Source organism: Microchirus variegatus (genome assembly GCF_963457635.1).
Source record: "Microchirus variegatus genome assembly, chromosome: 2".
NCBI classification, from domain to species: Eukaryota; Metazoa; Chordata; class Actinopteri; order Pleuronectiformes; family Soleidae; genus Microchirus; species Microchirus variegatus.
This window is the reverse complement of record NC_139803.1, coordinates 7,173,432-7,451,372: the sequence shown is the minus strand read 5'-3', so window position 1 is coordinate 7,451,372 and position 277,941 is coordinate 7,173,432. Positions and strand designations below refer to the sequence as shown.

Below are 277,941 nucleotides of genomic sequence, written 5' to 3'. Positions count from 1 at the left end.
GAAGACATACATTCATGAAGAGCAATCTTCAATGATATTTAAAATATAAGTTTACTTGCACACAAAACATGTTAATGAGGTTTTTCCATATTTAAACTTCCCTGAAGTTCACTTTACTTTCATAGTATTTGCACACTATTGTGTCTTTACAGGAGAAATTGAATTGTACTTCCTCGTCTCCTTTTGTCTCCACACCTCCCCTTTTACGTGTGATCTTCCTGCTCATCTCACCCTCTCATTTTTATCATAATTCCCCTCTTTTTGCCCCCCCCCCCCCTCACTCTTTACTGTTGTCAACACGTACAGAAGAGGTGCGACTCGATAATGAGTTTTACTTGCCCCTTCCTGCCATCGTAGCTGCACATAACCCAGTGTTATTTTCACCTTTTCTTCTTCCTTCCGTCGTCTCCTTTTTCGTTTTATTCTCTCCTTTCTGTGTAATTCTGGCAATTAATGTGGTCGTTTGTGGTTGTGATGACGCCACACTGCCTGTGTGACATACAGTCAAATATAACAAATATCGTAGAGAGCACAACACAGGTTTTTCCGATTACTTTTCTGTAATTGGTGTTGCTTGATGACCTTTTTTAAAAATATCTCATTGGTGTTTTCACAGTGCAAAAAGAAAAGAGTTCACGTGCTAATTGGCCTCAGTGGAAGGTTTCCTCATTAGCAGCCATACGTTTATATCCACGGTGTAGAAATCGCACCGATAGACGTGGTTCTCTTTGATTGTATCAGTACCACAGGATTACTCTGTCTGTGTGGAAGCAATATAACCCAAAAAGTAAAGGATGGATTTTGATTTATTTCATTTTTCCTGGGGATGTACACTAAGGTTATGGCTTGAGGAAGAAGTGATTAGATTTATGTGGAGATGTTGGAGGTTTGTGCTCTCTCCAGTGCTTTCTCTGTAGTTTTTGTAAAAGCTAAAGGTTCGCTCGCAATTTAAAAATACTACACTTAAGCATATATTTCTCCATATATATAAGTAAAGTGGTAATCGTCAGTGTGTTGATGAAATCCTCAAGTACACACATTCTGTGAGTGCTTCAGTAAGATGATCATTGATTTTTCTTTTTTCTGCAAACATCCTTAGTGGTGCGGTAGACCATGAACACAGAGCAGACGGTTCACTCACATATAATCCATAATCCTGTAGTTTTTTTTTTTTTTTACTGAATGATAGTCAAAATAAGTTTGGTCAAACAAACAATGTCAGTTTTGCAAAAGCTGCATTGTCTATTTTCAACTAAGATACCGATAACATTAATTTACGAAGAGATTAAGTCTAATTTGCTAGATTTTTGCTCATTTTCACTGTTGACATGCAGGTTTGGCATTCATTTAAATATCCCTTGCTAAATATGTCTGCTCATCATGTCAGAAACATGTAAATATACCTTAGAAGTACCCAATGTGTGATCCTTCTCTTTTGGGGAACATGATGGCTGCTGACCATCACATTTAACCGTTATTACCAAAAGAATAATATGATTAATGATGCTTTTGTTTTAATTACAGAAGTCCCGACTGATTCCAGGTAAACGTCCATCATCCGTTCTTCTCCGCCATTACATTACGTCGCCGTATTAGAGCCAAAAGCGCTTATGTCTCCTTTAAAAAATGTGTTTTTGTGCTTGTAATTATCCCCCCCACACCATTTCTGCATAATATTTGCATCTTTAGTCCGCAGTCCTTGTTTTCGCAAAATATTATGAGACAGACCGGGCAATCTAATCACAGTAAAACCGCATGGGAGTAATTGCTCGCACAGCCATAAACTTAATGGAGGTGTGCCACGACGCGATAAAATCATCACATTTTCTGTCTTGTAAATGAAAATTTGAAGCCAGTAAATAGCATCTTCTGTGGGAGTACTGGGGAGGAAACACACGGAAGGACACGGCTAATAGGCACATCAAAGTTGAAGAGTACACCACCCACAGTATTCCCACACACACAACTCTTCAAATCATTTTTTTTGTCTGTCTGTCTTTGACGGTGTCGTACATTTGGACCTTTTACATATTTATGTCTCTATGCCACTGACAGACCTGACAGGGCTTTCACCACGGAAAATATGACTGACAGTAAAGTAATCCATCTCACAGCTCTCACCTCCTCAATAACTCACTTTGTGGCACATCATCATCGACACACTGTTTGTTCTGGTTTTTGAGGCGCAAGGCTCGGTTTATATATTCTATGCTCAACTAAATCCTATAAAAACAACAATTAATTGATCCGGCTCAACAAATATTGACCGTGCTATCTCAGGCTTAGTGTTTACTGTTATAAAATGACGTTCCACTCAGTCTGCTGCCATGTTTATGCTTTGAAAATGTCCATAAATAAATATATCCTTTGAAATTGATGTACTCGGTCCTGCAGACATTGATTTCACAATAAAACCATTCAAGGCATTGCATTTCCAGATTGTTTTTGCATAAATGACATATGCTACAAAAATAGATACTGAAACTGCGGATGTTTATTGTCAATTTTTGCCGTGGAAAAACCACAGCTGGTGGAAAAAATTACATCTCATTTAAGACGGAGCCCCAGCTCTTTAGCATGCATGCTCTAAATCAGCATGTGCCCAAATTAAAAGCTGTTCTGTTTTAAATCTATCGTAGAGTAAAGATGCAGAATGACAGCAGAATGTTCAGCCATGTGATTAGCAATTCATTTGCGCATAGTCACCTACAGGAAATTTCACATATGTGTGTGCATGTTGGAGCTTGGTCTCTTTACAGGATATTCCATTTGATTATGTAACAATAAAGAAGTTAAAATCCACCCTAATCTCTGGAAATGGACTTATTCCATAGACCAAGTTGAAATTATGAGATGAAAGTCACATAATCGACTTTTTACCTCATAATTTTAACTATTTATCTCATAATTCAAACTTTTTATCCCATAATTTTGACTTTTATCTCATAATTTCGACTTTTTATCTCATAATTTTGTCTTTTTAGCTCATAATTTCGACTTTCTTAGAGGATATTTTTTATTATCAAGGCTGTTTTACCTCTTTTTTTATTTTTCCTGGCATGAATGGGCTTCCATACTTGTCACTTCCTCTCAGCAGTAAAAACACTTTTATACACTGTTTTTTTTGCCGTGTAACAAAAAAGCTGCAGGAGACATTTTTTTTCCCCCTACACATAATCCTCTGATACACAGCAGCCCACACAGATGTACTCTTAGTTTCTCTGTTTGTCCTGAAGGTAGTGTTATAAAACATACACACACACACATGCACAGGATCATCATGCATTTTTTAAACTGAGGCAATCCTAAAGTTTTATTCCCAATCTGTTGATGAAGTGTTGCTGCTGTGAGTCGACCATGCTGAGTCCTGGTGATTTTGGGCCAAAGAAAGAACAATATTTAGTCCCTGACAGACTGTAGATCACTGCGTGGTCAGTATATGAGTTGGCAAAGAGTGAGAGATTCACTGCAGTGTGAACATGATGTAATTCTGTATATGTTTGCCTTGTGTTGTAGCTCAGCTTCACACAGACGTCTCTATAGAAATCCTCTGTTGATGATTTATATCGTTCAGCTTTTGTTGAAACAGTTTTGACTCTGACGAAATAGTAAAAAAGTGGCATAAAGTACAGTGTTTATAGGACACTTTTTTGTATTTTAAAATGCTCTTGTTAATGTATGTGGTGCAGTGATTTAAAACAAGTAAATAAACAAATGGAAGATATCCACCTAAAAGAAAAGTGCACTATTTTACTGGCTTATAGTCAAATCATTTAAAATTGTGAGTATATTTTTAATGGGATTTTTTTGGGCAGTAGTAACTGTGAATAGGACATTTCATTTTAATTTTTGTTCCTGATTCAATTATTAACTTATCTCTCCAGGCCTCTTCTTGTCTCTACACGGGGGTCGTGGTAAAGTGGTAAACTCAGTTTATTTTAATCACGCTTGGTTTTTTTCTCCTCGTTATTGGTAGTATTTGTAATTATTTTGACTTTAAAAAAATATTTAATCCACGTGGGAAATACTTAACCACTTGACCAACCTGCAGGTTGTAACACGGCTTTAATGATATTTCTCCAAAATGCTCAGGTAGGACATTGACTTAATCGAACATATATATATACCTGAGTAAATCATGAAATGATAAACCTATGACGACAAGAAACATGGTCATACTTCACTGTTGGAAAACATTATTTGAAAAGTACAGTAAAGTTAAGGAATGTAAAGGAATACCTTACTGGACTAAGTCAAACAATGTTGGGGTAAGAAAACTAACTTTTTTTTATTGAGAACTTCACGTACAACACAATGACATTTGAAAAATAGCAGATAAAAACCTTCATTTTCACCACCACGGGAAATTCATCTTTTATGCCTTGCAGCAAAAAGACCCAGGTTCATGACCAGGTCAGAACAAGGCCCTTCCTTCCTTCCTTCCTTCCTTCCTGTGTGGAGTGAAGCTTACATGTTCTCCCTGTGTGTGTGTGTGTGTGTGTGTTTTTTACCTCCCACGGTCCTAAACCATGCAGAGGTTGCTCATATAGGTGTGAAATGTGAGAGTAAATAGTTGTTTGTTACTGTTATTGACTGGTGTGACCTGTCCTGGGTGGACTCCACGTTTCACCCCATGTCAGCTGGGATTGTCTTCAGTGACCCGTGACCCTCGTGTAGTAAACAATGGATGAATGGATATTTTATTCCAATATTAGAGAGAGAACGTGAGAAACAACATCACAAACAAGACAAAGAATAAAAGACCTCTTGTCAACTTTACTGTCCTTGCATCATTTAGTCTTTCTGAAAAGTGAACTGTTGAGCTTTGCAAGACAGAAATGTAAGAAGAAAAAAAAAGCCAGTGCAGCCAAATCCTTCTCTGGTTATAAATTAATCACCGATATCTGATTTGCCGCAGGAAGGAGATTAGGTTTTAAACACGAGAAACTCTAATGGGATCATGAGGCAACATGCTGAAAGTGTGGATCTTCTTCTGACTTCACATGATTTGGTTTAGGGTGCAAACGACTCGTGGATCGTACTGAACGGACTTTTGGTTGGAAGGTCATCTTTTGTGGATTATCTGGTCCTTGATTTCAGTGTTCAGTGTTTTTAATGGCAGGAATTCACTCTTCACAAGGATTTGTATTGAGGTTTAAACCCAGATACTGACCCTTTCCAAAGTGACTGAATCATGGCCAGGTGATGTTTTTTTAGATTCGCACTTCAAGTACACTTTGCATTACCATAATTACACGATGGTTTGTTCTATCTGGAAAAATTCCAATGGGTTCTGAAAGCTGAGACGCTGCACGACAAAGCCAAGAAGCGATTATTACGATAATTTCACTCAGGCTGTTGCAGGAAGCCGGTGAATCAGCGTCTTTGTCACCTGAAAGTGGAAAAACCCCTGTAAATAGTTTCCATTTTTTGGCCTACTTGTTTTATACTGTTCAAATTTCACAATGTTTATTCAAACTTTGTTTCTCTTCATTTTACAAGTGTTAATACACTATTTTAACATGCAGTTAGTTGTCAATAGCTGCCAGATATTTAAAGTTATTGTATAAAAATGGGCAAAAGCATTTACTCACAGGACATTTTCTCGTCTTTTTATAGTTAAGATAAGCAAAAAAGTCCAAACGGATTAGGTGTTAAAGGGTTAACTATGTAACTATAAGGCCAGTTTTATGATTTTTGCTTTTTAAGTATATGTTTTTTCTGAAATGAGTCAGTATCTTAGGGAAACCATTTGACTTCAGAGTAGTATGGGAGGACAGCGAGTGTCGCATCAGCACTGATCTGTTGATACAACACCAGCGTTGCAGTATATCTATAAAGAAAAGAGATAATGACATGCTTTCAAGTGCTTATGACCATGTTCTCTGTGTCCTCCCATAACCCGAGTTGTTATAATAGAAGTAGCAAGTGAGAGGAGCTTCTTTATTCTGACGACTTATAATCCTCACTTTCTTAGGGGGTTAATACTCTTTTGATCAATATCAGTCACTGAGAAAAAATATAAAGGCATGAAAAGATCCTAAATCCAGCTCTAATCCCACCACAATTTGGGTAATAAATCACATTGGTTTTAACAAATTTTTACTAAAAACCAACTAGGTGCAGGATAAGAAAAATGTGGCTGTTTTATTCGTTGTAAGAAAGGACATCACATGCCAATACGAGGATTTATTTTAGCCTCCGTGTTTCAGATATTCTCTTCTTCTCCATCACTCCTTACCATCTGTCTTTTCCTCCATCTCTGTGTCCACTCGTATATGTACTGTATATGAATGGAGAAATGGGTTTGAGCGCTGCGGGGCGTGGGCAGAAGATTGCCCAATATATCATAACAAACCATTGTAGAGTTGACCCATTAAAAAAGGCCGTTATTGGATTTTTGAGGGGTGTGAGTTTTGCAGGGTGCATAGTGCATCTGTGTTTGATCTATTCTTTATTCTCTATCTACTAGTTGGCGTTGAATATTTGCTGGATGTGATGGAGAAAAGAGATGGACCAATGCTCTATAGCGCTCTATGTGGTTATTACGGTAATTTCACGCTACTATGGTGATTGCTCCTTTTATGGTTAAAATAAGCAAAAAAAAAGTCCATGCTTTTGCTCATTTTTCCATAATAACTCAATATCTGGCAGATATTTAGTTAAAATGGTGTATTAACAATTTAAAATGAAGAAAAACAAAGAAAAATGTTATTATGCACTCAGGGTGCAGTCACACATTATCATATGTTGCTCCCACATGACTACAATGCCACCATATGTCACCTGGCATCTATATAGCAACAGAAGGCTATGTTTATAATCCATCATTTGTGTGTACATGTGTCCCGTATGCACTGTAGGCTAAAGAGTGACTCAGAAATTGTAAAAATACATGGATTTACAGAGGTAATTTAACAACGAGCAAGTTTCTTTTTTGTGGTTTTTATGCACTGAACAAAAACTGAGTTATAAATATCGTCTCCACTACAACCGGAGCAAAATTAAAACCACTAATTGAGTTTTATGTCGAGACCCCTGAGCCCCATTTCAGCAAATGCTACTATGGGTCGTATCGGAGAGGACACAAATGTGATAAAAAAGAACAGAGTAAAGCCTCCTCCTCTCCACGAGCTGCACATCTGAGCTTGAATGTGTGTAACGAAATTATGAAGCGGGAGATTGACTTCACTCCCAGAACTGCAGAGCGAAGCATCGCGGTAGATTGGCCACAGATTCTTGGTTTCCGTCCTCAGCCCTTAATTCCCTGTCTCTCTCTCTCTCTCTCTCTCTCGTCTCCCTCCTGTGTTGCCTGTAGATGCCTGAACAGCCTTGAATGATTGCAATTGGAAAACAATGACAGTCATCTTTTGTGTATTTTCCTAAAAACCAATGTTACAAGACGGATGATGTGTTCAGGTACAGGTTTTCACAAATGTGCTATGAATTAGATTATGTAGACAGGATTAGAGTAAAGGTGGAGACGTTGGGGCCCTCTGGCCAGACGCCTGATGATTTCTTGCTTTGTAATCCAACTTTATAGCTCTGTACTTTATAAACTGATTGCAGAGAAACTCACAACTATAAGAGGAGGAGAACCTGCAGATAATGCTTCATCATGGGCATTTTTGGGGAGATTGAAAATGCTTGTCAATGTGTTTTGGTCACGGATGCCGGTAAAAGGATGGATGTGAAGCGGCAGACCTGTGCCAGTAGAGGTTGCTATAGCAACAGCATGTTCAGTCTCTCCACACAAAACTGCTGCAGGGAGAAATGTACTTTTTCAACAGCAAAACTCTGTTTTCAAACTTGTTTTCAGGGCCGGGATTAAGTTAGTGACATTAAGCGTTTGAGTGTTACCTCAAACACAACAGCAGTCAGACACAAATTAAGCCCTGAGCTGCCCTGCTCCACTTCTGATCTGGCTCCAGTCAAGTTTCTAACTGCCTCATAACTTTACGAGACCTCCTTTTTTTTTATTATAAATATATATTTATATATTTTTTCCACCCCCAAAGACCGAAGCCTTCGTCATCCGTCTCCCAACTCTCTGTCCATCTGTCTCAATTCTCCCTTCATCCTCTGGATCATTTTGTTTTGCAGCCTCATGTACCCTTCAAATAATTTGTGTCAGTGTCTCTTGATGTAATATGAATAGATGGCATTGTGTCTTGGGGATACGGAGCACCGTGAGAGCCTGTGAAACTACACACAGTAATAGACGGAGGGGAGGGAGGGAGGGAGGGAGGGAGGTGCAGGGCAGAGGGAGGAGAAAAAAATCCAACTACAAAGCTGAAGAGAGATGAAGAAAAGGGAGAAAAGTATAAGAAAGGAGGGGGATTCAAGGTTGGGGGGGGGAACAGGGAGAAGAGGGACGGTGAGTGCAATGGTGGGGAAGCATGGCTGAGAGAGATTGGATAGTTTAGATGGAGGAAAATTTGACAGCGAGAGTTCGCGAGCGTGAGAAAGATGAAAGGGAACTCGGACCTCCCTGCCTCCATTTTTCATCTTCCATCCTGGGATTTGTGGTCGCCTCTTGAGCCACTTGAGAACTCTGCATCGCCCTTTGTGTCTCCGAGTGGCAGTGAAGTGAAGTGTCGGACAAACTCGACATGCCCCTGACGCGCAGTGACGTTACACGGTCGTCTGTGCAGTACATGACCACGTCTCATTTGGAAAATATCACTTTTTTTGGGAGATTTTCAACTCTTCTTCATTGCAAAGTCCTTTGACTTTGCAGTAGATTTTCTGCAGATATGGCAAACTGTTCAGTTTGTGCCTGTGGATGTAGAGTTATGTTTGGCCCATTCTCTTCTTTATCCTTATTTAATTCAGCACATTCTTCCTCAACCTCTCCCATCAAAGTCTTTCCCGATGCTCAAAGATCGATCCTCACCTTTGTTTAACAGTCCCAAACACACCTGTACTTTTGCTCATCTCGGTCTTATCAGAACCTGTGGATTTCTTTGCCAAAAAAGTGCCTCAGGCATGTTTTTGATGCTGCTTTGCAAATATATCCAATACAGACTTTCCTTTAGTTTTGTTTATAATGCAGGAAAAGGTTTTTTACTTTCCATGAAGAATGTATTTGCACACAGGTATCGCTGACTGTACAAGGCGCCGCTATTCCACACTGATAAACACTGCTTCGATTCCTTTTGTCGTCACATTCCTGTTTTGATTTGCTTCTTATCTGAAGTTCTCATGGAAATTTTTCAGACCTCGACTTGACTTCCTCCCATTCGTGGTTATTTTATGATCTACAGAAACTGCTACTGTACCTGAAAACCCTTCTTATAGTTTTCTCCTTCTCACACTTTATTATAATTTCTGGCTGATTGTTGAAGGAGTCAAAGTATTTGTAAAGCTTTATAATTTTGCATTACTCATTGTGAACAAGCTCTAACAAGTTAATTAAAGCCCGATACCTGAGTAAATGATTGTAGACTTGAAGAGAGACTGAATCAATCTCATTATGTGATAATTACAGCAGCCAGAGATGAACAATATAATTGAGATCTGATCTTAAATTTCACGTAAAGGCCTTTTTTTCTATATGTGTCTATATGGGGTTGTTTGTATCTCCTTGCACAGATCGATAGCTGATCGAAATATACTAAATACAAGCATTTTGCATCAGATCAGTGAGAGCATAGAAACCTTTTTTATTTATAAAACATTTGGCCTTGACAAAAAAAAAAGAATCGACATGCTTTAAACAAAATATCCTCCACATGAAAAACTTAAAACTGTCTTTTCTCACTCATGTCCCAGCTTTCATTGATTGACAGAAACAGACTTGTATAAACAAACCCTTCGTACAATCATTTCCATCACCTTGATGCACCCAAACTTTTATTTTACCTGTGAAGTTAGAATAATTCCCCACAGCAAATCGATACTTTCATTATGAAAGTTTATTCCAGCATGTCTGACTGACTTTTATGTGCCGAGGAGAAAAAAGTTCTGCCTTCACGCCTTTAGGTGGCAAAAAAGAGGAGGAGGAGAGAGGACAGAGATTAAAGTCGCCGATCAGACGCAGAGTGGAGGAGTGAGGGAACAGAAAGAAATATAGAAAGAGAGGTGTCCCTGTGGGCTGGCTACTTGTTTCTACACCAGGATTTTCATCTTGTAGTGTAGTCAGTGCTTGGTGACTTATTTGACTGTTTTGATTTGGTGCTGACTGCTTAGAATTTATTTTCAAGAAGAGTGATTGTTCATACATGAATTCTGAAATTTAAAACACACGTATTAAGGCAGAGGAGAGAGTTGGAAAAGCAAATTTCAAATTTAATATGAAAAATCTGGTGTTTATGGACAATTACAGTGTTTTTCTCAATACAACTTAAAATAAATTGTAAATAATTGCCAGATATTGAGAGTTATTCTGTACTACAGGACATTTTCTGGCCCGTTTATGGTTAAAATAAGCAAAAAAAGTTCATACGGACATGGTTAAGATGTGGTTATTAGGTTAAATGAATGTGTATATATGCCATATAAACACACTTTAACAGTATTTATATGTAAAAATGTAATTTTACTGTTAATCCATTCTGCACCCATGTAATCCCGGCTCCTTCCACACCTCGTCAGAGCTGACCAGTCCTGACACGAGGTGGGTGTGAATGTCACATTGTTGTTTACGGAAAGTAACGGAAATGGACGGAGACAGCCCGTCAAACCTAATCCAATGTCTCTCTGTGTGTGTGTGTGTGTGTGTGTGTGTGTGTGTGTGTGTGTGTGTGTGTGTGTGTGTGTGTGTGTGTGTGTGTGTGTGTGTGGAGACGGTGTCATCCCAATATGTTAATGCGTTTCAATCTTCACAGACGTAAAGGGCTCGTCGTGGGTTTATTTATAATAGTGCATCATCATACCGTTATATATAAAGATGAGTAATGGTTATACTTTCATGATTGATTCATCTCCAGATAATTTTTTCTTCAAGGCATCAGACACAAAAAAAACATGTATTGTAATAGCTGTGATTTGAAAAAGTGAATGTTTCACATCTGTAGAATGATGTGATGCCTTTTTAGACTTGGCTGTAAAAGTCTATCCATAATTGACCTATAAATTGTAAAGCTCTATTTTTTTTAGACAATATAAGACACCAGATTTGACCCATTGTTTATATCTGCAGCCAAAAAAACAGCTTTATTCTCTTTTATGTCGAATTCCATTGACCAGACTTTCAGTGAATATTATTTGGGACAGTATTCATCCCCTTGTTTCTTCAACTGGACAAAGTAAAATTCCACATTGGCCATGTCAGACCTTTTAAAAATCCATCGTGACATTTTCAAAACTGGGTCTTAGCGAAAGCCAGATTACGCTCTTATTCTTATTCTTTCAGCTGCCTTGTCGCTCTTTCTTCAGAGCACTAAACTCTGTGTTTGGGGAGCGAGAGCATTAACATTTATATAGGAACACGAGACCGATGTTTGACTGACGATAAATGGCGTATTTCCCTAACTCGATTTCAAGGAACAATGGTAGGAGACAGAAGAAGTCTGCCTAAAAGCTTCACACAGAAACACAATGGCCTTTATTGGTTTGCCTCTTAGAATTCATTGTTGGGAGTCGGTGAGAGGATGTAGGCAGTGTTGTTGTTGTTGTGTGTGTGTGTGTGTGTGTGTCAAGTCTGCTTACGAGGCTCAAAGTCAATGGCAGCGGTAATTTCAAAGTCACACTTGTGATTAATATACGGTGTGAGAGGGGAACGTGAATGGGCACAAACACACGATCCCCGAGCAGGAACAATGTGATAAATCATATGAATAAATCCGCCAGCTGACCACTAGGGAGCACTAATAATCCGAACCCAACATGCCCTCTCTCTCCCTCTCTATCTCTCTGCTGTGCTCTGTTTTTCCTTACCCTCTTTTTCATCTCTGCAGGCTCCCTCTCCACATGTTCTTCTTTTTTTTGTTGCTGTCATCTTTCCCTGACTTTCTCCCCTCCCTCTCTCACACTGTTTCTTTCTCCGTCCCCATCCTTGACTCCCCACATACGACACACACACATTATACTGTGCCTGGCCCTGTAATGAATTAATCAGAGCTGGGGCAGCTGTGTGTTTGAACAATGCCACCCTGAGAAGCTGGCTGGAGTTTGAAGCGCGCGTGTGTGTGTGTGTGTGTGTGTGTGTGTGTGTGTGTGTGTGTGTGTGTGTGTGTGTGTGTGTGTGTGTCGGTGCAGAGAAAAGCAGCAGCTCCAGCACTGATGTTCTGTTGAATTTCAGCAGTTTGTGAGTGTGTGCACAGATAAGGCAGATGTAGGGGGATGCCTTCAAGCGTCGGCCCCTGGGAGCATCACCATTACAATAAATGCCACGAGTTCCCATTGAAGCAAAAGCTGAATTATTGCTCTCTACTGTAACTTCATCCACAATCTTATATCTGTAGACATCACAGGGTCAACATACAGAGACTCACTCTCACCTAAGGTCAATGTAGAGGGTTCAATTAACTTTAATCTGCATGTTTTTGGATTATGGAAGGAAGGATGTGCACATGTGGAGAAACTGGTGTGAGGCAACAATGCTCGCCACTACTCTGAGTATTATAGTCTGGAAGAGTTCATTTTATTAGAACTTGACAAAGAAGTGGAAAGGAATGTCTAATATTGACTTTAACGAAACTTCAGAGAGCGAAGGGAATGGGCTTGACTTAGATGTAATGAGGAATCACACTGCAGATTAAAAATACTCTACACACTCTACATTGAGAGACTTTCTTCACCCATGTAGGTCCTTTTGTTCACTGCAGCGTCACATCACTAATAATACACACTGTCTACATTACATTTAAATATGTTCATTCAAACCAAATCTGTACAAGAATTTGACATTTTCCTGTAGTTTTGCATGAATTGATGCCCATTAACACACTTTCCTAGAATCCTCGGTTGGGAGTTTGTTGCCATAGATTTTTGCTACAGGTCATTCACTATCTGAGATTTTATTCACTCTTAACTCTTAATTATCTATATCATCACCTCCAGTAATGATTGAGTTGTAGTTTAGAGCCACTGACAGAAGGTGAATCACTTGCTGTTTTTCCAAAACTCTTCAGATTGTATTAGGTATTAGATGTGAAACACTACAAATAGATGGTGAGGGTTGTAAATAAGGCTTAAGGTTTAAATCCTCCTTTATCTTAACTCTCTGATCCACAAGGACCATGATGATGGTGATGCATAGATAGTCATTGCAGCAGCTTTGGCTCGTCCCAAAAAGCTCCATAATCCTGATCCATCACCTGTTTGATGCAAAGATGGCCTCTTTAATGACATGAATCATCTTTAATTGTTTCATGTTTTGCATCCTGAGCTTAGCTGAAGAAAAAGTGGGTTTACACAACCAGCTGAAAGTAAATAAACATAGTGCAGTGTGAACAAACTGTAAAGGAAACTGTGTTGTACTCGCTACACGATTGTGGCTCAGTCGCCTGCTCTCTGTCCTCCTTTGACCCCCGAGCTGCATCTGGTGCTTCCTGTATCTGATCGTCTTCCCTCGCTGGAGTTTCTTTTGTCGTCAGGCTGTTCTCTCCTGCATTTTATTGAACTTAACTCAAGTGAGGAGGATTCCACAGATAAGCTATCGCGCCCCGGTGTCACACAGAGAGACCATCAAGCCATGAAATATGTGTCTGGCTGCGAGTCGGGGTGTCAGTGCTGCATGAGGAGTGGGAACACACACACACACACACACACACACACACACACACACACACACACACACACACATCGACATCGTAGAATACTTCTGCTTATGTTTTTTTCTTGTTGTATGATTTCAGGCGTTGATGTAGATGCATACACACGTTCAAACCCATTTCATGCAACCGTTTACACAGGGTTTTATGAAGCATCCTTTGCATCCTGTAAACATGTCACTGTCACAATCTTAGGCATTCAATTTTGTTCCGGCATTTTGACAACAGATAATAAATCCCACTGACATAAATCTGACAGCACTGTCTCAATAAAGTAAAGATTTGCTGCATAGAATTACCCACAATGCCCCGATGCAGAATTCTATAATGACTTTATTTCCTTCTCGTATCAACATTAAGTCGAAGTGAGATTTCTGGGAAAACACAGCTGCTGCATTCATAACCACAGTTTTGTTTTAATTAACAGTTTCAGTGTTCAGCTCATTTATTCATATTCATATTTATTCCATCAGTGACAACTCAGCAAGGGACAAAAAAACAACAGTGCATACATATAGACTCGGAAAGTGTTGAATTATGTATTGAAATGTTTCTGTCGTCATGTTTCATATGTTTTCTTGGATCACAGGTGAGTTAAGATTTACCTCGTTCTGCAGATGGCCAATGACATAAATGCACACACGGGCATTAAAATACAACACATTATGTCCTGATTGTACATTGGGAAGAGTTTAATATCACTGAAGTGAAACATTCATATTAAAACAGGTCAATCTGATTTGATTATCAACGTTCTTGGCTGTCTTCAGCCGTACATGAAAGATTTACAAAGAAAAATGACACATTTGGACTCTAAAAGTGGTTTCCAGTCATAGTTCCTTGGTGATTGTGTGTAACACACCTTTACATCATATAGTCCAGGTGTTATGTCTTACTGATTCTATAGCAGTATTGTACAACATTCACCTTGTTATTTCTAGTATTCAGATCTGACCAAAAAAATGTCTTAATATCTGACGCAGTTATCACCATTTTCCCATCTTTATAAGCACCTCTGTCCTTGTAAGTATAGCAATACAATGATACTTCACACTCGTTCCCCCTCACACCATCGCCAAACCCGTCCTCTTCACTGCTTCTTTGCAGGCCATGCAGGGAAAAATGTTGAAAGCATGTCCACCAGGCCTTTTTGGATTGAGAGAAACACATGGCATAATTTAAGAGAGAGCCCACACATCTCTGCGCTGTTAGATCTGGCCAAGGTTGTTGTATTTCTCTCCTTCTTTATTTTGTTGGTAATTAGGATGTGTTTAAAAGTGCAGCCACATCACAGCGTGGCCACAGAACTGGGAAAGGGACAGGTGCAGAGAGAAGGAATGTGTGCAGGGATGAAGATGCAAGGAGAGAGAAAGGAAAATGACTGACTACGGTTTGGCTCAGACCTGCAGCAGTCTTCACCTTTCTTTTGGTCTATAATATATATATATCCCCTCAAGGGTTTTTTATGATAAATGGAAAAGAGTCACTGCTTATTCTTCTTTGTCTAGGCAACACTTAAGAATGAACTGGTAACATAGGGGTGAATTGGGGGTGAAGGTAGGCAGCTATATGTACAGTCCTGCTCACCATTATTGGCACCCCTTCATTTTTTGCATAACCTGTACAATATCTTCAGAAATAAATGGAAATGTACCACATTTATATCACCAGGATCTTTTAATTGGAGGTCCAAAGTAATTTAACAAAGAAATTTGCTTTTTTCCACTTGCATATTGTAATTTCATAGAAGAAACAGAAAAAACACAATGTGCAGCAACAACGGCACCCTTCTTTAATATTTGGTTGAACACCCTTTGGCAGTGATGACAGCCTCCAAATGTTTCTTGTAGCCATCTATAAGCTTCTTGCGCTTCTCAGCTGGTATTTTCTCCCGCTCTTCCTTTGCAATTTGTTCAAGCTCTTGAACGTTTGCAGGGTTCTTTTTCCCAATAGCAGATTTCAGCTCACCCCAAAGATTTTCAATCGGACTCATTGCTGGCCATTTTAAAACAGTCCATTTTTTCTTTTTCAACCATTCCTGTGTGCTTTTGGATGTGTGCTTTGGGTCTTTGTCTTGCTGGAGGACCCATGATCTTTGACTCAAACCAAGTTTGCTTGATAATTCTCTGATTTCATGATTCCTGTGATACGGTCAAGGTCTCCAGTACCAGATGCAGCAAAGCAGCCCCACAGCATTATGGATCCTCCACCATGCTTAACTGTTGGTAGGGTGTTCTTTTCCTTGTAGGCTTCATTGCACCTTCTGTAAACAAACTGTCGGTGTGCATTGCCAAAAAGCTCTATTTTTGTTTCATCTGTCCACAGAACATTTTCCCAGAAGGATTGCGGTGTGTCCAGGTACTCTTTGGCAAAGATCAGTCGTTCCTTTTTATGTCTTTTGCTCAGCAATGGTGTCTTTCTTGGCCTTCGCCCATAAAGCCCTGTTTGGTTTAGTGTGCGGCGTATGGTACTTGTTGAAACTATGACCCAAGAGTGTTCCAGGTTGGTCTTCAGGTCTTTGGATGTTTGACATGGTGTTTTTCCACCATTTGCACCAACCTTTGAAGACTTCTCTCATCAATTGTTCTCTTATCCCCATGTCCAGGGAGGCTCTTGACAATACCATTCTTGGTAAACTTCTTAATAACATTACGCACTGTTGAAACAGGGACACCAAGGTCTTTGGTGATGGCCTTATACCCTTTGGAGGTCTTGTGTTTGCTAGTAATAGCCCTTCTGATGTCCTCAGACTCCTTTGTCTTCACCATTGTGACAAAGGAACAGGGACTAACAGGTGGCTTTTTAAAACACAGAAGTCATCATGCATTGGCTAATTCATGTCACATGGGCTCAGACAATTTATCAGAGGTGATTTACCACAGGTGAGTCATAATGTGTTTTCATACTGATTTACAGCAAAGGGTGCCAATATCAGTGACACAGCAAGCTTTAAGTTTTCCTATTTCCTCCCCCCCCCCCATTGTTTATTGTTTTAAATTGTTGTTTATCATTTGCTCTTTTGTATCAAACACACATTCTCTATCGAAAAAAAGTTGTTTCCCTTGATTCTTTTTTTTTCAGGAGATATTCCACATTATGTAATTAAACTTCATGGGTGCCAATAATGGTGAGCAGGACTGTATATTTCTACATGTGTACTCGCATAGACCTATATACGACATCAAACATATATATAATGCAAATATTATATCTTAAAAGTGTATTTAGATACAATAGTTGTTTGTAACGGTGGATTCCATGAACAAGGAATTTACAATGTAAAATGAACACCATGTCTTTCTCAGTTTTGAACCCTAATCCACATTATAACAAGCAGCTGCTTCATCTGCAGAAATGATGGAGTGGAAGAACGAGGAAAAAAGATCTTTGCATCTCTGTAAACATGCAGTAAGTTCCAGACTATGTGCAAGGGTTGAGGCGTGAAGGACATGATCAGACGGCGTGAAGGACATGGTACGAAGTCGCTTGGTCTCTGCAAACTGCAAGATTGGTATTGGCAATGCAGCGTTTGATCAGATGAAACCAAAACAAATACACTTGGCCGGCGATGGTTGAGCGAGTTTGTGGCCAAGACGGCGACTACAGTGACTACATAATGCTGACCGTGAAATGTAGTGATCTGCTGCACGAGAGCCAAAAGTGTCAGGGAGGTGGCGTTAGATATAGATTGTGCTGTGAATGTGAAGTTTATAAATACTGAATGAAACGGCAACACAAGTTTCAAAGACAAACACTTTGAGCCAACCCAGATATGTCTCTTAATGTGAATCCACCAGGATCAAATCTGATTATCATCCAACTGCTGTTATCTAATAGTGCAAATATAACCCATGTCCAGGAGAAATCAATCTATTATCTAAAGTAAAGGCGTTTTTCACATATTTCTTGAGCTCAAAACCACAGCCATTCATAACCCTTATAAACATAGTGTTCTTTTCTTGTCCTCTTGACTGAGTCATTTACAAATATTTGCTTTAGTTTTTCTGACCTCGGTTCATTCATTTAACTTCTTTTCCCACCTACTTTCAACAGTGACATTTGCTTGATACGTGTGAAGTGATTAATAACGTTTTACGACGATCATCTCCCACACTTGAAACGCAATTCTAACAATCGATACCTGCGCAAATCAGCATGCAGTGCAGGGTTTTTTTGGCAGGTGCCCTTTTCTTTTCCATGATGCCCCATCGACTCGCTCTTGTCCCGACCTTATCCTACGTGCTGATTTGACATTTCCTCCTAAAAGGCCACAGATGGATCTTGTGTTTGTAGACCAGGCGCAGGAAGGAACAAGTAAAGGAGACCTGCTACGCTGGGAGGGAAGAGGCTGATATTTAAATATTGTATTTGCACGAAAACAAATGATAATGGTGTGGTGTGGAGATAAACTAAGTTGTGTTTTCTCTCACGGTGGTTTATAAACGTGTGAATCCCACCGAGATGAAGTTTACCACTAACCTTAACCTCCCCTGTGTGTGTGTGTGTTATTTGATCCTCTCAGATCAGCCACCATTCATAGACGCACATCTGTGTGAGTGTGTGTTGACCTTGCCGCTTCTTCTTTTTTTGGGGGGAGGGTCTTTGTACTTGTGGATTGTGGAGTGTGTGTTTGATAATGAGAGACGGAGTGAAGTGTTGAGTATTTGAGGAGAAATTTCCGTAGCCTCACTTCAAAACCTCAACTTTTATTTAGACGGGTTAGATTCTCCATCTTCGGATTATCACAGTGAGACAAGATGCCATAAAAACAACATTTCATTATGTGGGTTAGTTTTAAAAAATGCATACACATGCATATACTCAAAGTTGACATGTCTGTGTTTCAGCCGTGTTCCTCTTCTCCTTCATTGGCTCATCATCCTTTCCCCTGGCCTTGAGTGAAACCATTAAAACGAATGTCAAATTGAGAGAGAGAGGGTTGTTTGATCGGAGGAGGATGAGTAACTAGTTTTGGTTTTTGGGCAGTGTGCGGGGGAAATGGACCCAAAACCCACTGCTGCTGCTGCAGACTCACTTTAACCGACACGTTCTGTTTGGAAAACAAAATGCCGTGCTCGAATTTGATTTTCACCTGCTCACTTAAAATGCACGGAGGAGGCAGCTCGCCGTTTCACACACACACACCTCCAGAGAGACGCGACTTCGGAAATGAAATATCTAAATTTATACAGTGGAAATTCTGTTCCGTTATCGCAGTATGCCAATTAAGGTCGAGCTTGTGAGGATGCCAGCGATAACAACGAGGAAAGATGACTTCTTTAAACCTCCAATGTGTTAATTTAAAAGAGCTGCCCTCAAGGTATCGAGCCAGAATTGTTAGAGAAGTAGATAAAGCTCAGTCATGCCATCTTGTTCCTTTCCTTATTTTTTTTTAACTCCACTAAAAGCTAATTTGCCCCTTTTTTTTACTCATTAACTCTTGTTAGCTTTCACAGCATTCATAATAGTTATTGTTGCAGGCAGCTCGTAATTAGCAGCCTTTGTTCGAGCTCTCCAGGAGAATAATAGTCAGACTCTGGCTTTAAATTATTGAATACTCATTAGATTTGGAGTGACTGACTGACTGTGTTATGTCTCGCCAAATTTGCACTTCCTGTTTTATTTTGTATTCACCTTTCCCTCTCGTTTCAGAGCCTGACCTCCTTCCCTTCTGTGACTTCCTGCCCAGCCCCTGATTGTATTCACCTGTTACCACTCCCATCATGTTTAACCTCTTCTTCACGCTCCCGTTACACACACACACTGAAAAGCGGCACCGGAGCGTTAGCGTGATTATGTAAGCAAAAAAAACACGTGTCGGCTGGACAGCGGAGAACCCATAGATTCCAGGGGTACAATTTTTATCACTCTACGACCAAGATTCACGGATCCAGACCCAAAATAAGAGCAAAACAACAACTGACTTTCAAGAAATGCAAGCAGAAATGCTGTTTACTTTGCTGTTTATCAAAACAAGTTATTTCCACCGGAACAAAACCACTTCTAATGAAGAACTACACTTTCCAGCATGCTTTGGGAACAAATCCCGGTCTGATTGATCATTACAGAGTGACATTAGATCGTTCTGATTAGAGAAAGGCCGCACAAATGCGTCACATGCATTTATGCCCTTTTGACTCGCTAATGAAGTGATTCATATGCATTTGGAGATCGGGGTCTGATTCTACCGGTTTAGAGGTTTAAAACGAGCTGTCAATCACACTAATTGACCAAGGTAAGCCAGAGCTATGGCGCTGCAGAACCGAAGACACTGCAGAGCCAGAGTTGTTATTACGCACTGCACAGGGAGCATCCATTTACAGCGAGTTATCATACTTTTAGATCTGTAGTGGCATGTAAATGAAATTAAACCATTACACTAACTGTTTGGCTGCATACTGGACGGACGTTATTAAGTAGTTCAATACTTTGAAGTCATGGGTTCTATAATTGAAAGGCTTCCAAATTTTGCAAACAAGCATACAAGGACAAATGGCTCATTGGACTAAGAGAATGACTCAAGTTTCTGAGGTTCCTGTGAGCATGGGTTCAAATCATGCATGGACTGATTTTTAAATACAATATTCAACCAAAAAGAGTAAATAGGAGTTTGAAATATTAAAGAAAGAGTCTGGAGTTTGCTCAACTGGTTAAGGAGCATTCATCAGGATCCTGAGGTTATGGGTTCAACCCTTGGTTCCTGTGAGTATGGGTTTGAATCTTACATGGACTGAATTTTGAATACAATATTCAACCACAAACAGTAAATAGGAGTTCAAAAAACGTAAGAAAGAGTGTGGAGTTAGCTCAACTGGTTAAGGAGCAGTCCTCAGGATCGTGAGGGTTCCACTCCCATAAATACGCCAACATTTAAGGTTCCACGTCCAAAGTGAACACTGAAAAGCAACAAGAGCTCCTAAATCTCTCAGGGATGTGTTGCGTAGTGGTTTCGTTCACAACTGTAAGGTTGTACCAGTCTGGTGGTGGCTGGTTCGAATCCACCTCGCTCCCAAGAGATCACTCGGTGGTGCGTAACGGCTATAAAGTGGTGGAAGGGTGGGACCTTTAAAGATCAGTCCATGCAAGATTCAAACCCATGCTCACATGAACCCAGGGTTGAACCTAGATCCTGAGGACTGCGCCTTAACCAGTTGAGCTAACTCCAGACTCGTTCTCTCACTTTTCGAACTCCTATTTACTCTTTTTGGTTGAATATTGTATTTAAAAATCAGTCCATGATTTGATTGAACCCATGCTCACAGGAACTTGAGTCATTCTCTTAGTCCCATGAGCTATTTGTCCTTGTGTGATTTCTTCTTTCAATAATAGAACCCAACAGAGTACTTGGTGGTGAAGTGGAGAGACATGAGAGGAGGGGGTTCTGGCATTTTATTTCACACATTTTGGTGCATTAAAAAACCCTATAAAAGATTACCGGGGTTCACTCCCTGGAAAGTCCACCAGACAGTTGGGGTCCAGGTGTCCAGTAACTGCTGTTTATTTAAAGCATTCTGGGATATATGGCTTGGTAAAACACCACTACTAACACTTCCCAGTATGAGAATCGTACTGACGTTCACGTTCTTGAGAATAGGAACAGAACTTGGACTGAGGCTGAAAAAGCAGCAAACAGGTGAATGTGGTTTTCACTTAACACAATAAACCAGATATACAGCTCACCACCGGAGGGTGCAATTTGGGCCTGCAGGATGAATTTGTGAAAATTCCTAAAAATATTCATGTGAAATACTATATTTGGAATATATAGTATATATAATATATATATATATATATAAATAAATAATATAATATATATATATATAATATATATATTATATATATATGAATATATAATATATATGTTCTTCTGAGGTAGATTTTTGTGTAGTGTTTTGGAAAAAAGAAGGAACTATGTCCTATAAAATAGTACATTTGACTTGATTTGAGTAAAATGCACAGGGTACATAAAAACACAATACACAGAAATGTTAATATAGATACTACATTTGCCCTGGCATTAAATTGCTGCAAAAATGTTTGACATTTGAGATCTTTTATCTCTGCAGAATGTATAAAAATAAAGTTCCTGACTGAAGTGACGGTTCATACCGAGACACATGTCAAAAATCTATTTAATATTTGACATAATGTTTGAAATAGTGCAACACGCAGTGTCCTCACATGTTGTAAAATAAACTAGTAAAGGAGTAGACTTACACTACAGCCTGGTCTTTCTTCTTTTCTTAAATTAACACGACGACTTTCATCGTCAGTGACAGCAGCAGTACAGAAAATGTGCAGCGCTTCCCCAAAGGCAGAGAGCAAATAGACAGAGATAACTTTTGATATGTGTTGATTTGTGCACTCAGCAAGGCTCGCTGTGTCAATGTTAAACGTATTTTAAAGAAAAAAATCAAGGCTTTGGGATGTTTGACGTATCACTTCACATCAGTGTGAAGCTAAAGAATAGAATCCAATACAAGATTATGTTATGGACGATGTTATACTCAGCCTAAGACTCTGTATGTGGTCAAATCTGATATAGTAAGCTTTAACTTTTATATTAAGCTTTAACTTGGTCTTTACATGAAGCATATTATGCTTCATGTAAAGACCAAGTTAAAGCTTAATATACATGCTCGGGTGTACTCTCTCTGCATACTGAGGTATAAATGAGAGCCTTTCCCAGTGAGAAGACCAGTTCAGGGGAGCTGAATTTGTTTTAAAGTTGAGGTACTTTTTAAATTTTTTTACAGCATCTCAAGAATCAATTTGCTGACTTCAAAAGAAACAGAGCAACTCTCTAAACAAATCAGTGCACAGAGCATTCCATTCCATTCCATTCCATTCCACCGCTGCTGCGTGGAGAGGAAAATGCTGGATCGTGCATATTTCTCAAAAGCCAGGGAATATGTGTGTGAAGAGAAGCTGAGCTGTTGTTGCACAGTTGATTTAACACTTTTTTTATATAATAATTTTGGCCAGGAACAGCCACAGTAAATGGTGCAGGGATCAATAAACATGATGAAATCAGTGATGGAAAGAGAGAGAAATGACAACAAACTGACCCATGAATGATGATCACAGCCAGGTGAAGACAGGTGAGTGCACGTCCAGAGTCCTGGAAGTAGAAAATAGTTTCAGAATACATTTTTATTCAGGCAAAATTTACTACAAATTGCTTGAAAGCAGACTGACAGCAGTTAATTGCTCTCCTGTCATCCGTACACACAGTAGTGCTATGACTTCTCCACTGAGCGTGGTCAACCAGTTCCTCTGACTTCCTGTGTGAGTGTGAGTGGAGACGTCCAGGTGATTAATGGATGACGAGAAGAAGGTGTGAGCAAATCAAAGGGGGCAGAACAAACAAACACAAACCACACCTACTTATCCCAAAAAAGGTGGTGGCAGTAATAATATGCAAGCTCCTTGTAAATGTGTGCAAATAACGCTATGACGTATGTGTAACTCTGGATTAGAGGCCTTCAATCCCATGCATCCGGCTTTAAAAAAGAGACTTGGATCAGACTGCTGCACTTTAATTTGCTTTACATTATGATCCGCCCAGAGAGGCTTTCATTCCTGTCTTTATTCACTTTTTCTCCTTCTTTCTGCTGTAGTTCAAAGAAGGGGCCTCCCACTAAGAACCCCCCTATCATCACCTCTCTCTCTCTCGCTCTCATCCATTTCTTTCAGAGTTTCCCTCAGTATGGGGTTTTTAGGTTTCCCCCAGTGACACTCTGCAGCATCTCATCGTTCTTTCTTCTTCTTCCTCCTCCTCCTCCTCCTCCTCCTCCTCAAACCCTGACTTACTTTAAAAACTCTGTCCCAGCTCCTCTGCCTTCAAAATCTCCCTCTCTCATGTAAGGAACAGATGAGTGAACGCAACTTTGTGTTCCGTCACCAGGTGTCACTGTGTCACTGACCCATCTATTCATTCATTCATTCATTCACCTGTACCTTCTCCAGCTGCTGCATCTATCCTTCTATGAAGACATCAAATCACCTGAAACACAAACAATGAGGTCAATGTCCAGAATAGATAGATAGATAGATAGATAGATAGATAGATAGATAGATAGATAGATAGATAGATAGATAGATAGATATCACCATCTTTATGTTATAATCTGACACCAACGAAAAATTAATGAATTCAAAAGGTTTTTTATTCAAAATGAATTAAATAACATGGAAAAACTTTGACATTTTGAAAATAAAGTACGTGAAAATGTAACCCTAACCCAATAAAATACTGATATAATAACAGATTTTTTTTGAAAACTATATAAACAGTAAAAAAAAAACATACATTACATATACATAGAAGTTATAGCTAGCTTCTACTAGTTAGCGTTAGCGTCAGCTCGCGTTCTGAGGCTAAGACAAAGGAACAGTTCAATAACAGCAGTCATTTACTGTTAATGTTATCACTATATCATTATCTGCGCCAGCAGCGACACTTACACCTGTCTTTCTTTCTTTTTTAGATAGATTTTCTCTCACTAATATTGCTACTGTGTGCAGAGATTTACCTTTTTCTCCCAGCTGTTTTTCCACACTAATGCTGCACTGCCCCCTCATGGTGGTCAGAGGAACAACACGAGAGCATAATGTCCATTTTAACACACAATTATCTTCATCATGACACAGGTGTGAATATGTGCAAATATAGTGGAGAAATAGCTCTCATATTATATGTGACGTGAAAAATCTGAAACATAAACAACAACAGTGACTTCAAAACTGATAGATTTTACAGTTTTACATTCAAATAATACTTTGAGTGACAGTTCAGTTTGTCACGGCTGGTCAATTTCTCATTTACATAAGGCAAAATTGTCTGTTATCTACAAAACCTATGATCTGAAAATTAGTTTTTAGGCAGTAATTTGAGAATTTATTAGGCCTGCACACAATATCTACCACTAAAATAGTCGACGCTGACGCTGAAACACTGAAGAGTCATTTAAGATGAACAAAAATAAACAACGCGGCTTTAAAACAAAACAGTATGAGGTGTATGTGTGTTTTTTTTATTAACAAAGCTCTTTTATGACAGACTGTGGCCTCCATGTGCACCCAATTAAAGCTGCAGTCAGATGTGTTATTGTTGACTTTTATCCACAGGTTTGGGCATCACAGCGTTCTATTTTGAGCTCATCAGACAGAGAAACAATCATATTTCATATATGACTGATTGACCCGAGGCGATTTCCCCACCTCTCTCCATACTGCCTCGCGTTTTATTGCATTCAATGTCTTTTATAATGTTTCTATGCAGTGTAAGAAGTTGAGAAAAAAAAAACGATAACTAACTGAACTGTGCGTTTACAAAACATACTAAAATTGTACCGAAAATGTCATGAAAAACAGACCCTGAATTTTTTTTTTACAAACAAAAAGTCTTGTTAAAACAGACCCCGAATAAAAATCTCAATATAAACTGTCAAAATATAATGACACTTTTTTTTTTTTTACCTCCGGTGGACAAACGTGATATTACATTTAGAGAAGTATTTGATTTAAAAAATAATTAAATAAATTAAAAAAAAATCATAACAGTAAAAAAAAGTCAGACAAAAAATCTTAAAAAAAAAATAAAAAAAAATAATATTTCGCATTTACAGAACCTGGGGGAAAAAAATATTGTAAAAACAGACAGACCCCTTTTTTTTTACTCCGGTGGCCAATCGTGATATTACATTCAGATAAGTATTTGATTATTTTTTTTTTTTTTTTTTAAGATTTTTTTTTTCGGAACTACAGACCCCGAAAAAAATTTGAGTAAAAAAAAGTCAGACAAAAAATCTTGTAAAAACAGACCCCGAAAAAAATATTTCGTAAACAGACACCAAAAAAAAAATGGTAAAAAAACAGACCCCGAAAAAAAATCTCAATATAAACTGTCAAAATATATAATGACAGTATATATTTTTACCTTCGGTGGACAATCGTGATATAACAATTAGAGAAGTATTTATTTAATTCATGGCTGCTCAACTGTTGAAACTGCCCTCCGGTGGACACACATGATATTGCATTTAGAGTATTTTTTATTCAAAAACAACAGAAAAATCTCATAACAGAACCCGAAAAGAAATATCGTAGAACAGACTCCGAAAACAAGTCTCATCAACTGTCAAAATATATATAATGATCATTTTAATATAAGAACTAAAACTGGATCCTTTCAGCAGCGTTTAAAAGATGAAGAGGAAAGGCACGTCCAGCAGGTGGCAGTATTTCCCAAGATGCAATTCAACAAAAAAAGGGGAGCAGTTAAAATGACACAGGGCAGTTTCTTATGAACACAGGTGTGGAGTTTTCCTCTCTTTCAGCTCAGGGTTTGTAACCGACCACGTTTTCAGCTGCCAGTTCTTTAATTCGGACATGAACATTAATTAATTACAGGTGTGGCTGCTCGTGCACACAGCGACGCGACACTTGAAGGACGCGGCAGACTTTCCGTGACTTGGTACGTTCCACTCCGCTCCTCAGTGTGGACGTATTTAAAATGTTTCACTTTGTATTTACCAGTCGGAACTTTCAATGAGAGAAGCAGCAGAGAGAGGACGAGGAACAGCGAGCGACAAACATGTGGTAACTGAACGACACACAAACACACATTTCTGAGTGTTTCTGTTCTCACTGTTGTTAACATCCGAGCTGAGTGATTCGTTCACAGGTGTTTAGATAATACCCGCTGCTGCTGCAGCTAATGTCACGTCACTGCTCCGCGTGACTGACCATGGCAAGTGTGTGTTGTCGATGCAACTGTCACAATTAGCCACTAAGTATGAGTCAAAAAATGTCTTCATAGTGTCAAAAATGTCCTAGAATAGTATCTCAACAAAAAATGTCCAAATATGAACTGTAAAATTTTTCCTAAACTGTCAAAAATGTACGAGTACAGTATGTCAACAAATACATTTAAGCTGTCAAAAATGTCATAGCATCGTATGTGATGAAAAAATGTCCAAATACAAAGTAGAAAAAGTTTCTAAATATAGTATGTGGTCAAAAAATGCCCAAATTAAACTGTCAAAATGTCCAAGTATAGCATGTCATCAAAAAATGTTGAAATTTAAACCGTCAAACATGTCCTAGCATCGTATGTGATGAAAAAATGTCCATATACAAACTGGAAAAAATGTCCTAGTATAGTATGTCAACAAAAAATTTTGAAATTTAAGCTGTCAAAAATATCCAAGTATAGTATGTCATTTAAAAAATGCCCTAATTTAATCTGTCAAACATGTCATAGCATCGTATGTGATGAAAAAATGTCCAAATACAAAGTAGAAAAAGTTTCTAAATATAGTATGTGGTCAAAAAATGCCCAAATTAAACTGTCAAAATGTCCAAGTATAGCATGTCATAAAAAAATTTGAAATTTAAACCGTCAAACATGTCCTAGCATCGTATGTGATGAAAAAATGTCCATATACAAACTGGAAAAAATTTCCTAGTATAGTATGTCAACAAAAATTTTTTAAATTTAAGCTGTCAAAAATATCCAAGTATAGTATGTCATTTAAAAAATGCCCTAATTTAATCTGTCAAACATGTCATAGCATCGTATGTGATGAAAAAATGTCCAAATACAAAGTAGAAAAAGTTTCTAAATATAGTATGTGGTCAAAAAATGCCCAAATTAAACTGTCAAAATGTCCAAGTATAGCATGTCATAAAAAAATTTGAAATTTAAACCGTCAAACATGTCCTAGCATCGTATGTGATGAAAAAATGTCCATATACAAACTGGAAAAAATGTCCTAGTATAGTATGTCAACAAAAAATGTTGAAATTTAAGCTGTCAAAAATGTCCAAGTATAGTATGTCATTTAAAAAATGCCCTAATTTAATCTGTCAAACATGTCATAGCATCGTATGTGATGGAAAAAATGTCCATATATAAACTGTCAAAATGTCCTAGTATAGTATGTGATCAAAAAAAAGCCCAAATATAAACTCTTAAATGTCCTGATCCACTTTGGTATTATCGGGCAGCTCAGTTAAGAATGTTATAGTTTTGCTTTAATCAAAGACAGGCTCCTCTCTGGAAGGAGATGGAGGAACTCCAGCTTAATGTGGCCCTCCCCACATACCTGTATTCAGCAAATGCCCAAAAAATATATATAAACAGATAAATACAAAAAACCCTACAGTGATATTTATGATTGTAGTGTGGCTTCAAATTAAAAAATATCTGGTAGATACATCCTCTCTCTCTGTCTTCAGCCCAATATGTTGATGTTGACATTTGAAGAAATAACTATTACATTTAACATGCCCTGGCCGGTAATCACTTCTTTTGCAGTTGAGAAGTTTTATTAGAACAAAATCTAACGTTAAGTATCCCTTCAATGTCTATCATAGGACTACTAATACAACTTGAAATGACTGCAATACAAATGGCTGATGAGAACATGTAACTCCAGAAAAAATAGATCGGCTTCAAATAGTCCCACAGCCGTTTATACCCAGATCATTTTAAGATTAAAAATAATCAACAAATATTTGTAGCTTTAGGTTTATATTATTGGCAAAAAGAATGATAGCCCTTTCATGGAAAAACATCAGAAGACCAATAGTGGATAGATGGTTGTCTGAGCTGTCGACAACTCTCCCATTGTTAAAAAGAAAAAAGAAAAAAATTACCTCTTCAATAAAACACCAACAACATAATGCTTTTTACCAGATTTGGGACCCATTTATTTACTATCTAACAGGAACAGATGAGATGCATATGATGTCAAACCCTTGCCAGTGAATAACAGAGATGTTTCTTGATATAACCTTTTTTCTCTTTTATTAAGACAATTAACTCACCAACCAGATCCCCAACCAAGAACTGGAATAAATTAACATGTTTGTTCAATGCATATGATTGTGCTTCCTTTATGTTGTGAAAACAATAAAAAGAATGTTGGTTTAAAAAAAAAGAAATGCCCCGGTCTAGTGTGTCAACAACAACTGTCAAAATGTCTTAGTATGTTGTTAAAAAATGTTAAGTTACAATATAGCATCAAAACTGTCAAAAATCTATTCTGCGAGACAGTCCAGGTGTTTTAGAAGCATGATTGTAGGACGTATTAACACTGTTGTGTTGATTGTAAGATTGTTCAAACTAAATTCAGTGTTAAGTTAGGTTACAAAATAAATCTAATGTTTCAAGTGAATAAGAAATAAAAACCAAGCAACAACTTAAAGTAAACCAGTAAAAAGACACATGACACATAGGACACCACACTTCGTTTACAAGTGAAATGTTAACAGACTAAAGCCTTGTCTCTCTATTTAGTAGGAGGTCCTCCAACCTGTGCACTTCACAGAGGAGGAGGAGCTAACAGGAGCCACTGTCTAAACAGTGACACTTAGAGCTATCGCTTTAACCGAGACAACTAGTGACGCTCACACATTCATCACACACAGTTCATGTGCTGATCATGTTTAAGCAGCAGTTACTGAACAAACACCTGGACCAAAAAAACTAATTTAAGTGAACAGGATTTTTGTTTAAAAAGACTCCTAACCCTTTACCACCTCTAGGGAGCCAGGGACTGCCATGTTGAGGTCTGGAACAATGCCGCAGGTTGTGGAACCAAAGCCGCTGGACTGGAACGACCCTGCAGTTGTGGAACTGAACGTGCTGGACCTGACACAACAGGGGGTTTTTTTTGTCAGTCTCGCAGGTTCAGTTCTACAACTGCTGGGTTGTTCCAGTCCAGTGGGTTTGGTTCCACACCAAACCCACCATAACGTTTTGTGGGCCAAAACGTTATGGAACTCAACATGGCAACCCTTGCGCTGCACGCCGCCCCAGCTGTTATGAAAACCCAACCTGGCAACCCTTGCACTGCACGCAGCCCCAGCCATTATGAAAAGACAACCTGGCAACCCTCGCGCTGCACGCCGCCCCAGACGTTGTGAAAACCCAACCTGGCAACCCTCGCACTGCACGCAGCCCCAGCCATTGTGGAAACCCAACCCGGCAACCCTCGCACTGCACGCAGCCCCAGCCATTGTGGAAACCAGACCTGGCAACCCTCGCGCTGCACGCAGACCTAGCCATTGTGGAAACCCAACCTGGCAACCCTCGCGCTGCACGCCGCCCCAGCCGTTGTGAAAACCCAACCTGGCAACCCTCGCGCTGCACGCCGCCCCAGCCGTTGTGAAAACCCAACCTGGCAACCCTCGCACTGCACGCAGCCCCAGCCATTGTGGAAACCCAACCTGGCAACCCTTGCACTGCACGCAGCCCCAGCCATTGTGGAAACCAGACCTGGCAACCCTCGCACTGCACGCAGCCCCAGCCATTGTGGAAACCAGACCTGGCAACCCTGACCGAAAAAAAAAAAAAAAAAACTTTCTTACCCAACCTGGCAACCATCACCCCCTCCACCATCATCTCCACCATCATCTCCACCACCTTGCACACTTCATCCCCACACCAGTGACCTATTACCACAGACAGACTCACACACACACACACAGACAGACACCACCCCCACACCAGTGACCCATCACCTCCACCAGTGACCCAACGCGCAACGCGACACGCAACCGACGCGGAACCGAACCCGCAACCATGTGATCCGAGTATCAACCCCAATCTTGGCTGAGTACTAAGCCACTACACCACCAATTCCTACAAACATAGGGGTCTTTTCGTCCCCTTTCAATGTAAACTTTGCATGTTGGACTTTAAAAAGTTTGGTACTTTACAAGAATCGAACCAACAACCTCAGAGCAGCGTTCAGAGCAGCATTCTTACCAAGTGAGCCACCGGTGCTGACATTTGTACACGTTTTCGGTGAGCTTTGACTGTTTATATGGAATTTAAACTAAAAGAAAGCATGACCATGGGATTTGAACCCATAACCTCAGAGTTACAAGTCATTTGCCAACAGTCTGAGCTATTTGTCCAGATACATGGTTATACATTTTTGGTAATCTTAACCTTTCTGTGTTAGGCAGAGTTTTTCAAGTACTCAAATTTTTTTCAAAACTCTCCCGACTCTATTGTCAGGTGTTCATCAGAATCTGAAGTGGAAAAACAAAAGCCTTGATCTGGGCTTCTCAGGAATCGAACCCCAGTCTACCGCTCCAAAAGGCAATGTCAAACTCATGAAGCCATGGTTTAACAAAAACATTTTTGGTTTTGTTTTATTTGTTTTCTCTGTTTGTCATATTGGTATTGAGTTTCAATTGTGTGATGAAGCAGATGTTGTAATCCTCTTTCAAAACCTCTTTGAACAAGTATCTGAGTCATAAGGCTCACAGCAATCACATGGTTGTGGAACAGAAGCCACCAACTGCCAGAACAACCTCACTGTTGTGGACCTGTCCAACTGCCTGACTGGGACAACCTCAGTCCACAAGGTTGCAAGGTTGTCCCAGTCAGGCAGCTGGACAGGTCCACATCAGCGAGGTTGTTCTGGTCGGGCAGGTTCAGCTTCACAAGCCTGTCCAAAGTTTAAAGACGGAACCACTTTAACAGTCTTGTGGAACCGAACCTGGAACCTTGTGATGTGAAGAACCTAATTTGGAGGTTGAACTTTAAAAGACCTTGTTCTGTACTCCTTTCCCCTCTGTATCCCCACTGAACTTTCACTTCTCTCCTCTTTTAGGTTTACATCATTAAAGTTTAACCAACATTTTGATGACCAATGATGGAGTCTCTGGAGTCAGTGAAGACAGGTTAGTAACGAGATGTTGGGTGATACCTAAATTTAGGGCTTTGAGTCAACCAATGGGGTGGACTGCATCCACTGTGTTATCGGCCCTTTCCTCCCGAGTAGATTTAGGATAAACAATGATACGAGAAAGAACACAGTGGAGATAAGTTATGCACAGATTGCACAGATTGCACAGAGGTCTTATTGTAAAACGATTGCTGCTTTTCCACCTCACCTGAACCTTTCCTCGCCTCGGCACGGTTTTGTTGGTTTTTGTTGGTAAAAAACACCAGGTACTATCGCTAATGGAAAAGCAAAAATAACCGTGCCATGTTATAAATAACGACAGAAATCCTTTCCGTTTGTCATTTTATTCATTGTCCAAATTCATATCAGTAGACTTGGAGAAATAAAAGGTATAATTTTTCCTTTTTTGTCGACATTCTCTTCAACAAAAATATAACAACTATTTACACATCACTGTTATAAAAGACATAAAAGCGTACAGGCAAAAAAAAAAAAAAAAAAGTCATGTTGTCTTTCTAAAAGACATAAGTTACAACCGCGATGAAGAAGTGAGACGGGAAAAAGCCACAGACCAAGTTAATACCTCTTTGTACAGATTGTGCAGCACACACACATTATTTCTTTTTTAAGCTTATTGTTGTGCATTTTCTGCTATAATGCCAAAAGATGTCTAAAAAATAAAACACATTCACATCTCTCTTATTGCATTCCGGGCGACACAGCAAGACGCGGAGGGGGCGGGGCTTATTTACAGACAGACAGTTATTGTGTTCACAGTGTCACGAGCTGCTCACTGTTAAAAGACTCTAGGAGAAGGAACTTAGCCCTGAAATATAAAACAAAACACATGTAACAGAACATGAGATAAACCAACAGAACTCATCTAGAAAGTCTAGATCAGGGGTCTCAAACTCCAATGACCTGGGGGCCACTGAGTGTCAATAAGGGGCCAGTGAAGTAAAAAAAAAAAAGGCCAACTTTTTGAGAAAAAAGACATGGAAATAACAATATTTATGATGATATTTCACATAATTTCACATTGAAAGTGATTGTTTTGATACGGCATGGAAAAAAAGTTGACAATATAAACGCATTTATGCTGCAAATTTAACACAGATATTAAAAACATACAGAAGTAACTGATTTAGAGCTGTAACTAATGATTGTTTTCGTCATCAATGAATCGTTTGGTTCTTAAAATGTTAAAAAACTCCAAATCAGTGTTTGTCAAACCTGGAAATGACGATGTTTTGTCCACAAACTAAATCATTGATTTTTAATGATTTCTTTGTTATGTGGAGCACGATATTCAAATTTAAGAAGCTAAAACCATCAGAGATCTTGTTTTAATCATGAAAAAAAAGCTTCAAACCGATTAATTGATTATTAAAAATAATTTGGGGGCCGCAAGTTTGAGACCACTGGTCTAGATGAAGAAGCACATGCCGTTTTAGATCTAATGGTTTAGAACATTAATACTGGTTTGTGGTTGATAGCATGTGAGTATTGAACTGTAAGTTGTGCAAACAATAATAATAAAAAGAAGAAAAGTGTCAGTTTCTAACTGTAAAAGTGTGGAGTCACAAAAGGAAGCGAATGATCCGTAAAATCCATCGTGTGAGGACAGCGAGGAGGAAAAATTGAAAGTTTAAAGTCCTGCTGAGGAGGGAAACTCATGTGGAGCTTCAACATGTTCAAATGCACCTTTCTGATCCTGAGTATGAATTTAAACTTTAAATTTTCTTGTTCTTCTGCCTTTTTTAAAATGCTATGTTGATCCCATCCTCGCAAATGTACACACACACACACCCACACACACACATTAATTCATATCCCAAAAAACACAGCAGCACTTTCACTTATAGACAGATCAGAAATGGCACCAACAACAGAATGTGAGAGAAAAACAACAACTTAAAAGACTCCGGCCCCAAAACAATAAAACAGAAACAGGGCGATCACAGCCTAAGATTATTTGCTATATAACAAAAATATTCCAAAATATTATCATAGAGGACTCTCTTCTCTCATCTATACATGATCAGCTGACATTAACTTATGGCAGAGAAACAAAAATATATATATATATATATGCCAAGTATATATTAGCAATAATTATTTCAAGTCTTCTTGTGGCAAAACAAATAAGAAAAGCGTCACAGAGCGCGAGAGACACAGAGGAGAATTCCAGTTACATCCCTGCTGCTGCTGCAAATAAAAACAACAAATATCAAAGTATTTTCAAGCACAAGCAAATCTCGCACACGCGTCCTTTAAATATCCGACGAAAAAACGCATGAAAGGGAGCGCAGAGGGAGTCGCGAGCCAGAGAGGTGAGGTACAACTGTAAAAGTATTATATTCTGCTGCATTATATCAACAAATGTACAAGGTCAAACGAGCGTTCAATTCAATAGACACTAGTCTAATAATAATAATAATAATAATAATAAAAAAACACTGTAAACAAAGAGTGTAAGCATCGGTGTAAACACAGAAAGTCAGATTTTGGTGTGAGTGAGTGAGTGAGAGGAGACACATGCTCATTTTTCTGCAATAAAATAACGACTACGGCAAGCAGCGAGGGAAGCGTTTGTTCTTCTGCTCATTAAAAGGCGTTACAATAGAGTTTTCTGTTGTTTTTTTATCATAATAATAATAATAATAAAACAGCCAGGAGGCAGCATGCTGCTAAAGTACCTCGCATCACACACACACACACACACACTAAACGAGCAATAAGACACTTGCCTGAGAGTTTCTTTTTTTTTCTCCCCCCTCTTCTATAAAGCTCAACAAAGTTTAATAAGTGCTAAACACAAACAGACATGTTTCTCGGCTAAATTCAGGAGTTTAATTTCCGCTTTTTCCTGAAAAGGAAGTTGGGGAATATAACGCAAAGTGGGCTTCTCCTTCCTGACCTCAAGTGTTTGTATTTTTCTATGACGTTGGTTTGATAGCAGTTTGTTTTGTGCATCGGTCACTGATGACACAGCATCAGTGCCAGGCTTTGATATAAATGTACAAATATGTCAATATTCGTCTACATTCATCCTTGTTTTTCGTGTCGACTGCAAACCGCGAACAAAAGCAGCAAAACAAAAACGAGCAAACGTCTCTTTTATCACGTTCTGTCCCTTTGCTCCTCCTCCTTTTCCCTCACTCACTATTCCTCACATAAAGCTTTGCAAAGCTCCATAAAAAGAGTAAGAATAAAAACCAGAGCGACTTTATACAAAGAGGAAACCACTGTACAAAGTTAAAAGTGTGTCAAACACAGAGCCAAAGAAACACCTTGAGACGAGAGCTTTGAGCACAGAGTGGAGGTAACGTGGTGGTCTGTTGTTTGTCCAACTTCTTCTCATGAGGCATCCTTGTTGTCGCTCATTTTACTTCTTTTATTGTTTGTCTGCCTTTGCAAGAGTTAAAGAAAAAAAAAAAAATCTAAAATCTTCTTTGATTTGTGTGAAATGTTTTGTTAAAAAGAGACGATGGCGTATGTGTGTGTGTGTGTGTGTGTGAGTGAGGAGAGAGAGTTTGGGTCACCACAGTGGCGTCACACTATGAGTATGTGCTCTAACACGTGTTGACCACAGGCTTCTGTCTTTCTGTCTTTAGTCCAAAGCCTGGTCAACATCACCTGGTTCTTGAGTGAAGAGATGAGTGGGAGAGAGTGACGACAACGTCTCTACACCGCTGATACCTGTTCATCTGGAAAAGACAAAAGAAAAGACAATGTTTGAAGACAATATATCATTAAATATGCTGATGCTTGAATTTGAATATTGTGGAAAATTTCATTTATTTCAGTAATTCAACTCAAATAGTGAAACTTGTGTATTATATACATTCAATACACGGACTGAAGTAGTTAAATGTGAGCCAAAATCATCACAATTAAAAGAAACCAAAAACTTAAACGACTTCAGTCTGTGTGTATTTATTGTACAGCATACACAAGTTCCACTGTTTGAGTTGAATTACTGAAATAAATGAACGTTTCCACAATATTCTAATTTATTGAGATGCACCTGTGGTTTGAATTTAGGGTTAACTCAATTGCAACTATAGTCTGGATTATCCATTTTTAAAATATTCACGTCTTGATAGCTATGGCATTACTTTCTTTTTAATTTAAATTAATGATCGAATCGTCCAAAAATATTGCATTTTAAATTCAACGGTCGTAAATTAAAAATGGACGTAGTCTTCCAGTGATTTGCTACTCAAGTACAACTTCGCAGTAGAGAATATATTGATTAGCCACAAGAGGGCGACATTACCCCAGCCATAATTACTAGGTTCAGGTCTTTTCAATGTAAAATTGTGTTAATTTTGTTAATTTTTGATGCAATTTAGAGGGCAATTTAGTGCTAATCTCAAAGCTTCATGGGCGTTTGTTTTAAAACTGGAAATGTATGTACATTTTTATATATCTACACACCTGTTTTTTTACCCAGAGAATTTAATTTATCGACTTCTATCCATATAGCAAAGAAGGGCAAGAACAAACAACATAATAACGTGTTGTGAAAACTAATTATGGACTTCAGATTTAAGTGAATAGTTAAAAAAAGTGTTTTTAGTGAATGAACCAATAATACTCTGTTGCTATATCACTGTACATTCTCTGGAGACGTACCATCCTCACTGTCAGCAAGCTCCTGTGGTGGGAGGCAGATACTGGACGGTCTGGAGAAGCTCTGCGTCGACCCCGGCGTCCGCACCTCCTGATGGTGGAGGTGATGGTTCCCCGCCAGCCTCCGCACTTCAGCCAGAGTGCCGGCTGCTCCGGGACTCTGCAGGAGTTTGCTCCTCTGCAAGGCCACGCTGTAGTCTGGAGGTTTAAGGTGAGGAGGTCTGGGCAGAGGACTTCCTGGACCACCCACCACACCGTCCGTGAGGTCAAGATCCCCCAGAGCCAGACCCTGGTAGCCTGGAGGAGTGGGAGGGGGAGCTCGGTAACGCTCATCCTTGGCGGGGGAGGTGATACAATACACTGGATGGAGGTGTAGATGAAAATAAAGGAGGGGTGGAGCGATGGGGAAGGTGTGTGGGTAGATACAGTGAAGGGAGGGGGAAGTGAGGAATGGATAAAGAAAGAGGGAAATAATGGTAAAATTAAATAAATGTGATGTTTCACTAAGAAATTATTCAACTTAACGTGCAAAAGAAAAACAAAACATAATGAAATGAATGGCAGCAGCAGCAGCAGACACAGGCAGAGCTACAACTAACGAGTACAGTCACGACTAAAGAATTATTTACCAAAAGAATCCATTATTTGTTTGGTATTTTAGCGCAAAATGTCCAAAACTTGAATTTGTTTAATTTATAGCAGATGAAAAACAGCTGGAAACTGAGAATCTTTGACTTGAATGATTAGAATTTCTGTCAGTTAATTTCCTGTTGCTCAAAGACTTAAATACTTGGACCATAACACTGTCAGAACTCTTCCCTCCTTCCCTAGAATTAGATCAAATCAGACACTAAAATGAAGGGATCTAATGCTACAAAATGTCACACTTGAGTGTTCGAACAAAATCAAGCAACAGGAAGTGGCTCATATTCAGGAATGATTTGGTATTCGTCAGTCGTCAGCCGTTTTGTGCTCAGCAAAGCTTTCAAAAAAGCCTGAATTCTATTCCACCTACTTCCTACACAACCACAGCCCCCCCCCCCCGCCCCCAGCAGGTGTTCACACAGACTCAAACTGGCACCCTGACCCCTCACCTATCAGGCCCTTCTCTGTGCTTGAGGTCACGGTTTTGTAGGCAGGGTCTGTGCTTTGGCCTCCTTCCTCGTTGGTGGGCGAGGAGGGGCGCTCTGAGGTGTTCCGCCGCTTTACCGTGCCGTAATTCCCCTCGTAGGTGTCCGACAGCGAGCTGGACGAGGCCCAGCTCTGCCGCGACTGATTGGACAAGTCCGAGCCGGAATCTCTGGTGTTCTGTTTGGCGGCGCCGTCGCTGGTCCACGCGTGACCCGCAGCCGCGACCTCTGCTATCGGCCCGGTGAGCTGCGTGTGCTTGAAGCCGCCGCCGCCGCCGCCGCCCAGGTGCGTGTGCGGCAGAGAGAGCGGGTGTCCGTGGATGCCGTGGTCCCAGGGCCGGCAGGATGAGACGGGGAGGCTCTGGAAGGAGTCGTGGGAGTTGGAGGAGCAGGACGTCCAGCTGCCGCGGCCACTGTCGGCCACCGAGTCCAGAGAGGTGTGGTCCGGAGTCAGCTCCTCTGTGGAGATGGAGGAGGTGAAGGTGGAGCCTCGTGTCACGTATCCACGCGCCGACGAAGAACTGGAGTAGAGAAAAATAAGAGGGTTAAATATTTAATAGAGAGGAAAGAAAAATGTCCTGGTTTTCCAACCAAAAAAACTTCCTTTTCATAAAGCAGCAGTTTGATTCCCTAAATGGTTGTTACCGTAAAAATAAGCCAAAGTCACATGTCATAAAACAGAGTGAGGCTGTAATATAATACAATATCAGAAGAGAAGCAGACTGATTATTTTGTAGTTTCCTTCTTTATAGGACACAACGGTCTGATCATAGAGTGACAATAAACAAACTGCAGACAATAAAAAACGGAGGGACACATCGTTTACGATTAAAAAAGACGCCTGCATGGAATGGAAACTGATAACAAAGAACAGGAGGAGAGAGGAGCGCAGTAAACGTGTGGGACGCTAATAAAAAACCTGGTTTTGCTTAATGTGCTTCCTGTTCTCTGAGGTTTTAATGAGGAAAGGACATAATTGGAATCCAGCAGGGATCAGCTGAAGGTAGCAGAGCTTAAAGTGCTGGTTAATACACACACACACACTCTGATGCTGTGTGGTGTCTTTTTTGCTAAGGTTGGCTACCTGGGAAGGTTTCTAAGGATTTTGTGTGTGTCTGAAGCTCTGGGGAAAAAAAGACATGGACCATTTTAGAGTTATAGTCCAGAATATCTTGTGTTTTCAACCTTCACACCGAGGGAGGACTCTGACCGGTGCAGTTTCTTTCATCCTGCACACTTTGTCACCAAATATCTGGTACGTCATGAAGGTGTTTTGAAAAATGCACGTGTGTTTACCTCAAAACAATCTTAACTGCCAGGAAATACGTAAATGTGAGCGCAAAGTTTTCTAAGCTCAAAAACAGACACAAACACAGAAAAGTTGTCAGAAAGATTAAAACATACAATAAATGATAATAAAAAGTGTTATCCTGATATTTAACTCTATGTAAGAATGCACTGTATATACTGTAGGTATTTATTTAAACAATTAAAATTGTATCAACAGCACATAAGACAAATTTAGTGTTGTTCTATATTGTCTATCATTAGTGTGTGTGATTTGTGCTTCACCTTGTGCTGGGCTGACTGATATCAGCGTTTAACAGGGCATGTGTCGTCGCCGCCGAGCTCTCAGCGACTGGAACGGTCATCGCGTTTGCCGTGACGGCGCCAACGTTAGCAGTCGTGGAGCAGACTCTGCTGCTGCTGCTGCTGTTACACCGGTCGTCGAGTCCCGGAGCTGCCACAGAGTCGACGGAACAGATGCTGGAGCGGGAAGAGATCTCGCTGTGACTGGAGTCTGACAGGTTGTCTGCTTTACCGGGCGGGAGGAGAGCGTAACCTGGAATAAAGATGAGGAATAATAAAAAAAAATTAGCATCGCAGACATGCGTCATTAAAATGAGGTCAAATGTGAATCATATCAGTGAAGAAAAAGCAAACTCAAACAAAACAGATTGATGATGGAGAAAATTATTCAATATGGGCCTCTTTACTTGAAATATTTATCCGTCTGTGTCTCTTTTTTTTGGAAAATGTGCAAATAATGTAAAAATGAAGTGTCCTTTTTTAATCACAATTAAAGAACTATGCTAAAATTGTAGTTGTAGATTGCTGTAGATTCAACAATACTCTCACTGTCTCAGTGTCACGTGTAGTATTTTCTACAGACACAGTTTAAAAAATGAGAAGACGTGAGGAGTTAAACACAGGAATAAGCGTGAAGGACACTGTTGAACTCAACGTTTAAACTTTATATAACAAAGATAATGTTGAACTACATCACCTGCAACTGCAGGGGAACTGAATGAACATGGCAATAAATGGTGAATAAAATCACATAAATGGTGAACACGCCATGTCACAGAAACATGAATATTGAGATTTGATCTCAAAGGATGTTTCATACAGGGAAATAAATGGGATTTATATGTAATATGAAATCAGTGGCAACACAATACAAAAACCCACAGGATGATACAAACAAGGAAATGCTGTAGGAAAACACCTGGAATAAGTTTGTCATCACTGACTTAGTCAACTTTTTTCAAAATTTGCTCTGAAATGAACTGAAATGATCTCCTGGAACACTTTAGAAAAGAAATGCTTCACTTTAACATGGCTCTTTCTCATAATGAATTCTAAATAACAGATTCATTACAACTAGCTGCGCCTGAATCACAGTGTTTAACTCTATCAATCATGTTTGCTCTTGGAGGGTCTGTCCCTGCAGAGCCAGAGGAAAGGGTTGGGGCTGAGCGACCTCCTGGCTCTCTTCTCTGCTTGTCTTAGTCTCTCATCCTCGGGTAAGGAAACCGCACCATCACTCGGATGTGGTCTGAGGAACACTGGCCTCTCCCTGGACTCACTCCTTTCCCTCTTTTTCCTGAACGGTGACATGTTACTCATCCTGATGGGCGACTCTGGGAGATTTGGTCTGAATAAATGCTTTGGTCGTGAATGAGACGACAGTGGACTAAGAGGAGACTCAGTGTTGAGCTTCTCATGTGTCCCTGTCCATTTCTGTGTGGGGCTTCCTGCTCTTGCCCTCCGCAGCATTAGTCCTCTCCCTCTCCGTTGCTCTGAAGGAAACATTATCTGCTCTTTCTCTTTCTCCACTTCAGTTCCTTCTTTCTTCTCTGTCTGATTCGCTCTGTCCCTGCTTGTCTCTCGACTCTGCTGCCGGGTCATGAGGAGGAATCTCCTGTGGAGGAGGGCCCCACCTATGCCGTAGCTGCGCAGGCTGGCGGTGCCGGCCTTTGTGCTGGCGTCGCTGGTCAGCGATGACGACGAGCCCGACAAGTTCATGTGGTTGGAGTTGTGGGATTTGGCCACGCCTCCCACTGTAAAGCAAGGGAGGAAAGATAGAAGAGGTTAGAAAAACTGATGGCACTGCATGTAACGTCGCTGTTATTTCTGCGTTTCATTGCAAACCTTTGCGTGGCGAACCCTGAGGCGAGACCGTGGGGCTGGAGTGAAGGGAGGAGATGGTGGAGACGGCGTCATCAGACGGTCTCTTGCTGCTCCACTCCTCTGACGAGCTGACGGGAGGTTTCTTTATCACCTGAGGGGAATTGTTTGAGTCTGAAGAGGCAATAAAGGAAAAAAAAGAATAAGTTACAGAGACAGAAAAACTAGATTTATCGTTTATTTTAACATGTAACGCACTGATTTAATGCACAGATGCACTCACTGGGTGTGCCGATGTCCTTGGCCGTGCTCTTCTTCCTCAGTGGGTTCAGCGGGACCTGGACCTGAAGGACTTGTGAAACCCTGTTTTGCGCTTTCCCCGACGGCAAAGCCGACCGCAGAGACACCGGAGACATATCTGACTTGGTGGAACGTCTCTCGCTCAAATTCTTAGACACTGCAGGACAGGGACAAAAGGACACGTTCAACCTCCATGCCTAAAAAAGCTCTTTTTCCTCATACAGTAAACTGAAATTATGACATTATTTGATTCAAAAATATGTCATAGTATGCTATTAAAGCACCTAGAGTTAAACCTAGTTCTTAAATGTGTGACTCACAGGTGCTGTAGGCCGGCTCACACTGCAGAGACATAATCTGATGTTTCTCCTCGTCCGTCTCCACCATCAGATTAGACAGGTACTGCTTCACCTTGCGGGCCATCTGCGCGTCCTCGTACAGCTTCTTGGCGTTGAGCAGCGAGCTGCGGCGGACTCGCTTCTTGTGGGCGCCGCCCTGCACGTCCAGCATGTTGGAGTTGGTGCTGCCCTGACTCAGAGACCTGGTGAGGTGTAGGTGTAGATGTAGAGAGAGAGGAGGGAAGAAGGGGACCAAAAGGGAAGGAATGAGGACGGATAACGAGGAGCGGAGGACAGATGGAAGATAAACGATGAAGGAAAGACAAGAACGGAAAAAATGCACATGGAATTAAGACGGGAAACAAACAGGTGGGGGTGAGAGAAGGAGGGGAGAGAATGGTTAATAAATCAGTACAGTGGTCCATAAATGCAGGCAAGGCAACGCAACTCCTCTGATATAAAGTCTGTCAACATTTCTTTGAGTCTGTGCACAGAATATATAAAATAAGGACCATGCAACTGGGAAGTTCTCGTGGACGTGCCATGCTATCACAGAACAGCAGAGCAAAAAGGGCGGGGTTAGGACACAAGATGCACAAAGATTTGATATGTGGGATATATGTCAAATAGAATCTGTTAACATTTCTTATGGTTTGTTTCCCTTTGCCTTTACTTGGTAGGGTTTAAAATGCAATGTTTTAAGCTGTGGATTATTTGTTACCATGGAAATGGCACATTTATTCAGTTTTCAGTTCAGTTTAATGACTTCTTCTCGTGTTTTGTTTTTAGAAGTTCAGGTTCAAAGGTTTTCTCGGTGGCAAAGACTGCTTTCCTAATTTGTCCAATATGTAAATTTGTATTTAAACCAACAGTAAAAGGCTAAAATCCAAATTAAAACTACAGTAAGTGTTAATTGAAGCTACTATAAGACTCTATGAACATGGCAGGGTAATTAAAGGGGGTTAAATGATGGACTTCGGGTGAATGGTCACTGCAAATGAAAGGGTTAATCACACACAAGCACAGGCACGGACACGTGGATACACTCAGATGATGTTAAAGTGTGTGTGTGGGGTGGGGGGGGGGTGGACATGCAGCGTTTATGGTGGTAGGGGGATGCATTTTTTTTTGCTGGTCCAGACAGAAACAGGATGAAACTGGTACCAGGACAAAACTTACCCTAAACTCTTCCACCTCTTCTTCCTGCAAGCAAGAGGCGTGAAGATTGAAGCGTGACTTAAGGACAAAGTTCAAGGGGATTGATTCATGGGACAGGAGGAGACACAGAGACTATGTCGAGGGGACGCCATGCCACCACACACAGTAAATGCTCGGAGATGGAGGGACACCAGAGGACATCTGTTCTATTAACCTGAGGAATCTGTGTGTTTGAGCCACAGCTGAAACTTTTCTGTCTAAAATAAGATGTCCTCAGCTTGCAGTGTGGAAACAGTGCCTGAAGGGGGCAGTCATGCTCTGCACCAATGATGGACCGTGAGCAACACACATACACACACACACACGGCGTGATGTACAGGACAAACTGAGGTTGGTGTCAATTCAACTTCCATTTCCAGGCATGTAAATGACAGGAAGTGAAGAGGAATTGATCAAACCAGACCTCATGTGAACGCTTGATCCTGCAGGTGAAGGATTCAGGATTCAGGGTTGGTTGGATGGTGGAGGTACATATGGTGGAATGGTTCCCCTTTTTTTGCCCATAATTGCAGTTGCTGCTTTGACTCTAAACCTGGAAACTACCCTTGTAACGCTGGACTTTCTACGTTCATGTGTGTTTCTGAGAAATGTCAGCGTGTCAGTAAAACTGGAAGAGCCAGTTTCAGAGATTCTCAAGTTTATCAGTTCAGAAGTAAATTCCACAGATAATATGCAAATGAACCCTTGCGTGATTATTTATGGCTCTTAAAACACCACTTGCATGTTTCCCTCAGTGCGATATTGTCTTTCATAAAGCTCTGAAGTTTACTTTTTTATGTTCTCAGTAATCTCAGGCTTTCTAAATCTCAAATTGGTTTTGCATTTTATCTTTACTTTTGACCGTCTTTGCTGCTTTAACACCATAAATGTCCCCATTGTGTGACCAATAAATTACTATCTTATCTTATCTTATCTTAACTAATCTTAAAGCCCTTATCTGTCAGAATTTAAGGGAACATGACAAGCAATGAGTCATAAATGAGGAATAAATCAATTATGCAATGACATATACGTCTACAAATGTAATCTCTGGTGAATTAAACTAAGAAACTGGCTCCAGAAGCAGCAGCATTCAGTTCAAATAAACAACCAACCTCTGTCTGAACATGAGAGCGGGGTCCATGTTGGCAGACGTCATGCGGACCACGTGTCGGATCTCCTTAGCGATCATCCTCAGCTTCTCAAAGTTCACGAGACCGTCGACGTTGGAGTCATTGCCTGGGAGAGCAAATACAAATAAAGTAATGTAATAATCAATGATTCATATTCTGGAACATAAAACATAATTTAATAATAACATTTCTTATCATTGCAAACAAGCATTTTTTTTTTATTTTCTTACTCATATTTATATATAGACATGTCATTTTGCAATATTTAGAGAAGATATCAAGAGAACGGATTTCCCAGAATTTGAAAATTTATAATTCCATGCTTTTTGCACGACATGCAGATGTGTTAACATAGAAAGATATAAAAAAACGACAGTGCAGCTTTGGCAGCTTTGATAAGAAGAGAGATAGGGAAGTCTTAAGCAGAAGTAAACCATCCTCTGTCAGCCTGAAACTGACATTCTGCTCTCCCCAGAGGAAGTAGAGCATCAAAAGAAAATGAAGCAACATGTGAAAAGCACACGACATTCTGTCCTCTCCATTATTATTTTTTTTTTTTTTACCTTCGTGTAAAAAGGTGAGGTCCTTCTTGACCACGGGGAACAGCGGGATGATGGGAGGCTGCATGCTCTGGCTGCTCAGGATGTTGCGGTACTTGGACATGTTCCTGGACGGGTCGAAGACGTCCTGCAGGTCCCCGAACAGCTTCTCGTACTTGCTGGGCAACTTTTCCCACGAGCTGCGCAGCCTCGCCACCGGAGCCAGGTTCAGACCGCTGTGCGAGCGAGAAGAGAGGCACGGGAGGCAGAGATAAATAGGTTATGGTGGGAAGAGAGGAGGAGGAGGTGAAGACGCAGGAGAGGGGGATGAGGAAATAGGAGAAAGAAGACAAAATAAACTTCAGTCCGCCCCAATCCCAATCAAAATCCTCTGCTGATTTCTCCTATTAAAGTATTTTTCCTCTTACTGAAATTGACTAATTTGCTCATTATCTATCAATCCCTCATGTACCGCTTCAACGACCTAAGTTTTCCTCACTTATGCCAATGCTGTAAGGTCTTTTTTTTTTATTTTCTCTGCATTTCCTCGCATGTTGATTAGTATTTAAGGTCAAATTTATAATCATTTTGTCAGAGGACAGTAAACTAAGTATTGAATAACCATGTTTTTTTGGGGTCAATTCAGTGACACATTAGTGGAGGGATGTACCAAATAAGAAGGTCTACTATTTTGTCACGGCCCCGCCGTCACTTATCACATACATTTTTTTTATTGCCTATTTTCACACAGCCACACCCAAATGATCACACTTTTTTTTTACAGCAGCCACATTACAGGAATATGTACATGTTATTTTATTTAATCTATTAATAGGCAAAGTGAGCCAAATATCTGATCCCTCTAGCCAATGTTTTAAAAAATATAAACAAGACACAATGACAAAGAAGTGTTCCTTTTTGTGTCTTGTACTTGTTCTGAACAGTGTTATACATAATTCACAGACGATGAATATGAAAAACACACACATGCTATCTGCATGTGTTGTTGGGGTTTAAACCTCAGAGTTCAGGCAAACAAAAGAGGCCTTGAGGAAATTACCAACAGCAACAAACAATAAGTGTTGCTATGGGAGTCTTTTTTTGTTTGCTTTGTTTTTAAATGATGGAAGGCTTCAGGAGCAGCGTCTGTGTGGTTTGGGACATTTGAGGCTCATTCAGGGAGCAGACAGGAGGGAGGTGAGGGTTGGTGAGGGTGAGGGTGCGGCTGGTGGTAAGACTCGAATCTCCAGAGAATGTGGGGAAGGAGGTGGGAAAGCCAAAGCTCATTTGGCTCAAAAAGCTGTCAAGGGACCTGGAATCGAGGCTGACTGTCGTCACCAAACAAGAATACTGCTCTGGTTCGGCTGCTAAAACACAAGTGAGGCTGCAGGACTGAGAAAGATGATGAGAACATGCACACACCTGATGATGGCGAACATGGAGTTGAAGTTCTTGCACTCTCTGCAGTGCAGCGCAATCTTAATGAAGTGCTTGATGGTCTTCATCCTCTTCAGGGCATTTGGCTCCTTCAGGATCTCCGTGGCGACCCAGAAGGTCTCCTGGTTTATCACCTCCTCAAACTGCTTCAGATTGCCACTCCCCACTGAAGAGTCCAGTTTGAACAAGTCGTCCACGTATCTGGAAGCCACACCACAAAGTGTATATAATGTCAAATTACATCTTATTTAGATTCATGTTGGATTAATAAACAAGCACTTACTCTGTGGACTCGATGTTCCTGAAGAGCTCAAAGTCTCTCATGGAGAGCTGTGCAGCGACCTCCATGGTGCTGAGCTGCAGCAAAGAGATCTGACTCTCCCTGAGAAGGTCCTGGGCGTCCTCGTCTGAACACAGCGTCTCCGTCTCCATGTTGTTCTTCAGGTAGTACCTTAAAGGTGTGGAAATCAGTGCATTTTCTGATCATTACGAGGTCTTTTTAATGCATAAATGATTCAATAATCCGCAACTTCACTTTGACATAATTGACGCAACATCATTCATATCATTTTTGAGTGTTTTTGGAGCTTCCACATGGACAAGATCTGCAGTATCCTCAGATGCTTTAGAACAAACGGCAGAGAAGTGGGTGGACAAAGATCCAGTGTGCTGATAAATCTCTTAAATGTTCCTCTAACTCACACACTTCCGCCTTTTCAATCGCCACATTGTGTGTGTGTGTGTGTGTCTCAAACTTCAGATTACTTTCAGGGAAGGGGAATAGCACTCTCTGATGGTACTGACAGATTACAGCCATTTGTTTTTATTATTTTGAGCTACAAAAGGTTTAGTTTAAGAGAGTAGAAGAGGAGAGAAAGCAACAAAGATGACAGATACAGGAATGAGAGGGAAACTATTTGTTTTTTAGCTGGAGTTTCCTGCAGCAAATCGTCTATTTTAACCTCATTATATGGTATGTTTATAAATTTAAAGCGCTCATATCCTTTGTTCCTCAGCCACAAGACCTTGATATTTCACTATCAATATTTAGAGTTAGAAGAAAAAAGCAGAACTAAAGACTGAACTGTCTATACTTACACTACACATGTTGATATTATACATTTTAGCGCTGATAAAATGCAGACAAAGATAAAAGAGGAAGCTCTCGCGCAAAGATGACAAGAGAGGAGGAGGTGTCCAGATGAGAGGAGAGAGGAGGCAAGAAGACAAAGGAAGAGGAGCAGAGAGAGGGGATGAGAGGAGCTTACATTAATGATGGACAAAGTAGTGCTAAGCAGATTCAAGCGAAGCAAAGTGACTGGAACCGAGCCATTCAAAATAGCCACTGGTGGTTTTTCTGTGTGTGTGTGTGTGTATCTTACAGTATATGCATTTTGGCAGCATAAAGGAGGCGGGGCCTTTTGTCAGCCATCAGTGATACACAGAGAGAGAGAGAATCTCAGTAAACACATATCTGTCAACTGCTTCTAATAAACACAAACATTGCACACAGGGCGCTGAATACACACTAAATACAGAAAAACACTGCCAGTGTGACAGTGTATTGTCAGCGTGTACGCAATGTCGACAAAGTAAAGGCAAATACTTGTTTTGGATGATGTTTCCTGCTCATACGTCAACAGTTAAACATCTATTTTCCTCTCAATATTTCAGAGAATGGCAGATTTTGTCAGCTAGTACATCGCCGTGCACAGTAACTTGACCCCTTTTCAGTAGCGCTACTGTCCTTGTCCCAGTATAGAAACCACGAGTGGGAAATTGATTTATTGAGCGAAGTGTGTCCGCATCTGCTTCGCTAGACGGCGATAGCATTCGGCCGTTTTTTTTCCGACCAACACGACCTATTACGTTACAGACCAAAACAACTTTAGCTGGCACTGAGGTGGTACAATAACCATGTGCCATCCCATATCCTTCTAACATCCATTGACTCTTGAAGCAGATATCAAATGAGTGTTGTATGAACAAGAACGCGTGCATTTTAGTTCTAGAATACACTGTTTCGTTTCTGTGTCAGCAGTGCACGTATGCAGAAGGACGTGACTGTGTCTGGCTGTGTATGTAAATGTGAGTGTATGAATAATTCCAGGAGTACCCTGCTGTCTGCTGAGGGCTCCACCACCCCCAACCCCCCGACAGAGGATGAAATATTTATGCTAACCTAGTTGGAAAGGGACTGACGAGGGGACACAGGAGGCAAGAAGACAGACAGACAGACAGAGAGGGGGGGGGGCAACCCTGGAAAAGTGATGAAGTCATTTTAAAGCTGACTTCATGGCTGTCGCCCAATTATCCTTCATGTCCTACTAAGTCTCATCTTTAAAAGAGAATGTGTCTGGCACCCAGAAGACACACACACACACACACACACAGTTAAACACATCATCACTGAATAAAGACTAAACGTCCACGTAAGTGATGCTGAAACTATTCCACTGTGTCCACAGTCAAGTGAAAACACATGGCTCTCCTTTCACGTGTCCTGGCGGCACTTTACCAGCTTCACAGGAAGATCACGCTTAAATAAAAATCGCACGTGTTAGGTTTTTAAAACTGGGATAAAACTGCAGCTTCTGCTCAGCAACACTTGATCTACGACTGAAGTGAAATGGGATCACGGTTCTGAGAAGAGCTTCTGGTCGTCAGAACCTCAAGCCAGTGATTTATACTGTGTTATGTGCATTATAGCCACACTAAGTGACTTCACTTAATCACAGAACAGTAACATGTTTCTCTATTAAATGCTGTTATTTGAGGCTTATTAATGTATTCTCAAAGGACTCCTGACAGCTGCTTTGTAAGCCTCAGGCATGTGCACGTGCTGCTGATATGATCAACTCCTAAGAATGAGATTTTTCTGGTGTGATTCTTAAGCTTCTTACCTGCCGTTGAGCTGGATCCGATCAGCCAGTTTGGAGAGCTGGTCGGGCAGGCGCCGCTGCTTTATGACGCCCTCGGGGCTGACGGACACCTCGCACAGCGAGTACGTCTCGGGCGCGGCGATGAGGCCGAACTCGTTGACGGTGTGGGTGACGACGTCCTTGGCGGTCGTGTCCTTGCTGATTATGATGTAGCAACTCTGCTGGTCGGCCTTGAACACGCGGATCACCTGGTCAGGGATGTCTGGAGTGTGGAGAGGAAGATTGACAGGTTTTAGTCTGAGAGCGTGCAATATAATCAAGTTTGTGACACAATAAAACAGCCATCTTAAAGCAATAATTACACAAATGTTTGAATAATGTGAAAATAATGGAATCTGTGACAGGAAACCCATACATTTATGATTTCCTTATTTGATTTTCATCACATTTTTATTCTTCAAGAGCTTTTAGGTGACAAGAATTCATATTTCTGATATCAGTGCAACCAAATTTCCAAATTAATCACTACCATTACTAAATAATCACACTGTTTAACCAAATTACAATGCATTTCCTTGCCTTGTGGAAAAATCATTAAGTATTTCTTTATCAAAGTATTTCCGTGTACTTATTTCTGCAAACTGCAACTTCTCTCCATATTTACACACACTTAAAGAAGGTAATTTGTATATTTATTATGTTAATGGATGTTTTATGAGCGTGTCACACATCACAAACAACTGGCATGCCTCGATCACGGACATTAAAGTCACATTAAACATGCACACTGCAGCCTTCAAAAGGCACACACACATAAACAAGTACAGAGACAGTGAAGGAATCGCCAGAAATGAGCTTAACGTAACCTTTACGAACACTAACTGAAATAGGAACTGCAAACCAAGAGTCATTTCACTACTGGAGATCTGAGAAGGTGAAATGATGTTAGGCTACGTTTAAAGCTAAATAATTGAATTAAGTGTATGATGTAACGCAAACCACTTAAAAAGCTCTGAATGCAAATATGAATAATTCATAAAAACAATACATAAATCTTGTTTTTTCAGCGCACTATATCATTGTTTAATGGGGTTAAGATGACAATCAATAGCAAGAAGAATATTTTATATGTGTGTGTGTGTATATACTGTATATACGACCACAATGAAGGCCACAATGTGTGTTGTTAAATAGCAAACGTTTCCCCTGAGTGACTTCACTGTGATCACTGTGTTGGTCTCAGGACGAGCCCATTAGCCCCGAGCAGCTAAAGAGCTTTAAAACAATGACTTATGAACACTGCACAGTGTCAGAGGGAGATGAGAGGGAGTCTAACAGAGGAGATGAAGCCGTCACACAGCTGCAATATAAGAACAGCTCTGCAATGTCAGAGTTTGGTCGGACGCTCACACTTCTCTCTCTCCAGGAGTTAAAGAAAGAGATGTTTTTGGGTGAGAGTCCAAGGAAGGACAGGTGAGGAGGAGAGAGGAGGTCAATGTGATCTTTAAATGCTTTAGACTTAGAAAATGTGCAGCAAATAACTGGGAGCCACTTTCATCAGTCATCAGGTTCAGTGAGCTGATCAGTGTCATCATTGACTGTAAATCCATGGTTCAAATCAGAAATAGAATTCTACTGTACATATACCAGGGCATGTGGGCTCGGACTGGAGTGCGTAGAATATGAAACAAGTGACAAAAAAAAGAGATGATAAATTAAATATAATAATGATTAGAGTCACCTTATCTCTCGCTCCATCTAATTTTATTTCACTTCACCAGTGTGTGAAGTACGTGTGAGGGTGAGAGAGCAAATTATCTTTTGTCTTAATAAATCTGCTGACTTTGCTCGGTACAAAAAGTTTGAGAAGCACTGATCTAAATCATCTACGGTGACAGAGAATTCAAAATATTCAAGATTTCCTGATGATACTTTTCTGGGCAGCAACACCCACATGACCTGTAATATTGATTTTATATCATAAATGTATACAATATTTTGAAATCAAGCATCCCAACATCTTATCTAAGTTATATAATGATGTTTTCTGCTCTGCAGTTCCTGAATCAAAGTCTTATTTAAAGACTTCAGACGGTTGTTCCGTTGAAACTCAGAAAAACTGCATCACAGTAGAGTTGTAAGTAAGCGTGCATCCTTCTGTGTATGCACTCCATGTTGTTGGTGCAGCAGCAGCAGCCCGAGCTCCTTGTTTATGTGCAGCAGGGGCGGTGAGGGAAGGGAAAGGCTGAGTGGAAGCTTAATGCTCTGTGTCTCATTAAGCTGTGATTTGTGATTCGAGTGTGGAAAGCTCTCAGCTAAATAGCTGGGCTATCATATCCGGTAGGGAGGGATGGAGGGAGGGGTTTAATGATGGTTAATCTTTAGGACAAGCCGCGACCTGACCCCCCCCCCCCCCCCACAGGAGGAACGATCATCCAATCAGTTACCGTCTTTAATCAGGTATCATTCACTGAATTTATCGATGGAATGGAGCCAAGGAGGATTTCTATACAGGAGAAAATGCAGTCTTTGGTTTTTCGCAAACACAGCACTACAGCGAATCTACAAGACTCAGCCGCCTCTCGCTCTTTCCCAGTGTTTGCCAAAGCCTTTCCCAGTCACTCCATCATACAGTTGGAAGACATAAATCACAAGTGAAAGCATCCAGAGAGAAGGGCAAGGGTATGACGGCTGGAAGTGCTCAGAGGAGAGTGTTGGAGGTTAGTTTTCATTGAAAAATATCCCTAAATGTTTCTCTTACAATTTTAAAATTAAAATAATTAACATGGTGAATGCGTATGTGAGTGAAAATCATGAATGGAAAGAGATTAAAATGTCCTCTCTCTGTAAATCACACAATGTGAAAGAAAGACGTCTATAAACACAGTGCAAGGCCAAAAACACAGAGCTGGAAGGATGCGGTTCACGGACACAGAAATGCAGAAAAGAACCCACACACACACTCTTGAATCAATGAAGAACAAAGAAAACGTTGGAAGGAGCAGTTGTGAATAATCTATCGCAGCACGATCAAACAGTGGCACAGAAAAGTGTTTATACTCACAGTACAGTCCCAGGGCTTGGCAGGCAGGAAAGAAAGAGGAGGAATAGAAAACACAGTGAATATTGGGAGTAATTGAGAGTGTGGGAGGTATAACGAGAGGAAGAAGAAGACAGTGGTAAAGCCGGGGAAACACCATGACAGAAGAGCTAATTACAGGCAGGGAGGAGGGAGGACCGTGGACTTTCTAAAGGACACTTAATCTGAGTCCCTGAGAAAACGAGAGGCGAGCGTGACTCATCGTCGAGTCGACACAAAAGCTGTTTAAAATCACAGAGAGAAAATGACTGAGGGGAAAAAAGGAAATAATGACCGAGAAGTTCTAAGATTTTGGCTTTTGCTGCAGTGAGCCGACTGTTTTCCACAAAAGACTTCAGTTCTCCCGACTGCAGTCGACATAAGACGCTCACGTAATCGCACTAAAAAGGTGAATATCATGACCTTAATAGAACATTAACGCAAACCAAGAGCGATTCATAGACAGAGGTGAACAGGCTGTTCTATCTTTGACTATTTAAAAGTAACTGGAGGACAGAATAATAAAGAATAACTTGGCTGATTAATTAGGCCCCGGTTGTTGTGTGTGTGTATGTTAATATAACACAGCCGCATGTGATGCATAGGTCCATAAACAAGGAAAGAAAGAAGAATAGCTGTGCAATTCTGTGTGTGTGTAGCTCTATGACAAATGGCTGGTGGAATAAATCAGGACCATATTCACTCTCTCACTCTCTCATTCACCTTTCCACTTTCTCTTTCCTTGTTGTCCTCTAACACAATCTTTCAACCCCAATTATTGCACACACACACACACACACACACACACACAGTCTACAATTTTCTGCAGCACCTCTGTGGCAAAAAGTAAAAGACCCCAGGGTCTGTGTGTTTTGTAAGAAACGTACAATTTTTTGCTTTAATTGAGTGCAACGATGTGTTTTTGCTGCATTTTTGAGGAGGGAGAGCGATCTCGCGAGTGCATACGAACACTATACTTCTCACATGGCTGATATATGTGATTACACTGTCCACACAGAGTACTGAGTAAACACTGAAGCACTTCACTCTGCAAGTTCCTGCTCCACCAGAGGAAAAAAAAAATCAAACAGCTTCAGAGGAGCTCAAGCCTGTATTCTCTATTATTGAGTGCATTTGCATTCATTCGCCTCAAATCTGCATTTGCTTTGTTTGAAAACTGCTCTATAAATACAATTTGACTGATGAGAGGACTGGATTTTCATGTTGTAAGACTCTGCAAAACCTATTTGACCCTAAGTCTGAAGTTGTTTTTTTTAGGACAAAAATAGATGGAAGGAGGATTTTTTTCCTCACCTGCCGGGTTGGAGAAGTCGAGGACGCTGGTGGCCGGCTGCAGCAGGTCGGGGCTGCTGGACGACAGGTTTCCAGGGATGGGCATGATGGCCACGCTGTGTCGACACTGCTTGGTGCCTACGATGCTGTCGTCTTGAGAGTGGCCCATGCCGCCGTCGCTAAAGAGGACAACGGGAGTGGATTAGATTTGATCCGTTCTCTAAAATTAACTTTTAAGATAGTATTTTTGCAGCAGTAGACATTTTTCAAAATAAGGGCCTGAGTGTAGATATTAAAATCACGACTCATAACCCCAAATCGAAAATGTCTACTCTTGCAGAACAGCAACAGCAGCACAATGTTATTATCAGTATATCACAATATTGGTCTTTTTTCATATGCAGCAGTGACACAGCTGAAACACAGTAGCATCCACCGGGGGCGGCTTCATGAATGGAACTGATAGGAAGCATTCGCAGAAAAGAGAGCAACACAAACTCACAGATTTACAGATACACACTCCACGACAACGACACAATACAACGACACAGATACTGAAAACCAGCGGATCACAGATGGAAAAGAAGCAATGAGTCACGTTTCCTCACTGGCTTTGTAGTTAGTATCCGTGTTGATTTTGTGACTAAAACTCTGTTTTAGCAGCGAAAATCCTATATCAGTGGCCTCAGAATCAGAACGACTGTGGCAACACGTGGTGGAAACTCTTTAGAGACCGACCTTCAGAGCGATACTGAATGGCCCTCCTTCAAATGATTAATGTGGCTGTCCGGAGATGAAAACCTTCGCTCTCTTACACAATAAATGTGGGAGCTCTAACAGGATTTCATCTAAAAAAAAAAATACTGGGGAGTTTTCACAGTATCTTCCATTGACTTTTAGAACTTTAATCGAACCAAAAACTCAAATATAAACATAATAAAACAGGAAAATGGTCTTAAATCCGGAATGCTATACATGAATGCTATACTTTAATGACCAAATCTTGGATGGGGATCTCTCAATCAAATATCAGGAAGCAGCAAAGGACGGATGAAACAGGTGACTGAAACGAATCCTTAGAAATTCAAATTTCCATGGGTTTGAAGTGTTTTTAGAAAGGGTTTTTACTAATGGAAGTATGACTATGCCACAAAATATATATCTATATTATTAGTCTCGTCACTTTAATGTAGAAATGTTACATATCATGTCTTTAAAATGTAATATATATGTATAAATGATGGGTATATTAAGTCACAGCCTGTGTAGTGCAGTGTCGGAGACAGAAAGCCCCTATCATTCAGCCCTAATTGCAGCCTCCGAGCCAGGTGCAGTAATTCAAGGCTTCAACCACTAACACAGCTGTCTGCTGCTGCTGCTGGAGCAAACTGTGTAATTGCTGTGATGGCAAAATGTAGGGAAAAATTGACAAAAATCCGATGCAGGCAAGTAAAAAATAGAGTAGGCAAAAGATCTGATGGATAATCTAATGTGCAGGGCGGATTTATAAAGATAATAAATGGTATCGTGAGGTTTGTAGTAACTTTTAAGCAATGGAAGTCCCAGCAAATGAAATAATCACAGCCAAAAAATAGTATAATAAAGATGATAACAGGATTTAATATTTGTAAATTAGAAATAAACTTCTCAGTCCCCGTCGTTTTCATGCAAACAGGTACTTTCTCCAACTTCCTGGAGAATAAATGTACAAATTTGGTCCTCTACTCGTGTTGCTGATAAGGGGTTAGTGGTTTACGTGTGTTGTGAACAGATGGATGTTAAATATACAGTAGCTGTTGTTTTGGCGGAAGGCGAGTTGGTCACACACAAACAGGTCTTACCCAAACAGGCCCCTGAAGCAGCAAAAGAGACAAACAGGAGAGAGAAGACATTGAAAAAGAAAGAAAAAAAGAAACCGGGCAAAGCTCGACTGAAGAAGATTCAGCGATCGACGCTGCTGCACACGTACGACGCACAACAAGAGAGCCTCTTTGTCTCTCTCGCACGTTTGCAAAACAACACCAACAAAAGAGCAACCTCTCTATTTTTATGTGCAAGACATGCAGGACTGAGGGGAATACAGCTGAACTCTCTTTGCTCGAAAACAATGTCAGGAACTTTTATTATAAATGTCAAATGGTCACTTTGAAAAGTCTGGTTTTTACCAGACAGCAAAAATTAAGAGTTGAGAAGATAGAACTTCTACTTTTTTTTCAACCTGTGTCAAATTAAGCTTTGAGTTTGGCAGCGATCGCTTGAGATCCTTCTTCTTCTTCACCCTTCTTTCTCCACCACCTCTTAAAGTGGACGCCTGACGTAGAAAAGGAACACACTTGCTGCGTTCAGCTTTACGTTACTGTCATCCCTTTGCATGATCCTCCCTGAAGTGTCTTAAAGTCTCTTCTCTTAATAACCGTGACAGACAAATCACTTCCTGAACGCCTTGAGCAGTGAATGCAATGTAATGTCATATAAAATGTACCTCACAAAGAATGAGGGGATAATGAAAATGGCATCACGTCGACTCACTAAATCACATGAAACCAAAGAGGCTAAGCTCTCGGTCTATTGCTTTGTAATCTGCACAAAGTAAATCACTTGGGGTGAGTCAATATGGGACGTGTTATAGTGGACGCACCCGGGCCCAGACTTGTTTATTGTCAGTGTGTCCTTGTCATATAAAATCTTAAGTCTAAAAGGGGAGCACAATGTCAGACAGGAATATAAGACGATGGGTGTGTGTGCCTAAGAAATTAAACAAGAAACTATTATTCGTCTAATTTCACTGGCCAGATTTCTACAGCACTTCCTCCCCTCTCAATTTCCTTCTACAGACAAGGCTGAATCCCAATTGACCAAAATCGCCCGTCTCATCTGCGCTCCCTTTAATCAGCAGCATCAGTTCCTTTGAATCAAAGAGTGGATTTAATGGCGGCCAACGAGCAAAGCAATGAAAGCCTCTTTGTTTGGTGGCGAGAGCCTTTTGGAAGCCGCGCACACAGTCGGATCAATGGCTCTGTGATAGCGGCAGCGGCGTTACATCACACTGCATTATGAGACACAACACAATCACTTCCCATGCAAACGCTGAGGCACTGTGGACGTAATGTGCAGCGCTGAAAGCTGATGGAGTGGAGATTGTCGGGGAGAGTGTGGAGACATGGATATACATGCAGGGAAGTGGGGGTGTGTGTGTGTGTGTGTGTGTGTGCTCAGTAATTGACAAGGTGAGAACAGCATCTTCTCTTTTCAGCGCCGACACAGTATGGAGTTTAATGAGGCCTGGAGAGGCACGGAATGATGAAATGAAATCAGTATCAGCATGTAACGGGCGGAATATTAAAGTGCTTTCACTTGCTACAGATGCCGCAAGTTATGGATGAGGATGATGATGATGATGATGATGATGATGATGATAAATCCTTCTAAATTTTTTGTGATTTGACTGAATCTTAACGGGATAAAATCAGCTAAATAATTTGAAAAGTGCGAAATAAATGAAAGACTGCATCACACAGACAGCCAGTAGTGAGAAATTCAAAAGGAAATGTGATATTTTTTCATTACGCTCCTGCAACCACATTGAAATACGGTTTAAATATTCATAGTTGCATTCGGGATGCGCTTATTTTAGAATAAGCAATTTTGTTTCTTTGGGATGCTGGAAGTGTAGATTTCACATAGACAGACGGTCCCTGCCTGCAAATGGTCATACTTTACTGCAGCAGAGACAGAAACAGAGATATCCAGATTCAAACATAAAGCCGACTTCTACTCACTATTTAATGTCTGGTTTAAGCCATTTCTACACTTGTATTCCCTGCACCACCTTTCTGTCACTCACTCCACAGAGGAAGTTGCCACTCCCTCATAATAACACAGACACACTGCAGTGTTTTTGCACAAATCCTCTTACCTAAAGGGTTTTGGAGGCAGAATACTGAAGCGCGTCTTCTCCAGCATCTTCCTGATCTTGTTGCGTCCTCCTGACACCGTGTTGGCCTTCATCTTCCTGGTGCTCTTGTGGTCTGTGGAGAACTCCATGTCTCCGGGAAGGTCCGGGATGGAGAACCGGTTGCCCTTTTTCTCCTGGATCTTGGGAATGTGCGGGCCGCCATTCTTCTTCTCGTGTACGATCCTGCTGAGGAGCTCTTTGAAGACTGGAGAGAGAAAAAAAAGGGAGGTGGATTAGCCACAGTACATAATATATGACAAGCACAAATAATGAGTTCACTCACCAAAGATGTTGGTTTTAACTGTGAGAGAGAGATGCGTGTTGGTTCTCAGGATGTCGACAGCTTTGGAGATGGAAATGTTTTCAAAGTTCTGACCATTGATCTCCATGATCTGAAACAACAAATATGCAACGATAAACTCTCAGATTATCCCCAACTTAAGTCTGCTTTCTCTACTCTTTAAATAACACAACAAAGTCATAACTGGACTATAATCCCTCCATTCTGAGGTGTCACCAGTCAATCAATCAAGGCCAGCATAAGACAATATACATTTAAAAACACAGAAACAGAAACAAATTATGTTACAACGACTGGTTGATATGGTGATAGAGTGTTTTTTTTATTTTCTTTCCAGTATCAACGAGGCCTTTTTTTTTTTAAAGAACCTCCCCTTTCTGTATCTGGTTCCTTTTTCCATTTCCCAAATACTGTCTGTCTTGCTGTTGCAATTTTATATTTTTTTTAATCAACAACAACCTAGATTTTGGTGACAGGTGTCACTGTTGTGTGGTTTGGGTTATAAAAGACAAACAAACAAATCAAATGATAATGTACCACAAATTCCATTATCTCACCTGATCTCCCCGTTTGAGTCCGGCCTCCGCAGCTTTGCTCCCTTCCTCCACCGACTCCACAAAGACGCCGAATCCTCTCTCGCTGCCGCCCTGGACGCTGAAGAAGAGCGCCGACTCCCTGGACGCCTTCTGCAGCGTGATCTGTCGCCACTTGGCCTTGGCGGCGCACGCGATGTTCAGCAGCCGGAGATGGCCCTTCATTTTCTGAAGAGTGAGGGGAAAACGATTGTGTGTTTAAATCAGCGTCAATGACCTCATGTGATGTATGCGTGAAGCTGATGGGGGAAAAGACTTTGACGTTTGAACTCACTGTTGTTTCTAGCTTCTTCTCAAACTCCTCCAAAAAGCGCGTCATGGCCGTGTCGCCCTCAAAGTCATTGAAGTGGTTGTTGACCCACAGCAGCACTATTCTCGTTACCTGTTAGACGCAATCAGAAGACAAACAGTATGTTCATGTGAAATGTATTTTTAATCTCCATTTCTTCAAAGATCTTGTCTGGAGTATGACCTGGAAAGTTAAATAATGACTCAGAGGAAGCACAGAGGAAAAGAAAAGAGCCACAGTAGCAACCCTTCCCTTTTATATTCTGTTGTGAGTTTTATATCTGGTTTCTATTTTGTGCTATTTGTGCTGCTATCTTGACCAGGACTCCCTAAAAGAAGAGATCTTGGACCTTTCTGGCTAAATAAAGGATAAATAAATAAAAAAAAGTTCAGTGCAGCAACACAGAGAGTCAATCAATGTCCTCTTTCGACTCTCTCTCGTTGCTTCTTTTTCTCCCTTCCTCTCGTTCCATGTTTGGTCACTTCCTCGCTGCTCGTTTCTGTGCAGGATTAGACGGCGTTTAATAGAGCTGAATATTATGAGCCTGAATGACAGTCACACACACTGTAAAGATTATAAATCTTTAGATTAAAGCCGTTATGGACAATGGGAGTGTCCGGCGTGGAGTTTAAAGGACAGCTGAGTCGGCTGAACTTGCATCGATCTGCATGTGACCTTCTCAACACATGGATTTCCATTAATATGCATGAACACGGGACATCAGCAGTGTTTGTGAGGCGCATATGGACTCTTTATAAGTTTAAACCTGAACTTGGTCACACACACACTGACACACACTGACCGTGTCCCGAAGCGTGTCCACCTGGAACCACTCCAGCAGCTTCTTGCCGACCTCCATGGGATTGGACACGAAGGTCCTGTAGGTGAGCAGGAAGTCCTCGATGTACGTGGGGTCGACCACGGACGGCTCCTCCACCAGGTGCATGATCAGACGCTCCGGGGTTCCCTAGGGTGAAAAAACACACACACGCTTAAGGATACAAAGACATGGAACATGGAAGAGACGACACAAGGGCAAACATAATCTTATACGTGCACACACACACACACACACACACACTCTGACTTGTATTACATTATGTCAACATTAATCAGAGAAGTGACAAGGATATAAAATATAGAATAAAGATGTGGTTATTGATCTGATGCATCAATAAAAGACACACACACACTTTTCACAATCTTTAGTTGCAGTGAATCACTTCTTTAACTCTTGAACGAATAGCAAATATACAGTTCTGTTTTCAGCTTGGGGGAAAACGACTCGTTCAAGGAACAGAAACTACAAAGACATCCACTTTTGGTGAGACACATGCACAAAAAGAACAAAGCTAAAAACAGAAGCGGAAATGTTAACACTTGTGCCGAATTGACTCATCTCCACTGGATGTTTGGAGCAAGCAGCCTTCCTTGGTCGTGGGCAGCCAAAAGAATCATTCAGGCCCATTATCTAATCAATACCTGGCTGCCTCAGGAGGCTCGGGAGGAGGAGGAATCAAAGGGCCTTGGAGCGCGTACGCTGCACTGTAGTGTACGAGTGAACGCTCGGGCAAACACTGATGGTGTGCCGCGCAACTATCGCAAAAGTACAGAGAGGAGCTGTGCTGATTGATTTTTAGAAGGCTATGTATGTGAAAGCTTAGTCAATTCATCGTGAGGTAGGACTCAAATCAATACAGGACATTTTAATGTACAGTGTGCACAGTAATGGAATAAAACTTCAACTTAACCTTGGATATTAACCCCTTTCCTTAAGTCCTTTCACATCTAATCTGTGTTATTATGTTCTTGAACAAAGGTTGAGCTCTGGGTTAAACACTTGTCGATCTCCTCTTTACACCATTGACACTTCACAAGTGCTAAATACAGTCTTGAGCACCAATCGACCTCAAGTTCCCTTAAAATCCGACACACACACACACACACACATTATAAAAACCCACTGACCTTGATGACGATGTGTCCCTTCCTGGTGCCGCTGCGGTCGAGCTCGCGGTGCTCCTTCACCATCACGATCTCGCCCTCCTCCTCCACCTTGTGCATGTTCTTCTCCACGTGGTTGAGAATGCGCCAGTAGTCCTCCTGGGCGATGCAGACGAACTGGTCGAGGACGACATGGGGACAGCGGGTGAACTTGTAGTAGAGCAGGACGCTGCTCGGCACCACAGTCGGGTACTCGAGCAGCAGCACGGAGGAAACATGACGGCGGACAGCGAGAGGCATGGGACGGAGTGATGGATGAAGAAAAGCGGCGTCCAACAACACTATTTCTCAAACTAATACGGTTCAAAGTACCTATGTTGGTCCAAAATGCTGTCAACTCGCCATTTTGTAGAAGCATCCTTTAACGCGGTTTGGCACTGGAGCGAAAACTAACTTCCTTATCTATCACACAGAAGAGAAAGCGCCAAGACATGACTTTTCATGTACTGTCACTAGCTGCACTGTCCTCGACTAAAGCATCAGTTTCTGCATTTTTGCTTAAGTGAGGCTGACCTCCACAACTTCCTGTGGTATCTAAAGACAGGAACTGGGCAGTGTGAAGAGAGAGAGAGACGGCGTCTCGAGAACACGCTCAGCTCATTTTATATAATAGAATCTTCACTCTATATTAAGACCTGCTTCCTGTGACAATAGTGTAGTGTAGTAAACACGAGCTAAGAGTACGTTTTTAAGTCTTCTCTTAAAAGATGAACTGCAATCCAAGGCAAAACTGGACAGAAAACACACAAACTTTAACAGTTATTGATGTTTTGTATTGATGTTCTTTTACCTGACAGTCATCCCCCTTGGTGCGAACCTCTCCGTGCATGTACTGCTTCTCCAGCGACGGCGAGATCCCAAAGCTGTTGCCCATGCACAGCATCTCCATTCTCCCCTCTGCATGGCTGATCTCCACGGCCCCGTTCAGAATAACATACCAGAGGTCCAGCTGCAGGTATCACAGTATATTAGCAATATTAATGCAAATGACTCTATATATCTCCAATGGAGACACACAACATAAAACATTTGACTGTAAATATGTGAGTAATTACAGTAATTTTAATGTTTATCATCTCAAATGTGTCTTTGGAAACAGCAGAAATATACAGCTGCTCAAGAATGACAAATATATTTGTCCTGACTGACATTTAGCATATTGTGAGTATAATGCGTGTCATGTGAGGTGCGACCGTGGCGCTGAAGAGCTTATTGTTGTCTCTGGGAGAAGCATAATAATAAGCCATTCATCCCGTGTGTGTGTGTGTGTGTGTGGACAGTGGGAGGATGAATGAATGAGCGCTCTTGGCCCACACGTCCTTCCCTCATTTAAATATAATGTAGATTTCCCTCCTCATTGTCCCTCTCTCCTGTCTCTAATTTTCTAATTTCCTGTCAGCCCACATGAGGAAAATAAATGGTTTTTAGATTTAGAATTGTTTATTTTTCACAGTTAGGAGGCTCCATCTTGTTTATGCTAATATGTAAAGGAAGGGTAAGGTAACCGTTCATCTATATTTTTAACACAAAAGTCAATATTCTTGAATTGTAAGACTCTTTATTGTAATAAAGCTATGAATGTGTAATGAAAATGTAACGGATGCTTATTATTTGTCAAATCTTCAACTTTGACGGATCCCTTGTTCCCTCTTTTTCCCTCGTTCTTTGTCCTCTAAAGCACTTTAACTCTCTCAACTTTTCTAAGTGGCGTTCCCTCCCTCTTTCACTCACTCACTCACTCTGAACAGATGCGAGAGAAGCCAAGGACTTCTTTTTGACCTTACAGCAGACGTCCACAGAGGAAAGGTGGAAATGAAGTGGACCTGTCCGTCAAATGATGACGCCGCAGACAGTGTTGAGGCACATATACAGTGTGTGTGTCTGTGGTAGGCTTCAAGTCTTTGTGAGGACATCTTAAAATACTTAAAAAGGCCATTTTGAGGGTGAATAATTGGTTTTAGGGAAGGGTTGGGTTAACTATGGAATGCATTATGTCCTTAGTGAGTGCCCTCACTATGAATCTCGTACATTTTCCGGTATAAATGCTTATTATTTTCAGGACCAGCTGTCCTATAAGGGATTACAGTAAAGCCCTGTCCTAATGCCTTAAGATGTTAATTGTCATAGGTTAAGATTCGAGTTTGGCATTAACCGATTTGGGTTAGGGTGAGGGATAATGCTTTAGTTAGGCAATGCAGTGTCCTAAAAATCAAATCTGTGTGTGTGTGTGTGGGTTTATCTCACTGATGGGAATTCTCATCCGTCTGGCTGCTCGCTGCCATTTATCACCCCGTCAGTTCCAATGCTCACGCTGTGTGCAACCAAACAGCCATGACAGCAGAGGCAGCCGCTTTCCCAGGCATGTAACTTCATTAATTAACTGTCGTGGCCTTAAGTGACTGGCAGGAGCGTTCACTCTTCACTGACTCTTCACTGACTTTGCATATATACACACAAACACACACAGATGTCTGTCTGCGAGTGTACAGATTGCCGTGTATGGTTCAACGTACCTGTATGCAGTTTGACTAATTCATACATATGGAAAATTTGCCAATACCAGCTGATAATGACCCCACTGCATGTCTGTGTGTGTGTGTTATTCAGAAGGTTACTTCACTGTTTTCCAGATAAGGGAAAGACCTATCGAAGAATTGTAAACTAATTATGTTAATGATCAAATTAGAATCATGTTTCTGAATGAATAAATAATACAATTAAAATGATAAGTCAATCTTCTCCTCTGTGGCGTCGCCTTAATTTGGCAGATAGAATAAAAACAAAACCTTATTTTTCAAACCCTACTCTTGTAAAAAAAGATTTATATTAACTGTGTACCTCTTGTTTGTCGTGCAGTATGACCGTGCCGGCCTGCTCCACCACCTCGAACACCATGACGCTGCACAGGTCTCTCCGCACCGACATGGTCATGTTGGCAAAGGCGGGCAGCTGGTGCATGAACTCCAGTAGTTGCTCTGTTTGGCACAAAAAGAAGAGAGAGAAGAGAAAGATTATATCACGTAAATGTAAAAGAAGGGGGAAAAAAGGAACACTAAACAGGAGAAACAGAGGGAAAACAATGCAGATTAAATCCTCTAAACCAGTTTCTACACTGACAAATAGCAGCCGCCACGAGACAAAGCCATGGACTTAAATTGCCCTTGTGAAAGCAAGTGTTGCAACATAAATCACTGGATTATCTGCTAATTCAAATGCAAAGAATAAAAATAAAGCCATGTATCATCTCATATGATATCATATAAAATATACACATATTATTTATCCACTATATATTTATATATATATCCCTGCTAACCTTTGACCTTTGTCATCAAAGCAAACACTATTATGACATGAGGGATGCTATAAACTCTAAAATGGACAGGAAATACGTCTTATATTTGTTTTTAATGTGGTCACCTAAGGACAATAACAGTTCAGTATAGATAAGAACATGTAAATATATATATTATGCTTCCTCCACACTGATCTGCAGCACCAAACTGCACACTATTTTTGTCTCTTTTATTCTTTCCTTGCCTCTTGGATTTAAAAAATGCTGTATGCAGAATGCAATTAAAATGTGTTTTAGTGGAATCTATCTTTGTATTTATTTATTTTGTACACATGCAGTAATGGGATCTACCAATGTATTAATGATGAAGTGGTGTTCAATTCTAAAGTCAATTTTCAACCTCAGCTAAAGCAGCTAAAGTCTCCCAGGGTTGAGGGAATGAGGCTAATATATTATGTGTGACTCAACATCAATTTGTCATCAGCAGTAAAACCAATGTGTGATAATTTGCTGTTGTACTCATTTGTACATTATTGCAGGCCTGAAGGACGACAGTCATCAAGAAAATAATATAAAACGTACAAAAGATTCTACATGAGTTAATTATTCTGGTGTCTCTGACTGTTATCATGTGAATGAGAGGTGACTGAAGAAGGCCAGTGACCCAGCATGACGACACCAGGCCTTTACACCGTCTCTCAGTTCTCTGATGTGGTCACCTTCGCCTCCTGGACCCCACTGAGTCCTGCTAATGAGGGCAGTGAAAGGGCATTTGTGTATCTATTCTGTGTATGAATGAATGAACGAATGAATGATAGATGGTATCTCATTAACATGGAAACCAAAAATAGAAACCGTGGAGTGCTTTTAAATCTGTTTTAAACTGAAAATATTAACCTTTTCAAGCAAATAACCAAGTTTGACATTTAACAGAACGGCACAGCAGACTGACCAATGTCGTCATCGTTGCGGTCCGCCGGGTCTTTTTCCAGACACTCTCGCACTAGATCTCGGCCCAGGAGAGTGTCCGAAGCTCTCTCCAGGTCCTCGTCTTCCTCCTCCTCTTCCTCGCTGTCCACAGCGGCCTCTGGGAGTCCGGAGAGGTCCACGTCTCCCAGCTCGCTCTCTGTGGCCTAGAGCGATGAGAAAAATATGTTTTCTTGTTAGTAACAGAAACGGAAAGAACCCATTTTTGCCTTTTTATTCATCAAAAACGGTGGATCTCGTCTGATCAGATAAATATACGCCTGATTTCTACCTCTGTCAGTTTACCTTAATGTATTCATTTTATTTTATTTGCTTTTGTGAGACAGAAACACAGAGAAATTGGTCTCACTCTGACAAAATATGTGCAATAAAGTTGTATATTGCAATAGATCTTCATTGCCTAGTTTCACAAGGACAAACTGGGACAGATTTGCTGCAGAACGTCAGTGTACATGTAGGTAAACTGAGATTTAATCTGGCATAAATTCAACATAATCAGGCAGGCACCAAAATGAACCTACATGTTGGTCAGAGCAGAGCAAATCATGGGGGTTTGTGTCCACTTAGTTAGGGTTTAAATTAAGGAAAAGTGAATTCTCCAGCCTAAACACAGTAAAGATGAACTCCCTGATGCACAAACACAATCGAGCTCTCAGGTTCTGTGGAGATTTGGTACCTGGCCAAGCGGTTTTATGGTGTCCTCTGAGGCAAAAGGGATTAAACGAACTGTCCGTTCCAAGTTCACGTAAAGGTTCAATCTTGTTTTCATAAATTAGGTTGTCGGGGAAAAAAGCTTTTTTAGAGGCATTTTAAACACACCAGCTGCTCGGCTACATCCTCTTCTACATAACTTATATTTCATTTGGCTTGAGATGAGAACAGATGGGGCCAAGAGAACTTAAAAATAACTTCCTGTCCAAAACAATCTGATTTTATTCCATTTCTCGTATGCTGTTTTTTCTCGTCACACAAATGTTGGAAGACAGACGTGATAAAATTGCACAAAATATACTTTTTTTTTTTTTTTTTTACTGTTTTTCTCCTCTGATGGATCACATATTTACTGAGCCAACAGGGAAACAAACAAGGCAGAGGCCAAAAGTGCAAAAGGAACTTTTTATAGCTGCCGAATACGAGAGCGAGAGAAAACATGATATTGTCAAACAGAAGCTGCTATAGAGGCTGATAAATCCGTGCAGAAAAGTGGCCTTCAGTTTAAGATTTGATAGAAAAATTGAGGGCATTGAGGGAGCGGGACAGCGGCGCAGTCCTGGGGCAGCAATAACACATCACTGTAGTCTCACTGAAGTAATCTTTCAAACACAGTTTATTCTGAAACTGCTGGACGTGTCCTTTCAGCGCAAGAGGACACTTCTTCAAGAGCAGGGAAAAAAAGAACACAGGAATATCCAAAGGTTGAGGATATATAAGAAACACAGAGATGTGTGGGAGGCATAAAAGCATTTTAAAAGAGGAGAAGATGGCTGACAGGAGAGGGCAGTAAAGGAGGGAAGTGTCATAAAAGAACAAATGTAAAAAAAAGTGAGATAATGGAGAGACAGAAGCATGAGGGTTTATAAGCCAGGTCAGTGACAAGCTGACGGGATAAATATCTGATCTGAGGATGAAACGATCGGGTCTCTGTGATCCAGACAGACCTGACTGACATCTATCTACCTGTAATCACTCACAGGCTGGAGGGAGAAAGAGGGTTAAAATCCATGATTTATGACTCCACATTGTGTGACATGATTAAAAGACAGGCTCGTGCACTATTTTCGAGACTTTGACTGCAAAAGTGGGAGGAGGTCGTGGACATGTGAGACAAATCGCTGCATCATGTGATGCATCTGTGCTCTGCAGAAGAGGAAAATTACACCTGGAATGTGATGTGTGGAGACAACAGGGGGGAAATATGTGATGTTTCTTAAATATGACACATAGAGGAGGAAAGAAGACTAGGGAATTGTGTAATTATCTTTATATTCAATTCCCAAAATGAGTAGAATAGTGATAATATTAATTATGAGAGGTGTATAACAGCGCTCTGTGTAAGAAGAGAGAGCAGCAGTGCTGATGGGATGAGTGTGATGAGATGACAAGCCTCCGTCATGGTCCTCTTTATGGATTATTGATTCGCAGCCATTTAAATTATTCTATACCGTCAGCACAGTGGCATTAGCTGCGACTGAAGGCCCTGAAATATCACAACGAAGGTGAACGTGTTACAAGAAGAGAGAGCCGGTGAACTCATTCCTCCGGGAGGCCTCACAACAACGCTGACTCAAGGACATAACCTTCAACGTTCCGCACAATTTAGGAAGCCTGGACATCTGGTAATTCACTGTTTTGTGGGCATTCTTTTCCAGGTATTTACTTAATTTTTACTTAAAAGTCCTTGTCTTTTGATATTCCTTCCTTAATCAAATGATGATTATTTCCTTGAAAAATGCACCCCAACAAACTCCGCTGCACTGACGATGTCACAGCTCCTTTTACCTGAAGCACAGGTACAAGGTTGCGCTAATTCCCTGCCATGTGACCTTTCGTCTGCAGCAGGATGTGCCCAGGGAGACGAGATCAACAGGACGTGACAAACGGATGCACAATAATTAGCTCGACGCTACAGAGAGGGGCGGTGTTGGTGGTGGGCTGACAGATGTGTGACAGGTCGACAGAATTGGAGCAAGTCATTCAGGAGGAGAATCCATCAGGGCGGCATCAGAGCTACATTTCTTAGTCAAGAGTGTGGTGGTGGTTGATGGGATACAGTCGACTGGCAGCACCTACCTGATAAATATCCGACAGGCTGCTGCTCCCCGAGTCGCTGGCGATGCTGCAGCCCGACTGGCTGGGAGGCATGTGCATCACCTGCTGGTGGGCGTGGTCTGTCAGGTGCATCTTGTTGAGGTCTGCGGGCAGCTGCTCAGACAGAAGAGACAAGAAGAGACAGAAGAGTTGAAGAGGATGTTTACACAGACTTTATATGGTCAGAGTTTCATCAGCCTGAAAGCCAACGCTGGTTTGGCACCGTTTCAAACTCTCAAATAATTTACATGAAGCGTACGGAGATGAAGACATCTGTAAATCATGTTCCAGGGCTGCATTTTATAGATATGATTAACGATGGACTGTGAAGGGTAGGTGGGTGCCAGGCTGCCTTTATAGTGTTACTGTACCATGACCAAACAGTGAAACTGTAAATCCCTGTTCGCTGCGGTCCTGTTATTGACCTTTCCTGTTCATACAAGACAGCTTACATTGTAAGCAACGACATATAAACACACACACACCGCAGTGCATGACAAATAAAAACAATCAAACTCAATTAGAGGCCACAGACACACACACACACACACACACACACACACACACACACACACACACACACACACACACACAATTCCGTACACAAATCAGTCGTTAGCATTTAGGAATGGGTTTCTTGAGCGAAGTGAGACACTTTGCACTTAAAACTGATATAAATAAATATTAAAAAATACAAAAAGTGAAACAATCACTCTGAATAAACCACCACAGACTAGGTATGAGACACAATTAGACACAATGGTCCATTTAAAACAAGTATATAGGTCATTCCAACACTATTCAACACAGTTTGTTGTGTTTCTGTGTGAATAAAAAGAGGGAGTGGAGACGGTGAGTGATTGCTAACTTTCTCACGGGTAAACACGTATTGATTTTGGTGTGTGTTTGATGTCGGTGATGATGAAGCTCTCACTTTGCATCCATTTAACACGTTCACCCGGCGTCCACACAGGGACTTCGACGAATGTTTGAAAGGAATTTATTTTTGCACGGTTTAAACTCTAGTCCGGAACCTCTACTGCCCCCTGTGGACCTCAGAGTCCTCATTTGACCTGGATTCTCTCCCCTCAGGTCACACATAGACAGGGAAATTGAGCTGTGTCAAAGACAATATAGTTTTATATACTGCAGCGTTACTTTGTCCTGACTGCATCCAGGAAACTTGGACCAAGACGGATTGGCACATGGAGACATGTCGTTAGGTAGGCGGTTGTTTTGGGGGAAGACTATTGGCAGAGCACATACAGTATATTCACTATCCAATGATGGTATTAAAATATGACTGGCAAATCCTATTGAACATCCAGGTTTATTATAAGCCGTAGAATCCACTTCTGAAACTGTATTTGGGTGCTTCTTCTTGTTTTCAGCCATAGTGTTTTGATCATCGATTAATCAGTTTAAGAGGATTTTTTTAACAATTAATTCCAGCTTTCAGGTTCTCAATGTGAATGCAGGAATAAGGAGAATTTTAATGATTTTTTGAAATTCAGGAAATGATCCATTTGCCCTGATGCACTTTGACAGTGAGCTGACTTTAGTCGTCATAAACAAAAAGTATCTCGGAATGACTTGAAATCGCCCTGACCAAGGATGCGTAATATTGTAACCCTCTTAAGGAATAATTTTAATGAATTTTTGAAATTCAGGAAATGATCCATTCTGGTTTCTTTGCTCATTTTAACAAAAAAAAATCACTAAAACTGGAGAAATTTTGCTGTGTGGACAAAAGACATTTCAGAACATCATGATTTCCAGGTTTGGTAAACACCGATCATAATTTTTCAACATTTTCACCACATTTTATGAAAAAGTAATCGTCAGTTGCAGGCCTACTTAAAGTACTTTGTACATCAATGCTTGGATAAGTACTCTAGAAGTACACATCGTCGTTATTATAATGTGCTACACTCAGAAATGGGATGGGATTGGAATATGGTGAGGGGGAAGTGAATGGTGGTGGTCTCGTGGCTCCTATTCACACCACTGACTTAATCCGGCTCTAATCCCTTATTTCCCTCTCTCAGTGGGAAGAGCCAAGAGGAGGTGTGAGTGTGTGAGGGGGGTTGATGGGGTCTCCCATTCATGTCATGCATTAAGAATGAGAGTTATGAGATTAAATATAAATGTGCAAGGTTCCTGCAGCTGTACAATTCCATCACGTCAAGGAGGCGTCGGCAATCATTGGAGGATCACGCTGGGCTGTAAATGTGGTGTTTAGATGATTCAAAGCAAGCCAATCTTTCACAACACCGGTCACTGTCAGAGTCTGATCAAGTCTACTTCAAATAAATAGAATTATATCAACCATAATAAAGCATGTGGAAGTTAATTATTGACTCATGTTATGGACAAACACACCTGACACTCACAAAATCCCCCACAAAGACACGTGTGGTTACAAGCAAATGACATTAACTATACCTGAATAATAGTGAGGGTATATTATTCAGATAGTATTCATTCAAATAAAATAAAAAACTAAACTTTATGACTGATGAAGTTCATAAAAAGCATCATCTAACACAGCCAGACTGATCTCCAGAGTCACACGGTCAACTAAATGTCTATTTCCCTGCAATATAAACAGTAAGAAGTCATTCACAATGTTGATCTGCTTTTAATAATAATAAAAAGACGTGTATAATTTGATAATTGGCACCCTCTGTGCTTAAGCTACGAACCAATTTAGTGAATTCATTAAATCCACAGACCGCGCTTCAGCAAAAACCAATATCACAAACGCTTGTGTAAAGTGCGACGGATCAGTAAATTAGAGAGGTCAACGTCACTGCTACACGCTGTCGTTAAAGCTCATAAACCCTAACTTTAGACCTGATTTCCTTGTAGCATTCTAGTGACGATCTTTGCTTCTTCTGTAGAGAGCGACATGCTGATTCTTAGATGGTTTTAGGGAAACTTGAAAGTCATTAATTTACCTTATCTGTCTCGCTTAATAATCTGGAAATGAGTTGGTTAGACGTCCCAGAGGGGACCACAACACTGATGGGAAGAAGATGGAGGTGGAGTACATTGGTCTGTGCTCTTATTTTGTGACTACACTCACTAAAGAAAGGGGAGAGGAGCCATTTTACTTGAATACAGAGACAGAATTTAACTCCAAGACAGGAAACACAACAGACACCTAATACTAGACCAGTCATAGAGGAGGAGAAACATGATTTGTGACCTGTTTATAGAAGATGAAAAGCAGCAGGACAATGAAAAAATGATGAAGAGAAACACGCCACGAGAACAAGACATTAAGATGAATAATAAAGAGCAAGAACGACTTAGCTCAGTAATTAAAGAACACGAGACGAGCCTGATGAATCTCGATGAGGACGATGATTAAAACGACTTCAGCAAACAGCAATGATTAAAATATGATTTGATGAATGATATTGCTGTAGAGTCTCCAAGAAGAAACAAGCAAACTGACAGAAACAAAGAGGGATGATTTAGCGACTCCAAAAATCACAGTGTTCACAAATCAATAACTAAACAATGTGAATTGTCGAGGTGAAGGGAAGAATAACATCTCTCATCCTATTTGAGAGCAAAGCTTAAATGAAAACAGCAGATATATATGTACGGTGCTCATCATAACGGAATGAATGAATGAATACAGGGATGACAAAGGACTGTGAGATTACAAGAGGAGTAAATCTGACATGAACATCATCAGCCTGTACATGTCAGCACTGACAAAACTGCCACTGAGTTGCAGATTCAGCTCTGAAGTTTGCACATAAAGAACCTGGAGCCTCAGCAGTTACTGACATATACCGTACTGTAAGTGTCTTTGCTCCTAACAGCTGTCACTATGTGTTGAGCCGGAGCTCTCAGGCCACATCATCACCTCAGAAACCACAGCGCTCCAAACTGCAGCAGCAGCAGCAGCAGATTCACCTCTGCACAAAGACACAGGGTTACTTATGTTCCCACAGTCGCAAACGAGTTATCTTTATTCTGATGCGATGGTTAACTCGACGTCTCTATGTGATTTCCGCTGGTTTCCTCGCTGTCTCTTTCCTGTCCATCTCACACTTTCACCTTGATTATCTTATCTGCAAGTCTTCTGTCTTTATGTCCATCACATTTTGTTTATAGCGATGTTCTCTACTCTTGGATCAAACCCTAATATTTCCTATCACATGCAATACTGCATCCAAAACACAATTTCTGCAGAAAACCTTGATCAACCTGAGGCCTGTCTGGTCTAATTCTGTCCTGTGGCAGTGGTGGTGTTGTGACACACATTCACGCACAAGAGAATACATGCATTTTAAACACACGTACAGCACTTTTCTATGTGAGAATACATAAGTACGTGAGAGAGGATGCATCTTCAGGAGTTCGCTGCAGGCGACTGGACGCACTTTAGCAGATGCTTCAAGTCATATCAGAGAGGATTGTCTACAGACTCTATATATGATTATAATGCATCTGCAGGATCCATTAAATAATACACACTATACACCACACAGTAATCCATTACTGGTAGATCTGTAGACGCCTGAGTTAAGATACAATGCCGGCAGATGGAGATGGAGAGACTCTACAGAGACATGATGTGAGAGTGTGAAATTGTGTGTGAGAGATGGAGGTGTGACGGGAGATAAGAAGTCAAAAAGGAAAGTGTAAGGAGAGAGTGATGAAGGCAAAGTCCAACATATGATAGAGACTTGATTGAGACTGTGTGTGAAACATGCAGATATTATATAACAGAGATAAGTTCAACAGTGAGGGGGTGAAGATAAGGATACACAGTCTGGATTGTTCTTTGAAGAAGCCAATTCTACGTCAGTCCAGAGTAGACTACCTGTGTGTGTGAGTCAGAAAGAGAGACTCTCTCTCTCCAGCAGCTGGGAAAGGAGGAGATGTAATGAAGTGAAGTTGGAATTGGAGGTGACAACTGAGAGAGAAACGGAGAGAGTGGGCGGAGTTTAGTGGGGAAATATATGAGGAGAGGAAGCCTCATATATTGTTGAACGGAAAAGACAGCGGCGTTATATTTCTCAATTTCAGCGTTCAAAGTGAAAGTGTCTCAAACTTCTCTAGAATCTCTTGGGTCTAGGTTTTAGCAACAGAAATTCTCTCACATTATAGAAAAGAAGGCGCAGGTTGTGATTTGGCAGGTGCTGGTTACAAGGTTCAACGATTACGAGTTGGCAAGTTTTAATGCCTGGATGTACTTGGCTGGCAGGCGACGACAGTGGATAAAGAAGCATTAGTTGGCCCTTTTCGCACTTTGCCGTGCCAGTGTTGTGACAGACAGGGATGATGGCGAAGTGCTCTGGGCAGCCGGCACAGCCAAGGAAGAGCAGGCCTGATGTGACTTGTGCCCCAGTGATGACGGAGAGAGGGAGACACGGGGGGGGAAGAGGAAGGAGAGACGAATAAGCTAAATAGATATCAGAATAAACTCATGTGGATGCTCCACAGTCTTCACCGCATATTCATTCTTCTGGAGGCTCGCACAGTGAAGAGGGTAATTAGCACGGGGGTCAGCACTTCTGGCAGAGTCAAGTGTTTCTCTCTTCTGGAGAACTGACGGCGTTATATCGTCATGCTTCAATGGAAATTCCTCCCAGGTGACATCTTAAGTTGTGTCAATTTTACATTAATGAATAATACTAACTGGTGTTGTTCACCCTTTCTCCTCTCATCACTTTAAGACCTTGTTGAGTGTAAAAAAAAAAAAGAAGATGAAAAAGCATCTGATGTTAACTTTTAACTGCAGTTTAAGCTTCTTTTAAATCTGATTTACTGTTTTAGTACTTCATGGTTTGTCTGATATTGTAAATAGTATAGTTTATTCCCTCTCCGTGATTGTAAAAGTATGTAATTTTCTTTTCCATCTGCCAATTTGCAGATGTTAATTTGACCTTTTGCATTCAATGCAACGCTTGAGTGACGTTCACAGTAGATAATGAATGTCTTCCATCACTTTTTAACAATAAATGGGGTTAAAAGGACCTTCAATCTTGTTTTGCACCCTGTGCACGTTTGCTAATCTGTGTTTATGTGCTACAGGAAGGTGCAAAGGCGTCTTTGTCTGGCCTCCGACGGAAGGTGGGCCACGGTCATGGTCTGCTCCATACACTTTTAATACTGAAACACACACAGAAAGCGAGGGAGGGAAACGGAGAGCGAGAACACACACATACCTTTTGGCTCCCCTCTGTTAACAGATGCTTCCTGCTCTACAGACTAACCACCACTACACCACACACACATGCACGGCGTTCCCTGGCACCCCGACAGGTTGACCCTGGAGCCGGGTGAAAGGGGCCAGCCCCACCCTGTGGTTCTCTCCGCTCTTGTGTTTTTTGTTAATGTTGGATACTGTTCCCCTCACTCACTGAGAGTCAGTCACGACAGAGCTGAGAATACAAAGTGTGCACCACGAGCAGGGCAGGAAATTACAACACTGATCCAAAACCTCCACACGGATCAAACAATGTGTTATTTTACCTGTCACAAAGCTACTCTCGTCAACAAAGGGAAGTCAGAGCAGTGTCCAGATACGAGCTGAACTGTGCTGGTGGTCTTTCCAATGAGTTTGTGTTGTTTTGAAACCAAAAATCTCTCTGCAGATGTGCGTTTGTGTTCCAAAACCACTTTAACATGCTTGAATATTCAGTGTGAAACTGTGGGCATGCTGAAATATGCTTTGCAATATCTGAGAGCAGATGCAAAATATCAACCTCAATCAAACAAAAAAGAAAAGCCCAGGACTGACTTTGTTTTTCAGCTAAACTACACAAATGAAAGTCTTACACAAACGCTTTCTTTACAAAAACAAGCACCAGAAAAATCCATCCATTCCATCTTAAACTCATAAAATGAATACGGTACGATCACGTTAAAGCTCTGTTCTGTGCAGACAGACGAGGGTCTGTCCAGAAAATCAATAGCAGTGGGTTGAATTTGCACATATATATATAAAGTAATTAGTAATTCATGTATGTATGTGCACATGCACTTTATCTGTGGGAGTATTATGGTTGTTTCAATGACTGGCTACTGTCACAGACAATTTTTAAGACTAAAACAGTTATGTTTGGGTTAAAATTAGGGGGTAGAGTCAAGGTCAGTGTCCAGGAAATGAACGCAAGTCAATGTCAATTAGCCTTTCTTTCAGTCAATTCAGTCCAGTAATGATCACCAGCTTCAGTAAATGCAATACAGACGGCGGTTGAATGGGGAAGTTTCTCCAAATCTATTTCCAAGCAATGACGAAACAGGTTAATTGTGGTATTAAACATATTTACGGAAAGAAGGAGACTCCAAATATAATATAAATAACTCCAAATATGTTTGTGCAAAGCATTCACTTGCTAATAAAGAAAATATTGTTGTGATAATAACTGGTATTGACAACATAACAGACAACTATTGCGTGCTTCAAGACAATGCACTGGGACATTTTAGTACACAAGAAAAATCTTATATAAGCCAATAAGATGGCTTGTGTGCGTGAAATGTGATTTTTAAGATCATTTTCCACAGTTACAATGCGATTTAATGCTTCACAAAAGCAATGCATATGGATAGGAGAAAGAAAATGGAGCAATATGTGTTTTTGTTTAGAGTATGAGAGTAATTTACGACTCGAGGAGGGAGAGGGGGGTTGAATTGGGCACGGACTAATGCAACCCATATCGATCTTTATCACCCCTACTTCCTGACTATATGATATCCTAGACCTCCCCCTGCCATGCTAAAAGCACTTTCTCGTTTCGTTCTCTAATGTTTGCAGAGGCAACAACAACAGAGTGTGTTGCACCCACCGCCCTCCTCCACACCCCCACCTCGATCTCTGCTCTGGCCTCAAAGGCCACATTACCTTGACACCCTGTGTGACTTGTATGGGTTCATCAATCAGCCGTCTGTGGGCCTGAGGTCAGACCCGATCCTGGCATTACATCACCTCGCTGGCAAAGGTCGTTGCTCTTAAGTACCCAAAAAAAATGGCTGTGTCAACATTATATCCAGGTGCCAGGGGAGCCACGGTGCAACTCTCTAATACTCTCTTAATGGTGTCTGCAGTTTCCATCTGCTGATCTGACGATACAGAGAATTATAAAGTGCATTTTTTTTGACAGACATCTTTTTATTTACAGCCTTTTCTTTATAGTTTAACTTCATACTTACCGACTCTCACAGACTATAACGTGAATTATTTATAGATAGTGTGACTTCTTGATAACACACACTGGCCCTTATCTGTATTTAAATCTCACATTCTTTCACTTTATTATTACTTTTGTAGCTCATTTGCATGTCTGAGAAAGTACAAGCCACAGATATTCTTATTCGTACCCTTTGGTTTGTGGGTTATTGTTTCCTCTCAAGTCATGAGACTAAAATATGTTTGTGCACATAGTCGTGAAGCAACTTTAAATTGTTTCTAAAGTTTGTCAGTTTGGATGATAGCTTTATTGAATCTTAATTGAATTTTAAAAATGTATATAAAGTTCTGTTTGAGGTTGAATTCATGCGTGAGAATCAATACATTTGATTATTACCTTTATAGTGAGGGGCTAGTGTCTGGGCATGAAGCCACAGCGGTGAGAAACGGGGGTCAAAGGAATAATAAATACCTTTATTCCACTCAGCGGTCCATCAGTTTCACGTTGCCATCTACCATGATGTTTAAAAATGTCAATTTTCAGTGGAACTACACATAAGAATTTGCTTGTCATCTAAAAAATAAACTTAACCAGCTTGATTTAGTTTGCCTAAATCAAACCTCCTACTGTCGTTACCAAATGAAACTGTAGTCCTATTATTATTAGTAGTAATATTATTATTATTATTCAGTGCAACTACTTTACAACAGAGTTATGTGTTGAAAAAATATGTTTTCTTTTAGCCAATCCAAGCCGTAATTCGTAAGAAACTGCTGAATGTGGGGAAAGAATCAAATCTATGAACTGCCTTTGCTTTGAGTATGAGACTAATTATAAGATGCTACTGGTAACGGGTGATGGTGGGTTGCAGGAGCACAGAGAGCAAAGGTTATAGGCACGTGAGGGTGCAGATGGTTTCAGAAGGAGCTGCAGTGATTTATAAGACATGAGGCAAGCAGTTGAGTGAGGATATGGCACAGCAGGGCAGCATCAGCTCCAGCATCAGCCTGGCAACAACAACAACAACATCAACAGACCCCATTACTGACGTTTAAATAATAGATGGGGAAATGAGAGAGGGCAACGGAGGAAAAAGAGATGTAGCAGATAGATGGATGTAGTACAGGATGGAAAAGTCCCTCTCTAGAAACAGACAGAACGAGAAGAGGAACTACAGAGGAAGACAGGAAGGAGTCCTCACTCAAAAAGGAAGTTTAGAAATAGAAATCAGGCCCGACATGAGAAGCAGGAAGGGTCAGAGAGTTCACATTTAGACGAGGATGTGAGCTTTGGAGTTTCTGCTGGGATGAGAGCAACAACGTAATAAAACAAATGAAAATGTAAGCAAGTAGTTAAAAGCCTCATAAAGACAGCAGCGGAACAAGACACTGTGCCTCTTAAAGGCCCGTGTTTGTTTAGTGGAGATGTAAATGAATCTCGGCCTCTCACAGCAGCTCCACTGGCCTACATCTCCCTCCCCCCCCATCCCCCGTCTGTCATCTGATGCCAAATTTCCAACCACGCAGTCAATATTTCGATAACTATTCTCTGACATCAGAATTTAGAACAAGAGAGTAATGCTATATGGTTAGAGCTGCAGTTTGGAACACAATTACTGAACAAAGGCACAGACTGCATGGCAAAAAATGAAAAGTTTCCATAGCAGCACAGTCTAAGAGCATTTGCTGCAGAATAGACTGCTTCATTATGTCTTTCCTAGATCATCCTGCAAAAAAATGACTTACTAACTTATACCATATTTGATTGATGAGGTATAAGCCAAGGATGGACCCATTCAATTTAGTTAAAGTGGGCAGATGCTGTATTTTCTTTGTAAAATAGAACATTTCTGTCCGTTTCTAAGGGAATCATCAGGGCTATTTATAGAACTGTTTGGCCTTGGTGATTGTGCTCTCTACTGAGAGGCATTCAAGTTCAGTCCAACATAAATCCCAGGCAGCACAAAACAGTCAACACTAAAGACACCGACTTGTTCAGGAAAATAATTTGTTGCTATGCTGAGAAGGCAGTCAATGATAAAATTGGTTTTAACAAATGGAATAAAAACCACTGGTTGAGAGGTTTTTCCATTTTCTTTGTTCCCTCGCTTAAACACTCTGCAACACTCTTCATCTTTCTTCCTCAACATCTCCACAAATTAGTTCACAGAACCTTTCCAGAGGATTTAAAACACCCTCCCCTAATCTTCTGCGACTCTACCTCCAGACGCAGCACATGTTACCTAATTGGAAGGAAAGGAAAACTTAATTAACCTTTGTAATAAAAGGTCGGCTCATCGCGGACACGGAAACAATTAACGACAGACTGGAAGGAACCTTGATTCAAAAAGAAGTAAATCTGACGCTGATAACGCGCAGATACAAGTGAAGTTAGTGTAAAAACAGCATCATAAAGAAACCGAGAAGTAATCAGAAGATGATTAGAAGAAGAGAAACCAACAAATATCACCTTTCTTTCAGTCGATGCAGAGTAATAAGGTATTTAACAGTAGTTTAATGTGTTATCTCTGCACATCTTCCAGCTTTAACACCTCACTCTCCAGAGACATAATTATTACTCGTCCTTTTAAAAGCTTCCACACGCACACACAAACACACATTCACGACACAAAAACGAAGACAAACATCTCTGAGGCTTTCAGCACCCAGCAGACACATGGTCCCAGAGAGGCAGACACATTAGGATGCGTCTTACGGCCGTTGTACTACGACGACTAGAGGCCCTGGCATGATGCCACCCGGGCTTCTTTTTCCTTTTATCGCACCTTCAATATGAAAAAGTAAGGAAAAAAACAAACCGTGAAACCATAAAGGACACAAAAACAGTTGCATCATGAAGATTTTCACCTCCGACAAGGCCAACTTTTGTGAATCGTCAATGAACTATGGGAGGAAGTAGAAATATTGATGACAACAGCGTGTTTCTGCGCAGATTTGGGGAGTTTTTGTTGAAATCACAATTCACAAACTGTACACAATAGACTCGTAGGCTATAAATAGCCGCGAGTTTTGCTCAACTCCAAGTGCAAGACCGTTAAGACTATCATTCCCAGCCCACAGGGGCATGTGCCATGTTTTTTGGGTAACATGAAATCAGCCATTCCTTTAGAGAGAGTGAGCATTCTCTCTTGCTGCAGCCATTAAAAAAATGATAAAGCTAAAAATAACTTCTGCATCTTCGTTATTTCAAGGTGACAGTTCAACAGTGTTGAAACAACAAAAGAGAATCACAATTTATGTTCTGCATGTGATCAATTACAAATATATACATTATATGCATGTAAATCATTTTCTTTCACCCCCCACCCTGTCTCACTCTCTCGCTCTCACACACACACACACACACACACACACACACACAGAAAGGCGGCAGCATCCTAAGCCAGCAGCGTTGGCCAGAAAAGGGATTACGACATCGCTTACTTTGGAGGACCACGGCTGCAAGCAGTTGGCATAGCAACGAACTAGGAAAGCCATTTCCACAGGAGGGAGGGGTTGCCAGTGAGGGGAAGTTTCCCCCTCGTTTACCAAGAGATGAAGAAAAAAAATATGAATAGGTGAACGGGACAGTTAATTTCTTCTTTGTTGCAAGAGATTTTTTTTTGTTTTAAAAAAATCCTCAGTGTTGAATTGGCTGGATGTCTGTCAGGATGTGATGTGGATCCATTCATATGTCACGTATTCTCTCTTGTACTAAGGCATTGAAAGGGACTAAAAAATAGCCCTGAATACTGAGTGGTAATCTTCGGGGGATTTAAAATGTATCCCAAAAGGTGGAGGTGATGGAGGTTGCAGGGAGGAAAAATGTAAAGCTATCCAACTTAAAATCCAAGTTTAATAGGTTTTTCAGGTCTTGGATGTTCACTTTCACTGAAGAAGCAAAGGGGTTTCCCTCCTTAATTAACGAACCAGGGCTGGATATGTCCATGCATCTGCAGCCCTCAGGGAGAAGAACCTTCTTGCCTGACTCGAAGTCATCCAAACACTTCCCCCCCAAAAAAAGCCTGTATCCTTGAGCTGCAGCTCGTTTCTCCTCCTCAGTCCTCTGTCAAACTCCTTCCTCTGTCTCTTTGCAACTCTTTATCTCTGCACAGTGCTCCAGTGGTGCATGCGATCCATGGCAGGAGCCAGCGATCGTTCCCCCTGGCTTCAAGATCTCGCCCCCTGGTTAAAGCACTTCTTCTCCTACCACCCACCAAGTAAAAGCTCCTGTAGATAGGATGCTGCGCTGTGGAGAGGGCAGCCGCTAATGGGAAGCGGAGGAGAGAGCAAGGGAAAGGGAGGAGGGAAAAGGGAGGAGGAGAATCCAGCTGAAAGAGAATGACATCACCTGTGCAGAGAGCGAGAGAGAGGGAGAGGGGATGGGAGGTGGGGTGTGGATGAAGCAAGGGAAACTGCATTAGATGGATTGGCTGCTGGGCAGATGTGGATGAAAGAGAGAGAGGGAGAGTGGAAAAGACAGAGATAGAGAGGAAAAGAGAGGGAGCATCTCTATTGATCGTCTGGTAACATAAAGCTGAGTGTATTGAGGCAACCCCCTCCACTTTGTGAGCGTCCTGCATAAATTACACCAAAAAAAGAAAAAGGGGGGTACTGGGGGAGCATAAATCACAAAGCCCCCCAAGAATTAGATGCAAGGGACAGACGGTGGCATTGTTTTTTTGCAAACGCGATAATGAGCGAGTTTTCCCCTCTTCTCCTTCTGGAGGATTTGTGACACCGTCGACAGGATTTGATGTGTAATAAAAGGCACTGTGATCGCAGATAAATCACTCCCATCCAGCAACAACGCTGAGGTAATAAAGGCTGAGCAGTCCGAGTGTGATTTGTCCGAGCATGGAATGTAGGATATCAGCAAAAAAGAAGTTAAATTTTTAAGTACAAAGAAAGGAAGTATTGCTTAAAAGGTGACATTTAAAAACTGTAAAAACCCTTTATGGCAAATTTCCATTAGAAACTGTGATGAATGTTTGTTAGACTGTTGAGACAAAGACGTGAGAGGAGGGAAGAACAGAAAAAGCCGTCTGGTCGTTTGATGGGGTGACGTTTCTCTGGTCCCTAACACTTCAGAGAGAGAGGAGGATCTCCTCCATTCCACTCCTTTCATTCAGTTCAGGTCTGAGCCTCCCTCCCTCCCCGTCTACCTCCGTCTCCCCTCCATCTTCCACCTACCCCTCCAACTTACAATTGCCATGTCTGTCCATCACATTTACCTTAAAATAGCTCTTTTTTTGTTTCCATCTTCACCTCCCTCCCTCCCTCTCTTTCTCTCCCTCTGCTCCCATTTTTTTTCTTTACTCTCGCTCTGCATGCAGCTGTGAACCAGGATCCCTGCCTTCGCTTCTCTCTCTCTCCCATATGTGTGTGTGTGTGAAAGGATACGCACCTCCCGACTAGGAATGACATCATCTTTTTACTCGCGGGCCAATCAGACGCAAGCACATGGAGCCCAGCCTTCAGGGGAGTGTTGTGTACACAAGAGACACACAGACATGTATGTGTGTGGATGTAAATGCATCACACGGAATGCAGAATGGAAGAAATATATAATACAGACATAGACAGGTACCAAATCTACAGATTCAACAGTCTGCTCTGATTTAAGCTGCAAAAGCAGAGAAGCACGCATGCTTTTTCTGCATCACGGCTGAGGTATGTCTGCAAAACATGGGGCAGGATACACATGAGAGAGGAGGAGGAAAGGCTTCCTGTTTCACATGCACTGTTGCAGTGTGTGTGTGCACACGCGTCTGTGTCTGCATTTCCCAGGTTAAATCAGGTGAGAGTTTTATGAAGAGGAGAGAGAGAGAGAGCGCGATGCATAAACTAGACGTCAGATTAAAAATAAATAGATAAATCAAAGAGCACAAGAAGCGGAAGACACAGAAAGTGAGATGGATAAAGGCAGAGGGAAATGTAAGAGAGTGTGTGTGTGTGTGTGTGTGTGTGTAGCTGAAAAGGTGAGAGACATCAAAATGTTTCTGGAAAACAGAAGAAAATCAAGCAGGTAGCAAAAGGCATGAAGCCACCTGTCAAACAACAAACTGTCAGACAGACAGACAGACTCGCACACATCCTGTGTGTGGGTGTGTGGTTGTGTTAATCACAGAGGCTCACTCACACGCGCACACACAAAAAACACACTTTCCATTTTTGCTTAAAGTAGACAATTGGAATCTGTGTGTGTGCGCTCACAGCTAATCAGTTCTGCCAGGCTAATTAAACCCAGTCAGCTGACTGCAGCCGTGTTGCCCTGTATGTGTGCATGAAGACAGAGACACACAAAGAAGTGCTGAGTTGTAATAAAAGCCACACATTTCTCTGCTGTGCATAGAGTCTGACAGATTCCCTTTAACACCAGCGCTAATGAGAGGAGATTTAATCGATGTATTCATGTAAGGTTCAGTTACAACAACTCTCTCTACTATATCATCAGGTAAGAGTGCAGGTTTAGCTGCATCTGTACGGATAAGAGACAACAAGCCGTTCTCCATTATTGATCGGGTGATTAAAACGCCAAAGATGTGTCAGTTATGAGGTAATAAAATGGTTAAATCTCTAGTTTCCAGAGTAAAGAATAGTGGGTACACAGAGAGAGCTGAGACTGAGTGAGTCCAGGTCACACAAAAGACAGAACAATAAACTCGCAGCCCACACAAAGAGACATGGGAACACGACGGCTGCAGCCAGCTCATCATTTGTGTGTTTGTTTGCATGTGTGTGTGTGTCTGTGTGAGAGACAGGACAGGAATTCCTGCCATTTAAACTGTGGCCCTTCCCTTTTCCGACCGGTCCCCACAGAGAGGGATTCAAAAAGAGCCTAAAAAGAGCTGGAGATGCAAAAAAACATGAAAGCAGGCAGAGGAAGAAAAAAAAAGGGAAAACTGCAAAAGCAAAGATGATTTGACTCCTGAACTTCACACACACAAGGTCACAACCCAACTCTGCAGCGTTGATATATTAATATGTATTTCCCCCTCACACAGGAACGCAAAAATGAGGACAACAAACTTCCAAACCCACCCAAGAAGGTCAACATAAAGATTAAGAAACAATAACACAACAGGGGTAAGGATAACTGAACGCAAATTAGAGGAGACAGTGAGTCAGAGAGGTGTAAGAAAGTAAAGGAGTAACAGAAGAGTAGATAAAACATTTAGACAAACAGAGGAAAAGAGGAGGCGGGATGCAGAGGAGGGAAAGAGCGACGCTGCCAAGCGGGAAGGTGAAGGAGAGGAAAGGGAGAAAGAGTGAAGGCTTTGTCTTCAGAACAACATCTGTTTATTTCCACTGTTAGGAAACTGTACCTTTACTCAAACCTGCTGTTTACAAAATAAGGAGGAAGTGGATCAGTCAGATTTTTAAAAGCTCTGCATCAGGAAACTGAAAACCAAAGTGAATCAATATGTCATGTTTCACATGAAAACAGAGCAGATGAAGGTCAAGCACAGAGGGAGGACAGAGGTAAAGAGGAAGTGCAGAGGAGGACAAGAGAAGAGAGGCAGTTCAACAAGGTTGTCGTCTTAGTGGTGCTGATGTAATGCCTAAAATTAGCCTCACAGAGTGGCCCCACTGCTACACTGTGCTGCCCTAACATAGCAGCACTGTCACAGACAGTTACCGCTTTACACCGTACACAGAGAAGTGACGTGCAGCTGCAAACACCAGATGTTTAAGAACACCACCTTTTCCTGGATACTTGAGAGTGTGTTTGAATACAGTTTGTGTTTGAAGGAGCTGTTCCAAGACTATCATGAGGGTCTTTTTTTCCAGACTAAGTCACTGTATCGCTGTACCCACCGGCTGTTTGGATGAAAAATACTTCTTAATTTGGTCTGTAGCTTTCAAAAGAACAGCTCCTTCTACATTTACAGGCCAATAAAACAAGTACATGCACATATATTTCCAGCACAAGTCCAAGCACTATTAACCGTTCCTTCTCTACCTTATCGTCTGACCTGTACCTGACTCCTCCATCCTTGCTCTTCCTCATTAAACTCCCCGCCACGACCTTCCCACAACCTTCACCCATCTGCCCTGCACCTCCATTCCCATAACACATCCGTTATGCTGCCGCACACCCACTCATTTTATTTTGGTCACCTGTCAACTTCTATTACCTTCCAGACCAGTCGTTAACCTTCCTCTCGCCCTTCATCATCAACTCCTAATCTGAAGTTAGAGCGCCGTCTGTATGAAAACAAGCAGCTAGAAACTTCCTATTGTTCAATGTGACTCATAATAAAAACATAACTTAAAATAAATAATACTTTACTTTGTTTACTATAATAATCCCATGGGGCCCTGCTCGGTCCAGCAGAGGCAGAGCTGATGAGCAGCACCTTTGGGCTTTGCTCTGACCCCACCTGCATTTTGATGTAATGAGACCAGACGAAAGTTTCAGCGTTGCATATAAATCCTTGCACAGGCACAACACATCTGCAGTTTTTATAAAAACTCACACACACACCCACCCACACATGCGTGCAGGCTAATGACAATGAAAATGAAGCCAGGAATATTACGGGAATGTTCACAACTTTCACCGTCTCGCCATGCCAAGCAAAACCCAATAAAACCCCACCGACACCACTGAGCTCAGTCCAAACACAATCAGCGCAGGAAATGTTCTTTTTCAACAGACTACCACAGTGGCCGGTGCTTCCCAGACAAGTCCACAGTTACATTTAAGTGCATCTTCTCTTTACCTCATGGCAGTGACCTTTAAACATGAGCAGAGGAGGAAAGACGATGCCCCTGCACTTACTTTGTCACGACTGTACTCTTCACACCATCATGACACAGCGTTTGCGTGAGTCACTCTCTATGAGTTGATATTTGAGGAATGACAAAGCACAAAAAAAAAACACCATCTCACCAAATTTAACACGTCAGGATCAAGTCATCACTAACGGAAAAGAGAAAGGTGGTGTCATCAGGTGTGTTAATGTGCTTTTTATGTTGGATTAAATTTAATCTAAACCCATTAAATAATAAAGTTAGCTTGAATTTCCTGAGAAACCTTTTACATTCATAAGTTGTATCTACAATCAGTGCAATATTACTATTATTTAGGACTGAAACAAATACCCGATTACTAAATGTATGGAAACTATTTTATATGTTTTTAAGGAATTAAAGCCAGTTTTCTGATTTTTCAGCTTCTTAAATGTGAATATTTTCTGGTTTCTTCGCTGCATATAACAAATAAATCCTTCAAACTCAATAACTTTTGGTTTTTGGACACAACAACAAGACGAGACAGGTTTGAGAAACACTGATCAACATTTTCTGATTTTTTATGGACCAAACAAATAATCGATGATGAAAATAATCGTTAGTTGCAGCCATATTATAATTTTATCTTTTTAGCACATTGCTGCCATGTTTAATTTCTCTAAATATGCTCCATTTCACTTTTTCAGATGATGACAATAGAGGAATTCTATTCAATCCTCCTGAATCTTCCACACACAGAGTCACTGATACAGAACCTCTTTGATTGGACAAAATGCGTGTTTTGAAAATAAAACTCACCACTGTGAGATCTATTTAGTATCTGCTTTGCTGTGAGACACTGCATGTGCTACACATAATATTTGAACATATGTACACTATATTGGGTCAGGTATAGCTCCTTATTACTGTGACCTATTTTTGCGAGAAGATATGATTTTTCTTGTGCAGAGATTTCTCCTCGCTCATCAGAACATACGCTGTGATATCTTGTGTGGACGACTACAGCAAAGACAGTGACCTACAAAATCCTTCTTCAGCATCTGTTACCAAACTCATTCTGATAGAAGTTCACTACCTGCTGGAGCTGTGCAGCATGCAACAACAACAAAAAAGAAAAAAGAGAGACAGACGTCTGATGTTTGTGCCTTTCCGGTACAGGAAGCAAGCCGACCACAGAAATTGCAATAGACGTGGTGTTTCCGCCGCTGCCGACATACCGTTGCTTAGAGGATGCTGCTTCATGCTCCCGCTTCAATATTGTTAGCGATTGAATGTTGATCAAATAAAAAAGAGATATTCAAAACAAAACAATACCTATTCTGGAGTATGACCACACAGAAGTGTATTTAAACATCCTGCTGATTGTTATACTAGTGTACGTACAGTAAAAGCCCTTCCCACAGGTTTCCCCTCCTGTAAGGCAAATGAGGTTATGGGTCTATCCATCTGCACACTATCTGTCCAGTGAGGGATCTGATTGCCTTAATGAAGTGACTCTCTGCACCGTTCTGCGTCTGCTTCTTTGCAATGTGCACACGTGTGTGTTTTGGTTCCTGACTCATGAGTCATTAGTGAATCCCAATCGTGAGAGAATGCAGAGCCGGTGCAGACAGAATACGATTTGAAAGAAGACAAAAACAACAAATATATAAGTCTTTGTGTTTCTCTGCCTCGTCCGTCAACGGGATTTATTTATTTGTTTAGGTCAAAGCTGCGTGTTTGTCCTTCGTCTCGTCTGTTCCAAGACATAAGATACGCTATAATACATGTTCTTCCTCCAGTCCACTCAATTCAACGCTTCCAAAACCTTCATTCTGGAGCAGGCCATTAAGAGGGAGACGGACAGATACCAGACACCAGTGCAGAGCAGTGATAATGGATTACTGATGTTATTAGGACCACTGAACAACATCCTCTGAGCCAAAACTACGAAAACAGCTCTCTTATAGCGTGCATGTACTGCAAGTGTGATCGAGTACGAGTTATACACGTCTCACATGCATTAAATTGTATAATATATATATAGATATCTGTCTCCATAAGTATATAGAATGATTAGAGTATATTTCAGCAGTTTAAAATTAAAAAATATAGCCCAAATATGAGCCTTAAACAGAGAATGTACTTATTTCTCTATTTTCTATTGAACGTAGCAAAGAGGATTTACATTTTTATTTATATTCTTGTATATTCTTTCATTTTAACATGTTTAAGCTTCTTTCCCCCATTTTCTCTTTATGGGGGAGAAAACTGAGTCCAACGAAGAGAAGCTGCCATCAACATTCACCGCATACCCATTTGTTAGCAAGTCAGTTGTTATTGTTCTTACCCAGGCATCTGTTTACTCCACAGTTAGACCCACCTCCCCTTCCTATCTGCCACCCACAGTGTCAGCAGACAGCAGTGTGTGTGTGTGTGTGTGTGGTAGCCTCAAAAATGACCTGCTTTTTCCCCAACAATGCCTCTTTCTAAACAACAGGTGCTCCAACCAGAAGTGACTCATGTTGCACGACACAAAAAGTACATGTTAATCGATTTGAGAAACAGAGGTAGACACACAGTGAATATATCCTGTATGTGTCCTCCTGCATGGTTGTTATGACATAATCCTGAGGATGCAGAGCGGAACAGTAACATGAGAGCAACATCATCATCATCATCATCGTCTAATCTATATTCTCATTTAATAAAAGGAAAAGGAAGTATGTCAAGGGCTCCATTCACTCGCCTCACAATGGCCAGGGTATAATACACGTCAGAGCACTAAGGCTCTGTTATTATCTGTTGACAAATGCGTCGCTGGATGTAATGCAGGAATAAAACAAGTGTATAATACTATTCCAACTCTATTTGCACTGTTTAGATGACTCTTATCCCGCCTTCCTTTGCAGCACTGCTGTGTTAGCACTGGCCTTTATACGCTTGTATAATAAACGCAGCCATGGAGCAGAATGTGATGGAATTCAAGAGTGAGATATATCGTTTAAAAATGTGGAACAATCACCGAGAGATAAGAGAAAGCAGGTGGGGTCGGCAGAGGACGCTTTAAGCTTCCCATTAAACCCCCTTTGTAACTCTCCAGGGAGCTTTGCTTAGACTGAGTGCCCGTGTGTGTGTGTGTGTGTGTGTGTGTGTGTGTGTGTGTGTGTGTGTGTGTGTGTGTGTGTGTGTGTGTGTGTGTGTGTGTGTGTGTGTGTGTGTGTGTGTGTGTGTGTGTGTGTGTGTGTGTGTGTGTGTGTGTGTGTGCGCATGAAGCATGTCTTGTGGTGATTAGTCAAAATTGTAACTGACACACTGCTGGCCACAGAGATCCTATCACAGCGAGGGAAACTCAAACTTGCACAGAGTCAGTTTCTATACTATCATTTTGGGGAATCCCACCGCAGTATCGAGTGTTCTTGATTTTGTCCCCATAAAAAATCCCCTTTAAACTTGTATTGAAAGTAGTTTCTAGTCTTTAAAAGCTCTGAGAAAACCATAAAACACAAGACTTCAACGCGTTTTATACTAAAAGCTTTGGCAAACAGAAGCTGAAGCAATTCTTTCCAACTTATGTGATCTGAAAGCATTCGTTTGTCCTCGTGTCTGCAGGTTTCACAGAAGTAAAAAAACAACACATGTTCCAGAACAACTATAAGTGCTGTCCTAACCATCAAACAACAGCTCTTAGTCATGACTTCACTCTTACCGTGCTGTAGCCGGTGGGCTCCTGGCCGTCAGTGATGAGTTCCCGCTCTCCTCTGGGGTTGACCCTCCTGAAGCGCCGCCTGGACCGCCGCTGGGAGCCCTCTCTCTGCAGAAAGCTGTCGTCCCCCTCGCTGCTGTTATCCACCTGCAACACAGAGTCAACACCTTCCTCAGAGCAGCCGCTTCTGTGGGATTCGCAGCTATAACTCCCGGGCGTGTGAGGACAGCTGGAGGACTGATCCTCGCAGTCAGAGCAGCTGCGTCTCAGCGATTCAGACTCATGAACCGTGTTCTGATCAGTAAATCCCACGCACTGGTTCGCACTTTTTGATTTCTGATTCTTATAATCCAAAATCTGGGTCCTGTCATCTGTCGAGTTCTTTAAGTCTAAGTCCTCCACTGTGCTCCCTTGCTTTTCCTGCCGCTCTGCGTCTGGCTCTCCAGCCTCTGTGACCTGGCCCTGCTCTTCCACAGACTCCTGGTTGAACATCCAGTTCTTCCATAGCACAGAGAACCGGTGCCAGCGGAGCACACTCATCCTGAGGCCGACGTGGGACCAGCAGCGTGACACATAAACACAGGAAATGCCACCACAAAAAAAAAGGGATGGAAAGTTGAATACAAAACACCGTGTCCAAAATTTCAAAAGTCCTGACACGTTACATCCTGTTGGGCAGGCGTCCACCGCCGCCGCACATGAAAGAAAAGAACTAAATTAAGAAATTGAAATCATGATGGCGAGAGTTTCCCGTCTTTCTGCCTCAGACTTAAATGAGTTCTGTGCTCGTCCGAGGGCTGAGGAAGAGTTCAAGACATAGTTCAGCTGCTCAACACGTTGCACTCACATGATCGCTCTGCCTCGCTGTGTGACACGCGCACAGAGAACACACTGAGCACACAGTTTCCTCCAGGAAACTGTAAAAATACACAAATGTCCTCAGCACTAGGACACAGATTCCGGCCATACAATTCATCCCCTGTAATCTTTTTTTTTTTTTTTTTTTTACTTGTTGTTAAAGGAAGAATGTGTTTGTTGTTCTTTCTCCATTGCGTAACGTCAAGACGGTCAATATCTGTACGATGACAGCATGTGCAACAGCATTCTTTGCTGGAAACCACACATAGAACACATTAAACATGAATGATCCAAATCTATTGCTTTTCTTTATCAAAAAAAAAACAAACAAATAAACCTTAGGTATATGGTATCGTTCAGTTATTGTTCTCCTGTATGTCATTCTGTGTCCAAATTGGGGGAAAAACTTACACTAAACTAAACTTAGATCCTATAATTAAACTTCAGAGAAGAGCACATAGATCCTTTTTTTTGTGTTTGCATTCAAACATTCTTTAAATTGAAAAAAGGAAATTATAATTTATGAGGATTATTTATATTTGAAACTAATATTAAATGTATATGTGTGTCCGTTTTGGGGCTAAAGTTATGGAACAAGTTCACTCTTAGAAATAAAGGTGCTAAGTAGAACCATATAAGGTTCTCCGGCTTGTCCCCTAACCCTTTTGGAGGGTTCCACCAAGAATCCTTTTAAAGAGGCAAATGATTCCAGGTAGAACCTCAGCCCTTGTAGAAGAACCCTTTTGGAACCCTTATTTCTAAGAGTGTATGTAAAGCTTACAAAAATGTGAAGTTCAAGTCTAACAGCGTTGTTAACAGGATGGGATTATCCGATGCCATCAATACACACAGCCTTCCGAGTTTATCTTGCTCTGTGTCACTAGATGATTTACTAAAACAGGATTTAACAGCTACTACTTCATACCACGACGACACGATGTTTGACAGAGGAACAGAGGCCTGTGTGAGCGACTTCTGCTGGAACAACCGCAGCATTGTGTGGCTGTGAGGGGAAAAACTGCAGCGAGGGACAGCGCGGCTATAAAATAGAAAATAACTGTTGTAAAAAGGTATCGACGTGTCCCTCCTCACAGCGAAAAAAAGTGTCATCTCGGCCAGTTTTAATGAGCCTCATGAGAGAAACAGCCTGAAGGTAACACACAGGACATTCCTGGTGACGGAGAAGGTTAGAAATGTACTATATGAGACTTTCATGTCTGTCCTGTGACCATGGAACTGCGTACATCGCTCTCTCTTTAGCTGACGATGTGCTCTCTGTGTCCCATGACCAACAATACTATCATCCATTACTGTTGCCTTTAGGTTCTGAACTGATGATGTGGAGGGGGATGAAGAATTGGTTCCAGTTTAAACCTTTGCAGTGGCCTCAGAGATCATTAAATCAATGTGTCTATGATGATGATTGAAGTCATGGCTTGATTTTAAATAAAAATTGAAATTTTTTTTCCTTTAACTTTTTCCTCTTATTCTAAATAAAACAACTTTAGTGGACGACGTTTTCTCCCCAGATGCCGAAAACTGAAAAATTTAACTTATTTAGTATCTCATGTCCATCTAACTTTTAATGATGTCTCTGATATCTGGAGCAAAGAAATTATGAATATATTGACATTTAAGAAGCTGAAATAATATTTAGAAATCTTGTTTTAATAATGAAAAAAATCGAAATCCTTGACAATTCATTTCGTAATCGATTAATAATGGATTAATCGAGTAATCGTTGACATGACTAGCTTCACATCTTCTTACCTCCGTTATAGACGACATATTTTTGCTCTATTCAAACATTTCTTTCTCCCCCTTTTCCCACGACTGACTTCCACACAAACACTCTCCCCTCTATTCCCACAGTCACCCACACACACACAACTCCTCCACTCTGTTACTCCATGAATGTCACTCCTGTCCATCCTGTGACCAGAGTCATGACAACAGCCACAAGTTACACTCCCTCTGCTATTCCCATGGTGCCTATTAGCTGACTGGCTGCATTGCAGTGTGGCTAAAACCGCAGTCCCTTCCACTCTGCTGTGTGTGTGTGTGTGTGTGTGTGTGTGTTTGTGTGTATATGTGTGTGTATGTGCAGGCATGCTCGTGTTCATTCACACTGCACACACAGGTTCTTTATCATTCCATGTGTTTTTCTTCTTCGACTTGGAAAAAGAGGCAACATTGTTTATGTTGTTCTTTTTTAAACCTTTCTATTCCAGAGCTGCAGATCGATACCTGAACATCATCTCATTCCACGACTATTCGAAATAGAGAAGCTGCTGCTGCAGCACTTCATCATTATTTAATTCTCAGGACGTGACATTTAAGTCTCAAACTCAGTGGCTACAGCAAAATCTATGCATAACAGGCTACAACTACAAACAATTTGTAGATTGTGAATGATATATGATTTGATATAATAAACTAAATCCTTGATGCAGCAAATTCCAGCAGATAGGAAAAGCAGAGGGAGGAAGTTTTTGCCACTTTCTTTGTGGACTCTGATACATAATATTATGAATAGAGCTTATTTTCCAAAATACATGATAATGATTCCTGTGTTTATATGGAGCAAAGAAACCAGAAAAGCTCTCATTTATTAATTGATTAATTGATTAATCCACTAATTGTTTCAGCTCTCGTCATCTGGAATAAAAAAAGACAGGACTTTACAAAAAAAAGATGGTTTATAGCTGCAAACATAAACAATCCTCTGCTTTATTACTAATTAATATGGATAATATTACTTGTAAATCAGTTTTTTTTGCTCCTGAGCTGCTCGGCTGAACCGTTTTTCGACACTAAAACAACTTCACATTCACACAGCGTCACACAATCGAACGTGGAGGATCATCAATACCCAGCCAATCTGTCTTCCTGCAGCAGCAGCCTCTGAATGGACCCACAGGGGGTCGTTGACGATTGAATGCCTTTGCAGAAAGCACACCTTACTATTATAACCCTCTTTCATTACAGGGCGGGGGGATTATGTTCAGCGTGGAGTTTGCAGCAGCCTTGACTTCAGCTGACCGATCACAGGTATTTGAGTAGCGACGTTTAAGCAAAGATGATTCCGAAAGAGCGTTGTGTGCTCGATAAATCTTACAGAGCATCAGTTGAATGACAATAACGTCATTCATTCAGAGTTCACAGTTGATGCTTTTAACACCGCTGTAACTGTTGTAAATAACATCTATTTGTCACAGTCCTTTAGACAAGGTTGTTTTGTTGGTTCCAGAGTTTAGTGGCTGAAGTTTCCTGATTTCCTGGACTGTTACTCATTTACTTTCTCTACTAACACATTTGTAGTTATGTAAATCGCTCTCTTCAATATCGGGTATTTCCCACACTACTGTACATGCTACATGACATACTGTACAGTATTTCAGTGTCAGATGTCAAATTTTAAAATAATGTGACCCAAAGGCCTCAAGACTGTTCTTAACACTTCATTAAGACTCCAGCGATGACCTGATTTTTCAAGTTTGTCTCTGATTGATCTTATTATGTACTCCACAAACACTCCAGGCACAGTTTGTTCTCAATAACAGTGTACACGAGGAGCACAGAAGAAGAAGAGGAGGGGGATTGTAAGGTCACAGATGAGGGAGGCGGAGATGAAGGGGTTAAAGGGTAACACACGGACATCAACTTACCTTAGAAACGATGAATGAATCATAAAGGGCAGAGATGGACGAGGTGTAAAAGGACATAAAGACAAAAGGGAAGAGAGAGACGGTATTAATACCCACCACAATCATTTCTGACGGCTCCAAAGTGATGCATTCACAGCCTCGTCTGCCCCCGAGCTGCTTGCCAAAGCTGCAGAAAGAAAACACAGACACACACATATAGAATAAGTATGAACACAGTGACAGTGGAATTTACAACATTTAATTTGTCTGAGGAGAAATATATGAAATGGTGCAGGTGCAAATATACAAAACCCCATATATCAATGTTCTCAATGCAAATTACTACTATACCAAAATCCACACACTCGAGTTAACACCTCGTACACAAAGCCCACATCTGTTGTGAGCTATTAAAAACAAGCGGCGCGACTATATTTTTCGCTGCTTTGTCAGTTTAAAATGAGCCTCTGGGGGATGAAAGAAGCCACATCTTATCACTTATCTTAAATAACATATTATAAGACAGATGCTGCATAGAGACTGAATGGCTCACTGGGGTAAGAGAATACAGGTAAGAGACACAAGGACGCATTAAAAACAGAACCTAAGACTAAGACTGTCCAAGAGCCTCTCTCTCCTGTGGCTCTGTCGGTACGAGAGCTCCAGCGCTGGACCGCTGCAGTTTGTCGATCAATAAGCCTTTGTAGTCCACATGGATGTATATTTTCCACACAGGCGACACTCACAATCAGCGTGATGGCCAATATTAAGTGTAATTCTACACACAGCTTTTGTGTTGATGGTTCTGCGTGCAGCAGAAGTGTTTTTTTTTACACTCTTCAGCAACACTTTCTTGGCAGAAATGAAATATTCTCGCCATAAATATATTTTTATATGTGTATAACTGCTTCAAACAAAGCAGCCAGAGCTCATACACAAAGATGAATGACGTCCCTTCTGGTATAATAGAGTTACTGGACATTCAATGTCACTAAACGTACACACTGGATCTTTAAGAAAGAAGTGAATCGAGCTGGGTCAGAGCTACTTTAAAGCATACTAGCTATCGTGGGAGCAAAACAGCTATTAATGTTGCTTTCCACAATTTGAGACAGCGTTTTTGCATTTACTAAGTGTTGTTATGGTTTCAAAACCTTGACAAAATACTTATACTAAGAAATGAACTCAGCCAGGGCTGCAATTAACGATTATTTCCATAATTGAGTCATTGTTTGGTCCATTAAATGTCAGAAAGTGTAGACTTTTCAGGCTTCACATGTTCAGCTGCTGTAGGACTGTGTTGTCGAGCGGGAACAGAGAGGAGAGCAGCTGATTCTACACCGAGACCATGTGGCTCTGTTTGCTCTTCTCTTATCACATGGTGATTCGGCATGACGTGCTGGGAATGTATCTGCTGACAGTAAAAAAAAAGAAAAAAAAAGAAGAAAAATAACAGAAAAGAAGCCAAACATTATCCCCCTTATTCTTAACAGATTGCAAAAAGCTAATTGATAGCAGAATGTTAAGATTTTCTTTCCCTATAGGGCAATAAATGACTGTTATTATCCATTAATATCAACTTACTCTTCATCTATTGTTTACAAGAGAGAAAACTTCAGAAGGCACAAGGTGATTCAAATAAAAGGTACAGAGAATGACATCTGATATGAATATCTGACAATTCTGACATAGAAGAAACAGAACAGACACCTGTGAATCTTCTCTCACATGGTAATGAAGCACGTCTCCGTTTCCATATGTGTTTGTCAGACAGAGATATAAAGCGTCTGGACGGCTCAGCAGCTGTGTGTCGTGTTCTCAGAGAACAGACTTGGCTGTGAACGTGCCTCCTCATGTCTAAAAGTGTCGACTCAGCGTTGTTTAAAGGACCAGAGGGGCGGCTGCTTTTAATTATTGTGGCTGAGCTGAGCTGACTTTCACTCTCTTTGCCTCTGGTTGTCTTTATTCTTCTTTTATTGTCTGATTATTTTTTTTTCTCCTTTCATTCCATGCAGTCCATCCCTTCAAGCTCTACCTCAGTCCTTCTTACAGTCAGTTTCATTCATAAATGTCTTCTTTCTGTTGTTCTTTTTCCACCGTTACTGTGTCCAGTCCATTTCATTTTCTGCTTTTCCATTTTCTTCTTCAAACACTTGTGCGTTCCCTTTCATCTTCTTCTTTCTTTCTTTCTTCTCCTCTTCTCTTCTGACACATATGGCTTGTTGGAACGTATGAAACGCAGCAAACTTACAGCCGCAGACATTGCTCTGACAATCTCAGCCTCTTGATTTAGGGCTCGGATTAAAGTCCATCTTCATAATGTGTTGTGATTAACGCTGCGTTTCATCATGTGAGTCACCGGAGTTTGAAGAGAGCCGCCGCTGGAAAAACACGACAGCACATCCACACTATTGCTCACTGTGTGAATCCACGTTTGGATAGAAATTTACTGAAATAAGGTTTGAGATTTCTCTCTTTTAGCTTCATATATGTAGTAAAAACAGACTACAGGACTGTTTGTGCTGAAATACTGAAATACTGATGGAAATGTGCAATGGAGAATGATTTGCTGGGAGGTTTTTGTTATTTTACCTCATCTGGACTTCGACTTGGACACAGTTTTTAAATTTCAGCCCTGACTGATACTGATTTTTGTTCAATAACATCTTCAGCATCAACGTCAAGGATGTGAAACGTGGGGTTTTAAAGTCTCAATGTATTCATCATGTCATATTTCATTGCCCCCCACTGGAGTAATTCTGCATTTCCTCCTCTCCGTACACTGAGGTGACAGAGGCCAGGGATTACTGTCATCTATGAATCATCACTGACAGAAGCTACACCACAGAAATCCTGTGATATTCCTAACTTTAAAAACATGAATTAGCCACAACATTAAGTTTCTTCTAATATTCTGGATTGTAATCAGGTAAAAACAAGAATAAAATTCATACAGGCTTGGATTTTAAGGGTTTTTACTGTGAGGAATGCAGTTTTGCTAGAGTTCTCTCTGTGAGCTCTTAACATGGAGGTCAGCCTAACTCTGACAGATCTCTTCACACTCCACTGAGGCGAGACGCTGGGTCACTGTCAGCACAACACAGCCTGCAAAGTCTGTCTCCTGCTACACATGCACTCGTGTTTCTATCTTTAGAAGGTCCAGTTTGAGCTTTTAAAAGGGAAAGAGAGGTCAATTTGGCTGCTGGTAAGTGTTTTCTGTGTCTCGCTGCATGAAAAGTGCCTTGTCTTCAGGTTCAGATTATGTCTTGACTAAGTATAGGTGCAACACGGCGCGAGAGAGCTTCCCACGGCACTGAAGCGCTGCCTGCGCTGGATTCCAGCAGGTGATGATATCTCTGCCTACGTCTAAAGGCAGAGAAACAAGTCGTTGGCAAAGGGGAGAACAGGTTCAGGGCTCAGTCCAGTAACAGCTGCAGCAGCCTGGGCAATAAAGCATGACAGCCGGCACAGAAAGTCAGGCCACACACACACACACACACACACCCTGAGGTATCTCGTCGGAATCATTGAAAATGCAACGACGTGACCAAAATAGTAACATTGACTTAAGGTTTGGGTAAAATATCTCTATTTAAAATGGCAAAGAAACCATTTTAGTTTGGGATGCTAATGATTAACTGGCTTTAATTTAACCAGAGTGTATCGCTGATGACATGCTGGCACAAACACACTTTGCATTTACCGTAGTTACGCGGCGGTTTGTGCTCTCGGAAAAAACTCCAACGGTTTCTGAAAGCTGAGAAGTTGCACGTCAAAGCAGACGTGTAGTTATTACGGTAATTTCACTCGTGCCGTTTCAAGGAAGCCGGAGAATCAGCGTCTTTGTCGGCCAGAGAGGAGAGAGTGCAGAGAGCACCTGTACCTATTTTTGCAGATGTTTATTTTTAAGACAAAAATTGTGTTGTAAATATTGTTTCATACTCCAATTTCAAATTTAACACACACAATCTGCTCTTCATTTACAACTGCTGTGTTTTTCTTCATTTTAAATTGTTCAAAGACTATTTTAATATGCAGAAAATTGTAAATATCTGCCAGATATTGGAAGCTATTCTATATATAAAAGTAATTAGTTACAGGACATTCTCTGGTCGTTTTATGGTTAAATTAAGCAAAAAAAGACATTTTGAAGGTTATGTCTTAAAGGGTTAAGAGATAAAAATGTATTAATAAATTCATCAACAATGTCTTCTGCTTCTTTGCCGTTGTCATTTTTGTGTGATATACATTTTAGACGGCTTGTGATTTCCCAGGTTAAAAAGGTAATAAATGGCTATTAGACAAAAGCCTCATTGGTTTATTAGGCTATTATGTTTGTTTGTGATGCATTAAACGGATAAATAATGCGCTGCTAATGTAAAACTTTTAAAATTTACTGCCACTGGTGGAAATAAACCTGAGCGAAGAACGACTTCAGACAAAAAGAGTCCTGCTGTGTTAAAACAGTGCCAAAGTTCACGCTGCTCAGAGGAAGTCAGCAAAAAACAACAACAACAACACACAAATGAACTGTACACTTTGCTCTCAGCTCTGGAGGATGCTCATTTAGCGGCCGTTTCCATGGCAATAATGACCAACAACAAAGAAAGAGAGAGAGAGAGAGCAGTTGCAGACCACAATCTGACGCAGACACACACTATTCTTACTTGTCAAAAGACCAAAGCTTCCTCCCAGTTTTAGTGTCTGGTCGGCTAATGCTGACCGCTCTGACTCACTCACACACATATGGAAGAAGCAGAGACAGACCACCAGCACATATAAACACTTGAAAAACAGACTCCAAGTAATGATGAATACAGGGTACTTTACTTTTACTAATCATTACAAAAGTTGTAATTCAAACCTCAGCAAATTCGAGCAAAACAGAGCACAACTGGCAGCTGCTACTGAACTCCAGTGATCGAGTGACTCGAAGTACTTTCATTCATTGTTCCCTTTTCTTAAAAATCTTCACTTTCTCATGGCAAGTTCCTGATAAACCGTGAGGAATTAGATGAACAGTGTGGGACATATTGAAGCATTAAGATAATCATTCTAGATAAAGACGAATAACACACAGGAGCGGTGAATAACAGTGACTTTTTTCTCCTGAGCTGTGAGGCCCAGTGCTGTTAAAAGCTTTCCTGCCACAGTGCCATGGGGAATTCCTGGCTATGAAGTTGGTTAAACGATGGCAGGCAGGAAATGGGGAGCATGCAGCGTTGAAGAATGCACAGAGGGAGAGAGAGAGAGGGAGTTTTGAAAAATCTCAAATGAACGCTGTTCCATTGAAACAACTACAAGGTGTGAACAAGCGACAAATATTATAAGATAAGTCACTGACCAGGAACAGGAATGCTGGAGGTCCACGTCTTTGGATTCCTTGTCGGTGAAATTATAACCAGCATATTATTATAATCCACAAGGAGGATCGGGGGGGAAAGTGGAATATTCCAGTTATCCAGGAGTTTTAGATCCAAGTGTTGTTTCGTGAACAAGTGAAAAGTTTCCTCCGAAAGCAGAAGTAACCAAACTGTCAGCCTTTAAGTGTGTGTGAGTGTGTGTGTGTGAGTTCTCTCCCGCTCTACCCTGTTCTGTTCTGTTCTGTCTGTCTGTCTGTCGGCTAGCTCCAGGGAAGTGTGTGGGTGTGTATGTGTATGTGTGTGTGTGTGTGTAGCCTGCTCATTTCCTGCCTGGATGTGCTTCTGGGCTCCAAAGTGGGCAGGCTGCTCAGGAACACATGGCCAGCCACTGTTCTGACAGGGGGTTCCGCATTCCACACACACACACACACACGTATGCGCATCATTCCCCCCATTAGCTCCCTCTGTGACCCTTTCCAAGCCCCCCTGTTGCTGCTCGTACTCCAACACAGGCGTACACACACACAGACACACACACACACACACACACTACTACACAACCCTCCCCCATCCCCACTCTGTTATCAACTGACCCATACTGGAATGGCTGCACACACACACGCACACACAGTCCAAACTGCCCTGAGGTTACTGATACTTGGCCAACTAGTTTTTTTTTTCTTTTATCCAGTTGGTGCATTGTGTTGTTGCTGCTGGATAAACTACCTCAACATCACGCTGTTATCTCTTACAAAGCCTGTGAAGGGTCAGTCATCACGACGAGCGACTGAAGCAACTGTCGCATTCCATTTTGACCACTCAACAGCGAACATTCACTATTTTCAAATACAGAAACAAATAAGGAGTTAATTTAAGTAAATGTATCCCAACGTAAATGCCATTTCTCCGGTATTTAATTAATTCTGGTGCGACAGTGTTCCATTTATAGGAATCTGTCACATTATTAGTCGATATATATTATGACAAAGCAGGTATTGTAACATAAAACAGACTGCAGCTCTACTTTTACCTCTACATAACCCAGATTCCGACCTTGTTTTTACTGAAAACTGCATTTGCATTATTTCATTCTGTTCCGCTAAAGTGAATCCACGTTTTTCCATGACTTTGAGTAATTTTTTGTATATTTGTAAATCCATTTTTCTTCTGCAGGTGAATCTTTTGGCCAGGGCGTTAGAGGTGTCAGTACAAGCATCTACCTCCTTTCCTGTGCCTGGCATACAACGCTTCAGTTTCACACACATCAACAGGAAAGGCGAACATTGTTGTTGAGTGAGCACTGGCCTTGAGCAATTTCTGCTACAGATTTCTCTGTTAAAATCAATTACAGTGTTTAAACTAGTGCAATATCGCTGTTTAAGGTATTTTGTGAGGTTTTCTGGGTGGGGGGGGGGGGGATGGATTTCTTCAGGGTAATGATTCATTAGGAAACAACACAGGTTTAATGAATCTGTGGCCACACTGTGAGCTACTTTTCTGACGCCTGATGATAAGAAGACAGTGTCTGACTTGTTTTGTAGTATTTTTTTAGGGAATAAATAAGAAAACAAAGGAAATGACAGTAGAGTAGAGGAGTGACCTGCAGCTGTCACGTCTGCCTCACCGATCCACTCTATGACAACTCTAACAAGACGGTTTGTTTTCATTTGGAATCTCAAGCAGATGCCACCACCTGTTCAAAGTGAGCACTTAAAACGTGTGTGTGTGTGTGTGTGTGTCATAGTGTGTCCGTACATACCAACATCTTGCCAGGTACATGTGCTCCTTGACGAAGACAGATCCAGAGAGCAGGATGTACCAACAGGTAGCGACGCTGTCCGGGCTAAACCAAAGAGAGAGAGAGAGAGACAGAACACAGTGGTGTGAGACTCTATAACAAACTAACACTACACTCTGTACCTCATTACACTAAATGTGTTAAAAACGCCTTTTTAGAATTGATTTAGGGTTAGTATTTATTTCTCTTTCGTGTCATGACGGCCCTTTTGGGGTATCTGCAAGACATCACGCTGCCCTTTGCTTGATTAATGTGAAGGAAGCAGTGTTTCTCCAAGTTAACGACATTTAATGTCTCTGCACATGCAGTTAATTGGTTAGAATCATATCTTCAAAACATAGAGCAGTGGAAACTCATTATTCCTCAAAAACAGAATGGATATTCCCCAAGATTTGGTCCTTTTTTTGGGTCAACACATCATCATCTTTATGCTCTGTCTTGGAACTGTGTTCTTAAACTGTAAAATAAACAAACCAATACCAACAAGAGCTGAAACAATTACTCGATAACTAGATCATTAATCGTATTGAAGCTTTTTTTTTTATGAATAAAACAAGATTTCTGATCGTTTCAGCATCTTAAATGTGAATATTTTTCAGGTTTCTTTGCTCCATGAAACAAAGAAAACACTAAAACTCAAGTTTTCTGACATTTTACGGACCAAAGGATTACTCGATGAATCGCGAAAATAATCGACAGATTAATCGATGATGAAAATAATCGTTGGCTGCAGCTCTAGTACTAAACCGATCGATCGACAGCCCCAAACACTGGTCTAATAATCTTCATATAGAGTTACTCTGCGGCGTCAAAACACAGTGGTACATGATGATGAAGAGGTCATTTAGAGGAGGAGCATTTCTGTGTCTGTGCGACTGAGAAACTAGGAGTGTTTGAGGAGCAGAGATTAGATACAAGAGCGAGGCGTTATTGAACGACGGTAAAGTTATCACCTCTTCTTCCTTGATAAACAGTGGCTTTTGAGTGTGTTTGTGTGCTGAATGTTAAATTAAACATCCGAGAATCTAATGTGATTCCAGTGAAGACAATAATCCATCAACGCAACACTTCTCACACGTCCTTCGTTCCCTACCTTCTTTCCTCTCAACAATATTATCCTTTCTTCCTCCTACTCCCTTCTTCTGCACACTCTTTCTTTGTCGTTTCCTCTCCCCTGCTCCATCTTCTCTCTTTTTTAACGCACCTTCTCATAACCCTCATTTCCCCCCCGATTCTCTTCTAATCTCGTTTCAACTCAATATCTCGCGTCTCACCTTTTCAACCCCCCCCCTTCTCCTGATACCTTTCCACTCGACTCTCAATTATGATTCATCCCACTTCATTTCTTTTTACTGCCTCATTTCCCCTCGACTGATTTTTCTCTCTAAAATTTCGTAATTATGACAAAAAAAATAGTGTGTCCCAGAATCCATTTATACTCTCTGCGTGACAGACAGGCAGAAAAGAAGGTTTGACAAGCTGGAAATGGATCTGTCGACGTTACCGTGAGCATGAGATCGCTGTCCGTACACCTGCAGCAGACCATAGACTGCAAACTTGGGCGCTGTTCAAACATTTAGTCAAGAAGCAGCACATAATTCTCTTGATTTTATGCCTTATGAGAATAATGAAGTGATGCAAGTGAAATGTGTTTTCTTAAAGATATAACATGAGCCTAATGTGTCACCAGAGAACATGGTAAACATGTTAAATTGAGATAATGGATGCACTCATAACAGAATATTCACAAAAACATCTATTTTAAATTGTGTTTACAGTACTTCATCACATGGGATGCGAGCAGATCCAGCAGAGAGAGAAATACTAATGTTATTGTTGCTGTTGCTGCTGCTATGGAAATACTGACCTATATGGAAGCCTAAAAAGCCTCAGAAACTCTCTCAAAAATATCTGGACCAGAAGAGAAGAGGGTCTTGAGTGAAAAGATGTGGATAGGTGGGATATTTAATGTATATAATATTTTAATAGTCTGTTATTTTCGCCCTGTCTTCTCCTCTCATCATGTGAAAATTCTCCCGAGGGACGTCGCTCAAAAAAGACTTATGTTCACATCCAATCTCCACCTTTTGCCGATCAACAGGTAAAAAAAATAATCAAATATGTTTAGAAAACAAAAACGGATGGTGTGACGGTTATGTATATGAGAAACGGTGGGTTATAAGCGCAGATTTTCAAAGAATCTGGCATCCAGTGCCAAGTTAACCGTTTTAAACGCCAACAGTCACTGTTCAAGCTATTTAAAAGCAGTGAGTTAAGACCTTGCAAGAGTTAATGCGATAAACCAAATTTGGAAATGATTCAAAAGGCACACGACGTGACATTCATTTCCTAATGATGTGAATACAGCTATTTTGATCAAAAATGTAATTTTAACAAGGCGAGTGTGAGAGGAGGAGGAGAACAGTGTGAGATCAGCGTGTACTTGGTACTCACTAGAACAGGATATGGTTGGCTTCGTGTCTCTCGTACCTCGCCGAGGTACACATCGACCTGAGAGAGAACGACAGAAGATGTTAGCGTCCTCCTCGTGTAATACATCTCCAGCTCTGACATCGTACATCACAAACTCCTCCGAGACTTTCTCACCATTTTAGACGCTGCCATTATTACTGTCTGTCAGCTCAGTGTTAAGGTAACCCCACTACTACTACTATTACGACCACTTTTCTGGATGCAGCCCAGACTACATTTCAATTTCTTTGGTCTGAGATCCACCCGGGATTATGTAGTGAATATGAATTTTGAGTAGGTGTAATTCAAATCAACTCAGGTTTAATTACTGGGCAGAGGTTTCTTTGCTCTGTCCAGTTATTAGCAATTACCACACTGTCTGTGTGTGTGTGAAAAGTTGTATTCAACTTGTGGACTGATGTCATTATCAGGTGTGAACGGGGTGTAAAGGTTTAATAGCCAAAAATTACTCACCTGAGTTGATGTTCCCTGAGGTGAGAGAGGACGTCCATGTGATAGAGGTGGCAGTAGATGGAGTGGAGGTCCTGTGAGGTGATAAGACAAGGAAATCATAATTAATTAACTATTTCAACAACACACACGCCATTAAAGTTGAAGGAGTTAAGAATATCTGCAGATACAGAGGACTTATTCCCTTTTCTATAGAGAATGTATAGTCACACACAGCAGTACAGATAGAGTACAGTATCTGAGAGACCTGACAACTCCTGTGCTGTGTCGTTTACGGCCTTTTTCGGGCAAAATATATCAACACAGAAGTCTGCAAAAAACTGCAATTTTCCGAGAGTGCTCGGTCACATAAAAGTCAAAGCTTTTGAGAGATTACCTCTTTGTTTAGAGCGTGGAATGCCTCAGTGAATTAACATCCACAACAGTGCACCCTGACAGTAGCCACTTGGACTGTGCCAAACACCGCCGATATCAAACCGACACCCTCAAAAAAACAGACCGACAACACATGACGGCGGCGAGACATGCAGAGATAACAGTATAATCCACCATAGGGACTGGAAATAGACCTCTATCAGGGGCTGGCTGTCAAAACATTAACGGCTTCTTAGAAGCATCTGTGGGATCAAACAAACAGAGCACACGGCACAGGCTTGGCAGCAACTTTAAAACAGGTGCAAAGCATGGCTGACTGGTTTTACACGCAGACACACAGATGGACGGAGGGTCATTTATTAAACCCATCAAGGACTCGTGATTTATGTCCTTTAGAATAGTTTCTGCACAACTTTACAGCAGAATATACTCGATAAAGCAATAGCATACATACTAGAGCTATTTTGATAATCGGATTGAAGCTTTTTTTCATGATTAAAACAAGATTTTTGATTGTTTCAGCTTCTTAAATGTGAATATTTTCTGGTTTCTTTGCTCCAGATAACATAGAAATGAGCGTTTCCTGACATTTTTATGGACCAAACTCAAGTTGCAGCTCTCATACGTACATCGCACCGAGTTCTGATATCTTTTTTTCTTTTTTTTAATGTCAAGCTTCAGAACAATGTTTACCGCGTTAAAGATTTAAGCAAGATGGAGCATAGATGGAATCAGTACTATAGTCGACTACGGGGATGAAAACTTAAACTTAAAGATTTAGTATTTTCTCAAACACTAAGTAAATAAATAAATACATATTGAAGCAATAAAGAAGGTATTGTGTGTGTGTGTGTGTGTGTGTGTGTGTGGTGGGAGCAGCAAACGCAGACATCAACACTGACATTGAGTCGTCTTTAATGAAAGCTGCGTTTTTCCACCGTCTAACGCATGAAGGAATAGTCAGAAGAAGCAAGAGTTAGACAAAGAGAAACACAGAGGGAGAAAGACAAAAACAAGACAGGAGATAAAAGACATGAACTATGAGGTGCTAACGTGTGAATAAAACTTAATAGACTTATTTATAGAGTCTAGTTTCAGTGCAGTTTGCAGCATGTGGATGAACAGGAAGTGGAAATGTCCCGGGTTTGTGTCGTGACCTTTCCTGAGCGGAGATTTCAGTATCTGTCATCCCTTTTTCCAAACGTCTCAGAGAGACCAGACACTGTGATTTTAACCACTTAAATAAGAGATAATAGCCAAACGACAGAGATCTTGACCTGGTCAGCCGCCTTACAGACGGAGAGCGACCTCCATTACTGATCCTGAGGCAGTGAGACGGTGAGCAGAGAGCAGACGTGGAAGGAAGGAAGGGAGGAAGGAGCTCCTGGTTTCAAAAACTGTATCGACTCCAAATCACAGTTAACTGGATTACAGCGCACGACAAAGTGCTCCAGTAAGCGCTCCTGTCATGTTGCTGAGCACGCATGTGAAAGTAAATGTGAGAGTCGGGACACGCAGGCCTAAAGCGACAGCTTCAATACCTGCAGCAGCTCTCCCATTCTTTTTTATTAGGATCTTGGGTTACATTAAATGCACCACCTGACTCAAAAACAAACAAACTATATGACTACTATAGGAGCATCATTCCAAAAATGCCCCCAATGTATAATATGGCCACAACAGATTTATTGGAACTTGAAAAGTATTTTTAGTGCCCTCGAAACAGAGATAAACGTGGATCTACAACTACTTTCTCAAGGTTCTGTCTTACTAATGTGATAATGTGTAGACTTTCATGAAGTGCAGAGTCGGGGCTACAGATACACAATTATTTGCATAATCAATTCATCTAATCAATATCGTCTCACTTCATTAGTTGTTTGGTGCAGAAAATGTCAGAAAATGTTGAAAAATAAAGATCTGTGTTCCCCACACCTCAAAATAATGATGTTTTCAAATGTCTACACATTTAAATTAATCAGTTTAAATGATTTCTTTGTTATGCAGAGCAAAGAAAACAGACTCTATTATAATAAATTGTGTTAACTTTCATCAATGCATTTACACGACATTGTCCTGATGATGGACCCAGATGTCCCTAAAACCAAGCATGTCGTGAATCCACTACAACAACAACAGCTGACACACACACACACGCCCATGAATCCCATGAATCTAACTGTCCCTATTTCATGTATTGATCGGTTTAAAGCAGGTCATCGATAGGCTCAGACAGACAGATCGCAGGATGTCAGGGCTCTGTCGTTTAATCTGTAGTCTTACAGAGCCGAGGAAGAACGGTAATGTGATCTCTGCGGCGGCCACACAAATCTCTTCCTCCGTGCACACGAGCTCTCCGACTGGATGACAACCGAGGGTGGAACGGCAGTTGTCTGATATTTGGTCATCCTTATATCTATATAATATATTATATTTTAAACGCAGTAGGGCCTGCACCACAATCCGTAGAAGATATGACTTTAAAAGCTTCCCTAAATTCAACCGATAACCTCATAACTTAGCTCATTAAAAGGTTACATACAGACACGACCAGACAATTTTCTTCCAAAGACGAATCCTTAACGCCATTAACCATGAGAAAATGTCCTCTCCTTGTCCTGTCCTGTCCTCCCTGAGGACCACACAGGTCAGCCGGGGGGCGGTGAACAGCAGTGACCTTTGACCTGACCTCCCTGGAGGCTCAGGTGGACGCCTGATGACCCCCATGTGTGATTAAGACGTCGCGACCTCAGCGCAGACGTCCATGAACTCTTTTTTCATCTACGTGCCTATTGTGGTTGTATTGGAGGGTGTTTACAAGCCAAAATAACAGGTTTTCAAGTGATTAGTTTGAACTGAAAAGTGAGAATTATTTTTTTTGCAATTGTAACAAATCCATACTGCGTTCATCGTCTATCAGGACAAAGTCTTTGCTTCGACTATATTGCATGACACATCTGCAGAACCCTCTGAAAGTGTCAAACTAAAAGGAAGACAAACGAGGTCTGCTTCTTCTACGGTGCTGCTGCCACCTACTGGCTGAAAGCCTGAAAAACATTGGTGTTTACTGAAGTTTGTATAATCTAAGGGGGATTAATTAGTTTATCCATTGTGGTCAAATCTACAAAGACGGCAAAACGACAATGAAAAAAAATAAAATATGACAGAAGCAAAAATAACTGTAGATGAAAAGAAATGTGAAACAAGAAGCTGCCAAATTGTGTACTAATTTGACATTAAACGTTGTTTGGAGTGGGCTTTTTCTTTCTCCTCCAGCACTCCTCCTGATGACTGACATTTTGACATAGTTAAACTATGTCTGTTACTCATACTCGACATGCCGCTGCAGCACAGAACTTGGATCAGTCACACAGAAGAGCAAGTCGCAGCAGTGCAGAGGCTGTTGTCTCGTCCCACCCACCACATTTTCTCTCTCTCCTTTCAGGAGAAAAAACCTCGCAGTGACGTGACGCGAGTTCCTGAAATGTTTCGGCACTCCTCAATTCAGAAGAAACGAGCAGGTTAGTGTCGTGCTAAACCCGCGATTCCATTTATTTCACGCACAGACACAGGTTATGAGTCTGTCTTTGTTAATAATTCAGCGGCTCGCTCTTCGTCCCACAGCCTCCTCCTCCTCCACAGCAGAATGCATGTACAGTATGCCAATCACACAGAGAGCATATTGTAGACCGACAAACGCACAACACACAACGTGACCATTCAAGCCGGGGCAGAACAAACAGCTTGGCTCACATCCTGCCTGCACAGTCAGCCTTTAACAGTTAACATTTACATTACATCGACGACGACTCCCTGAGCCTCTGTGTCAACATTATGCTGAGCTATAACATAATCCAGACTAAATGGCAGTGTGTTCAGTTTATTCACAGTACATACTCTATGTGTCACTGAAATTAACACTAAGCAGTTTTGTATATGAATGAAAATATAAGAATCACACATTATGGCATTTAAAGTTTAATAAATCATAATAATTCACTTATATTACATGTGATAATGGATGAATTATTATATAAGTTGTTATTGAGTTGCATATAGAGCTGAAACAATTAATCGAACACTAAATTAACTATTTACAAGCTTTTTTTTCCATGATTAAAACAACATTTCTGATTGTTTTAGCTTCTTAAAGGTGAATATTTTCTGGTTTCTTTGCTCCACATAACAAAGAAATCATTAAAACTGAATAATGTTTGTGGACAAAACAAGGCATTGGAGAACATCATCATTTCTAGGTTTGATGGGAAGAAAATCCTATATATTGTTGATAAAACATCATGTTGGAGTAAAATCAAATCTGACTCGATGCTCAACATCAGGCACAGCAGAGCATTAATATTCCTACAGCTGTAAAAGGGTTTCCCTGAGGGCCTAACACAGCACCAGCTCTGATCCCTGTGCATCATAACTCCAGGCAGGATCATGATCCATACAAAACACAAGCTTCCCTGACAAAGCTCTGCCTCTGCACCACAGCCTTATCACTTTCAGCGGCATCAATGTGAGATTTTCAAGTACCCTAACAGCACTTATCTCATAAATCCTCACAGCCTCTTTTTTGAATTGGACAAAGGAACTATTTTCGCGAACAGTTTCTTAATTCAAGGATTTTCTTTTCTGGGGCTTTCACCACAATGACATCCTGGCATATTAAAATACACACATCTCGACAACAAATAATAAAATGCTGAAAAACATATGTACAGTACAGTGTTTCTGCGATGTAAAAATGTGAGTCACCGTTCTGGCGGTGGAACAAGCGATGGAAACGGTAGGAAAGAGGGAGCAAGAGCAGAGGGAGGCAGCAGACGTGACCCGAGAAGACCACAGACACACACTGTACGCTTGTTCAACTGACAACACACACTATACAAACAGCCAGAAATAGGATTTCATTCACCTCACCTCACCAGGGAATGATGCCAGCTGTGAAGAAGCGTGATGGCACATTTTGACCACTTTATGTTATCTGTGACTCTGACTCTGTACTGGAAACTAGAAACAGGGTGAAGAGTGAGTCTGGACCCAAAAGCACCAGACCAGCTGCCATCTCTGCACCCGCCAAACCAAACACACACACACACACACACACACACACACACACACACACACACACACACACATACATATGCACACACACACAAAAACACTGCCACACACAGAAAATGGAAAATCTGATCTTAGCTGCAGCTTTTTTTTGCATTTTATTTTCCTGAAGTGAATGAAAGCAGGCACGGAAAGCAGGTCTTTTTCTTTTTCTGGCAGTGGAAAAGTTATAAATATTTACTTATTATTATACTTTTTGAGGACGGGTTGTTATGGAATTAGATTGAAATAAACACTTTTCAAGATGCAAATAAAATCGATTTTAATCATTCAAAAATATTGTATTTTATTGTTTTAAAATACACTTGTTGTCTTTGCACGCCCTCATTTGATGTTTGTACTTAAATCGATATTTTATTTGCTTCTTAAAAAGTGTTCATTGAAAATATTGACAAAAATCCAATTCCATGTTTTCTTCACTGCACAATCAAACCTCTCAGTGCATCTCAATTGATGATTTCAGAGATTTAATAGCTTTTTTGGCTAAATGCCACTAAAGCGTGGGCTAAAGAGAGCCATCTACAAAATGTTTTGACAAACAAATCATCATCAGGCTCACTATTAAATTTTGGGAAATTAGTTTAATTATAGGAAAATTGTGTTTACGACGGCCTACAATAACTTTCCATAAATAAAAAGCACAAGAATGCTTTCAAGTGGTGTCGATTTTGACGTTTCATCTGCGCTAATTACAACTCACTTCCTGCCCAAAGTAGCTGTTGGGTTTTCGCAGAATTCAAAGACAATTTCATAAGTGATTTCCACACCCTGGTTCTCTCTCTCTCTCTCATTACCAGCTCATTTTAAACTCATCCATCATTCCCCTCGCGGCTCTGCAGCGGCTACGGTACAAGCTCTCACTTACAAAGCTGTTAACATTATGACACGGTTAATCTTAATTATTCCGACTATAACTTTTCAGAGTTCCGACGCGGCGCTTGTTCATCACATGCTGTTTTAAACTCGTTTGTTTCTCATGCTTCAGCTCTTTCTAAATGTATCCACATTATCTCTATCCATCTCAATGGGTGAACACAGCAGTCAGAAGACGTTTAGGTCTATTTCTCGGTAACTGCAGCTTCCTGTCAGAGAGCGCTCAGCTGATTTACGTTAAGACAAAATAGAAGCACAAACAAAAAAAACAAAGAAGCACATAAACGAATGTGACAGATCCAGGTTTCTCTATAGGAGTGAAATTTAAGGAGCTGATGCATGCACCCACTTGGCCGTGGCCTTTTAGCCACAGGCGGGGCTGTCAGGACAGCCAAGATATGGAGCAGATAGCTGATCTCTTTCACCAATATGTTCAGACAGGCAGCTCCGCTCTGCTTCTCACACTCACACTGCTGCTGCTGCAGAGCCATAAATCAAAACCAGAACCTCACAGCGTGGCTTTCAAACTACTTTGGTGTGTACATTAAGGGATGGGGGGGGGTTAAAACTGCAAAGACAACAAGCAGCGAGTGTCTTACAGCTGAGCCTGCGAGTTTTAGCTAAACCGTGTGGGACTTTGGGGGAAAATTAGTTCTGCTTTTGGGTTCGGGTTTTTGTTCATGTGAGCCTCAGATGTTTCTGATGCCCCCCGGGGGTCATGGGTATGAACCAGGTGAACCTGGAATGCAGAGTTGTAAAAGCATCAGGGAAAAATTTAAGAAATCTGATGCACAAGTACGCTTCATTATTCTTACGTTAGATGAAAAAACTGCAATTATTATATCCTTAAAAGTCTAGACCTAAAAACCACCATTTAGTGATTTAGTGCAGACTGTCAGAAATGAAGCTGCAAACCCCGAAACTATTCAGAGAAGATGCATGACAGTAAATGAACTGTGACAGTAAATGTGAGGGCATTCAGTGAAACTTTTACATATTAATGCAAAAACAAACATAAGTAAAAGCCGAGAAAACAATTTTTTCATATACTATACCTTCCTTCATAGTCATTAAAACAAATGCAATATCCCTTTTTTGCTCCCAGAATTTCCAAGGACATAGGGCGTAGGTCATTTTAATATAAATCTCCATCTGACTAGAGTTATCTTCCATACATACCTGTAATCTCTTTACCGTGTGTTTATTTTCTCATCTTAAAACAACACGCTAAATCTGAGAAACCTAAAACTGGTCATTGCCTTCATATTTTAGGTATATATATTTTAATTTTAGGACACATTTGAATGGGAGACCTCAAGGGGCTATCCTTCACAACACAACAACCCTGTGCATGTGAATACAGAATGTAATCATGTATGGAGGACGAGACCTGACATATCAATTAATTAATAAATAAATACATAAATAAATGCATAAATAAATATATACAGAAATAAATAAATAAATACACAAATAAATATAGAAATGCATAAATAAATAAATGTTTTATATTTATTTCTACATTTATGTTCACCTACATTTATTTATTTATTTATTCCTGTTCACCTACATTTATTTATTTCTACATTTCTGTGTCCATATGTTAATGAGGTAGGAGGTCCTAACCTCAGTCAGACAGCATGATTGGTTACAGAAGTGTGCTCAATTCGGGTCTACTACTTCTGCCTTGTGGCGCTGATTTCGCCCACTCAACTGCTCAATCTCTGGTTTAGTGATGGCATTTTTCGTACGAGCGGTTGCTAATGAACTACGATCTTTAGCGAACGATTTAGAGAACCACGCAAAAACCAACGATTATGTTCAGTTTCGTCTGGATCGAATAATGAATGACTTGGCTCAGCTCACCGCCGATCTGCCAGTGGCCTCCCCTGGGACGGCGCTACACCGGGGCTAGTATGGAGTTAAGCCCCTCAAGCATTTTATTTTATATTTTATAAAATATGTAATATATAAATGTATATATTTTTTAAGTTAAAAACATTTAAAAAGTTCACAAGTAGCCATTATGTTCCAATCCAATCCCTGCGTGCGTGTTTGTGATCATTTTTGTGATTGTCATAGCTGCTTTTATTTAAAAAAGCTGAACCTCCCAGTCGAGGCCATTGCACTGACTGGAGCTTATTTGCAACGTTACAGGTAGCACGACTCGGGATGGGAATCGTTTGCTTTTGTCTGGCTCTCCGATTTGACCAATCATGCTGTCTGACTGAGGTTAGGACCTCCTACCTCATTAACATATGGACACAGAAATACAGAAATACAGAAATAAATAAATGTAGGTGAACAGAAATGTAGAAATAAATACATTTAGGTGAACAGAAATAAATAAATAAATGAATGTAGGTGAACATAAATGTAGAAATAAATATAAAGCATTTATTTATTTATTTATGCATTTCTATATTTATTTATGTATTTATTTATTTATTTATTTATACATTTATTTGTGTATTTATTTATTTATTTATGCATTTATTGGTGCATTTATGTATTTATTCCTGTATTTATTTATGCATTTATTTGTTTATGTATGCATTTATTTGTGTATTTATTTATTTATGCATTTATTTATTTATGCATTTATTTATTCCTGTATTTATTTATTTATTTATTGATATGTCAGGTATGGTCCTCCATAATCATGGGCCAACATTCACATGTACGTACATTTGCATGGAAAAACAACAGCGTGTCTCATACACGTGACTAAGAACAACAGCGGATGCAAATAGTATCACACACTGTATGCATAAGTCCCTGCCAGCAGATGGTTTCTTATCTGAATGGACAGAAGCCAAAGTCATTTCCAGGTAACTATTGCATGTGACTCCGCTCAACATTTGCAGGAAATGAAATGAAAAGATGCTTATTAGCCTGGTATTGGCATCACGTGACGATGAGGAAAAAACAAGAACAGCATGTTTTTTTTCGAACGACATTAACGCAGGAAAACACACGGCGCCATGTGTAACGTCACATGTTAACAGCACATCCTGGATGAGACTCACAACCGACATCACAAATTACCTCCATAAAAAGACAAAAACTCAGATTCTTATTTGCTCAGTAACTCAGTCTATGGGCCTCTTTTTAAGCAAACACACGGTGAATCACGCCACTGAGGATAATCTGACATAATTAAAACAACTGGACCAATCAGGGACCTGGACGTCCAATTTGAAGCAGACTAAGTCATCGTGCAGGTCACGACCTCTGCCCTGGTCTGTCACGGCGTTCAGGGAGAGTAATTAGTAAAACATGACAGGAGACTGCGAGGAAATCTACTCTGATTTTAACATTTTGCAACCAATCCTAAAGCTGCAATAAAGTCCAATTAAAAAGGAAGAGACATTTGTGCAACACACTTGCACATAAATGTGTCACTCAGCGTCACAATCTTCATGACTGTCTGATAAGAGCAGGAATGAAAGGTTGAGATCTGATCTGATCTGATAGAAGAAGAAGCATGTGACGGTTGCTCACTGTGTCAAAGGCAGGAAGATAACAGGAGCGTGGAGGAGGAGCGTACACTACAACCTGAAGACCATTTTATAACTTTAAAATGTCTTGAATGACAAATACCTTTACTTTACAACTAAAGAAACCAGAAAACGCACAAAATACACATTTGAAAATACTTCCTTTCCGCTAAGAAGAGATCATTTGACAGCTACTACGTCCAACCGGTCAAATGTTCTTGTTTTCTTTTATCTCGAGTAATCAGAGTCATTAAATATGTTGAACTGCCTTCAACTTTTATTGAACCCCTCGCACAAAGCAAGGACAGAGTGGAGCTGTCCCACTATATGTACCAACACATAAAAGACAAGAAATCTCTGTGACTCTTACACAGTCGCTTCAGAAAAACCACTTGTGTGGCTCCAAAGCCTCAGCTCCAAAGCAAGATCATTTCAATCATTTCCAACAATTCACTCTCTGACCTCTTCCTCTTCCCATCATCCACCAAAAAAAAAAAGAAAAGAAACCACACTTAAATCACCATCTACTGCCAGACACAGTCGTTTCAAAATAAAGTTTTTGGACCACAAGGTTTAATACTCTTAAAACGGAAAAGTACAGTAGCTCTTCTTGGGTCACACGTTTCATTGTTACATATTGTCGTGATGGTGCGGCGAGGGCAGACAGGAAGGAAGTTCGGCGGGAATCCAGCTGTCACATTCCCAGCATGCCAGAGGTGAGCTCAGTCTTCATTCTTGTCAAACCCGTCAGCAAAGAGGAGTCGACCGAGCGAACAAGCAAACAACAGCGATTCCCGGAGAGAGAGTGACGCCAGTGACTAACAAGAGAAAAGTCCAGTGATTGTGAAGACAAAGCGGCAAAGAGTGGGGACGTGCACAGATTTGTGAGGAAGTGAATGGGGAAAAAAGGACTTGTACTCACCAGTCCATCACAGGGACACAGAGACAAACAATCCCCAAATCTGCATGTTTTTGGCCTCTTTGGGTGCTTTAATGTCATCCATCTTCAGACACTGGCATTTTATAATGACCCAGTGAAGCAGGGATGAACAAATGTGTGAGTCATAAAGTGAGTAAGCGTGCAATTGAGTAAAAAACGGGTGACTCCAGGATCAAGGGATTGTGTAAAGCAAATAAATGGATCTGTGGCACTGTGCTTGCACAACCATGATGCTTCACTTCACCGTGTGCTGGCCGGAATCTTCTCATTACCTGCACAAGTTTTACAACTCACACGACATTACTCACGACTGTTTCACAAACTTCTCTCGTTAAACCGCGTGTTGCTCAATCGCAACGAATACAGAATCCAGGAAACGGGACGCCACACATGCATTTATCTGCCTTTTAAAGAACAGGTTAGACACCCGCTTATTCGTTTATTGTAATTTTTAAAGAAACGTGACTTGACCCGAGTCCACGTTCTATCCTACCTGTCCTACTTGGACAGCAGTGTCATTACGTGCAGACACAGAAACTATGAATTGTCCTCCAGACTTTAATCCGCCTGTGAACTTTCTAGCTTAAACATATAAGGCTGGCGCAGACGATATCGATTTCTTTTTCTCACCGCACAAATATGCAACACCTTTGATACGACTGGGATATCCACCGTGCAGTTAATAGAACACCGATGCTGTTAAATATCAGCAGAGACAATAGAGACAGATAAATTGCAAAAAGAGCAGGTTAAGAAGCGTCCGTGTGAACACAGAACACGAGGGCCGAGCGATGACAAGGTGGAGGAAAGTTGTTTTCATCATTTCCAGCCTAACTTCATTCTTCCAAAGCCCTTTGAAAAAAGGAAAGGCAAGTCGACTTGGCAAAAATCTCTCACAAAGGAATGTTGTCGGTGCAAACCTGAGTCGCAAATGTCTTATTTACAACAACAAAAAATAAAACACAGAGTTCAGACTCCTTATCTGCACATCCAAAGTAAGCTCCATCCGCTGTAGATTAGTCGATCTCTGTTTTTGAATATGTAAATAACTGCGTGAGCTGCATGCGAGGGGTTTGTGGAGACGTACAAAAGCACACTTTTAGATAAAATATGCCTGTAAAAACTCAGCAAATAGCCATTTAAATAAACTATTTTTAATCTACAACCTTAAGATGTCCTTGGGTGTCTTGAAATGCCCTTCAAAATAAAATGTAGTATTATTCATCCATATAACACAGAGTAAAGAAGAGTGGGCAGAATGGGATGTGATGGTGAGGACAGATGACAGTCGTCAGAGTCCCGGGTTTGTGTTGGGATGTGGAGAGTGACTCAATGTTTCCACAGTGGGATCTGCCAAATGATGTTGGAGGAGGAGGGGGGGGGGGGCGCTCCCACAACACGGCTTTTGTCAGCGCTCCACACTCGACTGCACTCAACAGAGGCAGCTGGCAGCCAGTCAGCGACGAGACCGTTGACGTACGCTTGTCAAAACTGACCCACGAGTTACCGATGAGTCGATTAACCTGATGACAATGAGCCGGATATCCTCCGTCTGTACAATGCCAGACATGTTTTATGTGAAATTCAAACTTCAAGTTCAACATGGGGCAAAATTAGCTGTGGAACTGGAACTGCTTGTTCCAGATTGGAGTCGTTTTGCCGTTCGGTTAAAAAGGTTTTACAGAGATTGCTTCTTGTGGGCCCCCACAAAGTCATCTTGTAAAAGACCCAACATAAGTTGTTCTTTTACTATAAATCAAGGTCAAACGCAGGCCCTGGCTGCTAATGATGTGCAGCTACATGCAAGAATAACACAGTCTGAGCCAGTGTTTTTTGGCAAAGAGTACATTTCTGTGCTGCTAGACTGCAAACTTTACAGAATATATATACTGTGCTAAGTCTTTAAGGACCTTAAAAATGTATGGAAGGCAGAGCTGCTTCCAAAAGCTAAAGGGTTGAGTCATTAGTTATGTTATCATCGTGATTCTCCTGGTAGGTGCTTGAGGTTCCTCGAAATAGAAATGTGGTATGCAGCCCTGGTGTCTCAATGCGGTGAAAATGATGCACAATATTCAAGGACACAAACAGAGGAGAGTCAAAGTCCTGACTCATCTTTACAGAATGCTTTAAGACAGTGTCAACAGCTCAGATCTCTGGAGGGGAATCTGTGAACGTAACCTTGCCACGTTCTTGATTTTCTTCCAAAAGGCAAAACAAAGAAAGAACAAGCGGTTTGTAAACGGGAACGATTCGCCTCCCTCGTGTCGCAGCGCTGCTTGGCTACCGTAAAAGAATGCTGCTGCTGCTGCTGCTGTTGACGACGACAGGCCAGTCAGTCCCTGAGGGATGTGTAGGGCACACTGTTAGGAAACCTACATAATGCATGAACCCTCCCCACACATAGGGGAGTGTGTTTTATTGCTGAGGCAACAGAGAAAAGTTTAAGAAAATGCAAGGGCATGAAGACACACGTGTGTGACACTGAAACGGCTACTTTTCATTTTTAAGTGCGTCCATTAAAACTGAGTGTGGTGAAGAAATAACTGTGAAACACCTGACCAAACTTTGTCAAATCCCAAGACAGATTTACCAATAGCTCAGGTCAAGTGGTAACCAAGTCTGCCTGACTACTGTACAAACAGTCTGGGAATGAGCAGCGTTTAAGGCGATTAATAAAAGTCTTAATTTATCATCGTCCTGTCAACTTATAACGCTGACGAGTAAAAGGGAGTTGAGTGAATCAACACTGCTGTGAACCTTAATCCAGATTTAAACCAGTTTTTTAAGGCTCCTCAGCAAAATAAACCTATCGAGAGATGGGAACATTTCTTCAAAGCACGGTTATGCGTTTCAAAATAAAGTCTTCCAGGGTTTTCCTGCACACCAGCATTGTTAAACTTCAGGAAGGAAGATGAAGCATTTGTCATGAAACGAAGCACCCGAGAATGTAGGAGGACATGCTGATGTCAAAAGAGAACAGCAAACCTAACATAAAAGGAGTTTAAGTTAAGTCCTTGTTTGTTTAGAGATGAAATGACCACAGTCAAGTAAACATTACAGCCACTGAGAAATTGATAATCACTGAAATGTTTGGTCATTTTGAGCCAATGATACAAGTATTTTGAAGGTGCCACCTTCAGGAAATAGTTTAATAGTTAATTTATTAATTTAGAAAAGTCTGTAACTTAATCGTCAAACAAAGCAATTATATGGAATTCTGCTCATTTTCCCAGCTTCATGTTCCAAAAGTGACAAATCCTTTTGGATTTAGGAAGACAATAACAACGCAGATATGTATTATTATTACTACGTAATGTTATCAAAGCATTACAGCCATGCAAACATTGTCATCCAGCCATGACAAACACACTTTGACAAAGGCACACAATCAGTACAGTGCTCTCACACGGCGTCGCACAGCTGGAGGCATCTGCTGCTTCTTTCCTTCTCTCAAACACACATTCCAGACCTGTCTCGCAAAGGTCATAAAAGTGTTTTAATAAGAGGACGGTGGTGGCTACAGGTTCTTTACACTGGGCTGCTTCATGGACGAGGAGGATTTCTGGTAACTTCTTGTTTGTACTATGCAATTTTCATCAATTAACTATGGATTACTGATCAACCGATGATCATTCAAGTCTTTTAAGATGTAAAAATACCACAAGCTGTAAAGTATAGTGCAAAAATAATCAGTTTTGATCATCTCTCACCTCACCCTTCCCTCCCAAGTGTGTCGGAGAACCTTCTGATGTTTATTCAGAGGTTCATTCTGTGCTACTGAAAAACAACACTTCATATTATGTTCTAGTACAAATTGATTTGGATGTAAGCAAAGTGGCTGATAAGCTGCTGATTAGACGTCAGGACACCTTGTGAGAGAAAGTGATCCCCACTCATGTCATTGGTCGACTAATCTGTAGCTTCTGAAACAAAACCAGGTATGTGCTGACAATAATTTGGCCTGTCCACACCTGCTGTCCACTGAGGAATGTAGCTACACCTTCCCTCCTTTCTAACTCACCCACACACACAGTGATATATGTTCATACACACTGGGAACCCTGGGCTGCTGTTGTTAGTTATGAGGTCGGTGTGGTACCCACAGGAAAAGCTGACTTGTTTACATTTAAACAATTCCCCCGTGAGACAAAGCTCAGCTGTTGCTGTGGTCGTCCTCGTCCTCTGTGACTATAGGTTTGAAAAAACACTTGGTGAAGCAAGTGGTGCCGTGTTAACAAGCTCATAATTAAACGTGTAAAGCAAGTGCAGCTTTAGGTACAACAAGCTAAAAGGTAGACCAGAAAATCAAGGATAATTTCATCATTAATAAATGTTTATTTTAAGGAGAACTGCTTTATTGCTAGAATAAATAAAGGATGACTTGGTCAGCAGCCATTTAAGAGTCCATCCATCCATCATCAACTGCTTTAGGGCCAACATATAGAGACTAACAACCGTTCACTCACACCTACAGGCAATAATTTAGAGAGTTCACCTAACCTCTGCATGTTTTTGGACATGGGAGAACATGCAAATTCCACACAGAAAGGCTCAGACTGTGAGACAATATATTACCAAAACATAGCCAAAATGTCTTGTGTCAATCATAGAGTATCACCCTGTTTATTAAGCATCAACAACATCACAATTTATCTTTAAAAATCCCCAAAAATGCCAATTTACTCATGAGTGTAATAATGCTTGTAATCCAAAACCTTGACCCGTTGGTGGAATTAGATACAACTCAACAAAAATATGCCTCAAAATCCTCCAAAAACAATAGAAAAATTACATTTTACAAGACTAACAATTGGATTATGAAACTCAAAAGGGAAATCCAAAAACTACTGATGTGCTACGAGTGCATTAATCTCTAAAAACAAAGCAAAAACAATAGTGAAGAAATGCATGCAATATCCTCTGCATAAATCACTGTATGACAATCAACTGCAAACAAAGACTCAGTGTATCATTGGGTCACATTTTCAATATCGCCGCTCTGTTCTGCACAGAGAACGCAGTACAACTCTCGCACACGTGACAAACATAGTGTTATTTCCACTAGGTTACGGCATGTTTTCAGAGTCGCGTCTCGTTTGCCCTCGTGCCGTTTCTCAGGCTTCAGAACGAAACGCAGCAGAAATATCCACAGCACAGGAACTGGTGTCACACGGCGCTCTGAAACCAACGACCACAAACCATAGAGCAGGAGAGAGAGGACCCAGAACTTTCTCACTAGAGCTTGAGTCACTGCAGCGTCCGTTCACCCAGGTTCAGCCTTTACTGGCCCAATAAGGAGAGCCTTCAGTCGCCTGGGTCAGGGCAAGGCTGTGTTTGTTCAAACCATTTAAACACAAATAAAAACACACTAACACACCGTGCTACACTACACTGCTATTGCTGCTCTCTCCATCTGCTCCACAGTATACAGACTCCTCTGTATCCTTTTTATTTTTCAGACTCTCTCTCACAAACCTGCAGTTTGTTGGCACACTCACATTTGTTGATGTTGTCACTGGCATGTGTATGTGTATGTGTGCGTGTGTATGTGTGCGGGGGGGTTGTTCTGCATTTACGTCACGCCGGATTTAATGAAACCTGAGTAGAAGAAAAAAAAATCTGCCTCAACTTGAGGAGATTTGTAGACACAGTATTTTAAGGTTATACGACGCAGTGTGAGGGTGTTTCCGAGTGTGTTCACTTTACCGCCCCTTTAAAATAAAACACTGTTCACTTTCTCAACGGGGGTAACACTTGTTTTTCACTGGGGGTGTGATGGCATCAGCAACAGGGTTTTCAAATCTGACTTGATATTGAAAAACGAGGGAGACGACAGATGTTTTAATCCTGAGAAAGCACAGACTTGGACGATTCAGTCGAGACGCAGGAACACACACATTTGGCGTCTGATCAAACGATTTCAGGGAGGAGATTCAAGGGATTTTGGGATCTCTGAGAAACCTGTGTGATTGAAACCCACTAATATCTTCTTCTTCTTCTACTTTATTTGTAGTCTTGCTGCTGCCAACTGCATAAAAAAATCACACCCTCCTCACTCATTTCACACCGGCCTAGCACAATGCAGATCCTGCCACAGATGGACGGTGGAACCTTTTGCTGAAAGTGTACAGCGACAACAGTGTGCGAGTGAAGAATGAGCAAAAACATCAATTTTCTACGTATTTATTTCCCTGATCTCTTCCCTCCTTCCTGTCTCACTATACCTTTCTTGTAACCACTCATTCACAGGCGTCCGTGACCCACTTTCTGTCTCTTTTCACTTATTTTTACGAAACTCATTGTGTAAATAACTTACGGCTCTTGTGTGCGAACGCATGATCCTTCGTTTACCCCCGCTCCTGACCCCTTGTTCATTACATTTCGTTTGTCTCGCACGTCAGCTATCAGCGGTGTGATGTGGTTTAAAGAGTACGCCACTGTCAGTTTCACAGCAACAGCTGCTGCAAACTCACCCACAGCTTTAGTACAGGAAAAGTTTGTCAAACACTGAAGTGAAAACTTAAACCACTATATTTAAAGCTGCATGAATCACAGGTGGGTTATTATTATTATGACACACTTACAGTTGTTTACACATGTCCCAGCAAAGAAATTAGTCTGATTAAGGTCAAAGAACTATAGAATTATGTAAAAATGGACTTCAACTTTGTGCATAATGCAAAAACTTAAGCACATGGAACCTATATTGTCATAAATGGCCAAAGTATTGTATATATTAGGACAATAACAGTGTATCATTGATAGTCAGGCTCAAATATGGTTACTTCTGCTGTCAAAAAACCAAGATAGCGCAGGCTAAAATACTCAAATACAGGCTACAACAGCAGATCACATACAGGTCGCCACTTGCAAAGCACAAGAAGTATTTAAAAACACTTGTTGCATTTGTGTGAAATGTCTGCCTTTTAACATGAACCTATGCTCACAGGAAGCCACAGGTCGAGAGTTACTATCCAGTGAAATGAACAGGCTGATTAACTCACTCATGCGTCTGTCTGCCTTAAATAGGACAGTCAGCTGACTGAAGAGCTGGCTTTAAAGATGAGCCCTCGGGGCTTCTTGTCAAAAACGACACTGGCGTCAAACTGGTTTTCGCGTTGGCTTTATGTGTGTGAACACGCATGTTTGCTCACATTTTAAGTCGGGCTTGTCAGAAAGAATTTAAGGTAAAACTAAAGGAGTGAAACGAGCTGTGTTCACTGGATAATAAGGAAATAATATACATGACTTTATCACAAAAAGAACAACTACTTTGATTGGTTTGAAATGTCTTTAGCACATATAATAATAAAGTCCACTAGATCTTGAATTACAGAAATAATTCCTGGGAAATGGAGGTGAGGTTTGTTTGAGGAACTAAGAAAACAAACCCTTGTTTAAGGGATGTTTAAAAATAAAGCATTGCTATTCTCTGCTCTGCATACGACGCTGTGTGACGTCTGCAAAGGTTCGATGTTTGGGCCTCGGTGCAGCACTCATTGTTTTGAAAGTCTTGTCCTGATTGTATCTCTACAAAAAAAGCATTTTAGGATCCCTTTATCGCTGCAGCAGCTGGTTCAGACTTGTGGCTCAAGTTCCAGAATGTTTTCCACTCAAAAGCTATGACTTCAGGCAAAAGAGAGAAAAAACATTTATGCCATGTTAGTGTCTCTGTCACTTTAGTTACGACGAGGTTCGGTTTAACTGTGGATCAAAACGAACTGTCGCTGTTTTATTCGGACAATTGTTTCAGTGAGGAAATGCAGATAAATAAAAACGGAAATATTAAATCACACACTTGTTTATCGCCGTTGGCGTAGCCAGCGGCTAACGCAAGAAATGTTTTATAGTATTGAGAAGGAATGCATCTGTGGCCAATCAAATGCCTCGGCTGAAAATATCTGCGTGATAATCACCAGTGTCAGGTACATTGTCTTCATTTCCACCCTCTTGTGAAGTAGGCAGGTCCTGCTCTTGTGTGTGTATCGCTGTCATAAATTACAGAGGGAGGGTATTTAAGGTATCCTGTAGCAACAGCACAATGATGCCCTGGGCAACATTAGAGTCAGGTGAAGCACCGCTGAGAGCAAAGAGAGAGTGAAAGCAGGAGCCGGCCAGACTGCATTAACATACAAGTCGACTCGTTGTTGGCCCTCAGTTCCCTGTGACCTACATCTACAACCAGAACGAAAGATCTCCAGCCAAAAAGGCTGAGAGTTGACATTCAAACCTCAAGCGGTTTATTTTCCTCTCCTCGTGGAACAACGGTGTCAAGTTTCAGCCAAAACATCTTTGAAGTGTACGTCAATTGTACACGTTTGGGGTCATTTAGAAATGTCCTTATTTTTGAAGGAAAAGCACATTTTCTTCAATGAATATAACATTCAATGAATCAGAAATACACTCTATACATTGTTAATGTGGTAAACGACTATTCTAGCTGCAAACGTCTGGTTTTTAATGGAATATGTACATAGGTGTATAGAGGCCCATTTCCAGTGTTCTAATAATACATTGTGTTTGCTAATCACCTTAGAAGGCTTTTGGACAATTAGAAAACCCTTGAAAACCCTTGTGCAATGATGGTAGCACAGCTGAAAACAGTTTTATTTTGAATAAAAATCATTATTTCTAATCTTGTCAATGTCTTGACTATATTTTCTATTCATTCTGCAACTCTTTTGATGAATAAAAGTCTGATTTTTAATAGAAAACTTGGGAAAATCGTTTGAACGGTAGTGTATATTAATGCTAAAAGGAGGCAAAAGCAGGATGTCCAGTAGCCAAGGTTGGTGGTTTAATCCCTGGCTCGTCACATTCTCATGCTCAAGTGTCCTTGGACACAACAGTGAACCTGAGATTGGTAATCTTGGCTTTGTCGGCAAAGTGAAGAGAAAGGTAAAAAATTCTGTACAAAGACTGTATGACTATAAAGTAGATGTGGCAATTTCTTATTGATTTCAGATCAGTCAGAGTCCAAAATCATGATAAACATGATAGAAATAGAGAAAATCTAACACAAAACCATACTATTTGTCACATTTACAGTGTGGATTCCAGTATCAGGCAGCTCTCATCCAGACCAAAGGCCTCTACAGAGCAGAAAGCAACAAGATCTGACCCCTCTGTGTGCGCAGATGGCACAGAGAACACAACCAGACAACCAGGGCATTTGGCACAAACTTGGAAGAGAAAATACAACCAACAGTATAATCCTTTGACTGTGATCGGCTGAGCTGCGTCAGCATTCAGCAAACCACGCTCTTTGGCAACACACACAGTCTCTTTTGAAATGTGCCTCTTTGCATTCATTACAAGAACACACCAGCGACCACACACAGGTCTGCAGCTCCTTCTGTTTTCCCCATACAGCACAAACTGTGCTTGCTTTAAAAGAAAAGTGACTCGTCACCACAGAGCTCTGTGTTTCTCTTCCTCTCCTTCACTTCTTCCACCGAGAGCTTGTGGCTTCGCGATGGTCGGGAATTCTCATAAATGTCCGATGTGTACCGGTCGGCCTGCGAGAAACGCCGTAAATCACCGGACGACGGTTTGTTTTCCGTGGTACCACCGTGTAGCGTCTGGATGGCACTGAGGAAGGTAGAGGAGGGATCATGAAAGAGCCAGACAGAAAAGCCTCGGAACAGGAGATTGGGCATAAAACCTGTGGTGGAGGAGGAGGACAAGAGCTTTCCCACTGAGCCAAACATCTGCACTGGAGACACTCACCTACAGCTCGGCTACAAAAACTCACATTTGCGAAGTAAAATAAAATAAGTGTGGGAAAATAAAAGACATGATTTGACCGAAAATCCTTCTCCACATTTTGAATTTCCCCAAAAATCAGCACAGGAAACACTGCAGCAAAAACAGGTACCTGTGACTCCTGGGCTGCAGGATCCAGATCCAGCTGAGAGGCTATTTCTCATTGTTATTTTATGAATAAAATGATCAGGGGAATTTTCGACAACAATCTGTGCTAATGTTTGTGTTAATGACATTATAAAACAGTCTTAATACAGCGACTTTACACAGTTCCCAATCCTGGGCTTTAATCCAGATTTAACAGAAGAAGACAACAGCAAAAGAAGCATGGTGAAATCCAGACTGGTCCATTTTTTTGGACTAAGTCGAGATTGATGGAAGGTAGGAAGTCTTAGCAACTAAACCAAAAACTGCCTAATACTACTGAGCTGAGAGTAGTAGAGGTGAACGCGCTTCATTCTAGTAGTCCGGCTAAACCGCTTAGTTGAGCCACAATCGTAGCTCGAATGTGCTTCGAAATGGACCGAAAGTTCAAGTTTATCTTTTGTCTCCATCATTCATAGAGGATTATATGGATAATATAACAATAAAGGATAATATGGTCCATCTGTACGTGATAGTCAGCTACCTAACTCCCAGCGAGAGCAGCGTTACCAATATTCACGAGTCATGAATAACTGCAGGGAAACATTTAACCCGTCTTCACCTCTGCTGCATCAATGATGCATTAAAATCTGCAGGAGAGAGAGAAACAGAGGAGGAGGAACATGCAGCATCTACAACAGAACAGTGGCTGAATATCTGTGTGTGCTACAATCACATGATGATGATGATGATGATGATGATAAGCAAGATTCAAAAAGACCGATTCAAAAGCATCGTTCAAAGCCGAAAACCTAAAGCCCGAGAGTTTGTTTTGTATCTGGTGGCGCCTTGAAAAGCTCTTACTCTTCAGAACTATAACAGGCAGCCGAACATGGAGGGGAGAGAACGACAAGAGCTATTTTTGGGAAAGAGAGTGAAACTAGAGAAATGACAAGCCAGCTGTGTTTCCACCGCTTCGTGTCAGGAGGGAGGAGTGATGTGAAAGCAGCAGTGATTAAATTTAACTGGACTCATTCAGACACACACACACACACACACACACACCATCATATAAACCCAGTGACGGAAAGCTGTGACGTGATGATGTTTTGTTTGCTGTGGATGACACAATGACAGCACTGATGTGGTTCGTGTCCACAGCTGGGACACAAGAAAAGCAGATTTTGACCCCAACAAAAAGGGTTCTACAGCCATAAAATAAGAATAAATCCAGGTCATGAGAGGGTTTAAGCTGTGTTAACAGGGACCTTCATGAGAACCAGAGCAGTCCACTTCTTCTCCAATGCTCCACTTCCTTCATCGACTGTGTTTACATGTACAGTAATATTTGGACTGTTTATTTCCGGTGTTTATATTATAGACCTCACCTCTGGAAGAACAGTCAGAGGAGCTGAGAACATCACAACTACTGACTATTCTTAAAAGTCATCTTTAAAAAGGAGCTGTGAGTAAGTATTTATGTACATATATATATTATGAGATTAAGGAAACGTGTAGTAAAATACTGGCTTCATTGATAAAGGATGGTACAAGACAATGGAAGTTTATTTTTATTTACAGCCTACAAATATATGCTTTATGTTGTGGCTCCTCCCAGATTAATCTTTCATTCATGTATTTCATTTCATTCATACAGCAACAACACTTTGCAATACTTACAATTTGGTTTGTAATCCAATAAACCATTTGTTTTGTTTTGTTTTTTAGCATTTTATCGCTTGCATTGATTTATTGTTTGATATATATACAAATAAGCATTTTGCATACATATAGTCTGATTGATTTAATCCAAAATGAGACAATAGAATGCAAACAGATTTTTTGGTTGTTGTTATTTGTGGATTACTATATTCCATATGCAGAATTAGCAATAATCTGATTAATTCGATTGGAGTATTCCGGTCTAAATGTCATTATGTGGAAGTCTTAATCCGATTATACTGTCCTAATGGGCAATGATCTGCATCATGTAAACAGTGAACACATGAATGCCATATTCTATTAGAAATACACAATCTGAATCTGTATTATTACTCTTAATCTGAAGAGCATACTCAGAATTAGAGAGTTATATTTTAGTCGCACTATACAGAATTCATATTAATCTGATTATAACATCCAGTGGAACTTTGTCCTACAACGCGTAAACTGGAATATGAATGGAATATTATAGTGGCAAACGTAATCCGAACTATGGTTCATTCAGAATAAAGATTAGTAGTCGGATTACTGTCACTTACAGTGAGCCATCGTGGGCAAAAAACAACAACACACTTTTCCCAAAAACTTCAGTTCATTAGCAAACATTAGCCGAGTGATGCTAAATGAAGAGACGTTAGATTTGTTTACCTCTGCGGTCCGCAGGGAGGGCGGTTTCTTCAAAGCCAGTTTGAAAGAAGTTTCCATGGCTCCGGTCATTTTCATAACTTCGGCTCAAACACACGTCGCGACTTCAGCTGGAAACCATGAGGGGAGTTGGGGAGCTCACTGTCCCCCTCCTCGCTGCTCTTAGACACTGGACAACAAGAACAAATCACATCCCTCCCGTGGTTCTCGTCCCCGCCGATCCGAGCATGGATGTTGGGGAGTTTAGTCCAACAGCGAAGGAGCGAAGCGACCTGGAGACACAGGCGGAGAAAACTACACTTTCAGCGACTGCGCTCCTGCTAAATAGTGTGACAGAGCGATCGAAAAGTGCGTTCTTCTGTCGGGAAGTGTGTTCATCTTTAGATAAAGTTAATATCCAGCTCCGCAGCAGCGGCAGCAGCTACCGTCAGTCAATCAGTCAGATCCAGGAGTTGAGATTTCGATGGTTCCTCCTCCTTCTCCTTAGACCTGGGAGCAGAGAGTTGACGACATCTGTCTGCCCCTACACGACGACGCTGCGTTCAAGTGCTGTCGGAAAAACACATGGGACATTTCACTACTATTTGTTGTTTTTTTTGTACTCAGTAATGTACGTAAAAGTAAAATTACACATTTAAAAATGACATTAAAAAGTACAGTAACGCGAGTAAATGTAATTCATTACTTTCCACCTCTGCTGATGAGGACAGGTCCCGTTTTGACTGAGACTTTATGTGTTTACATATTTAGTTTTGTCAGCACTTGAATTTGTAAAGATCTGCCTTTAATTTAAATAATTAAAACAACTCGTGTGCGACGTGTTTCCCATTTTTGCACCACACAAGGAAGAACCTTGTTTAAAAAAAAACTTTAATCTTACTTTAAAAGTACATTTTAAACAATGTACTTTTTTTTTTTACTTTGACTTGAGTACATGTTTAGAGCGGCACTTTAAAATTGTATAAACAATAGTGGTACTTTTACTTGAGTAGAGTATATCAGTATTAATCTACTTCTGTTTTTATGTACTTTTTATATTTTATATTTTTTAACTTATTTGTGTTTTTACTCTGCTTAGTGTAAAGTGTAACTCTGTTGTCCGCGCTTCCTCGGGAGCACCTAAACGCACCACAGACAAACTTCTGACATTTCCAGCAGCAAACATGAACGTGCGGAATAATTAGCGTTATTTAAAGCAACTCTGGACTCTTACATTATACTCTTATTATTCTGTTTGGAATAGGAAATCTAGTTTTTTAGTTGTGTTTGGTGTAAATGTGTGTTTTTAATGTTATTGTTAAAATTAAGGCTGACACATTCATAATGTCTGCTCTCAGTCTGCTGTAGGACACTCCTTCATTTTATTATTGCATAACTGCAATAATGTGCGTGTGTGTGCGCTCGTTTTACTTTCCCCCTCCTGTCGCTAGGAGGTGTAGTGGGGGCGGTGTCACAGCCAGGCTTCAGTCTGTGTGGTGACATTTGAAAAAAGGTGGATTAAACAAGGTGTAATCCAGATGTTTCACACCACCTTCCTTATAAACAAAGTGCTATTTCTGTACAGAGTTTCCTTCTCTTTTTATTACACAAGTTTATTATTCTGTGTGTTAAAGGTGAAGAGAGGGAAAAAATAAGATTTCCTATTTTGAGTTTGTTGTTGCCAACTCAAATCCACACGTGACAATTATACAGTCGTGGTGAAGTTTATTCAGTGTTTGTGGGAAAAGAGGAAGAAACCACAGCTGCTAATCTGAGATGAGAGGAAATTAAAGACTGGAGCTGCAGCTTCAATGAGGACCAGAGGTTTAACTGGAAGCTTGTTTGTTATGTCCCTTTAATTAAATATTGCCTCAACAGCAATATTAATAAAGTTTTATTAACTGGATATAAAACAAAGCTCTTGGATCTTTAGTTTTCAGATTTATTTATACCAATTTTGGGACATATGCCGATAAGTGGGACGAAATAAAATCTAAATTACACTAAAATAACGTCTAATAATTTATGGCATCTCATTTTAGTGACATTTTAAGTGATATATTACTGATCAGACTCATTTAAACTGGTTATATTGGGAGAAAAACGTTTATTGTTGACCTACTTGAGCCATAAAGACATGGAAAAGAAGTGAAGGTAGAAAATATAATGCTCAAAGTGACAGTATTGATGCTATTTCAGCCAGAAATTACTTCAATATAGCCTCAAACCATTTAATATTTTACTTTTCCACAATTTCTCCCACTTTCCGCTCTGATTCCATGACACAAAACAACCCCAGACTCACCTAACTTCTCACCACGGGCATCTTTTTATTGCACAACATTCCCATAAAATTGGGAAAAGAAAATAGGTTTTGAGGAGACAATTCCTAAAAGACATTTCTGTACAAATACATGGAGAAAAAAAATGGAGAGTATGTACAGTTTACACAAGTTTGAACCGTTTAAAACATAGCAACTAAATAATTTATTCATATACAAAGACAAAGAAGGGGAGGGGGAGTAGATATAAATTCATACCTTTTTAAAGAAAATGTACAAAATGTAGGCTGATATAGCTGACGAAAGCATGAACAGATCAATTTTACCGGCAAAACCAGCTCTCCAGAAAGCCTGCGATGCATTCATGCTACTTCTCCCCCCATTAAGACTTGGGTTACTGTGTGTTCAGGGTGCGAAATATAGACAACCATCACTTCCACTTCTCACAAGTGACTCTGGGTCAGCGAACGACTACGAAACAAACAAACAAACCGGAGCCACATTTCAGCCTCTTATTAAGGACAACTGACTAAAGATCTGAGCCTCAAATGAAGACGCACACCTCTTAGCTCTAAGTTCTGAGGAGGGCAAAGTGGTCTTCCACTTAAACCAAGGAGAGAATATAAAAAACGCACCCTGCGAGTATGGAAAAACAAAAAAAGTACATATTTGCTGCTATAATTTTGTATAATTGTGTTGTTTGTTTCCTGTGAGTATAACCGTCATAAAAATGTATATGAAAATACACTAGTGTTAAATGATACATACATGTTGTCCACTATAAGGCCTACGACTGTGTTCCTTTATTCCCCCGTGTTCTTCCTTTCTCCACCCGCAGCAGCTGTAAACATCATATGAAGGTGGCAAAAAAGCTATAAAAGTGTGAAAATATTTCAGCATTTTTGTTTTAAAATAGAGTCGACGACGACGACGTACTGTAGATGGTACTATATGAGCTTTTCCCCCCCACCCCCGACAGTAGAAAAAGAAAGAAACCGTCTTCGTTTCTCAGTCTTCCCTTTTTTTGTCCAAAGAGCACAGCATTGAGTCTGCACACAGTCACCGCTGATATTCCTCTGATTTAAAAATAGCTTAAAAACATACCTCATACGCTTTTTCTATCACATGGAGATCTGAGGTAGAGCTGTAACCTATGCTAAGAATGTCGAAGCCACTTTAAGCCATTTCAAAATCAGCCCAAAAAAACAAAACAAAAATCAGGTGTGCATTAGAAAAACAGACCGCAGGGGGAAACTTGGCTTGTAAACAAAAAACATGAAGATTATTGGCATCCGATTGATGACGTCGTCAATCCGTGAAGTTTAAAAATGTCCGTCTGTTACATTTAAACTTGGGAGTTTAAGATTGTACAGAAGAGGGAGAAAAAAACAAAACAAAAATCATTGTTAATGTAAATGTACTGTAGATATCGTAAGTCTTATATCAAGTCTTTGGCTTTTGTGTCCAAAAAAAGTCCCTTTTTTTAAAAAAAACATTCAAACAAGAGAAGGTAATTTCAGGGATTCCCACTCCCGTCGCTCACACTGTGGTCTTTAGCCTCCCACTGTGGCGCAACATCAGCACTGCACCACGTTCAGCAGCAGTGGAGGATGCTGGCTGTGGTCCATGAAGACGTCCACCACTCAGCACACACATCCTTCTGATTCCTCCGCACAGAAGGCAGGGAGTGTGTGGAGAGTCTGAGGCCAAAGCAACATCAACATCTGCCAGGTGTGAGTGATTTCCTCCTGGCTGCATTGGACCTCACCGTCTCTCTACACAGTCTCATAGTAGGATCTGAGCCACGTACGGTGAGTGAGTGCTGGCCACGGCCGCTAACAGAGGCAGGTCACTGGACTCGATCCTGCAAACACACAAGAGAGAGATTTAAGAGATCAAATTCAACTCCGTCTGACAACTCTCTGGAGGAAGGAGGACAGAAGCAGGGACTCCACAGGTTACAGAAAGGAAAAATGATAATGATTTATGACATCAGTAAACATCTGTCTAAGGAGTAAATGTTCCCATTTCGCTGCAGAAACATAGCATTGCAAGGCCCTCGTCTTAACCTTTTCTTCACGGTTGCCCCCGGGATCGGGGGCAGCATCAGACGCAGCGACAAAAGCGTCATAAAACCCTATCTAACTTTAACAAACAGACATGCTGCATACCCACAGAAAGGTCAGAAACTCAGCTAAAAGCTCATATAAACCATTCTTATGTTCACCAAACACAGTTAAAACACCGATTGATCAAACAGCAGGAGCGAAAAAGAAACGTCACATCGCACACATTGAAAAGCGGCACCGGAGCTCCAGGGTGATTATGTAGACAAAAAGAACACGTGTCAGCTGGATAGCTGAGAATCTACAGATTCCAGCGGTACAATTTTTTATCACTCTACGACCAAGATTCACAGATCCAGCCCAAAAATAATAGCAAAACAACTGACTTTCAAGAAAAACAACCAGAAATATTGTCTTACCTTTGCAGTTTATCAAAACAAATTATTAACACCGGATCAAAACCACTTCTAATGAAGAACTACACTTTCCAGCATGCTTTGGGGACAAATCCCGGTCTGATTGATCATTACAGAGCGACATTAGATCGTTCTGAGAAGGGCGAATGTCCGCCTAAATGCGTCATATGCATTTATGTCCTTTTGACTCGCTAATGAATTGATTGACGTGCATTTGGAGACTGGGGTTTGATTCTACTGATTTAGAGGTTTAAAACGAGCTGTCAATCACCATAATTAACCAAGGTAAGCCAGAGCTATGGAGCTGCAGAACTGATGATGCTGCAGACTCACAGAGTTGTTATTACGCACCACACAGGGAGCATCGATTTACAGCGAGTTATTATACTTTTTTTTTTTTTTTCAAAACAAGTTCTTTTTAGATCTGTAGTGACATGACATAAAATTAAATTGATTTTTAATAATTTGGTACCTAAGAAATCTCAAATAGCACAGATGGTGAACCCAGACATCTCTTTACTAAAACCGCTGTAATTTCACTCTGCTTTATTTCAGCAGCATCAGACTTTGCACAGCTCATGTACACATGTTGTTACATGACCTCCATGTGTTTTTAAGCTCCTACTGCATATTTTAAAGGTGATATTTGCTTTAAAATGCAATATTTTTTTAGGCGAGAGAAAAAAATCCTTCAGCTATGCTGTGTTCCATGTACATTTACTCTGACACAGTAGCATCTACAGTGAAACTTACACCTCTGGTGGAATCTCACAAGTGTTATCTTTATGTTGATACCAAGATAATCCACATAGAGCTTGTAACTGCATAGGTTTACTCTATTTAATTTGGGCATGTCATTTTCGAGCAGGGACTCCAAAAGGAGGGTCAGGGAAGAAGAGGTAAAGCACAAAAGCTACTTCAATAAATCACCTATAAATAATATAAATCACCTGTTAGTTGAGAACAAAGGTGGACAGCTTACCCTAAAACCATGCCCAATTCCTTTACACGGACTCTGGTCTGGCCCTTTAAATACTCGGCAAGCATCTTACTCTTGAAGTAGATCTCCTGCAGGCGGTCCTCGAGGTGCATTATACACTAAAAGGAGGTAAAGGAGGAGGAGAGAAAGACGTGGTTGGTGAAGCAGAAGATAATAAGTGATGAAGTGGACATCAGTGCAAATGCAGACAGAGGAAAACGTACAAAGTTGGGAGACAGGTTGAGTTTGTAGAGCTGGTGAGTGGACTGTAACAAGCTGGAGATCAGGTTGGACACCAGGACGTCCTGCCCCAGCTTGTTGACGTCTGTCGCTCGCCTCTGACTGCTGACCACCTGCACGGTCCACTTGTCCGTGTCTGCCACAATGCAGACGGCCTCCGCTATGGGCTCATCCAACACTGGATGCTGCAGGGGACACAGACAGAGAATTATCACCAATTTATGTTGATTTATGTCATTAAAAGGGGACTTTAATTCACCAAAATTCACCAAATTCTGCATTAAACTAGATGATTTACCTGAACAGCATGGGTTAAATCAGCCATGAGGCTTTGCCGAAGCTTTTCATCACTGGGCATCCCATGCAGTACGAAGTCTGGCACATAGGTGGGGCAGTAGCCTCCAAACAGGGACCTGCCGAAATTGGCGATGCTTGGCTTTGAGTAGTTCTCCACCAACTTTGACCTGGAAATCAAACAGTTTTGACAGAGATTACAACATTGGTCAGGTGTCCAAGTTTCCCCACAATGCTTTACTTTCTTATAGTGGATTGGCAAGAACAATTTTCTACTGTTGATCCCCTATAATTACGATTTAACAACCCTACTTTCTATAATTAAACAACCAACAATCCCTGCCCTGTCATGTGCTTCAGTTATAGTTGAATCAGCACTTTTCTAAGAAACACGTGAATCTGAATCACTTAAATAGTCTTTAAACTTCCACAGCTTCAAGGTTTGTAATGTCAGAATGGGCCAGTTAATAAAAAGACAATGTGAAACCAGCTGATACAACACACTATGAAAAGAGGATAACGGATTAGGTTCCACAACAGTTTTCATCTATGTCCTTAATGTCACACATTGGTCAAGGCATCACAAGGTTTTGACTTACCCAGGGAAGGGCACCAGCACTTCCTCCTGCCAGTCCTCCATCTCCTCACTCTCGCTGTCCCCCAGTGCGCTGTCTGAGCTCTCATTGCGCGGTATCTCCCAGTCGCTGATGGGGACAACCTTGCGCTTTTGGTCCTCTTTGCTGCTGCCGTTTCCATCCTGTGGAACCGGGAGCGACAACACGAGACCTTTGTCCTGCTCTGCAGAACAGCCCCGACAGCAGCAGGCGTCAGAAGAGTCCGTAGAACCACACCTGCATCTCCTCTGGACGTCCGACAAAGTGTCTCCTTTTCTGGTGGACCCGACTTGTCTACTATCAGAACCTAAACAGAGTCCCAAACCCTGAATCCTTCTGTGACCTGCCAAGTCAGCAGTCTGAGGAACTCCTGAAGGGTCCAGCAAGTCTTTGCGCATGCTGTCCAATGTGCTGGCTTCCTGTCGTTTGGCCATGTCGTCTATTGTCCTCGTCTCCACAGGGTTGTCCAGATTAAAATACTCGTCAAAATCATCTATACACTTTGGGTTCCACTGGGGTAGTTTACTGGAGACCCGCTGCAGGGCAGGGGTCACCTTGGTCTGTTTGGTTTGGTCCTCTGATGCACTGATGCCTTTCAAGTCCACTCCTCTCTGCAGCTGTTGTTGTTGTTGTTGATGCATGAGCTGCTGCTGCTGCTGTTTAAACAGATGCTTGTCCTTTAGGTGTTTCTTGTGCTTCTTAATCTCCTCCTCCATCTTGCGTCTGCGGCACTCTGTGTCCGAGTCAGGAGACATGGAGTCTCCTATGAGGAAAGTGACTTTCGTGGCAGGCTCCTCCTCCACTTGAGTCAAAGACATGAGCCCCAACACGTTTTTCCCAAGTGTCACTGGTACTGGCACCATTGCAGTCGGGCTCTTGTCTGGCGGCTTCTTCTCTAAAAGGATGCCCGAAGGCCAAGGAGCAAGGACGTTGGTGGCAGGACTCCTTGTCCCTGCATCCATTCCAGTCTCTGTCCCAGAGTTCTTACGCTCTGTGCTGGGAGTTGGGGATGGACTTGTTGGTATACATACCTCGCCTTTGGTCTCTGCATCCAGCACACAGGACTGCTTCCTGGGGGAGGCAGAGCCAATGGGTAGCACCACCTCCAGTCGAGCCTCGTTGCTCAGCGGGCTGCTGGACTCTACGTGCAGCTCCCCCGGTTTAGATTCTGTAGTCCTGATAACAGGAACTGAGGTTGGACTGTGTCCCGTCTGAAGCACACTGCTCCTGGACCCTTGACTCTCACTGCTGTCCTCCTCGTCCTCGTCCTCGTCGTCCTCCTCCTCATCTTCCTCAATGGGTGTGTCCCCGGCACCATTCCCCGCCTCACTGTCTGCATATGTGCTGCTCTGGAGGCTATTGTCTGAAGGAAAGCTGCTGTCCTCGACCTCTGCCTGACAGCTGCGTTCCCCCTGGGACAAGTAGTCCCCGCTGGGTTTGTGGACAGTAACTAGAACGTAGTCCGACTCCTCCACCTCTCCTTTCCTGAGAGAGGTTGTGATGAGAGAACCGGGCATGACGATGGCCTCGTCCTCGGCGCTGTCCAGCATGTGCGTCTCCAGGAGCTCCGAGCAGCGGATGAAGTACGTCAGGACATAGAGGAGCCTCTGGACGAGCTCCTGTCTGCGGCCCACCACCACTGTTCTGGACAACCGCACCGGTGACCCAATGGCCCCATACAGGTCCCCTACACACAGAGACAGACAGAACATTTTATTAAAATGCATGTAGATTACTGTAATAGGTCATATTTATGTACATTTGACGTTGTTTATATGACAAAGTTCACCAAATATGATGAATTAATGGGATAGAAAAACAAATCAATGCCAGTACCTGCAGTTCTCAGCGTCAAACACTAGATGTCAGCATTGAATCACTTTCTTAGCAGTTCCAGAGTTATTTGAGGTGAATTTACTCTATAAGATATCAATGTATTTATGGGGTTTTACTTGCTGGATGCACTGTTTAAAACTCAACTAAAGCAATTCATGCACAAGGAAAAACTACTTTTATTTGAATTGTGACTGCAACACACTTTACATCTTAAAAAATATCCCTAATACAGAATTAAAAATTATTTTAGCTGCACATAGAGATGATAGTCCTGTCCTTACTTGTCTTGAAGCATTATTAATCAACAATGGCACTTTAGGTAGAGCTCCAACTTCTGTCAAATCGGAGATCAAACACTGTTTGCGAGGTTAATTAACAGAACACTCTCTCTCACCTAGCTGTGCCCACAGAGGGTTGTAGGGGTGTGTCTTTGCCAGCATGTCGACGCTCTGGGAGGAGTGTTTCTCGAGGAAGATCTTGATTGGAGGCTGCCCGTTAGGCATGACGGTGGGGACCCAGGCCAGATGATTGGTGAGGATGGCCGTCAATAAAGCAGGGAGGAACCTGGTATATAAAACAGGGCTTGATTAGGAGACGATCTATCTATACCCTCTGACCTTGTCGTCTTACTCCATGGAAAATGCCCTTTTGCCTTTTTCTTGTTGAAGTCAACACCACGCGCACACATACATACTGTACAGAGTTTGACTCACTTCCCTCACTTCACCACAAGTGTCTACTTCCCTTCCTGTCTTATGACTCAACTCCATCACAGGCCGTATGAGTACAATGACTTTTTACGGACACAGCTGTGTGTGACTGTTGCTGCCATCATCAAAACCTCCACTAGTCATGGGAATACTCATGGTATGCCTTACAAAAGACACCAGACTCCAGTTCTCACTAAAGTGATAGAGCAACACTAGTTTCCATGGAGACGCAGCACTACACAGCTTATTGCACATAGGAGCATTTTGAGAGTTAGTCATCACAAGCAATGGTGGTAGAAACTGTGACTAAAGCTGTGCGGTGATACTGAAAGAGAAACACCACCGATTGCCAAGGAAACTGTTAAAATTAGCACAAAAAAGCTTCATCCTCAACTTGTTTAAAAGCTTACAACATGCAAAAGATAGAGGATTAATATCCACTGTTTCAACAAGCAACAAATTATTAAAATAACTTGTCGTACAATGTTCAATAAAAGGCTTTGCTACCAATTCATACATTTGCAGCAGTTATTTAACATGGCTTTGTGACAGAAACAATAAGTCCGTAGAGACAGGCAGGGACTCTCTCATTGACAAGCACAGACAAATAAATCCCAAGTGTGTTTAAGAAAGGGAGAGAGAGAGAGTCCATAGAAAGTGTATAAAATGAATAGTGTGTGTACAAATACAAGACAAGATGCAGAGAGACTACGCATGTGTCAAATGTCTTCATGTCTTCCTCCTGCCTGCTTTCCCAGCAGGTTTTGGCTAAGAGATCAATACAACTACTAAAATATAATATGTGATATGACAGAATTGATCCTTTTTGATTTTGAGAACTTGTAGACACTCAACTGGTTCTTGGAGGCCTGCTCCATCAGCAGGGAGAGCTCCCTCATGAACTGGCCGCAGAGCTGGTTCTTCTCCGACGCGCCAGACATCATCGTCAACCAGACTGGCTCGGCCACCCGAGGCATGGTGTAAAGGTCGCAGATGGTCATCCTGGAGATGAGGGAGGGAGTGATGAAAGGAGGACAGGGGCATGGAGAGTGCGAATGAAAGGGGGAAGGAGGGGGGGGGAAGAGAGAAAACAGACAGAGAAGGAACAGAAGTGTCATTGTCTCTTGGGGTAAACAAAAGAGAGCTCAGTTCACAGAGCGTTGCTGTCTGCACTAAGGCCATGGGAGACCCTGTGTGTGTGTGTCTGACGGTCTTGCACACACTCACATAACCTTCTGTACAGTGTGTGTGTGTGTGTGTGTAGCTATCTGTATGTGGCTGAACATGGACATTTGTCCATTCAGAAGGAGTGGAGTTTCCATGGAACGTGGGGGTGTGTTGGTGAGCATGTCTCGGCCAGGAGCCAAGCTTTGACACACACAGGGGCAGAGGGGAATCTCTGCAGTCTGAGGAATGTCGAGAATCAGGCGTTTTTTTTTTGTTTTTTTTAGTCTGAGCTGTAATGTGTGGAGTACAACTGCTGGATTCTGGGCTGAAAAAAAAAACTGCAAAATTTCTCAAAATATCACAAGTGAAATGTTCCGCAAACACAGCACAGCCAGTCTAACGCACACAGATGCGCTCGTCCCAGGTGAGCTGTCACAACACTTTGACGGGGACCTACTGATAAGAAATAAAAACAGTCTCTTGTCTCTCTTTATGGGGTTTTGCAGAAGAGGTTAAAAAAGGTTACTGTATGTTGATGTGTGTGGTTGTAGTGTAGCAGTCTTCTAACATGTCTAAAAACAAAACTACTGCTCCTTCATTTGGTTTAATGTTTAATTTCATTTGATTGCCTGAGGTTAATAAAATTTGTTTTGCTTCCTCTATCCAAGTAGCTTATCTAGCACACCCATAAATGACAAATACACAGTAGACTTTAACATTTGACTGTCGGATCGAGCAACTCTGTTTGCTTGAGTTACTCCAGAACGCTATCGATGTCACTTGTCACTCAACACAAACAAAACTGCGTCACAGTCACGTCTCTTTACACCTGAGCAAAGATGATTTTGACAGCAGTGTCAGTGTAAAGCTTTATTCCCTTCCGTGTTATCAAAGAGACGACATATCTGTGGAGTTATTAAGCCCTACTTGACCCCCACAGAAGTGTCTGGTGTAGATGAATCTATTGAAAGCCCCCTGGTTGGCAGATGTCTGAGACCAAGCCAGCGCTACATACTGTAGAGGTAGGAGATCTGGTGTGAGGTCTAAAGGGCATGTCTGGGACAGGAAATCCTTCAAAGTACTTTGCAGAAAAACAATATGAACATCTGACCTCATCAATGAGTTTAATAAAATGTGTAGTTTACCGTGTTTTTAATAGGTTTATAATCCAAAACTGATGCCTTTACGGTTAAAATGTGTTTTTACATAACCCCAGTATAGACTACAGTAGTATGACTTTTAAGGATGTCTGCGAGTGTGCAGCTTATCTTTGGCAGCACGCACAAGTACGTGTGCCTGCCCTGCATTTACGTCAGAACACGTCTTCCTTCTGTAGTGTTCCATGAAGTCAATCCCCCTCTAATGGCAAAGGTGTACAGTGGGCTAGACTTATATTTAGCCGCTGTCTGAAGGTGAAGATTTTTTAGTTTTTTGTTTCTATCCCGTGCCATTGCGTTCGTCCTGCTGGCACTCATATAATATTTACTATTCTGGTGCTTGTGGCCAGTGGCTGAAGCAGATAGGGTTGCCACTCGGGAGGCTTGGGTTGCTGTGGCCGGCTGCCAACAGGCATATGACTGCAGCAGTGAGGGAACCTCAGACAGGCAAGTGCTAGCCAAATACGTTAATGGCAAGTAGCTGTAGTGGTGGAGACAGGCGTGTATGCACACACACACACGTGCAATAAATAGGTGTGTGCGCGTGACGACAGGCCTGTATGCATACATGTTAAAGTACTGGCACCTATATGCACATGCACCACCAAATAATGCAACCTAATCAGCAAGCATCTACGATTTCCATGTTTAAGTCATCACAAAGAAAGATTAAATCATTCCTGGAAATTGTGTTTGTTAAGAAACCTAAATAAAACATCTTCTGTATATACAAGGTCATGTTGTGCAGAGGTTTAAGCCCCTGATACAAGCCCTCCCAGCATACACTTTAGTCACAATTTTGCATTAATGGTTTGTTCTAGACTGGTAGGGAACAGCTTGATCCTGCTTTGTATAACCCAATATGTATTTGTATTAGTATGCATCTTATTATTTATTTTACACACAACAATTTCTTTTGCATTTTGCTACAAAATAAAAACTGAACACATAATCATGAATTATTCAGTGCTGCAACAACTTAGCACACAACAACTACTGCCTAATTTCTTCCTTTAAGACCCGACTTGTGACACAGACACCAAATGTTTGCTGACAATTACCATGACACCTTTTTTATGAAATCCTTACACTCGCTAGCTTGTCTTGTTTCTTGGAAGCAGCAAAAAACTGACACAAAACATTTGATTTGGTTGCATGAGTTCAGTAACGAACAAAAACAGTGTTTACTGGCTGCTTGACAGACTTGGGAGAGCCAAACAAAGTACACTTGGAATGGGTGACGTGTAAAATACTTATCAGGTCATTAAAGCTGGTGAAATATTAGTGCCATTACCTAAGTAACACAGGATTAAGTATGGGCACTTGGTGGGAAAACATCTTTCATGCACGTCATGCATCTGCCCGTTTCTTTCCATCACACCAGTGTTTTTCCTACACGCCACCGTGATCGATAAACAAAATCCAGGCACAGCTACACAATTTATATCGTCTTCATGAGTGTGGAGACAACTACTATACAGTAATCATGGAACCTCGATGTTTAAAAGTGAGATTTTGTTGGACTAAATTCCTTATTTTGGGCCAGTGGAAAACGGCCAAAAACACTTGTAAGTGTAGTTTTAGGTGAAAAACAATTATGTAATACTGTGAGTCAAAGTGAGTTGTTGACCAACCTGAAGTCGTTGAGTCCTTCCACCATTCGGCTGTAGAACAAGGCCCTCTGGCTGGAATCAGCTGACCGACGACTCATCTTCATAGCCTTGAGAGCGACATAGTAGACAAACAAGCTTTGAGATATTTGGCAATGAAATTGACAAACAGAGTTACAAGAAAGTCAAGGCGAGGGGCGGGGGGCAAAAGGGAATGTGAAGGGTACAACTGGAAGTCATCCAGACCGCGGACGGTGCCAACAACAAACCGCAGTAAACAAAGCCAAAGATATACAAGGTATGACCATTGACCGGTCCATCTGACAGCAGCTCTGCTCATTACAAAGGGCAGCAATGGTGTTTCTATTTATATCTAACTGCTAAATGGAGTTCCTTGACAGGTTTATCCTCCACGTTTTTGTTAATAATTATGTTGACAAATCAGGACAAAAATCAAAAGAGCAAAGTCAAGCGGGAGCGTGAGTGGTCGTAGCACTTTGTGCGTGAGTTTTGAAAGGTGCCATCATTAAAATTTGCAACGTATTAATTCACCTGCTCAATGGCACTCTTGAGTTTGTTCATGTGGCTTTCAAAGAGAGGGAAGTGGGAGAAAAAGAAATCCTGGAAGCGGTTGTTCTCCTCAAGATTGGAGGACAGCGTGAAGATGACGCCGATGGCGATCTTCTTCTTCCGAGCCACGCCGAGGCTTGGTCCCCCGCTTTCGTCGGACATGTTGAAGCTCTCCTCTACTGACCTGAGCGGGACAGACGGCACAGAGACAGAGACAGACTTAAAACAATGGCTGCAATGTTTTAGTAATGTATTCCATAAGTGAGAAGAAAACATATTTTGAGCGCATGTGTTAAGCATAGAAAATATATTATGAAACTCTTAATCCTCGGCTGTTTACAGAGCACGCAAGAGTCTGACAGCTATATTTACAATGTGTGAGTGTCTGTGTGTGTTTGTGTGTGTGTGGCGATTAGCACATAGCACCAGAATGTGCCATTAGCCTAAATGCCTGCTAGATACTGAGGAAATCCTATCACAACAACAAAGAGCTTGATGGTGATTAATGCTCAGTCTCGCTGCGAGTATGTGAGAAGGTGTGAAGAAGAGCTTACGTGTAAGTATCAGATAAGAGGATATCAATTAAATAATCATCAAGTACTTATGTGTTCATGAACTAAAGTCACAGTGTTTTTGCCTCACCATCGAGGAAATACACCGTTCTCCAGGCTGGTGGTTTGGCTGCGGAGCCATCGACGCTGGTAGCTGGACGCACAGCTGCTGGTCAGGGAGGAGCCAGGCGACGGAAAAGGAGTGATCAACAGGCTGCTCAGAGAAGCTGAGGGGGACACAGAGGAGAGGAGGTCGATCAGAGAGGAGCAATAAGGACAAGGAGAGAGGGGCGGATGAAGAGAAAGGTGTGATATAAGAGAAAACTAATGTAAAGTGTGTATCAGACACAAACACACGATTACTGGACACCTTTAATGTGAGATCTAATATCAGACGCTGTGCTAACAGTCACATGCTGCCAATCTTGGACAACCTGGCTTTACACCAGGCTGGCATGGTAATGACAAACCACACACACACGCAGGCCTCGATCACAAGGTTATTTACAGCCCAGGCAGCACGGAGCAGTCGTCGGTCACATAACCATTTAGACAGTGTGTGATCTTCCATGTATGTTAAAGACATAAATCAACTTCATGGGGTAAAAAAAAAAAAAAGAATTACACCTATGAGTTGAAGATTTAGCAGGAGGAGGACTGTAGTAACAAGGAGGCGGAGGATGTGGGTGGGAGACATAGACGTATGTGTGCTTGTATGTCAGAGGGAGATAAAGAGCCCTCCAGCCTAACTGCAATGAGGAAGTGGAGAGAGAGAAGAGAACGGAGGAGGGAGGGATGGGGGGCTTAAATTGGCCACTCATTTAAAAAGCAACAACTTTTATAAAGCTGCTGTATATATTTATAGCCCTCGGTGTGTGTGTGTGGCCCCGGACTGAGCAGAAACCACAATTCCCATCGTACCAATCATACCATGGTGGAGGTGTTGGGGGCAGGGGGTGAGTTAGGGTTCAGTTTCCATTGCACAACAAGGTAGTGTGGACTTTCCTCCTCTGCATCATCTTTCTATCTGATTCTAGGACAAAATGCTTCAACCCTATTGTGTAAAGAATGTTTGTCTCTCTTATCCCACATTTCTCAGCACTCATGTTTGGGACAATCCAGAGAATGCTTTTTTTTGGGACACAATTTTATAGTGTAAATGATCTTCTCTGTTCCTTGACCTCTTTGTCCTTGACAGGAATGAACGTAAACCTGATTCAGAGTTCGACTGTGGGACGGACTGAAAGCTGTGACGAGTGTCGGTCAATCTGGGCTTAGGCTCCTAGTCTCATTAACTTACCTGACCTGGCGATGCCACTGTCCCGCTCGTCGTAGAGCCCACGACCAGGCATGTCCATGGGGTGACTGTGGCCTGGAGAAAGTGACAAAGAAGATGGACAGAGGGATTGAAGGTCACAATAAAATGACAGAAATGAGAGATAAAGAAAAGAAACAAAAAACAACAATCCGTGCGAAGTGTGATCAGCAGTATGGAGCACCAGGCATGCTGATGATGCTCTTATCGCTGATACAAGCACAGACAAATACAGAGAATAATGCTTCTGCATCCCCAGCAAGAAAGTCCCATGATGTCCCCCTAAAAAATAGGGGATGTTGGAGTACTGTTTTTCCTCTTGCTACTGCTTGGCCACTGATTATATGCAACATGAAGCAGAAATAACATTAAAAACCAGTCATTTAACGTGGCTTATTCGACTAAGTGTGACTGTTAGATGGCTGACACTGCTCGAGTCTTAGAACATGTTAGAACACCCGTTGTTTTGTAAGAGCAAAAGAAGGAAATGTCACAACGAGAAAGCAAAATCAGGCAAGAGTCTCACTGCTGCTGTAACAGGTTGTTGCTCACTCACTCACTGACTGACACAGTTACTATTCTCTCCAACAAAACTTTCTATAACCAGCACTACAGAGGCTGCCTGCCTGCTCTCACATGTCCTTCCTGTCAACACAGGAGAAAAATCTCAAATATTCTCATAGCAGGAGGTGTCCAAACCACAAACAAATCTCAAAAAGAACTGTTTATTTTTGATTTTTTTTCAATGAGCAATGCTAAAGGGACATCAATAACACACCAACATGCCATGCCAACCTAAAGATGCCCTAAAAAGAATTGTGGGCATGCAGTGTGGTGCAGAGAGAGTTTCTTTTTTATATAAAAGCCCCATTTTACTACAGCAAGGTTTGAGGTATTCATCCAAGCAAAATGAAGGGAAGAAAGATGTGAATTTTCCAAATATATATACTCAATATTTTATATTTATACTTTAAACACATGCAAAAGCTAAACAAAAAAGAAAAAGAGTTCAGTTATTTAACAATGACTGCCAAGTTTTTGTCTTACTTTATTCTGAATGAGAACTTTGCTCAGACATGCACATTCACATCAATTATAGTTGGATTAAAATGTGTGATATAAATAAACGTCGTCTCCGATGTTTCACAGGATTACTGAAAAGCCAATTTTGTCCTGCTGGGGTAGATAATTAGGACGCACTTTTTTTCTCACACACAAACTGAGTAAAGAAGGAAGAACACAGCAAAAGAAATAGAAAAACCTACGACCACAACTACAGATACAGTCACCAGTGATCATGCACACTCATGTGTGTGGTACACACCCTGGGTCAGACAACACGGGCAGACGTATAAATGATTTATTTGAGAAAGCTTTATTGGTGTCAAGTGAGGTTGTCTTTTGACACTGCCAATTAGAGGTGAATAGCAGTTTGGCACTTCAGGTTCACTGCAAATTAAGACAGTGGTAATGAGGTGTCCTGAGGTGGGGCAAGGAATCTGGGTGACCCTGGGTGTGCTCTCACATATCCAAATGAACTAGACTTGCAAAATAGTATACCTGCACCCCATTATCTGGCCCAAGGTACTTGCAGATGTGCTGTGGCGTTGCATGCTTCAACTACAGCTACGAGTGCAAAGATCACCACCCAAACATGCAGCGACTGGCAGAATACGACAACTACAGCCTACACACACACAAAGACACACACACGTGACTGGCACACATAAGTCATGGTCAGCTGTAAGCGCAAACCTGAAAAGAAAGATGCGCTCTTGATGAGGCGCAGAGGGCCCTGTTCAGAGAAGGCCCGGCGAGGGCTGCAGAGCTGAGAAAATCCTGTGCGGCACAAACGAAAAAACATGAAAGCAAAGCAGAGGGGAAGGGGGGGAGAAAGGACAAAAAAACATACATGAACCATTGTTAGTGAATGAAGTAAGGAGGAGAAATGGCAACCCTCCTGTCATGTTGTAAAAAGTACAGGAGCTTTTTAGTCTGGGATGACAATAACACCCATCATGTGTTGGTTCAGAAAACAAAACAGACAAACAAGAAGGTTCTTATCGCTCACAGAAAACACGGTTTACCAAACTAATAAATGCATACATCTCAAAATGACAATTTGTGTCTTTTCTGTGAGGATGATTGAGAAAATACACAAAAAAGGACAGAGTTTGCCAACAGGTCTAAGCATTGTTTTTTGCTGACAAGGAAAGCTTCAGAGAAGAAGCACATGAGCGACTGTTTGATGCGTCAATTTTCTGAGAAAGTTTGTTTTTGCACTATTCATAGGCTGGAAATACTAAGAAAGAGCGAGCTCTGAGCAGTTTTTCCAGTCTGGTTTGTATTTAAATAAGACCGTTAAAGAGTGTGTTGTCTATAAGTAATTATTAAAGAAGATAGGGCAGCTTACCTATGTTCCCTAAGAGACTGTTTGGCCCAGTGTTTTGATCAGGCTTTAGTGTGTTGCTGTCCTGTCCAATAAACTCCAGGCTGTCCTGTAACCTGCGTGAGATTCAACATAAAACACACAATAAAAGTTAGCATGTAAAACACATATGCAAACATTTGGGGAAATTGGAAGTACAATAACTGAAAGAGCGAAGAGTTTGCGTGTCGTAAAATGTGTGTGCTTACGTGTTGAGGCTACCGTACACACTTCCTCCAGTCCTAGCAGTGAATACCTTGCTCAGCATTAGCTGAGGCGGTGACCTGATATGTAATGATCACGGGAACAAAGATCATGAGTATGCATGATCACATCATCATTCATTTACAATTTTTTTTGTTTTGTCTGGTTCCACTTTTTTAAGCTTACTCAAGTGTCATAAACCTCCAAAAAAACCAGCCTCTATATTTTTCCTTGCCTGATCTGGTGGATTTTTAATGTGGAGCCCTTGTAGCTCATGGCAACAGAGCCAAACATCATCTCCCCCAACATGACCACATCAGATGAACACCTCGAACCCTGGAGAAGAGATTAAAGTCAGCTTTTTAATGTTTATTGTACAAAAAAAACATGTGTTAAACTGGTGAGAATGCATAGATGAAACAGAGTCTGTGTGTTACCTGGTAGCGGAGACCCTGCTCCTTGGTGTCCTTGGTTTCAGAGGCGCAGGAGGAGGAGCTGTCCAGGGAGCTGCTGCTGCCGCCCGTCGGACGAAGCTGGCAGCATTTCCCAAACATCTTCACTTGGCCCTCAGTGCTCTGTGGAGTAAAAATGTGCACAATTAAAGAGGTTTGCAGAATTAATGAGGTGGATTAAGCAGCAACGGGGTTCTCTGCTCATAAATAATCAAGTAGAAAGTCACATTTTCTGACTAATCCCCACCGCCCTAATGCTTTAGTCCCAAAATAAAAAAGTCACTGGTCCTTATAAAGTGAACCATTTTAAAGACATATACTGAATTGAAACCCAGAAGCATAACCCAGGGACACTTGTGTAAACAGCAAACTAAATAGTGAAGCTCAATCAGCTTGTGTCATGTGCCTTCTTCAACTTGGCAGCCTGTTGAAGAGGAATGCATTTGGGCCTGGAGGAAAGGAAGGGGGAGGGTGTGTGTGTGTGTGTGTGTGTGTGTGTGTGTGTGTGTGTGTGTGTGTGTGTGTGTGTGTGTGTGTGTGTGTGTGTGTGTGTGTGTGTGTGTGTGTGTGTGTGTGTGTGTGTGTGTTCTTTAGCAAGACTCTGGTAATAGACCACTTTTTTTTTTTTTTCAACTGTTGTTTATCATGTTAAGCGAAAGGCAGCGGTGAAGAAATGGAAAAATGAGAACAAAGAAGAACTGAACGACGGGAAGGAAAATCGCCATTGTTGCTTCATTGCGCTCGTAAAAATATTAATAACATAATTATTACTGCGTGCACATGAAGCCAGGCGCCTTCAGAGCGAGCCTCTGCTGGATTGTGTACATGCTTGTGTGTCTATGTGTATGTGTGTGTCTGCTGCAGTGCAGCACGGAGTGTGTACACAGGAGCCAGCAGCATGTGACTGGCAGTCATATGACTCTTTTGGGAACTCGTGAGCGAGCAGCACTGCAATCATCACGTCCCTCCCTTCCTCCCTCTCTCTCTCTCTCTCTACCACTTGAACTCCATCCCTCTCATTGCTGCTATTTTTCTCCTTAACCACATTTGTATTCTTATCTAGCTCTATTTTTCTCTCTTTTATGTCTTCCCAGTTTTTACCAGTTTCCTCTCCCTCCCACGTCGTCTCTACTATGATCCTCATTTCTCTGTGTCCTCTCTGTGCTTCGCTTGTTTCTATTTGTGAGCTCTCCCTCTCTCTCTCGCTCTGTCTCAAATAAATTCCTCTGAGTTGACAAAAAAAAACAGCCATCATGTGATAGATGTCACATGAGTAGGCCCTGATTATGCAAAACGCAGAATAAACATTTACCCTGCACCAGGTAAAAGACAAACACACACACACACTCCACAATGCCTCCTTTCATTCCTTACTTTTCTAAAGAGCTAACTTTGACCTATTGCTGTACAAATCACAGTATAAAACACTCCAAAAGTATGGGCGTGAGTTAAAGACGCACACATTTAGAAAAGGTCAATGGATAATGAGACAAAAACTACATGAAAATAATGCAGCTTAGCTTACACATGGACAGATAAAACAGGACCAGAACAAATATCGTGTCATTTTAAAAATAAAATAAAAACAGTGTTGACTCCTTTATTTGTTGACAATATCAGCAGGCATGTGATGCAGGGGAGAGGCTGACCAAACACAAGCCTGGTAGTCAAAACATAATTTGATGTCTACTGATGTACACACTACACACCCTGTTAGACTGCAGCGTCTGTAGTAAAACGGATGTGTTGTTAATGCCGTCAAAGAGATCTGAATACACTACATGACACATAAATATGGACATGGTAACAAACAACACAACTTGTGCTGTGCCCAACAGGACTCGTTGCCCTCTACTCTAGATACCTCGGTCAGGAGCGGTTCGCTTTTCTGCTGTGAGGCTTTTTCCAGGATGAGGTGTAAACTTGTGTCCTCTGCACATCATGACAGTCACATGACTCCTGTTAGATGTCATGCCTCTGACAGTCTTTCTATTTCTGCCACCTCTGATAATCTGTCCTGACAGTCTATTTATCTTTGAAACTGGAGCTGCAACACGCTCAACTTTTCCCAAACCTTTGTTATATGGACCAAAGAAACCAGAAAAATGTAAGATTAATCGTTGCAGCGCTCGCTGTAAACCATTGAGTCATTTGTATTCTGATCATCAAAAACAAGAATGAGCTTTCAAATAACAACATAAACACACATGGACATGCTACTCACTGTGATGGGACTTTCCTCCGTGCCCCTCTTTTTAGCGTTGGAGTCGAAGAGGACATTTCTGCCACGTCGCTCGCAGTCCTGGTAAACGATGAGCCTGATCTGACTGGGCTCCAGGTGGGGAAGAGGCCAGCTACAAGTGGCATAGAGAAAAATAATACAAATTAAAAACAGATAAAGCAGCAAAAGACCGTGATATACACATTAGAGACAATGCCATCACAAGCCAGGTACCAGTTAAAAGACATCCTCCTTATGAAGATGCAGTGTGCATGCCTGAGCTCTTGTTTTCACCTGCCACCCAACTTTCCTGCCCAATGACTGCAAGGCCTGTCCCTGGTGGTGGTGGGTCCACGTGGCAGCAGATGTCATTTCTCTGAGTGCGCGCCCTAAAAAGGCCAATAAATCACAGCCTGGCCACCAGACACACACACTGGCTGGCATGCTCCCCCCGAAAGGGACGAACTTGTGGGAAGGCGCCAGACTCCCTAATCCAGGCAAAGTAGCAGTGGCTTGAGATTTTGTTATCATATGTTCCGTCAAGCAGATTCTATATTTAATATAATATTTAATATATCTAATTTAGTTGTCCGACAAACTCTGCGTATGATATGAGACGATGAATCTAAATCTAATCTAATCTAATAAATCAAAACTACTCTTAAATACTTTCCCAATAAGTGATTGATTATTTGATGCACGTGTCTTCATGGTATTGTTTACAACCATTTATTCCTATTATGACAGTGTGATTTTATGGAAAAATACCAGACAATAATTACAGAAACAGCTATTTTCACAAACAGCATCAGGTCCACACTTATTGTCAAGTAACAATTAATGTCAAGTCATATTGTGAATGAAGAGCTGTGGGTACGAGCAGATCACTCTGACAGTCACCCTTGCTTTTGGAGAAACGCGGTCCTCCTGCTTGATTTAGTGGGAGATGACAGTAGACTGGACCAGCTCAGCGTTCACCGATGGGGATTTCGGTCTGATCTGACAAATGGATGGGTCGGGCAGATGGACACATGCTGGAGCTAAAAATAAAGACTTTTATTGTGGGGTTGGGAGCATCCCTTAACACAAGCATTTATAGAGTATATGTTGGTGGGAACATGGTGTTGGTGGACCTCGACAGGGAAGGGAATCCATCTGTGTTGGCGACATGTTTGAAGATGCAGATTTGCAAGACAGCAGTGTGTGGATAATCAAATCAAATGTGACCTTAAGAAGCAGAATAACATCAATTTATTAGGCTCATATGGGCAAAATAGTCAAATGTATTGAAACATCTTGAGCATTGACTTCTTTAGCTCACTTTCTTTCCACTTCCCAGTGGTGCTGCCTTCCAATATGGACCGAGACCACTATCTGAATTTAAATGAGGCTTTGTGAGTATTCAACAGAAGGAGCCACATTTCACCACATGCCTTCTGCTGCACAGTTGTTTCCTTGCGCTTGTGTTACTATCGCTCCCACCTCGTGTTTCCTTGCTGTTTCAAAGTTGCGTGCCGTTCATAAAATGCAACATCAGTCTGTGAAGACGGTGCATGATCTTTCTCGCGAGTGCCTTGTTGGTTTTAAAACTATGAAGACACACGAGGAGGGTCATTACAATCATATATTATCGTCTGGAATGCTGTGAAGATGGTTCTGGCTCTGTTAGACTATGACGAAGGTTTCAAACACACAAGATCAGTTCTGGTACAGAAGACTGCTCAACAAATGTTTCCTCTGGAGTCGTGTCTAAATGGAACCATCCAGTTTGTGTGCTAAATGAGTGATCTATAATGTCTGCCTGGCCTACATAATGAGCTAAAATTGCACTGTATGGGGTTGGGTTGATATGAGTGACAGTGAAAATGAGATGGAATACAGACAAAAGAAAGGAAAGGAAGCAAAAGACATGGCAAAAAAAGGGCACTAAATTTAAACAATAAAAGTATTTCCAAAAGAAAGGCTATAAATAACGAAAGAGCAAAAGATAGGCTTCACAAGAGTTACACGACAGAGAGAAAGAACAAAAGCGGAGTGCAACAAAAGAAAATCAGTTTGACGAATGAGAACTGCAGCAAAGGACAGCTGGGAAGCCGATGATGAAGATGAAGCACACTGATAACGAGAGTAGAGGTCACAGGAAAACAAACACAAACAGACAACAATCTGACAAAGACAGAACGAAGAGAGCGAAGGAGGAAGTGTCCCATCAGTGAGCTTGTGACAGTCACAGCGTTGACAGAGAGAGAGAGAGGGGAGTCATTCATAAAAGGAGCACATGACTTCATGACTGTTACATACTTGTACTGCTTTGACTTCAACTGTCTGAAGCTAAAAATTACTCAAAAACCATGCGTGCATGATGCAGGCATACAGGTATTCATTTCCTTGACAAACTGCTTTAACTCTGAAGGAAGCACTGGGTTTTGGTTACATTTATTAAATAAAAACAAACAGTTCACGCAGTCATAACTTCTTCGATTCGCTGATTCAGTGTCGTCAGATTATGTCCGAGATCCCAGATATTTCAAATAAAAAAGAAGCAAATCTATTCGACTTAAAATTCCACTAAAAAGGCCATGCTTCAGCACAAACCCCTTTAAATCAACATTATATAACATGACCACAAATTATAAAATCAGTCATCATCACCAGCAAAATACACATACGTCAAACTGCCAGTGCAGGCCACAGGTTAACACTTAAACAGAGGACAAAACAAGGAAACAATAGCAATAATATTGCTCTTAAAACTACATTTAAGCAACATTATCATGCCCACTACTGTGCATGCAAGTCTGGTACGTGACCACTTCCTACCTGGGCATCACTGCAAGTCTGCCAGTCTTTCCCCAGCTCTCTCTCTCTCTCTTTTGCTCTCTCTCTCCTCTTAGCCAAAGCAGGGTCTAAGAATAGCAGTGAACTAAATTCACACAACAACATGAGACTGTCAGGTGATCGCAGGAGCACTGTGTGTGCTGGGCAGTACAGAGGCAGCAACAGCAGCAAGCAGCAGCAATCAGCAAGCCTGGACTGCTGACTGCCACAAAGCACTGTGATGAAAGAGTCACACTGAGGAATTGTTTGTATTTTCTTCTTTTTTTTTATCCAGCTCTTTTGTCCCCATCTCCCTTGCAGTCCATCTACCCCTTTTCTGAATCCTGCTCACTTCAATTAACTAACAATAAATAGTTGAAATTGTACAATCCATCCTAAAAAAGAAAGTATGGAAAGACAAACAAGGAGCTCAAAGACATTAAGAAAGTTGAGTGTTTGGTTCATAACATTGATATGATAATAGAAACATCTGAGAAATTGCTTGATAACCGATTAATCATGCAGCCGAAAGCCATATTATCAACATTTTGTCATCTAATCCCATCTATAGTTGGTCAATTGTAGCTTATTTACAATCACTTCTTCTTATTATGTCTTAATTGTGACCAGACTGACTGACTGCAGTCACTGAAAATTCTACAACATCAGGACAAAACCAATGATACTGTAGTGGTTCAGCGCCTAGGCGTTAAGGTCACAACAAAAGGTTTCAAGTTCCCTTGACTACGCTAAGTCTGACATCAGCTCACTTACAGACCTCCTCGGTTAGTTAAGATGCAGAGAGACGGACAGTTACATAAATATCCCCCCAGTCCACGCGATGTGACGTTCTTCTGGCATCGTGTCACATGAGTTTCCTTTGGGTCCCCGCAGTTTGTCCTCCAGCTATTACACATTCTTATTACTAGTACTATTATTATTACAAAAGTGATATCAAACAAGGATTAGCTTATACTTTACACCATCAATACGAAGTTTAGTGTTGACGGAATCAAACTAATGACGCCAGTGTTGACAAACCCTTCAGGGGTGTTTTCTTAATCAAATTTTATTTGCTGTGAAAATACTTGAAAGAGGAGAAAGACCAAAACTAGATAATAATACACGTCAGAGGTCAATTGTGAGACATCCAACTTGTGATGGGTCTAGGCCAGGGCAATTATGCACAAGTTAAATGTGATTTTAAGATTCTTTATGGATAGAAAACAATATACAGTTCTGTGTTATGATACTTGGAACTACTTTCCCACGACAGAGACATCGGGTAATCTATCTGCTTGTCAAACTTGAAATCTTCCATGAAGAGATTAGAACATACTTACGTGTAATTCTATATGGACTGAAAATTGCACAGGCCAAGTCCTACTTTATAGGTGAAACATAATACATTATAAAAAAAGGTATGTGTCCTTGTAACTGGACATATACCTTTTTTAGATTACCCAAAGTGCTGCACTTCCTTTAACTAACAAATTTGCCATGACTAAGCTCAAGTAAACAGTGACTCACATGGCCGGTAAGCACCTGACTACCTGCATAACTGCTAATTTTTGCCGTCGGTTACATTGCATTATTAAGGACTTCTGCATTCCAGCAGTCACATGACGCTGACTGACTGGGTGAGGATGTGGCCATCGACGTTACTACACCCACAGCTGCAATACAGTTGACAGAGAGGACACAAGTTAAAAATGAGCTGGGAAGTCACTGCTTCACTGTGGTTGTACACAATAAGTAATAACAACCATGAGTATTGCTTAAATACCAAATATTTGTACGAAAAAGCACTCAAATCTGTGGTGACAGTGTATTTTGTTGTATTGGTTTTACTACAAAGAACTCTCTGAAATGCTGCATCACAGCCCAAAGAGGGAGGAAGTGATGAGAGTAACGAGCACATGACTGCGTCTCACATGAGTGAGTCATCCATGCTCGGCAGACATCAGAGTGTACCTACAATGCTACAATGTAATCAATGCAACAAGTACATGCAAACTATTCTTTCATTAGATCTAGATGTGTATTAATCAGCAGATTCCACATCTCTTTTCAAACCAACACCCTTCCCCATCTCACTCTCTCATTTAGAGACTGAATGAGTCAGGTGATCTAACAGTTTACACGTTTTAGATCGACTTTCAGGATCCAGGCAGATGATTAAATCTGATCTATGTGGACATATTGTGCTGTGCCACTATGTCTGCTTTACCTTGATAAGGTTTTGTGAATTACTTAACTGGATCAAAAGCAAAAAAAGAGAAAATAGGATTAGTGAAATAGTCGAGGAATAATCCTGATCAGGTCATATACTGAGCCTGTACCTCAAAGCTCATACTTCTTTAAAGGCAGCATCAAATTACAGCCTTGCATGTTTCCTCTAAATGAAAGCATTTGTGTGTGTTTTTTAAATGTCACAGGTCGGTAATGATGATCCATAAACATCACAAAATGAATCAACAGGTTCTAACTTTTAGACATCAAAGAACAGCTCTTCTTCTTCACATGACACAAAAGCTAAAAGCTGCTATGTGTTGCACTTAATATTTGCCTTTGTAACATGCGTCACACTATACTGTGTTAGTGGAAACTCATTACTATTGATAGCACTGGGTAATTGTTGCAGTCTTGTGAAAAGTAAATTACATTAATGTCATATTGTACAACCAAACATGAGTGACAACAATGCTCAATGCACCTAAAACGGCCCTCTATATCACAGAATGCTTACTAGAATCCTAGTTGTGTGAGTGTATACGTGCGCAAGTGTGATGCATACAGCTTTTATGCAAAACTATATCTTTACCATGACCCTGCTGTTCTGAGAAGCCCCAAGTGTAGCCACTTAAAATAGTCCTGATAGGAACCCGATGACAGACACTGTCTTTACAGAACCCTGGCAGGCCTGCAACACATACACACACACTCATACACATGTACACACGCCTTGCAATGCAAAGCAATAACTGACCATGACGCCAAATATGCACAGAATTGTGAATAGCACAAGTACATGAAGTACACATATACACACATACACACCTCTCCCTTCTTAACCAACTTGTTGGTTCATTCTCGTGACTGAGAACACAGCCATGTGATCATCCCACAAACATGACAGATAAGATTGATGAAAGCCTCACATGACACGCTGAGCTATGAAAGTATGCAGTACGCCAACCAGGAACCTGAGACACAACTTCTCCTGCAAAGTACTCAGCAAAAAAAGAAGAAAATCACTATAAATAAAGGCTAGGAATAGTATTATGTTATATTATATCATATTACAATTTGTTCCATGAATCTCACGTAGCTGTTGAGATCCTATATAAGTAAATAGTGTGTGTGTAACTAAAAGGCTGTGTCTACGCCCGCCTTCCCTCTCTTACGCGTCATTTTCATATCTCAAACACATACATTGTAATGCGGGATCTACGTGGCCTATGTCCTCAGCGGGAGGAGAAAGAAGTGGCAAGGGTCAATCAGAACAAGTGTCTGAGCGCGGTTGACGAGGGCAAAGCCATTGGCTGCCGATCAGCGCTCCGACGGGCTGCTGCAGGGCGAGCCAAAGCGCTCTTGGTGTAATGTACAGTATGCTGTTCCCAGTCAGGTGCTGCAGCCAGAGAAACTGGAGAGGCTTTCTGGGTTTTCCTTCCAGGGTCAGCCAACCTGCTGCTCTCACTGATATTCTCAGGGGCACTGGGACAGGAGCTGGGTTGATGCGTGTTGTGCTGGGTAACTGGGTCGTCTAACAGCAATATGCATGTTCATTCAAAGCTGTTGCTTTAATGAGGGTTAAATACAGCATTGGTGGAGGTCTGGCATATGCTTATATGTTAACTAAGGTAAGATACATTAAGAAATAGGTATTATATGTATATAAAAAATAATAAAGATTATACAAAATAAGGTGTGTAGCCTCTTCATGTCTCCTCCATCAGTATCTCCTCTTTTGCCCTTGTCTCCTCACAGATCTTCCCAGACCACTTCATGACTGATGAATGGGGAAGTGCATGCCAGAGGTATGAAAAGCACAGCTGACCACTGAGTTAACAGAAACTGCCTGCCTGCCTGTTTGCTCACAGGTTGAAGCCAGCCTGTCAGACACACACACACATTTATATCACTGGGCACAGGGCACCTTAAAGGCCACAGAATTTGCTCTCTGGCACAGACGCATGCCAAAGTGCAAGTAGCAACCAGAAGGGAGTGAGCCTGCAGGTTCAATTGTACACACACACAAATATATACACCCACAACATGTTAAGGAACAAACACAGCAAAGCATCTCCGCGAGTATAAAGTATCCTGTAACCCCAGTTCAGTGATGCATGTCTCAGTCAGGTTGAATTTAACCCAAGGGTATTTTAACAATGAGCACTTACACTGCTCCTAATGACACTGTGTCATGCTTTAGCAGCATGTATTTACATTGCATGGAAAGAGGCTATTTTTCACAATCTGCTTAAATTGTGTTTGCTCCTTAAAAAATTATCATGGAGCACACTGATTAAACAGTGATTAAGATGAGGATACATCATTGATCCCAAGTACACACAACAACAAGACAATTTTACATCAGTAGATGTAGTTAATCTTTTAGATTGCATCTGAAGCACGACTATACACCCTCATATGCCCTATGGATGCACCATCTCCTGGCAACCTGACAACCACTGTAGTGATAATAATAAAAATGTTTCTTGGTGCATATATATGGTTGCATGTGTACACAGGAGGCTTGCATGTCTTGCATGTGTGTTTACACCAATGCAGACTTCAGCTAGACCTCATTAGTCGAGCTGCACCGCAGCCATCTATACACGACATTTGTGTTTCACAGTGTGCATCCTCTGTCTGCAGTCTGCGTGAATGTGTTCTCCTGCTCTCTGAGCCTCAGCACAGTAACAGCACCGACGGCAGCCAAATGTACTTTGCCCCAAGTTGTCTGAGGCAAGCGACCAAACAACGTGGGCTGTAACCCGTACAGTCACGTCTGTCCCTCACTGTTTTCCTCGCTACCACGCAGGCGGACAGGCAGACAGGCTAATGAGACAATTTCACCAACGGGACACAAAAGATAGGGGCAAGACAAAGGAGACAGCTTCTGCAACTTCTTACTGTTTACGCTAGTTCTACCACACTTCAGTGGAGCGGGGGCGTCTATTGTCAACCTAATGTTAGTTTATGACGACACGTGTTCGTCTAAACGAGCAAATAATACAACAAAAAAATAAACAACTTCAACCGAACGTGGAGAAATAAACCCCCCGAATCCCTTTAAAGAAAGAGACGGCGTGTTGTCGCCAGCATCAACAACACTTCGCTTCGGTTACTCGCAGCTAGCATTAGCATGGGCTAGCTGCCCTCACAACAACAGGCACAGCAGCACGTCTTCCTGTAACTCCGCGGACTGTGTCACGTTAACGCGTTGAAACAACAATAAAAACGGGCGTCTAAGAGTTCACAGAGTGTTCATGTGCTCCACGCGTGGCAGCCACAGTCACAAATAAACGCTAACACACACCCGAACAACGTTAAACACACACACACACACACATAGACAGAGAGAGACTGAATACTTAGCTACCTGAAAGCTGGATCATCTTTGCTACATCGCGGCGGCGGCGACGAAAACGCGTTTCTCTTGTTGAAAAGTTTCTGGAAGAGAGTCGGAGGCATTTTGTACCAAACACGAATTCGGAACCAGAAAAGTCGTGTTTCGTGTCCTCCTTTTTCACGCCCGTGAGCGGACCGTGTTCCTTGTAACTGTCTCCATGGATGTCACAGTCATATGACAGGCATTAGTCACAGGAGCTGCTTGGTAACCCACTACGTTTTTTCTGATTGGCTGACACGTGACGCCCCGCTGCTACTACAAAACTGCTGATTGGCTGGTATTTTTGGGCCGCGTGTACCACGTGGTTCGCGGATTCGCCGTGTTGATGTTTTGTCGGGAATCGTGACGGCATGGGATTTATTCACAGAAAAGTCACACAAGCTTGACTACGACACGAAGAAGGAGTTAAAATAAAAACATAGCACTGTTCCGACAAACACAAAGGAGTATTTAGTAAAACTAATTGTGATTTCCAGAGCTATTTCTCTACTTCTTCCTTGTGATTTCATCAAGTATTATTTTCATAATCGATTCATCTGTCGATTATGTTCACGATTAATCGAGTAATAGTTTGGTCTATACAGTGTCAGAAAATGTTGATCGGTGTTTGACAAACCTGGAAATGGTGATGTTCTCGAATATCTTGTTTCTTTCTTATCTGGAGCAAAGAAACAAAGAAAATAGTCACATTTAAGAAGCTAAAACGATCAGTAATCTTGGTTTAATCATGAAAAAAGCTTTGAAACGATTAATCGATTATGAAAATTGTTCACGGTTAATTCAGTAATCCATTAATAATCGATTAATCAAGTAACTATTTCAGCTCTATTACAACTACAATAAAAAAATGATTCAGTCCCCTCAAGCACACAATAACATACAATGCTCTTACTTTTAAACTTTTATTTACTTTACATTAAATTGAAACAAACACACAATAGCAAACATCCACATACATATAAAAGGATAACAAACAACATTTATATTTCACATACAATAGAAAAAACAAACATCAGGACAAGACTGGGTCAAGTAAAGAGTACAGTGATGACATCCAGTGGTAACATATCACATTACACATTAAAAAACACAGCCAAAGCTTGTGTAAATTTAAAATACCATGTATTAATTTTTTAAAATAACACATTTAAATACTAATACGATATAATCTCATACATCTGCTTTGGGGTTTTTTCAGTAAAAATATTATGGACATTGTCACAAAACAGATGTGTCTGTGCTCTCTGGGGCTGAGAGAGGGAACAAAGGAATACTTCTGAGTTTGACACACCTTTCTCTCATCCGCTGAAAGAATAAATCCCGGTCACCGTCACTGGCAAAGTCAAAGAACTTCACTTTCTCGGGGCTACTTTTCACAGGCTTTTTCAGCGTCACTTTCATGTGCACTGTGCCGTCTTCAGAACTCATCTCGGCCTCTCCGGATGTTTCCTGATCAGACTTCATGGGCTGCTCAGCCGGGCTGGATGTTCGAACCGTATCGCTGATGACTTTGTTCACAGTTACCGTTGAAACTGGGACACGTTTGGCCACAGGGACCTCAGCTACGATGGGGTTCTTGAACGACACTATCTTCTTGAACAAAAGACGTTTTTTGTTGGTTGTCTGAGGGGAAAACAACACCAACAAATAACATTACACGTTGTCCATCATCACAGAACTACAAAAACAGTGACTTTCTTACCATCACTGGGATTTTCCTCTTGAACACTTGTCTCTGATTTACTATAGAATAATAAAAGAAATACAGAGTTATTGATAATGGTTCAATATAAAGAATGTTAGTAATGTTTGATTCTTTTACCTGATGTAAATGGTTCAGTTTTTATTTGCTCCTCAACTTCTGTAGGTTCTCTGTAGTTGCTTCTTGGAGGAAAAGACTGGTTTTCAAATATCAGCGCTCATTGTATCACGATCATAATATTAGATTTAACAAAATCTTTGCCTTTGAAGTTATATTTTCAGAGGAAACGCAGCTGACAGTGACAGACTCACCTACCTGTTCCCACAGTTCTTCTCAACAAGAATGGTGGAGGCATCTGTGCACAGAAAGAAAGAATTAATGAATCTACATCAGCAATAATGACACAAATCCCCTTTTAAATCAGTGGTTTTTAAGTTTAAAAGTCTATCAATAAACCCCCTCCCCAATATCTGAATTATACTCATAACTGCATTATTTTATTGTAGCTTTTTTAAAACGCTTACCAGCGATGGACGAGATGTTGGGGTTACGATGCATTTGGATGCTCTCAGCATGGCTCACATCCAGCAAGGTGGAGTTTTTTATTTGCTCCTCCTTAACTGTGAAGGGGGGACAAAAGACTATTTTTGAATAGACAATATGTCAGCGATTTGGTAACTGGTTCATAAACACACGCACACACTACACACACACGCACACACACACACAAACACACACACGCACACACACACACACACACACACACACACACCATAGTCCTCTTTCCTGAAGATCTCTGGTGAGGGCAGGCTGCTTGAAGACGAAGAGGTAGAGGAGTAACAGTCTTCCTCGTCATTATCAAAGCTGAGCGTTGTGTCAGACTCTGAGGCAGAAGACGTGGGGCTTTGTTCTTCCTCGTTGATCGACGGTTCTTCTTTAAAGGCCTCTGGTTTGTGATTCGCCCGAATAGATGTACTGTGCCCCGCTGGTGACACTTGGTGGACACTTTTTGTGCGTCTGGTGCTTTTCCTACGTGCAGGACTGCGCCCATGAAACACAGCTGTACACTGGACAGGTTTACTGCAAGTCTGTGTGTGGATGAGAAAGGAGGAGACCGTGTTAGAGACATTGTTCAACTTGTATGAAACCTCCACAAGAAGAATTTTGAAACCCTACTACAGCAGATCATCCACTCTCCATCTCAGGGTCCATCTTGTAGAGACTAGTGTCAAAATCTAGCTTAAGGTGAGAGGAAGGACAGAGATTTAAAGGGCTGTAATTCAACATCACTTGACATCACTCACCAGAACTGCACTTGAAGGTTTAACCGTCGTCTCCTCCTCCACCTCGGGTTCTTCTGGAAGTGTCTCATAATGCTTGTGAGGCAGAAATCTTCTGCGCTCTACAAGTTCAAACAAGGTTGTAGAGAATAAAACGAACAACATGGGCCATTTACAGCATTTACTGTACCTGTACAAAGCAACAATAAATACATTATTTTGTGTCCCTTATAACAATTAGTGGGGGCTATGATTAGGATTTGGCTAGTAATTATGGTTAAATTCAGATTAAGTAAATAAATGCATGATGTGATGGAAACCAGACTCTCCAGGCTGTGTGGACCACTTGTCAAGCAAACCCATCTTTGTGAGGACATTTTGGATGCTCTACACAACATTAACTGGCTTTTTGGGGGTTTTTAGTGTTACTAAATGATGGGTTAGTCCTTTAGTTGTGATGGTTGTGTGTGTGTGTTTCTTACTGTGTCGTCCACTCAGCGCCAGTTTAACGGGAGTATCTCGTTTCTTCGTCAATCCGCACATGATCCGACCCATTATTTACAACAAACCTCCACCAACTGACACACTTAATTAAGTGAAATGCAGCGTAAAAGAAACGTTACCAGTTAAATGTTCATTAACTCATGGTTCGGAAACATGTTAATATTATTTCACAATGAGTGGAAACATGTCAACACTATCAAACAAACAAACAAACACCTGCTGTCACCGGTTAACTATTTTAACGGAAGTTGGAGTTTTTGATTTCGTTGATCATCCGTGTTGTTGCAAAAACGACCGATCACTGCCATCTAGTGGCCGCGCTTGATATAACATACGCCAGGCACTTTTAATGTTCAAAGAGTTCAAAGTTGTAATTAGAATCCAATAATTGCAATAATTATTACTTTATTTAACTACAGTTGATTTATTATGTATTCCAAAGTACATTTCTCACTTAATAATATATATAATAATAATAATAATAATAATAATATAACACTTTGATATTGCAGCTGGTGAACCTGTATTGTTATGAGGGATAAATGAAGTCTAACCCATTTATTTGTTGGTATTGTCATGTGTTTGCTACTTTTGTATTGACAATAATACACAAACAAGACTTATTTAACCTTTAAATACACAATACTATGTCAAAAGTAGTTTAATTCTTTGATTATTTTAAGTTATACACTATGGAGACATGAAGTATATATTTACTTTACCACTGCTGCTGCTCCTGAGAGTCGTCCATTTTGTTTTCCATGCCAGAGAGAGATACTGACAAAAAAAATAAAAAAAATATGGACATACAGTAGCTTCAACTGTGTCGTGAGGACAAAAAATAAAGACGCCAGTTTAAAATCATTCCAGAATATCTTTTATTTCATCATCGGCCCTTCCCCGTTTCCCACCATCCCTCATCCCTATTGCTGCACTCAATCATTACAAGGATATGGTGCTGATTCAATTTTTACAGAGATAGATAAATAAATAAGCACAATTTTATCTCACTACACGCAAAAGAGAGAGAGGGAAAAAAAATCCAGTCAAACAGTTTTGATTCAATAAATACGCTAACATCTAGCTGTCCTCATTTATGTACATCCACATTGTTTTTATGCTTTGGGACTGTAATCAACTTAAAGAGCCTATACATGACTAACTACGTGTAAACCCCTTCAGAGAAAAGAAAAAGAAAAAAGAGAATGGTTTCTTTTTTGTTTAAAAGTTTGTTCTGTTTCGTGTCGTGGGATTTTTACGTCGTTTTACAAAGCCTTGCACTAGCAGCAGAGGCTGTGGGCAGCTGCATACAACCTGCTATGAATGGATGGATGGATGGCCTCACACAAAAAAAGAAAGAATTGCCTTTTTCCAAGTCAAATGGTTCCCGCACTGCAGGGCAAACTGCATGCACTGCCCTGAGCCCCAGGTTTTTCCCCATTTTCTTCTTCTTCTTCTTCTTTGATTTTCCTTTACCTGACACTCTGTGCAAAGACGAATGAACGAAAGGAAGAAGTGCATCAACTGTGCAGCGTTAAAAAACGTCAGTGGGGGCCAAGTTCTTCGTATAAAACAAAGAGCATGCAAGCCGATCCGCTGGTCACAGCTAGGTGGAGGTGGTTGTGAACACGTGGCGTGGATTTGAACTTCATTTTGATCTCAAAACAGGCGGATTTCGGTCTGTTCGACATGTTGATCGGATGTTCCATCGAGGTGCCACGCAAGGTATCACACATCTAACATTAACTAGACGTCTCCTTGAGCTACACTACACACACACAGAGACATACATGTCGTACGGCTGTAGATTTCGGTTGTTTTTTGGCTGGTAGGCGGTTGGGGAAAAAAAAACAAAAGTAACGGATTTGTTGACGTACAGTGTGACGTGTTCTTTGTGCTGCAAAGGAATGAGCATTCGATGGTTTGGTTTTGGTGGATAGCAGGTAATTAGGAAGTATCATGGAAGATCGAGCACGTACCCAAATGAAAAAGAAAAGTCCAACACAAAGACAAACGCGTATGAAGTCACATGTGTACGGCGATGCACTTACTACATCACAGATGAATGAAAAACAATCCACTAAAAGGACAAATACTGATAGCTTCTCAGTGCTCGACACACACACACACACGACTGCTGTTGAAGGCAGAGAGGAGTGAAGAAGCATTTTGTCAATGGAATAAAGCACCAGGTGCAAAAGGTCACCCACGATAGATCGCTTTACATTTGTTTGTTGCAAGAACAAAAACGTAAAGTAATTCCTTGTAAAAAATTTCACCTGTGATGCAGTAAATGCATACATAAAAAAAACAAACCCCAGAATGCTTCGACAATGTGCATTGATTTCTTTTCATTTAGGTATCGTTTCAATCTCCACCAGTACACGGCCATGTGTTTGGCTTTCTTTCCCAAAGCACATAATGGCCTAAGGTGTTGCATCTTTGACCAGTGAGGGTCAATAGTCACACATCGAATCTTTAAGTCCGAGATGCTTCTGGGAGAAAAAAAAATAACCAAGCGATCCTTTCACATGGAGATGCTGCTGTAGAGCTCCTCGATCTTCCCCTTGAAGAACTCCTTCAACTCTGGTCGCTTGGCCTTTAGTGTCGGAGTCAGGAGGCCGTTGTTGATGGAGAACATCTCGTCGTGGACGTAGATGTTCTTCACCTTCAAAACAAACAAGGATGAGATGAGGCTGAGATTCTCCCGCAAGGTTCTGCACACATTTATGTATATATAAGGCGTTTTGTAGGGTACCTGCTCAAAGGAGTGGAGTCCACTCGCCTTGCCCAGACGTACCAGATCGTCAAGGATCGCCTTCTTCACTTCCTGTTGACAGAGGAATGTTCTACACTTTTAGCATCCGTCCATTTTTGGATCGAGAAAGATTTAGAGCCATGAAAGCATCATCACCTACCGTGTTTTTACAGAGGTCGTTGTAGGTACCTAAGATGCCTTTCTTTTTGGCCCATGCAGGCATGACTTCAGGGTCAGGAACCACAATAGCCACCAAACACGACTGCAAAGAACCAACAGGGAACATGTTAAAAACCTAAAGCCATGTCTATAGCACATGAAGATACCATGAGCGTGTATTTGTCATTACCTGCAGACTGTCTCCATGAACGTAGAGCTGTGACACAGGCTCACTCCTGATGTAGATGTTCTCGATCTTCTCGGGGGAAATGTACTCGCCCTGCGCCAACTTGAAGATGTGCTTCTTCCTGTCGATGATTTTCAGTGTGCCATTCTACACGACATGAGGAGGAGACAACAGGGATCATCATCTACAACACGCCCATGACATGAACGACGCACAGTAAGATATCAGAAATCTGCGTCGTCCTGCTTACAGGTAACCACTTCCCAATGTCTCCAGTGTGGAGCCAGCTGTCTGCATCCAGCGTCTCGGCCGTCTTCTCCGGATCTTTGAGGTAGCCCTTGAACACGTTTGGTCCCTTCACACAAACCTAGACGAAAGATTAGCATATAGTTTTGCCCTCATCTCATCAAATAATATCTGTTGCTGTAATAATAACAAAACACTTACTTCTCCCTCTCCCTTAGCGGCAAAGTAGTTCTTCTCAGGAACATCCACCAGTTTAATGAGGTTACATGGCAGCGGAGCCCCGACGTGTCCTGTCAGCCAAAAAAAATGTATCATTAGAAACTCACATTTTCTTACATTCAGTGTCCTTGAAATTGTGACTGCAACATAATAAGTCAGTGAAATACCAGCTCTGAACAGCAGGGGCTGATGTTCGCCTGCATTTATCTTCCTGCTGCAAGTGGCACAACAGGCTGGGCACACATACCAGATGCCGCTCGTCACATGTTTTATTTTTAAATTGCAGTCACGCAACATTCATCGCAACATTGTTGTTTTTTGTTGCTGTCATTTCAGCCGACTCTACCTCTCAGAACAAAAGAATAAAGGTTTTTTGTTTGTAAGCTTGAACTTTTTAATTAGCTCCTCTTGCATCAGGTAGATTATGTGCAAGTCCTCGAGCCATTTCCAGTAAATGAACATGAGGAGGAGGAGGAGGAGGAGGAGGAGGAGGAGGAGGAGGAGTGTTTGGTTATAGTCTGGTTGGTTATAGGTTTAGTTGTCAGCCAGAATCAGCTAAAGACTGAGTGATCAAGTTATTAAATGACATTAAATTCACTTGCTGCCACTATCATTCTCCCAAGTGTCCATGTTTCTGCAGCAGGAATAATGTTAACCTCTAATACAGAAGTATGATGAACCAAACCTTACAGCATCATAGCAGCATAATAACAACTGATTGATCCTCAGAAGTGATCTGTTTTTGTTGTTGTTGTCACCGTCTATAAATCTTTGTCGTCACTGAAAGACTCAGCCTTATAATTAAGCATCAACGACGTGAGCGTCATTTGGAAAATTACCACGAAAGCCAAGAGGTTTAACCGAGAATAATAATGAAGCACACCAGAGCAGACATTACAGGCATGAGAGGCAGCTACCTTGTTTTTTTGGTACCTGCTTGTTGACGTTGGCCTGAAACCAAGTGACCAATTATCATTGTTACACACAAAAGAAGAGAGTCTACCTTTGTCTCTCAGACCACTCCCTTTGTTCCTTGATCTACTCGATACTTGCACCATGTCCTCCAGCTTAATTGTCTGTGAGCACTATAACTATTAATTGAACTGATAAATAGACCATGATTCGACTGTGGGAGTTATTTCCCCCCCCATCATAACTCCGCCACAGACCTTTGGACTGAGCGTGCAGTCGGGGGGAAAACAAGTTCAGTGAGTCAAGCGGAGATAAGCATCCATATTTTCCTTTTTCTAGGTCAGTGGCATAAACATTGGTCTCACCTGGAGTCCAGTCTCCAGGCGTGGTGTAGGTACAGCCAGCTGTGCACTCCGTCTGACCGTATGCTTCATACACCTACACAAAGAGAGGAGGAGGAGGAGGGATGATGCGTAAGGAAGGGAGGATTCATAGAGTTTACCAGACAAAAGAGGAGAGTTTGAATTCAAACTTGTTGTGAAGAATGCATCCCATAAAGTCTAAAACACAACTAGGTTATCACAAGGTAGATCTGACAGACACATACTGAAGCATTTGCACTGATAGTACATGTGTTTAGTCTATCCCCTGATTTAAAACATCAGTGTACATTTTTCTGAGGAGTATTTTCAGGTCAATTTATTGTCATTTTATTTATAACATGAGTTAACGTTAAATGTCCTTAAGTCGTTAGTTTTGGTCAATTTTTCTTAAATACGTTTACATTTAGAGGAAAATACATTAGATACAGAAGCACAACACCACCATGACTGGCTGGTATTGTCCAACATGTGCAGCTATAACAGCTTCCATTCTTCTTTTTCAGACTTTCCTGAAGATTTTGAAAATGTTTATGAGAATTTGAGCCCATTCATTCTGTTATATAAGGATTTATGAGGACGTTGGACCCGTCAAACCATGTCTTTATGGTCCTTGCTGTGTGCACAGTCATGTTGGAATAGAAAAGGACCTTCCTCCCCAAACTGTTGCCAGTCCCAACTCTTGTTTATTTGTTGTCTACTTGTGGGTTAGGGTGAGTAAGGACATGAGCACACATGTTGAACTTGCTGGCACAGACAAAGTCACTCATTCATTAGGAATCTTGGTTTGGAAAAACAAAAACGCCTGGCGCTTTAGCCGATAAATGTTCCATTATTGTCATCACCTAAATGCTTTCTGTGTCTGTTTGTGCTGAGTAAGCGAGGAAGAGAGAGAGATTCCTTCTCTGATTATAGCTTCAACAGTTAGGGTAAACTCAGTAAATGAACATTTCATATTTGGATATTGATTACAATCAGGGCTTGGATTAAGGATGGGCAGTTGTGAATTTTACAGATTGTAAATCATCCAGGAAATGAATTTAAATGATTGTAATCCTCTGACCTGGCATCCCAGAGCTGCTCTGAGGAATCCCAGGACACTGGGCGAGGTAGGAGCTGCTCCTGTAATGATCATCCTCAATCGTCCTCCCAGGCTGGCCTGTGTACAGATGAAACGACGATTATTAAGACGGGTAAATGTTGAACAAATCGTACTGTAGCACTTTATTTATATCGTCATGTATATACAGAACATTTACAACAATTGCGAGCAATCAACAAATCCTACAGTTAATGAATGAGCCTTATTAGTTTGTGACAAAATGTGCTTTGTATTTCTATCCACTTGCATTCCTATGGTACAATAGACCCACTGTACTGTGAGCTATGATGGACTGTGTCATCGACACATGAATAACAGGCCATCAGTGGGAACTGGGAAAGTCTAAATAATTGTCTCTTCAGTCTCATTTTGAATTCCTTGTGGCTAACTACAACGACAATTTCTCATCGCCAGTGTTACTGTTTTCCATCATAATTGGACATTTTTGTCTCTATGGTTACCTTGGAAAGTCCCAAGTTTCCCCTAAATGACACAGTATGGCATCGTTGTGGCACATGAGCAGGTGAGATGTGAGATGAAATCACTCTTTATTCACCTGAATCTTACTGAAGAAGATTTTGTCCCAGATGCTGTCACAGCGGATGACCCCCCTGCTGACCTCTGCACCTTTTCTCTTAGCAGCGAAGTTGAGCAGCCAACGTTTCAACGGGGTGTTGGCCTGGCTGAAGATCTGCAGAAAACGTGTAAATTCATTAAGAAAAGAACTAAAGTCTCAGGGAATCCACCTCCGGTTCTTTCATTCTGACTTTAGTAGCATTTAGTCTGATTAACTGATGCAAATGTACCGGAGATAACCAGGAAGTTCAAGTAAAATTAAGAAAAAAATGCTTCACTGCATAGAAAAGATCTTTGCTTGACTCATTAATGTTTCAATTCCTGTCAGATTTGGAATCACTTCCCCCCAGATAAGAGCTTATTTTCACAGCCCCGCGTTTTTAACTCCACACACATATATGAAGTGCGCCAAACCGACAAAAATCTGCTTCAAACACCAGTTTCCTGCGTGTGCTGATCCTCTCTTCTCACCTTGTCGTACATGCGGTTGAGAAGTCGAGGCACCACGGGAAAAATGGTCGGCCGCAAGGCCTTCATGTCGTCCGGGAGGAGCCGGATGTCGCCCTGATAGAAGCCGATCCGTCCTCCGTGGCAGTAAACCACAGACTGCAGAGACACACACACGCGTTAGCAGTGAGAAAATAACACATTTACTGTATATATACAATTCTGTACAGCATCTTTTGATTCCCATGTTATTTAGGAAACAAAGTTGATGATTTAATATTTAATAGAAACATATCTGGATACAGCTTCCAAATCAAAGTAAAGCAAAATATTAAAAGCTCTCAACATAAAAGTATTAGTGCATAGAGAGGACGCATGGAGGTATGGAGAGTGGTGATGGCGATAAAACGGACATAAATGGAGAATAAATTGAGCTTTAATAGTCTCATTCACTAGCAAATGATGTCAATTTTGAATCATTTGTGTTCCCATTTAGAGGAAAACAGACATTAACGCGCAGCACGTGAATTTCCTCTTGCTGAAAAGTCAATGTCGCAAATCTCCAGGTTTCAAAATGGGAGTTCTATTTCATCCTTACTGACCGCCAGAGGCGGTGCTTTAGCACTGGATGTCTCCATCTTGCGCATGCGCAGGTCGAGTGTTTATACCAACAAAGTCACCCATGACCCCTGATGACGCCGGCTAGCCTATATCTTCCGGTGACATCAGAGGATCTGTTCCTTTTCATCTTCTCGCTTTGCAGGTAGACGCATGTCAGCGAACTCTAGCTGAATTAAAGCGTTCATTGCCGCTCCGTCGCTGGTAGCCTTGTGACAATCTGTCGGAGCTGCGAGCTGCTCGCCCTCCAAGGGCTGCGACGAGCGGAGACGGGAGGTTCGTCGCGGTTCGCCGTGAACACCCCGTAATAGAAGTTGGATCAGCCAACGCTACAACTGGCTGAGTATACCAGGCGTCTTTCGCCTCCTTTGAGAATATGTCTTCTCTGTAAAATAAGTCGGTGAAGGCGTTGTGCGCTCTCTCCCGACATTTCCGTGTGTTAATTACGGGCGCTAGCGGTTAGCATTGCCTGCTCGACCTAGCGTCTGTATAATCGGTACACAGCTGATAGTACCCGCTTTGTTGCGGTCATATGTTGGTGAAGAAAGTGCATCTGTACTACTATATCTGTGAGTAATTGTACAACTTGTACCGTTTTTTATCTGTACTTTTCCATGTTATGAAGACAGCATTGCTTTAAGACACAGAGTCTGTGTAATCGCTACACAATTGGTCGTACCCGCCTTTCGTTGTAGTTGTATGTCGGTGAAGCCCCGACACCCGTACTATGCTGTATCTATGAGTAACAGTACAACGTGTACTGCCTCTCTCCTTTTTTACTGTCATGTGTCGGTGCAGACAGCGTGTGTGCTCTCTCTTCGACATTTGTGATTTAATTACAGGCACTAGTGTCAGCACTGCTACTTAATCTAGTGTCTGCATAATCTGTACATTATACATGTCAGTGAAGCCAGTGTACTCGCTCCCTCTCCTGACATCTGTACTACTGTTATCCGTGAGTAACTGTACAGTGTGTACCGTTTCTCGCTTTGTTTTTTCATTTCATGTGTTGGTAAAGACAGCGTGTCCGCTCTCTCTCCCGACATTGGGTTGTTGCGCTGGCGGTCAACATTGCTCGCTTGACCTAGCGTCTGCATAATCGCTACACCGCTGCTCGTACCCACCTCCAGTTGTAGCTTCATATGTCGGTGAAGCCAGCGTACTCACTCCCTCCTGACATCTGTATTTCTGCTATATCCTTAGAAGCTTGACCTAGAGGCTGTGTAATCGGTACACAGCTGGTTGTACCCGGCCCACCTTTCGTGGTGGTTGTATGTTTGTGAAGCCAGCGTACTCGCTCCCTCTTCCAACTTTGTACTCCTGCTGTATCTATGAGTAACTGTACGGTGTGTACTGTCTCTCTTTTTTACTCTCCTGTGTCGGTGAAGACAGCGTGTGCGCTCTCTCTCCCGACATTTGTGATTTTAGTTACAGGCGCTAGTGTCAGCACTGCTTGCTTGACCTTGCGTATGTGTAATCGGTACATTATACATATGTCAGTGAAACCAGTGTATTCGCTCCCTCTCCTGACATCTGTACTACAGTTATCTGGGAGTAACTGTACAGTGAGTACTGCTTTTGCTTTGGGTTTTTACTGTGTTGATGATGATGATACACCGTTGGCTGTACTCTTCATTCTAGTCCCCTGTAGTAAGCAGACGTGTTCCACTAAGGCTAACTGCATTGGATACCTGTTTGTGAAGGCAGTGTGTTCGCTCCCTTTCCCATCGCAGGTGTATACTACTACCTCTAGTAACAGCCATATCTTGAGCTGTGTTGCTAGGCGGGATGGTTGTATTTGGCGCAGCAAGCCAACCTTTTGCTGGTGAAGGCAGTGCTCTCGCTCCCACTCCCAGCATAGGCAGGTGCTGTTGCCCTCCAGTTAGCAGAAGTGTGAAGAGCCCACTAAGGCTAACTGTACTTGTCTGTGCGACACCTGTTGGTGAAGGCAGTGCGCTCGCTCCCTCTCCCATCACAGGTGTATGCTACTAAACGTCAGTAACAGCCACATCTCGAGCTGCGTCTGCTCGGTGGCGACAGTCTGTATTGGCGCAGCAAGCTGGCCTTTGCCGGTGAAGGCAGTGTTCTCGCTCCCGCTCCCAGCATAGGCGGATGCTGGTGCCCTCATAGTTAGTGTGAAGAACCACTAATCCTAACTGTATTCGGCTGTGCGACACCTGTTGGCGAAGGCAGTGTGCTCGCTCCCTCTCCCATCACAGGTGTATACTACTTACCGTCAGTAACAGCCACATCGAGCTGTGTCTGCTCGGTGGTGACAGTCTGTACTGGCGCAGCAAGCTGACCTTTGCTGGTGATGGCAGTGTTCTCGCTCCCGCTCCCAGCATAGGCGGACGCCGTTGGCCTCATAGTTAGTGTGAAGAACCACTTACCCTAACTACGGCCGTGCGACACCTGTTGGTGAAGGCAGTGTTCTCGCTCCCTCTCCCAGCATCTGTTGCTTCTCCCACTCTACAGCCGCCGACTGGCACCATGCTTGGTGACCACTCCTGTGCGACCTGTATGGCCTCCCTGCAGCCGGAGGACGGTCATGATAGGTGCCCTCCGTGCCTTGGCCTCGAACACCTGAGGGAGGGGCTGTCGGAGGATCCGTGCATGAACTGCAGCTTCATGCCCAGGGCAGTGCGGGTTGCCAGACTGGCTGAGGAACACCTGCTGGGTCATGTTCCGGAACCGGACCAGCTGACCCCAGCCCAGCGACTGCCACCAGCACAGCCTAATCGACCTCGGCTGCAGAGGCTGTGGGCGCCCCCTCTGGGAAGAGGGTCGAGGAGTCTAAACTGGCCTCCAGGGGGGACCAGCTGACTGAGGAGTTAAACTAGATGAAGACCCTCTTCATAGCCGCCCAGTTCTGGGATCGGTGCAGTGGACGCAGGTTTTTCCGCTTCCCCGCTGCCACGGTCGAACCGGAGGAAGATGTACTCTCCGTGGCGGCTTCAGCCACCGAGTTCACCAACAATGGGGCCAATGTGGTTCCCCAAGGTGCTGCCTCACACACCCTTGGGGTGAGCTCCCGCTCCCCAGCCAGCAGTGGCGGGTATAACTTCATGGGTGCCACCATTCGCATGGCCCCACAGGCTCAGCCGGCTCCCGCCAGTGCCTCTTCAGGCGTGAACCAGCCCAGCTCCCCCACTGTTTTGACTCGCCGCCAGTGGCTAGCTCAGGGGAGATTCAGTGGCTGATTATCGGCTTCTTTTTTCCAGCAGCAGCTCAGCTACTGGACTGTTTTCACCACAGGCCCTTAGGTGATTCCACCTTAACCCCACAAGTACAAATTTCAGTTCCGACACCCCCAACCTACAGCCTGGTCAAATGACCATTATACGCGACCCGGCAGAAAAAAACCCTGTCACCATGGGGTTCTACTCAACTTACTTTCTCATGGAAAAGAAAGACGATGGACTCCGCCCTATCACTCAACTTGAGGGGACAACAGGTTCCTAAAGTTCATGAAGTTCCACATGCTCAGTAATGCAGTGGTTCTGCGTACTGGCTTTTACAGGGGAATGGTTTACCTCTTATTCTTGAAGGACGCGTACTTTCACGTCCCCATAGCACCAGGCATTTTCTGCAGCCTGCTCTCAGGGCCGCCATTATCAGTCCAGGGTGCTCACTGCTCCCGTTCGGCCTCTCCCTTCACCACTGGTGCTGGCCAGGTGTGTGGCAGCAGCCCTCTCCCCCCTGCAGTCGCGGGGCATGAACATCCTCAGAGTGATTTTCACAATGAGCTGCCTGGTTCCCTCTCAGAGTACACTTTTCTAGGGGGGTGACTCCGGATGCTGTTGCCATGAGGGCCTGTCCATCACTTCGGCGTGTGGACGACATCCTCCTCCTCCTTCTCCTCTTCAGAAGGGCCGCTGCTTGCGCTACACCCAGTATATGCGCCTCTTAGGCAAGCTAACAGCTGCTGCCACTGTGGCTCCCTTAGGCCCGCTGCCACTACGCCCCCTTCAGAGGTGGCCGAACAGTTTTACACTTGTATGCCAAGTGGCACCAGCACAGGAAGCTTAGGCATCACAACGATGCCTCCTTGGCCTCCTGCCTCCTCGGCCTGCTCTGGCCCCACGGAGGGTGAGATGGTTTCTTCTTCAGGGCACGCCCATGGGCACCATTACATCCTTTCGGGAGACTGTCACACAGATGTATCCCTCACAGCTACGGGCAGTGCACATGGCACTGCAGCTTTTTCTTCAGTTCCTTCAGTAGAGGCATGTGCTAGTACGGTCAGACAATGTCTCAACCGTCTCTCTCTGACATAATTGCACACACTCTGATGTAGAGGTGGTATTTAATATCTGGGATGTTTTTTCGGCAGGGCAGAGGGGGATCTCTTTGCCACAGAGGAGTCGACGACCCACTGCCCCCCTCTGGTTCTCCTTGACAGAGAAGGCCAGCCCTTCTCAGCCGCGAGGATGCTCTCGCACACGATCGCCCAGAAGCTCTTATCTATGCCTTCCCACAGAGCCGCTGATTCCTCAAACACTGCAGAGGGTCCTCCAGCAGGGCCACAACCTGCTACTGGTGGCCCCCTTTTCTGGCCAGGGATGACATGTTTTCCTCTGCTGCACAGGCTCTGCTGCAGCTCATCGCGGCGTCTCCCAGACAGGTTGGATCTCCTGTCTCAGTTAGGGGGCCAGGTCTGGCATCCTGACCCTCATTGCCTCCAGCTCTGGGTCGGCCACTGCAGGGCACGACCTCCGGGCAGAGTGTTCAGACACAGCCCAATGTACCACACTGAAAACTATGGAGCTTTCTACCCAAATGCAGTATGTGAACAGGTGTAAACTGTCTGCCTGGTGTTCCGACGGGGGCGAGGGCCCCGTCTACTATACAACTACAACAATTCTGTAGTTCCTACAGCCACTCCCGAATGGCGGACGGGAGGGCTTATGTGGCGGGCTTTTCCTCTCGACACACTCAAGTTGATGACAACACCGTGGAGTGCCACAGACTCGTGTCCTTTTCCTTAAAGGAAAGCCTCAAGGCTACAACTACCAAGGGTACAGAGAATTCTGGCTTGGGGTCTGCCCCGGTGCTGCCCCCCCCCTTGAGTTGAAGACTGCCTTTCTCCTCACCATCACTTAGTAAGGAGTGCTGAGGAGCTACATGCTCTCTCTGTGAGGGACTCATGTCTGAGGTCGAACTCAGACTCAGATGGCTCAGGGGTCACTCTGTGGCCAAATACGGGCTTTTCCTCCTCAGGTTCTGTCATCGTCAAACCTTAATCCTGGCACAGTTTATCCTCCCAGCAGGGGAGGAAAGGTCATGACGGCCGTGCCCTGTCCAGACCTTAAGAGTCTATATAACTTCGACCGCGAGCTTGAGACGGTCAGAACAGCTGTTTCTCTACTACGGCGTACTAATAAGGCCGTGCTCCCTCCGAACAGTGACTCTCACACAGAATTATGGACATCATCACTCAGGTGTACAAACACGGTGGTTATCCCCTGCCATCCGGGGGAGGTGCCACTCTACTAGGGCTGTCACTACATCATGGGCGGCTCTGCGCGGCGTGCCCCTGGTGGGCATCACCAGCTACCCTCTCCAGATTCTATAGGGTGAATGTGCCGCCTCTACCTTTACTCTCACTGAGGTACGTACTGGCATTCCTCGTGACTTTGTTGTTATGGTCATCCAGTGCTAAAGCACCGCCTCTGGCGGTCAGTAAGGATGAAATAGAACGAAAGTTACGTATGTAACTACGGTTCTATGAATCCTGGATGACCGCCAGAGCGTTCTGTCACTCGGAATCCTCGTGGTTTCGCGAGAAGATTCTGCAGGAACAGATCCTCTGATGTCACCGGAAGATATAGGCTAGCCGGCGTCATCAGGGGTCATGGGTGACTTTGTTGGTATAAACACTCGACCTGCGCATGCGCAAGATGGAGACATCCAGTGCTAAAGCACCGCCTCTGGCGGTCATCCAGGATTCATAGAACCGTAGTTACATACGTAACTTTCGTTCACATTCTTATGGGGTGACGTCTCAACCAGCTGCCACTTACATAATATACAACGTTTTAAGTGAACATATGTAACTGCTAAGGTAGACTACAGATTGGTGAATAAACCTTGTAGCACACATATACAGTTAGTGTATCATAAAAAACTGCTCAATGTTCTTCATGAATCTCCCTTTTCCTGCAACTGAGGGAAACAGAGGGAAGGTTTGTCCTTTGAGCTGAGCTGATAGTGACTCCTGACAGATTTATAAGCAACATCTGGAAACTCTCACACATGATCTGACCTATGGAACACCCCAAAGGAGGGACGAACACACACTAACACTAACATGCACCACAAAATACCTATGTTCACCAGTTAATCAATGCAAAACAACAGAAGGTTATAGGATTATCATAAAAAAGGTGTTATAATTACATAACATTTCATAATACATAGCATAAACACTGCATAACAGGTTAATATATCATATTATGTAACTATATACTCTTTCCTTCTTGCTTCTCTGATTATATTAATGAAAATATGCACATTTCCTCTCATCTTTGCTCTTTTCTTAATCATTATGCACTCTGCAGCCTGACCTTGGAATGTCAGTTTCATGCAGTGGAGAAGAGAAGGAATATTTCACACTGATAAGGTAGATACAGAAAAGTAAAAAAAAAACACTGTGCAGTAAATCAAAACATTCAAGGACGAGCACATGTTGTACTTCATCACTGTTCCTGATACTCTACATCAGCACGGTGGTTGATTCTGCTGCAGATTTAGCCGCAACTTTAAAGACTTTTGGTGATTCCAATACAAAGTGGCATGAGGAGGGTTTTCAGATTGTTTCACATTGTGACACTTTTACCAGCCGTCTTTGTTGTCAGCTGTGTGAAAAAGTGCAGTAAATGTGTCACTCCTTATGTCTCTAGTCTAAAGCTGTCTGAGGACACATAGAGAGACACGGTCTATCACCTTTCCTCCTCCTCCTGTGACTGAGATAAGATTGAACATTGTTGTCGTTGCTGCTCAGTGACACAGGTTAATGTAAAAGACCTGATGTGACCTACAGGCATGCACCCAGTCTTGTATGAAGCACCTTAAAGGGATACTCGAGTAAAAAGTACTCAAGTATCTTAAGAGAAAATGACTTAGAAGTCATGCTTTAGTCATAATATTACTTAAGTAAAAAGTCTTAAAGTATATGACATGTATTGCACTTACGTGTCAAAAGTAGTTTTCTGATATAAAATGTACTTGTTTTAGAAGATGATTAACCCCATGTTGCAGCGCATGAACAGGTAAAAAACTATTGTGTAAGACAAGAAAAGCTCTACCAACTGCAGTAAAAGTTGCTAGAAATATAAATAACAGAAGTACAGATATGTGAATTGTGTACTCCTTGCTTTCAGCTTCACTGGCTCTTATTGATTGACTTGGTGTCTGACGGCTAAAAGTTGCATTTGTTGTCAACATTTAGTCCAAACTCACATGAAAAGATTGACAAGTGTTGGCTAAAACACTCCTGAAAATGCTCCTTTAGCTCACAAATGTGTAAGAAGAGATTTGATTCTTAAGCTGCTTCAATTCAGGTAAGCTGAGTTTTCACAGGAAATGAAACGAGTGCCCGCAGTAAATATGTTATCAGGATCCGACTGAAGGTCATCTGAATGTGTGTGTGTGTGTGTGTGTGCTGTAAGAAACAATGTAACATGCACACATCAGTGGCTATAACAGGCAGACGTGACATTCACCCCTTGAGAGTTGGAAACAAACTCGGAACAGGAAAGGCAGAGGTGGATATAGTATCTCCCTTCATTCCTTTAACACCCACCCAATCATGCTACTGCCCACTGCTACTATCTTAACAGCAATAAAAATCATAAACGGATGCTCTGAATGTTCTATTTTTAAGTTTCTTTTGGGGGGGGGGGGCTCAATTACCTCGATGAGTCGCTCGAACATGTGAGCCAGTGGCAGGAAGGAAATGAGGCAATCGTCTTGGTTTGGGAAAATGACTTTCTGCAGGAAAAAAAAAGAGAACAATGGCTCTGAAATTATTATTATTTATTTTTTTTATGGCACATCAATTAAATGAAAAGGAGAAGCTACAAAGGATTTAAAAAAAACTGTGCTGTGCAAAGGTTCCCCTTACATCTGTGACCTTGAGGAAGCCTGAGAAATCAGCGACCACGTTCCCATGGGTGAGCATGACTCCCTTTGGATTTCCTGTAAAGGCAGACACGTTAGAGAAGTGAAATTCTCCCCTCATCTTTCCAAAACCTGCACTCACGTCTGGCTGACAAAGAGGAAATCTGACCTTCAGAGACACACGAAGAATCAGCTCAACTTACAATGAAGTTTAAACTGACACACCTGTGTAAGTGGCATTCATTCAGTACGTTTTTTAAGTGTTAGTGGCTCTTTCAAATGTGGTTATTTCCTCTCAATTATCCGTCCCTAAATCACGATTTCCATTCGTCAAAAATCTATTTAATAATACTAATACTGGACTGAGATCGTGTTGATATTATGTGACCAAAAACTGTTTACTGTATGCCACTTGATTTCTGCGGCAAAGGCCTGTTACGTAAAAGTGTGTGAAGCCGCCGTCATCTGACTCACACAGATGTGACCCTTTTTAGATTTGGAGCTGCTGAGTAAATCCTGTGTAATGTGACCATTGTGTGTTTGTGGGCGGCAGCAGCAGCAGCAGCAGCAGCAGCAGCAGCAGCAGCAGCAGCAGCAGCAGCAGCAGCAGCAGCAGCAGCAGCAGCAGCTGCATGTCTCACTCAGTGACAGCAGGGGGCAGCGTTTGCAGCAAACCAATGGAGCACGAGGCAGCAGCAGCTGAGACTGAAAGCTGACACCGGTGTGTCCTCACATGACCTGCTTTTTGGTTTCCTTGTTTGTTGGCTTGTTGGGTCATACTTCACATTGACAAATGTGCTGCCACCAAACATGACAGAACAAGCCGGGGGAATCTTTTTTAAAACTATAAGGTCGCTTCATACTGAACTTCCTGTCTATTCTTTTACAGTAAGGATGACATTTCCAGGAATTGTACAGGAGACACTCTGGTAATGAACTAAACTGTGCACAAACTTAAGTATTTCTGTGGCACACATGCCCTCATGAAACAGTGAATGCTTTGAAGAGTATGCACACATTATTTGCTCCATTCAATGTCTGCTTTTACATCTCCATATTGTCTTTATTATTTATTATATTTAATGTCACCGTGCTTTATAAATAGTCACTTATTTAAAGATATGTCTTGTGCAGCATATACAGTGGACTCTGAACACGGTGTCACAGACTCGACCTGGCACTGCTGTCCTTCAGTGAGTCATAAAGGCTCAGTATTAAAAAAAACAAAAAAAACAATAAGAAGGTGACTTAGGTACAACAATATCAAAGTACGCTGCAACTGTCTGCGAGCTAAATAAAGCAACAGAAGTCATAAATCACGCTGCACTGTAAAAAAGGCAAATAATGACACTGCACTGGCCTGAAAAGGAGTTTTACTGAAGAGTTTATGTCTAGAATAACTTTATTGTCCACCCATCAGCTCACAAAACTTAAAATATGTAATCAAATCGACATGTGAATGGTGTATTGAACTGCTTGACCTGCCCCACATGTTTAGCAGCTTCTACTTAACACAGAACAGAGTCGCTGATATCATCATGCAACACTCTGTAGTGTGTGACAGTAGATCAGGAGGACGGACTCATTTTTACTTGATCACCAAAGATAAAACACACCCACAGGCAACAGATCCCACTTGTAGAGTGATTACGATTTATATTAAGTACGAAATCACATCCAGATTCGCACTTAAACACGGGAAAACTTAACGGAAACCTGCGTTACTTGCAGCCAAAGTGTGCGTGTGTTACTGGATTATTGGACTAAAATATAAAAAAGTTACCTGAAACTGTATTTTGAGACACAATTAAATTATAAAACTTTTATACTCTTTGACAAAGGTATATAAATATAAATATGTATATATTCTCAGTACCGGCCACAAATAAAACAAAAGCATAAAGTATAATTCACAGTGTATGCCTTAATTACCTGTGGTTCCACTGGTGAAACATACAATGGACAGGTCGTCTGGTGCCGGCGGCTGTGGAGAAGAGATAAGAAAAGAACATGCTGTAATTAGCTCCCCTTCTTTTGGCTTCTTTAAATGTTGTGCTGCATTTACAGAGCGTTGACGTCACGAGAATGGGCACTCACTATAGGTTTTCTGTGGTGTTCTCTGCCCAGAGCCTGTAAAGAAAGGTAAAGAATAAAGATTGGTCACATTTAGTATGAGTTTTGTAGACCAAATTGTCATCATCTAGTGACCGAGGGCAACACGTGAGTGATAATGGAGAATAAACTCGAGAAATACATGTATAAAAACACTGTTAAGGCCTGCATTTGTGCAGCAGCAGCATTTACAACAAGTCAGCTGAATTATTCTAAACTGGGCGTCTGTCATGTGATCATCATCACAGAAAAATTACAGTTACGCTCAAGTGACTCAACACAGCACTATCTGAGCTCTCCAGCTACACGCAACGAGTCATATTTAGACGTCATCTGTAAGGGGCTTTTACAGCAGCCAGAATTGGGAATGACAGTTTCAAAGGTGTTTTAATTCTGTGACTAAATGTGTGTCCCACCTCTACTTCGTGTAAGGCCTGCACGTGGACGCTGCAGTCCTTGCCGTGCTCCAGCAGGGCCGAGTCAAAGGCGTCCATGAGGATGATTCGCCGCAGGCCCGGAGTCTCCTTGCGCTCCACGTTGTCTATGAGCACCTGCGCCTTCTCGGCTTTGTCGCAGATGACCGTGGAGATGTCGGCTGCAACGAGACAAGCACACAAGAGCACACACGCTCCCTTGTGTGATTATTGGCCAAAAAAAAGAAGAAAAGAAGAAAAAACAAAACAAAGACAAAACAGTGTTCAAATGAAATATCGGATAAGGATTGTTCTCGTTGTTGTTGTGGCTTTTGTGACATTTAATGCACGTGATGTAAGGAAAAGGAGTTCCTCAGTGTTTGATGATACTGTGGAGAACATGGGAGATCCATAGGTTTCATAAGGAGTTTCATGCAAACTTTTTCCAGATTATATTATCTTTAAATAAGAAATCGACACAACCAGGCTCAGTTTCATTATTAAGTTATGTTTTGCTGCAGCGTTCGTGGTTTATTCTTTAAATCAGGTGAGGATTATTTGCTGTAGTTACACCTCAAACTCTTGACAGTGCATGTGTGTGTGTGTTCTCACCAGTATTGATGATGAACCGTATGGCATCTGCACCCAGAGTGTCATAAAGGGGAACCACCACCATGGAGTAGGTGTAGCAAGCAAGCTCTGAGATGATCCACTGTAATCATACACAGGTTAGGGGGGTTAAGAGTTTGTAAATCAGCCTTTAATGAATTTTCTTTTATACGTTTGAAGAGAAATAATACAAATATGTTGAATAAAACGAGGAACGAGAGTCACCTCTGGTCTGTTCTGGGCAAACACTCCTATAAACTGGCTGTCGTTGGGCTGGCAGCCTTGGTGCAGCAGGCCTGAGCCCAGATGCTCAGCGCGGGCTGTCACCTACAACAACACACACACACACACACACATTCTTCCTGACTGAGTCCATAAACAGGTCCAGACCTTACATGCTTTTCCTGGGAAAAAAGTCCAACAAGCCCACCACCCACTGTGTCTTGTAAAAAGGAAAACAAAATATTCGTCACATTACTACATCCTCATATTTTGCTTCAGTCTGACAGGAGATGTGTTCTTACTCACACATCCAAATCTAATTAAAATTCCCTGACAACTACACCATCACATTATGTCAGTTTATCTCCATTGTTCTGAAATTCACTGGAAGCTGCCATAATGATCCCTTCAAGACATCAGACTCATACGCCCACAACAGATTTCCAAACACATGAGTGAGTCATGCTGGATTCTCTTCGTGCCAGCAGCCTCTGCTACATAAACTCGTTTGGATCCTGGTTACGTTCAATTGTTCAATTAGGGCTTGAGCCATGAATGGCAGGGGCCAAAATGAAGTAACCTATTGTTAATCCTTCAGATTATTATTATATCCGTGGATTTGCGGGGGTTAACATGCATAAAAACTCAGGTCTGGCGAAAATGAAATATTGGCATCGTTCCCGGACATGTGCGTTGCTCAAGGCCTCTACAGCAAAACTGAGTTCCAAGGAATTTCCTGAACCCTTGTGGGAAGATGTTATAGACCGAGACGAACACAAAAGTCGACCGTAACCATCGCCTCAACGCAACAGGAAGTCGGCCATTTTGGATTTGGTTTCAAAAGTGAGGTCAGGGACGCTTGCATGGGAGACGCTTGCACCAAGGTTGCAAACCACACAATAAGAGACAATTTTAAAAAGCTTTGTTTCTATCCTAGGAAGCACATCATCTCTCCTCCTCTTCTTCTTCTACAGTTAAGTCTTTTTTTTCCCACATGAACTGCACCCGTTGTCCGTAGAAGACAGAGATAAGAGGACGTCCTCTGAGCGGCACTGACCTCTTTGTACGAGATCCATTTGTAAGGCTGGTTCGGGAGTCGTGAGCCTAAACAAGGTCCATCACCTGTTAAGAGACACAGAGAGACAGGCTTTAGTGTCAAAGACAGGAAACAGTGAACAAACTGACAGGAAATGCAAAAGATTTTAACGACAGACTCGTGACTTTAGTGTAAAAACTACATTAAAATAAAGTTTACGCTGTTAAAACCATATAATAAAAGTTGAATGCCAAACAAAATTATCTTTAATGACAGTATTCCCTCACTGAACTGTAAAAGGCACTGTACATTTGGATGTTCGCCAACTGAAATGATCGAGTCACCAAAAAAGACACATAATGTGTCACTAAGCATTCAGCCAAGGTTTGTACATTTACATTTAAAGACACAACAGTACAGTAATAATCATTATCTCTGAATGTGATTTATAAACGAAGATGAATGAGTGAGTTCAGAAGATGTTTGACTTGGTCATTTAGTCATACTGGTATTTACTCTTGCACGTCGTATTTTATTATTTTACACACCAGATATGTGGAGGCCTCTCTGGAAAACTTCGTACATGGTCCTGGCGTCGTCGTGGTAATGAGTCAGCAGCTTGGACCTGTCGCCCATCATGGACCGGCGACCTCCGTCTTCATGCTGATGTACAGGAAACAAGACAGAGAGAGAACATAATGAATACAACTACCTATATAATAATGTTCCTTTCTGAAAATAAATAATAATCCAACTATTTTGTCCACTAAGAATATTATACAGTAGCTTCTGGAGTGAATAAAGGTCTGCAACATGGAACCTGGAGCCACAGGTGTGTGTCTCTGTATGTGTGTGAACCTGCGTCACTACCTTTAAAAAGACGTTGCCAACAACAACAAAGCCAGAAAATTAGTTTGTCATAACACACTGTCAGCCTCGTCTGCCGTTGGAAATGTGAAAAAACCTTAACCCTATAAGACCTGCCAGAGTTTTAACGGAATCAAAGTATGATTTCACTCTTGACCGAGCCCCTAACAGTGCTCCGTCTTACCGGCACCTCCTCAGACTGGTGCAGGAGGCTGCAGGGTGGCGTGATGGGGCGGGGCCTGGTGGCCAGCCAGTAAGCCAGCACGGCGGTCAGCGCGCCGATGCCCACCAGCGTGGACGTGGGCAACGAGTGGAAGAAGCGGCCGATGTCGTCCATCTCTGGTATCCTCAGGCCGCTCATCATCTCCTGGGCCTGCATCTTCTCCATCAGGGTGGAACTCAGCTCTGTGGGAAACAACGGACGAATCATTGATTCTGGATTTCTTACAGAACTTTTGTCTTAACCGTCATTTATCCGGCATACCAGCGGTAAAGCTGATAGAGCAGATTATTTATCCATTAATTGAGGAATCGTTTGGTCCATAAAATGTCAGAAAATGTCTTTGTTTTGTCCACAAACAAAAATTATTCACTTTTGATGATTTCTTTGTTATATTGGAGCATAGAAATGACGAAAATATTCACATGTAAGAAGCTGAAACAATGAGAAATCTTGTTTTAATCATGATAAAAGCTTCAAACTGATTCATAATTGTGTAATTGTTTAATCTCTCACCAGGGGAATGATTTAATACATGGCCTAAATCCACTAATGTCTAAAATAGCACAAGCGTGTGTCCTGTTGAGCTGTAAATGTATAACACTGAAACCATAAAAGCCCGTCTAGTCAGTGGTCGTCCACTTCCCCCCCAAAAAAAGCCTCCTCTTGACACTGTTGCAATGTAGCAAAAAGGATTAAACTGACTAACATTAATGATGGGAAAAGAAACTGTGAAACGGTCCAACGGTTTCACTTCCACAACCGGTTTGTTTGTCTTTATCCTTTTTTTCCATCTCACTAAAATTCAACTCGTGATGCCAAAGCCACAGTCAATCATCACAAACCTGTGCGAGGTTTCATGTCAGACATCATCGAGCACACACACACACACACACACACACACACACACACACACACACACACACACGCTTCACCACATGACTGCGAGGATTTGAGGGCAAAGGAAGTGGCGGAGGAGCGACTTCCTCATACTGTGTGTGAACGCTGCCGACACACAGTTACATACGCACACTTCTCATGCTTAGTGTCTCACAAACTTTGAGTGCTTTTCTTCAAAAAGATAAGTCGTGGGGGAAGAGATCTTTGTCTCCTGCAAGCACACACACACGCTGTGATGAAGGGGAGGGAGGACGACTGAAGATGGGTTTCCTTCCCTCCCTAAGGAAATGAGTCAGAGACAGCAAACACCTGATCTCACACACACATGGCCTTGAGGCAACTGTTGCAGCCTGTGGTCAGTCAGAATCACACACACACACACACACACACACACATGCATGCACACACACTGTACACACAAAGTAGCATTGAAGAAAGAGTGCATGTACTCAAAATAAAATTGAGGGTATGAAAGAGGAAGTCAGTGTTTCTGCAGCCTCAGATGTGTGTGTGTGTGTGTGTGTGTGTGTGTGTGTGTGTGTGTGTGCATGCGTGCGTGTGTGTTCAGAGCAAACAAAAATGTTCATGCATCTAAACTAAAAAAAGAAAAGAAGAGACAAGAAACTGCCTCCAAGGGATTATGATTAAAACTATGAATTAAAACGAGAGTTACGGATGTAACTAAGGTTCTATGAATTCTGGATGACCGCCAGAGACGGTATGAAATACCTGGATATCCATCACGCGCATGCGCAGATCGAGACATAATATCAACAAAGTCACGTGACCTGGGTGACACAAGCGACCTGTATAAAGGAGGCTGGCACCCAGAGATCGTCTCCTACAGAATCTTCTCGTCAAGATTCCGAGTGACAACAAACTCTGGCGGTCATCCGGAATTCATAGAACCTTAGTTACATCCGTAACTCTCGTTCTATTTCATTCTTACTGACCGCCAGAGACGGTATGAAATACCTGGATGACCTGTACCAACAAAGTCATGAGGAATCCGCACTCACCGAAATTCAGTTGCAGACCGAAGGAACAGACAGGACAGCCGTCGCCACGGGATGGGGCGTGGCCACATTAACCCTGTAGAAGCGGGCAAAGGTGCAGGAAGAAGCCCACGCAGCTGCAGCACAGATGTCATTCAGTGGAACACCCTTCAAAGCAGCCCACGATGTGGAGACGCTTCTGGTCGAATGACACTTCACAGGAGGGATTTGAAGACCCTTAAGCTTGTAGGCATGAGAAATGGCATCAACAACCCAATGCGAGAGCCTCTGCTTAGACAAGGCACAGCCCTTCCTGTGCCCACCATGACACACAAATAGAGCGTCGGATTTACGAAATCCAGCCGAAACCTCTATGTACTGTCTCAGAGCTCGAACAGGACAGAGTAAGTTGGAATCAGAATGTAGACCACCCGCCCCTGACTCTGGGGCAAAGGCTGTCAAACTGAGAGGCTGGTTGACATGAAAAGCAGAAAGCCTCTTTGGGAGGAAAGAGGGGTTTGGCCACATGGTAAACCCCGATCCATCAGAACCCCAACACAAACAGCCCGCAGTAATGGACAGGGCATGAAGCTCACCAACCCGCTTTGCAGATGTAATGGCAAGAAGAAAAGCAGTCTTAACAGACAGCCACCTGAGATCAGCATGTTCCAGGGGCTCAAATGGAGGAGAACACAGGGCTTCCAGGACGACCAACAATCCCATGAAGGCACCCGAACGACATGTGGAGGGCGTAACCGGAGTGCACCCTTCAAGAACCTGTTCACAAGAACATGTGAGCCCACCGATCGACCATCCACATGGGCATGTCGAGCCGAGATAGCAGCCACATATACCTTTATAGTAGAGACAGAGAGCCCTCTATCTAACAACGTTTGCATGTACCTAAGCAGTACAGGCACAGAACAACGCTCTGGGTTCACATTCTGATTGCCACACCAAACAGAAAAGAGTTTCCACCTGTTGGCGTACAGCAGTCTAGTCGAGGACGCACGAGCATTGGTTATGGTCTCGACAACAGCTTGATCACATGAATCTAGCAATGAGTCCGGCCCTTCAGGGGCCAAACATGCAGCTGGAGATGCCCCGGGTGAGGATGCCAAATGCTCCCGCCCAACTGTGACAGAAGATCCTGCCTCATTGGAAGAGGCCAGGGCTCCCCGTCGAGGAGCTGACGGATGAGAGGAAACCATATCCTGCCTGGCCAGTAGGGAGCTACCAGCAACACAACGTAATTGCTCCTGACTATCCTGTGAAGAGTCAGCATGAGTAGTGGGATTGGAGGGAAGGCATACAGGAGGCAGTCTGGCCAGGAGTGTGCCAGGGCATCCTGCCCCAATGGACTGGTCGGTTCTGAGAGGGAGAACCACAGTGGGCAGTGAGTCGATGCTTCTGAGGCAAACAGGTCGACACCTGCTCTTCCGAACCTCTCCTACACCATCTGAACCACCGTGAGGTTCAGTCTCCACTCCCCTGGAGAGGGCTTTTGTGGAGACAACATGTCCGCAGCTGTGTTCTGTACCCCTGGCAAATGCATTGCTCTGAGGCTCGCAAGGCGAGGTGAGGCCCATTGAAGGAGGCTCTGAGCCTCCCGTAGGGAATGATTGGATCTGGTTCCCCCTTGGTGGTTCACATGGTAAACCGTCGAGGTGTTGTCCGACCGGACAAGGACATGCCTCCCTTCCAAAAAAGGGAAGAGAACACTCGGTTACGGACAAGCAAATAAATAACAGCAACAATCACTCTCCACGTACCGTGGGTAGCGTATCTAGCCCGCGACGCGGCCGTGAGAGAGGCTAGGGCACCTACACAAGACCGGGCAACAGCCGCTAGTAAAAAATTTCGCAGAAACCGCAGAGCTAAAACACCGCTCTGACAAATCAACAACGTAACAACAGATCAGGAACACTCGGTTACGGACAATAAATCATGCCCGCTGGCGAGGAAAATACTTACCTGGTGATCCGCACAGCGGGGATGAGAGCCGGCTACGCAGCGTCTGGAGGGCGAATCCGCAGCTCCAACCGTGAGGTTACGAGGCTACTGTCGTAGGTGACAAAACAATAGCAACGATCCGTGCGCTAAGGCGAGAAGATGAAAAGGACACGATCTCAGGGTGCCAGCCTCCTTTATACAGGTCGCTTGTGTCACCCAGGTCACGTGACTTTGTTGATATTATGTCTCGATCTGCGCATGCGCGTGATGGATATCCAGGTATTTCATACCCTCTCTAGTGGTCAGTAAGAATGAAATAGAATCTCATGTATTTACTAAAAATGTCATCGTTTGCTATTTCACGCCCTTCTTTCAAACCAACAGTTGTTTGTGTTTATAGTACGGACAATATTTTGTCTAATTTCTCCATATGCTATCAGACAATAAATATTTTTGGGCACTTTTTTGACCTTCTGGACCTTTCAGGATGCACATTTTGAAGTGTAAATAATTAATTCAAACCCCCCAACTTGTGTGTTTTCTTTAATACCTGATTAATACCTGCGGGGGAAATTGGGTAAAAACAGATTTATATCAGCACATGGAACAAAAAGTGCTTACTTCCTGTCGGACTCGGCTACAATTTTGGTAAATGGTGCTCTCTCCCAGTGATCACATGTTCTTACTACAAGTGGAGTTTCTCGATGACACACGCACACGCACGCACGCACACACACACCCACACACCCACACACACACAGTGACCTGCTGAACTGACACACGTTGACACATCGTAACACAATGACTGACATTATTCCCTCGATCTGTAACAAACCACTATTTGTGGTAATAAATACCTGGCAACCACAACATTACAGTAAAAACCAGCCACACGACTGACTACCTCTTTTTTTTTTTTTTTTTTACTTTTTTCCACTACACTGATCCTCTTTTTTCTGTCTTGTCCCCCTTCATATGAAGTAACTGGCAATCTCGACGGGGAATTAGAAACACTCAAGTGACGGGAAACTGACGATTACACTGATGAATAATAACAACTACTTAGTGGTTTTGGAATATCACCTAACTGCCTGTTAGCATTTGTTATATCAAAGCTCATTCTCCGGGATCAATTGTGCTGATGTTGTTAAGTCTTTTCAACTCAATTATGACTTTTTTATCTCAAAATTTCTACTTTTTATCTCATAATTATGGCTTTTCATCTCATATTAATGAATTTGATCTCATAATCTCATAATTATGACGTTTTAATCTCATAATTATGGCTTTTTATCTCATAATTATCACTTTTTATCTCATAATTATGAATTTTATCTCATAATCTCATTTTGTATCGCATTTTAGTAGTGATATAAAGTCACAAAAATTAGACCCTTTTTTCTTTCCTTTTTGTTCATAAAAACGAGCCAAGTGAACTTTGAACTGTGACGTCTTTCCCAAATTTCCCAAATTCAATCCGAGTTTAAACATTTTGAGTACTTTTTGCTCAGATGTGTTTATTTTAGTTGGTGAAAAGTAATTAATTAATCCTAATTCTGACCTCAGCCTCACTTTAAAACATGTCTTTGCCTTAAAGTGTAGTCATTTACGTTATAATGTGACCCCACAACACCAGGTACGTTGCAAAAGGGAATTAAATGAACAGACCCTATCACAGCTTCTATAATGTGATTTTCCATCAAAAAACACCTGGTTTGTCTTTAAAGTCAAACATTAGCTGTGACACTAATAGAGTGACTGTGGGTTATGAGTGATTTGAAAGGAGAAAAGGGAGAAACATTGATTGACGCTATAACCTACTGACACTGCTGCAGATCACAGGAATAGAGAAAGGGAGAGCAGCTGGTTACATACAAATAAAAGAGAATGGATGGATGTGTGAGGGCGGGGGAAAAGGGAGTGCCTGAGGCGGACGCAGTGGTAGTAACAACATTTACACTACGACTGCCACAGGGCTAAATATAGATATATAGATAAGCAGTTGAGTTGAACATTAAATCATTTACTAGTCAACTCTATATAATGTTATACTTTATTTTATTTGACTAATATTGAAAATGCTTCTAATATAAGGAGAAATCATATCATCTTATTTTAATTTTTAACATTTTGTTGCACAATTGAATGACTCGATGGCAAAAGTTGCTAAAGGTTGTGTTTTCTATGAAACATGTGCACGACAAGTCACAGATTATACATTTAATAATCCGATATGTAGTAGTAAATAATAAAATTATGTTTCTCTTGCTTTATTGTTTTTAAAAAATTATTTTTGGGCATAGAAAGTTTAGTGTCTTGGCCTAGATTTAAAATCCTAGCTGCTCTATGTGCTCTACCATATATACAGTATATAGGGCCTATAATACTTTAATAAAAAGGCTTTTTTATCCACAATAATCCACCAGGCGCACATGAAGACGAAGAATAAGATAGGAATCATCTAAAATCCATTCTTTCACTCATTTATAGTGAGTGTCGGAAGTGACGTATTTCCAGTTCTTTTAGGACCACACATGTCTTTACCATAGACTCTCTCGCTATAGTGAGAATGCACACAGACACACCCTTGCAATGCAAAAGATAGGAAAACTCTCTTAGGCGCACAATTCAGCGCCGAGTGGACTGGCCCAAATAACCGGATATAAACTACCACAAGTGTCAGTGTGGACACAGAGCTTCTACACAGCAGCTGAGACACATGATGACGTGAGTCCATCACGTCTTTATCAACCTTTGTGAACAGCAAGAGGCAACAACACTCCACTGCAATTAGTGCCACTCAATGTTCCCCTCATGCAAATACTTGCATTTCCATGGATGCAAAACCCCATTATTATTTTGCACAACATTCAAATCTCAACCAGGTGAGTCTGCACTGCAGCGGCAACAATCCTCTACATCTACTGATTCACACCAGTGAAGGAATTGGCTCATGCATGTAGTCAGTGCACGCTGGTGCAGACATGTTTGTACAGCACATCTCTCCTGAAGAGTCCTGAAATAGCCCTGACAGCAGCAGGCAGTGGTGGTTCGACACCTAATTGGCCTCCAAGAGAGATGCAAAGAAAAATCCAACTGCCTGCCATTATTTTCTCACTACTTTTATTCTGCGTTACCGCCCCCCTTTCTTTCTTTTAAATGTTATAATTCAAAACATAAAACACAACAGAGTTGAAGTGAATGCTCTGTTGAACAATAGCACGGCCTTCAAAATAAATACATACAGTATCTTTAGACTTAATATGATTTTCTTTGTTCAGATTCAACAGCCGTCATGAATTAAAGTCTGCTGATGATTAAGATAATGATAAAGATAGATAAAGATAATGAATAATAAACGTGCACAGAGAATTTAAGCTGCTTTTTCCACTATTTTAATATGTAAAAGCCTATTTACAGAGGCTATAATCGTGTACATGTACAATGTCTAATAAATTTACATTCAATTTGGACTGAAATTGTGGAATTTCAGTTCAAAATTAGCTTGGCTCATTTTCTAGGAATGAAAACAAAAGAAAAACAGGACAGTATAGTATGTATATGTGATATAAAATGAATCATATGATAAAGTGTAGTTGTTTCCTTCCACTTCTGCACTCTCCATCTTTTCCTATGTACGGTAAGCCCTATACTGTCCTATAGTAACCTAAGTAAACCACCCACCACCCTCGCTGCACATATGCAAACATGAGTGCACTGGTTCAGGTCTAAAAGTCCATCGCTGCAGTCGTCTACAAAGACTGTTGCTTCAGCTGCGACAGAAGACACAGCAGGGGCCGGTGACCTTTATCCACATGTGAGTGAACTCAAGGAGTTTGTGAAATTTGTGACGAGAACATCGCGCCATAAGAATCATTCCAATGTTCCTGCAGCATTTACAGCCTGGGCATTCATGGGGGGATGGGTCTCTTAAATTAATCTGTGCTTAAGTACAGAGGATTGTTAATGTGAGTAAAACTCTGTTAACGTGTCCTTAAACTCACAAATTAACAAATTAATCTTTAAGTCTCGTACTTGACCACAAGTTGTCTTACTACCCCAAACATACATTCAACTTCACACTCTCTGTTCAGTAAAAAAAAAAGCCTCTTTTTCTCTTTAGTATCTCCAGTGACACCATCTGTCATCTGATTATGATGTTTTCAAATGTAAATGAAGAGACAGGATCCGTATCATCGAAGGAAACCTGAGACGGCACACGTCTGTGAATGGGAACGACACAGAACGACGATGAATGGGAAATAATTATGAATGAAAACAACACACACACTAATACTGCACCTATTTCAACACTGTTATCATCTGTTAAAGAATATCCAGTCTGCATCTACATGAACAAGCAAGTCAGCTTTTTACAGCTTTGAATATCACATAAAAAGTGAAAGTTACTTGGTAAGATGCCGGTATTTGACCGACTATATATACACACGCAGTAATATTTCCACAAATAGCCGATTTGTCCCATCTCTATCACATCTTTGGAAAAGGAAAGGATATTTTATTGTTATACAATAAGAGGACACACAAATCTAACATGAATTATTTTTAATTTAAAGGCAAACCTTTACAAATTAAAGCGCTGACAAAATCAAATATGCAAACACACAATGTGTCAGTCAAAATGGGTCAAAGGCCACAAATGCTTGAACTTTCTCACTCTCTCAGGGACCTTAATTAACGCCAATTCACCTGTCCTTGTCATTCACTTAGGCCAACATTTTTTACTCAGTCATGGTAAAAGTGGCCTCTAGCCACCGTGGCTGTCACGACAACACGAGTAAAACAATTCAAATTCTGCTGCACTGCCTCTCCTGCACACAAGGACAATCACTCGATGCCGACATGAAGGTCGGCGCATGGAAGCACTACGGCAGACTTACTTCCTGTGACCTGAGAGGCTTAAAGTGTGGAGGAAGTGCATGTGCGGAACCTTAAGTCCCGCCCCATCAGCCCATAAGCCCCGCCCCATCAGCCCATCCGTGGACTGTCACGAATGATTAGAGCGTCCAGCGTCCGGGGGAAAGATTACAGCCTATTAGCACAGAGGCCACAGATGACCAGTAGTAGCCTCACTATACTGCTCTGCTCTCTATTTAAAGACACGCCCTGCTTTCTTTAATTCTCTACTCGCCTTTTCTCTTTTACACCTGAGCAATTTCATGCTTGAATATTTACTTTAGCATTAGCACAAGAGATAGCAATCAGAATATTAACTCATGCAAGGATGGTTAAGCTTAAGAAATAGAATTATTTAACTGACTCTTCTGCCTTTAGGAGACAATACCTTCTACTACAAACAAGCTACTGCTACTATCAACCGCAGAATAAATAAATAAGCACTGTAGGCAACTTGAGGGTGCGTAAAATCAAAAATGCAATGCTCAAGGGTAATTAAAGAGAGACATAAAGCGCATCAGATAAGTGTAATTGCACCAGGGAGAGGAGAGGAGGGGAGGGGTTAAAGCAGCTGTAGAATAGGTAGCGCTTAAAAAGGCGTGGGAGGCAGCAAGGTGTGTGTCTGTTTGTCTGTGTGTGTTTAGTGTGTGTGTGGTGTGTGTGTAGTATGTCAAGGGGGCCTCGGGTGGCGGATATCACATTACCCATGTGCAAAAACAGCGATTATCTTCCCATCACCGCTGCCAGATTAAAGCTGAGCCGAGCAAGACGAGGAGGAGGAGAAGAGGGAAAGCTTGTTTGGTCCTGACTGGCCACCGTATCACACCACCACCACCACCATTCACTCAGCTCGACAGACGCTCACCACACCCTCCCCTCCCCCGTCCACTCTCTCTTACACACACACACACACACACACACACACACACACACACACACACACACACACACACACACCCCCCCCCCCCCCCCCACACACACACTCTTCATGCTCATCTTCCACTCCCACACTACAAGACACAGATACTCAGACGCTGCTGTAACGACACGTTTTTGGACAGGAAATAAAACACTGTTTTGATGTTTTCACATTTACATGAGGCTGAGGAGACTGATCCCTGGTTTGATTTGACTACCAAAGTCACAGAGGTTCATCAACAACAACAACAGCATCTACTTTAACTGCTTCATTTTAAAAAGGGCACGTGAAAGAGTGAGAGAAAACATTACTTAGTGAACTCTACTTGGACGTGTGTGTGTGTGTGTGTGTGTGTGTGTGTGTGTGTGTGTGTGTGTGTGTGTGTGTGTGTGTGTGTGTGTGTGTGTGTGAGAGAGAGGCTCACAGACTATGTTTCAGCACTTTAGGCCAAGCCATTATTGCATCCAGCATCCCCACAATAAGGAACAGAATGTACTGAATGCTGATGCAGCACAGAGCCACTCTCTCTACGATGATGATGATGATGTGAGAGCAGAGCAGAGCACCCAGAGCCTGGCTGATATCATTGATTACACAGAGCGAGTGTACACGTATATACAGTCAGGAGTTAGGGAGAATGACTCAGAGGCAAATAATGAATCATCTGGTCTGCACCATAATAACTGCCTATTAAATCAGCATCGGTTTGCTGTTTTATTAATAAAGGAGCCGAGTGAAGCGACCACAATCTCCACAACAGGCCATTTCTGGGTTTTTATATATTTTCCACTCCCAACAATTGGTTTTAAACAATTTTGTGACAGGGCTTGAGCGCGTAATTAAATATGCAACACCTGCAACCTTGTAACTGCAAATGTTAATATTAATGAACCAACTAAACCAACCCCCCACAGCTGCTAGTGGCTGTTTGTCACTAAGAAACCATGCAGCGTGGCAGCAGCTGCTGTATATATCTACACTTAACAACCACATTATTCCACAGGATATACCTTAAGTGCTTATTTGAGTTATTCTTGCATTTCTTTGATCATGAGCTGTCACTCACTCACTGACAGCACAAACTAAGTGAATTAAAATCCTCATTCTGATCCTCACTTGGATCTCCAGCCTGTGATTGGTTGATTAGATATTGGTAAATTCACACAAGCAATGAAACCATGGCCTACTCACAGTCTCAGCCTCTTGCTTCGTCATCTCCCACCATGATTCAGGAAGAACAAACAATAAAAGAATAATAAAAAAATAAATGGGTAATTCAGTTTATTTCCTGAATCATCCACAGCCCTGGGTGAGCTCAGTGTCGATGGCCAGAAAATGGCTCAGTAAAGCAGGGGTGGGGGGGGAGGAGGGGGGGGGTGAGCATGCTGTTTCTGTGCTCTGCACTTTGCCGGTATACAGGCCGCAGGATTTCAGCACCAGCTCTCTGCTGGACAGCTCCGTCCAATCAGGCGCAGCGCAGAGGAGCGCGCGTCATCCTCATCCTCTCCTCCCTCCTCATCCTCCTCCCCCTCCTCCATCACTGAGGCATGGCGGAGGACATCACCGACATAAACGGCGAGCTTCACAACCGGCTTCGTGGCACAGCTCGCGAGTCACATTCTGAACAAGCGCGTCGACGACGCATAAAGACGCAGCGTGTTTGCGTGAGGGTGGAAACGCGCGAGAGAAAGAGGAGGTTTCTGGGAAGATGCGCAAATGGGGGGGTTTTAAAATGACGTGTGTCCGGTTGCTACGCACAATGTCACACGACCTTAGCACCAGGCCGGGTATCAAATGCACACCTTTAAGGCTGAAAATGACACAACCCTGTCCCTTAAAATGGTGCAAATGTCGACGTTAAAGAGATTAAATGGAACATGACGCTGATTTTGCACCCACCTGGAATTCAGCTTCTTCATTAGAGGAGAGCATCCATGGATGGTATGCTATTATGGCACAAAAAGCACGTAAAGTAGCGCAGCACAAACTCACGCCTCATGTCTGAAGATACAAGGATGCTGCTATATTTAACCCACACACAATGGTGTGTTAGTGTCACTTCAAGGCCGAGTTCCTCTTACATACACGTGTCTGAGGTCTGAATTTAAATAAAAGATGTCAAGACCATCATGCACCAGCAGGTGAATCCCCCAAAACGAAACCCTGTCGTTAGTATAGACTCTGCAGAGCAAATATCATGTTCGATAAAAGGATAAACGCCGGTAAAGGCTTTGCCCTCAATGCGCCTCAGTCCCTGTGAGACAGCAGGTGCGTCTCCTGTCTGAAATTGCGGCAAAAATGATGAATAAAAGAAGAGGAATATGCACTCACCCAAAATTATCCAGAGCGACCCAGAGACCAGAACGAATGCGAGCATGTCTTTTTCATCGAGTCAGCGGTCCCGGTGCAGGAGAGGCTCACAACTGCAGCATCGACTGCACCAAGTCGCCGGCAATCTGCGAGATTAAGAGGGAGGGAGGGGGGGAGAGAGAGGGGGGGGGGCGACACTGTATCCGAGACGCACCACAGATGGAGGTTGAGAGCTGAGCGTCCAGCCGGGTTTCGCCTGTAAAAACACACCCCGTGGACTCAGTCTCACTGAAGCATCCTTCCTCCTTCCTCGTGCAGCCTTTTTCCACCTTCACCTATTTGGCTGCTGCGCCATATATGGCACGCGCCAGTCGCTGAAATTAAAGGGTTTACTGGTGGTGAGGAAGAGGAACTGGATTCAAGGTTAAAGAGGATGATGAGGAAGAAGAAGAGTGTAACATGGATGCTTTTACACCAACACTGTCCTCTGTCCTTTAATTCTTATTATTCATCAAAGCACACGTTTTACTTCAAAGTGACGTTTGCAGGGTTCACACTAAAGCAGAGCCTCCACGTTCCGGCTTTGACACGGAGTAACTTTGCATCACGGTCACGTGGTACACAGGAAGACACTCCCAGTGAACTAAAGTAACCTTGAGATGGTCTGATAAAGTGACGGAGGTGATGGGAGGTGCTGCTGCTGCTGCTGCTGCCGCCAACATGGAGAGGAGGACGAAGAAGAAAAGGATGGAAATGCAGGTGTATTTTCTTTTCACTGCAGCAGTCAAATCTGTGTGTTTTACAAGAAACAAATGAGCATTTATTAATCTGATCAGTGCAACACAACACTGCACTGATCTGTGAATGAACACAAGGAATATTTTAGTAGAATACCCTTGAAGTGTCATTTCCAGTTTTGAGTGCAATAAAAATGCATATTGTTCATAATATGTAATATTGATTCAAGCTATTATTTAAAAATATGATGTTTCCAGAAATGGCCGGCGTATTTATTACAGTATTTCCTTTCTACTGACCTCAAACAGGTTTAATCTGTCACTTAGAGCTGTGTCACTTCTCACACTTCCTCTGTGTAAGACATAATACAGTAAAATAACATTTTAAAGCAGGATTATTCAATTACAAACTAATGCGGGCCACATTTTCAAACCAAGAAAGGACCAATTTAAAAAGTACATTAAAAAATATAATAATATAAAGTTATTTTGGTCATACCTGATTATTTGGTGAGTTTCCTGGAGATGAGTGAAGTTGAACGCCTCTGTCAGTGCTTGTCACAGTCCCTGTGAGTGCCAGAGTTTGGATATTTAACGGTGCTTTCTCTGCTGATACATGGAGCTGACCTTGAGGAGGACTGTGCAGTATTGTTATCAGTCGTATAAAGAGACAAACTCTATAGACAACAGACTGGTGCCAGTGCTACACGAGGCCGCTGTGATTAGATAGTTGCAGCAGGCACCGACCGTCCTGATTTGTTTAGGCTTGTCCTCAAAGTGCATAAAAAAGTAATCATATAAGGTCTTCACAGTTAGTTACTGAGGTTGATTTAGAAATTTATTTTTATTTTGAGTTATTTTAAATGGGTTTTCTCCTCCCACAGTCCAACAACATGCAGATTAGGCCCAGTTACCCTGACATGGAGAATAAAGTGGTTAAAGATGAATGGATGGATGGATGTGGAGGAGGTTTGGGTGCCCAAAATGTCTTGGGACCAGGTGAAACACGTAAGGACGGCGCAAACTCCCCAAAACAAGTGGGAAAACTAAAGGCAAAGACAGGAAGTCAGAATAAATGAAAATAAAAAGGGAAATAATGAAACTTCACGAAATCACAAGCGTCCAGAGAATCAGTCTTTTATCAATCAAACAGAAAATGAAAAAGAGAGATATTTTATGACACCGTCAGAGGATGAAATAGTGCTGAAAGATTATTCAACACAGCATTATATAAATCTATAAAGAGGCCTGTAGAAAATAAGAAAGTATAAGACAAAGCATTATTTGTTCAAGTCTGTCTGTCTCTCTGCACCCATTCTTTATTATTCCATAATCTTTAAGAGATTTGACAGCACTCACACACAGATGACACTTTGACCCAGTCATTCTCTACCAGGACGTCACATCCACACAGACTCACTGGAATAAAAAGGGGGAAGAAAAAAAAGAAAGAAATTCTCCTCACCTCACCTGACGTTAGCGCCCTCCACAGCCCACATGAGGTACTGCAGCGTAATTGCAGGCTCACTCACTCTGACTTGATCCTGTGTCAGGGAGCTGTGGAAGCAGATGGTCGAGAGCGAGATCGGACACTCGATGAGCAGATTGCCTCATGTCAAAGCCTCAAGTTACTGCCTTTATCCGTGCAGGTGGCCTAAATAATCATAATTACCACTGTACTGTGATGGCGTGTGAGTCTGAGAACTCCTTGGATGCAGTTTAATGAATTGAATTGAATGACTTTATTCCTCCCCCGGGGGTAAACACACATTTACAACAGCTCAATTAAGGCGACAAGAGGTGCAGAAATGTGCAAGGGCATAATAATAAGTAGGAAGAAAGACAACGTAAAGATAAGAGTAAAAATAGGGTAAAAAATAAAATACAATATGGTAAACAAGTCAAACTCTAAATATAAGTAAGACTCTAATAAAAAATAAAATACAGTAAGGTAAAAATATGCTCTAATATAAGTAAAAAGAAGTAAAATGTAAGATAAGAGTAAAAATGGAATAAAAAAAAAATACAATATGGTAAAAAAAAATAAAAAAAAGAGTAATGAATGAAGAAATCCATCTATTTTCCTCTTATCCTACATTCTCCGTGTAAGAATTAAGCCACATATTAGTGGTGAGAGTCCTGATTTTAACAAATGAATGACTTATCCAGCCTCAACTTCCGCCGTCCCACCTCTCTAAGCACGTTTGGGGACGACATTGGCCTGAGCATTCCAGAAAGGAAGTTGTTCCTCTTCTTTAATTTTCTGAAGTAGCCTTCAAAACGTGACACACTTCCGGACGCTTTGTCTCTTTCAAGTCGCTCATGTAAAAATAAGACATACCCATATACGCAATCACAGAAACAAACACAGTGACTTAAAATAAATAGTGCAATAGCATGTAACATTGTGTAATCTCATTTTCTGGGATATCTCCTTTTTCTGGACCGATGTTGTAACTGCGACTAGAGAAATCAGTTATGTGTCATGGTCCTGGGAAATTTGCCAATCAGGCTGGAAATATTTTTAGCAAGCAGCAAAAAAAGAAGCCATCACGAGTACATTACTCTCCAACAAGTCTCCAATAATCCTTGATTGGACAGAAACAACACAGGAAATTAAACTGGAGATGTTATCTGAACCAAGGAGACCACTATTACCATTATTATGATTATTATTATTTATTTATTGGCATCATGCTGCTCTATACAACCGTCTGTGACCTCTGTTTGACTGTTTTGCTTCTTTTCATGTTATGTAAAACAATAAAATTAAAGTATATATATACAAAAAAAGACTCGTGAACTGTCCAGGGTGTACCCCGCCTATTGCCCAATGTCAGCTGAGATAGGCACAGCACCCCCCGTGACCCTCTGGTGGAGGATAAAGCGGTAGATAATGGATGGATGGATATACAAAAAAAGTCATTTGCAGTGGCGTGCACAAATATTTGGAAGGACAGGGGATGAAAATTAAAAGTCCACCTATTGTGCACACTATGTTTAAGGCAGGCACGTCCAAACTGAGGTATACTTTAGCACTTTCCCATCAGTTGACAGGTGATATATCTGTTTACATAGAAGTCACAACAGCTTTAAAGCAACTTCTTTTGTATGTTAAATGTGTCGTTATTACTTTTTAGTACCAGCGTCATAGCGCGTAGCAACAAACGTGTCTAAAAGCCACGTCTAAGCACTAAAAGCTCCTAAAAAAGGCACATTCATATTCAACAAACACAATGTATGTCACCGGAGAATCAGCCACAAGTACAGTTCCAATTTTCATCACTTTACAACCAATATTTACTCCACTTCTGATGGAATTTTCACACTGGGATTGCTTGTGAATAAAGATATTATGGGCAATTTTAAAGCAGGGATGAAGAGGTTAAAGTGTAAAATGGATACAACCATTTATTACAGAAAAGATCTTTGTTTATAAAAGTTTATTTTAATCGTCTCCACATCCAAATATCTGTATATATTGTGCCACATTTGTCGGATATTGAGTTTGAAAGGAAACCAATGCTGAACCACTGAGAACACATCCTACTCCTACACAGTTGCACCTGGTTTGCCTCAGCCTCTGTCTGAATTCCTCACGTTTCTCTCTCGTGCCAAACAAGCCTGAACTGAATGGTGCAAACAAACACACCAACACGTCAGGAAAACGCAACTATTTTTCCCCTACAAATCCAGCTTTCTGTCTTTAGTCAGCGGAAAATCCCACAGGCTGAAAACTCCGCAGAGAAACTCCCTGCCACTCCAGGAGCAACAACACACGCGCGCGGCGCGCACTGGTGAGGGCGCGCAAAGACAGCGCCACACGGGAAACCCCTAATAAGGACAGCAGCAGCAGCGACAACGACACAGATGTGGGGTTTCCCACATTCCCACGAGTGAGCGAGCCACGTGGGGCCTGTTTTTGCCATGTATTACATAAACAGGAGGCTGCAAAATGTGGGAATGAAACACAAGTGCCATTTTGCAGTTTTACGCGCACATTTTCTGTGTATTTGTGTACATGGTGTGTTACAACTTTAACCCACCTGTCACACACTGAGCCCACGCGGCTGTAGTCCATGCTGTCGAGCAGTGACGCACCTCTGTTTCTGCTGCTCCAGCTCCAAACTCCACACACACTCACCGAGACTGAGTGGCCTACATGTGATCCTGCAACACAGCGCCCCCCACCGGCGGCTGAATTTACTACATCATTTCTTGTAAATGCCTGACTTCAGAGTAGAGTTGCATTTTATACTAAAGGGCTGCTCCCTCTGCGTGTTTATCATGCCGGGCCGGGCCTGTGGATGAACTTTGCCAGATGACGCGTGACTTGGCCGCTGCTCTCTATTTATGAGAATGTTGATGTGCACCACTGCTACTGATACTAAAGCACATTACTACCCATGTATAGATATATTATGTTTTATTTTATTAAACCACAAAGTTGCAGCTGGGGGATGCAGACAATTGGGGAATGAAACTCACTAATGCAAAGTATTTCTTAACTGTGTATAACACAAGTGATCAGAGGCGAATTAAAAGCATATTCTTTTAGATTTTTTGGGGAATAAACTGATTTTTAAAGAAAACAAGTGCACTGTTGGGGTCACACAGTGACAGTATTATTCCCTCACAACGAGAATTGCATGTTCTCCTCATGTGCACACACGTGGGTTCTCCATCTTCCTCCCACAGTCCAAAAACATGCATATTGGGGATTCAATTAAATTGAGTTTGTCTGTGCATGTTGACCCCTGTGACCTTTCACGCCTATGTCAGCTGAGAATGAATGAATGAATGAATGAATGAATTGCACTGTTATGATGATAATTATGATATCAAGAATGATAATAATGCTCTGTTTTTGAGGGTCTCCTCTTAGGAACCCTCCTAACCTGTGGAGCCCCTGCTGCCATGCTTTATTATCCCATAACCAGGTGCAAATATTCAGCATTAGTGTGCAATAATCTCTCCAGATTAACATGTAAAGAGATAGAGAGAGTGACAGTCATTAACAAGTGTACGTGCAGATAAGTGCCGCCTTATTCACTCATTATTATTGTCAGCTTCCTCCTTGCGCTCAGCAGCATGATTTCTCGGAAACGGCTTTGCTGCTGAACTGAGGATCCGAGAGGGCGCATGCGCGAGAAGCGCACTGTAAAAACAGCATCTGTTCATGTTAAATTTATCTTCCATAACAAATTATATTCACCCTTCCTTTTAATACCACTCAAACACTAAATGATCTATCAGTGGTGCAGACTTTTAAATGTGTTATAGTATAAAAATACATTAAAGTACAGCAGAGAAATGTGGATTTTGAGTGGAGATGAGTGTGAATCATGTTTTTTTACAGTGTCCCCGCCTCAGTCTGTCTCTGCTCTGCCGGGGAAAACCCGGCGCAGCAGCAGCAGGTCTATAAAAACGCAGTTATCAGTCACAGAGCATACACTTCAGAGTCTGATGAGTCTTTGAGTGGAAGAATAAGAGACAAAGAGAAGAAGACAACTCTGGGAGAAACTTAGCCTCATATACGGACTATTTCTTTTTCCACTTTGCATTTCCTCTCACGGATAAAAGAAGCAAAGCCTGTAAGTGGTTTGATATTAAATATTTTCAAAACAGATAGATTGTTTTGTTGCGGATCCAACATGTGGATAAATATTTTGGAAGTCTGACATTTGGTGCCTCGGTGTCTCGTGCGTATTGCTTTTACGCACGAGTGCATGGTCGAGTTAATCTTTGAGTTGTGTGTTTTAGTCGATAAAAACAAATATATTTATGTATATATAAATAGTTGTCGGTGACCTTAAGAGCATGCGTGTTTCCTGTATTGACAGAAGCAGTGCAGGTGTGAAGATTTGCGCGCGCCTCCACCAAAATGCCTCTCGTCCGCGTGCGAATGAACTTCCACGACGATTTATTTCTTATTTCTTCTTTTGAGTGCACAACGACAATATAATTTAACTAGGAAACTTTTTTTTTTCTAAACTGTAGCCTCATGCATGCATTGACTCCTCCGCACAAACGCCCCCCTCATGCTCCCCGCCCCCCTGCGTGCCCTGCTGGTGAACTTTTCTCACCCTCTTTTGCAGAACAGAGCAGCAGTAAATTAAAGCGAAGTGTGCATCCGCTGTTACTTTATCACACACACACACACGCACAGCAATGTCATTCTTTGTTTGTCTAAATCTCCTCTCTGCTGTTTTTATTTATATAGACTCAAACATGCCTGTGTCAAGGATGAGGATGAGGCCATGGCTGGAGAAGATGATCGAGTCCACCACTGTCTCGGGTCTGACTTGGGTGGATAAGGTGAGAGGAGGATCCTTTCCCTGCAGCCACACACACACACTGAGCAAACAGAGAGAAATAGCAGTTTACTATTATTATTATTATTACACAAGGGAAGTGATAGCTGCAAGGCTAAAACATTATAATTATAATTTAGAAGTGCTTTTACCTCTAAAATCTTGGTGTGTGTGTGTGTCTGACCTCGCACTGTGGCTCTTTCTTCAGGAAAAGACCATGTTCTCAATCCCCTGGAAGCATGCGGCGCGACACGGCTGGGAGATGGACAAGGACGCGTGTCTCTTCAAACTGTGGGCCCTTCACACAGGTGAGCAATCGTCAACACACACACACACACACACACACACACGCAGTGCTCTTTGTTGTGAAACTAAATCTCTATCTGTGTTGCAGGGAAATACATCGAGGGCCAGGCCTGCGACCCAAAGACATGGAAAGCCAACTTCCGCTGTGCCTTGAACTCACTGCCTGACATTGAAGAGGTGAAGAACAGGAGCGTCCACAAAGGCCACCAGGCCATGCGCATCTTCAAGATGCTGCCGGCCACGCCGAAACGCCGCAAAGAAGCAAAGGAAGCGAAGTCACGCAAGAAGGTAAACACATTTGTCAGACTTTTTTTTGACACCTCGATGGTGCACTCTTCATTCATTCGTTCGTTTTATCTCATAGAATTTACACATTTCTGTCCCCGCAGACTTCGGCGATCAAGATGCAGGAAGACACCGACTACAGTGACACTCAGTCCCCGTTGAGTGACTCGTCGCTCTCAGAGGAGTCCACGCAGGAAAGCACAGTCGACAGCACTGTACACACAGAGCAGGAAGGTGAGGAAGAGACCTGACCACACGTGTAGATTATAGTGAGCAGATAAAGAATCAACGTAGCAGCACCTCGTGTGGCATTGAGTGCAAAGGAATTCACCCACTTCTCTGGTTTCCTTGCAGATTTATTGCTTTTTCCTTCAACTGATGTCCCCACGGAGATCGTGGACGACGGGCCCGGGAGCTTCTCTCACAACTTCTATCAAAGATTTCAAGTTTCACCAGCTCACATTCCTGGTAAGACAGCAACACACACACGCACACACACATTTTTGCCCAGGTCAGATGAGGACAACTCAAACTCACGTGCCCTCCTCTTTCTCTGTCCTTCTTTCATGTGATCCTCCAGAAACCGACTTTAACGACGTTGATGATGTGATTAAGGTAAGCGTAGGTTTTTGTTCTTGTTGTCTTAACATGCATGCACTATTCATTGACAGGAATACCCATGTTTGTTCATTTCTGCTTGCTTGGTTTGTGTAGTTGTCAAAGTAGTAATACAAATACAAATCTGTAGCTGTACTCAGTCCAGTGTTGCTCTTTCAGATTTGTCAGCAACTGGAGAACGAGCTACACTGGGAGTCAAGCAGTGATGAAGGCATGGGGTTCCTGAACAATGAACCGTGCACGAGTCCAGGCGGCCAGTGGAGCGAATCTTCCTCAGGTAAACATCACTTGTTGTTGCCCCGCAAACTGGTTTCTTGTGATGTCTGTGTGGCGTGTAAATAACGACAGCTTTAGCTGAAATTAGCGCTCCAATCGGAATAACAAATATAAATAGATGTCCTCGGGAATATCTGGATATTTGAATCAAACCGTGAGATATCCTGACGTTGAGTCCTCATAAGGGGCCAAAAACATTTGCATCTGCTTTCTTTAACACTTCCTTTGTTTCTTTTCGCAGTCGACGAACTAGACGAATTGCGACAATACACAACGCTGGACTCGAACTTCGTACACCCCGCAGACGACTGGGCGTGCTTTCACGACCACAGGATCCCCATGTTCTGAGCGTCTCTGGGAGGACAGAAACAGGACAATGCTTTAGAGACTTTTTTGGACATTTAGAAGCTCTTTCCTGACCGCCGTCCTCCACCATCCACTCCAGGCTGTAACAGGCGGTGTCCACACACACACAACATAAGCTCAACAACAACAACACTGCAACTGTTTGACACTTGGAACCCCAAGTGTCAAACAGTTGGGGTTCCAATGTGAATATGAAGAGATGACGTGAAGTGCACTGGCTGTTGTTCTTTTGCTCTGGTTTTCCTGACTCATTGCTTTTCATATGCAGCTATTAATTTGTGAATGCTATATCAGCTCACTTAACATCTGAAGTGTTGGTGACTGTCCAATAATCCATTTTTCATCCGTTAGTGAGGGCACGGGCTATTGTTAGTTTATGGGGACGATTAAGGCGTTTTGTTCAAATCTACTTAATCAAACAAACATCTCAACTTTCTGGTAAAAGAATATAATCCTGCATTTGGATTTCTGTAAATAGTTGTTTTTGTCTGTGTGTTTTTATAAAATAAAGTCTATTTTAAAAAATAATATATGGATAAATATGACTTTTTATTACTTATTTAACCCTGAGGCTCTCGTTTGAAGGCAAATAAGTTTAAATTTTTGTTTTTATTCCCCTCTCATTGTCTGGGTTTCCCCGTGTAATTCCTACAGATTTTAAGGAAGTAAGATTTTATTGCACAACATTAGACGACTAAGCAATTTCTGACTTCTTTTAAATCGACCATGGGTCTTTAGGGGAATACTGTAGATTCCACTGTTCTGTATTTGCTGAAGGTTCACATTCACGCTGCCAAAACTGAACTTAACTCATTTATTTCCATTAAATAAGTTAAAAAAAAGGTGTTATATTGTTAAAGTTGCCATTTGAAAATGATAAACCTAAGATAGGCAGTGGCATTCAAACAATAAGTGATTGCTATAAACGGGACACAATGGTCTTTATTTACATTATTTATTCTTGTCATCTTTGAGCAATACTTATTAACTTATATTTAATCTGTCCCACGAGAGATAGATATATACTTTATTGATTCCCCATGGAGGGAAATTCACATTGTCCAGCAGCTCTTCATATAGTTAAACAAGTATAAAACAAAAAAGCAGATAAATAGTGAAAGGCGGAAACTAAATAAATAAAAATTGCACACTGACTCGGTCAAACCAGTTAGGTTAGGTTGATGCAGGTGCAGATTACCTTTCAATCGGTGATTAAAAATGACAACAAAGGGACTTAATTCTTTTAATAAACATGGGGGTCAATACTGTCTTTGGAAAAAACAATTGAAAAAAAAAAACAAGAAAAAAAGGAAAACAAACCACACACGACACAGACCATGTTGTCTTAATTCTAGTTTATTTCACATCATGTGACATAATATCTCCATGCAAATACAAATGCTTGAAATAAAAACATGAACATAGACAATAATACAAATATTATAATACAGAAAGAAAGTTTTGATTTTATCATTCAAAACAATTAAGCGCACATTACTACAAAAAAATGACATCTGAGGTCAAAGATGTAGTAGATTTACATATAAAATACAACTTTGAAATTAAAACCTGCAATGACCAAAGAGGGACAAAGTATTTGTTTGTATTTAGAGGAATAGTCTTTATACACTGTCCTATAATGAAGGCTGAAGCTAGAATGTTAAATTGTCTTTGCAAGAAGTCTTTATTCTGTTGAATCATTGTGTTGCACAATTTATCGTCTTCAGTCAATATTAACTCTAGCTCCTAGATAAAGATTATATTACTAAGACATATTTTATATCCTTAATTCTCCATTTTTGCCCTGTAAAGACACATTTTTTCCATGAAATATTAATGTTCTATGGTGTTATATGTAAAAGTTGTGTTTTCCAGTATTATGTTTATGCCAAATTTTACATTTCTTTTACTAATTTGACTAACAGAACAATTTGATTTCACGCCATTCGTGTTCATCGCATAATGTTCAATGTTATCAGAGGTCAGCGAGCGCCAGTACATCCACAGCGCGATCGCTCGATCAAAGTTCAGCTGGAAAGTGGCGATAAATATACAGTTGCACTGTAATAATTCAGAGTCCATATGTGGATTATACAAAAACAACAAACACAAAAACACAAAAGTTATAAATCTAAAATTTTGGCTTTGTTTTTGTGCTGCAAAGCAAGATGGCAGCTACGCTTTAGGTTAAGGTATTCACTCTGGTTCTCTGAGACAATCCTAGTTCGTTTGCTCGGTTTTTCAAGAGAACCAAATAACAGGATGCGTACTACAACGCAAGGCATTGTGGGTAAACACAACCAACAAATGGCTGAGCCCATTGTTGTGTATATAGGATAGGATGTTTTGGCTAAACTGAAGCTTTAAAATAATTCAATAAGAATTCGAAAAAATTATATCGTGGCTGGAAGGCGGTGCTCAGGTAGAGACACCAAACCCAGAGTTCAAAACCACTCCATCCTGTGTAGATGAGCAAACACACCCAGCATGAAAAGCCGCAAAGAAAGTGTGTCTGCGTGTGTGTGTGTATGTGTAACAGGGAATCAGAGCACGGTATCTCTGGTGCTTTCCACTAAAGTATAAGCACTTCACGAGACTCGTGCTCACTTATTAAAACACAACACCCTGAGTCACTTTAGACAACAAATAATAAAAAGGAGCAGGACTTCTTCTTCTTCTGTGTTGTGAAACCGTAGAATTATAAATGCACGGTTACTTCCCCTGAAGCGTTTCAGAGACACACACTGCAACAACCAGCACGGCAACAACAAGTCCACCTGGTATTTCCCTTGGTGTTTTCTGACTGTGACACTGTTGTCACCACGTGGACTGAAATATGGGCTCTGGTTGAAGAAAATCCATGTTCTTTATCCTAAATGACATCAGGTGCTGTTGAACTTCATTTTAGAGTACATTTCACACAAAACCACCACTGCTTTAAAGCCAAAATAGACCACTTTTGTGGTTATGATGATGTCACAGTGTTAGCGTCACAGTGGCAGAAACACTATTTACTATCCTTTAGGCCACGGAAAAGTAAAGAACGAATTCACAACGCTAAGAAAGTGCATCCGAAACAATGCAGAGAATGGATGGATGTAGATAGGTAAGTAGGAAGGAAGTCAGGTAGGTAGGTAGGTAGGTAGTTAAGTAGGTATGGTAAGTAGGTAGGTAGGATAGATTAGGAAGGAAGGTAGATGGCTGAAGATAGGTAGGTAGGAAGTTAGGTTGATAGGAAGGTAGTTAGGTAGGATAGATTAGGTAGTTAAGTAGGTAGGTAAGTAAGAAAGTAAGTAGGTAGGTAGGATAGATTAGGTAGTTAAGTAGGTAGGTAGATATGTAGGAAGGAAGGAATGACGTTAAGTAGGTAGGTTGGTAGTTAGGATAGATTAGGAAGGTAGGTAGATCGATGGATGTAGATATGTAGGTACTAAGAAGTTAGGTAGCATAGATTAGATAGAAAAATAGGTAGATAGATCATTTCATGAACTCTCAGGATTGAAGGACGAGCAATACACACAAAATCCACACCCTTGAATAAACCATGGACCTATGATTTATTTCAGCCTTGTGTTGACTCAGCTAACTGCTGTGCTAATCGTTACTGTATCAAACACCACGCCAGAAATAATTTCCAGCAGTTACACACTAGTTTCAGACTGACTCATACCAGGAGGTAGTGACAGCTCATTGAAGCACACACCGAACACACACACACACACACTCCACACTCGAGGCACAAGAAGCCCAAGAATTGCCCATGGTCAATAAATGTCAATCTGTAACCACTCATATAATAATACGGTGATTTAAGGACTAAACGAGCAGATTAGATTGAATCATATTCATAGGATGGATTCTGTGTCTCACACAGATATGCAGATAAGGAGGGGACAGTGACATAAAACATTAACCGGCCACCTGATTTACTGGAAACACCACAGCTGGATGGAAGTGATGTGGTCTTTTTTGAGCATCCTGAGCATTTGACATTTGAAGTTTCAACATTTGAAATAATCACTTAATACTACAGAGTGAACGATATGTGAGTGTGAATGATTAAATGTGACTTTAAAAGATAGGAAAACCCGATTTTCAGAGACACTTAAACCTAAATGCAAGTGTATGAAAATTGCCATCTAATATCATGGAAAGGTTTTAGGAGTTGGGAAAATGTGACCATTTAAAGGCTTTAAACGACTGCTGAATGTGTTTTCTCATATAATATGAGGAGCATTAACTGATAATGATGGACATAACCACACAGGCTTGGGAATATGAGGAAATGCAACCTGAAACTGTGTACGGTGCAAATTAGAAGTCCTTTATCAAATTGAATGAACTTCAGTCAGTAAAAATACTTTCTTTCGTCCTTTCATGTGTTAAATAAAGACTTGAATTACACATTTTTAGCTTTTATTGGCCTCGTACAGTGTCCTAATGTTTCTGAATCTACTCACATATAAAACATTTCTCAAGCACACACACACACACGCATGCACACACACACACACACAGACTATGAGGTGAAGTTTTACGAGCATATAAAGAACTGAGGCTTTGTGCAGTCTCTAAAGCATTGGTTCTCAAAGTGCGGACCCGCGGGCTAATGGCGGCCCGCAGAAACCTTTCTGGCGGCCCGCAATGAATTACAGTTGATAGTTTTAATCCAGGAGCAACTAAGCTTGTTAAATGTTTATTGGACATTACTGGATACAGACCAATACGTGTAAACAAAAATACTGGGTATATACCTGGTTTCTATATGGTGAATTTTAGTGTATTATTGGGTTATAAGCTGGTAATAAGCAGGTAGCTACAGCCCCCAATCACTAGCTATTTACCCAGTAGATATATGGTAACAAGAAATGTGTTACTTGGTATTAACCTGTAATTAGAAGGTAAGAACAAAAGCCAAAATACTGGGTAATTACCCAGTAAATATTATATTAACGCTTAAATTACTTTATATTAAGGCTTATATTACTTAACGCTGAACTGTAGAACTGCGATCTGGTCATTAAAATGATTATTTCTTTGTGTTTTTTTTCTGTTTTATTTTCCTTTGGTGGCCCTCGTTCCAATGTTGGGTTCCTAAATTGGCCCTCAGGTATCAAAACTTTGAGAACCCCTGCTCTAAAGGTTCAGTGAGGTTTAAAACTGGATTACATGTTCATACTGCTGTCAATAAGAGTTGGATTCCCAGTGCTCTGAAGAGACTGAAAAGGTGATCTCTAAATCTTTTGCATGATAAATAAATTGTTGTTTCATATTCTGCAAAGTCTGAATATTTTATATATATATATCACGTTTTTACGGCGCCGTCTGTAATGATTGACTAATGAATGGGCAAAGCTGCGATGATTTATCGGACAGTGTAAGTAAATATAAAATAGATCAAAACCATATCAGCCTTGTGCTGACCTTTAATATGTTGTAAATGTAAAGTAAGGTTTTTGTTCTTTGGTTGTCCGACTCATGTAACGTTATGCCTCACCTGATATAATAATGTTCTTTAGACATGACTTTACTACAGTAATCAAAACAAATCTAAATGAATAGTTAATGTTGCAGTAGCCACTATAATGTACACGTGCTTAATGGAATAACTTTCTTTTTAGCTGTGACACTTCCTTGAGCAGAAAATAAAAATACAATCCAAACATTACAGGATTAGTGTGTGTGTGTGTGTGTGTGTGTGTGTGTGCGCGTGCGTGCATGCGTGCGTGTGTGATAAATGTGGGCAGAGAGTGTGCGTCTCTATGTGTGAGAGAGTCAGCTGACTTTCAGGAAAGACCAAGGCAATGTTTCTGTGCTGTAGGTAGGTTAGGTAGGTAGGATGGATTAGGTAGGTATCACTCTGTGATTTTGTTAAATAATGTAAATATATTTACTGTAATAACATTCTATTTAGCTGTGTTACTTCCTTGAGCAGAAAAAATAAATACAATCCAAACATTACAGGGTCAGTGTATGTGTGTGTGGGTGTCTCTCTGTGTGTGTGAGAGAGAAAATAAGTCAGCTGACTTTCAGGAAAGACCAAAGCCATGTTTGTGTTTGCCTTCTGTATCAAAGAGCCACACAGCTTTGCCGGGCTCGTAGGCTGTGGCTTGTGCGGGGGGGAGGGGGGTGGTTGGCAAGAGGTAAAGTATGTGGCAAGTTAAAGGAGCACAAAAAAGAGCAGAGACAGTTTCTTTGACTTGGCTGATTTACCGGAAAGACCAGAACCTCTTTCTCTATCTTATAAACACACACACACACACACTGAGGGCGGGCGGGATTGGCACAACGCCGATATCACCACACACAGGAGTAGCAAAACAAGCAGTTGGTTTGCCATCAGGCACTAAGAACCACATGGGATCTGACATCATAACATTTTGATTCACAGGTAACAAACATCATGTGACTTCATGATAGACGCCCTTCACACACACACACACACACACACACACACACACACACACACACAACACACACACACACACACACACACAGATAGTTTTGGAATAATCTCTTATATCACGCAGTTTGAAGCTGCTAATGTCATGACAAAATAGTCAGGATTTATGACTTCCTATTGTTCCCCGACTGCCTTTGGGTGAAAATCACACAATGAAAACACGAGTATCTAAGCTATATAGTGATTTTTGGACTGTACATGAGGTAAGGGCTGCAACTAACCATGATTTTCTCGATTCATCTGGTCCATAAAATGTCAGAAAAGGCCAGTGTGAGGTGACATGGAACGTACCAACACTGATAAAAATAACAAAACAACAAAACCGGAAGACAAACAGACAACAAAGCACCATCAAGGCCAAATATGCACTTCAGCTCCACCGGCTTTAGCAGTTTTATTTATTTATGAATGCAAGTGCTTCTTTGTGCTTTGGCTGCTTTTATGGTGGCTGCTAATCTGATCTGAGCTACAGGTGAACTCCCCCCTGTTTAATTATGTTTATTTTTACTGTACATCCTCATTGTTAAGGTCAAAACACTCTCTGCATGCCAACACCTAACACCTTCCAAGACTCTCAATACAATATTCTCTGTGCTTCCTAAGTTTCAAGGTGAACGTACTTAAGCCACCACATGTTAATTTTAATCTGAATTAAAGTCATTTAGATAGAATAAACCACTTCTAAAAGATTCAGAGCAGACAAATACAACACATGATGCAATCAGCTGAGTCAGGGGCTTCTCAGCCTCACTGCTCTGCTCAGATCTTGCCTCACAGTGTGACATGCTCTAAAACTGGCGGCTCGACTTCTTCTAAATCACGTGACTGGAAGGAAAGCTCTGACATGCAGTTCCAGCTTCTGACCAGGAGATGGCGCCTCTCATGTGAGACCCACCAAGGCATTTCTGAGAAAATCACCTCCAGAGTTGAGAACTCCTACTCAGATTCAGTGGAATATTTTCACTGGCAGTGGCAGTGTTTGAATGAAAACACAGGAGTGATGAAACATCCCAGATTATGTTTGCAAAGGGTGTAATTCACATCATAGCCTAATTTATATTTACTGATTTTACTGAAAAGGGCCCTCAATGATGACACCAACACAGTAAAGCTACTATACACACAGGTCACCTTATGACCTCAGTGGTATCTTGTGCAATAAAATAGGACAAAATAGGTTGTTTTACCGCTTGTATGCAAAGTATTTGTATTTTCCTATTTTTATAAGCCAACAAGGTCCCATTGAGATAAATACCTCTTCTTCCAGGGAGTCCTGGTCAAGATATCGACACAAATAGTGCAAAAAGGGACCGAGACGAATTCGGATATAAAACTGAATATCAACGACGGAATATAAAGAGTGTGTAATAAAGTAAAGGTGCAGAAATTTACAGGCCCTCAAAAAGGCCACGTGAAACAACTATTAAATAATAAAAAACAACAGCATAGACGAGATCAGACCTGAACAGACGACACTGTTTGCCTATTTTTTCTTGTCTCTTATCCATTTGTCATCGTGTGAAACCATGGCAGCCTTTTTCTTTTTTTATTTACTGTCCCACCTTTGTTATCTCTCTCTCCCAGGCAACTGATCATAACTGATAAGCAGTGCAGCCATCAGTCACCTTCGTGTCTTTCTGTGCACTAGATTCTGAAGTCTTTTGTGTTGCAGTGAAACTCCACTTGTTTGGTCTGATGATGGTCAAATTGTTGTTGTTATCTCTGCCTGGTTTGGTTTAGCCAGCAAATACCACTGCTCCAGATAAGAAAATGCACTCTTGTTATTCCACTAACACTATATCCAGCTGTGTCATTGTGGTTCTTTATGTATATTAAAAAAAAAGAAACGACAAGTTTCAATATGAGCAAATAACAAAACCACAACACCAACACTTCCCTTTTCCCCACCAACAGATTATTGGTGGGGAAAGGTGGGGAGTATTTACCCATTTACCACCATGAAAAGAGCCATGGTCCATGTGTTGTGTTGTATCCTGGCGCCATCTACTGGTTTGTGGGCGATTCAGCTTCTGCTCCAAAACCCTGTGGCCAATGGCGACATCTGGTGTTCAGTGATGGAATCTGATGTTCTGATCATAGCTGTAATAAAAGAAGAAAAGAAACAAAAGTTAGATTAAAAGAATAAATAAAATAAACATCAATAAAAAATTAAATTCAGTAAAAATTTGAAAAATAAAAATACGTTATAAAAACAAAACAAAATTAAGTTAGTGTCATTCAAAGACAATACATACAAACATAATCCTCCCACAGGAACATTTTAAAGTTAACAATAAAGTAGATTTATTTACATACTAAATAAATAAATATATACTACTATCTGTATACTAAATGACTTAAGTATGCATTTTGAACTTAGCTCAGTCTCTCCTTTTTAAAAAACCAAAACACAGAGAACAATATATTCAAATTCAAATTCAGTAAACCCTGTTGTAACATAGTGTAAAGGACTTCCTCCTTTAACAGGAGACACTGAAATCATTTAAATAAATAAATAAATAAGATGTTATTTGAAATCACTGCGAATGATAACTATCGTACACAAAACACACATTTATGGTGGAGTCGTTGGGCCTGTTATCATAAAATAACACAACACTTTACTACTTTAAAGTCAACAACAGAGAGGGAAAACCAACCTTATCTTGTGCGTCAAACCACATGAATTAATCCATGTGAAGGCAGACGTGTGTTAGAAGATAATCCGACCACAAATATGACCAACGGTGGCTGATTTGAACAAAGAAGTCCACGTCCATGCAGTCAGTGTCAAACACTGAAACACTTTCACTTTTATTTCAGTCAGAGCTTCAGGGTGAAAAGGTGTCACTGCAGTGACATCAGGGGCCTCCACGTGGAAATGGAAACTGGGCTTTTATTGTAGATTTGAGATTACCAAATTATTACAAATTACATGTCACTATTGGTCTAAACAAAAAAAAATGTTTTGAATCAAAACTATTCAAAAGTCAAAATTCTGACTTAAATCTTAAAAATGTGGAAATATATAATTTAAACAGAAAAAGAAATTATTGATTATTTTAGTTATTTCTGGAATTATTCCTATTTATTCACCGCTTTATCAATCAATTTGTTTGTTTATTTCTGTATTTATTTATAGATTTGTGGTATACATTTTTCTGGAAATAGTTTGTGAATGGGTGCACCTGTATAAAAAAAAAAAAATTATTAAAATTATATATACACACTTATATTACTTAACGCTAAACTGTAGAACTACAATCTGGTCATTAAAATTATTACAAATGGGATTTCTTTCTGTTTTTTTTTTGTTTTTTTTCCTTTGGTCTGCCCTCAGTCCAATGTTGGGTTTCTAAATTGGCCCTCAGGTATCAAAACTTTGAGAACCCCTGCTCTAGTGCTTAAACTTCCTTCCTGGGAGAAATCACCTTCACAGTGACTGAAGAGTAAGACTCGCAGATACTAAGGGTCTCATTTTATAAGAAGACGGGAGAACTATTGGTAAATGGGACACCACTTATCACTTAATCACTCTCTGATTTGATTAACGACAAAGCAGAATGATCAAAAAGCGCTCAAGATTGATTCATCATCGTAACCCTGGAGCCCCTGCACAAATAGAGCGAGAGGATTTTCTCTCCATTTGATACACTTGTACCAAAGAAGTGCACGTGCCACTACTCTAACACTACTAACTATGGCTAAGTAGCATTAGGACTCTCTCTCTCTTGAGCCACACGACAGGGACAAGTATATGTTGTAAAAAAAATCTGCATATTGGGCTTTAGATTGGTTGAATAAGGTAAACGGTTTTATTTACTTATTTGTCAAACTGCTCAAAAACAAATTAACTTTAAGATAAAACTAGTTAAGTCTGCAATTTCCCCTTTGAAGTTTTGTCTTAACAGGAAATTGAGTGGCTGTGTTGAACTATGACTAAATATATTATTTACTTGTTTTATTTTTTATTTGTTATTGTCATTTTGTTTTATGTATATATATATATATATAGTCACAACTATATATATATATATATATATATACCATGTAAATGTATTCATTGGGATAAAGGGTTCAGAGTAAATAAGATCTCTTCTTTCTGCTCCTTTTCATTCAAGACTTGGACAATTTTGTGTTTGTATTTTTTAGTTTTTATTTGGGACTGAAATAAATAAACTAGACTAAAACAAACTACAGACCTGCAGAGGACCCTAAAGAGATTCACAGAAAGGGGAGAGGTGATTTCCCTTAAATCAAACAATCCAAAAATAGGAAGATGTGGCCCAAATACATAAAAGGAAATATTTTCAGCCTGATTTTCTTTAACCACTCGACTTGTTTATGACAAATTGATTGACATGTAGGCATCCTCCCTCCTCCTGAGGCAGCAGTGTGACACCTAGTGGTGTCGCACACACACAAACTGAGCCGTGGTGAGCTTCAGGTGACTCCCTGTTCCATCCTGAATTGTGTGACTTTTATTGAGCAGCAACGAACTAAAGGTTTGCATCTAAATTTCCAAAACGTAGTGGTAACCCAGTCTGCTGCTGCTGCTACACAGACGTTAGAATAAAGCCTTAAAATCGACCGTATGTACAGAAAAGCAAGACTTTTAGGTAGCTCTTCATGTCAAATCACAACTTCCTTTCATGAAGATGAAAAGGAATCTTTCAGTTGGAGGTACAGGATGCTGAGCTGTGAATCTCGAGTGATTAATGTGGCAAGATTAGAGCATAGTCTCCTGTGGTCTTTTTTTTTTTTTATCAATGTGGACAATAAGACTCAACTGATCAAAGTCCACCGACTTGTGACTGTGAGTGATTCTCTCGCCACCACCAGACTTATGGATTCAGGCTGGAGTGGAAGTCAAGACGCTGACATGCTGCTTTAGCTTCATAATTGGGGGGTGAGTTGGTAAATGTAGGTCTCTCAAAAGTGGATAAGGAGCTTAAACTAAACTATGTTATAGCGATCATGTGACTATGGAACATCAGTTTAGAGCAGATTCAACATTCATAATAACACACAAAGGAGTCAATACTTAAACTAAAATCCAGGCCATAAAAAGAGATAATAAAATAATAGCACAGTACCTGTCGGATCGTAACATGTTAATAACTGCATAATAATAAACTACATAATAAACCTGTTACTTGGAAATGATGTGAGGGGAGAAGGTTTAGTCTAAGGTTGGTTTAGGTCAAATCTAACCCCCCCCCCCCTTCATGGCACTGCGTTGTTCATTGACAAAAAGGGTTGGTTCCAAGTTAATGAGCAAATGAATCACGAAAGATAAAGTGTGTAGTCGGCACTGGACACAAGTGTTCTGAGATGACAGCCTGGAGATCTCTGGTGATTGTAAAGTGAATGAAAGACCATTGCTTTGATCTTTGACATTAACTCTGAGTCTATACTGGAGCAAGTGCAAATTGCTTTGGGGGAGAAAAAGAAAAGTGCGTTTCAAACACCCACTGCAAGTCCTTCATCCGTGTCTTGGGTCAACTCTTTTACGCACGAGTATGGTCGACTATGAAGCGGACACCGCGTTCCTCGGAGACTGGGGCCGTTTCCAACGGCAGGTGTTCTTTCTCCTCTGCGTGACCGTCGTCCCCAACGGCTACGCCGGCGTCGCCATCGTGTTCGTCGCGGACACGCCGGCGCACCGCTGCGCGCTGCCGGCGCACGCCAACCTAACCGCGGCGTGGAGGAACAGCAGCATCCCGCTGGAAGAGGGCGAGAGCGGCGCGCTGGTGCCCAGCAAGTGCCGCCGATACAAGCTGGAGGACATACTGTCGTACTCGGAGAGCGGTTTAATGCCCGGCGTTGATGTCAATTTGACGAATGTGCCAGATGAAGGCTGTTTGGACGGCTGGGAGTATGACCGCAGCGTTTACGCGTCTACTATCATAACTGAGGTTTGTGTAGTTTGCACCTGCAGAGATCCCAGCTGCTGCCATGGTGATACAGACTTAAAATTCTCTATAAACACTGACATATTGACATTTTCTTGTCTCTCGTTTTGATTTTTGACATACAAATTGCTTATTAAACATGCATAATATTCATTATAGCCCGTTTATGTATCTGTTGGAATGGACTACGACCATTAAATTTAAGCTTTATTAGCAATGCTTCACAGAAAAGTAACCACCACGTGCAAATAAAGTGCTCAACAAGAACAAAACTATATGTATACTGCACAATAAGAGAATGTGTGTGCTTCAGTGGGACCTGGTGTGTGACAATGGGTGGAAGAACCCACTGACTACCTCCATCTTCTTCTGTGGACTTCTCGCTGGTTCCATCATTTCAGGCCAGCTCTCTGACAGGTGATGCTCCAACGGTTAATGAACCCTAAGGTTAATCTGTAAGCGTCCGTGAGTTTGCTTGTATATACTTTAACCTTTGCAACCTCTGCATGCCCTCGTTCCCGATCTCATCAGGAATGTCAAACTATCAGTCAACTATTAGATGTTTCAGATGTTAACATTTGTAGAGACTTTGTATCATAGGGAAAAGGTCACAATAAGTAATATTGAGCCCTGTAAAGTGTTATTTCTTTTTAGCTGTAACACTGCTGTGAATTCAGGATTATGCACTGTATGTTCCAGGTTTTTTACCAGGAATATGTGGAATAAAAGAAGAGGATATTTTGGGTCGTATGTCAAATTTGTGTCAATAAATCTTCTTAAAGCTCTGTGATGCACTGGTGACCTGTCTGGGGTGTACCCATCGTCCTTTCGCCCTTTGTCAGCTGGTTTTGGCGCCAGTGCTCTGTTTCAGTTATGGACCTTTTGTGTTTTTCTTGTGCAAGCTCTTTTCCACTTACCACACAATAATATGTGAAGTCCATGACGATCTGTGTCAAAGAGAGCTCCTGCTGGGTCCATGGTGGTTTGGCTCGTTCTGAAAAAAAATTCAAAGTTCAAAAATTTACTATTGTGTCCTTTTCCCAGGTATGGGAGAAAAACTGTCATGTTTACTGCCATCGCGCTCCCAAGTGTGTGCATAATCCTGCAGGTCTTCGCTCAGTCGTGGGTCGTGTTCTGTGTGTTGCACTTTTTTGTTGGCATGGGACACATCTCCAACTATGTGACTGCATTCGTGTTAGGTATCACTGTCTGATTCCCACACCTGTTTCATACTTGTTTATGGCACTACAAAAAAAGACTATAACAAAATTTGTATTGTTGTTCTCTTGTATTCAGGAATGGAGACTTTAAGCCCACGTGCGCGGACTATATACGCCACCGTGGGCTCAAACCTGTTCTGCATTGCAGGCTACATGCTGCTGCCACTGTGTGCTTTCTTCTTCAGAGACTGGAGGATGCTTCTCGGTGTCCTCTCAGTGCCTGGCTTCCTCTCTCTGCCTTTCTGGTGGTAGGTAGGTGTGTGAGTGTGGATAAGTGTGTATTCGCGTCTTTTTTTAGTGTCCCGAGGGCCACCCAACTGGGGTACAGTGAATAATAGTGGAATACAGCACTAAACATGAAATAATATAGTGATTAAACAGCAGAATATGGTCCACAAGACTGTAAACCTATTTTAAATGTGACAAACACAGCTCAAACAATAACTTTAATCAATTTATACATATCAAACTATGTACAGCACTGCATTTCCGGAGCTAACGGTACGACACTTTAGTCAGAACACACAACATAGACCTCGAATGGATTCTGAGGTTATTTACTTCAAAATAACTACACCAAAGCACCAGAGAGACAAAAAACAAAGAATAAAGACAACAGAAAACGCTTCACCAAACAACTGCAGTACAAATGTCTCTTACCTTTGATATTTCTCCATCAAAAGTTGATATTACAGCAAAAACGCCGCTCTATCCGTTCAAACGGACTTCCTGTGTTACACTCAAACAATTCCGGCCGTTTGTAACGGACATTAGGACCCTGGGGGAAACGTTCCAGTCTCCATTTGCAGCAGCCTGTCCCAACGTTCGTATTTGGAATGGGAAATATAATAGAAGTCCAATTGAAACTTTGAAACAAAGCCATAAACTGTTTTATTGAACTAATAGTGATATTAAAAAAAAGGGAAAAAAAGTAGTTTTGTACATGAATACAAATGGCACATATGCTACCAAATGAGACCTCTCGTCTGTTCTTTCTACACTAAAACTTCTCTAATTTTGTTTTGCATCAACCTATGCTCAAAAACATGACTGTAATGTCCATTATTGACCATCAAAGCAGCGATAATAAAAATGAGGGTTTTGAACCTGCGCTTGTTGTGTCCACCAGAGTACAGGATCTTGACCGGGTGAGATAGCGGTCAAAGCTCCATCGTTACCTTACCGACTCACCCTCACCTATTCCATTCAAACACACAAGCGGGGATTGGATTTGAACAGAGTGGCTAGTTGTGAACTTTTTAAATGTTTTTTAATTTAAAAAAATATATAAATATATTATATATTTTATAAAATATAAAATAAAATGCTTGAGGGGCTTAACTGGGGCTACACAGATTTTTGACAGGGCTATAGCACCCCCTCGCCCCGGTGTAGCGCCGTCCCTGCTCTTTTTCCTCACCGTCCTCTCTCTCAGGTTCATCCCAGAGTCTCCTCGGTGGCTGCTCTCTCAGGGAAGAGTGGAAGAGGCTGAGGCCATAGTGAGAGAAGCTGCTCACAAGAACAACATAGAGCCTCCACCTGTCATATTTAATCCTTCAGAGGTGAGAACTCAATGAAAACGTGCTTATACTCTATGAGATATGACTGCATGAACACAAATGTCTTGTTACAACTTACTGGGGGAAGAGAGTGGGGATTTTAAGGTGTTTTCCTCAATTTTATAGGAGTAGTATTTCACACTTCAGTATATTACAAGACTGTGTTAAAACAACAATAACATCTCTTTCTAAACCTCATAACCCAGGGGTCTCAAACTCTAACAACCTAAGGGCCAATAAGTGTCCTGTTAAAAGAAAAAAACATAACCCCTTAATCCATGTGAGGAATAGAATGAACCTTGTGTCCCATATCTACTATCTGTGTCTGTCTGTTATTCCACGTGCTCGGCTGCCCCACAGAAAGACAGCGAGCCTGAGAAGAAGTCGGCGTACAACATCTGCAACCTGTTAAAGTCGCGAAACATCCGCAGGACTTCTCTCATGCTGTGGCTGGTCTGGTGAGTCCCCCGTTGTCCTATCTCTGACCTCCACATTCAGCACAGTGACCCTGCACACACATATACAGTGTTCACGCATCAAATCCGCCTTCTTTTCACAAACAACAAATAATGACCTGTCAGACGCTGTGAAGCCTGCGACTCCAGATCCAAAAAATCAGAAGTTATCTAAGTGCACAGTGTGTTTTGTCCTGTGTTCACTTTACGTACAGATGCAGGTTAGGTTAGTGTGTTTGTCACAAAAAAAGGTAACATTTATTCTTAAATAAATAAAGTCCTAAGGACTTTTTAACTGTACAATCAATTCATATTATTTTCTGTCTTGTAATGGACAGCAAAAAGACAATTAATATGCTTTTTTTAATCTGCTTGACTGATGTACACTTGTTCTTAGTCTGTTTACATATATTCAGTTACACAGCAGTTACTTTTATGTTGTCTAATATTATTCTTATATTATTATGTATTATGCATAGAATATCAGAATATTCTATGTCAGTGCCCCGTTGCTAACACAGTCTATTTTCATAGATTCACAAAAACGTCTTACAGAATTGGACAAATTGTAGCTTTAAAGTATAAGTAGTACAAGTCTGTATATACCTGACAATGCTGCACATCTAACCCTTCTTTCTAAAAAACTGTCCCCACAGGAACAGCCTGTCCGTCGCCTACTCTGGCCTTTCCTTGAACACGGCGAACCTTCACGGCAACGCGTACTTCAACTGCTTCCTGTCTGCTCTGGTGGAGCTGCCGGCCGACTTCTTGGCGTGGGCTCTGTTTCGCTGGTGTTCGAGGCGACTGAGCGTCTCCTCCACTCTCTTCACCGGCGGAGCGCTGCTGCTCTTCACGCAACTCATACCAACAGGTCTGATGACGTTCAAAAAAACCCTGTTCTTTGAACTCTAACTTGTTCTAACGAACAGCTCATAATGTAACCTTATTATTTTCCAGACCAGGTCGCTCTTGCCATAATGTTTGAGATGACAGGGAAGTTTGCGGTGGTGGCTGCTTATTCCTTTGTGTACGCCTACACGGCAGAGCTTTACCCAACTGTGCTGAGGAACACAGCACTTGGCGCCTGCTCCATGGCCAGCAGAATAGGCAGCATCATTGCTCCATACTTCATTTACCTAAGTAAGCATCCCTGTATCCACACACATATTCATTTTGTGATCATTGAACATTGAAGTCGCTCTCTTAGCACTTTCACACTGGCACGGTTCCTGTTTGGGTTCTATTTCCATTTGGAACCAGGGTCACTAAAGGTGACCGTGCCAGTGTGAAAGGGGTTATTTGATGACACAGATGTCTATGGGATACACATATTATGACCTAATGAATAATCTGGGGAAACATTGAGCGTTTGCTTCAGGATTGAGTTTTGTCACAAGGACATTTTAAACTTTGCATGTTCGATGCATTTGATAAGTAGTAGCACCATGGTTGTAGCTGCACTGTTCCTCTCTGCCTGAGTTGTGGTGCTATGCCCAGTTTATTTCCAGTTGTGCGCCCTCTGCTAGCGTAAATTATAACTGCACGCAGTATGCACTAGACGGCGTTCTCTATTCACAAAGGAAGCAGACTTAATTAGCACTCAGATGGAATAGTCCAGTCTGGTTTCTGATACGATTTATTGGGACTAGATGTACGTGGGGTCTCTTAAAAAGTCTCTTCTTCTCATGCGCTGCCACAGGAACCTATTCGACTTCACTGCCTTACATCTTCATGGGAAGCATCACAACCGTGTCGGCGTTGCTGAGCCTCCTGCTGCCTGAGAGCTATGGAATGCCTCTGCCGGACACCATCGCTCACATGCAAAAGTTCGCCGGGTAAGATGCACAGGGTTTTCCTGCAGACTATAAATTTGTAGGGGGCCATTGTGTTACATTGGCTTAACCAGTTCTGGATCAAAGTTAAACCACCATCTAAACTATGAGCACATTTAAAAGATTCTCTTATTATCTTAATGAACCAGATGTGCCAGATTAAATAATATATCTATATGTCTGTGTGTTTTTAAATATAGGTGTGTTCAGAAGACACCGCAAACACTCACGGAAACAGACAACGAAGAAAGTCCTTCCAGTGGATTCTTGAACGAGGAGCGGGACTCGAGCGGGACCCCTCTACGGGACACAAACCAAGGAAGCTGAGGAACATAAGAACATGTCATTAAAATGTCTGGAAGGAAAATGTGAGTTTCTCTTGAGAAGACGCGATCAAAAGAAGCGTAAAACTGAGTCAAAATGCGGTACTAAAAGCCTCCGAGCACAACATTTGCATGGAATATTTAATAAAATAAAATGTTGTGGTGTGGTTTTAATGGATTGTTTGTTCATGTTATACATTTGTACAGCATCACACATTTATAGAGTAAAAAAAAGGTAAATAAAATGATTATATTTTGAAATAATACACCATTTTTTTATTATTATTGTTATTATTATTATTATTATGAATTATTATTATTATGAAAGCAGAAGAAGAAGAGTTTGTCTTGATGAGCTGCTCCATGTGATAGTTTTGCCATTCACACGCTTCACGCTATCGATAGGTAGCAGTTCTATTTTTGCCGTTGCCGCTGCTGAGTCGCGTCAAGCTCAACAGAGCAGATCGCACCAGACAGCAAGTCCGACACAGAATCAAAGTAAAACATTTCCTCCCCCCTTTCAAAATAAAACACACTATACAGGTCATACAGCCTATCACAACTTCACATCAACATTACATCATGACCGGTGCTGCCAGGTCAACAGGCAATTAATCAGAGCGTCTCGGAGAGTCATAATGTACGACGAGAGATTGTTGAAGTGGGGAAACATAAAATCATTTATGACACTAGATCAACAGTTCTTCCACATCAGAGAATGAAAAGAAGCTGTGTTGCTGATGTTTCCTTTATACACACAGTCTATCGCGGGAAGTCGCGTCTTCGAGATTATTGCATGATCTTCCGTGAAAACCGCTAGCTCCCAAGGCGCCGCGCCGCTGCTGTAACGCGCCCGGTGGGGATTGCCGCTGGGCAGAGGTCGAAGCAGAACCGCGCTGCTGACGTGCCGCGGCTGTAACGTGTCCAGTGGAAATCCGGGGTTAAAGTGTATCCTGGTGTTATTAAATGTATCAGCCCACTACTATAGTTCAGTATAGTATGCAAAAATACCTTTTTCTTTTTTGCATCTGTTCAAAGTTTTCTGTAGAAGTAGAAGAGGGCGTTTAGATTGGAGAAAAGACTGTTTTTGTTTCTTTTATATGTGCATTTAAAGTCCATGTACTCACTCATCTTTAAAGGTGCCATATGTAAGAATGTGGCCAAAAACGTTTTCTACATTCAAATTCAAAATACCGAGGTCTTTTAGGTTTCGTTTTCTGATGTAACTGGCAACCCGTGCTTGCGCGGCAGCTGAGACTCTACTGACTGCAATGACTAGTAGACGGCGGTAGGTGGCGCCACATTCTAACACATGATTTCAAAACATAAACATGATTTGCAGTCTGCAAAAGATTTTTTTTAGTGCAAATATTTTGGCTGTACTGTTGTTGTTGGTGAGTTCAGTTTGTTATATGAACATTATTCCTGAGTCTGTGACATATTAGGATTTTATGATTAGTTGCTTTAGATTTATTACATAATGCACCTTTAACATAAACGGTGCAATACAGCTTCCCATTCTGGAAACCGTTCCAGTTGTCCCTGTTGCGGTGTTCCTGAGTGGTGTCGGGTAAAGCTCAGCTGTGTAGGCAAACATCAGGGCGATACCGCAGGTAAATCCGAATTTACCAAACATGGACAGGGTAAGAGACAGATATGAAAGATCAGTTTAAATAACAGAATAGAAACACATACAGTGGGAAAACAGCGACATCTGGTGGCTTATAACATGTACAGCAGCCAAAATACTATTCCTCTCATCTGAATCCACCATCACAAATGAAGCTGTAATATTTAAGCCATTTTTTAAAAACATTTTTTTTAAACCAGTGAGGATTGAAGCCAGACATCACTTATGTGATAATGTGATAACACAGTGGCTCTGGTCTCATTTGTATGTAAAGGACAGAACAAGAACACTTTGGCGACTGGTCGGGCCTCCTGGGGGCCCAAATATAAGTATTAAAATGATTAAAAAGTTGATTTTGCATAATATGGGACCTTTAAATAACATTTCATGTCATAGCCGCCTTGCTTTAGTATTGTAAATGTTGCTGTCGTTGCACTTCCTGTGTAGTGAATGAGATCTAAACAGCACTAAAACTGAGAAACACATAGAGATATGTGCAGCCGATAGGCATTGTGTTGACTCACTTGACACTGGTTTAATGTCACGGACATTTTTCATAAATTTGGCGTTTAATTATGAGCTTACTTTGGGGCACCAGCTGAATGAGAAACAACGGCACCGCTCCGATGACCAAGGAGCCCACGACAGATAGCCGCCGCTGTAAATACAGCAGAGCGAGCCAGCTAAAGGTGTACGACGGGAACTCTACAGCTGCCGAGATGAAGCAGCTGATGAAGGGATCAGTGTGGAGCTGCGGTGTGTCATAGGAGAGGCCAAAGTATCCAGCGGTTATAGTGAACCTAAAGCAGAGACGGTCGATTAACCTTAAATAATAAATAACCACAGCATTTTGCTCATTTCCTAATTTTACTGCCTCTTAAATATGACAGTGCAATCACTTTTACCTTTTGGTAGCTATCCATTAAATGTATCAATGCATTTAGAATAACAATAATAATAATAAATTGTGATAAAGTAAATACTTACGACACCAAGCTGACAATGATTGTTGTGCCTCGGACTTCCCTCTTCAGCAGATCAAAGACATTGTATTTTTCCTTTATCACGTCTGTCTTTGTCTCAGTACACTGCAAAACACAAGGAGCCAAACAGAAGATTGTTTTAATTATAATAAGTACAAAATACTTAATAATCTAAATCAGACATGAATAAATATGTGGGTTATTACAAATTACAAGAGCTCTGGGCCATGCTTAAAGAGATATTTCACCGCTGGGAAGTTGAATGTCTATTAAAAATGGGTCATCTATGGAGTAAAAATGTGAAATAATATTTGAAGAAAGTGCCTTCTTGGCCGAGAAAGGCAGAAAAATGTATTTATCGTTCGTGTACGCAAATGACAGCAACTCCCAGAATGCTCAGCGCGCCGCACTCACTTCCGGCTCGGAAGAATCGCAGCATAGCTGGCCTGCCTCCATTATCACAGTGAAGCGGTCGGATAGCCTTTGATGAATTAGTTGGCGAATACATTACGGACCTGCAGATTACACAGGTTTTTTTTCTATGGTGCTAAATTGTACCGGGACGTGCAGTAACAAACAACGAAAGGACAAGCAGTAAGTTCCCATTATTTGCCGGTCAGAGATTCAGAGCGGGGAAAGCTTCAAGTCGGCTATGCTAAGCTATGCTAAGCTTCTTTGGAGTTTTTGAGAAGAGGGTTCACGCTCCATTTCGAGCAGGAAGACGTCACTGAGACGTCACATTGTGTCATTGTGGTTCTTATATATATATATGAATATATATATAACATATAACATGTATGTGATCGTGCAAGACGACAAGTTTCAATTTGAGCAAATAACAAAACCACAACAACAGCAACACTTCCCTTTTCCCCACCAACACGAGTATTTACCCATTTACCACCATGAAAAGAGCCATGGTCCATGTGTTGTGTCGTATCCTGGACTTTGGCGCCATCTACTGGTTCGTGGGCGATTCAGCTTCTGCTCCAAAACCCTGTGGCCAATGGCGACATCTGGTGTTCAGTGAGGGAATCTGATGTTCTGATAATAGCTGTAATAAAAGAAGAAAAGAAACGAAAGTTAGATTAAAAGAATAAATAAAATAAACATCAATAAATAATTAAATTCAGCAAAATAAGAAAAGTTAAAATACGTTATAAAAACAAAACAAAGTTAAGTTAGTGTCATTTAAACATACAAACATAATCCTCCCACAGGAACATTTTAAAGTTAACAATAAAGTAGATTTATTTACATACTAAATAAATAAATATATACTACTATCTGTATACTAAATAACTAAAGTATGCATTTTGAACTTTGCGCAGTCTCTCCTTTTTTAAAAACCAAAACACGGAGAACAATATATTCAAATTCAGTAAACCATGTTGTAACATAGTGTAAAGGACTTCCTCCTTTAACAGGAGACACTGAAATCATCTAAAAAAATAAATAAGCTGTTATTTGAAATCACTGCGAATGAAAACTATCGTACACAAAACACACATTCATGGTAGAGTCGTTGGGCCTGTTATCATAAAATAACACAACACTTCACTACTTTAAAGTCAACAGAGAGGGAAAACCAACCTTATCTTGTGCGTCAAACCACATGAATAATCCATGTGAAGGCAGACGTGTGTTAGAAGATAATCCGACCACAAATATGACCAACGGTGGCTGATTTGAACAAAGAAGTCCACGTCCATGCAGTCAGTGTCAAACACTGAAACACTTTCCCTTTTATTTCAGTCAGAGCTTCAGGGTGAAAAGGTGTCGCTGCAGTGACATCAGGGGCCTCCACGTGGAAATGGAAACTGGGCTTTTATTGTAGATTTGAGATTTCTTAGGTATCAAATTATTTAACCCATTTAATGTTATTTGCATGTCACTATTGGTCTAAACAAAAACAACTTGTTTTGAATCAAAACTATTCAAAAGTAAAAATTCGGACTTAAATCTCAAAACTCTTTGGTTATATAAGTTAGGTTATATATTCACATTTGGCCCTAATTATCACCTAATATGACCGACCTCATTAGCATATGACGCAGAAATATGAAAATAATGTGGAAATACATAAAGTATTAAACAGAAAAATAAATTATTAATTATTTTAGTTATTTCTGGAATTATTCCTATTTATTCATTGCTTTATTGATTAATTCATTTGTTTATTTCTGTATTTATTTAGAGATTTGTGGCATTTGGATGAAGAATGGGAAAAAAAAACAACAAACAAGGTTTCATGGATTCATTTTGTTTCTATTGTTTGACACAATTATAAACTAATCACATTACCGCGTTTCTCAAATGTTCATTCCACCCGAAATACAACATTCATTCGTTCATTTTCTGGAAATAGTTTGTGAACGATCTCAACAGCACCTACTGTATAAAAAAATAGTAATTATTAAAATGATATATATATAAAAAAAGCAGTTCTTTGAAATTGATTGTTTAATCCTTAGTCTTTCTTCCCTCTTTGGAGATTACACAGTAAGCCCTGACACATCAGCTTTCCCCTCATGTTGGTTCAGAGGGTTCACCTCATTTTCCCCGTATTTCCTCTTCTTGGTTCCGTTGCACAACCTGTAACCAGATAATTAGCAACACGGACGTTAGACGGTAGCATATTTAGGGGCTCGAGCCACGAATGACAGGGGCCGAAACAGATTTGTGTGAGGAACCTATTGTAATGCTTCAGATTATTATTATGTCCGTCATTTTCGAAGGGTCTTAATGTGGATAAAAACTCTTGAAACTTGGCATGTAGGTCAGGTCTGGCGAAGATGCGATATTGGCATAGTTTCCTGACCTGTGCGTTGCTCAAGGGCTCTACAGCGCCCCCTAAGGTGAAAACAGAGGGGAAAATTCACAGAATTTCCCGAAATTTGGTGGGTAGATGTTATAGACCAAGACAAACAAAAAAGTGGACTGTAACCATGGCCTCACCTCAACAGGAAGTCGGCCATTTTTAATTTTGGCAACCATCTGTGTTTTGGCGAAATTCGAGCATTCGCCACGAAACAGGAAGTGCCTATAACTTCGTCATACATTGGCCGATTGCCTCGAAACTTCATACGTGACAAAAGAGACTGAGTTTAAGAAAATGCACTCACCCCTGACATTCTTGCATCTGTGCCAAAGTTTCTGGAAGATCTTTATTCAGAGTCTCTGGGAGAAATAAGTTCACCACAGAGGAGGCGATGGTCAGACTCCCCATAAGAATATAAGGCAGAGCCTTACTGTAAGTGCCTGTGAATAAATAAATAAAATTATTAAATTATACATCTTCCTATGCAGATTGTTGATATAGACTCGTTTTCGTGACGTCCTCGTACCTAAATAGATGATATAAGGAGCCGTGATGCTGCCAATGCGCGCCGCAGACGAGCACATCCCCATGCCGACGTTCCTCAGCACAGTGGGGTAAATCTCCGCCGTGTAGATGTAGACGATGCTGAAGGCAATGGTGAAGCCAAACTTCCCGGTCATTTCCAGAGCCAGGGCGAAATTGTGAAGAGCTGAGGAAGACGAGAGGAGCAGGAAAACATGTTGACTGATTTCTGCAGTTATCTTATCGTCATCTTTTGAAAAAAATCTGCTCTTTTCATATGGAGTACAGAGCTTTTATTTTGAAAGAAAATATGAACTTATTCACATGGATTCCGTTGCTAGAATTGACGGTTAAATTAAACTAAATGTGTGATTTGAAGAATACAAATAAAAACACTGCTGTTGTCAGGTTTGAGGATTAAATGTCCGTAAAATAACTACTAATAATTAGCTTAAGGCAGCAAACGTGGGTTTACCTGTTAAAAATACCACGTTTTGACCCAAATATTCAATTGCCGAGGAAAAAATTGTCCCTCGGCCACATTTACTTGTTGTTCCAAGTAAATAAATTCAAAATATAAGTTAATTATGGCACATTATTAAATAAAAACCACTTTATTTAAGTGCCAAACGACATATTTAGCAGAATTTAGGACACATAATAACCTCAGTAGGTATTATGTGTGAAGCAGAACCAGTGTGTTGTTTTTACATTTACTTGATCACACTGTCAACGCAGCCATGTAAACCAGAGCTCTCACCACTGGTTGTGGTGTCAATTGTGTGTGTGTGGGTCAGGAGCCTTACTGTCAGGGATGAACTGGATCAGCAACAGAACTCCTCCTCCAATAATGAGGAAGGAGGACAGAAGCGCTCGTCTGGGACATTTCCTCAGCAGCCATGTGGACACCACGTAGGCGGGAACCTCGGACACCGCCGAGAGAAAACAGTTCATGAAGGGGTTTCCGCTCAGGTTGGAAGTGTTCAGCGATAAACCAAAGTATCCAATGTTTATTGCCATCCTGGAGGAAGAAAAAGAAAGTATTGTATGATCAAAGCGGTGGTGGGACGGCTGGCTATGAAGCTAAAGTGATGAGGTAGTGATTTAAAAGTGCTGTATGAACTACATGTGACGCGTGGATGTGGCATGTAAAGTGCTTTGAGTGGTTCTTAAGGCTAAGTGCTATTTAAATTCACTCACTTTTTTTTACCTCATAAATCAACGGCGGCATGTTCATGAATTAGAAAAAGGTTGACCACTCACCACAGGAGGAGGCACATTAGCGTGATGCATCGGATGTTCTTGGATTTCAGAATGTCGAGTATGGTGTACGTCTTGTTTTTAGAGGTTTCTTGTAGCTAAAGGAAAAAGAAACATGTGGTTATGTTTGAAATATGGAAAACATAAAGATAAAAAGGTGTATATATACTCAATAAAATATGTGAAACTCACCTCAGATTTCTTAAAAATCACAGACGGAGCTTCGACTTTATTTTTCCTTGCAGCGTCTCTCAAAAACGCCTCGACCTCCTCGATTCTTCCCTGAGTGATGAGCCAGCGCGGAGACTCTGGGATGAACCTGCATGAGACATTTTGTTTTGTGTTCAAACTACACCGTTTGTGTTTTAATTGTGTATTTAATACTTTAAGCAACATACCACCAGAGGGGGATGTAGACCACAGAAAAGGTGGACAGAACGGCGAGCAGAGTCCTCCACTCTCTGATGCCATACGCGATCCAGGGCAGCGTCATGTACCCGATGCAGTAGAAAAGGAAGGCTCCCAGAGTTGAGAAGAGCACTCGCATGGTCTTACTCAACACCTCTGTCCCTGTCAGGAGGCAAACATTTGAGAGATTAACAACTCTTCTGCTTGACTCTGCTGACAATCATCTCAGCCTGCCTGGAAGGTCAATGGTCATACCGAGTACAAATGCAGATATATAGAGGGAAATCTGGGAGGCTCCGATGAAGAGGAACATGACACAGAACATGATCCACGAATAAGAGAAGGACTGAAGCAGGACGGATACACACTGGGCCGCCAGGGAGATGAAAACGACCTTCTTCCTCCCAAACCTGCATGAGGGAAAAAAGAAGATATTATTGACAGGAAATGACACTAAAATCCAAGGTGGAATCTCTTATTTCATATCATCGTCATCATCACCTGAGACCTTACCTTTCTAAACCTGTTTCTCTGAATGCTTTACATGTTTTTACACTTTAAACAAGCAGCCACTGAATGAGGACGCATTCTCATGAGCTGAATATTCCATTCCCTTTAATGTGACACAATAATCAAACCCCCACAGCCTCCTCAGCCACCACCACATGCTCAGTTTTCACAGCTGCCAGTGAAGAGCTCCCCCATCGATTTGTCCCGAGCCGAACTGATGACCATGTGGCTATGTTTCAAGATTACTTTATGAATAATCATTTTTAGCAGAGGTTTAAACAGGGACATTTCACCACTATCACTATATTGCTATTACACAAATTTGCCCTCAGCTTGTTGGATGTCTTCGCTGCACAATCACGTCAAATTAACTCTTGGAGAAAGCCACCAGATGGTGCTGTTGTTGTTTTAATGACACCAAAGCAAGTCAACATCTCCAGTAATATTTGCCACAATGTTCAGTCCCCACTTTCAAATTCACAATCCACTTAATTTATGAGCATTTTCTCACATTATTTCACTTTTACCAACTTAAAAAAACCTCTTAGATGAAAAAATAACACTAGTGTTATTGGTATAATAAAGTGACAAAAGGGAAATTCACTGATAAAAGAAAAAGAACATACCTGTCAGAAAGCTGCCCTGAGATTAAAGATCCTAACAGATATCCCACATACAGCATGGAGGATGAAAAGGGAACTTTCCACTGGTTGTCACAAACAAGGTCCCACTGTGAAAAAGACATAAATTACATTAAGAAAAAAAGAAAGATTTACACTGTGCACAGAAAACAAAGAAACAAATGACCTGTATTCTTACCTCTGTGACTATGTTGGAGTGGTAGATTTCTTTGCTGTAGTTCCATCCATCCAAACATCCCTCCGTCTCCAGGTCAGTGAGATTTACATCCCTCCCAGGAGCGAATCCCTCAGCGGAGAGGTTTCTGACCACGTCCAGCCTGTATCTGCTGCACTGGCTCTGTGCGGCTTCTCCGTCCACTGCTGTGACGGGAATGATGGCAGTCCTCCACTCCTCTGTCAGGTTGGAGTCCGGGATGAGGCAGTGGTGTTTCGGCACCGCTCCAACAAAGACAAAGTAGAGCCCGTTGAATCCGGTGGAGATGAAGACCGTGTTGAGGAGGAAGAACGTGGTCCAGAAGTAAGGACCGGTCTGTCCAAGGAACGCCGTGTCTTCATCATAGTCTCCCATTCTCTGGAGAAAGAGAAGAAAAAAGAACCCAGCTCCCTGTCGAGGGAGAAAAGAACTCTGAAATTCTTCAGAGTCTGAGACGTCGTATCCCTCTCAGAGTGGACAGCTTAGTACCAGAGTGTGTAGGGTTGAGCTCTCTGTGGGTCAGAGGAAGCTGATCCTTCAGGGGGACGGAGTCACCACGAATAAACTTTGGTCTCTCAAGTGCTTAAACTTCCTTCTTGGGAGAAATCACCTTCACAGTGACTGAAGAGTAAGACTTCCAGATACTAAGGGTCTCATTTTATAAGAAGACAGGAGAACTATTGGTAAATGGGACACCACTTATCACTTAATCACTCTCTGATATGATTAACGACAAAGCAGAATGATCAAAAAGCGCTCAAGATTGATTCATCATCGTAACCCTGCAGCCCCTGCACAAATGGAGTGAGAGGATTTTCTCTCCATTTTCTACACTTGCAAATACCAAAGAAGTGCACGTGCCACTACTCTAACACTACTAACTATGGCTAAGTAGCATTCGGACTCTCTCTCTCTTGAGCCACACGACAGGGACAAGTATATATTGTAAAAAAAATCTGCATATAGGGATATAGATTGGTTAAATAAGGTAAACGGTTTTATTTACTTATTTGTCAAACTGTTCAAAAACAAATTAACTTTAAGATAAAACTAGTTAAGTCTGCAATTTCCCCTTTGAAGTTTTGTCTTAACAACAGGAAATTGAGTGGCTGTGTTGGACTATGACTAAATATATTATTTACTTGTTTTATTTTGTGTATGTTATTGTCATTTTTTTAAATATATATATATATACATATATATATATATATATATATATATATATATATAGTCACAACTATATATAAATATATATATCATGTAAATGTATTCATTGGGATAAAGGGTTCAGAGTAAATAAGATCTCTTCTTTCTGCTCCTTTTCATTCAAGACTTGGACAATTTTGTGTTTGTATTTTTTTTGTTTTTATTTGGGACTGAAATAAATAAACTAGACTAAAACAAACTACAGACCTGCAGAGGACCCTAAAGAGATTCACAGAAAGGGGAGAGGTGATTTCCCTTAAATCAAACAATCCAAAAATAGGAAGATGTGGCCCAAATACATAAAAAGGAAATATTTTCAGCCTGATTTTCTTTCACCACTTGACTTGTTTATGACAAATTGATTGACATGTAGGCATCCTCCCTCCTCCTGAGGCAGCAGTGTGACACCTAGTGGTGTCGCACACACACAAACTGAGCCATGGTGAGCTTCAGGTGACTCCCTGTTCCATCCTGAATTGTGTGACTTTTATTGAGCAGCAACGAACTAAAGGTTTGCATCTAAATTTCCAAAACGTAGTGGTAACCCAGTCTGCTGCTGCTGCTACACAGACGTTAGAATAAAGCCTTAAAATCGACCGTATGTACAGAAAAGCAAGACTTTTAGGTAGCTCTTCATGTCAAATCACAACTTCCTTTCATGAAGATGAAAAGGAATCTTTCAGTTGGAGGTACAGGATGCTGAGCTGTGAATCTCGAGTGATTAGTGTGACAAGATTAGAGCATATCTCCTGTTTTTTTGTTTTTTTATCAGTGTGGACAATAAGACTCAACTGATCAAAGTCCACCGACTTGTGACTGTGAGTGATTCACTCGCCACCACCAGACTTATGGATTCAGGCTGGAGTGGAAGTCAAGACGCTGACATGCTGCTTTAGCTTCATAATTGGGGGGTGAGTTGGTAACTGTAGGTCTCTCAAAAGTGGATAAGGAGCTTAAACTAAACTATGTTATATCATGTGACTATGGAACATCAGTTTAGAGCAGATGTCAACATTCATAATAACACACAAAGGAGTCAATACTTAAACTAAAATCCAGGCCATAAAAAGAGATAATAAAATAATAGCACATGTAACATGTTAATAACTGCATAATAATAAACTACATAATAAACCTGTTACTTGGAAATGATGTGAGGGGAGAAGGTTTAGTCTAAGGTTGGTTTAGGTCAAATCTGAAGGCTTTTAACCCCTCAGAAACAAACACTTAAGGCTCCTCCTTCACACGCAGTAATAATAATAATAATAATAATAATAATAATATCGCACATCCCTCAGATAAATAATTCAGTTGACAAAATTTCCAGCCCCCCGATCATTAACCGTGGCTTTTTACAAGCATCAGCCGAGGAAGTCATACTCTACAATCTATAATCACAGAGTGAGTGAATGTGATGACATGTAGAGCACATGAACACACACACTTAAGATAACTTACTACGATGCACTCCAACAACACAACCATGAGTACACTTAAAATACAGTAATAATAGCATGATAAGAGGCAACTATGGAGATATGACTGCAGAAAAAGACCCCCCCTTCATGGCACTGCGTTGTTCATTGACAAAAAGGGTTGGTTCCAAGTTAATGAGCAAATGAATCACGAAAGATAAAGTGTGTAGTCATGCATGTACACATTTTTTTTTTTTTTTTAAATAAAAGTGAGGCTGTGGGGGCTTTTTCCTTCCCCATCTGTGTGCGGCACTGGACACAAGTGTTCTGAGATGACAGCCTGGAGATCTCTGGTGATTGTAAAGTGAATGAAAGTCCACTGCTTTGATCTTTGACATTAACTCTGAGTCTATACTGGAGCAAGTGCAAATTGCTTTGGGGGGAGAAAAAGAAAAGTGCGTTTCAAACACCCACTGCAAGTCCTTCATCCGTGTCTTGGGTCAACTCTTTTACGCACGAGTATGGTCGACTATGAAGCGGACACGGCGTTCCTCGGAGACTGGGGCCGTTTCCAGCGGCAGGTGTTCTTTCTCCTCTGCGTGACCGTCGTCCCCAACGGCTACACCGGCGTCGCCATCGTGTTCGTCGCGGACACGCCGGCGCACCGCTGCGCGCTGCCGGCGCACGCCAACCTAACCGCGGCGTGGAGGAACAGCAGCATCCCGCTGGAAGAGGGCGAGAGCGGCGCGCTGGTGCCCAGCAAGTGCCGCCGATACAAACTGGACGACATACTGGCGTACTCGGAGAGCGGTTTAATGCCCGGCGTTGATGTCAATTTGACGAATGTGCCAGAAGAAGGCTGTTTGGACGGCTGGGAGTATGACCGCAGCGTTTACGCGTCTACTATCATAACTGAGGTTTGTGTAGTTTGCACCTGCAGAGATCCCAGTTGCTGCCATGGTGATACAGACTTAAAATTCTCTATAAACACTGACATATTGACATTTTCTTGTCTGTCGTTTTGATTTTTGACATACGAATTACTTATTAAACATGCATAATACTCATTATAGCCCGTTTATTTATCTGTTGGAATGGACTACGATCATTAAATTTTATTAGCAATGCTTCACAGAAAAGTAAAAACCAAGTGCAAATAAAGTGCTCAACAAGAACAAAACTATATGTATACTGCACAATAAGAGAATGTGTTTCAGTGGGACCTGGTGTGTGATAATGGGTGGAAGAACCCACTGACTACCTCCATCTTCTTCTGTGGACTTCTCGCTGGTTCCATCATTTCAGGCCAGCTCTCTGACAGGTGATGCTCCAACAGTTAATAAAACCTAAGGTTAATCTGTAAGTGTCCGTGAGTTTGCTCGTATCTACTTTAACCTTTGCAACCTCTGCATGCCCTCGTTCCTGAGCTCATCAGGAATGTCAAACTATCAGTCAACTATTAGATGTTTCAGATGTTAACATGTGTAGAGACTTTGTATCATAGGGAACAGGTCACAATAAGTAACATAAATAACATTTTACAGGGCTCAAGCCCTGTAAAATGTTATTTCTTTTTAGCTTTAACACTGCTGTGAATTCAGGATTATGTACTGTTTGTCCCAGGTTTTTTTACCAGGAATATGTGGGATAAAAGAAGAGGATATTTTTTGGTCGTATGTCAAATTTTTTCAATAAATCTTCTTAAAGCTCTGTGATGCACTGGTGACCTGTCTGGGGTGTACCCGTCCTCCTTTTGCCCTTTGTCAGCTGGGTTTGGCGCCAGTGCTCTGTTTCAGTTATGGACCTTTTGTGTTTTTCTTGTGCAAGCTCTTTTCCACTCACCACACAATAATATGTGAAGTCCATGACGATCTGTGTCAAAGAGAGCTCCTGCTGGGTCCATGGTGGTTTGGCTCGCTCTGAAATTATGCAGACAAGAGTGAGGATGCACACGCAGAGATTAAATGAAGAAGAAGTTTTTTGGGTTTTTTTAAGTGAACAAAAACAACATGAGGGCAGGACACAGCAAAGCAAAATCCAAAAGAAAAACAATGACAATAACCACTAAAAAATGAAAATCAGAAACAGCTTTTTGTGTGTATATTAGACAAGCAGCTTCCCCCTAACTTTCTCTGCTCATGTTTACCTGTCTGTATACATTTAATTATGCAGCCGTACATTCAAAAATTTGACATAAAACTTTCTATTGTGTCCTTTTCCCAGGTATGGGAGGAAAATTGTCCTGTTTGCGAACATCGCGCTCCCAACTCTGTGCACACTCCTGCAGGTCTTCGCTCAGTCATGGGTCGTGTTCTGTGTGTTGCACTTTTTTGTTGGCATGGGACACATCTCCAACTATGTGACTGCATTTGTGTTAGGTATCACTGTCTGATTCCCACACCTGTTGCATACTTGTTTATGGCACTACCAAAAAAAGACTATGTAACAAAATATTTGTATTGTTGTTCTCCTGTATTCAGGAATGGAGACTTTAAGCCCACGTGTGCGGACTATATACGCCACCGTGGGCACAAACCTGTTCTTCGTTTCAGGCTACATGCTGCTGCCACTGTGTGCTTTCTTCTTCAGAGACTGGAGGATGCTTCTCATTGTCCTCTCAGTGCCTTGTTTCCTCTATCTGCCTCTCTGGTGGTAGGTAGGTGTGTGTTTGCATGTGTGTGTGTGTGGATAAGTGTGTATTTGCGTCTGTTTTTAGTGTCCCGAGGCCCACCCAACTGAGCTACAGTGAATAATAGTGGAATACAGCACTAAACATGAAATAATATAGTGATTAAACAGCAGAATATGGGCCACACGACTGTAAACCTATTTTAAATGTGACAAACACAGCTCAAACAATAACTTTAATCAATTTATACATATCAAACTATGTACAGCACTGCATTTCCAGAGCTAACGGTACGACACTTTAGTCAGAACACAACATAGACCTCGAATGGATTCTGAGGTTATTTACTTCAAAATAACTACACCAAAGCACCCGAGAGACAAAAAACAAAGAATAAAGACAACAGAAAACGCTTCACCAAATAACTGAAGTAAAACTGTCTCTTACCTTTGATATTTCTCCATCAAAAGTTGATATTACAGCGAAAACGCCGCTCTATCCGTTCAAACGGACTTCCTGTGTTACACTCAAACAATTCCGGCCGTTTGTAACGGACATTAGGACCCTGGGGGAAACGTTCCAGTCTCCATTTGCAGCAGCCTGTCCCAGCGTTCGTTTTTGGAATGGGAAATATAATAGAAGTCCAATTGAAACTTTGAAACAAAGCCATAAACTGTTTAATTGAACTTATAGTGATAAAAAAATAAAAAAATAAAAAGTTTTGTACATGAGAAAATACAAATGGCACAGATTGTACCAAATGAGACCTCTCGTCTGCTCTTTCTGCACTAAAACTTCTCTAATTTTGTTTTGCATCAGCCTATGCAATATTATCACATATCGTACTACTACTTTTGAGCTGCAGCTGCATCATTCCAAAGAGATACTCATCCTGAAAGTCCTTTACTATTATGACACCCAAATTATTCAAATAGACATAGATATTTAACTCCTTTCATTATGAGCGTGCAAAATAGGCTTAATAAATCCTGGGTGTATCTGCATATTTTTGTGTGAACAAGGCTTTATCATTATTTAGACATGCACATGCTCTTTTTCCTCACCGTCCTCTCTCAGGTTCATCCCAGAGTCTCCTCGGTGGCTGCTCTCTCAGGGAAGAGTGGAAGAGGCTGAGGCCATAGTGAGAGAAGCTGCTCACAAGAACAACATAGAGCCTCCACCTGTCATATTTAATCCTTCAGAGGTGAGAACTCAATGAAAACGTGCTTATACTCTATGAGATATGACTGCATGAACACAAATGTCTTGTTACAACTTACTGGGGGAAGAGAGTGGGGATTTTAAGGTGTTTTCCTCAATTTTATAGTAGTAGTATTTCACACTTCAGTATATTACACGACTGTGTTAAAACAACAATAACATCTCTTTCTCAACCTCATCACCCAGGGGTCTCAAACTCTAACGACTTAAGGGCCAATAAGTGTCCTGTAAAAAGAAAAAAACATAACCCCTTAATCCATGTGAGGAATAGAATGAACCTTGTGTCCCATATGGACGATCTGTGTCCGTCTGTTATTCCACGTGCTCGGCTGCCCCACAGAAAGACAGCGAGCCTCAGAAGAAGACGGCGTACAACATCTGCGACCTGTTAAAGTCGCGAAACATCCGCAGGACTTCTCTCATGCTGTGGCTGGTCTGGTGAGTCCCCCGCTGTCCTATCTCTGACCTCCACATTCAGCACAGTGACCCTGCACACACAGCTATGCACACACATTATACACGTATGCAGTGTTCACGCGTCACCTCCACGACACGTCAGCCTTCGTTTCACTAACCACAAATAATGACCTGTCAGACGCTGTGAAGCCTGCGACTCCAGATCAAAAAAAATCAGACGTTATCCAAGTGCACAGCGTGTTTTGTCCAGTGTTCACTTTACGTACAGATGCAGCTTAGGTTAGTGTCTTTGTCACAAGAAAAGGTGACATTTATTCTTAAATAAATAAAGTCCTGAGAACTTTTTAACTGTACAATCAATTTATATTTTTATAAAATTGAATGGACATGCATAAAAAGCTATTTTTACACTGTCTGCTTGAGTGATGTACACTTGTTCTTAGTCTGTTTACATGTTTTCAGTGACAGAACACTTACTTTTATGTTGTCATGGAAAATATGTCATATATACAGTAGATAACATTTAGCTTGAACTATTTTTGTCCACCAAGTAAATAATATTTACTTTTACGTCTGGTCTTATATTATTCTTATTATATTATGGATTCTATATAATTTTCATAGAGTCACAAAAATGTCTAGCAGAATTGGACAAATTGTAGTTTCCAGACAGAGTATTAAGTATTAAAGTATAAGTCAAACAAGTCTATACTTCTGCACATCTAACCCTTCTTTCTAAAACACTGTCCCCACAGGACCAGCCTGTCTGTCGCCTACTCTGGCCTTTCCTTGAACACGGCGAACCTTCACGGCAACGCGTACTTCAACTGCTTCCTGTCTGCTCTGGTGGAGCTGCCGGCTAACTTCTTGTCGTGGGCTCTGTTTCGCTGGTGTTCGAGGCGACTGAGCGTCTCCTCCACTCTCTTCACCGGCGGAGCGCTGCTGCTCTTCACGCAGCTCATACCAACAGGTGTGACGACGTTCCAAAAAACCCTGTTTGAATTCTAACTTGAACAGCTCATAATGTAACCTTATTATTTTCCAGACCAGGTCGCTCTTGCCATAATGTTTGAGATGACAGGGAAGTTCGCGGTGGCGACTGCGTATTCCTTTGTGTACGCCTACACGGCAGAGCTTTACCCAACTGTGCTGAGGAACACAGCGTTTGGCGCCTGCTCCATGGCCTGCAGAATAGGCAGCATCACTGCTCCATACTTCATTTACTTAAGTAAGCATCCCTGTATCTCTGTCTTTAGTCCACACAACATGTTTATTTTGTGATCATTGAACATTGAAGTCGCTCTCTTAGCACTTTCACACTGGCACGGTTTGGGTTCTAGTTCCACTTGGAACCAGGGTCACTAAGGGTGACCGTGCCAGTGTGAAAGGGGCTACAGAGGATACACAGATTATGACCTAATGAAAAATCTGGGGAAACATTGTGCTTGCTTCTATCCAGAGGATTGAGTTTTGTCACAAGGACATTTTTTAACTTTGCATGTTTGATGCATTTGAAAAGTAGTAGCACCAGTGTGCGAAATATCCATTAATAATTGGGGGGGGGGGGGGGGTCCCCATCTCCCATTTGTTGTGCAATACTGTTTCAACACCCCAGGTGCCACCCTGCAGTATTGGCTATCTTCCCTGTCAGATGTGGGCTTGTGTGGGCCTTTTCCACAACGCCATTTGGAAAGCAATTATTAAAACATTAAAATACACAATTAGAAATAAAACAATTCCCATTTTGTCTGGTTAAAAAGGATAAGAAAGAATGCAAAGTGTATTATGTATGTAGATCATATATGTAAAACTGAAATTACAAAAATCTTTAGGAAAAAAACATGCTTTCCAATTACACTGTAACATGTTTAGACCCCCCTCAAATTTTGCATTTGAGGCTTTCAGGGGGTCTTGAGTGTTAATCAGGGGGTCTAACCCCCCCCAGACCCCCCTGTTTTTCGCACAGTGAGTAGCACCATGTTTGTAGCTGCACTGTTCCTCTCTGCCTGAGTTGGGGCACTATGCCCAGTTTATTTCCAGTTGTGCGCCCTCTGCTAGCGTAAATTATAACTGCACCCAGTATGTGACATTCAGAGACAAAGACGCAAACAAAGTGTTGATCATTGACTTCCCTAGTGTGATAACTATTCTTTAATAGAGCTTTAATTTAAAAAAAATAATAATAAAGTAACAGAGACTAGGATTACTGGTTCAGTATGGAAAGCTTTTGCAGAATGGCACTCCCTATTCTAGTGAATGAAATAATTTATATGCAGCGTGAACAAACGCTATCCTTGCACTAGACGTCTTTCTCTATTCACAAAGGAAGCAGACTTAATTAGCACTCAGATGGAATAGTCCAGTCTGGTTTCTGATACGATTTATTGGGACTAGATTTACGGAGTCACTTAAAAAGTCTCTTCTTCTCATGCGCTGCCACAGGAACCTATTCGACTTCACTGCCTTACATCTTCATGGGAAGCATCACAACCGTGTCGGCGTTGCTGAGCCTCCTGCTGCCTGAGAGCTATGGAATGCCTTTGCCGGACACCATCGCTCACATGCAGAAGTTCGCCGGGTAAGATGCACAGGGTTTTCCTGCAGACTATAAATTTGCACAAGGCCATTGTGTTACATTGGCTTAACCAGTTCTGGTTCAAAGTTAAACCACGATCTAAACTATTAACACATTTAAAAGATTCTCTTATTATCTCAATGAACATGTGCCAGATTAGATAACATATATCTATATGTGTGTGTGTTTTTTTTAAATATAGGTGTGTTCAGAAGACACCGCAAACACTCACGGAAACAGACAACGAAGAAAGTCCTTCCAGTGGATTCTTGAACAAGGAGCGGGACTTGTATCCAGTCTCTCCGCACACTTCTTCTAAATGCTCAAAAGCCGGTTATTGCGTCGCTCTACGAGACACGAACCAAGGAAGCTGAGGAACATAAGAACATGTCATTAAAATGTCTGGAAGGAAAATGTGAGTTTCTCTTGAGACGACGCAATCAGAAAGAAGCGTAAATCTCATTCAAAATGCGGCATGCGATACTAAAAGCCTCCAAGCACAACATTTGCATGGAATATTTAATGAAATAAATATGCTGTGGTGTGGTTTTAATGGATTGTTCATTGTTGTTCATGCAATACATTTGTAAAGCACCACACAAAAAAAGAAAGAAAGAAAAATGATTATATTTTGAAATATAATTTTTTTTTTATTATTATTACTATTATTTTTATTATTATTATTGAAGTCCTTCATGTGAATGATGTTTTGAACAGTCAAAAACAGTCGTGATGGTACTGGTTTTGCTTGCATGTAAACAGAATGACCTTTTGTCACAGTCTTCTTGTGTAAACATCTCGTCAACTGAACAAAGACACAAAAAAAATCATCAAAGCAAAAAGTAATGAACTTGACACAACATTTGACTACAGTTGCTGATGCAAAGACAGTGTGTATATATATAAATTCTCAGCACCAGAGGGGTTTAAAAATACAACAAAGACAGTGAATTAAAAGAACGGTAAAGAACCCTGATAATATATATATTCTTGTACTGAGTAAAATCTACCACCAGGGGGGGCTGGTGTTAGAGGAGGTCAAGTAAAGACCAGTCCTGGCTGCATAAAAAGACATAAAGAGAAAGATTTCCCTTTGTGAACACATGAGGATTTCATGTAATACTCTGAGACTCTGAGAGATCACAAGCAAATGAGTAAACAACGCTGAACCACACATACATGTGTTACCCGTATAGTGAACTACTTTAAATCCTTATTACTCAGACATATATATATAACTCTGGTGGAGAGCCACCATTTTGATCCAGCATTCTACAGAATGAGTAGTAGCTTAACTGCAGTAAAGGCATATACGTATAATCCAGAATAATCCAGAAAAACAAAACAAACACAAAGCCCTTTGTGACCGAGCTGCAACATTTCTTGACCTAAGTAATTTGACCTTACTCTGTAAGCAGTGCCGTAACGTAAGAAAGTACAAATACTTACTCATGTATCTGTACTTTACTTTGGTATTGTAACTATTACTCCATGAGAAAACTACCTAATGAAATCAGAAGAAGAGTTCGTCTTGATGAGCTGCTCCACGCGATAGTTTTGCCATTCACACGCTTCAGCGTGGGGTTAAGTGTCTTTGCTCAAGGACACATATAGACTTAGGAATTGAACCCACAACCTTCCCAGTTGAATGACAGCTCGCCGTACCACCGTACCACTCGCTACCATGTCTCAATCCTTACTCCACTCCACTTTTACTTGTACTTCTAAGCTGAAGTACATTTTTATATCAGAAAATTACTGAAGTACAGTAAAAGTACTTAAAAAAGACTTTTACTTAAGTAAGATTATAAAAAAGTGACTTCAACTTCTACCAAAGTCATTTTCTGGTAACATACTTTTACTCAAGTATCACCTTTTAGGTACTTTATACAAGGCTGCCTGTCGGTTGCCATAAATAACGTAGTGTATATAGTGATTTGGCACTAAACACTGTAGGCATTATTTGACTGTTTGGACTCTCTTTGGGTTCCGTTCTTTTCCCCCTCATTGACGCACGGACACTTCATCCTGTTGTAAAGACAAACAGAAGAAAAAAAACAGATGAGTTTTACACCTTCAGGTCTCTTTAGCTGCTAAATACTAAGTCAATTTTGATTGTGTGCAGAGTGTAACACATTTAACAATGTTTTTTTTTCCTTCATAAACTGCTCCCGGCTTTGGCTAAAGTTCCATTTGTGTAACACAAATTAACAAAAGGTATATACGCTCTTAAAGGGTATCCTGGTGTTATTAAATGTATCAGCCCACTACAATAGTTCAGTATAGTATGCAAAAATACCTTTTTCTTTTTTGCATCTGTTCAAAGTTTTCTGGTAGGGGTTTTCCAAACGTTTCTGGGAGGAAGAAGGCAGCCAAGGCCGATACAACAGACAGAGTCCCCAGCATAATATAAGGAAGGTACTTGAACCATAATCCTAAAAAAAAAAAAGCAGAAGAGCGCGTTTGGATTGGAGAAAATACTGTTTTTGTTTCTTCTATATGTGCATTTAAAGTCCATGTACTCACTCATCTTTAACATAAACGGTGCAATACAGCTTCCCATTCTGGAAACCGTTCCAGTTGTCCCTGTTGCGGTGTTCCTGAGTGGTGTCGGGTAAAGCTCAGCTGTGTAGGCAAACATCAGGGCGATACCGCAGGTAAACCCGAATTTACCAAACATGGACAGGGTAAGAGACACATATGAAAGATCTAAAAACCATAAGGAAGGAAAATCAGTTTAAGTAACAGAATAGAAACGCATACAGTGGGAAAACAACGACATCTGGTGGCTTTAACATGTACAGCAGCCAAAATACTATTCCTCTCATCTGATTCCACCATCACAAATGAAGCTGTAATATTTAAGCCATTTTTTTAAAAACATTTTTTTTAAACCAGTAAGGATTGAAGCCAGACATCAGTCATGTGATAATGTGATAACACAGTGGCTCTGGTCTCATTTGTATGTAAAGGACAGAACAAGAACACTTTGGCGACTGGTCGGGCCTCCTGGGGGCCCAAATATAAGTATTAAAATGATTAAAAAGTTGATTTTGCATAATATGGGACCTTTAAATAACATTTAATGTCATAAGCCGCCTCGCTTTAGTATTGTAAATGTTGCTGTCGTTGCACTTCCTGTGTAGTGAACGAGATCTAAACAGCCCTAAAACAGAGAAACACAGAGATATGTGCAGCCGATAGGCATTGTGTTGACTCACTTGACACTGGTTTAATGTCACTGACATTTTTGATAAATTTGGCGTTTATTTATGAGCTTACTTTGGGGCACCAGCTGAATGAGAAACAACGGCACCGCTCCGATGACCAAGGAGCCCACGACAGATAGCCGCCGCTGTAAATACAGCAGAGCGAGCCAGCTGAAGGTGTACGCGGGGAACTCTACAGCTGCCGAGATGAAGCAGCTGATGAAGGGGTCAGTGTGGAGCTGCGGCGTGTCATAGGAGAGGCCAAAGTATCCAGCGGTTATAGTGAACCTAAAGCAGAGACGGTCGATTAACCTTAAATGATAAATACCCACAGCATTTTGCTCATTTCCTAATTTTACTGCCTCTAAAATATGACAGTGCAATCACTTTTACCTTTTGGTAGCTATCCATTAAATGTATCAATGCACTGAGAATAACAATAATAATAAAAAATTGTGATAAAGTAAATACTTACGACACCAAGCTGACAATGATTGTTGTGCCTCGGACTTCGCTCTTCAGCAGATCAAAGACATTGTATTTTTCCTTTATCACGTCTGTCTTTGTCTCAGTACACTGCAAAACACAAGGAGCCAAACAGAAGATTGTTTTAATTATAATAAGTACAAAATACTTAAATCGGACCGAGACCGGAAGTTCCTATTAACGATGTTGTTTAGTGTGTATCTGCGTCATTACCTTGTTTATGAAGCCCTGAAGGTTCTAAACAAACAGTTCAGCCACTGCTGAGAACGCTGTGTTTATTGTTATCTCGGGCTCAGCGAGATCTCTGAAAATCCCGTAATAGTTACGTAAACAGCGGTTCTCCTGAACAGGCGATCGCCCTGCTCCGGGCACATCCGGTTGCGTACATTGAACCGCAGAAGAAGAATAACGTCCGCTGTGGAGGTGTTTCACGAGCGACAGTGTCTTCTGACTCTGGGTCTGACTCCAGGTCAAAGTCATAAAAGGGTCTGTGGCGGGGAGTCGTGACGAAGCTATTTTTAAACACTGTTAAAACAATGTTTTGATAATGAGGAGCAGTGCATCCACCGTTCCAGAGGGGGGAGCTGCACTTCTGAGAGCGGGTGTGCTGAATTGTACTGGCCAATCACAAGACTGTCTTCTGTGGGTGAAAGTTCACTCTGAAACATCGCGGCTGACGAACAGCGTCAGAAAAGAGGATTTCAATCGACAGCAACTAGGAGGTTTTTGACCATAAAAAAAGTTAATATATGTAAGTTGACTAACATATATGTGCAACAGGACCACTCTATGTGACCTTTAATAATGTAAATCAGACATGAATAAATATGTGGGTTATAACAAATTATAAGAGCTCGAGGGCCCTGCTTAATACTTACCCAAGGTATGTCTTAATTGTCTTAGAATTAGGTAAAGAGGAACTCAGCACAAGTACAAACACCAACCTGTGCACTAAAACAAAGCCTATGAATCAATGCCACACACACATGTGTGATTGTGTAATGCTTGGAGCTGTACCATATCAACAGTTCTCCAAGGACTGGAATACACCAAGGAGATGCTCTGCTGCGGTAGCAACAGAAGAGCAACAGAAGAGGGCAGCAGTGATAGATGTAGTGAAGAAAAAGGAACACGAGAAGCTTGAGGAAATTACCAAGGGCTGAGAGAGAGAGAGAGAGGAGCTAGAGAAGATGTGGGAAGTAAAATGTGGCAAATGTGGTGTACAAAGAGTGGATCAAACACATTCCAGGAATAACATCTGAGAACTCTGTCCAGATGAGAACAGTCCTTTAGAACACATGTGCCAAGATACTGCACAGAAGCCTCCCAGGCCTCTGGGGCCAGTGGAGAATTACATATTATATATGGTTTAAGTCAGAGTCAACTCACACAGCCTTCTTCAAAGATGGTCGCAGGTGTCTGACGTTTGTTCCATTTCGCAGCCTTCTTCACGATGGCTTCAGCCTCTTCCACTCTTCCCTGAGAGAGCAGCCACCGGGGAGACTCTGGGACTAACCTACACACACACACACACACACACACACATATACAGAGTGATTAAGTCAATAATAACCTAAAATACATCTCATAGGAAAATGTATCAGGTCTTAAAATGTACATTTTATTAATTCATATAGCTGCAGTCAATTTTCTATGCAAATATTAGTGGATTCAGTGTTCAAGTTCAAACCTACCTTTTCAAACCTCTTCACACATTCTGCACTAACATGCAACTGAACTGAACTACAAAACACTAAATTGGTATTGTATTATAGAATTACATAAATGTGTAATGAAGAATCAAAAAACTGCAGAATAAAAATGAAAAACGCCAAAACGTTGATATCATTCTGCAGCACGAGTATTTCCTCATCACTCAATCAAATTGCAATTGTTTCAGACAAGGCGTGTTCACCTTTCAGTGCTCCTTTGTGTTTTGCAGGTGGTGGAATGTTGTAAAGTGTATAAAGCAGCTGAAGATTTCTGTAAGTCACACCCCTGCACGTTGTAATAAAAACTTCACTTCTTATTTGCATGTCACCTCATGTGCGTGTGAAAGCATGTGCAAAGCCTCTCCCCACATTCATGAACACAGATGGCTCCATTTTCACTCCCTTTTTTATCTGGGCACAGCAGAAACGCACCTGTCACCTGCCCAGAGAAGAGACATGGTAGGGACATACCAGAGGGTATTAAAAATCTATTCAACCTCAAATCAAAATGATTATTATCCGTAGGTGTTCACACTGCACAGATCTGTCACAGACGCACCCATGGTTAAACACTGTGGGAATAAAAACAACGTATATAAACATGCTGGGTGTGTGTGTGTGTATATGTTTATAGTAGCGCTGTCAAAATTAACGCATTAACGCAGGATGATTAATTTGTGGAATAAACGCGTTAATTTTTTTTAACGTATTAACGCACTTTCTCACTTTAATCGCGCTACGAGTAGACGTGCAGTTTATGAACAGGCAAGACAGGCAACTGCTTGGGGCCCCGAGCCGATAGGGGGGCTCCCGACACTCGGACCTTAATGCATCAGTGAGCAGCCGCATCCCCGTCTCCCTTAAACAACAATGGTTGATTTGCAATGACATCTCAGTAGGACACCCCTAACGGGGCCCCACGTCTCCTCACGTTAACCTGTGTGAAGCTGAAGGAAAGTGAAGAGGAGTTATCAATCAGGAAGTTAGAAGAGGAAGAAAAAAGAGAGGATGAAGAAAAAAGAAAGAAAGACACACAGTTGTAAGTGGCGCTGCTGGCGCAGATAATGATATAATCATAACATTAACAGTCACTGTCTAACTAACGGGGACACAGACAGCAGCTAACATTAGCGTCAGAATGCTAGCTGACGCTAACGCTAACTAGTAGAAGCAGTGCTTCTCCTGCTGTGGATTTAGTACCCCCAAGAAAACTATATAACTTCTATACTTTATATTTTGTTTATAATGTGAGTTATTTAGAGTGCAATGTGTAGTTTAAAAAAAAAGTTTTTTCAAAGTTATTTACAGTATTTTATTTTTTCTATTTATTTATATTGTCTTATAATGTGGGTTCTTTACAATGTAATGTTTATTTTTTAATAAGTTTGTATAGGTTTTTACAAGTTATTTACAGTATTTTATTGTTCTTTACATTTATATTTTCACATACTTTACGTATCTCTCTGTTCCTACAACAATATAAAGAGAAAATGTGAATTTTTCTGGCATATTTACGAATGGTAATTAATCGGGATTAATCGTGATTAATCCACAGCTACCCTGTGATTAATCTGATTAACAATGTTAATCTTTTGACAGCCCTAGTTTATAGATCACATTTTAAGGCTTTACAAAATGCATTTTTTCGTGTTCTTATGTGTTGTTTAGTCAAAGTTATGATTAATTCTTTATCGCAAACAAAAATGTATGAGTATGGTTCCTTGCAGTACTTTTTGCTCAGATTGCCTATAGGTTATGCTGATAAAAATGATATAAAACACTATACACTCTTATAGCATCTGTATGTATGTTTTAATATAGTCATTGAAAAAGCAGTATACACGCTTTCTGTTCTAAGGGTTAAAGATCTGACAAACTGTTGTGAACGCGCCAAAAGCCAATGACTTATAACTTTGATAAGCAGGTTCCAAACTGAGTGATGGTTAGTTAAGTTAGTGGTTGAACTACCTACTTTAAAAGTAATGCTGTTCAGTTAAAAAGACTTGGTGTGTTTTCTTACAACAGCAGCAGTTCTAGTTCCCGAAGATGTGGTTTGTGAATAGAGACTGCTCAGCTGTGTTTCAGTTTAGGTAAGAGAGCAGGACAACTAAGTTAGACCTCTAACGCCAAGACTGTGAGAGCCTCCTTCATGACAGGTAAACACGACATAGGCTTTCTTGCAGCAGTGCAACATACCACCAAGCGGGTAGGTAGGCGCCGCTAACCACAGCCAAGGCCAACATGAGATGTCTCCAGTCCCTGATGAAGTAAGCGAAGAGGGGCAGCATCATGTAGCCAGTAGCAAAGCCAAAACATACGCCCAACGAGGAGAAAAGCACTCGCACTTTTTCAGTGAAGATCTCAGCTCCTGCACACAAAGACAAAGAAACACAGTGACATGGATGTAGGATGAGGGCAAACATAGTTATTTATTACTGCGGTCATTCAACAACAACAAAAAAAGAAGCTAATATTCACCCAGCACGAGAGCGGCCACAAAGTTGGAGATCTGCCCCAAACCATTGATGAAGAGCAAGATGGTGAACATAAGCCATGAATTAGAGTAGACCTGAGCAAAGCTGCAAACCGTCTGGAGTATTATGGTTGCAAAAAGAACCGGTTTTCTTCCAAATCTACAGAGACGTTAAATAGAACAAGAATACATGAATTAAATTACTAAAGTAAATAGTAAAATCAGCCCTAATATAGAACGGAAGCCTCAAAGTCCTAACAAATTACAGCCACATATTGCTGCGTTAAAATGTATTTAAATACATTTAAATAAGCAAAATGTGATATTTTTTATTTCTGCTGCATGAATAAACCTGGACAATGTCTGCATGTTTTAGTCAAGTCAGTTGTATTAATACAGCATAATTGTAACAGCTCAAGTTAAGAGTGGCAAGAGTTTCAGTAAAATGACGCATAATACTTTTTATTATGCACATATTTTCCCAGGGATCAAGAGAGTATATGTGATTCGGACGTAATAGAGAAGAAGTGTTCAACATCACACTGACGAACAGGTTTCAAACACACGTGCAGATTTTGATCTGCATGTGTGTTTGAAACCTGTTTGTGTTGTTTTTATTTTACATGAAGGCGGTTGTTTTCGTACCTGTCTGAGAGCTGTCCTGACACAAATGACCCACACAGACTTCCCAGGAAGAAAACTGAGGCTGTGAAGGGCTGCTTCCACTCATCACCACACACCAGGTCAAACTGCAATAAAAATGAATATTAAAATAATAAAAAAACACAATGGTGTTTATGTGTGTCATTCAGTTGCTCACTATTTTTCTCACTCAACAAGGAAGTGTAATGCAATCCAATTGTGCAACACTCAAAAAAGAGAGAAAAAAGCAGGCATGCCTTACTAAACAGAACCAGAGGAACTTGCAGTTACACAAAATCATCAAAGTTAATTGCAGTTTATGATTACGGGTCTATAGTTTCCAAAGAAACAGCTTGACATCATCGGTGTTTGGCTTACAGACTCAATAACACTGAACAAACAGATGTTTCAAATCCTGTGTAGCGGAGACATACTGAAGAAAATACACAAACAGGCTGTTACTGAGGATAATGTAGGCTGAAAAGGGGATAAATGAGGCTCAGACACACACACACCGCTCACCTCAGAGACTATGTTGGATTGGTAGATGTCCGTGTTGTAGATCCAGCCATCCACACAGGCCTCCTGCTCCAGGTCCGTCAGGTTGACATCCTTGCCAGGAACGAGTCCCTGAGCGGAAAGATTCTGGACCACATCCAGCCTGAATCTGCTACATCTGCTCAGCTCCGGTTTCCCGTTCACCACCTCACAACCACACAAGCGTCATTAATTTACAAGCACAGCCCGTCAGCAATCAAAACCACAAATGTGTATGGAAAACTATTAAAAATGTAAGCAAGAGACTATCCGGATTAACCTTGATGTGCAAGTATCAAGCACTGATGGGGTCATACAGTTTATCAACTAATTACCATATTAAAATGCAAAGTTAAAACCTCATCTATTTACGCCATAGTTTAATAGTCAAATCAAACCAAATCAAATCAAATATCTCGTGGCGTTATTCCGAGAGAAGATATTTAACTTTGACATTTAACTAGACAAATAAAAAACAGTTTTTTTATTTTATTTTTTATTTTGAACAATTAACTAAGTTAAAATAGGGTGATGATGAAGTGAATCGACTATTTTGATGATCGATGAATCGGTTTGAGTGTTTTTCTAATAATAAAAGCAAGTTTCTCTTGACTTTTCAGCTTCTGAAATGTGAATATTTTCTGGTTTCTTTGCTCCATATAACAAAGATGTCATTAAAACTGAATCATGTTGGACATTTGAGAAACATCATCATCATCATCATCATCATCTCCAGGTTTGAGAACATGTTCTGACATTTTATGGACCAAACAACTAATCGATTAATCGAGACAATAATCAACAGATTATTCAACTATGGAAATAGCAGTAGCAGTTACAGCCCTAATATCGTGATACATGCATAACAGAAAAAGTGTAAACATTTTAATTACAGTTTGTATTCACACAGTCCTAGCTTACTGCATACATGTTAGTAGCATGGTACACGAGAAGCTTCACGAAAAAACGACATTATAGCAGAGGTACCGCGTGTTTATCTGCGGAAAGGCATATTCTGGCAACTTTTCCTTGAGTATTCACATCACCGTCACAGCTAAAAATAGTGGTGCAAACCCCTAATTTATAAGTAAATAGGAATTATAATGGGTTTGGTAATTATTAGTAATAATTAATAATTACCGACATTATTAGTAATAACTAATAATTAATAATTACCAGATGTTTTGCGTTTCGGCTTTTCTTCACAGCCGGCAAACAGCCGGCAGGGCAGCGGCAGAAACCGTGTTTACGTTTTAACCAATCATATGTCAGACACGTTTGATTGACACCGCGTTCAGCAAATGAGCTGTTAGACCTCAGGGATTTTGGAACCAATGCTGCGTTCAATTCAACTCCAAAAAGTAGGAGAAAGGAGATATTAAAACTTTTACTGTAGTAATCAATTAATAATTGATCAGCTGTATCATCTAAATACACGAAATATACGTGGTAACTAATATTTCAGTATTGAATCATCCTATTATGTACTTTTAAATAGTTCACCACATAATCACATCACTTTCCTTCCGGAGAATGCTACAAAATGTATGATAAAAGCTCCTTCTCACCTTGATTGGGATGATGTTTTTTTGCCAGTCCTCCGTGAGGTTGACGTCATGTATCCGGCAGTGGTGACTCGGTATGTCCGTGAGGAAGACGAGGTTGAAGGCGCCGAAACCATTGGGGACGATGCTGGCGCTGAGCAGGAAGAAGACCAGCTTTTGGAAACGTCCCCATTGTCCCAGAAAGGCGATGCTGTCCTCATAGTACTTCATAATAGTCAAAGAGGCGTCTTCGTCGTCCTCTGACACCAGTTGCTGCTTGTGTCAGTCGTCGTCATGCTCGCCTACTTTTAAAACATCGCCGGGTTTGTGTCTTTACAGAGGAAGAAATGTCCTGGAGGAATAAGATCTTTCTCCCCGCCCCTCCGCCCTCATCGTGTACGAGTCTTCCTTTGCCAGGTGCTGTGTGTTTTACACAGTATTGTATATCATCAAGGGTGTGGACGGTGGTGAGGAGGAGGAGGAGGAGGAGAAGTCCCCAACAATCTCTGGACAAAGCCAGGCTGTCCCCACATGACAGCGCATCTCTGAATCACGCCCTTGTTTAGCATACTTTTTTTTAAAAAATTATTATTATTAACTATTACTGTGCTGTAGTCCATCTGCTTCAAGTTTTGTCACGTGAGCAGGGGAGGGGTGGGGACAGTGATCATGTGGGCGAGGACATTTAATTAAATGCAAAAAGAGTTCAAATATATGGAAGAGTATTATGGCCATGTGTATTAAAAAAAAAAAAATAGCATGAATTCTGAGGGAAAAGTCAGATTTTTTAGATTAAAGTGAGACATTTTAATCTCAGAATTCTGACTTCTTTTTCCTCATAAGTCTGAACTGTTTCTTTAATCTCAGAATTCTGAACTTTTTAATCTCACAATTCTGTTTTCACATAATTCTGACTTTAATCTCCGAACTCTGACTTTTTCCCCCAGGACACTGACTTTTTTCAGAATTCTGAACTGTTTCTTTAATCTCACAATTTTTATGTTAATCTCAGAATTCTGAACTTTTTCTTTAATCTCAGAATTCGGAACTTTACTTTAATCTCACAATTCTGACTCTTTTCACATAATTCTGATTTTAATCTCAGAATTTTTTTCCCACAGAATTCTGAGCTTTTTGTTTAATCTCAGAATTCTGACCATTTTCCCTCAGAATTATGAACTGTTTCTTTAATCTCACAATTCTGAACTTTTTCTTTAATCTCACAATTCTGACTGTTTTCACCTAGTTCAAATTGTTAGGGTTTGCACTTTCAAAAGCAGACAGACTGTGGTTCATCACAGTTGTGTTGTGACCTAAAAAAGCTTTTCCGTGAACCCTGCAGACAGTTTTTAGCCTCACTCACTCGGGAGACAGATAGTTGGCACAGGATAAATGGCTTTTCAAATTTTATTTTGTGATTTATTCTAACACCCACATTCCTTTTGGCAACACTATTACTTACTGTATGTAGTCATCTCAATTTAATATATTTGAATATAAGCAGAACATTGAGTTTCTGTATATGAGATGTTATATGAGACTACAATGTGAACTGCCATAACATTAACCTTAAAAAAACCTGCTAAACGGCTGCTTGTTAATCGAGATATTTTATGATGAATACTGTTGAGCTGAAGTTATTTGGTTTCAGGATTAAGTGCACATTTGCGTTTGTTCTACATTTTTAAAACCCAAAGTCAGTAAACAATTGTTGGTCGGATGTCAGTAACAGAAACATATTAAATAACCCTGAACTAAAGTAATAGTTCTTGCTGAAGGGCCAGCTTTGTTTGCCGTTGTTATTACTAAAGCTTTGAACACAAGGTCGCATCATGTGCACGCATATTTTACTTGAAATATTTGAAAATGCAAATGATGATTCGGTTTTGCACTGCAACATTCAAAACACCTCCTCTGTGTTTTGAAAGTTCAGTGCACGACAAACCGTCCTCAGGCTTTGTTTGCTGAAAATTGTGTGATAATAGGAAATGTGTCTCGAAAACTGGAGCTTTGTCAAACACACTATGGCCCATCCTTTAAATTCTGGGGTCAAACCATAGAAGGACCACAACAGCTGCAGTTGTTGTCTTATAGTCCGGGAGATGAGCTAAAAGCATCGCCACACACCTTAAACTCCAATCCTCAGCCTAACCCAAGCCTTTTGTTATTATTTTGAATAATTTTATACATTATTAATGCTCCAAACTGATGATTGCCACTTCAAGATTTGCTTTTATGTAAATAAAAATGCAGGACGTCCCAAATTGAACTTCCCCTCAAACATCTCATTGCAAATTGTCTGTCTTTGTTTACTCTACGGCGGCTCTAGCAAGAAGATGCTGTGTTTCCTCCCATCAAAATAACAGGTTCAGTCTTGTTGGTCCCTGGAGGTGTTGGCTCAGTCGCAGTGGGTTCTGAATCGTGTTTCATTAAACTTATGAAAAAGACTTATGAATTACCCATTTTGCTATGTAATTATTACATTACGACTTGCCCTAACCTTGGCTGACATAACCCAGGAACCCAGGTCTTCTTGCTGCAAAGGCAAGAGTGCTAACCACTACACCAACTGTGGGCCCTGAGTCAGCGGTTTGTTTTGAAAATACTGTACGGAGTGAGTGGTGTTGTATGGTTTGTATGGAGGCTCATACATTTTTGCCCGTTTTGGGTAAAAGAGTTTGTAAAAGTGTTTCAATTTTTGTAATTTTGTTTTGCACTTACCAGCCACCGTAGTTGTGACCTTAAAAGGCTTTTCAGGAACACTGCAGACAATGTTTAGCCTTACACTCACTTGGCAGACAGATAGTTGGCACGGGGTAAATGTCTTTTTAAACCCATTGTGTGATTTATGGCACATTCATTTTGTCAACACACATGTAGCGTGACATTGCCTAATTTCTTGTCATTTGCATGAAACAGCTCTTGGAAATGACCAAATCAAATGTTCAATATTTTTTACATTAATCTGTAACTCACAATTCATTCATTCATTAATTGACAAACTTTGGGAATATAACTTTCTTTTGTTCCATTTCCTGTTTTATTCTGAAATTCATTGCAGATCAGTCTACTTCCTGTCCACACCCACAAGATTGATTACTCATTACTTTCACCTGTGTTCAATTAGCCACAGCTGCAGTCTCCTTCCCTCATCACTCAGTCTCTGCTAGGAAGTCAACCCATTTTCCTGATTATATGTAGTAATAGTAATAATAATAATAAACTTTGTAGCACCTTAAATACAAGGGTTGCAGCTCAAGGGCTTCACAATAAAGGGAAAATAAAAGTTAAAAAAGCAAATACAACAATAAAACACAAAACAGCGTGGAATGAAACAGGAGTCAAGAGGTTCAAACCCTGTTTTAACTTTGGAATAAACCAAAAATGCAAATAAAACACAATAGAAGATGGAATAAAATGAGATAGTTTAAGGCTTAGAGTAAAAATACTTCTTTTAAGTCTTCTTTTCCCTGATATCTAAGTTGTGTGTTTCAAAGTTTGGGGGCCTATAAGATAGAAAGTAGAAATAAAACATAAATGACGGAGGTAAAAACAGTTTTTAGTCTCTATTGTTTGGCCCAAAATTGTTCTGCTCCAGATCAATGTCAGTTGAGTCTTAGTTACAGTCGTAAAAAACAGTGATTCAGGACAATTAAACGTTCACGTGACGATTACTATTGTTTGTCATGAATAAGCTGAGCTTTAAGCTCCGATGCGGATGATTCCAGTCATTGGCAGCAGGCTATTGACAGACTATTGAGTCGTGTCTGATACGCCTGATATGAAGAGATTTTCCACAAAAAGAAGCTTTCTGTGTGTTTGCTCAAATGGAAATGGGAGCAAATGTCACGTGTGATCTTAAAGCGATGAAAATGAAGGCAAATTGACTCCTTAAGACGTTTCGCCTCGCGTCCAAAAGGCTTCTTTGGTTCTGATGTTAATTAACTTAGGGTGAAACCACATCATGGGTGTGCAGGCCATGTTAGGGGCTGTTGGAATTGTTGTTTTTTATGTGTTTGCTGCAGCTTATCTTCACATACTGTAGGTACAGTGTATATGATTATACCACAGCAGGAAACCAAGGAAGTTGGACCGCAATGCATGCTTGATGTTGATCAGTTTGTGACTTGCTGTCATTTCCTTAGGTTAATCCCAGTGTTTGCCTCAGGGTGTGGCTGGTTTTTGAAGTTAAAACGGATCTGGTGTTTCTGGAAAATCCACCTGACGTATATATGGGTCCTTTGTTAGGATTTAATGAAAGAATTTCCTGATGTGTGTTTGTTTCTGCTTGGTTTCCTGCTGTGGCATGCGATGCGGTCTATACCCACTTACCCATACTTACACACTTGTAACTGACATTTAAACAGGTACAGCTGGTTTGTACCATTCCTGTTGCTCCCATAACCTCTCATATTTGCCTGTTGCTGTTGAAACAGCAAACATGCCTGAACGGACTGTTTGCCAGCTACAACTGCATAATAACTGGGAATTCCTCCCCTTTTTTGGAGGAAGTCCCGGAAGTCGTTGGATGATGACCTCACCACCAGCGCAACCCAGACAGATCCAGACAGATTTAGTCTTACTTGAAGAGCATTCAGATGTCTTAAAAGCAGTTTCAAATGCACAGTTGTGTAATTCTTGCAGCATAATGCACAATTAAATGCAAAGCAGAACTTCTATTTTAGCTCCAGTTATGAAACTTTAAAGCGGAACTAGACCTGAAGTTCCTATTATCGCTGTTTTTTTGGTGTGTATCTGCGTCATTACCTTGTTTATGAAGCCCTGACGGTTCGAACAAACAGTTTAGTCATTGCTGAGAACGTTGTGTTTTATTGTAATCTCGGGGCTCAACGAGATCACTGAAAATCCCGTAATAGTTACGTAAGCAGCGGTTCTCCTGAACAACCGATCGTCCTGCTCCGGGCGGTAGTCCGGGCTCATCCGGTTACGTACATTGAACCGCAGAAGAAGAATAACGTCCGTTGTGGAGGTGTTTCACGAGCAACAGTGTCTTCTTACTCTGGGTCTGACTCCGGTTTAAAGTCATAAAAGGGACTGCGGCGGGGAGTCGTGACGAAGCTATTTTTAAACACTGTTAAAACAATGTTTTGATAATGAGGAGCAGTGCATCCGCCGTTCCAGAGGGGGGCGCTGTGCTTCTGAGAACGGATGTGCTGGATAGTACTGGCCAATCACAAGATTCTGTCTTCTGGGGTTGAAAGCTCACTCTGAAATCTCGCAGCAGAAAAACACTGTCAGAAAAGAGGATTTCTATCGACTAGTTCTCAGCAACTAGGAGGTTTTTGACCATGAAAACAAGTTAATATATGTAAGTAGACCTCCATAACTAACATTTATGTGCAACAGGACCACTCTATGTGACCTTTAAATATAACTGGTAGCAGAGTTGCAAAGTAATGAATTACATTTACTTGTATTTTACTTTTAGGAAGATTTGTGTCCCCTTGTCCTTTTTGCACGACACAAGAAAGAACCCCAACCTTGTTAAAAAAGTAACTCATAACTTTTACTCTGAGTACATTTTATAAACAAGCTACTTTTCTTTTTTACTTTAAATTGAGTACATTTTTAGAGCAGTACTTTTACTTGTACTTAAGTCAAATTTGATCAAAATAGTGATACTTGAGCTTTACTTTCCACCTCTGACTAGTAGTAGCAAACCTCAACTTTCCTTTTCCTGAATTGTGGTCAAACTATGGTTAAATATCAATGGTTAAGTTTGGATGTTAGGGTTTCTGTCCTTGCTCTGCTCCAGCACACCTGCTTCAATCAGGCCTCTGATTGTGAGATGAGCTGCAGGTGTGCATCATTGAGTGTGTTAGGACTTTAGGTGGAACCTGATTGGCCCTGCACACAGGAAGTTCCAGTATAAGAGGCTGAACAATCCCTGCAGGAGGTTTCACTTGGACTCCACTCATAGCTGGACTGCCAGCCAACTGCCAGTTATTTGTTTAGTGTTTTGTGGGTTGTTTTCTTAAATAAAGGGGGGCTTCTTTTTCATGTTGCTGGGATTTGTTTTAGGTTATACTCCTCTTTTATAATATTAATCCTGGGGTTGTGATGTGACTCACGTATGTGTCCTTGTTGTGAAAGTTGACTTGCTAATAATCCATGAAAGACTCTGGTCACTTGTCCACACAAACCCTGAATGAAATGAATAAGAAGTTGTGTCAATCTGCAGTAGGATTGCACAATTTGCACACTACTATTTTGCAAAGTAAATAATTGTTTGGGAGGCCAACGCGCTTCACCTGTTCTGAGGAAGAAACCTGAAATGCAAATGCATGCTGAGAAGCTGTGCTAAAATATTCCCAGCTACTGTTTGCCTAATAAGATGATTTTCCCATTAAATATTAGAATGGTCTACTATTTACACTATATTCTGTTGCCTTTTGCAAAAAAATGTGTAAACACAATGTTGTACTTTGTGGATTTGCATTATGCATTAATGTGTTTTTAAATGTTTGCATTGTTACTGATGCAAATGTTTCTTTATACATATATATATATATAAACTGACATCTGGAGGACATGTGCTGCTCTTGCAGACAAATGCAAACGGTCAAGTGGGATTTTAGTTTTTTAACCACTAGATGGAGCTATAGATCCTCTCCTGAGTACAAACGGGACACAGTATCTCTTTCTATTGGATTTCAGTGCATCATATATATGAATATTCTAATACGTTTAGATGTAGTGATTGTATTTACATTTTTTGTCACTAAAATTAACATTTATTTTCATGTGATTTGACCCACTGTCATTTAAATCAATGACAAATTCTACTATTGATGACCAGGACAAACCTTGTTGGGTTTGAGTGCTTCTTGTAATAATATTTTTGTTTCTAGTGACTTTTATATGACTATATATTATTATACTTTCGCTAATGCCAAATTATAGTGCCACTTTAAGGTCATCTGTGCATTAAGACCAGGTTTTCCTGCACAGTGTTTGTCCCACACTGCTTCCCAAACTCACCAAACTATAGCTCTTTTGTTATTATTTTTGATTGAGAAATTGAACAGAGGCTCTGTGCATCTCTCTGGTTATGTTTCCAAAAAAGGGATTTCCCATACATTCTTCACTCCTCCGTCTGCCCTTAAATTATATGTCAACCCCTGCACACAACCGCAATGTTTGAAACTGACTTTACACTCGTATGGTCGTATGGAATATCGCTTATAGCTTTCCTTATGTTCTCTCCCTGCCACCCTCCCTCGCCACCCCTCCAGTGTATTTACAGGGTGACTGCAGGAGAAAGAATGAATGAATGAGGGCTTCCCCCTCAGCCTGACATCCCTGCTTTGGGAACATGTGGCCTGGGAATAATTGGGTTACAACTGTAGCAGTCCAGCGAAGGCCTTGATTTAGAGAATGACTTCATTTACTTTTGTTCGACGTCCTGCTGCTTCCACAGCTGCAGCTTTTATCCTCCATTCAGCCTCAGCGTTTTTACTGTATAGGCCTGGCAGACGGCCACGAGGAGACAGGGGAAACACAATCCGAGCATAAATACACTAACCCACAGTCACTCGGCAGCAGAGGGGAGACAATATAATGCAATTTTTCTCGTGGGCCACTTTTCCATTCAAGTAAAACCTGTAATTGTTTTTCTAATAGTGTTTTCTGTATGTAAATTGGCAGCAAAGTTGATCTATAAACAATTGAAACCAAACTTTACACACAGCTACTGTGTCCAGATTTTAGCCATGCAATATTTTTTTTTATGGCAAATCAAATCAAAGTTTAAGGGAAAATGGTAAAAGGAAAACATGACATTTGAAGGAGAAGATTATGCACTGAAATCTGACGTTGATCTGACGTCTAACATAACAAAACAACAATTCTCTCTTAAGTCACTTGTCTGTCTGCTGATTGGTCCATGACCCTGTAAATGACGTCGAGAGGTCAAGGTGCAACAAACGTCAGACGTTTCCTCGTGCCGTCTGTCTTTCTTATCAGAATCTTCTCCACCAATCGAACCCCTCCAAGGCCTTCTCCTGCTTTCTGCTCAGAACACTACAGCCTTTGAGTTTCTCCTCGGCTTGGATGTGAGATAAAGGAGGAGGTCAAGGTCTTGCAAAACGTTGTTATTAACGTGGCATTTATGCACTGCTGGAATGAGCAAACGCGTGACAGTGCGGGGTCACACAGACAATGAAGGCTCTTAGTCTTATCTCCCAGCAACGGTTGTTTGGGCAGTGGAACAGGTGAACACCCAGACCCACCCAGTTCACAGGCACAAAGAGAGGGAAATGCCCGCCTCAAAGTGCTTCATTCACTCAGTCAAACAAAACAATCTTGGAGTTGAATGAAATTAATATAAATCAAGGGTCTTGTGATGTGATGAGGAATGGGAAAGTACTTGCACATGCGCTTCCTTCAAGCCCCTGCCCACAATTACCATGGAAACGCCAAAGCAAACAAGTGTTTGCTCCTTTTGGCAGACGTTCAGTTTTCATGGCTCCTGTCTGAATTCTACTGTACCAGGCTGCTGCCATCAGTACATTTGCCCGAGATTTACTTTAATCTGTGTATCTTGTTTGAAAAGAAGAAAGATGCCACTCACAAATCTCTCATAAATATGTTGTATGAGCCGTTATTCATTCTGTATTATTTTATGTAATTCTACTTCGTTTTTGCCACTGAATGGTATATGACGGAAAATAAACGACAAATGATAATTGTAAACACAACTGAACTCTCTCCACCGTTAAGACTAAATCCTCCATATCAGCAACCAGTACTGGACTTTGTTTAGGACTTACATATGTTGATGTGTGATATTATGCAGGCTGTGGTGGTGAACAGCTGTACAATAGCTCGTAATATTAAAAGGGAATTAACAGAGTTTAGCATTAGAGACTTGCTAAATATCTGTTTTGGATCATTTGGAAAATGATGTTCTAATTTCTGCTGACAATATGTTCAAATACTAATATAAAATAAAAAAATAAAAGAAAACGGGCTTGTGCTATAATTACATAATTTTTCTGTCCCTTTTTTGGCTTCACATTGTTGTTCTGATTGTTTGGGAAAATGCTCAGCTCTGAAAAAATGGTTGTATTCTCCCAATGTGACAAATTTCTCATAGTTGAGGTGAAGCTTAACTGGATGATTGTGGGAAATGTGATGCTATTAAAACTGCATGATATTTGCCAGTAATGGAACTTGGGGTCAGTGGGATACTGTTGAACTGGAAAGTCGAGTCAGACAGTTGTGACAGAACTGTTTTATGTGCTTCTCTCTATTTGGCAGTACGACACAACGAGGTGTGTCGAGGGCTTGTAAAACTGTGAATTTGTTTGTGTTCATGGAAACCACTTCACATGGGAAAACCAATGTGGCATTGTCAGGTAAAATACTCAAGAACAAAGACTTTGACCAGCAGAACATCTCACACCATCAGCACATATAGACCTGCTGTCCAACAGCTGTTATACTAACATTGTCTTTCCTGCTTTTTATATAAATATCTATGCAAATATACATTGTTCAGTGTGTTTTTATCTCATGCTACATTTGTGAAAGATGAAGTTCTTCCTTCACTGCAAGATCGTATCCCTGTGGAGTTGTGGAGTTTTACGTCATTTTGATCAGATGACCAATTAAAGTTATGTCCCATTAAGATCCATTTTAACACTGAATATGATTCTTTGTGTTTGTGACAAACAGCCTTGGCCGTCACTGTGGTAAATATCTGAATATAAAATCACAAAATTTCAGTCCTCCAAGTTTGAATCATACGTCTGAAAGTGGAGATGAGCTCATACTTCCTGGTGACTTGGTGTAAGCAGCATGGTTTCCTTCAGGCGGTACTGAAAAAAAAAAAAACATCTGTGGATGGATTGAACATTATGTCATGTTATCACAACTATAATTAGAAAATCCCTGTCATTAACACAGGGTGGATAACTTGAAGCTGAGTGGGTGTTGGGTAGATTGTGACTCTGGTGTAAACCTTACTGTTTAAATAATGTCAGTCAAAGCTGATAAAAAACATGGATTCTATCTCTGTTTGTAAAATAAATGGAGGCATTTCTGTCTGTGACCCTTCTTTATTTATTAAACATGTACGTTTTGAACCAAGCAATGACAAAATCAAGTTACTGCATGTTTGGACTGTCTGGGAGATGACCTAAATATGGACTCAATCTCGATGATTTGGCAAGAGTTGAAGGAAAACTAATGGATGACAAACCACTGATAGGTTGAGTAGATAACCAATCATATATAATGACATTTCCCACTGGATATCATGGTATTACCTGTTTTTTTTAATGTTTTTAGTTTGTCCGGTTCAGTGTCTTCTATCTAAGGCTGTTGCTGATTTTTGTTATTTAATTTAATTTCATGCTTTGCTGAATCCATCCAGCCCTGAAAGGCCTGAGCACACTTTGGTTATAGTTTGATTTTAGTCTGTTTCATGTGACACATGAGTGATTATGTCATTTATGAAACCATACAGTTCAGCAATGTTGATTTTTAGTGACATGCGAATTTGGCTCACTCATATGTACCAGATGATGTCCAAAGTAACCCGTGAAAAAGTTTATTCTCTTGAAGTGAGGAGGTGAATCGCTGTAATGCATAGTGTACGGCCAATGTTAGCATTATAGAGCCATCTCGTGCTATACTTAGCTCCTGCTCTCTCGTGTGTCTGCTTCAGGAGGCCCAGACTGAGTTGTTTGCAGAAATGACGGCCTTTTATACTCAGTTAAAGACTTCTGAGTAAGATGAAAGGCTTGGAACGAAGAGAGAGAAAGAGCTGCTGTTTGTATCCTGCAGTGTTTGTCCGATGGAGCAAACATCTTTAGAGCCTTGTCAACCCGACCGCCACGGTGTCCACCGAAAACACGAAAGAGCTGCTTCTTGTATAGATGTTGTTGGGATAGAGAGAGAGAGTGTGGTGTTTTCAGTCGTGCCATTAAAAAGAACAGTTAAAGTTAAAGAGAATCGAGGGAAGTATAAAGGAGTTTAAGGCTCGGATAAAAAGGGGGAAAGAGACAGTAAAGGAGACAAAAATGGCAAAGGGATTTCTTTAAAGTTCTCGACATCTGTTAACTGTTTTCTTGGCCTGTATTGGTTTAGCAAACTCAAACTGCAATTCCTTTTTCTTTGTCTCTACATCTCTCTAACTTTGCCTCCATCTCCAAGATAATGAGTCCTGACCAGAACCAGGTTTCATAAAGTGTAGAGTCTCTGGCTCAGTGGAGGGTACAAACATACATGTGACACTGCAGGCCTGCGGGCTACATTCGACCTGCAAGATAACATCAGGACTGCCCCAGAGTGCCTCTCTCTTCTCTGCTGACATTCTCTTTCACACTCATCAAATCATGTAGAGTCCAATTTAAACGGACCCTGAAAATAAATGGCCAAAGGAAAGGTAAACTCCGTGGGATACAGAATATCTGACAAATACAAATACAGTTCAAGTTCAAAAGCAGCAATACTTGGAAGTGTGTTAACAAACTGTGCAGGCGGGGAATGACTGCCCCATAAGCACAGCGTGTTTTAAAAACACTTCCAAAACACATATTTTATTTTAAATTGCTGATATCTAATCCATTAGATAAGTGGTGCTCTGAATTTCAATGTAAAGTTCATATTTCTAAATTAATTCTGGATGTTTCCAGTCCCTATCCAAGCTTCCTGGTTCGCTGACCTTTGACCTTTCCCGATACAATTTTACTTCCACATGTAATAATTAACCTAATATTGATATAGTTCCATTAGTGCTTGAAATCATTTCTTTGTAAATATCACTATTTTTATCCAACAAGGAATTATTCCTAATCTTGTTTTTTTATTATTCTATCCGTGGCTTTGTGGTAATTTTTGAAGGGGTTGACGTGCTTTAAAAACTCAAATACGATATTGGCACAGTTCCTGGATCCGGTTGTTGCTCAAGGGCTCTAAAGTCCCCCGTAAAGGCAAAATTTACTTTCGACCGAATTTCCCAAAACTTGATGGGAAGATGTTATAGAGCAAGAAGAAACAAAAAAGTCCTAGTCCTAGTTCCCATTGATTTCCTTTGCGCTGCATTCATTTATTCAGTCACATGTCTGTGGTTTCCCAGTGACAAAGATCGGAAATAATTGTCAATTCATATTGACAACGTAATCCCATTTCCGATCGAAACAAGCTAAACTGTATCCGCCGCTTTGATCTGTCGTCACCGTCTGTGCATATTCACCTTACACGCAGAGCCAGGTTTTTTGGTGAGAACAGAAAACACAAAAGCATCTGTTTGGTATTTATTTCCCACATTGATTTAAACAGATTTGAGAGAGTGGATATGTGTTGCATGTGTCTGGAGAGTGGAATGCGCAGTGATCTCTTCTCGTTCAGCAGTCGACGGCCACGTTTGGCTGTTTACACTCTGCAGAGTAAACAAAGGACCTCAGTTTGACAGCACATGTAACGTAGGTTCTGTACATCGTCAACGATGCCAACACGAATAAATATTGACTACTCTTCAGAAAGACTGACGTAATAACTCGGTGCCAAAACCACAGACGTCTTTTCTTGTTTGGAAGCGAGGATTCTGTCAAGATCCTTGAAGCACACAAAAAAAGTCAACCTCTGTGATTTTTACATTTGACCACATGATATTGATTCAGTCAACACCATTTTAAGTTTGTATATCCAACAAACAAACAAAACTGAAGTAAGAACACCCAGTGCATTTGTGTGCACACATTTTCTTTTTCCGACTCAAGACTTTGTTTGTGTTTGTTATGGGCAATTAATTCCCTTTAAATATGACCAAATATTTGCACAATAGAGCAACAATGCTCAAAAACAAAGTGGCGGAAAATGTGTGGTTCCTCTGTTGAAGCACAACTTACTTGTCACATTAATTCATCCAAAAATGTACTATATTGTATCCTCTTTCCAATAAAAGCTTCAGAACCACATGTCTCAAGATAATCAAAGGCAAGAGGAGACATACACACAAAAAATAAATGTACTGTATGGACATGAGTGAATCATAACCGAGGAATGACACAAATTCACAATACTACAATCGTAATTATGGACAAACACAACACCCTTTCCAAGGGGAATTCATTATCAATAACAATATAGAAAACACTAAAAATTCTCAGTAACAGAAAGAAAAGATCCACATCTCATGGACTCAAGGATGTGATAGATACATGGTTATGATATGTACAATTAAAATTGTTGGCCTAAACAAATTATCTCCAGACATCTCTATCATCAACCAAATACCTTTCTAACAGTGCTGAGACCCATATGTGCAGGATTTATGCGTTGCTTATAAAATCCTCTTGAGTTATAGATATATATATCTCACTGGAGGAATGGCCAGAATGTTTCTCTGTTGAATGTACATAGTCCTACGGCTCGGTGTAGCCGGTGTTGGTCCAGTAAGACTTCACAAATCATGGCTGTCTTCGTGTGCAACAAGTTGGCACCGGATGGAACCACAGAAGAAGAACAGTATGTATGCCTCAAAAAGATGGGAGGAGTAAACATGAAAGAGAGAATGTATGAAAGTAATAATTTCTGAGGATTACTGAAGGAGGCAGGGAGTCGAACTGTGGCTGAAGAGGGACTGAGGAATGATGTGAAATAGAGGATCAGACACAGTATGATAGAGCTGATCAGCTATCAAACATCATGCTTGTTGTATCCGCTCTGGGGCTCCAGGGGGTCGGCCTGGTGTTGGTCAATGTCCCGGTGCGAAGCTCCATGAACCAGGGAAGGACATAGAGTCCCTCTGAACAAGAATAAGGCTCAATGATTTGTGGTCACAAAAATCAAGTGAAAATGAACAAAATTAATCCATGATCATGGCTTATTCAAGCAACTATCCACCCCAAATTGTGGGAATAATGTGTTAAAAGGGGGGAAAAAACAAACCCCTGGGGCTCCAGGAAGGCGTGATATGTGGCCACAGCTATAAGGGGTCATGGGCCGACAGGGTAAATAACGGTGCTTCGAAAACAAGTGAACATGAGCAAAATTCATCCATGAAGATGGCTTATTCAAGCAACTTACCACCACAAATAATGTGAATAATATGTTAAAAGTGGGAAAAAGCAAATCTCTGGGGCTCCAGGAAGGCGTCGTATTTGGTCACAGCTATAGGGGGTCATGGGCCAACAGGACAGGGTAAATAACTGCACTTCGAAAACGAGTGAACATGAGCAAAATTCATCCATGAACATGGCTTATTCAAGCAACTATCCACCCCAAATAGCGTGAATAATGTGTTAAAAGTGGGAAAAAACAAAGCTCTGGAACTCCAGGAAGGCGTGGTACGTGGCCACAGCTATAGGGGGTCATGGGCCAACAGGACTGGGTAAATAATGGCGCCTGAAAACGAGTGAACATGAGCAAAATTCATCCATGAACATGGCTTATTCAAGCTACTATCCACCCCAAATAGTGGGAATAATGTGTTTAAAAGTGGGAAAAAACAAACCTCTGGGGCTCCAGGAAGGCGTGCTATGTGGCCACAGCTGTAGGGGCTCATTGGCTAACAGGACTGGGTAAATAATAGCGTTTCAAAAATGAGTGAACATGAGCAAAATTCATCTATGAATATGGCTTATTCAAGCAACTATCTACCCCAAATAGTGTGAATGTGTCAAAAGTGGGAAAAAACAAACCTCTGGGGCTCCAGGAAAGGCGTGGTATGTGGCCACAGCTATAGGGGGTCATAGGCCAACAGGATAGGGTAAATAATGGCGCTTCGAAAACGAGTGAAGTTGAGCAAAATTCATCCATGAACATGGCTTATTCAAGCAACTATCCACCCCAAATAGTGGAAATAATGTGTTAAAAGTGGGAAAAAACAAACCTCTGGGGCTCCAGGAAGGCGTAGTATGTGGCCACAGCTATAGGGGCTCATGGGCCAACAGGACAGGGTAAATAACTGCGCTTCAAAAAATGAGTGAACATGAGCAAAATTCATCCATGAACATGGCTTATTCAAGCAACTATCCACCCCATATAGTGGGAATAATGTGTTAAAAGTGGGAAAAAACAAACCTCTGGGGCTCCAGGAAAGGCGTGGTATGTGGCCACAGCTATAGGGGGTCATAGGCCAACAGGACAGGGTAAATAACTGCGCTTCGAAAACGAGTGAAGTTGAGCAGAATTCATCCATGAACATGGCTTATTCAAGCAACTATCCACCCCAAATAGTGGGAATAATGTGTAAAAAGTGGGATAAAACAAACCTCTGGGGCTCCAGGAAGGCGTGGTATGTGGCCACAGCTATAGGGGCTCATGGGCCAACAGGACAGGGTAAATAACTGCGCTTCGAAAATGAGTGAACATGAGCAAAATTCATCCATGAACATGGCTTATTCAAGCAACTATCCACCCCAAATAGTGGGAATAATGTGTTAAAAGTGGGAAAAAACAAACCTCTGGGGCTCCAGGAAGGCGTGGTATGTGGCCACAGCTATAGGGGCTCATGGGCCAACAGGACAGGGTAAATAACTGCGCTTCGAAAATTAGTGAACATGAGCAAAATTCATCCATGAACATGGCTTATTCAAGCAACTATCCACCCCAAATAGTGGGAATAATGTGTTAAAAGTGGGAAAAAACAAACCTCTGGGGCTCCAGGAAAGGCGTGGTATGTGGCCACAGCTATAGGGGGTCATAGGCCAACAGGACAGGGTAAATAATGGCGCTTCGAAAACGAGTGAAGTTGAGCAAAATTCATCCATGAACATGGCTTATTCAAGCAACTATCCACCCCAAATAGTGGGAATAATGTGTTAAAAGTGGGATAAAACAAACCTCTGGGGCTCCAGGAAGGCGTGGTATGTGGCCACAGCTATAGGGGCTCATGGGCCAACAGGACAGGGTAAATAACTGCGCTTCGAAAATGAGTGAACATGAGCAAAATTCATCCATGAACATGGCTTATTCAAGCAACTATCCACCCCAAATAGTGGAAATAATGTGTTAAAAGTGGGATAAAACAAACCTCTGGGGCTCCAGGAAGGCGTGGTATGTGGCCACAGCTATAGGGTCTCATGGGCCAACAGGACAGGGTAAATAATGGCGCTTCGAAAACGAGTGAAGTTGAGCAGAATTCATCCATGAACATGGCTTATTCAAGCAACTATCCACCCCAAATAGTGGGAATAATGTGTAAAAAGTGGGAAAAAACAAACCTCTGGGGCTCCAGGAAGGCGTGGTATGTGGCCACAGCTATAGGGGCTCATGGGCCAACAGGACAGGGTAAATAACTGCGCTTCGAAAATGAGTGAACATGAGCAAAATTCATCCATGAACATGGCTTATTCAAGCAACTATCCACCCCAAATAGTGGGAATAATGTGTTAAAAGTGGGAAAAAACAAACCTCTGGGGCTCCAGGAAGGCGTGGTATGTGGCCACAGCTATAGGGGCTCATGGGCCAACAGGACAGGGTAAATAACTGCGCTTCGAAAATTAGTGAACATGAGCAAAATTCATCCATGAACATGGCTTATTCAAGCAACTATCCACCCCAAATAGTGGGAATAATGTGTTAAAAGTGGGAAAAAACAAACCTCTGGGACTCCAGGAAAGGCGTGGTATGTGGCCACAGCTATAGGGGGTCATAGGCCAACAGGACAGGGTAAATAATGGCGCTTCGAAAACGAGTGAAGTTGAGCAAAATTCATCCATGAACATGGCTTATTCAAGCAACTATCCACCCCAAATAGTGGGAATAATGTGTTAAAAGTGGGATAAAACAAACCTCTGGGGCTCCAGGAAGGCGTGGTATGTGGCCACAGCTATAGGGGCTCATGGGCCAACAGGACAGGGTAAATAACTGCGCTTCGAAAATGAGTGAACATGAGCAAAATTCATCCATGAACATGGCTTATTCAAGCAACTATCCACCCCAAATAGTGGGAATAATGTGTTAAAAGTGGGAAAAAACAAACCTCTGGGGCTCCAGGAAGGCATGGTATGTGGCCACAGCTATAGGGGCTCATGGGCCAACAGGACAGGGTAAATAATGGCGCTTCGAAAACGAGTGAAGTTGAGCAAAATTCATCCATGAACATGGCTTATTCAAGCAACTATCCACCCCAAATAGTGGGAATAATGTGTTAAAAGTGGGAAAAAACAAACCTCTGGGGCTCCAGGAAGGTGTGGTATGTGGCCACAGCTATAGGGGGTCATGGGCCAACAGGACAGGGTAAATAACTGCGCTTCGAAAACGAGTGAAGTTGAGCAAAATTCATCCATGAACATGGCTTATTCAAGCAACCATCCACCCCAAATAGTGGGAATAATGTGTAAAAAGTGGGATAAAACAAACCTCTGGGGCTCCAGGAAGGCGTGGTATGTGGCCACAGCTATAGGGGCTCATGGGCCAACAGGACAGGGTAAATAACTGCGCTTCGAAAATGAGTGAACATGAGCAAAATTCATCCATGAACATGGCTTATTCAAGCAACTATCCACCCCAAATAGTGGGAATAATGTGTTAAAAGTGGGAAAAAACAAACCTCTGGGGCTCCAGGAAAGGCGTGGTATGTGGCCCTAGCTATAGGGGCTCATTGGCTAACAGGACTGGGTAAATAATAGCGTTTCAAAAATGAGTGAACATGAGCAAAATTCATCTATGAATATGGCTTATTCAAGCAACTATCTACCCCAAATAGTGTGAATGTGTCAAAAGTGGGAAAAAACAAACCTCTGGGGCTCCAGGAAAGGCGTGGTATGTGGCCACAGCTATAGGGGGTCATAGGCCAACAGGATAGGGTAAATAATGGCGCTTCGAAAACGAGTGAAGTTGAGCAAAATTCATCCATGAACATGGCTTATTCAAGCAACTATCCACCCCAAATAGTGGAAATAATGTGTTAAAAGTGGGAAAAAACAAACCTCTGGGGCTCCAGGAAGGCGTAGTATGTGGCCACAGCTATAGGGGCTCATGGGCCAACAGGACAGGGTAAATAACTGCGCTTCAAAAAATGAGTGAACATGAGCAAAATTCATCCATGAACATGGCTTATTCAAGCAACTATCCACCCCATATAGTGGGAATAATGTGTTAAAAGTGGGAAAAAACAAACCTCTGGGGCTCCAGGAAAGGCGTGGTATGTGGCCACAGCTATAGGGGGTCATAGGCCAACAGGACAGGGTAAATAACTGCGCTTCGAAAACGAGTGAAGTTGAGCAGAATTCATCCATGAACATGGCTTATTCAAGCAACTATCCACCCCAAATAGTGGGAATAATGTGTAAAAAGTGGGATAAAACAAACCTCTGGGGCTCCAGGAAGGCGTGGTATGTGGCCACAGCTATAGGGGCTCATGGGCCAACAGGACAGGGTAAATAACTGCGCTTCGAAAATGAGTGAACATGAGCAAAATTCATCCATGAACATGGCTTATTCAAGCAACTATCCACCCCAAATAGTGGGAATAATGTGTTAAAAGTGGGAAAAAACAAACCTCTGGGGCTCCAGGAAGGCGTGGTATGTGGCCACAGCTATAGGGGCTCATGGGCCAACAGGACAGGGTAAATAACTGCGCTTCGAAAATTAGTGAACATGAGCAAAATTCATCCATGAACATGGCTTATTCAAGCAACTATCCACCCCAAATAGTGGGAATAATGTGTTAAAAGTGGGAAAAAACAAACCTCTGGGGCTCCAGGAAAGGCGTGGTATGTGGCCACAGCTATAGGGGGTCATAGGCCAACAGGACAGGGTAAATAATGGCGCTTCGAAAACGAGTGAAGTTGAGCAAAATTCATCCATGAACATGGCTTATTCAAGCAACTATCCACCCCAAATAGTGGGAATAATGTGTTAAAAGTGGGATAAAACAAACCTCTGGGGCTCCAGGAAGGCGTGGTATGTGGCCACAGCTATAGGGGCTCATGGGCCAACAGGACAGGGTAAATAACTGCGCTTCGAAAATGAGTGAACATGAGCAAAATTCATCCATGAACATGGCTTATTCAAGCAACTATCCACCCCAAATAGTGGAAATAATGTGTTAAAAGTGGGATAAAACAAACCTCTGGGGCTCCAGGAAGGCGTGGTATGTGGCCACAGCTATAGGGTCTCATGGGCCAACAGGACAGGGTAAATAATGGCGCTTCGAAAACGAGTGAAGTTGAGCAGAATTCATCCATGAACATGGCTTATTCAAGCAACTATCCACCCCAAATAGTGGGAATAATGTGTAAAAAGTGGGAAAAAACAAACCTCTGGGGCTCCAGGAAGGCGTGGTATGTGGCCACAGCTATAGGGGCTCATGGGCCAACAGGACAGGGTAAATAACTGCGCTTCGAAAATGAGTGAACATGAGCAAAATTCATCCATGAACATGGCTTATTCAAGCAACTATCCACCCCAAATAGTGGGAATAATGTGTTAAAAGTGGGAAAAAACAAACCTCTGGGGCTCCAGGAAGGCGTGGTATGTGGCCACAGCTATAGGGGCTCATGGGCCAACAGGACAGGGTAAATAACTGCGCTTCGAAAATTAGTGAACATGAGCAAAATTCATCCATGAACATGGCTTATTCAAGCAACTATCCACCCCAAATAGTGGGAATAATGTGTTAAAAGTGGGAAAAAACAAACCTCTGGGACTCCAGGAAAGGCGTGGTATGTGGCCACAGCTATAGGGGGTCATAGGCCAACAGGACAGGGTAAATAATGGCGCTTCGAAAACGAGTGAAGTTGAGCAAAATTCATCCATGAACATGGCTTATTCAAGCAACTATCCACCCCAAATAGTGGGAATAATGTGTTAAAAGTGGGATAAAACAAACCTCTGGGGCTCCAGGAAGGCGTGGTATGTGGCCACAGCTATAGGGGCTCATGGGCCAACAGGACAGGGTAAATAACTGCGCTTCGAAAATGAGTGAACATGAGCAAAATTCATCCATGAACATGGCTTATTCAAGCAACTATCCACCCCAAATAGTGGGAATAATGTGTTAAAAGTGGGAAAAAACAAACCTCTGGGGCTCCAGGAAGGCATGGTATGTGGCCACAGCTATAGGGGCTCATGGGCCAACAGGACAGGGTAAATAATGGCGCTTCGAAAACGAGTGAAGTTGAGCAAAATTCATCCATGAACATGGCTTATTCAAGCAACTATCCACCCCAAATAGTGGGAATAATGTGTTAAAAGTGGGAAAAAACAAACCTCTGGGGCTCCAGGAAGGTGTGGTATGTGGCCACAGCTATAGGGGGTCATGGGCCAACAGGACAGGGTAAATAACTGCGCTTCGAAAACGAGTGAAGTTGAGCAAAATTCATCCATGAACATGGCTTATTCAAGCAACCATCCACCCCAAATAGTGGGAATAATGTGTAAAAAGTGGGATAAAACAAACCTCTGGGGCTCCAGGAAGGCGTGGTATGTGGCCACAGCTATAGGGGCTCATGGGCCAACAGGACAGGGTAAATAACTGCGCTTCGAAAATGAGTGAACATGAGCAAAATTCATCCATGAACATGGCTTATTCAAGCAACTATCCACCCCAAATAGTGGGAATAATGTGTTAAAAGTGGGAAAAAACAAACCTCTGGGGCTCCAGGAAAGGCGTGGTATGTGGCCCTAGCTATAGGGGGTCATAGGCCAACAGGACAGGGTAAATGATGCCGCTTAGAAAACGAGTGAAGTTGAGCAAAATTCATCCATGAACATGGCTTATTCAAGCAACTATCCACCCCAAATAGTGGGAATAATGTGTTAAAAGTGGAAAAAACAAACCTCTGGGGCTCCAGGAAGGCGTGGTATGTGGCCACAGCTATAGGGGCTCATGGGCCAACAGGACAGGGTAAATAATGGCGCTTCGAAAACGAGTGAAGTTGAGCAGAATTCATCCATGAACATGGCTTATTCAAGCAACTATCCACCCCAAATAGTGGGAATAATGTGTAAAAAGTGGGAAAAAACAAACCTCTGGGGCTCCAGGAAGGCGTGGTATGTGGCCACAGCTATAGGGGCTCATGGGCCAACAGGACAGGGTAAATAACTGCGCTTCGAAAATGAGTGAACATGAGCAAAATTCATCCATGAACATGGCTTATTCAAGCAACTATCCACCCCAAATAGTGGGAATAATGTGTTAAAAGTGGGAAAAAACAAACCTCTGGGGCTCCAGGAAGGCGTGGTATGTGGCCACAGCTATAGGGGCTCATGGGCCAACAGGACAGGGTAAATAACTGCGCTTCGAAAATTAGTGAACATGAGCAAAATTCATCCATGAACATGGCTTATTCAAGCAACTATCCACCCCAAATAGTGGGAATAATGTGTTAAAAGTGGGAAAAAACAAACCTCTGGGACTCCAGGAAAGGCGTGGTATGTGGCCACAGCTATAGGGGGTCATAGGCCAACAGGACAGGGTAAATAATGGCGCTTCGAAAACGAGTGAAGTTGAGCAAAATTCATCCATGAACATGGCTTATTCAAACAACTATCCACCCCAAATAGTGGGAATAATGTGTTAAAAGTGGGATAAAACAAACCTCTGGGGCTCCAGGAAGGCGTGGTATGTGGCCACAGCTATAGGGGCTCATGGGCCAACAGGACAGGGTAAATAACTGCGCTTCGAAAATGAGTGAACATGAGCAAAATTCATCCATGAACATGGCTTATTCAAGCAACTATCCACCCCAAATAGTGGGAATAATGTGTTAAAAGTGGGAAAAAACAAACCTCTGGGGCTCCAGGAAGGCATGGTATGTGGCCACAGCTATAGGGGCTCATGGGCCAACAGGACAGGGTAAATAATGGCGCTTCGAAAACGAGTGAAGTTGAGCAAAATTCATCCATGAACATGGCTTATTCAAGCAACTATCCACCCCAAATAGTGGGAATAATGTGTTAAAAGTGGGAAAAAACAAACCTCTGGGGCTCCAGGAAGGTGTGGTATGTGGCCACAGCTATAGGGGGTCATGGGCCAACAGGACAGGGTAAATAACTGCGCTTCGAAAACGAGTGAAGTTGAGCAAAATTCATCCATGAACATGGCTTATTCAAGCAACCATCCACCCCAAATAGTGGGAATAATGTGTAAAAAGTGGGATAAAACAAACCTCTGGGGCTCCAGGAAGGCGTGGTATGTGGCCACAGCTATAGGGGCTCATGGGCCAACAGGACAGGGTAAATAACTGCGCTTCGAAAATGAGTGAACATGAGCAAAATTCATCCATGAACATGGCTTATTCAAGCAACTATCCACCCCAAATAGTGGGAATAATGTGTTAAAAGTGGGAAAAAACAAACCTCTGGGGCTCCAGGAAAGGCGTGGTATGTGGCCCTAGCTATAGGGGGTCATAGGCCAACAGGACAGGGTAAATGATGCCGCTTAGAAAACGAGTGAAGTTGAGCAAAATTCATCCATGAACATGGCTTATTCAAGCAACTATCCACCCCAAATAGTGGGAATAATGTGTTAAAAGTGGGAAAAAACAAACCTCTGGGGCTCCAGGAAGGCGTGGTATGTGGCCACAGCTATAGGGGCTCATGGGCCAACAGGACAGGGTAAATAACTGCGCTTCGAAAATGAGTGAACATGAGCAAAATTCATCCATGAACATGGCTTATTCAAGCAACTATCCACCCCAAATAGTGGGAATAATGTGTTAAAAGTGGGAAAAAACAAATCTTTGGGGCTCCAGGAAAGGCGTGGTATGTGGCCACAGCTATAGGGGGTCATAGGCCAACAGGACAGGGTAAATAATGGCGCTTCGAAAGCGAGTGAAGTTGAGCAAAATTCATCCATGAACATGGCTTATTCAAGCAACTATCCACCCCAAATAGTGGGAATAATGTGTTAAAAGTGGGATAAAACAAACCTCTGGGGCTCCAGGAAGGCGTGGTATGTGGCCACAGCTATAGGGGCTCATGGGCCAACAGGACAGGGTAAATAACTGCGCTTCGAAAATGAGTGAACATGAGCAAAATTCATCCATGAACATGGCTTATTCAAGCAACTATCCACCCCAAATAGTGGGAATAATGTGTTAAAAGTGGGAAAAAACAAACCTCTGGGGCTCCAGGAAAGGCGTGGTATGTGGCCCTAGCTATAGGGGGTCATAGGCCAACAGGACAGGGTAAATGATGCCGCTTAGAAAACGAGTGAAGTTGAGCAAAATTCATCCATGAACATGGCTTATTCAAGCAACTATCCACCCCAAATAGTGGGAATAATGTGTTAAAAGTGGGAAAAAACAAACCTCTGGGGCTCCAGGAAGGCATGGTATGTGGCCACAGCTATAGGGGCTCATGGGCCAACAGGACAGGGTAAATAATGGCGCTTCGAAAACGAGTGAAGTTGAGCAAAATTCATCCATGAACATGGCTTATTCAAGCAACTATCCACCCCAAATAGTGGGAATAATGTGTTAAAAGTGGGATAAAACAAACCTCTGGGGCTCCAGGAAGGCGTGGTATGTGGCCACAGCTATAGGGGCTCATGGGCCAACAGGACAGGGTAAATAACTGCGCTTCGAAAATGAGTGAACATGAGCAAAATTCATCCATGAACATGGCTTATTCAAGCAACTATCCACCCCAAATAGTGGGAATAATGTGTTAAAAGTGGGAAAAAACAAACCTCTGGGGCTCCAGGAAGGCATGGTATGTGGCCACAGCTATAGGGGCTCATGGGCCAACAGGACAGGGTAAATAATGGCGCTTCGAAAACGAGTGAAGTTGAGCAAAATTCATCCATGAACATGGCTTATTCAAGCAACTATCCACCCCAAATAGTGGGAATAATGTGTTAAAAGTGGGAAAAAACAAACCTCTGGGGCTCCAGGAAGGTGTGGTATGTGGCCACAGCTATAGGGGGTCATGGGCCAACAGGACAGGGTAAATAACTGCGCTTCGAAAACGAGTGAAGTTGAGCAAAATTCATCCATGAACATGGCTTATTCAAGCAACCATCCACCCCAAATAGTGGGAATAATGTGTAAAAAGTGGGATAAAACAAACCTCTGGGGCTCCAGGAAGGCGTGGTATGTGGCCACAGCTATAGGGGCTCATGGGCCAACAGGACAGGGTAAATAACTGCGCTTCGAAAATGAGTGAACATGAGCAAAATTCATCCATGAACATGGCTTATTCAAGCAACTATCCACCCCAAATAGTGGGAATAATGTGTTAAAAGTGGGAAAAAACAAACCTCTGGGGCTCCAGGAAAGGCGTGGTATGTGGCCCTAGCTATAGGGGGTCATAGGCCAACAGGACAGGGTAAATGATGCCGCTTAGAAAACGAGTGAAGTTGAGCAAAATTCATCCATGAACATGGCTTATTCAAGCAACTATCCACCCCAAATAGTGGGAATAATGTGTTAAAAGTGGGAAAAAACAAACCTCTGGGGCTCCAGGAAGGCGTGGTATGTGGCCACAGCTATAGGGGCTCATGGGCCAACAGGACAGGGTAAATAATGGCGCTTCGAAAACGAGTGAAGTTGAGCAGAATTCATCCATGAACATGGCTTATTCAAGCAACTATCCACCCCAAATAGTGGGAATAATGTGTAAAAAGTGGGAAAAAACAAACCTCTGGGGCTCCAGGAAGGCGTGGTATGTGGCCACAGCTATAGGGGCTCATGGGCCAACAGGACAGGGTAAATAACTGCGCTTCGAAAATGAGTGAACATGAGCAAAATTCATCCATGAACATGGCTTATTCAAGCAACTATCCACCCCAAATAGTGGGAATAATGTGTTAAAAGTGGGAAAAAACAAACCTCTGGGGCTCCAGGAAGGCGTGGTATGTGGCCACAGCTATAGGGGCTCATGGGCCAACAGGACAGGGTAAATAACTGCGCTTCGAAAATTAGTGAACATGAGCAAAATTCATCCATGAACATGGCTTATTCAAGCAACTATCCACCCCAAATAGTGGGAATAATGTGTTAAAAGTGGGAAAAAACAAACCTCTGGGACTCCAGGAAAGGCGTGGTATGTGGCCACAGCTATAGGGGGTCATAGGCCAACAGGACAGGGTAAATAATGGCGCTTCAAAAACGAGTGAAGTTGAGCAAAATTCATCCATGAACATGGCTTATTCAAGCAACTATCCACCCCAAATAGTGGGAATAATGTGTTAAAAGTGGGATAAAACAAACCTCTGGGGCTCCAGGAAGGCGTGGTATGTGGCCACAGCTATAGGGGCTCATGGGCCAACAGGACAGGGTAAATAACTGCGCTTCGAAAATGAGTGAACATGAGCAAAATTCATCCATGAACATGGCTTATTCAAGCAACTATCCACCCCAAATAGTGGGAATAATGTGTTAAAAGTGGGAAAAAACAAACCTCTGGGGCTCCAGGAAGGCATGGTATGTGGCCACAGCTATAGGGGCTCATGGGCCAACAGGACAGGGTAAATAATGGCGCTTCGAAAACGAGTGAAGTTGAGCAAAATTCATCCATGAACATGGCTTATTCAAGCAACTATCCACCCCAAATAGTGGGAATAATGTGTTAAAAGTGGGAAAAAACAAACCTCTGGGGCTCCAGGAAGGTGTGGTATGTGGCCACAGCTATAGGGGGTCATGGGCCAACAGGACAGGGTAAATAACTGCGCTTCGAAAACGAGTGAAGTTGAGCAAAATTCATCCATGAACATGGCTTATTCAAGCAACCATCCACCCCAAATAGTGGGAATAATGTGTAAAAAGTGGGATAAAACAAACCTCTGGGGCTCCAGGAAGGCGTGGTATGTGGCCACAGCTATAGGGGCTCATGGGCCAACAGGACAGGGTAAATAACTGCGCTTCGAAAATGAGTGAACATGAGCAAAATTCATCCATGAACATGGCTTATTCAAGCAACTATCCACCCCAAATAGTGGGAATAATGTGTTAAAAGTGGGAAAAAACAAACCTCTGGGGCTCCAGGAAAGGCGTGGTATGTGGCCCTAGCTATAGGGGGTCATAGGCCAACAGGACAGGGTAAATGATGCCGCTTAGAAAACGAGTGAAGTTGAGCAAAATTCATCCATGAACATGGCTTATTCAAGCAACTATCCACCCCAAATAGTGGGAATAATGTGTTAAAAGTGGGAAAAAACAAACCTCTGGGGCTCCAGGAAGGCGTGGTATGTGGCCACAGCTATAGGGGCTCATGGGCCAACAGGACAGGGTAAATAACTGCGCTTCGAAAATGAGTGAACATGAGCAAAATTCATCCATGAACATGGCTTATTCAAGCAACTATCCACCCCAAATAGTGGGAATAATGTGTTAAAAGTGGGAAAAAACAAATCTTTGGGGCTCCAGGAAAGGCGTGGTATGTGGCCACAGCTATAGGGGGTCATAGGCCAACAGGACAGGGTAAATAATGGCGCTTCGAAAGCGAGTGAAGTTGAGCAAAATTCATCCATGAACATGGCTTATTCAAGCAACTATCCACCCCAAATAGTGGGAATAATGTGTTAAAAGTGGGATAAAACAAACCTCTGGGGCTCCAGGAAGGCGTGGTATGTGGCCACAGCTATAGGGGCTCATGGGCCAACAGGACAGGGTAAATAACTGCGCTTCGAAAATGAGTGAACATGAGCAAAATTCATCCATGAACATGGCTTATTCAAGCAACTATCCACCCCAAATAGTGGGAATAATGTGTTAAAAGTGGGAAAAAACAAACCTCTGGGGCTCCAGGAAAGGCGTGGTATGTGGCCCTAGCTATAGGGGGTCATAGGCCAACAGGACAGGGTAAATGATGCCGCTTAGAAAACGAGTGAAGTTGAGCAAAATTCATCCATGAACATGGCTTATTCAAGCAACTATCCACCCCAAATAGTGGGAATAATGTGTTAAAAGTGGGAAAAAACAAACCTCTGGGGCTCCAGGAAGGCATGGTATGTGGCCACAGCTATAGGGGCTCATGGGCCAACAGGACAGGGTAAATAATGGCGCTTCGAAAACGAGTGAAGTTGAGCAAAATTCATCCATGAACATGGCTTATTCAAGCAACTATCCACCCCAAATAGTGGGAATAATGTGTTAAAAGTGGGAAAAAACAAACCTCTGGGGCTCCAGGAAAGGCGTGGTATGTGGCCCTAGCTATAGGGGGTCATAGGCCAACATGACAGGGTAAATGATGCCGCTTAGAAAACGAGTGAAGTTGAGCAAAATTCATCCATGAACATGGCTTATTCAAGCAACTATCCACCCCAAATAGTGGGAATAATGTGTTAAAAGTGGGAAAAAACAAACCTCTGGGGCTCCAGGAAGGCATGGTATGTGGCCACAGCTATAGGGGGTCATGGGCCAACAGGACAGGGTAAATAATGGCGCTTCGAAAACGAGTGAAGTTGAGCAAAATTCATCCATGAACATGGCTTATTCAAGCAACTATCTACCCCAAATAGTGGGAATAATGTGTTAAAAGTGGGAAAAAACAAACCTCTGGGGCTCCAGGAAGGTGTGGTATGTGGCCACAGCTATAGGGGCTCATGGGCCAACAGGACAGGGTAAATAACTGCGCTTCGAAAACGAGTGAAGTTGAGCAAAATTCATCCATGAACATGGCTTATTCAAGCAACTATCCACCCCAAATAGTGGGAATAATGTGTAAAAAGTGGGATAAAACAAACCTCTGGGGCTCCAGGAAGGCGTGGTATGTGGCCACAGCTATAGGGGCTCATGGGCCAACAGGACAGGGTAAATAACTGCGCTTCGAAAATGAGTGAACATGAGCAAAATTCATCCATGAACATGGCTTATTCAAGCAACTATCCACCCCAAATAGTGGGAATAATGTGTTAAAAGTGGGAAAAAAAAAACCTCTGGGGCTCCAGGAAAGGTGTGGTATGTGGCCCTAGCTATAGGGGGTCATAGGCCAACAGGACAGGGTAAATGATGCCGCTTAGAAAACGAGTGAAGTTGAGCAAAATTCATCCATGAACATGGCTTATTCAAGCAACTATCCACCCCAAATAGTGGGAATAATGTGTTAAAAGTGGGAAAAAACAAACCTCTGGGGCTCCAGGAAGGCATGGTATGTGGCCACAGCTATAGGGGCTCATGGGCCAACAGGACAGGGTAAATAACTGCGCTTCGAAAATGAGTGAACATGAGCAAAATTCATCCATGAACATGGCTTATTCAAGCAACTATCCACCCCAAATAGTGGGAATAATGTGTTAAAAGTGGGAAAAAACAAATCTTTGGGGCTCCAGGAAAGGCGTGGTATGAGGCCACAGCTATAGGGGGTCATAGGCCAACAGGACAGGGTAAATAATGGCGCTTCGAAAGCGAGTGAAGTTGAGCAAAATTCATCCATGAACATGGCTTATTCAAGCAACTATCCACCCCAAATAGTGGGAATAATGTGTTAAAAGTGGGAAAAAACAAATCTTTGGGGCTCCAGGAAAGGTGTGGTATGTGGCCACAGCTATAGGGGGTCATGGGCCAACAGGAAAGGGTAAATAATGGCGCTTCGAAAACGAGTGAAGTTGAGCAAAATTCATCCATGAACATGGCTTATTCAAGCAACTATCCACCCCAAATAGTGGGAATAATGTGTAAAAAGTGGGAAAAAACAAACCTCTGGGGCTCCAGGAAGGCGTGGTATGTGGCCACAGCTATAGGGGCTCATGGGCCAACAGGACAGGGTAAATAACTGCGCTTTGAAAACAAGTGAACATGAGCAAAATTCATCCATGAACATGGCTTATTCAAGCAACCATCCACCCCAAATAGCATGAATAATGTGTTTAAAGTGGGAAAAAACAAAGCTCTGGGGCTCCAGGAAAGCGTGGTACGTGGACACAGCTATAGGGGGTCATGGGCCAACAGGACAGGGTAAATAATGGCGCTTCGAAAACGAGTGAAGTTGAGCAAAATTCATCCATGAACATGGCTTATTCAAGCAACTAACCACCCCAAATAGTGGGAATAATGTTTTAAAAGTGGGAAAAAACAAACCTCTGGGGCTCCAGGAAGGCGTGGTATGTGGCCACAGCTATAGGGGATCATGGGCCAACAGGACTGGGTAAATAATGGCGCCTGAAAACGAGTGAAGTTGAGCAAAATTCATCCATGAACATGGCTTATTCAAGCAACTATCCACCCCATAAAGTGGGAATAATGTGTTAAAAGAAGGAAAAAACAAACCTCTGGGGCTCCAGGAAGGCGTGGTACGTGGCCACAGCTATAGAGGGTCATGGGCCAACAGGACTGGGTAAATAATGGCGCTTCGAAAACGAGTGAAAATTAGCTAAATTCATCCATGAACATGGCTTATTCAAGCAGCTATCCACCCCAAATAGTGTGAATAATGTGTTAAAAGTGGGAAAAAACAAACCTCTGGGGCTCCAGGAAGGAGTGGTGTGTGTGGCCACAGCTGTGGGCCTCATGGGCCACCAGGAGTGGGTAATGTGGTGTTGTCAACACAGAATATTAACCAGGATGGTTTATGTACGTTATGTACACAGGTCAAATGTGATGGGTGCTTTTGGGGTGGAGGTCACCTATTGGTTGTTCATGAATATTAGGTGGGGGCGCTAACTTGCCAACGGAAGCTCTCTAGTGCTCATTCTAGTCTGGCTATTGACCGTTTTTAGTGTCAATAAATACTACTTTGTTAATGTCATAAGTCTGCCGTGTGCTCCTCCAGTTATCTGCTTTAGCAGTGTACAACATATTAAATGTTGTAGTTCATACAAGACAGTTTTGGCGACGAGGATGGGATTCTTTAAGTTGGAAGTTACAGAGTTAGCATGTCAAGAAAGGACGTGTAACAAGAGAGACGTTCGGTGAGTGAAAGGATCGTCGAACAGAAGATGGCATTCGGTAAGCCAGAAGATTTCCACTTCGAGGAAAGTTTTGTTTTTGAACATTTTAGGTGCAACTCTCCCCAGCAAGTGGAACAGAGCGACGCTCACAAGTACCGGGCAGATGGAGATTGTATCCAGCCTCAGCTCTGCAGTAATGGGGAAGACTGCTGTGTGCCGACAAGGTTCATGGTGGATGCTGTAACGAACATCGACACTAGTCAGACATTGGAGAGTGGAGGGACTGATCTGTTTGTCATGGAAACGGGTAAAGGTGATGTTGTAAAACCCTACTATGTGTATGTCAGTGTAAATGGTACTAGGGTAAAAAATGGAGGTCGACACTGGCGCAGCTGTGTCAGTGATATCTGAAACTCTATTTAAACATAGGTTAAAAGGAGTGAAGCTTAGTCCAGCAAACTGTTTGCTAAAAACCTACAGTAATGAATCATTGCCATTGATAGGAAAATTCACAGCAAAGTGAAATGCAAGTATCGCTCAGAAAAGCTAGAACTATTAGTCGTGAAAGGAAGAGGTCCTGCATTAATGGGCAGAGACTGGATAAGTCAATTAAAGCTAGACTGGTCAAGAGTCAACAGAGTGGCTCCTGATACAGTGGACGATGTGTGTGCCAGACATTCATCAGTGTTCAAACCTGAGCTAGGCAAGCTAAAAGGTATTGAAGCCAGACTACATGTAGTTCCAGAGGCTGTGCCCAAGTTCTGCAAGCCTAGAAACGTACCTTATGCGCTAAGAGAAGCCGTGGAGAGAGAACTGGCAAAATTGGAAGCCGAAGGTGTCATCTCACCCATTAATTACAGTGAGTGGGCAACTCCAATAGTGTGTGTCAGAGGCGACACTAGGTTTTAAGGACAGGGGAGGCTTACAGCTGACAAAGACTGAGTAACTAATGAACATAGAGGCCAATGCCAT

General features: G+C 41.5%; 8 protein-coding genes across 16 annotated transcripts; 3 read left to right on the top strand and 5 right to left on the bottom strand.

Annotated features, from left to right (window-relative positions):
• Positions 1–35,002: 35,002 nt before the first annotated feature.
• rapgef6 (Rap guanine nucleotide exchange factor (GEF) 6) lies at positions 35,003–125,426 on the bottom strand. The gene is made up of 33 exons (XM_083910740.1): positions 125,288–125,426; positions 102,257–102,327; positions 101,765–101,821; positions 99,272–99,355; positions 92,267–92,336; positions 87,648–87,791; positions 67,021–67,152; positions 64,196–64,376; positions 62,787–62,923; positions 60,739–60,897; positions 59,913–60,065; positions 58,747–58,911; positions 57,930–58,037; positions 57,620–57,823; positions 57,045–57,153; positions 56,723–56,966; positions 54,648–54,659; positions 52,828–52,985; positions 51,499–51,513; positions 48,456–48,696; positions 45,836–46,003; positions 45,538–45,753; positions 44,140–44,351; positions 43,559–43,682; positions 42,426–42,449; positions 41,229–41,449; positions 40,892–41,065; positions 40,633–40,782; positions 40,422–40,541; positions 38,770–39,040; positions 37,162–37,718; positions 36,071–36,427; positions 35,003–35,139 (listed from the first exon to the last, which is right to left on the bottom strand). The coding sequence occupies exons 1-33, from the start codon at positions 125,360–125,362 to the stop codon at positions 35,117–35,119; spliced, it is 5,136 nt and encodes a 1,711-aa protein (XP_083766866.1). The 5' UTR covers positions 125,363–125,426; the 3' UTR covers positions 35,003–35,116.
• Positions 125,427–127,583: 2,157 nt separating this feature from the next.
• On the bottom strand, positions 127,584–154,968 carry fnip1 (folliculin interacting protein 1). 9 transcript variants are annotated; one of them, XM_083909623.1, is made up of 20 exons: positions 152,017–152,033; positions 147,697–147,749; positions 146,610–147,602; positions 146,379–146,508; positions 144,140–144,277; positions 143,938–144,038; positions 143,708–143,782; positions 143,484–143,575; positions 142,826–142,909; positions 141,056–141,127; positions 139,847–139,982; positions 139,187–139,388; positions 138,659–138,744; positions 135,556–135,702; positions 134,385–134,554; positions 132,140–133,841; positions 131,545–131,710; positions 131,231–131,431; positions 131,010–131,125; positions 127,584–129,409 (listed from the first exon to the last, which is right to left on the bottom strand). In XM_083909623.1, exons 3-20 carry the CDS (start codon positions 146,621–146,623, stop codon positions 129,331–129,333), a joined length of 3,711 nt encoding a protein of 1,236 aa, XP_083765749.1. In that variant the 5' UTR covers positions 146,624–147,602; positions 147,697–147,749; positions 152,017–152,033; the 3' UTR covers positions 127,584–129,330. The 9 variants fall into 9 exon arrangements, with proteins under 9 accessions (XP_083765749.1, XP_083765748.1, XP_083765747.1 ...); XM_083909622.1 differs by lacking the exon at positions 152,017–152,033 and adding an exon at positions 149,196–149,227; XM_083909621.1 differs by lacking the exon at positions 152,017–152,033 and adding exons at positions 147,858–147,964; positions 149,196–149,206 and having other exon boundaries at positions 146,610–147,749.
• Positions 154,969–160,843: 5,875 nt separating this feature from the next.
• On the bottom strand, positions 160,844–191,581 carry acsl6 (acyl-CoA synthetase long chain family member 6; the record flags this gene model as incomplete). The annotated part of the gene is made up of 21 exons (XM_083910061.1): positions 160,844–160,984; positions 161,075–161,146; positions 161,235–161,336; positions 161,424–161,567; positions 161,671–161,787; positions 161,868–161,956; positions 163,163–163,235; positions 164,241–164,336; positions 164,836–164,970; positions 165,327–165,461; positions 173,835–173,912; positions 174,046–174,119; positions 175,974–176,025; positions 176,139–176,171; positions 176,570–176,748; positions 177,179–177,278; positions 177,401–177,502; positions 178,455–178,519; positions 178,982–179,096; positions 179,485–179,705; positions 191,536–191,581. 21 exons carry the CDS (start codon positions 191,579–191,581, stop codon positions 160,844–160,846), a joined length of 2,169 nt encoding a protein of 722 aa, XP_083766187.1.
• A 6,131-nt stretch (positions 191,582–197,712) lies between these two features.
• irf1b (interferon regulatory factor 1b) lies at positions 197,713–200,927 on the top strand. The gene is made up of 9 exons (XM_083910804.1): positions 197,713–197,845; positions 198,475–198,569; positions 198,774–198,873; positions 198,960–199,159; positions 199,261–199,390; positions 199,511–199,624; positions 199,737–199,771; positions 199,934–200,051; positions 200,292–200,927. Exons 2-9 carry the CDS (start codon positions 198,483–198,485, stop codon positions 200,396–200,398), a joined length of 891 nt encoding a protein of 296 aa, XP_083766930.1. The 5' UTR covers positions 197,713–197,845; positions 198,475–198,482; the 3' UTR covers positions 200,399–200,927.
• Positions 200,928–212,401: 11,474 nt separating this feature from the next.
• Positions 212,402–218,187, top strand: LOC310944667 (organic cation/carnitine transporter 2-like; the record flags this gene model as incomplete). Its single annotated transcript, XM_083910474.1, has 10 exons — positions 212,402–212,797; positions 213,108–213,211; positions 213,839–213,993; positions 214,091–214,262; positions 215,450–215,576; positions 215,934–216,031; positions 216,685–216,899; positions 216,986–217,168; positions 217,728–217,863; positions 218,061–218,187. The coding sequence occupies 10 exons, from the start codon at positions 212,402–212,404 to the stop codon at positions 218,185–218,187; spliced, it is 1,713 nt and encodes a 570-aa protein (XP_083766600.1).
• A 5,730-nt stretch (positions 218,188–223,917) lies between these two features.
• slc22a5 (solute carrier family 22 member 5) lies at positions 223,918–227,526 on the bottom strand (the record flags this gene model as incomplete). Its single annotated transcript, XM_083904028.1, has 9 exons — positions 223,918–224,057; positions 224,144–224,326; positions 224,946–225,160; positions 225,403–225,491; positions 225,592–225,718; positions 225,798–225,969; positions 226,063–226,217; positions 226,944–227,047; positions 227,137–227,526. 9 exons carry the CDS (start codon positions 227,524–227,526, stop codon positions 223,918–223,920), a joined length of 1,575 nt encoding a protein of 524 aa, XP_083760154.1.
• A 2,767-nt stretch (positions 227,527–230,293) lies between these two features.
• slc22a21 (solute carrier family 22 member 21) lies at positions 230,294–236,621 on the top strand (the record flags this gene model as incomplete). The annotated part of the gene is made up of 9 exons (XM_083910473.1): positions 230,294–230,689; positions 230,990–231,093; positions 231,996–232,150; positions 232,253–232,424; positions 233,479–233,605; positions 233,963–234,060; positions 234,795–235,009; positions 235,085–235,267; positions 236,482–236,621. 9 exons carry the CDS (start codon positions 230,294–230,296, stop codon positions 236,619–236,621), a joined length of 1,590 nt encoding a protein of 529 aa, XP_083766599.1.
• A 1,936-nt stretch (positions 236,622–238,557) lies between these two features.
• LOC310944665 (solute carrier family 22 member 4-like) lies at positions 238,558–247,448 on the bottom strand (the record flags this gene model as incomplete). The annotated part of the gene is made up of 11 exons (XM_083910472.1): positions 238,558–238,642; positions 238,914–239,049; positions 239,141–239,323; positions 239,897–240,111; positions 240,299–240,399; positions 241,699–241,825; positions 244,218–244,389; positions 244,500–244,654; positions 245,140–245,243; positions 245,659–245,841; positions 247,242–247,448. The coding sequence occupies 11 exons, from the start codon at positions 247,446–247,448 to the stop codon at positions 238,558–238,560; spliced, it is 1,668 nt and encodes a 555-aa protein (XP_083766598.1).
• Positions 247,449–277,941: the final 30,493 nt, after the last annotated feature.

Bases quoted from the DNA above. Each gene is read 5' to 3' on its own strand.
- irf1b (XM_083910804.1), top strand. From the start codon at position 198,483: ATGCCTGTGTCAAGGATGAGGATGAGGCCATGGCTGGAGAAGATGATC. The intron at 198,570-198,773 runs GTGAGAGGAGGA...CTCTTTCTTCAG, and splicing joins GTCTGACTTGGGTGGATAAG to GAAAAGACCATGTTCTCAAT. The intron at 200,052-200,291 runs GTAAACATCACT...TTCTTTTCGCAG, and splicing joins GTGGAGCGAATCTTCCTCAG to TCGACGAACTAGACGAATTG.
- rapgef6 (XM_083910740.1), bottom strand. From the start codon at position 125,362: ATGAAAATGACCGGAGCCATGGAAACTTCTTTCAAACTGGCTTTGAAG. The intron at 67,153-87,647 runs GTAAGAGTGAAG...CTGTCTGAGCAG, and splicing joins AGCCCACCGGCTACAGCACG to CTGCCCGCAGACCTCAACAA. The intron at 44,352-45,537 runs GTGTGTGCATGT...TCGCTCGCACAG, and splicing joins TCCATGTTCGCCATCATCAG to CGGTCTGAACCTGGCTCCGG.
- fnip1 (XM_083909617.1), bottom strand. From the start codon at position 154,892: ATGCCTCCGACTCTCTTCCAGAAACTTTTCAACAAGAGAAACGCGTTT. The intron at 143,576-143,707 runs GTAAGCACACAC...AATCTCACGCAG, and splicing joins GTGTACGGTAGCCTCAACAC to GTTACAGGACAGCCTGGAGT. The intron at 131,711-132,139 runs GTAAGTCAAAAC...TTTGATTTCCAG, and splicing joins GTGCTGGTGCCCTTCCCTGG to GTCAAAGTTGGTGGAGAACT.